General features: G+C 39.0%; 2 protein-coding genes across 4 annotated transcripts; one reads left to right on the top strand and one right to left on the bottom strand.

Annotated features, from left to right (window-relative positions):
* Positions 1-110,599: 110,599 nt before the first annotated feature.
* CHRDL1 (chordin like 1) lies at positions 110,600-281,947 on the top strand. 3 transcript variants are annotated; one of them, XM_053657497.1, is made up of 12 exons: positions 110,600-110,687; positions 114,112-114,258; positions 135,849-135,961; positions 138,677-138,770; positions 199,494-199,639; positions 201,061-201,154; positions 239,821-239,888; positions 257,622-257,790; positions 261,860-262,054; positions 273,025-273,192; positions 275,332-275,421; positions 278,860-281,947. In XM_053657497.1, the coding sequence occupies exons 2-12, from the start codon at positions 114,180-114,182 to the stop codon at positions 278,988-278,990; spliced, it is 1,347 nt and encodes a 448-aa protein (XP_053513472.1). In that variant the 5' UTR covers positions 110,600-110,687; positions 114,112-114,179; the 3' UTR covers positions 278,991-281,947. The 3 variants fall into 3 exon arrangements, with proteins under 3 accessions (XP_053513472.1, XP_053513471.1, XP_053513473.1); XM_053657496.1 differs by having other exon boundaries at positions 261,860-262,069; XM_053657498.1 differs by having other exon boundaries at positions 261,860-262,069; positions 278,837-278,926.
* LOC119057992 (non-histone chromosomal protein HMG-14-like) lies at positions 213,863-214,373 on the bottom strand. Its single transcript, XM_053657499.1, has one exon. It carries the CDS (start codon positions 214,305-214,307, stop codon positions 213,999-214,001), a length of 309 nt encoding a protein of 102 aa, XP_053513474.1. The 5' UTR covers positions 214,308-214,373; the 3' UTR covers positions 213,863-213,998.
* Positions 281,948-288,358: the final 6,411 nt, after the last annotated feature.

The raw sequence follows: 288,358 nt of genomic DNA, 5'->3' as shown, positions 1-288,358 counted from the left end.
CATCAAGGCCACCTGACACTGGTATGCTCTCAAACCACTGCACCCTAGAGCATAAGAGATGGAGTCATAAAATTACCCTGCAGCAGATAAGTCCTTCTACTTTTTTCAGCCCATAATGTAAAAAGGAGCTACACCTCCATTTTTTTCCTTGATTTTGGGAATTCTCCTCCTTTTTGACCAGTTTATGGCCTAATCACAGCAGATCAACAACATGTGGCCTATAAAAAAATTTAGAGCAGAATTTCTCAACTGAGGCAGTATTTATGTTTGGGCCAGAAAATTGTTGTGGGTGGTTATCCTGGGCATTATAAGATGTATACCAGCATTCCTAGGCTCTACCCACTAAATTCTATTAGCACCTCCTTCCCCCAAACCACTCCATTTATGTCAACCAAAACTACTTCCAGATATTCTCAAATGTGCCCCAAGGGGCAAGTTTGCCTCTGGCTGAGACCCACTGTATTAGAGGAATATCTTTTATGCTTTACCTCCTACCAAAACATGACTGATCCACTTCCATCAGCACAACAGAGATGCATTCAAAATATTGCAGTCCATATTTCAAAGCAATCTCTTTCTTAGCAACCACAATTTTTGTTGATACAATGCCATATTCATTAGATTCATATGATCCTTGTAGGTATTAGGGGCTGTTCCAAAATACCTCTGCCTTGTAAGTATTGATAGGAAAAGAATGCCAATTAGTAGGAAAGCACAAGGAAAGACATCTTAATGGATTGTGCCATATGGTCCTATTCCATATTGCTTTCTACCATCCATTTATTCTAGAATCTGAATGGTTACTATTGGGGACTGAAGTGAAAAAGGTTGCCAACTCCAAGGTGATTCAGCTCTAGCAGACCTATGCCTATCCAACCAGTCTTGCCTTGCTGCTAGCATCCAAGTAAAAGGTCAACAACTTGAGAAGTGTGAGCTTTTAAATTTTTTAAAAATATTTTATTTATTTATTTTAGAGAGAGGGAGAAAAACATCAATGTGTGGTTGCCTCTCATGCTTTCCCTTCTGGGGACCTGGCCCACAACCCAGGCATGTGCCCCGACTGGGAACTAACTGGTGACCCTGTGTTTCAAAGAATGGCACTCAATACATTGAGCCACACCAGCCAGGGCGAGAAGTGTGAGTTTATTATGCAAATGGTGTTGTGTTCAAGAAAAGTTCTAGGCTTGGCACCTAGGAAGTGGTAAAGGGCAAGAAGCAATGAAAAACTTGAATGATGCCCTTAGAGGTGTGTAGTACACAGTTATGTCATAATAGTTTGCAGAGATGCATTCTAATCTCTGAATCCTTTCAGACATTTTATAGCCTTCTACTAGGCAAATTCTTGGGGAAAGATGGTTTATTCCACCTGGACAGAAGTCTGTAACAAATGAATAGTGTTTTTTTACACATCAGTCTTTTAACTGCTCCCAACATGCCTGTGCCAAAGACCCCAGTAAGTATCCAAATGTAAGCCAATTCTCCCAAGTTTTATCTTGCCTTTCGCCTGCTTTGAATCTCATATAATGCCTTCTCCTTATCCTACCTACATCTCCCAGCCACCACTCTTTCTCTTTGATCATGCTACTCCTGCCACAATGGTCTCCTTTCTGTCCTTGAACATGCCAAGTTCCTTTCTTGCCTCCAGGCCTTGGCACTTGCTGTCCTTTGCCAGAGATGTTCGTGCTCCACACACTTTACTTTCAGTTCCTGTTTATCCTTAAGATCTCAGTTGAAAGGTTTTCTTCAGAGAGCCAATAGAGGACTCCACAGCTTAAATTATTATTCTCTCCTGTATCCCACCCCACTCTTCTCTCTCATGGCATCCTATAGCATTGGGAACTGCTCTGCCTGGTTTCAGAAATTGTAAGTATGCCCCATAGCTAAGGATGAGTGAGCAACCTCTGGATTGCAAGCCACAAAGGAGACAGAGCTTGTCTTTGGTAGCAAACGCTGCCTCAGCTTACTCCCCTGTCCCCAAAAGTATGGTTGATGTTGATGACGGGTACAACTCCTCACAGCGAGGGGCAATCTAAGCCATACTTGATCACTTGGGAGTCCATCATGGAAGGACTCAGGGGATTCGAGGAAGAGGGAGTAATGGACCCTTGCCCCCTGGCTATGTGACATAACCTGAGTCCCCAAGTCATCTGGGAGAAGCACGTCTTGGCTCTAATCTTCTTAAGCCTGAAAACATGATGGGGAGGGGGTGAAGCTCCTTGCCTTGCTAGAGTGGTATTCAGGGAGAAATCTGGCATAAGAAACAATTCCTAAAAATCCTGTGAAATCTGCTTTGCTAAGAGTGCTTTCATTCATATGTTAAGGGTCTGAGCAGAAAATGAGTATGTCTCCCAAAGTTTCTGCAAACTCCCTTTCCTGACAGACACTGACTCAGACTAAGCCCTCAGGTTTCTTTGAAATGTTATCTAATGTTTGATCCTTGCCACCCTGTATTCCTGTATATTACAACCCAATAAAAGCCCCCGGAGGAAGTGGCTCCTGGCCTTTTTCCTCTGAGAAACTGGCCACCTCTCCTCCCCAAGCAGATCATGTCTTGGTAGTGTTTACTTTCATCCGTGGAGGATGGGGGGACTTGAGGGCAATGTCGCCCGCGCACTGCAGTTTGTCCTGCAGCACTTATCACCCTAATTCAGTTTTTTATTTAAGTCTCTTTTATTAGACTGAACACCGTAAAGGAAGGAATGGTGCTGACTTTTGTTCACCATTATATTGTATCCTCAGTGCTTAGCACAGTGTCAGATACATTATGTGCTCTCCAAAAATATTTTTTAGAGATTTTATTTATTTATTTTTAGAGAGAAGGGAAAGGAGGAGAAAGAGAGGAAGAGAAACATCGATGTGTGAGACATACATTGATTACTTTCCTCTTGAATGCTATCAAGCAGGGATATGGCCTGCAACCCAGGCATGCGTTCTGACTGGGAATCCAACCAGTGACTTCTTGGTTTGCAGGCTGGCACTCAATCCACTGAGCCACACCAGCCAGAGCCAAAAATATTTTTCAAATAAATTAATGTGTACAGTTTGAAGTGTCTTCCATATGAAACATAGATTAAATCACCTTGAACATTTACTTTTGAAAATATCAGCTGTCACTTAACTTGATTTCATCACCTTTTCCAGGGCTAATTTGATCTAAGATGGTTAAACTTTCTGATGAAACACAAATTAGATTATGTCATACCCTGCTTAAAATATTTTTATACCTTTCTGTGGCCTACAGGAAAATATCCAAACATGTCAGCAGGGTTGACAAGTCCCTCTGTAACAGTGAATTTCAAATATGTTTTACTGTGACCCACAGTACAAAACACATTTTACATTGCAACCCAGTACACACCTACATAAATATATGCATAAAAAAACCTAAAATTTTTATGTAAGAATTGTAACCTTTACAGCATGAAATGCATTACATTTTCTATTGTGTTATAGTCCATGTCATTTAATAAAATGTTGGTCATGACTCAACAAATTGATTTTACAACATAGTAATGTATTATAAGCTGCAGTTTGGACAATACTTCTGTGTGATCTGACTTCCATCTTCAGCCCCACAAACAATGCTGAACCCCTCACAGTTACCATCATGAACCAAGCCATCTCACCCTTCTTCATTGCTCCCCCCTACCTGTAGGACACTTACTTGTTTTTCAAAAGACATTTCAAGACTCACTGAAGCTGCCTGGCATCCCCAAGGAAAACCAACCACTCAACTTTTCTAGGCCTGTCTTAACCCTATTTTATCTTATCTTTATTTGATCTTTTACTTATTTATTCTTCACCACCAGTTTGGCAAAGTGAGAGTTTTAATTGAATGATGGAGAGCTTCCATTGAATGATGGAAGATTCTTGCTGCTTTCTTATCTAGTAAAGGCATTCAGTGATCCTTGGAGATCATTAGGTACCCTCATTCTGATGTCCATTTTTCAATTCTCATTATTTTGTTAATGAGCCACTCATGAAAAGGAAAGACTTGGTTTGGGTTCCAATGGAAGGAATGAGTAAGTTTCCATGCATTAAGTGGAGGGTATGTTTCTATACTTTTTCTTCCACATTATACATTTACCATTGGGCCTAGTATTTTCCCCCAGATGGTTAAGGGCTGAAGAGAGAATGTGAATGACCCAGATGGTGGTATCCTATAAGCCTGGATTGCATATTACAGTTGGTTTGAATTTACTGTGTTAGTATTAATTTGACATTTTATGCTCTTTATTGATTTTGGTTCCATTTTTGCCCTTTGCAATTAAAGATTGCACTTTGTTTCCTTGGCTTGACCTTCTGCACACCCTATATTTGAATTCTTGTTTTGGCCCTTTATGTTCCTGGCTGTCTCAGAGAGACAGAGGAAAATGGTTTTTGTTCCTCATAACTCCAGCCCTAACACTGGCTCTCTTGGCTAATACTACTAGGCCAAGCTTACCCCAGCCCCCCTGAGACAGTAAGTTCACATATAAAAATGGCTAAGATTGGGCCCCTGTCCTCAAGATACATATAGTTAAGAGAACATATTGAACATCTAGAACTATCCTTAACCAAACATCTCTGCTTTTGGTAACTGGTTTTTCCTAGCTGGAAGTCCTTATCATTCATGGGTCTTAGGCTTCTGGACTTTCAGCTGCCTCAGCTTTTTGTTTTGAACTTTGCACACAAATCATCCAAGGTGATTACAGAGTCTACCTAGCCGGGTATAAATGCAGTTTCCCAAAGACCTCTTTGGAACAGGGGTGGGAGCTCCCACAGCATTTTCTTCTACCTAGGGATAAGATATTATACCCATCCTTTCTAAGGTAGTGTATCACTGGGGTAAACACAGAACTATGAGTTCAGAATATTTGAAATAAACCTATGAATGAGGCTCCTTACCTCCTGTCCATAGATCCCGGTATTTTTTATGAAAAAAAAAAAGAGCAAATACAGTTGAGGAAATGTTGAGAAGCTTAGAATATCAAAGCAGTATTAAAAGTGGAACAAAACCCTTTTTGCTCAGCTCCAGAATTTCATATCAACTTAGGGGGCTGAGTGTTCACAATCCAGATCCTCATAGGGAACACATGATCTCATCTAAATCAGGGAGGAAATAAATAAAAGACAGAATTTCAGACTTTGTTAGGGTTAATTAATTGATTTATTCCCTTAGGAATATGTAATGCCTCAATGATACATCCATACCTTATGAATGGCACCATCTATAAGACTGAAACTGATTGGCTCCTTCAAAAACATATTGATATACTCCTAAGATCTGGTCTCACATGAGACTCTGATTTATGCACTTCTTGAGTGACTACAGAAGGACCACCAAATACATGGGAGATAAGATAACATCATTCTGCTCACAGCCTTAGTGAGATCATACATTATAGCCATTTATAATTCTACTTCTATACTGTTGACTCTCAAATTTATATCTACAGCCTGGACCTTTTCTTGAGATTCATTTCTCCAGCTACCTCTAACTTTATGGCTAATATAAGCACCTCTAACTTAGCATGTCCAAAATAGAACTCCATCTCTGTGCCCAAAATACTGATACTCTCAGAGACACCCCAGTATCAACTAATGGCAACTTCACCTTTCGAATTGCTCAAATTAAAAAAAAAGTTTGACTCATCTTTTATTCCTATAATTTTAATATTGCATTCATCATGCCAGCAAACCCTGTGTGCTTTGCTTTCCAAATATATCCACAGTCCAATTACTTCTCACCACCTCTCCTGTTTTCACCATGGTTCAAACCTCCACCTTTAAAAAAACAGCTTTATTGAGGTACAATCCATATACCATACAATTCACTCATTTAAAGTATATAATTGAATGTTTTTAGTATATTTACAATCCTTTTAACCATCACCAATATCAATTTTTTAAAGTAGAACTTTTTTTTACTGGGTCACCAACATATTAAAACCAAATGGTCAGTTGTTAGTTAAATATTTTCAAAATTACATAATTGAATTATTTTATTGCTTCCATTTACTGTTTTTTAATGATGCTTTTTTATTTTTTATTTTTTAAAATTTATTTAATTATTGTTCAAGTACAGTTTTCTGTCTTTTACTCCCATCCTAGCCCACCTCCCATTTCCACTCCCTTAGTTGTTGTCCATGTCCTTTATACTAGTTCCTGTAAATCCTTCCCCTTTTAATTTTAAAATATTTTGTCAACACCATGAGAAATCTTATACCATTTAGCAATTCCCCACTTATTTGCCTATTGACTCACCCCCTGCAACCTCAAACAACTATATTAATCTACTTTTTTTTCTATAGATTTGCATGTCCTGCACTTTTCACAGAGTCATATGCTATGGGGTCTTCTGTGATTGTTTTTTTTTTTTAATTTAGCAAAATGTTTTCAAGATTTATTTATGTTGTAGCATGTATCAGTACTCAAATTTTATTTATGCCTAATATTCTATTATATATGGATATACCACTGTTGGTTTAATCCTTTCATCAGGTTATGGACATTGGGGTCATTTCAAATTTTTGACTATAACAGATAATGCTGCTATAACCATTCATGTACAAGTTACCTCCCCAACTTTATCTCCTATTACTCTCCCCTGCATTCACTCTGTTGTGTTCATGTACAAGATTTTGTGTGGACATATGTTTACATTTCTCTTGGTTATATACCCAGGAGTGCAATAGCTGGGTAACTCTGAGCTTAAACTTTTGAGGAATTTCCCAACCATTTTCCAACTCCATTACCTTTTGCCTTAATTATTTCAATAGCTTTTTAATTGTTCTCCCTTCTTCTGCCTATATTCTTCTTTAGTTCTTATACAATAGCAATCCTGTTATATCCTAATTAAGGAGACACTCCTTGGCCTCAGTAAGAGACAAAGTCCTAGAAGTTATATATAATCTGGTACCTCAATTACCTCCCCAACTTTATCTCCTATCACTCTCCCTGCATTCATTCTGTTGTAGTCACAATGTCCACTTCCCCATTCCTCTAATACATCTGGTACTCCTGCACCTGAGAGCCATAGCACTTGCTGTTCTCAAAGCCTTAAATGTCCTTCTATCAGATATCTACATGGCTTCTTAATCACCTCCTTCTGGCTATTGCTTAAATGTTACCTCTCAAGAAAACCTTATTTATACCTCCAAACATGTCATATCACTGCTTTTCTCTATTTTTCCTTTGACACAATCATCTTACATGCTATATACTTTGCTTATTTACTTCGTTGTCTGTATCCTATGGTAGAGTTAAAGTTCTATGAGGGCAGAATTTTTTTATCTGTTTTGCTCATGTTCCCTACTGCATACTCAGTATCTAGACCATGTCTGTCCCATAAAAGGGGTTCAAAAAATACTTGAATGAATGAATGAATGAATGAATAGTTAAGGTCATGGGCTTTGCATTTAGACAAACCTAGTTTCAAATCTCAGGTGTGTCATTTACCAGCAGAGTGACCTTGGACATGTTTTCCTGAGCCTCATTTTCTTGCATGACTCACAGGGTTTCTATAAAAATTTTAATGTGATAACCTATGTAAAGCCTTCAGTATAGTTCTTCATATAAAAAGTATAAGTGACATATAAAAATAATACTAATGACATGCTTTCTAAAATGCATATTTAAAAACACAGAAGGTGAATTCCTAAACCATGCCCTGGTTGAAGCTGGTTATGGCATTCATGGATGTAAAACAGCAAAATTTCTGGACCAACAAAAGAGATTTTGGGGGGTTATAAGGTATCACCTTGGGTCTTGTCCATTTTCACAGTTTAAACACCCCTAGGAATGATCTCTGTAAGAAGAGATGAGGCTTCGTCTGACTCCAGTTGTGTTGTAAATCAGTTAATCTCCACACAATCTTTTACACCCTGACATGGCTCATCTATAATTCATTGAGTCAAGTACTTTCACCATTAGCATAGTGACTATCCTATCCTAAGGGGAACCCTGGGAGGAATCTTCCCAGAAAGTATTGTGAACATATGCTGGAATCTCATCAGGAGGCAGCAGAAAGAGCTCAGAATCATTATTTTTGTGAAACTTAAGGGGTGGCATGTAGAAGTGGGGATATCATGGCATCAGAATGTCATGAAGGTCTTGAAAAAGCACAAATTATTGAGCTCCATCCCTAGGAACTGGTCTGGTCTAGAGCCTAAGCATTTGCATTTCTAATAATTTCCCAGGCAACGTGATGCTGTTGTGGAGTTAGGGATCCTCATTGAGAACTATTGCTCTAGTCCAATCATATAATCAATTCCTAAGTCTGAGAATCTGATTTGGGAGGAGGGGTTCTGTCCACAGGGTCCCCCAGCTGCCATGGATGAGAATAAGCCAAGACATGGTCTGCTTGGGGAGGAAAGGTGGCTGATCTCTCAAAGGAGAAGGGCCAAGAGCCTTTTCCTCAATGAGCTTTTACTGGGTTCATTTTGCACAGGAATACAGGTAAAAACTTATTAATCATTGTTAGGCAGTAAGGATCAAACAATAGATAAAAAACAAAGAATTCTGAGGGCCTATTCTGAGTCAGGGTTTATTAGCTAAAAGGCTACAAAACTTTGAGAAATAAACTCATTTCCTGCTCAGACCATTATCATTTAATTGAGAGCATTCTTAACAAAGCAGGTTTCACAGGATTTTATATATTCTTTCTCAGGCCTGATCACCTGGGGAACCTGCCCTTTTGAGCACAGGGCTGCATCACCCTCTGTCATTATTTCAGGCTTAAGTCAGGCAGGGGATGTAAGGCAGCCGAGATATTAAAAGACTTCTTGCAGACAGAATGAAGACTCAGGCTTTGTCAAAGCCAAGGGGCGAGGGTCTATCACCCCCTTTTGCTATAGCCCCCCCCAAATCCTTCCCTGGGGCCTCCACATGATTATGCCTGTCTTAGGTCATTCCCCGTATGTATCACATACAGACTTTGGATGACATGCTTCAAATCTACATGTTTGCTTCTACAGGCCAATAATTGAAGTTATGACAGAGTGAGCCTTACATATGTATTGGTCAATTTGCACATATTATTTCATTTAATCCTCACAACAATATTGTGAAGTCAGGTAATATTATTATTTTACAGATGAAAATACTGAGGTTCAGAGAGAATAAGTAATATTTCAAAAGTCACACAAAAAAATGCATGGCAGGCTAGGACCTAACTGTATCTGAGTCCAGAGCCTTCATGTTTAAACATTCAGATGTACTGCTTCTTGGTGGCTTACGAGCATGTGTACTGTGTGGCCGTCACATTCAAAATGACTGAGTGAGTAGGGCAATGATTCTGCATCAAATTTTGTGTTAAGCTTGAAAATTCCTCTGTAGAAATTATTTGGATGATTCAGAGGGCCACAGCTATGGGCAACTGGTGATGGGCAGCTTCATCACAACAATGTGCCTGCTCATGCAGCATGTCTTGTGCAGTTTTTTTTTTATGAAACATCAAATCATCCAGGTGACTCAGCCACTGCTACAGCCAAGATTTGGTGCCCTGTGACTTCTGGCTTTTCCCAAAACTAAATCACTTTGAAAGGGAAGAAATTTCAGACCGTCGATGAGATTCAGGAAAATATAACGGGCAGCTGATGGCAACTGGGAGAACTGTGTGAGGCCTCAATGTACCTACTTTGAAGGGAACTGAGGCATCATGGTCCTTTGTATGTTTCTTTTATCTTTTATCTTGTTCAATAAACATCTCTATTTTTATATTACATGGCTGAATACCCTGTAAACATACCTCATATAACAACAGCCAATATATATTAAATTTATACCAGGCATTGTCTTAATCACTGATCACTTTACCTGCATTGACCAATTTAACTCTCACAATGACCTGTCAAGGTGGGTACTAATTTTATCCCTATTTTACATATAAGGAAGAAGAAGCACAGAGAGGTTAAACACCTTGCCCCACACCACACAGCTGGTAGCAAGCAAAGCTGTGATATAAAGCTGGGCAGTGTGGCCTCGGTGCCTGCAGGCACATGCTATGCAGACTCCTAGGGCAGAAAAAACAGACAAGAGTCTAAAAACCTCAGACCTCATAACTGCTGAATTAACACATAACCACTCCTGGTGTTCCCTGTTGAGAACACCTCTGGTTTCAGAAAGTTTGAAAAGCCTTCAATGCTTCCCTGAACCCCAGACTCCCCTCATGCTAAATCTGTGATGCCAGCTGACATGCCTGCTGATCCACAGTGTCCAGCTGTATGACCCAGCTAGCATCAGGATAATTACTTGCAGGCTTCTGTGTTCTATTTCTGCCAGGCTATGGTCCTCTGGCTTTTCAATTCCTTGATTGTCTTCTGCAATCTCTAGACCTTAAATTTGGCTTTGGGACTGAGTCTTTCTAATATCCCATTTTTGTTTTTCTCCAATAGAATCTGCCATGGCTGGTCCTCAAGGTTTTGTGGCCAAGCCAATCTCAGTAGAAATCCCATTCTTCCTCTAGCCCTGCAGGACCAAGCCTCAACCCTGACTGCTTTTAACTTTTCCTGTATGGGCCAGCCTCAGCCTTCAACCCCATGTAGAGGGGAGTCAAGCAGTTTTCGGCCTACTCAGAGTTGATTTGCAGAGCTGTCACCTATTGTTTGGGGAAGGAAAAGGCAGATTTCTCTTAGTACGTGCTCATTCTGACAGCTGAGTTAGCCACAGATTGGCCAGAGCTGCGCTTCTGTGGGTGGTGATGCCTTGGGGTACAACTGTCAAGGTTTCTCCAGTCCTGCCTTTATACCACCTTCTGGAGAAAGGAGGAAGTGATCTTAAAAGGACAGAGAGAATGAAAAGAAACAAAATTGACAGTCTAAAGCTGTAGCAATCTCTGGGTCTCTGCCCCAGCATTCCTGCTTTATGGAGGATCCTGAAAGCAAGGAAGTAAGAACTAAAGAGGAGATGCTACTCTAACAACTACTGAGTTCCCTTTCAGGGAGTTCTGTGGATATCCTGATCCCCCTCCTCTCACACCTGCCTCTGAGAGGTTAGCCAGGTTTGAAATCTGCAGCCTCACTGGCCCACAGATGATCTAATGCAAGTCTTCTAAATATAACCTCCAAAGATATGATTCATCCACAGAGAGGCTCTAGGAATTTGAATGCAAAAAATGCATCTTTGTCTTCACTAACCTCTAACTTCTGTTTCCTTCAATTCAATGTAGCATTTCCTTCCATTATAAACATAAGCAACAACCAATGGTGGTAATAGCAGTAATTAGAACTTTGTCATCAAGAAAAGTCACAGATGGTTACCTATCACATTACAACAGCCACAGCTATCTTCAAACAATGTTTATGATTATTGCTCCTTCAAAATTATGGCCATAAGGAGACCTGCCACTAGATCTTGTTATTTAATATGTAATAAAGAAGCATATATATCACAAATTAATTTTAATATTTTGACAACCATATTTTAATATAATAGGTTTTCTTTTTCTTTCTGTATATTTTATATATGAGTTTATAAACGTGGTTCCAAGAAGGGATTCTGTTGGCTTCATGGGCCTACTGAAGAGCTCTGTGGACCCCCACAGTCAAGAATTCCACTTCTTAGGAATTCTGTCTAGTTCTGACATAGGTACTGGATGGGAGTATCTGCTTTGAAAGTCATGCTGGGAAAGCTGGGTGGCCTGGAATGCTATGAAAGGAACAAGTCTGGTAGCTAAAACTGCAAGCAGAACAGAACAGAAAGTTACGTGTGGAGCTGACCATCACACTTCAGGCCTCACCTCCTTTCCACTGCCAGGGGAGCCCACCCTACCTCCACCAATAGGGTAGAATAGCTCTGCAGCAAGTTAAAATTCATTCCGACAGCCCATACTACCAGATGGTGCTATTGTAAGAGCTAGTAGCCAGGAAGGGACTCAGTGGATCTGTGATACAGTCTCTATTTCTAAATTGTGGGGCTTTGGGGGCTTTTTTATCTTTAGAGGCAAAGGGAAGGAGAGAGGGAGAGAAATATCAGTGTATGGTTGCCTCTCATGGGTCCCCCACTGGGAATTGGCCTGCAACCCAGGCATGTGCCCTGACTGGGAATCAAACCAAGATCCTTTGGTTTGCAGGCTCATGCTCAATCCACTGAGCTATGCCAGCCAGAGCTAAATTGTGGGGCTTTTTGACAAGCCCCAGTTAGTACTCTCTGAGGCCTGAAAGTACTATGGAGTAATTTAAAGTGAAAACAAAACTAAACTTTAAATTTTTTTGCTGAAATTATAGTGACATTTCTAGATTTCCTGGTTGAATATTCTGGATAAGGTCTTTGAAGTTGAATTTTTCTGGTGCCTCTGATGTGTATTTAGCTTGCCCACCAAAAAACCCAGAACTGCCTGCTGGTAAAGGGGTAATCAAGTCAAATCCTACTCTGGTCACTGACTGAGCCCTAGCTCCCCTCCCCACAGCAACACTTAGTAATAGTATGCTGGACACTGGCAAAACTCAGGACATCTGGTAACTATATCCAGATTTATGGCTTTGGAAAATTCTGTGGATGCTGCCCTAACCAAATCACATGGCTCAAGTCAGCCCAAGCATGGTTAAATCCCAAACTGTGGTTTGAAAAATGAATAACCACTGAGGTGAGCATAGGAGTCCATGAAAGACAGTATGCAAATGTTCTGGCCAGATATAACATCACCCTGGAAACTAACCTCTCAGCTTCACCATACCCCTTGATCCCTGGCCTCTTCTGGCTATAAAACCAAACTTCTACCATCTTCCAGGCATCTGCAGCCTATACAGATAGTCCCCAAGTTAAAGTAATTTGACTTACAATTTTTTGATTTTACAGTGGTGTGAAAGTGACACACACTCAGTGGAAAACCATACTTCAAATTTGGAATTTGGATCTTTTCCCAGGCTGGTGATATGCGGTAGAATACTCTTACACGACAGAGGCATTAAGCCCACAGCTCCCAGTCAGCCACGTGATCATGGAGGCAAACAACTGATACTCTACAGAGCATTCATTGTTAGATGATTTTGCCCAACTGGAGGCTAATGTAAGTGTCCTGAGCATGTTTAAGGTAGGCTAGGGCAAGCTATGATGTTTGTTTGGTACTTTAAATATATTAAATGCTTTTCAGCTTAGGATATTTTCAGCCTATCATGGGCTAAAGGAGACATTGCCCAATCATAAGTTGAAGAGCCTCTAAAACATTTCCTGCGTGAATTTCTGCCAGGCTTTATCAGACCTTCTACCTCCATAGTGGGGACCCAGTACTCTTCAGAAAAATTAAAATCAAGAGCTGTGCCAGGACTCTGCAGAATAAGTTCTTTACCATATGGAATCCTTCCCAATTCCAGTAATTCCCAAACTCCTGGATGAACACTCAGGGAACCTAGGGATGATGCACAGTTAGACTTCCAGGTCACCTAAGAAATATACCCCGGATCAAATCCAGGAGGGTGACCAAGAAACCTCTTAGAGACCATTCTTGAGTCAGATACTTGCCTGCAGGTTGTACATGTCAGCTTTTCAAACAGCTGCTGAACCATATTATAGGGAACTGGTCCATTGGCAATGGCAAATGTACTCCAGCCCTATTGGAAAGCTGACAGGTGCAAGTTGACACACAGGAGCAAGCACCACAGATCAGCTTTCCCATGGGAAACCAAGCCTGCATTGTACCTAGGCTGCTTTGAGGCTTGCTTTTGCTAAAACTCCTTCACCCTGAATTAAAGCTGAAAATGTTTACTGCATATCTTTAAAGTAACTACCTAAAGTCTGTGCTAAATCTCCCAAGGATGGAGTGTAACCAGACCAATTACTCTTATCCTTGTATTTACAGCATTTTTTCCTTGGTAATCTGTAAGAAGTAATCAGTAATATCCTTTCCTTCATTATCTGTAAAAAGTAATCACCTAAAGCAAACCTGAGCCTAATGAATGAAAACCTTCTTTGATGTATGCTATTAGAAAGCAATAAAAGCCTGTCCAGGCAAGGGTCGGGGTGTTATCTCTCTCAGAGAGTTGCTGTGTCATCCCTTTTTCTCCACAGGACTTCAGTAGTCCACGTGAATTTGTTCATCTCATCCACAACATACAGTCCACGCTGGATGGAGTCCTCATCACCATATCCCATGAGACCCTCTGGAACCAAGTTTCATTGTTGCTACCTCTGTACTCCAAATACTTGGTTCAGTCAGCCATAGACCTGTAGCAGCAGTATTTACATTGGTAAATCAACATATTACAAATAGAGAGTTCCTTTCCCTTGTTCTACCTGCCCAGAGCATCTTCATGGAGTCAAGTGAAAAAGAAATTCACTAATCTAGAAAAGTATCTTTCTGAACCCTGAAATATATATATAGCAATTTCTGAAATTCCACTAAATTCAATCTCCACTGAACATTGTTTTAGTTTTCTATACTTTCTGACTCACTGCCAGGAAGTAATTCAGTTGGGACGAATTGTGCACTGGAGATGGTTGTAGCCATCTGTCACACAGCAGAGCAAGGTTGCCCTTTGGAGGGTGTGGATTGAAGCAGGTAGCAGGAGTGATATCTGGCCCATTTCAGTATAGTGCTTATAAGCCAGATGATTAGTCCTGGCCCATGTAGGGCATTGTCCTTCATTGAAAATGCAGTGCTACCCCAAACCTCCACTTGGTTTATAGCCTAGGTGAAGTCTTTCTTTTTATAGCTCTGTGTTTAACTTTATCTTAAAAATTTAATTGTATTAACCAACATCACCCAGATAAAATCAATTAAAAATAAAATTACTTTAATGCATACTTTTTATAACTACTATGTGCCAGATACCATTCTAAGTCCTTTATATATAGCACATTATTTAACATTTACAATAACTCTCTGTCGTAGATACTATATTAATTTCCATTTTAGAGATGAGAAACCTAAGACACAGAGGAGTAGAGTAATTTGCTTGAGTTAAAAAAGATGGTAAGTGGCAGAGTCAGAATTCAGATGTAGGAAGCCTGGTGTCACATTTCACAGGAGTAATCACTAATGCTATAATCTGCTAACACCATGCAGTGCCTATGACAATACCTTTGACTTCCCTTTTAAGTTCCAATCTACAGCCCCCTCTTTCATTTCATTTGCTCCCACCCATTCTGGATAAGTGTCCTGCCTATTGCTGCCCAACCTCAAAGACTTCACACAATCAGAGTCTCAGGAGAACTGGTCCCTTCCCTCAGGTATAGCCAAGCTCCACAGATAGGATCCAAAGACAAATGAAGGACAGTGAGGGATTGAACTGGAAACCCTGGCAGTGGGGAAGGACAGGCATCAGATACAAAAGAAATTTTTGAGGAAAAATCAGGATCGTGAGACATCAGGAAGAGAAGAAAAGATCAAAGATTATCTGCAGGCTTTTTAAAATTCATCTTCTGGCTTGGATAAATGAACAGATGGATGGTGATGCCACTCACTGAGATGCAAGTACATAAGGAAAAGCACATTGCTAGGGAAGGTAGTGATGACAGCTAACATCATTCAAGAAAGAAGGCAGAAAAATAAAATAAAGGAAATTTTTTAAAAGGAAAGAAAACCGGTGCTTATCAATATGTTCACTATATAGATGAGGGAGTGTGAGCCTCTAGACTTTAAGTGACTTTCCCAAGGTCATACAGTAGGTAGCAGGGCCTGTCTACAGAAGCCAGGTTTGTCTGACTCTAAGTCTGTGCTTTTAACCAGCTGAATGGAAGACAAGTCTGTTTGTATTCAGACCCACCTCCATTGATCTGCTTGCTGTTTCAATCTTGGTTGTTGTTTGTCTTCATGATTCCTGATTTGTTACCTTTCCAGAGCATACATTTTGGCTTCCACTTTGGCCCTGGCTGCCTACCTGACAATAGTTCCAGTCTTTCTCCAATATTCTGTGTCTGAGTAATTGCTGTCCTGAACTGCTGCCCTTCCCACCCAACCCCCATCAAGCCCTCCACTCCACACCTTTTCCTGCATGTCTCATTCAGATTCATGATTCAACTAAATATACGGGTTTTAAGACTCTTCTCTATGTCTCATCAATTGTTGAGTCTTCACCTCTGAATTCTTTCCAAGCTAGCCCTGTAATGAATGTCAGGGCTTTGACTCAGTTTCTCCCTTGAAAGGTTTTGTCTGTCAGGAAATTATCTAATTCAGTGCTTTTTGTGTATGTGAGTATGTATAAGGCAGAGATTGGTTCCACAAAGGGGAATCCCTACTGGCATTTAGTAGGCAGAAGTTTAGACACTCCCAATATGCTGAACAGTTCGACACAATAAAGAATGCCCTGTATTCTGCCAAATGCCACCATATGTACTCTTAAATGCCACCCCATTCAGTTATTCATATATGTAAAAGACATCTGTTATAATGATCTGTGAATAGAGCATAACTTTACACATGAACAAAACCTACTTTCTCATGGTTTTAACATATGCTGAAATTGCTGAAATTTCCAGGAATATAACTACCATGTAAATTGAAGGAAGATTATACTTTGTTTTGTTCATAATTCTCCCAACTTGTTTAATCTTTCTGAAGATCAATTTGCTGACAATAATGCTGCTTACAGTAATTGAGTTACTAGTGAAATCCTCTATGGATTTGCATTTGTACTGTTTGTGGTCATGGTGTTTCTACACATAGGTGCAAGTTTCTGCCTATTACCTTAGGTCTTCTAGCATGGTGTGGCCTGGACCTTTACATATGGACAGATGGATTCGTGATTATTTACAAAAACTTTTTCTTTATTTCTCTTTTATACTACAGTTAGTTCTCTGTTACAATACATAAAATTATATATATACTTTATATTATTCACAACTTTCTTTATTTCATGATAGTAAAGGGGTCGTAGCAAATTATTTAATTTGCATTTGCAAATTAAAATGCAAGCACTTATTGAAATACTCATATTGTTTCAAATTGTTTACATGTATGTCTCACTTAATCCTCACAAAAACAAATGAGATAGAGATTATTTTCACTTTTATTTTGCAGATGAAGAAATTGACAGAGAGGTTAAGTAATTTACTTAAGATCACATAACTCATAAGTGATAGAGCAGCAATCTGAACTCATATCTGTTTGATTCCAAATGTAGTACTCATTCATCTATGGGCATAGGCAGTAGATTATCTGTGATGTTTCTTATTGTTCATAGAATAGGCTCAGGATGATTCTAAGGGCAATATGTTCCATAAAATTTTTGTGGGTTCCTAAAAGTATGGATATTCTCAGGAAGGCTTAAAACAGTGATGCAAATATTTAGATATATTTGTTTAACACACATGCAGCCAGTCAACTGATTTCAGTCAAATTTAATGGTGTTTTATCCCTCAATTGCTTCCTATGTACAATCAGACTGTATAACGCCAAAATAAGATCTGTGACAACCACACTTTTGATTTAAAATATAAGGTACATTATAGGACACTGAATGTGATGAAAGAACAAACAGGTTTCATCTGGACTATCCTGGAAAATCCCCACCCCATCAGCAACCAATAACATTAATAGGATTTGATGAGTACTAAATTCAATACCCTAAACTTTATTGTCCTTAATTAACAAGATACATTGGATGAAAATGTACATGACATACCTGCATTATTCAGAGAAACTGGCCATTCGTTTGCTCCATGTAGATCTAGCCTCTGAAATCTATCACTAGATGGCAGCATTCTCCAAGCTTTTTTTTAAGTGTTTCATTCATCATTTTTAGAGAGAAGGGAAAGGAGGAAGAGAAGCATCAATGTGTGGTTATCTGATTGTGCACCCCCAACTGGGGGCCTGACCTGCAGCCCAGGCATATGCCCTGACTGGAGCTTGAACAAGCGCCCCTTTAGTCTGAAGGCCTACACTCAGTCCACTGAGCCACATCAGCCCAGGTTTGCGTAGCATAAAAACCCGGCTTTGCTTAACGCCTTTTTTTCATGAGTCATAAGTCAAATTAACCTTCTTTCCTGCTATCAAAAGAATTCTCAGTTGTTTTCCATGCTGCAATTTCAGGAAAGGTAACTTCTCTTTGACAATTTGTTAACATTTTAACAATAATTGTAAGCCTTTTTCAGTACAGATGGATCTCCTCTGTTTAGTTCAAATACTCATTGAGCACATACTATGTCACAAACGTTGTGCTAGATTTTGGGTTACAGAGATGAAACCGAACAAGCTTGGCTCTTAAGAGAGGCACATTCCTATCGGGAGACTTATGCCTAAACAAGAAATAAAATTATATGATAATATCCTAAGCATTTTGATGGGTTAAGCACAGGATGGGACATCCACCTCAATCTGGAGGATCAAGGAAATCCTTTAGGAACAGGTGATACCACAAGCTGAATCTTGAAAAATAGGAAGGTATGAGCCAGGAAGAATACTGGAGAGCAGATTTCAGGGAGAGGAAATAGAGCTGAAATCTCACAACAGCATGGTGGGTGCTGACGAATTAGATGGGATATAATGAGCAAGCATGTATGGTATGAGGTACAGAGATAGGTAGAGGTCAAGTCATGGAATACAATAGTAATACCATAACCAAGAACCAATATATAGAGCTACCTGCTCCTCCTAACTACTTCCTGAGATATAAGTACCACAATTTTACCTTGAGAGGGAATGATCTCCTGATTTCTTTTTTAAAATCATCACTTGAGGATATTTTTAATGATTTGAGAAAGAGGAAGGGGGAGAGCAAGAGAGAGTAAGACAGAATGAGTGAAAGAGAGAGAGAGAGACAGTGATAAAGAGAGAAACTGATCGGTTGCCTCCCATAGGTGCCCTGACCAGGGACTGAACCTGCAATCTAGGTATGAACCTTCACTGGGAATCGAATCCATAACCTTTTGGTGTATAGATTACACTCCAACCAACTTAGCCAGCTGGCCAGGGCTGACCTCTCCATTTCTTAGGGTCCTATGGTACAGTCCAAAATTACCTTCACAAACATTTACTGAGCCTCTACTGAGTACTGAGCATTATTTTCTTTCATATCAGCAATAATTGTATGAGATGTATATACTATGATGCTATTATTATCTTCATTTTACAGATGAGCAAACCTGGGTTTAGAGAGGTTAAGTGACTTGCTAAGAATCACACAGGTAATAAGTGATGAGGCAGGGATTTTAACAGAAGCATGTTTTAATTACAAAGGAAGTAAAGAAGAGGAAAGGTATCACTAATAACATTAGTAGGTATAGGTTGAGAGTGACAATGAAGGCTTTCTGGCAGAGGTAAGGCCTAAACTGTGTGTAGCACAATGAATAATAATGGTAATATTAAAAATACTTAATATTTTTGATTATGCACTAAAAGCTGAACTCTATGCTGAGTGTTTTTTAAAAGAGATTTATTTATTTCAGAGGGGGAAGGGAGGAAGAAAGAGGAGAGAAACAGCAGTGTGTGGTTGCCTCCGATATGCTCCATACTGGGGACCTGGCCCACAGTCCAGGCACCCAGGAATGTGCCCTAGACTGGGAATCTAACCAGCTACCCTTTGGTTTGCAGGTTGGAACTCAATCCACTTGGTTACAACACCCAGGCCTATGCTGAGCATTCTATAAGTATCACCTTATTTAATCCTTACAATAGACCCATTATTATCCTCATTTACATATAAAGAAACAGAGGCACAGAGAAGTTAACCAACTTTCCCAGGGTCATTTGGTCAGTAAGTGGCTGAGCCTGGTGAAACCAGAAGGCCTTGAGTGGGGAACATGAATAGGGGCATTTTTGGCAGAGGGCATAGCAGTGGGGCATGAACCAGCATGAAAAGTTGGAAACTCAGAGAATCTTGAATTGCTGGACTGTAAAGGAGGGTGCAAAGAAGCCAGAATCCAGAGGCTAGAGATGCCCATGGTAGTTATATTGTGAAGGGTCTCAGGGGCCCTGAAGGCAGTTGGAAATGATATGAAAGGAACAGGAGGTAGAGCTATACAAGACCATCCTAATCAGCAGAGAGATCCAATTCTATTGACTCAATGTTTGCCTTCCTTTTGCCAACGCCTTTAGGTAGCTATTTCATCCTGCAACACAGACAACACACCAAAGCTTGTACCTTTTCTAAATGTGAGTAATTTTACTTCTTTCTGTTCCATTTCCAGATGCCTCAATAGCAGCTATGCTAAGCCAGTGGTTCTCACAGTGAGGACTCTGGACCAGCAGCAGCAACCTCAGCTGGAAACTTGTTAGAAATACAGTTTCTCCAGCTCGATCCAGGACTACTAAACCATAAACTTTGGAAGGAATGGCCTGGCAATTTATGTTTTAACAGCTCTCCAAGTGATTGTGAGGTATCCTAACACTTAAAAACCACTCTCTTACACTATTGCTTCAAAATTGCTTGTGTTTGTGATTTCTTTCCTCTCCCAACTCCTTGAGGTCAGGAACCATGTTTTCTCTTTTGTCACCCTGCTGGCTACCTTCACTTCCTGCCCTCTGATATAGAACCCCATGCATATCCTTTATTATTTTTATGCTTTAGTTTAATCATTCATAAAATGAGAGTAATAGTAATACTTCATTCAGTTAATGTGAGTATCAAAATAGTTAATGCAAATAAAACTATTAGGATAGTTCTTCTTGACTCATATTAAGTACTCAATTTTTCATGTTATTACTTGTACCTAGTGTTCAATAGATATTTGTGAAGTGATTTTAAAGAGAGTAGGTTTATATGGGAAAGAGAAGGAAAGCCCTGACACACCCGCAGGATTGTAACCCACAAAGAACACTAAGGCCAGGCTCAAGAACCCCTGTCAGGCATATATCCACAGAGGAGAGGAAGAGAATCTCCAAAGGAGCCCTTTCTGAACTTTTACCACATACAAAGCTGGCTCCTCGTTAGGCTCTATTCCACTAAAAACAGCAGAGAGATTAGAAATTGGTGCAGCAAGAGGTATTCAGGGGCCCATGCAGCCTTGGGTCTCACATAGAACTGCCATCAGCACCAAGCAGGAAAGAGTTGCCCATTTTAGAGAGATTGGCCCCTCATGTGGAACAGACAACTAATTCAACAGAAACTATACACTAACAGGAATAATCTGGGACAGACAAAGACATGTGGTGGAAGGCAGGGTGGGGAACTCCCACCACCTTTCCAGAAGATTAAACAACCTTTTCCAGGGGGCTATACATGGATCCCACCCTCCAAAAAGCACCAGAGGCCCTGTCTGGAGGCAGGTGGAAATGATACATGTAGGGCTGTCAAACGTGAGATGAACCACCCCTGGGCCTTGTGCTAATAAAAAGCCATCATTTTGATCAGTTCATTTACTGACAGGCACCTAGATTGCTTCCAACTCTTGGCTATTGAAAATTGCGCTGATATGAACATTGGGGTACTTAGGTTCTTTGGGATTGGTGTTTTAGATTTCTTAGGCTGTAATCCCAGCAATGGAATTGCTGAGTCAAAAGGCAGGTCCATTTTTAGTTTTCTGAGAAAATTCCATACTGTTTTCCATAATGGTTGTACCAGTCTGCAATCCCACCAACAGTAAACTAGGGTCCCATTTTCCCCACAACCTCTCCAACACTTGTTGTTTGCTGCTTTGTTTATTATAGCAATTCTGACTGGTGTAAAGTGGTATTTCCTTGTGGCCTTAATTTGCATATCTCTGATGGCTATTGATATTCGGCATCCCTTCATGTGTCTTTGCATACTCTACATGTCCTCCTTGGAGAAGTGTCTGCTTAAGTCCTTTTCCCATTTTTCAATTGGGTTAGTTGTGTTCTTAAGTGAAGTAGTGTGACTTCTTTGTATATTTTGGAGATTAAACCTTTGTCTGAGTATCATTGGCAAATATGTTTTCCCATACAGTCGGTTGTCTTTTTAAATTAATACCGTTTTATTTAGCCTTGCAGAAGCTTTTTATTTTGATGAGATCCCATTTGTTTATTCTTTCCTTTATATTCCTTGCTCTAGGGGACATATCAGTAAAAATGTTGCTGCATGAAATATCTCAGATTTTCCTGCCAATGTTCTCTTCTAGGACTGTAATGGTATCACGACTTATGTTTAAGTCTTTTATCCACCTTGAATTTATTTTGGTGTATGGTGTAAGACTGTGTTCAAGTTTCATTTTTTTGCACATAGCTGTCCAGTTCTCGCAACACCTTTTGTTAAAGAGACTATCTTTACTCCATTTTATGTTACTGCTCCCTTTGTCGAATATTAATTGACTGTAGAGAGTTGGGTTGATTTCTGGGCTCTCTGTTCTGTTGCATTGGTCTATGTGCCTGTTTTTATGCCAGTACCAGGCTGTTTTGATTACAGTGGCTTTGTAATACAATTTGATATCAGGTATTGTGATCCCTCCTATTTTGTTCTTCTTTCTCAAAAGAGCAGCTGCTATTCGGGCTCATTTATGGTTCCATATAATTTTTTGAAGTGTTTGTTCTATGTCTGTGAAATATGCCATTGGTACTTTAATAGGTATTGCATTGAATGTGTATATTTCTTTGGGTAGTATGGACATTTTGATGATGTTAATTCTTCCAATCCATGAACAAGGTATACATTGTCATTTGTTTGTGTCTTCCTTGATTTCGTTCTTCAGGGCTGTGTAGTTTTCTGCATACAGTTTTTTTGCCTCCTTAGTTAGGTTTATTCCCAGATATTTTATTTTTCTTTTTGCTATATCAAATGGGATTTTTTCCTTGATTTCTGCTTCTGCTGATTCATTGTTGGTATACAAAAATGCCTTTCATTTCTGAATATTTACTTCGTAACCAGCTGATTTGCCAAATTCATTTTTTAGTTCGAGCAGTTTTTGGTTAGAGTCTATAGGATTTCCACGTACACTATCATGTCATCTGCAAACAGTGACAGTTTTGCTTCCTCCTTTCCTATTTGCATGCCTTTTAATTCCTTTTCTTGCCTGATCACTGAGGCTAAAAATTCCAATACTATATTGAATAGAAGTGGTGAAAATGGACACACTTGTCTTGTTCCTGATTGTAGTGGAAAAGCTTTTAGTTTTTGCCCATTGAGTATGATGTTGGCTGTAGGTCTCTCATATATGGCCTTTATTATATTGAGGAATGCTCCCTCTATTCCCACTCTGCTGCATGTTTTTATCATAAATGGGTGTTGTACCTTATCAAAAGCTTTTTCCGCATCTATTGATATGATCACATGGTTTTTGTCTTTGCTTTTGTTTATGTGATGTATTACATTTACTGATTTGCAAATATTGAACCATCCTTGCATACCTGGGATGAATCCCACTTGGTATTGGTATATGATATTTTTGATATATTGTAGGATGTGATTTGCCAATATTTTGTTGAGGATTTTAGCATCTATGTTCATCGGCGATATTGGCCTGAAGTTTTCTTTCTTTGTTGTGTCTCTATCTGGTTTTGGAATTAAAATGGTGCTGGATTCATAAAAAGAATTTGGGAGTTTTCCATCATTCTGGATTTTTTGAAGTAGTCTGTGCAGAATATTGGTTAGCTCTTCCTTAAATGCTTTGTAGAGTTCTCTTGTGAAACCATCTGGTCCAGGGCTTTTGTGTGATGGGAGTTTTTTATTACTGCTTCAATTTCTTTTGCTGTTATTGGTGTGTTTAGATTTTCTGCTTCTTTTTCATTGAGTTTTGGAAGATTGTATTTTTCTAGAAATGTGTCCATTTCCCCTAGGTTTTCAAATTTCTTGGCATACAGTCTTCATAGTAATTTCTTAAAATCCCTTCTATTTCTGTGGTGTCAGTTGTAATCTCTCCTCTTTCATTTCTGATTGTGTTTATTTGTGTCTTCTCTCTTCTTTTCTTGATGAGCCCACTTAAAGGCTTGTCTATTTTTTTATCATTTCATAAAACCAACTCCTGGATGCATTGATCCTTAGAATTGTACTTTTAGTTTCTATGTCATTTAGTTCTTCTCTGATCTTGGTTATTTCCTTCCTTCTACTTTCTCTGGGCTGTCTTTGTTGTTGTTCCTCAAGTTCTTGCAGGCCTAGGGTTAGGTTGTTTGTTTGAAATGTTTCTATGTTCTTTAGGTAAGCCTGTGTTGCTATGAACTTCCCTCTCAGGACTGCCTTTGCTATGTCCCATAAGTTTTGGGTTGTTGTAAGATCATTTTCTTTGGTTTCCAGAAATGTTTCAATTTCTTCCCTAATTTTATTCTTCACCCATTCGTTGTTTAATAGCATACCATTCAGTCTCCATAATTTGGGGTGCTTTGGGTTTTTTCCTTTGGGATTGGTTTCCAATTTCAGTTTCTTGTGGTCAGAGAAAATGCTTGGTATGATTTCAATTTTCTTGAATTTGTTGAGGCCCATTTTGTGTCCTATCATGTGGTCTATCTTTGAAATGTTCCATGTGCATTTGAAAAGAATGTGTATTTAGCTTCTTTGGGATGAAGGGCTCTATATATATCAGTTAAGTCCATTTCATCTAGGAAATTGTTCAAAGCCACAATATCTTGGTTGATATTTTGTTTGGAAGATCTGTCCATTTTTGACAGTGGGGTATTGAAATTTCCTACTATAATTGTGTTGCTATCAATATCTTTCTTGATATTCTCTAAAATTTTCTTGATATATTTGGTTGCTCCTACGTTTGGTGCATATATGTTTACAATGTTAATGTCTTCTTGATGGAATCTTCCCTTGAATATTATGAAGTGACCTTCTGGGTCTCTCTTTATGACACTTTTTTTGAAGTCTATTATGTCTGATATGAGAATTGCCACTGCCGCTTTGTTTTTCTTGTCCATTTGCTTGGAAAATTTGTTTCTAGCCCTTCACTTTTAGTCTGTGTAGGTCTTTTGTCCTGAGGTGTGTCTCTTGTAGGCCTCATATGTGTGGGTCATGACTTCTTATCCATTCAGCTATTCTATGTCTTTTGATTGGAGCATTTAATCTATTTATGTTTAAGGTTATTATTGATAGGTACTTATTCATTGCCATTTTTGTACCTGTGTTCCTCTCTGTCTCCTTTTTTTCCTTCCTTCTCTTAAAGCAGTCCTTTTAGTATTTCTTGTATACCTGGTTTGGTGGAGGCATACTCTTTTAGACTTCTTTTGTCTTGGAAGCTCTTTATTTGGCCTTCTATCTTGATTGAGAGTCTTGCTGGGTAAATTAACCTTAGTCGCAGGCCTCTGGTTCTCATTAGTTGGAATATTTCTTGCCATTCTCTTCTTGCTTGGAGTGTTTCCATTGAGAAGTCAGTAGCTAACCTTATTGGGGCTCCCTTGTATGTTATTTCTTTTTTCTCCCTTGCTGGCTTTAAGATTCTCTCTTTATCTTGGAATCTTGCCATTTTAATGATGATGTGTCTTGAAGTGGTCCTCTTTAGGTTCTTCTTGATTGGGACTCTCTGTGTTTCCTGGATTTGTGTGACTTTTTCTCTCATCACATTAGGGAAGTTTTCTATCATTACTTTTCCACATAGGTTTTTTATTCCTTTCTCTTTTTCTTCTCCTCCTGGTGTTCATATTATTCGGATATTATTATGTTTCATATTGTCTTTTATTCCTCTGAATCCCTCTTCATTCTGTGTGAGCCTCTTTTCCTTTTCTTGTACTTTCTGGGTTTTTTTTTCCTACTTTGTCCTCCAGGTCACTGATCCAATCCTCTGCTTCATCGATTCTACTTTTGATACCTTCTACTGTATTCATCAATTTGGAAATTGTATTCTGAATTTCCTCTTGTCCCTTGCTGATAGTTTGTATTTCTCTTTCCATGTTGATATACTTTGCAGAGAGATTATTGTAGCTCCTCTGTAGTTTCTGGTAGCTGATTGTGAGCTCTTTGAACTTCGTGATAACCAGTGCTTTGAATTCAATATCTGATAATTGACTTGTCTCTATTTCATCTAACATTCTTTCTGAGTTTTCCACCTTTTCTTTCATTTGGGGATTGTTTCTTTGTCTTCCCTTTGTTTGTGACATTCTTCTTGTTAGCCTCAGCTTCTAAAATTGATCTGTTCTGACTCCCTGGGTTTATGTTGTGAACTTCTGTGGTAGAATACCTGTAAAATTCAATGGTGCAGTCTCCTGTATGTATCTTCATGTTCTCCGCTTCCACCTACTCTTTTGTGTGTGTGTGTGTAATCAGTTGGAGGGGGAGGCAAAATGGTTTATGACAGCAGAAGAGTATTTTATGATATTTACAGTCACAGCCAGTAGAGAAGTGATAGAAAATCTTTAGGCTATGTATAGTGTTTACCATAATCTTCAATCCAACTTGCCACTTTTACAAAAGGATGGGCAAAAGATAAGTCTATTGTTGGTGAAGGAAGCCTTGTGAGTTGGATCTAGAAAGCAGTGAGGTTGCAGGTGGTCAGATTTTTGAGGTAAGGTGAGAGTGAAGAATAGTAAATAGGTGTAGCATGTGAGCAAATAGAGTTACTTACTCCAGTAATGGAATTCAGGAACCTTTAAAGTGGGCTACATTCTGGTAAATTTGTTGTGAAGTATTTACAGTTATATAGAACAGCTATTATTTACAATAATATTAGAGCAACAATCATATGACAGACAGACTCTATGTGATCTGTCTGAATAAGGGTTATAGAGCTTTGGGTAGTGGACTAAAGGAAAACAAGTGATGTGAAGTATAGAAAATTAGCAATACAGTGTGGAAGAGAGAACAGAGGAAACCTGTCAAATGATATAATATAACCAGCCAAAACTAAGAAGCCTATACAGAAAGAGGAGGAATACAAAGATACTATTAAAATATAAAAGAAGTGAGAATAATGAAAAAAATACAAGTATGCAGGAACTTGTGGCTTCTCTGCTATAGCAAAGGGAAATTTGTCTCTATGTCTCTATTGTTGAGATGCCCGCTGTTTGGGTCCCACTCTGGTCTTTTCGCAGTTCCCAGTTGTTTGCGTCTTTTGTGAGTAAAAGAAAACAAAGCACCGAACAAAGAAACAAAACAAAACAAAACAAAGGCAGGAGAAGGGAGGAAAAAGCGATAAGTTTGGGAAGAAAGGAAGAAGGAGTAAAACAGGAAAAAAAAGAAAGAAACAGAACAAAGTACTGAAAGATAAAGCAATAATAAAATTAAAAATATGTAAGATTACAAAAAAAACGCAAAAATCTTCCTTCCCTTGTTGTTCTTTTAAAAAGATTTTATTTATTTATTTTTAGAGGGGAAGGGAATGAGAGAAGGAGAGAAATATTGTATGTTTGCCTCTTGTGTGTCCCCTGCTGGGAAGTGGCCTGCAACCCAGGCATGTGCCCTGACTGGGAGTGGGACTGCGATACTTTGGTTCACAGGCCTGCACTCAATCCACTGAGCTACACCAGCCAGGGCCCCTTGTTGTTTTTAAACTGTCCAAACCGGTTTTTTGGTTGCAGCAGGACCTCTCTGTGGGCTGGGGTGCAGGTGTGGGCACCATCCAAGCTACCAGACTGGGGTGTGGACGCCCTCGCACCCCCCAGGCTGCCTGGGTCCCTCGGTCTCTGGCATGGTCCTTCCCGGTCCTGTGGAGGGACTCAAATGCTTCCGCCCCTTCTCTGGATTGCTGCCAGGCTGGATGGGAAGCAAGCCAAGCTGCTGACTGAGGAGATCTCCTAAGTCCACTTTCAGAAAAAAAAATCTTCTCCAGAAAGCCTGCCTCTCAGCCCAGCCCAGCCCAATCCCCAGCCAGAGAGGTGACGACAATGTGCCTCTCAATTCTCCTGAGCTGGTGACCACAGACTCCGCAGTTGAATATGGCCCTTTGTCCTTGTTACCCTCTGTGTAAACTCAAGCAGCCAGGCCTCTGCCTGGAGTTGCTTAGACAGCTTGGGGGGGGGGAGCTAATGACTGGCACTGGTTGCCTGCCAAGGCCACTGGGTGCCGGGGCTCCTGTGGATGATGCCTCCCTCGCTGGTCCCAGACACATGCCTCTGAACCCCAACCGGCCTCAGCCGCAGCATCAGAGCCACCTGGCCGCAGGCGCCAGCCCCACTGCCACCACTCCTGTCTCCACTCAACACCCCGAGGCCCCACTGACATGCCGCTGATCGGTCCCTCAGAGTCCGTCACAGTCTCTGGTCTCCCAATTTCATTAATGCTGGGGATCTGTTGGTTGATTGTACTGTTTTTCAGTAGATCTGCCAGGATTTTCTCCCATGTGTACAGGAGCTGGAATCTGCTCCTACCTACTCTGTCGCCATATTCCCAGCCCTCCTTCATTATTTGTGCTGTTTTTTTCCTGCATAGCTCTTTAACATTCTTTCTTTATCTTTAATTTTGTTCCTACATTTCACTATTTTTTATTTTAGTTTAGTTTTACATATATTTTATGTATTAATTATTAATATTATTTTTATTTTAGCTTTAATTCTAATCTCATATTTTACTATTCCCTTCTCTTACTTTATTTTGCCTCCATCTTTTTTTTCTTATTTTCATTTTCAATTTTATTTTTTCCTCTTCTACCCTTTGTATCTACTCCTTACTCTTACTATTTCTCCTCCCTTCATCTTCTCAAAACCGTCTTTCCATTAGTCATCTCACATTCTTATTCCCTTTCTTATAATATCCTTATTGTCATTCCACTTTTATTAATATTTGCTTAATTGTCATTGATGTTGGGGTTGTCATTCCATTTCTTCAATTCTATCCCTAGGTGTTCACTATTTTTTTTATTTATATTTTTGTGTTAAATCTCATACTTTATTGTTCCTCACTCCTATTTCACTTTCCTCCTGCCCTGTCTTATTTTTGTTTAAAATTTTATCTTCTCCTTTTTAACCTGGTTTCTAACCTTTATGCTTATTTCTCCTCCCCCATCCTACCAAAATTAGTTTTCTTTCCTTTAGACATCTCACAATCTTTTTTATTTTCTTTCTTATAATTTTATTATTCTTATTCCACCTTTACCAGTTGTTGCTCCTTTGTTGTAGATATCACTGAGGTGGTTGTTTTACTGAAATTTGGTTCCTGTTTTTTTACTATAACTTATTTATTCTCCAAACCTCATATTGTACTACTCCCTTGTTTTACTCATTTGCCCTATTACCTATCTATTTTATTTACATGATAAATTTTATTTTATGTTTTTCTTCATCATGTTTGTATTCCCTACTCTTACTATTTCCCCTCCCCCTACTCTCTCATACTAATTTTTCTTTCTGTTAGTCATCTCATATACTTTTTTCCTTTTCTATAATATTCTTATTCTCTTTCTAACTTTATAAATCTTAGTTCATTTGTTGTTCATATTGTGAGTAGAGGTTAGGGGGTAGTGGTTGTGGGTGTGGGTTTTGTTTGCTGGGTTTTTTTGTTTTGTTTGGCAGCTCTTGTACAACAGCATACTAGACATGGTAAGAGTTGTGACTCTTAGTCAACCAGCCAGAGGGGAGAACCCACCAAGAAAGAAGCAAAACAAAACAAAACAAAACAAAACAAAACACTACAACCCAATTACAACAACAGAGCCCACAAAACCTGCATAAGACGCATCTCTAATGAGTTTTATATAAGCTCAGGAGTACAGGGAGACTACACCACTGAGTCCTGCTACCACAGGACTGCTACCACAAACGTTCACCCAACAAAGACAGGTAGTCAAAGTAGGTCAATCTAATATGCTGAAATAAACAAAAAGAGCCACTTAAAATAGGAAGACAGAGAAACAACTTCCAATCAAAAGGAAAGGAGAAATCCCCAGAAAGACTGCTAAGTGAAATTGAGGTAAGCAATTTATCTGATGTAGACTTCAAAGTGATTGCTATAAGGATACAAATGGAACAGAGTAAGAACTACAAGGAACTTACTGGGAACTACATCAGCATGTAAACGGATATAGAAACTATGAATAAGAACAAGGAGGAAATTAAGACTACAATAGTGAAATAAAGAATATATTAGAAGGAACGAAAAGCAGGCAAGTTGAAACAGGATTAAATCAGCAAGTTGGAAGACAAGACAGAACAAAACAGGCAGTCAGAGAAACGAAAGGAAAAAAGATTAAAAAATAACAAAGATACTTTAAGGTAGCTTCAGGACAACATGAAACATAATAATATTCACATCATAGGGATTCCAGGAGGGAAAAAGAGCAAGGAATAGAAAGCATGTTTGAAAAAAATAATGACAGAAGACTTCCCTAACTTGGTGAGGAAAAAGGTCACTCAAGTTCAGGAAGCACAAAGGGTCCCAATGAAGATTGGGACCACAGAAACCCACTCCAAGACACATCATAATTAAAATGGCAAGTTCTAAAGACAAAGAGAGAATCTTAAAGGCAGCAAGGGGGAAATAGTAACATATGAGGGTGCTTCATTAAGACTGTCAGCTGATTTCTCAATAGAACACTACAAGCCAGAAGTGAATGGCATGAAATATTCCAACTAATGAAAAGCAGGGGATGCTGAGAAGATGGCGACAGAGTAGGACGGAGCTGATTTTAGCTCCTGTACTCATGGGTGAAAATCCTAGCAGATCTATAGAGAAACAGCACAATAAACCATTGCTTACCCAGCAGTTATGAAATTAAAAGACCAGAGATTGTGACCAATGCTGAAACACCAGACAGCAGCAGAGTCAGCTACTAGAGCTGGGATACATGCGGCCCCTGTGCTGCCGCCATAGCAACAGGCCTGGCAGTAGGGGAGTCAGGTATGGGAGCTGGACACTCCAAGTGCCTGTAATGGTCCTGGGCACCAGAGGAGTCAGGTACCAGAGCTGGGACATTCTCAGCCCCTGTGCCGCTGCCATAGCAACGGGACTGGACGCTGGGGAGTCAGGTACCAGAGATGGGTCATTCTCTGCCTCTGTGCCACTGCCATAGAGATGGGCCTGGGTGCCAAGGAGCCAGCTATGGAAGGCAGGACACTCCAAACACCTGTGACGGTCCTGGGTGGCAGAGGAGTCAACTACGGGAGCCAGGACATTCTCAGGCCCTGTGCCCCTGCCATAGCGACAGGTCTGGACGCCAGGGAGTCAGTTACCGGAGCCAGACACTCCAAAACCCTGTGATGGGATGGGGTGCCAGAGGAGTTAGCTACAGGAGCCGGGCATTCTTGGCCACTGTGTCACTGCCATAGTACCGGGCCTGGGGGCTGGAGGAGTTGGCTACTAGAGCCGGGACATTCAGCAGTGGTAGGTGACCAGTGCGAGGACGAGCATGAGAGTAGGTGGAGACAGAGAACATCAAGAAACTTGAAGGAGTGTGCACAACTGAATTTCACAAGTATCATACTACAGAAGTTCACACCATAAACCCAGGGTGTCAGAACAGGTCAATTTTAGAAGCTAAGACTAACAAGAAGAGTCTCAAACAATGGGAAGACAAAGAAACAATCCTCAAATGAAAGAAAAAGCAGAAACTTTCAAAAGAATGTTAGATGAAATAGAGGCTACTCAACTATCATATAGTGAATTCAAACCACGGGTTATTATGAAGTTCAAAGAGCTCACAATGAGCTGTCAGAAACTACAGGGGAATTACAATGATCCTTCTGCAAACTACATCAATGAAAAAGGAAATAGAAAATATCAGCAAGGGACAAGAGGAAATGAATAATAATTTCTGAACTGAAGAACACAGTAGAAAGTTTCAAAAGTAGGATAGATAAAGCAGAGGATAGAATTAGTGAGTTGGAGGACAGGGTACAAAGCATCTCACAGAAAGAGCAAGAAAATGAAAAGAGGCTCAGAAAGAATAAAGAGGGATTAAGAGAAATGCAAGACAATATGAAATGTAATAATATCCAAATAATAGGAATACCAGAAGGAGAAGAAGAAGAACAAGGGATAGAAAACATATTTGAATGAGTAATGAGAGGAAATTTCCCTAATTTGATGAGAGAAAAATCACACAAATACAAAAAACACAGAGTCCCAATCAAGAGGAACCCAAGGAGGACCACTTTAAGACACATCATGATCAAAATGGCAAAATTCCAAGACAAAGAGAGAATCTTAAAGGCAGCAAGGGAGAAAAAAGAAATAACATACAAGGGAGCCCCAATAAGGTTAGCTACTGACTTCTCAATGGAAACACTCCAACCAAGAAGAGAATGGCAAGAAATATTCCAAGTGATGAGAACCAGAGGCCTACAACCAAGGCTACTTTACCCAGCAAGGCTCTCAATCAAGATAGAAGGCCAAATAAAGAGCTTCCAAGACAAAAGAAGTCTAAAAGAATATGCCTCCACCAAACCAGGTATACAAGAAATACTAAAAGGACTGCTTTAAGAGAAGGAAGGAAAAAAAGGAGACAGAGAGGAACACAGGTACAAAAATGGCAATGAATAAGTACCTATCAATAATAACCTTAAATGTAAATGGATTAAATGCTCCAATCAAAAGACACAGAATAGCTCAATGGATAAGAAAGCATGACCCACACATATGCTGCCTACAAAAGACCCACCTCAGGACAAAAGACCATCACAGAGTAAAAGTGAAAGGCTGGAAACAAGTTTTCCAAGCAAACGGACAAAAAAAAAAAAAAAAAAGCTGGGGTAGCAATTCTCATAAGGAACAAAATAGACTTCAAAAAAAGTGTCATAAAGAGAGACCCAGAAGGTCACTTCATAATATTCAAGGGAAGATTCCATCAAGAAGACATTAACATTGTAAACATATATGCACCAAACGTAGGAGCAACCAAATATATCAAGAAAATTTTAGAGAATATCAAGAAAGATATTGATAGCAAAACAATTATAGTAGCGAATTTTAACACCCCACTGTCAAAAATGGACAGATCTTCCAAACAAAATATCAACCAAGATATTGTGGCTTTGAACAATTTCCTAGATGAAATGGACTAAACTGATATATATAGAGCCCTTCATCCCAAAGAAGCTAAATACACATTCTTTTCAAATGCACATGGAACATTTTCAAAGATAGACAACATGATAGGACACGAAATGGGCCTCAACAAATTCAAGAAAATTGAAATCATACCAAGCATCTTCTCTGACCACAAGGGACTGAAATTTGAAACCAACCCCAAAAAGAAAATCCAAAGCACCCAAAATCATGGAGATTTAATGTTATGCTATTAAACAACAAATGGGTCAAGAATGAAATTAGAGAAGAAATTGAAACATTTCTGGAAACCAATGAAAATGATCTTACAACAACCCAAAACTTATGGAACATAGCAAAGGCAGTCCTGAGAAGGAAGTTCATAGCAATACAGGCCTACCTAAAGAACATAGAAACATTTCAAACAAACAACCTAACCCTAGGCCTGCAAGAACTTGAGAAACAACAACAAAGACAGCCCAGAGCAAGCAGAAGAAAGGAAATAACCAAGATTAGACCAGAATTAAATGACATAGAACCTAAAAGCACAATTCTAAGGATAAATGAATACAGGAGTTGGTTCTTTGAGAAGATAAACAAAACAGACAAGCCTTTAAGTAGGCTCATCAAGAAAAGAAGAGAGAAGACACAAATAAACACAATCAGAAATGAAAGAGGGGAGATTACAACTGATACCACAGAAATAGAAGGGATTGGAAGAAATTACTATGAAGACTGTATGCCAAGAAATTTGAAAACCTAGGGGAAATGGACACATTTCTAGAAAAATACAATCTTCCAAAACTCAATGAAAAAGAAGCAGAAAATCTAAACACACCAATAACAGCAAAAGAAATTGAAGCAGTAATAAAAAAACTCCCATCACACAAAAGCCCTGGACCAGATGGTTTCACAGGAGAATTCTACAAAGCATTTAAGGAAGAGCTAACCAATATTCTCCACAGACTATTCCAAAAAATTGAAAAGGATGGAAAACTCCCAAATTCTTTTTATGAATCCAGCACCATTTTAATTCCAAAACCAGATAGAGATACAACAAAGAAAGAAAACTTCAGGCCAATATCGCTGATGAACATAGATGCTAAAATCCTCAACAAAATATTGGCAAATCGCATCCTACAATATATCAAAAATATCATATACCAAGACCAAGTGGGATTCATCCCAGGTATGCAAGGATGGTTCAATATTCGCAAATCAGTAAATGTAATACATCACATAAACAAAAGCAAAGACAAAAACCATGTGATTCTATCAATAGATGCGGAAAAAGCTTTTGATAAGGTACAACACCCATTTATGATAAAAGCACTCAGCAAAGTTGGAATACAGGGAGGATTTCTCAATATAATAAAGGCCATATATGAGAGACCTACACCATATATCATACTCAGTGGGAAAAAACTAAAAGCTTTTCCCCTAGCATCAGGAACAAGACAAGGATGTCCACTTTCACCACTTCTGTTCAATATAGTTTTGGAAGTTTGGTCACAGCAATCAGGCAGGAAAAGGAAATAAAAGGCATCCAAATAGGAAAGGAGGAAATAAAACTGTCACTGTTTGCAGATGACATGATAGAGTACATGGAAAATCCTATAGACTCTACCCCAAAATCGCTTGAACTAACTAATGAATTTGGCTAAACAGCAGGATACAAAGTCAATATCCAGAAATAAAAGGCATTTTTTATACTAACAATGAATCAGCAGAAGCAGAAATCAAGGAAAAAATCCCATTCGATATAGCAAAAAGAAAAATAAAATATCTGGGAGTAAACCTAACCAAGGAGGTAAAAGACCTGTATGCAGAAAACTACACAGCCCTGAAGAAAGAAGTCAGGGAAGACACAAACAAGTGGAAACATATACCTTGTTCATGGATTGGAAGAATTAACATCATCAAAATGTCCATACTACCGAAAGAAATATACAGATTCAATGCAATACCTATTAAATTACCAATGGCATATTTCACAGACATAGAACAAACACTTCAAAAATTTATATGGAACCATAAATAAGCCTGAATAGCAGCTGCTCTTTTGAGAAAGAAGAACAAAGTAGGAGGGATCACAATACCTGATATCAAATTGTATTACAAAGCCACTGTAATCAAAACAGCCTGGTACTGGCATAAAAAATAGGCACATAGACCAATGGAACAGAACAGAGAGCCCAGAAATCAACCCAACTCTCTACAGTCAATTAATATTCGACAAAGGGGGCAGTAACATAAAATGGAGTAAAGATAGCCTGTTCAACAAATGGTGCTGGGAGAACTGGACAGCTACGTGCAAAAAAATGAAACTTGAGCACCAACTTACACCATATACCAAAATAAATTCAAGATGGATAAAAGACTTAAATATAAGCCGTGACACCATTAAAGTCCTAGAGGAGAACATTGGCAAGAAAATCTCAGATATTTCACTCAGCAACTTTTTTACTGATATGTTCCCTAGAGCAAGGAATATAAAGGAAAGAATGAACAAATGGGATCTCTCAAAATAAAAAGCTTCTGCTTGGCTAAAGAAAACAGTATTAGATTAGCAAGACAACCAAAAGTATGGGAAAACATATTTGCCAATGATACCTCAGACAAAGGTTTAATCTCCAAAATATACAAAGAACTTACAAGACTCCACTCTAAGAAGACACCCAACCCAATTAAAAAATGGGAAAAGGACTTGAACAGACACTTCTCCAAAGAGGACATACAGAACATCCAGAGACACATGAAGAGATGCTCAATATCATTAGCTATCAGAGAGATGCAAATTAAAACCACAATGAGATACCACTTTACACCCGTCAGGAAGGCTATCATAAACAAAGCAACAAACAACAAATGTTGGAGAGGTTGTGGGGAAAAGGGGTCCTTAGTTCACTGTTGGTGGGATTGCAGACTGGTACAACCATAATAAAAAACAGTATGGAATTTTCTCAGAAAAAATAAAAATTGACCTGCCTTTTGACCCAACAATTCCACTGCTAGGATTATATCCTAAGAATCCTAAAACATCAATATCAAAGAACCTATGCACCACAATATTCATAGCAGCACAATTTACAATAGCCAAGAGTTGGAAGCAACCTAGGTGCCCGTCAGTAAAGGAATGGATCAAAAAATTGTGGTACATATACACAATGGAATTCTATGCAGCAGAGAGAAAGAAGGAGCTACTACCCTTTGCAACAACATGGATGGAACTGGAAAGCATTATGCTGAGTGAAATAAGCCAGGTGTTGAAAGACAAATACCATATGATCTCACCTTTAACAGGAAGCTGAACAACAAAACAAACAAGCAAGCAGAAAAAAAAAAGACACTGAAATAGAGAATAAGGGGACAGTAACCAGAGGGGAGAAGGAAGGGAAGTTAAGGGGAAAAAGGGGGAGGGATTTGGAGGAACAAATAGGAAGGACACAGGGATGAGAACTAAGGGTGCTGGAAATGGGAGAGAGGTGGGGTGCAAGGGGCGGGGGAGGCTGGGATGGGAGAAATAGACAAAAAAACTGTACTTGAAAAATAACTAAATAAAATTTTAAAATATATAAAAATAATAAAAATGTTTTAAAAAAAGATCCACAGAAAAAAAAGAAAAGCAAATAACTACAAACAAAACTACTCTGCACAGCAAGGGTCTCATTTATAATGGAAATGAAAATAAGGAACTTCTCAAGCAAACAAATAGGAAAGGCTAAAATGGTACATGTCCAGCAAACCAGCATTGCAAGAGCAAATGTACTGCTTTGAGAAGGTGAAGAAAAGGAGAAAGGAACACAGCAAAAAGGGGAAAAATGGCAATGAATAAGTACCTATCAATAATAACCTTAAATGCAAATGGATTCAATGCCTACTATGTTTGTGGTGGCAGTCCTGTGGTAGCAGGACTCAGTGGTGTAGTCTCCCTGATCTCCTGAGGTTATATAAAATGCATTAGAGATGTGTTTTATGCAGGTTTTGTGGGTTCTGTTGTTGTAATTGGGTTGTGGTGTTTTGTTTTGTTTTGTTTTGCTTCTTTCTTGGTGGGTTCTCCCCTCTGGCTGGTTGACTAAGAGTCACAACTCCCACCAAGTAAAAGACATAGAATAGCTGAATGGATAACAAAACATGACCTGCATGTATGCTGTGTAAAAGAGACCACCCTCAGAACAAAATATCTGCATAGGCTAAAAGTTAAGGGATGAAAAAAATATTCTAAACACACATAAAAAAGCTGGGGTAACAATACTTATATCAGACAAATAGATGTCAAAACAAAGGCTGCGGGGGTGACTTTCCTTGCAAGTACCCTGGTGTGCCACAGGTGAGAGTAAACATGACTGAGACATGATGTGATCTGCTTGGGGAGGAGAGGTGGCTAGTTTCCCAGAGGAAAAAGGCCTTGAGCAGTGGCCAGTTTCTCAGGGGAAAAAGGCATGGAGCCCCTTCCTCCAGGGACTTTTATTGGGTTGTAATACACAGGAATACAGGGCAGCAAGGATCAAACTGTAGATAACATTTCAAAGAAGTCTGAGGGCTTAGTATGAGTCAGAGTCTGTCGAGAAAAGTTTTAGAGTTTCCTGCTCAACCCCTTAACATATGAATGAAATCACTCTTGGCAGAGCAGATTTCACAGGTTTATCAGGAAGTCTTTGTGATGCCAGATTTTCCCCCAGGACATGCTCTAGCAAGGCGAGGAGCTGCACCCCTCCCCATCAGGTATTCAGGCTTAAGGGGATTAGAACTAGGAAGCACTTCTCCCAGAGGACATGGGGACTTGGGCTTTGTCAAAGCCCTGGGGGCCAAGCGTCCATTGCTCTCTGTTGCAGCCCCCCTAGTCCTTCCATTATGGCCTCCCAAGTGATTGTGTCTGGCTTAGGTTGCCCCTCGTCTGAGGGGTCTTGTCCGTCAAGGACTTCTGACCATGCTTTGGGGGCGGGGAGGAAACTGAGGCAACATTTGCTACCAGAGACAAGCTTTGTCTCCTGTGCCTCACATTTCAGAGGTCACTGACTCATCCTTAGCTACAGGGGGTAGAGTTACAATTCCTAGAACCAGGCAGAGCGGTCCACAAGAAAAGGCCATAACAAGAGACAAAGAAGGTCACTATATAATACTTAAAGGAGTAGTCCAACAAAAGGATATAATTCTTATAAACATATATGTACCCAATATAGCAGCATCTAAATATATAAGGAAAATCTTGGAAGACTTCAAGAAAGATGTTGACAACAACATAGTCATTGTAGAGGATTTTAACACACCACTGTCAACAATGGACAGATATTCCAAGTAAAGAATCAACAAGAATATTGTGGCACTGAACAACACTGTAGATCAAATGGGCTTAATTGACATTACAGAAACTTTCACCTCAAAGGAGTTAAATATGCATTCTTTTCAAATGCACATGGGCCATTTTCAAAGATAGACCACATGATAGGGCACCAAAAAGCCTCAACAAACTCAAGAAAATTGAAATCATATCAAGCATCTTCTCAGACTATAATAGCTTGAAACTATAAACCAACCTCAAGGTAAAAACTCAAAAACTCATAGAGATTGAATTCATATTATTAAATAATTAATGGGTTAACAATGAGATCAAGGAAGAAATCAAAAGTTTTCTGAAAACAAATGAAAATGAAATCACAACAACCCAAAACCAGGGAAGGCAGTACTGAGAGGGAAGTTCATGTCAATATAGGATGATATAAGGAACATAGAGAAATCTCAAAGAAACAACCTAATCCTGCAGCTATAAGAAATAGAGCAATGACAGCAAAAAGCTAGTAGAAGGAAGGAAATAATCAAGATCAAAGCAGAATTAAATGACATAGAGACTAAAAAAAAAATTACAAAGAGCAATGAATCCAGAAGCTAGTTCTTTGAAAAGATAAACAAAATTGGCAAACCTTAAACCAGACTCATCAAGAAAAAAAAGAGAGAGGACCCAAATAAATAAATTTAGAAATGAGAGAGAAGTTACAAATGATACCACAGAAATATAAAAGATTGTAAGAAATTACTATGAACAACTATATGCCAAGGAATTGCACAACCTAGCTAAAATGGATACATTTCTAGAACATACAATTTGCCAAAACTGAATCAAGAGGCAGAAAGCCTGAATAGACCAATAAAAACTAGTGAAATTAAAGCAGTAATCAAAGAACTCCTAGCACACAAAAATCCTGGACCAGATGGCTTCAAAAGTGAATTTTGCCAAACATTCAAAGATAAACTAACTCTTATTCTTCTCAGACTATTCAAAAAAATTCAAGAAGAGGAAAGGATTCCAAACTCTTTTTACAAGAGCAGTATTATCCTAATTCCAGAACAAGGTAGAGACATAACAGAGGGAGAAAATTATAAGCCAAAATCTCTGATAAACACACATGCAATAATGCTCAACAAAATATTAAAATCAAGATCCAGCAACACAACAAACAGATAATACATCCTGATCAAGTGGGATATTTATCCAAGGGATGCAAGGATGATACAACATTCACAATTCTATAAATGCAATACACCACATAAACAAAAATAAGGGACAAACCGCATATAAGATAATTAAATACAGAAAAAGCATTTGATAAAATCCAACACCCACATACAATAAAAGCACTCAGCAAAGCAGGAATAGAGGGAGTATACCTCAACAAAATAAAGTCCATATATGAGAAACCTATTGTTGACATCATACACAATAGGAGAAAACTAAAAACTTTTCCCTGAAGATCAGGAACAAGACAAGGGTGTTTGCTTTCACCATTTTAAAAAAGATTTTATTTACTTATTTTTTAAAAGATTTTATTTACTTATTTTTTAAAGAGGGCAAGACAGGGAGAAAGAGAGGGTGAGAAACATCATTGTATGGTTGCCTCTCGCATGCCCCCCAGTGGGGACTTGGCCTGCAACCCAGGAATGTGCCCTAGACTGGGAATTGAACCAGAAACCCTTTGATTTGCATGCGGTCACTCAACTACTGAGCCACACTAGCCAGGGCTGCTTTCACCATTCTTATTTAACATAGTACTGGAAGTTTTAGCCACAGCAATTGGACAAGAAAAAGAGGCATCCAAATTGGGAAGGAGAAAGTAAAACTGTCATTATTTGCAGATAACATGTTGGTGTACATAGAAAACCCTATAGCCTTCATCAAAAAATGATTTGACCTAATAAGTGAATTTGGCAAAGCAGCAGGATATAAAGTCAATATTCAGAAATTGAGGGTATTTTTTATATCAACAGTGAACTACCAGAAAGAGAAACTAGGAATAAAATCCCATTTACTACAGAAACAAGAAAAACAAAGTACCTAGGAATAAATTTAACCAAGGAGGCAAAAGACCTGTACTCAGAAAAATATACTACAGAAATAAATAGAGGAAGGTATAAATGGAACCATATACCCTGTCCATTGGAAGAATTAACATCATTAAAAAGTCCATATTACCCAAAGAAATCTATAGATTCAACAAAATCTTTATTAAAATACCAATGTCATATATCACTGATCTAGAACAAATACTCAAAAATTTTATGTGGAACCAAAAAAGGCCCTGAACAGTCTCAGTAATCTTGAGAAAGAAGAATAAACTTGGAGGGATCACAATACCTGATATAAAACTATACTACAAGGACATTGTGATAAAAATAGCCTGGTAATGGCATAAAAACAGACACATAGATCAATGGAACAGAATAGAGAGTCCAGAAACAAACCCACATCTCTATGGTCAATTGATATTTGACAAAGGGGACATGAGCATACAATGGAGTAAATATAGCCTCTTCAATAAATAGTGTTGGGAGATCTGGACAGCTACATGCAAAAAAAAAAAAAGAAACTAGATCACCACCTTACACAATATACCAGAGTAAAATCAAAAGGGATAAAAGACTTAAATATAAGTCATGATACCATAAAAGTCCTAGTGGAAAACATAGGCAGTAGAATTTCAGATATGCCACATGTCAATATTTTTGCTGATATACCTCCTAGGGGTGTGAAACTCATTTTCACTAAGGCCCACATCAGCCTCACAGTTGCCTTCAAAGGGTTGAATGTAATTTTAGGACTCTATAAATGTAACTACTCCTGAACAGTTAAGAAAGAGCTCGCCTCTGCTGCTGGATACAAACAAGGTGCTAGCCCACATAAAACAAGGTGAAGGGCTGGATTTGGTTCTCATGCTTTGTGTTTTTCACCTGTGTCCTAAGGCAAGGGAAATAAATAAAAAAATTTAAAAAATAAGATTATATCAAGTTAAACAGCTTCAGCGCAGCTAAAGAAAACTATCAAATGAAAAGGGAACCTGGGAGTTCTGGCCAAGATGGAGGCATAGGTAGAGACACTTTGCTTTCTCTCACAACCAAAAGGAGGATGAAAACCAATTTGAAATCAATAAACAACCAAAAGTGCCAGACAATAAAACTGCATGGAATTCTGACAACAAAGGAATTAAAGAAAAAATCAACCAGAACAACCAGACCAGTAATGCAGTAGACCTTGTAGGCCAGCTGATTCAATAAAACTTGGGGACCCTCAGACCTTGGGGGCTGGGCTAACTGTGGAGATCAGAGGGGGACGGGCTAACTTAAGGGGACTCAGAGGTGGCTGTGGGCTATGGCTGGGGGTGCTGAGGTAAGAGAAGCTCCCAGTTTCACACAAGAGTGAAAGAGTCTGTTGAAAAGCATGATAGAGACAAGCATGCTAGCCACATTGTTCCTTCTCTGTCCCCTTCCCCACAGGCAGTGCCACAGTGCACCAAAGAGAGTTGCCCTGTCCAGGTGAATACCTAGGGCCCTGCCCCCTTACAACCTATCAGCTGCACCAAGACAAAGAAATATGACCCAAACAAAAAAATAGAGCATAACCTCAGAAAGCTAAGTGATAAGATTGCCAACCTATCTGATGGAGAATTTAAAGCCCTGGCAATCAAAATGCTCACAGATCTGATTGAGCTTGGTCAAAAAAGGAAAAAGCAAATGAAGGATACTCAAAGTGAAATAAAGCAGAATGTTCAGAGAGTCAACAGTGACAGGAAGGTAACCAGGACTCAAAGAAATGATTTGGAACAAAAGGAAAAAATAAACATCCATCCAGATCAAAATAAAAAAACAAGAATTCAAAAAAATGAAGACATTCTTTTTAAAAATAGTTTATTTATTTATTTTTAAAGAGAGGGGAAGGGAAGGAAAAAGAGTGTGAAAGAAATATCAATGTATGGTTGCCTCTCATGTGTCCCCTACTGGGGACCTGACCTGCAACCCAGGCATGTGCCCTGACTAGGAATCGAACAAGTGACCCTTTGCTTCACAGGCCCATGCTCAATCCACTGAGCTACACCAGCCAGGGCAAAATGAAGAGATTCTTACAAGCCTCTGGGACAACCTGAAACATTCCAATATCCAAATTATAGAAGTGCCAGAAAGAGAAGAACAACAGCAAGAAATTGAAAAATTATTTGAACAAATAATGAAGGAAAATTTCCCCAATCTGTCAAAGGAAATAGACTTCTAGGAAGTCCAGAAAGTCCAGAGACTCCCAAGGAAGTTGGACCCAAAGAGGAACACACCAAGGCACATCATAATTAAGTTACCCAAGATTAAAGATAAGGAGAGTACTTTAAGAGCTGCAAGAGAAAAGGAAAGAGTTACCTATGAAGGAGTTCCCATGAGACTATTAGCTAATTTCTTAAAATAAACCTTACAAGCAAGAAGGGGCTGCAAAGAATATTGGAAGTCACGAAAAGCAAGGACCTACATCCAAGATTCCTCTACCCAGCAAAGCTGTCATTTAGAATGGAAGGGCAGATAAAGTCCTTCCCAGATAACACCAAGTTAAAGGAGTTCATCATCACCTAGCCATTATATTAAATGTTAAAGGAACTTATCTAAGAAAAAGAAGATGATAAAAAATATAAACAGTAAAATGACAACAAACTCACAACTATCAACAAATGAACCTAAAAGAAAAGAAAAACAATGAAAATGAAAACTAAGCAACCAGAATGGGAACAGAAACAAAGAAATAGACATCACATAGAGGGATTTCAGTGGGGATCGTGAAGAGAGGAATAGGGGGGGAAGGTACAGGGAAGAAGAAGCATGGTTACTAGGTATAAGGTAGATGGGGAGAGATAAAAATCATATGGGAAACAGAGGACTCAAAGGACTTATATGTACAACCCATGGAAGTGGACTAAGGCAGGGGGAAATGCTGGAGGATTTGGGGAGGGGCAGGATAGAGGGGGAATAGAGGGGGGAATTGGGAAAACTATAATAGCATAATCCATAAAAATATTTTTTAAAAAGAAAAGGGAACCCACCCCATGGGAGAACATATTTGTCATTGATACATTGGGCAAGTGTTTAATCTCCAAAATATATAAAGAACTTGTCTAACTGAACACCAGGAAGACAAACAATGCAATTGAAAATGGGCAAAGGATCTGAACAAACACTTCTCCAAGAAGGACATACAGAGGGTACACAAACATATGAAAACATGCTCAGCATCACTAGCCATTAGAGAGATGCAAATTAAAACCACAATGACATATCACCTCACACCTGTCAAATTGGCCATAATTAATATATCAACAAACAGCCCTGACTTGGGTGGCTCAGTGGATTGAGTGCTGGCCAGGGAACCAAAAGACCACTTGTTTGATTCCAGTCAGGGCACATGCTTGGGTTGTGAGCCAGGTTCCCAGTAGGGCGCACATGAGAGGCAACCACACATTGATGTTTCTCTATTTCTCCCTCTGTTCCCCTCTGTTTAAAAAAATAAATAAACAAAATCTTAAAAAAATAAATCAACAAACAGCAAGTTCTGAAAAAATGTGGAGAAAGGGAACCCTAATGTACTGTTGGTAGGAATGCAGGCTGGTGCAGCCACTGTGGAAAACAGTATGAAATTTCCTCAAAAAAATTAAAAATGAAACTGCCTTTTGACCCAGCAATTCCACTGCTGGGAATATACCCTAAGAATCCTGAATCACCAATTCAAAAGAACCTATGCACCCCAATGTTCATAGGGGCACAATTCACAATAGCAAAGTGCTGGAAATAGCCTCAGTGCCCTTCAGTAAATGAGTGAATCAAAAAACTGTGGTGCATTTCATAATGAAATACTACACAGCAGAAAGAAGTAACCCCTACCCTTTGTGACAGCATGGATGGAATTGGAGAATCTTATGCTAAATGAATTAAGCCAGTCAGTGAAAGACACATACCGTATGATATCACTTAGAAGAGGAATCTAAGAAACAAAATAGACCAATGAGAAAAATAGAACTGGAGACATGGAAACAGAACAGAATGACAGTGGCCAGAGGGAAGTGGGGAGGGAGATAGTGGTGGAAAGAAGGGGAAGGGAATAGTCAAAGAACATATATGAATGACCTATGGATATGGACAATGGTGTGGGGATTGACTATGGGACAAGGTACAAGCTGGGTGGAGGAGGGCAAAGGGGGAAAATTGGGGCATCTATATTAGAATAACAATTTTAAAATGAGTAGGTTCAAATAAATAGAGGAGCAACTAAGAAAATGTAAATGGGATAGGAGGCCAGAGAAAACAAGAAAAGAACATCCATTTTACAGATTTAAAGTTCGCTCATTCCAGAAGTCTGATTTTGCAAGGAGTCAGAGAGGAGAAGGCGGAAGGGGTAAAAAAGGCAAACTAGGCCTGGTACTTTATATGAAATGTCCAGAAGAGGCAAATCTGTAGAAACAGAAAGTTGTTGCCATGTGTGGGGGATGGAAATGGAGTGTGACTGCTAGTAAGTGTAGGAATTTCTTTGGGGGGTTGATAAAATTTCTCAGGAATTAGATAGTGATGATGGTTACAAAATTCTGTGAATATACTCAAAGTCACTGAGTTGTATACTTAATAGGGTAATTTTATGGTATGTGAATTATATCTTAATTAAAAAAAAAACAACATATAGGCCTGGTCAACATGAGAAGAAAAGTCAAGGCCTTTGTCTTTTTCTTCCATTAAGCATCAGGAAACTAGGCACAGAGCAGGTACAGAACTGAAACCATGATAGAAAGAGTCTTGTGGCTGGATTTTGTTTCAGTTTATTTGCTTGCCACATAGGGGCACCGAACTCATTTCCTGTGTCATTACTTCTAAAGACATAAAAAAGTCTGACCTTTCATTAAGACACACCATATCAATAGCATAAAATTAAATTACAAGAGAAGGGCATAACCTTTATTGTAATAAAAGTGTAACCCTAGACTGGCATCTAATGGAGAATTTCACAAATGTGTGTCACATGCCTGAGTTCAATATATGTGAAAATATTAACTCTCTTTTTTTATAAGTCCTCAGGAAAAATAACCTGGTCAAACAGTCTTAAAAGATCTAATTATATCCCCAAAGGGCCCAAACGACTTAATTTTCCCTCCCTGATTTTAGAGTTTCCAAGAAAATCATTCAACAATTATGTTACTGAGTGATAAAAGCAGCCTTACACTTAGATAATACAGGATGGGTGAATCAAAACTTGGGGACTTTTGAGGTTAAAATATATGTTCAACATTGTTCATTGTGGGGGGATGTGGCTTTATTTAATTAAAGATAGTCTAAATATGGCTGCTTTATAGAACCTCTCTGTGACAAGATTGCTTACTGCCAAGAGAGTTCTACTAGAAAAAACGTGAGACAAGAATTGAGATTTATAAGGATAAAGCAATGGATGCTGGCAAAAATAATTTAAAGCAAGGCAAAGGGAAGGATATATAGTACAGTGGCTAGAGGAAAAGATGCCATGTATCACAAAACTAAATTTATTAGATCTCAAATTTTAAACTAATGAATATGAATCTATATAGCCCAAGGATTGAGCACGCAGAATCAAGAATTAGGCTGCCTGGGTTTAAATATTAACTCTATTCTCTGTTCTGACTTTCCTCACACAGTCTATTTATTTCTTTCATTGTACTTTATACAATCTTTATTGTTGTGACTTAACTCCCACTAGATTGTAAGTTCTCTTAATAATAAGGCAGGAGATCATGTCTGGTTTGGCATATAGTAGATACTCAATAACTATTTGTAGAATTGAACAGAAGAACCCTTATGTTTGTGTCCTTGAGCAACTTGCCCAAGTTTTGGGCTTTTTCCCCCCACAATCTGTCAATTGGGGATGGTTGTAATACCCACTTAATAGTGTTGTTGAGGGAATTCTACATCAAAGTACAGTTCTAGGCATCTATCAAAAGCTCAAAAATGCTATTATTATTGTTGTTGAGAATTTCTGAATGAATAGTAAGCAGGTACTAGAAAAGGGAACTCAATAGGCTAGAGTCATTTCTTTAAAAATGATATTTTATTTGTTCAGATTTTTTTTCTGAAAGAACCCTAGTAGGAATTATAATGCATAATTTTTAAGTAATGGATACTTTGGTGTTTTTAATATTATTCTCTGCATCTTTATATGTGTGCTACTCTTAAAACATGGCATCAAAATCTTTGACACATTTTATGAATAGGTGGGGTCTCTAGCTCCTCTTTTCTATTTTATTATTATTTTTGGTCTTTATTTATTTATTTAATTATATTTTATTGATTATGTAATTACAGTTGTTCCAATTTTTTTCTCCCCTCAATTCTCCTCCACCCTGTACCACCCCCTCTCCCACCAGCATTTCCCCCAGCTTCGTTCATGTCCATAGGTTGTGCATATAAATCCTTTGGTTTCTCCATTTCCTATACTGTTCTTAACGCCCCTCTGTCTATTTTGTACTTACCATTTATGCTACTTTTTCCCTGTACCTTTTTCCCCATTCTTCCCTTCCCCACCCTGCTGATAACCCTCCATGTGATTTACATTTCTGTGATTCTGTTCCTGTTCTAGTTGTTTGCTTAGTTAATTTCTGTTTTTATTTTTATGTTCAGTTGTTGATGGTTGTGAATTTGTTGTCATTTTACTGTTCATATTTTTATCATTTTCTTTTTCTTAGCTAAGTCTCTTTAACATTCTATATAATAAGTGCTTGTTAATGATGAACTCCTTTAACTTGCTTGGTGTTATCTGGGAAGCACTTTATCTGCCTTTCCATTCTAAATGACAGCTTTGCTGGATAGAGGAATCTTGGATGTAAGTCCTTGCCTTTCATGACTTCAAATACTTCTTTTCAGCCCGTTCTTGCCTGTAAGGTTTCTTTTAAGAAATCAGCTGATAGTCTCATGGGAACTCCTTTGTAGGTAACTGTCTCCTTTCCTCTTGCTTCTTTTAAGATTCTCTCCTTAACTTCAATCTTGAGTGACTTAATAATGATGTGCCTTAGTGTGTTTCTTCTTGGATCCAACTTCTTTGGGACTCTCTGAGCTTCCTGAACTTCCTGGAAGTCTATTTATTTCCTTTGCCATGTTGAAGAAGTTCTTCATTATTTGTTCAAATAAGTTTTCAATTCTTGCTGTTGTTCTCCTTCTGGCACTTCTATAATTTGGATATTGGAACAATCAAAGTTGTCCCAGAGTTTCCTAAGCCTCTCTTCGTTTATTTTTAAAAATTCTTGTTTCTTCATTCTGTTCTGGTTGAATGTTTATTTCTTCCTTCTGCTCCAAATTATTGATTTGCATATCAGTTTCCTTCCCTTCACTGTTGGTTCCCTGTACATATTTCTTTAATTCACTTTGCATAGCCTTTGCCTCTTCCTTTATTTTGTGTCCACACTCAATTATTTCTGTGAACATCCTGACTACCAGTGTTTTGAACTGTAAATCTGATAGGTTGGCTATGTCTTCATTGCTTAGTTCTATTTTTGGAGCTTTGATCTGTTCTTTCAATTGGGTCATATATTTTTTTGTCTCAGCACACATGTTACATTGTAAGAGGTGGAGCCTTAGGTATTCACCAGGGAAGGGCAATGCAGGTCACTGTGTGCTGGTGCTGTATGTGGGGGAGGGGTCCTAGAAGAAAAAATGCCACTTGCTTGGCTTTGGCCAGCTTTCAGTCACTTCCCCTGCTACCTAAAAGCAAATTGGGCCCTTCTGGTGCTGATTCTCAGGTGTGTTGGTTTGTGTACCTTCTAGGACTCTATGGACTCTCTAAGGTACTCTCCTGTGAGTCTAGGAGTTTCCCCCACTGCTGCAACCCCCACAGATTTTTACAGCTAGGGGGTTGAGGCTTTATTTCCCCATGCTGGAACCCTGGGTTTCAAGGTCTGTCTCACTCCCTGGAGAGTGACTTTAATAGGTCATTGTAAGGAGAGAACCTCTGGGCACTGTCAGTTATCATCAGAATAATTTCCTTCTCTATAGTTCTCAGGTTCTGGCCCCCTTTTCCCTCACTTGAGACATTCATTTTTTCAGTGCCCCTTTTATTTGCAGTATGCACACTGATCAGTGATAACCATTTTAGACAGGGGTTGAGTGCCCCTTGGATTCTGATGGAATTTCCCTGAAGCCTGGTCCAAAAAAATAGTGGCTGCTTTGGCATTCTTCTGGTCTCTGTTATTATACACTTTGAAAGCAATGTCTACTAATTGGGAAGAATTCATGCCTGTTCCTCCCTCTAGTTTCTGGAGCTTCCTCATGTTGTCAGGTGCACTTTAAAGATAAAGGTCTTATTCACCATTCTAATATTTCCATGGGCTTGTGGATTCAAATCAATACATTTTCTATAGACCTAGTAACTTCTTTCAAGATACTCAGGGGTGTCTTCTGTGGGCTTTTGTCATACTGCCTATACCATATTCAGACTTTTCTGCTTAGAGACTGCTTTCCTCATCCCCTCAAGGATATACCTCTTATAATGTTCTAAGAAAGGGAGGCCATTTTCATTAAGGTCCCAGTTGGGCTCAGTTAAAGGTATTGCCTTAGTAGGGTCGAGAGCCCCATCTAGATTTTCTTGGTGCATTCTATGAGCCTTACCCACCACCAGCCTCCACTGATCTCCCATAAGCAAAATATTTAGTAGGGCTTGTACGTCTGCCCAACTGGGATGGTGGGTCGCAAAGACTGATGAAACTAAGTCAGTCATTTCACTAAGATCATCCTTATAAGAAGGATTTGACCTTTCTAGTTTAACAGATATGATGTAGAAAACAGAGTATGTGCCCAATACTATCTAGCAGACCGGCCCTCTGGCCCTATTCCCACTGGAAGTCTCCATAAGGGACATTGCCCTGCCCCAGTAGGGGCCTGTCCTCCACCAAATTTGGTTCCCTCATGGGTTCAAGTCAGGGAGACCAGTTCAGGCTCACTTTCCCCAGTTCCCTCAGCCAAGTAGGGAGGAAGATCACTCAGGGCTGCAGGGGCTGGGGGAACACTGACCATGTTCATGGCAATCATAATATGTAGATCTTTCAGGGCCCTCTCCTCTGAGCTTCTGCTATCTTGCACAGGCAAGTTCCCTTTCTCTGAACCATTAACTTATTTCACTTTAATCCTGCATCTTTATTATGTACACTCATAAAAGCTTCTATGTAAGGCATTTCATCCAACTTCCACAACCTTCAACAAAACAATCCTAAATGCAGTATACTATAGGAGTTTAAGGACCCATTCAGCAGCCAGCACTCTTCTGAGTCTAGATTCTACGTAAACAAAGGGCGTTACAATAAAAGGACATTTTTTGTCATAGGTTTATAAGCATAGGTCAAGCAATGAGCCAAAACTTGCCCCAAAGGGCTGTTTACCAGAATGTAGGCTTCCCCCCCATCCTGCCCGACACAGCTCTGTAATATTACAGAAATCCAGAAGGCACCTTAAAAACAACAGAAGGTACCTTTTTTCCTTCCAGACAGAGCCTTATAAAAAAGACAATACCTTAATTAAACCAGAAGACCTTTTTTCTACCAGGCAGAGCTCTATAAACCAGATGGTACCTTAATTCCTGACTACCTAAGTTGTGATCGAGGATTTTAACCTGAACCAGAAGGCTCAATGATTCAATCAAAGATGATGACCATAGGAAATGCTGATAGTCAGATAAAGAGAGTCCCCAGGTGAAATCACTTGGCAGTTTCTAGGGAGTCTTCAAATCCACACCCCATGGCACCCCAGTCCAGGCAGCCAAATGGGTCTCCCTGGCAAATACTCAGACTTACCAGAGAGTCCCAAAGTCTATCCCATCGTGGAGTTGCCAGAATATGAAACTGAAAAAGCTGGTGTTCGTGTGCTGCCTGTCAACTACCAGACCCAATAAGCAGATAGGGATTGAATCTTTATGGGCACTTTATTCAGATGATTGGTGATCTAAGGAGATGGTGGGTTTATACCCTAACAGGCTGTCTAAAATTTCATTTAAAAATGCCCTTTTTCCCTGGCTGGTGTGGCTCAGTGGATTGAGTGCTGGCCTGTGGGCCAGAGGGTTGCCAGTTTAATTTCCAGTCCGGGCATGTTCCTGGGTTGTGGTTCAGGTCTCTAGTTGGGGGTGTGCCAGAGGCAACCACACATTGATGTTTTTTTCCCTTTCTCTAAAAATAAATAAATAAAATATTTAAAGTGGACCTTTTCATAATGAGAAAAAAAGTGTAGGTTAAGGGGTTTGGAATTCAGGGAAAAGTTAATTGGATTAAAAAACTGCAGCATTCTTGCCCCAGGTAGTGGTCTTTAGCTGTGTCTTGGGCAGTGGTCATCTCATTCTAAAGTACAATGGTTCAGATACCCTGTTGAATTGCTTGCAGTCCTCATGAGGCACAAAGGTAGAACTGCTTATGGTCTCCTGGAGTCAAGGTAAGTCATACTTTCAGTTCCTGTAACTATAGCTTTTACATGCACTGATTACTAAGCTTATTAGCTATTATTTAAATTAAACTTTCCAACTTTCAAGTCCCCCATCAGGACCTCTACAGCTGAGATATCCATCCAGATTCTCAACCACCATGCATGGCTGTGGGGCCATCTTCTTTTGCACCTTGGCTCCTCCTACCATTTTTTACTTGGCTTTTGTGGAAGAAAAGGGGTCACATATCTGTCCAACAAGCTCAGGGGAGGCCTGTGAGGCAGGCTTACAAACTCAAAGACCTACATAAAGTAACTACAAAGGATAATCTGGAATTAAAATTTATTAACTAAAAGCAGTTCATGGCAGATAGTCATGTCTTAGACCAGTATTTTCCCCTAACAAGGTCAATCTTTCCCTTAACTGAGCCTGTCTTTTTGCATCTATATAACATACCTTTGGAATGTCAAGGTAACTTCCCTTTACCCAAACCCCTTGGGCTTTGGCCACAAGCTGAGACCACAAATCCCCTCATTTGTTATCATTATCATGTTAATTCTTGACTGTTAACTATCCCTTAGCACCTATGTAAAAGAAGTATGTGTCTATCATTTTACCTTTTATCCAGTCCCAGAGGTCCCCCACTTTGCTTTTTCCTGTCTCTATTATCTATCACCAATGAAATTCGTGTAACCTCCTTATAGCTTCTCCTTTAATTTTGAAGTGCTAAACTGCCATTCTCTGGAGCATATCTTAATCTATTAAAATAATTCCTTACCATCAAATGTCAGTTTGGATCAAATAAATTCACCAAAAATTCTCTACAAATTTGAATGTTTTTTATGTTAACACTTTAAAAAACATTTTTAGTTATAGGACTTCTATTCAGCTAGTCATCAGATGGCTATCCAAGTTGGTTATTTTACAATGTAGTTGTAATTTTCACATGGTCATGGAAAGAGGTGAGTATAGTGTCCACCTATTCCATCATCTTGACCAGATCTCCCTCTCTCCTTTTTTGTTGTTACTGGTATTTTGAATTTATGCCATTTGGTTATTTTCACCAGCTTTATTGAGGTGTAATTTGACAAATAACTTTGTATATATTTAAAGTATACAGTATACCTTTTGCAACCACATGAATGAAACTGGAAAGCATTATGCTGAGTGAAATAGGCCAGGTGCTGAAAGACAAATACCATATGATCTCACCTTTAACAGGAAGATAAACAACAAAACAAACAAGCAAGCAGAAAAAAAAAACAAAGACACTGAAATAGAGAACAAGGGGATAGTGACAAGAGGGGAGAAGGAAGGGAAGTTAAGGGGAAAAAGGGGGAGGGATTTGGAGGAACAAATAGGAAGGACACAGGGACGAGAACTAAGGGGGGTGGAAATAGGAGGGAGGTGGGGAGCAAGGGGTGGGGGAGGCTGGGATGGGAAAAATAGACAAAAAACTGTACTTGAAAAATAACTAAATAAAATTAATTATAAAAAAAAGAAATAAATCAACTGTGTGTCTTATAAAAAATAAATTATACAGTATGAAGATTTGATATACTTATATGTTGTGAAATGATTAACACAATTCAAATTAATTGGCAATGCATCACCTCACACAGTTACCATTTTGTGTGTGTGATGAGAATGGTTAAATCTACTCTCTTAGCAAATATATTTTTCTTTCTCTGGCTTATTTTACTTAAAATAATGTTCTCTAGGTTCATCCATGTTGTTGCAACTGGCAGGATTTTCTTTTTTTATGGACTATTTTTTATGGTTTAATAATATTTATATATTTTTATGTATAATTTTTTAATCTATTTGTCCGTCAACAGCTACTTAGTTTGCTTTTGTATCTTGGCTATTGTGGATAATGTTGCAATAATCATGGAGTGCAGATATATCCTTGAGGTCGTAATTTTGTTTTCATCTGATATATGCCCAGAATTGGTATTTCTGGATCATATGGTAGTCTATTTTTATTTTCTTGAGGAACTTCTATACTGTTGTCACAATGGTTGTATCAATTTACAGTCTCACTAACTGTGCTCATGGATTCCCTTTTCTCTACATTCTTGCCAATAATTATGTAATGGGGATCCCCAAAATATTCCCCACAGCCCACAGTTAGAAGATGGGGGTTAGGGGTGGGTGATAGGGAAGTTAAGATACTTTGCACATGTATGGCAAGTTGACTGCTAGTTAATAGTTGTGCTACTGCCCCAGGAAAAAGGTGTATGTGACTTTCAGAGTGTATAATGACTCATTAAGTAGCCAAGGGGAACTTAAGATGTGCCTGTACAAATGGCAGGGAGGTGGAGGTTCCTGTGTCATCAGAATTATTGCTCTGACTAAAGATGTTAGCCAAAAGAAGGTAGAAGATATGGAGGAACTGGCAAAAGTAGCATATTATGGAAGGAGCCAGAGATGAGATCATGTAGGAAGCTCTGGGTAAGAATATAAAATAAGGGAGGGAAGGCAGCAGTAATGAAGGCTGGTCCATCATGATGTAGTGAGGAAGCAACCAGCAGCTGCACTGGTCTATAGCAAAGAAGGCAGCCATGTGAGACAGATTCAGCTATATGCCCTGTAGTGAGGAAGGACATATGTCTGCTCCTCCAGGCAGGTAGCCATGAGGAAGAAGCCAAAAGATTTGACCATGAGGTGTAAGAGAGAAAGCAGCAAACAGCTATGCAGTTTGTAGTCATGATTCTGCCATAAGGGCTTGTTTGTACGGTAGAAGCCAGGAGTCCTGGTAGTCAGGAATCAGTCATGGCACCTGTAGTAAGGGAGGAGCTACATCTGCTCCTCTGAAGATTCAGCTAGGTGGCCTGGTGAGGTAAGGAAGCAGGAATGCAGTCTGTAGTTAAGTAGCAGCTGTGCAGGAGAAAAGTGTGTAAGGACAGAGCTGATGGAGCTGTGCAAGGACCTGCCAAATCTAGCATGGATTAGTGGGTAAAGGCTGGAATGATGAACTTTGACTGGGAATGCTGAGACTATATACTTCTGCCTCTCTTTAGGACATATGGAGAAGTCACTCTCCTGGGACATGTGCATTCCTTGACTCCACCCTGATCCAGTGTAACATAGGACATGTTTTCCTGGACTATTACTTGGAGGTTGAGGACAACAATGTACCCCAGATCCTGAAGGAGAGAGTTGCTATAAGAGGATGGCAACTTTGAAACCTACAAGGGTACTTTCCAGAAAGAATGGAAATCTTCTTGCACAGCCAGCTTAAGAACAGATAAGGATATGGGGAACCTCTGGGCATGGTTTTGGCTATAGCCTGGTGGGGAGCAAGGGACGGGCTGGGTCTCATGGGACAATAGGGGTCTGAGCAGGAGTGTTCTCAGACCCCCAGGGGTTGGAATCCTGTAAAAGAACCTGTTTCTTTCAACACTAATTGTTAAGTCATGCAAGGTACCACATGCACAAACCCCAGTTTGTCTTGATTATAATTATCTTGGGTTTTTGTTTCATTAGTAGCCATCCTAACAGGCATGAGGTGGCATCCTGTTGTAGTTTTATTTGCATTTCTCTAATGATTAATTATGTCAAGCATCTGTTCATGTACCTGTTGGACATTTGTATGATTTTGTGGGGTGGGGGGTGGGAATTTTACTCAGGTCTTCTGCCCATTTTTCATTGGATTATATGTCTTTTTGCTATTGAGTTGTATCAGTTCCTCATATCTTATGGATGTTCTAGGAGTGGCACTGAGAATGTTCTAAGACTAGATTAGAAAATATAATTTCCATTTCCACTTTGCTTGCCACAACCCTTACTCTTGGAGCCCTGAGCTACCTAATATAAGACATTTGAGTACCCTGAAGTTATTGTACAGAGAAGAATCCAGTTGTGTGCATAAGCCATATGTAGGCATTTTGGTTGGCACTTCTAGTCTGAGTTTTTCCATTGCAGGTAACAGGTATTTGAGTGAACAGCACTTAAATAATTTTAGCCCCTAGCCATTAAGTTAGCCAAGCATTCAAGTTTTCCTAGTGAAGGTGCCAGACATCATATAGCAAAGAAAGCTCTCCTCATTGTGCCCTTTCTAAATTACTGACCTGCTGATTTTATGACCATAAAATCATGGTTGTTTTAAGCTACTAAATTGGGCAGTCACTTGTAACAGTGTGTTCGAAATATTTCATATTTTCCAATATGTATTTATATTTAATTTAAGATATAATTGACATATAACATTATATTAGTTTCAGGTGTATAGCATAATAATTCACTATTAGTATATATAATAAAATAAACACCACAATAAGTCTAAGTAACTTCTGTTACTGTATATAGTTACAAACTTCTTTTTCTTTTGATGAAATATTTTAAGAACTGCTCTCTTAGTAACTTGCAAGTATACAATACAGTATTATTAACTATCATTACCATGCTATATGTTACATTAAAGCCAAAGGACTTACATATTTTATAACAGGAAGTTTTGTACCTTTTAAATGCCCATGACCCATTTTGCCAATCTTCCGCCCCCTTGCTTTTGGAAATCACCAATCTATTCTCTGTATCTATGAGCTCAGGTTTTTCTTTATTTCATCATTTAAAAGAAGACCACTAAAAAGACTAATACCCCTCTCATGTTGCCACTAAAAATTTAGATTTGGGCAATAGCTAAGATATGCCTCAAGTGTAGATACTCATGTCTACGCAAGTTTCATGTCCTTGTATCACCTCATTCTAATGTCTAAAATTTCCCCAATCAAGAATTGTTTGGAGGATTTTCATCAAAGAATCCACTTTTAAAAAGTAAGTAATCTTCCAAGAGGCATGCAGGTGGGGGACAAGAAAGGAGGGCATTTGACCTGGGTATTGTGTTCACAATGTACTTCAACTTTAGACTTTTGAAGTTGTAACCAAATGAATTTCTACATATACAGTGTACAGTGATGTGACAAAAAGAAAATACTCATCAAAAGATGGGAGATGATGGTGAGATAGATGGGAGTGGAGTCCATTTCCCCGTGCACATGGGTGAAACACCTAGATGATCTTCTGAGGAACAGAGTGAACAGCCAAAAGTATCCAAGCATATATGGAAGACTGGAGACCAAAAATTGTAGAGGACATTGAAAATTCTGACGACAAGGTGGGAGCTATGAATACCAGTATACCTGCTGGAAGAGGAAACCCAACAACAAAGGAACCACTAACAGACAACAACAGAAGAAGATGAAGGAGGGAGTGGAACCCACACTAACACAACACAGGACGAATCTGGAAATGCAACGAAATAGTGGAGAAGTTACCCAGAACAAGCAACTGAAAAAGAGCAAGACAGACTGCTCAAAACCTCATACACACAGAAGAACCAGCTTCAATGCAACCTGTCCACACCTGTACAATAGAAATCAAGATGTTGTGGATGGAGTAACTGTCAGTTAACCAGCTGGAGGGAAGGACCCACCAAAGAAAGACTCAACAACAATCAAAACCCAAAGACGTACAGAGAACCAACATAAATGACAGCCCAAAACCAGCAAGATTAGGAGATCAAAGAGATTGCACCACTGAATCTCACAGGTTTTCTACAATAGAAGTTCACACCAGAAACCCAGGGAGCCAGAACAATTAAATTAAATAGCAGAGGCTAACAAGAAGAGTCTCACAAACAATTAGGAAGACAAAGAAACAATCCTCAAATGAAAGGAAAGGAGGAAGCCTCATAAAGAATGCTAAATGAAATAGAGGCAAGTCAACTATCAGATATTGAGTTCAAAGAAATGGTTATCAGGAAGCTCAATGAGCTCCTAGAGGATTACCAGAAACTACAGGAAAACTACAATGAGCTCACTGCAAACTATATCAACATGAAAAAGGAAATAGAAACTATCAACAAGGGCTAAGAGGAAATGAAGGATACAATTTCTGAACTGAAGAACACAGTAGAAGGAATCAAAAGCAGGCTCTATGAAGCAGAGGATCAGATTAGTGAGCTGGAGGACAAGGTAGAAAAAAAAAACACACCCAGAAACAGCAAGAAAAGGAAAAGAGGCTCAGAAAGCATGAAGAGGGATTAAGGGAAATGTGGGACAATATGATACATAATATTTGTATAATAGGGATACCAGAAGGAGAAGAAGAGCAAGGGATAGAAAACCTACTTGAAAAAGTAATGCTGGAAAACCCCTCATTTGATGAGAGAAAAAGTCAAGAAATCCAGGAAACACAGAGTCCCAATCAAGTGGAACCCAAAGAGGCCCACTTCAACAAACATCATAATTAAAAATGGCAAAATTGATGTACACACCAGCCCACAGTTTTCATGTCATTATGGATGAAATGAGACATTCACATGGACTAGCAGGTCTGGTGGAGGAAAAGGGACAGCATGACTTTTCTCTCAAGGGGAGCAAAAACCTTGGCCCTTGCCGTGTCCGGCCTTTATTGGTTTTCTCGGCACATTACATGATAGTCCTCATTTACTATAGACAGGTTGCTTTAGGCCATTACCTTTTACAGAAAACAAAGGAGCCAATGCCTCTAATCACATCACAGAAGAGGGATATTTGCAAATGAAAAGGCAAAGTGGTTGAATCGGTTACACTCATCCTTGGAAGGTTTAGCATGGATTTTAGGAAGTAACTTTGCAATAAACATTTGCCACTGGGGGCTGGGCCCACACCACGCAGAATGGTCTCCTACACAAAATTCCAAACAAAGAATCTTGAAGGCAGCAAGGGAAAAACAGGAAGTAACATACAAGGGGGCCCTGATAAGACTAGCAGCTGAGTTCTCAATGGAAATGCTCTAAGCCAGAAGGGAATGGCAAAAAATATTCCAAGTAATGAGAACCAGAGGCTTGCAATCAAAATGACCTTATCCAGCAAATATTGCAATTAAAATGGAAGGCCAAAAAAGGAGCTTCTGAACAAAAGAAGCCTCAAAGAATATACCTCCTCCAAACCAGCTCCACAAGAGATGTTAAAGGATATGCTTTAAGAACAAGAAGATCTTTAGATTCTATATTTCCCATACTATTATTGCCCCCCATCTATTTTCTATCTACTGTCTATGCTACTTATTTTCTGTACCTTCACCCCCCTTCTCATGGTCATAAACTAAAGGGGGAGTAATGGTGGGGATGGGGGGTAGGGTGGAGGGGAATGAAGGGGGGAATAGAACAACTGTATAAATAAAGAACAAGAAGAAAAACAATGACCGAGAGAGTAACACAGGTACAAAAAAATGTCAATGAATAAGGACCTATCAATAATAACCTTAAAAGTAAATAGATTAAAAGTCCCAATCAAAAGACATAGAATATCTTAATGGATAAGAAAACATGACCGACACATGTGATTTCTACAAGAGACCCACCTCAGAACAAAAAACTTACATAGACTGAAAGTGAAGGGCTGATCACAATACCTGATATCAAACTGTATTTATTACAAGGCCACTGTAATCAAAACAGCCTGTTACTGGCATAAAAACATAAACATAGACCAATGGAACAGAAAAGAGAACCCAGAAATAAACCCAAGTCTCTATGGTGAATTAATATTTGACAGAGGGGGAAAACATAAAATGGAGTAAAAATAGGCTATTCAACAAATGGTGTTGGGAAATCTGGACAGCTACATGCAAAAAAAATGAAACTCAACCCCCAACTTACAGCATACACAAAAATAAATTTGAAGTGGACAAAAGACTTAAATATAAATCATGACACCATAAAAGTTCTAGAGCAAAACATCAGGAGAAAAATCTCATATATTCCATGCAGCAAAATCTTCACTGAACATGTCCCTTAGAGCAAGGGACATAAAAGAACAAATAAACAAATGGGACCTCATCTAATTAAAAAGCTTCTGCATGGCTAAAGAAAACAGCATTAAAAGGAAAAGAGAACTAACTATATGGGAAAACATATTTGCCAATGATACCTCGACACGGGTTTGATTTTCAAAATATAGAGAGGACGCACATGACTCCACTCCAGAAAGACAAACAACCCAATTAAAATGGGCAAAAGACTTGAATAGACACTTCTCCAAGAAGGACAACAGAGGGCTCAGAAACACATGAAAAGATGCTCAGAAGCTCTAGCCATGAGAAAGATAAAAATTAAAACCACAATGAGATACCACCTCACACTCGTCAGAATGGCCAACATACACAAATCAACAAACAAGTGTTGGAGAGGATGTGAAAAAAAAAAAAAAGGGAACCCTCCTGCACTGTTGGTGGGATTACAGACTGGTGCAGACACTGTAGAAAACAGTATGGACTTTCCTCAGAAAACTGAAAATGGAACTGCCTTTTGACCCAGCAATCCCACTGCTGGGATTATACTCTAAGAGTCCTGAAACACCAATCCAAAAGAACCTTTGCACCCCAATGTTCATAGCAGCACAATTTACAATAGCCAAGTGCTGGCAGCAACCTAAGTGCCTATCAGCAAATGAGTGGATCCAAAAGCTATGGTACATTTACACAATGGAATACCTAAGCAGCAGAGAGAAAGAAGGAGCTCCTCCCTTTTGCCACAGCATAGATGGAACTGGAGGTCATTATGCTAAGTGAAACAAGCCAGGTAGTGTGGAAAAAATACCATATGATTTTACCTTTAACTGGAACATAATCAACAAAAGAAAAAAGCAAACAAAATATAACCAGAGACATTGAAATTAAGAACAATCTAACAATAGCCAGAGGGGAGGGCAGAGAGGACTGTGTGGAGAAGGGTTTTGAGAAACTACTATAAAGGACACATGGACAAAACCAAGACACATTTCAGAAACTACTATAAAGGACAGATGCAGGAAGCATGGGGCGGAGGTGGATTTTGCTGGGGTGGGAGTTAGTGATGGGGAAAAATGCAAAAAACTGTAATTGAACAATAATAAAGTAATTTTAAGAAAGTATGGACTAGAGATTGAAAAAATCTTTTGTGAAATATTCTTCTCTCTAAATTTTTCCTGGCACTTCTAGAAGAATGGGATTCAAGGGTTTGGGACAAACTGTATCAGCCTGTACTAAATGTGGATGTCCTGATGCAAAATCTAATTCTCTTCTGTGTATCCAAACAGGGTAGCAGCACTCTGTCTTATCATGGCTACTGCTCTATTGTACAAGCTCCTGTCTAATGCCAGGAAAGGGTATATGCCAGACTGTGGCCACCCTGTTTCCTGCAACTCTAACCTAGCCTCGAAGCTCCCTAATTGTCTAGGCAGTTCAGGCCAGCAGAGGACTCTACATGGCTTTCTGTCTGGGCCTCAACTTGCTGCTGCTTTTGCTGATACTGTCATCTTGTGTCCTGGGAGGAGATGCAAATGCTTCCTGCAAGAACAAAGAGCTGTTACACCTTTCTTTTGATGGGAGACAGCTCTCATGAGAAATGGAGTGCTTTCATGGTCTCCAGACCACATCTTCTTGACCCAGGATCTTCAAGAATTCTGGGTAGTAATATTTATTATCCTTCTGCTTATTTACATCTGCTTCACTGTTTTTCAGCCTCCTTTATTTCCTTTTTCTTTTACCATTCCTTCTTTTTTCTCCTTTGCTGCTCTGTTCACTTGTGTATTTTCTCAGTATGCATGTGTGTGCGCATGTGTGTGTGTGTCTAAACCCTAGTATTCTCCTATCTTTTGCTCTTATTTTCTTTCTCTTTCTCTTTCTTTCCATTCTCTCAACCTTTGGAGCTTATTCAAATATTTACTTTTCCTCTAGTCTTTCTTCCTTTCTTACCTGAATCTGCACCTTGCTCCACCTCCCCAGATGGTCACACCCCAATCCCTTATAAGTTTAGAAATATGAAGCTCTAGTAGTATCAAATATCAGTATATATAATATATAATATTATACAATATATAATATATAATAATATACAACATATAATATATAGTATATGTATTTATGTGTGTGTATATATATATATATATATATCAAAATATTCTCATTGCCAGATCTTGAAAAACATTTGGATGGGTAAAAGGTAATAAAAGCTGTAAATCTCAAGATCCTCCTTTGTGAGGCAAGAGATGAGCAAGACTGATGCATCCCCTACTCTCTAGATTCTTCAGGCCCTAGTTCAGCAAGCTCAATAATGTAGTCTGAGATTTCTAAGACAGTGAAATACCTAGGAACCCTTTTAAAATTTTAATTGTGAAGTAGTTAAGACATACCAAAGGTATATGTAGCTTCTCGTTTAACCACCACCCATCTTAAGAAATCAAATATCACCTATGCCGTTGGAATCTCCTGTGTGCCCATCTCTGACCACACTTCTTCCTTTTTTCCAGAGGTTACCTCCATTCTAAATTACATGATTATCACTATATGGATTTCTTTATCCTTTTACTACATATGTATGTAGCATCAGGAGCTCTTTTAAGGGCTTTTTCAGGTCCTTAATAGCAAGTTTTCACCATTTAAGAAGTGACAAAAAGTGAAGATTTCAGTTATTCTTTGGGGCAGACAATTTTCAGCTTCACACACAGCCTATATGCTTCAGACTCCAGGTTGCCAACAGTTAGCAGAGTCTGGTGCTTAAGATAATGGGTACTGGAGCCACTCTTATTGGATATGAATTCCAATGCTGTGCTTCCTGCCTATATAACCTTGTAAAGTCTTTAGAATAGTGCCAGCTTGATAATGTAAGGTTTTGATTAGTAATAATAAAGGGCACTTTCTAGATAATGAAGAGAATGCCTTCTTACTTGAACATCAACAAAGAGAGCTAGATATTGAATGGTCTCTGGGACTCCAAATGGGAGGAAAGAGTTCATGGATCTGGGTGAACTTGATCCAGAGTAACAGTGGTTTGAAGCTTCCCTTATTCTAATTGGTACTTTACAAGGTGTTTGATTCCTGCAACAGAATTTCTGAAGACCCCTTCAGATTTCCTTCTAAGAATATATTCCTGATAAGAGCTTGGAGAGTGTACTATAAAAAGATAATATTGTGACAATGTTAATGCAATAATAAAGCAAGTTTTGATACACATCTTCCTTTCCTGGGAAAAAAGACCAATCACAATGAACAACACAAATAGAAAGAAACAATTGACCCATCCTAGTTTATTGTTGTGGATTTCAAAGTGTGATTCTGGGATCCTGGGAATATAGTGGTGCTACTGATATATATGGAAAAGTTGATATTGGTCAGCAATTTAGAGTAGAAGACCCTGAGGTTAAGTACTTTGTGCTGAACATGGTGATGGACAGTGAGAATTAAAATGTTTTCTAAGCAACCCTATGAAGCAGGAAAGCAATAGCTCCATTTTCTAATCGAGTGAGTAAAAGTTCAGGCAAATGAAGTAATTTGCTCAAAATAAAAACAGCAGTGATTCTTCAATTTTAGATTGTATCAGTTGGTCTTGACAGGGCTCAGGAATCTGCATTTTAAACACTATTTCAATGAGCTGTTACAGGTGTTCTTTGCACAGCGCTGCAATAAAGTTTCATGTGGGGAAGAGATTAGGATTCCAGGATGGTAAAAAGGCTAGGGGATCAAAGACCAATCTGGCAAGCTCCTCACAAATGTTTGCTGGGGAGCAGCCTAGCTGTACCAGGCCTTTGTTTAATAAGTGGATCCAGGCATTGAAGGACAAATACCATATGATCTCACCTTTGACAGGAAGCTAAAGAATAAAACAAACAAGCAAACAGAATAAAAACAAAGACACTGAAATAGAGAACAAGTGGGTAGCGACCAGAGGGGAGAGGGAAGGGAACTTAAGGGGAAAAAGGGGGAGGAATTTTGAGGAACAAGTATGAAAAACACAGAGATGAGGACTGGGTGGGGGAAATGGGAGGGAGGGGGGAGACCGGGCGGGGGGGTGGGGTGGGATGGGAGAAATAGATAAAAAAAAATGTACTTGAAAAGTAACTAAATAAAATTTAATATTAAAAAAAATAAGTGGATCCAGTCTTTTCCTTCCATCCCAATTCAATCTTATCTGACCTGACTGGGTAATTGATCATATGTATTCTTGTACTGTTATATTATCATCTCATCTTTTGTTGTTGGCATCTGGCTTAGGGGGTATGGGAAGTAATCAATATTTAGGCACAGAAGAGTATTCAGTGCATTGGGATAGGGTAATTGGGATGGAGATGAGGGCCCTGAGTTTTGCATTGAGGTTTCAGAGCACAAGAGTTTCAAAATTTGCTATTTTGAGAGATGTTGGTCAGAGATATTGATCTTTTGAAAGATCAGGCCACTAGATATGTATTTCAGAGATATTAGCATGAATGATAATTTATACTACCACTATACAAAATGACTGGTAATTATGATGTTTGTCAGTATGGACGTGATCTGGATTATTCAGGTCATCCACAATGACTGCATAAACTACATAATTGCCAACTCACAATCTCCCTTTGGACTATTTGTAAACATGGTTCCAGTTACCACTTGGGAATCTAGCCTTCAGAAAGATCAAGTGAAAAGTGAATAGATCCAGATAAAGTGAGCTGTGTTTCAAGAGCCATAGAACTGAGAATTGCTTTGAGATTGTAAAATCAAAAGAACACTAGATCAAAACAGGTATAGACTTAGGGAGGACAGCTTGAAGCTGTTTAAATTTCTGGTGGGACCAATAGAAACTGATTCTTCCTGTTCCCTATAATCTTCAAACAAGGGGTTACTCAATGAAACCAATGGAAAATAAACATGCAGCAAGTAAAACAAATTATGTATTCTTACAGTATGTGACCCCTCTGTGGAAGTCACTCCTGCAAGAAACTATAGATGGAAATGTTGGGACCATACTTTAAAGTAGATGGGCTACCTTCATAATCAGCTCTAACAGCAATTATTTCTTTGGCCCATGTTAGGGAGAATTCATGTTCATGCTCTAGTTCCAAGCCCATAATTTGGTGTGTGGGGGGGGGGCGAAGCTGAGCCTCAAGAAAGATTTATGTCTCCTAAGTACAATTTACCATTAGTATGAACTGTGAGTTTTCTTTGGCTGGTTTGTGTCAGTGTTCACAAGGCTAGATGTGTTTGGCTTTCACTTCTCTTGAACCCTTTTTCAGCTTTTCAGAATTCATGATTTATATAATCTCAGTACCATACAATTCAGAGTTGCAAGCATGCTCAAAGTATTCTAGTTCGACACTGTCATTTTTCAGATGGGATTCAGAGCTAGAAAATTACTGACTTGAGGTCACAAGTCTAGTTATGTACATGGACAAAGGTAAAAATATAGACAAACTAGGTATTCAGTGTGGTACAGATAAAGTACACAGATACTTGTCAGAATTGACTAGATCAGTGATTCTCAACACTGGCTACAGAAGTGGTATTCCAAATATTTATAAGGGGTACAGTACTGGGCACTTACTAATTAGAAGGAAATCTGGCTAAATGCTGAAGCAGAGTTCTAGAGGACTCCTTCTAGGCCAAGCATTAATCTTTTAGTTACTGATTGTGGAGAAGTCTGGGGGGTTCTGGGCTGGAAGACATGAGGTGTCCAGGGCACTTGGGTCTCAGTGTATTTACTAACTTCATTGAAAGTATCTCTCAATATCTTTACAACTAATATGGCTGTACCACTGAATCCTAATTGATTTATTTACTTTACTTGGCCTGCATGTTAAAATAATTTGGGGAAACTTTAAAACTGTCAATGCCTGAGCAATTTTAATGTGCGGCCAAGAAAGAGACCAATTGACTGGATGTTCTTGGCATCTAGTTCTGGAGGTTTTGGAGAACTATTTCCCTTAAGTTTAGCTCACAACCATCACTCAGGAACATAACTAGGATGAGAACCAGTGATCAACTCTGTTGAATTTCTTCTAAGACCTGTGGACTTAATCTTTGTTCCTCAATAAACTTTTCATGGCTTATCTGGGAAGGCTCTGATGACGCTGTCTAGGCTCCACTTTCTGTATAAACTGTCACCACAATAAACTAAATTTATCATATTTGGTCTGGATATAAGGTAAAACAAAAACCCCATGCAAGGCCATCTTTCACTATAAAAGTGAGGATAGATACATTTGTATATCCATTGCATTTTCCCCTGTTTTGTGAGCTTGTACAATATCTCTGCAAATGTTGGGCCTAAACACTAATATGTTCCAGTAGAAGCTGGGAAGGGTTTTGAAGCCTGAGATGAGAGTTTCAGTGGACAAGCTGACTACATCCCTTATGAGAGGACAGCCTGAAATAGGAGCGGGAGGAATATGTATAAGAAGACAAGCTATAACCTAGGGAACAAAATAGGAAGGGACAATTCAAATACTGAATAAGGGTAAGCGTGGAAAAGTCAGACACAGAAAGAGATGTGGAGAGATAAGGGATAATTCTTGATGAATTACAACCACCACACTGGTTTTTTTCTTCAATATTTTACTATCCATATTTTAAAACATCCAGAAAAACTGGAAAACTTTCACAGTGAATATGTGTAAACCAAACACTTAGATTCTACAATTTACATTATATTGTATTGGGCTGGCCAAAAATTTCATTTGATTTTTTTCCATAAGATGGCTCTAGTAGTTCTTACTTGTCTTTAACTTCATTCAAAAAATTTTGTTAGATTGTATTCTGACAGCTGTCATATCAACTTGTATTAAAAAAACATCAGATTTTGCTAAGAAAAATAAATCTGTCAGAGTCCTGACAAGTGTGGCTCAGTTGGTAGAACATCAGCCCACAAAGGAAAAGGTTGCCAGTTTGATACCTGGTCAGGACACATGACTGGGTTGCAGACCTGGTTCCTGTTTGGGGCATGTGTGAGAGGCAACTGACCCATGTTTCTCTCACACATCAATGTTTCTCCCTATTAAAGATTCAGAAGATGGCGGCTTAGTAGGTGGGAGCCAAGTTCACTTGATCTTGCACCCAACTAACATTTAGCTGATCTTCTGAAAACCAAAATGAACAATCAACAGAATCTTAGTTGATGTGAAGTTTGGAAGACAAAGAGGACAGAGGACACTTCAGAAGAGGTGGTAAGGGGGTTTTATATTAGATGGGGAAAGTGCCCTGGTGTGGTGCCAACAACTTTGGCTGCCACAACACCTGCAGCCATGGAGCCTGTGTTGGTGGGGAGCATTTCCCTCCCTTCCCAGGGCAGGGAATCCCCAGACCCAGTCAGGAGTGACTTGGATATGAAAAGTCTTCTAGGAGAACCAGGCTACACACACACACACACAGCTAGTGGCACATCTTAGCTGTGGCTGCCCACGCTGACTGAATGAGAGAAATAATGTTTGCATTTGGATCTGGTGGAAGAGGAGGGCTGTAGCTGGCTGTGACTGAGACAAATTATTTAAACTTATTTTATTGATTACACTATTACAGTTATTCCAATTTCCCCCTTTGACCTCCTCTACCTGGTATCCCCATTCACTCCAGCATTCCCCTTCCTCTGCCCTGCTATAAGTTCTTTGGCTCCTCCACTCCCTGTACTGTTCTTAACATCCGACTGACTATTCCATACCTACCAATTTGTACTTCTTTTTTTTTTTTCCTCTAGGCCCATCCGTGCCCTCCATTACCAAAGCCACTTTATTTTATTTTATTTTATTTTATTTTATTTTATTTTATTTTATTTTATTTTATTTTATTATTTTATTTTATTTTATTTTATTTTATTTTATTATTTTTATTGATTATGCCATTACAGTTGTTCTATTCCCCCTTCATTCCCCTCCACCCTACCCTGCCGTCCCCACCATTACCCCCCCTTTAGTTTATGACCATGTGTCTCAAGTCCTTTAGATTCTTTATTTCCCATACTATTCTTGCCCCCCATCTATTTTCTATCTACTATCTATGCCACTTATTTTCTGCACCTTCTCCCCCCATCTCCTCCTCCCATTCCCCTGTTGCTAACCCTCCTTGAGATCTTCATTTCTATGTTTCTACTCCTGATCTAGCTGTCCTTTTAGTTTGCTTTTGTTTTAGGTGTGCTTGTTAATAACTGTGAGTTTGTTGTCCTTTCACTGTTCATGTTTTTTTTAACTTCTTTTTCTTAGATAAGTCCCTTTAACATTTCATATAATAAGGGCTTGGTGATGATGAACTCCTTGCATTTGATCTTATCTGAGAAGCACTTTATCTGTCCTTCCATTCTAAATGAAAGCTTTGCTGGATGGAGCAATCTTGGTTGTAGGTCTTTGGATTTCATGACTTGGAATACCTCTTTCCAGCCCCTTCTTGCTTGTAAGGTCTCTTTTGAGAAATCTGCTGACAGTCTGATGGGCACTCCTTTGTAGGTCACTGTCCCCTTAGCTCTTGCTGCTTCTAGGATTCTCTCCATTTTAATTTTGGCTAATGTAATGATGATGTGCCTTGGTGTGTTTCTTCTTGGGTCCAACTTCTTTGGGGACTCTCTGAGCTTCCTGGATTTCCTGGAAGTCTATTTCCTTTGCCAGATTGGGAAAATTCTCCTTTATTATTTGTTCAAATAAGTTTTCCACTGATGGCCGTTCCTTTCCCCTTTCTGGTACCCCTATAATTCGGATGTTGGAGCATTTAAAGATGTCCTGGAGGTTCCTAAGACTTTCCTCATTTCTTTGAATTCTTGCTTCTTCACTCTTTTCTGTTTGGCCATTATTTGCTTTCTTCTGGTCCACTCCATTGATTTGAGTCCAGTTTTCTTTTCATTGCTATTGGTTTCCTGTGCAATTCTATTCATTTCAATTAGTTTCGCCTTCATATATTTGTCTAATTTGTGGCTATAATCAACCAGTTCTGTGAGGATCCTGATCACCAGTGTTTTAAACTGTGCATCTGAGAGTTTTGCTATTTCTTTATTGCTTAAATTTATAGGTTCTGGGGTTTTGAGATCTTCTTGAGCCATTTTTGTTCTGTTCACGCCCGTTAAGTACTAGGAGGGGAGCCTTGGACTCCCAGGTTGCTGGGTTGTGACTGTGTATGTGGGGGCATGGTCAGCGTGGGGAAATGGCGGCACCCTCTGCTGTTTTGCTCAGCTGGGTAGGAGCAGAGCCTTAGGTGGTTCACCAGGGCCAGGCCACTCAGAGTCGCTGGGTTATGAAGCTGTATGTGGAGGTGGGGTCAGAGCAGGGAAATGGCGGCGCCCTCCCTGCTGCTTGCCGCGGGGACCCCCTGGGTCCCGGTCCAATTGCTCACTCCCTGGCTTGTCTATCCATGCACAAATGCATGACCACAGTCACCCCGCAGCCCTGCTCCCTTGCTGTTTCCCCGCGGTCGCTTGCTTGGTCGCTTGCTCGGTCGCTCACTAGGTCCAACCCTGAGCCTGGATTCCCCGCGCCTGAGTCTGTCTGACCGAGTTTTCCTGTGCAACCCCGCTCCACCAGCTGCTGGTTTCGCCCCTTACCGGTCAGGCTGAAGAATTTGTTGTTAACAGACTTCTGAAAAGTTCAATTTTCTGTGTTCTGGCTGTGTTTTCTATTGCTAATATTTAGTTGTCTCTAAACTTGGTTGCGTGAGAAGGCACGGATATTCACCTATGCCTCCATCTTGGCGGAAGTCCTGCCTGGGTCTTTTTTATGTGGTTGAAGTACCCAATCAGTCCTTGAGCATTCTTATAACCAGTGTTTTGAACTCTGCATCTGATAGGTTGCTTATCTCTATTTCATTTAGTTCTTTTTTTCTGGAGTTTTGTTCTGTCCTTTCATTTGGGCCATATATTTTTGTCTCTTCTTTCTTGTCAGCCTCCCTGTGTTTGTTTCTGTGTATTACATAGAGCTGCTTTGTCTTCCTGTCTTAGTAGTGTGGCCTATTGTAGAAAAGTGAACCTGTAAGTTGTATGGGGCAGAGCCTTAGATAATCACTAGGGCAGGGAAACCCATGTCTCCACTCTGTGGTTCTGTGTCGGGAAGGGCACAAAGAGGGGGCAGTGCCACTGACTGTTTTTTGGAGTGTTTCCCAGGAGGAAGCTGTCTTCCAACACTTGTCCTGTTTCCAGTCACTTCAGTTTCTACCCATATGCCACTGGTACCCTTCCTGCTGTTCTCCTGGTGCTGAATCTCAGAGGAGGTAAGTCTACATAAGTCTTAAGTCTGTTGCAGGCCCATTAAGATGAGAGTCCTTAAAATCCTGCAGTTTCTTCCATTGCCCCAATTCCCACTGGTTTTTACAGCCAGAAGTTATGGGGACTTATCTTTCTAGCACTAGAACCCTGGGCTCTGTGGTCTGGCTTGGGTCTGGGATGATCTGACTCCCAAGGTATCCCTCCTAATTTCTATCCACCACAAGTGGATGTGGGACTGCTCGTTCCACATCTCCATGCTTCCCCATGTATCTCTATGTCTCTACCCCTCATAACTACCTGAATGAATGTGGCTTCTTTAAAAGTTTAGTTGTCAGATTTTCATAGAGCTCAATTTTGTGACAATTATGGATGATATTTGTTTTGTAATTTAGTTGTAATTTTTGCTGTGGTTGTCAAAGAGGTGAGATGTATTTACCTATGCCTCCACTTGACTGGAGATGTAAGATATTTAGGTTCTAACTTTCTAGGCTTTGATTTGAGTGGGGGTGTTTTGAGTATCTATTACTATTATTCAAAATAAATAACTAGTTAAATCATATGTGGAGCCATATATGGAGCAATCATAAAGGTGTCACGTAAAACAACAATTATGATGACTTCACTTCTGTGAACCTAAAGACCTATGTAAAGGTATTAAATAGTAACAAATAAACTCATAGCAGAGATAAACATTTGAGATCAACAAGTTTTGAACTTACTTATTCCTTAGCCTGAGATTTTTGGCATAAATAGTGAATATGGAGAAAATAATCTTCTGCAGTCCCACAATAATATAAACATCTTCCAAATGGTGGAGTCAGAGAGAGAGTGGAAAAGCTGGTAGTGAGTCAGTATAGTGAGCCCTGCATGGGGGGGGGGTCCAGTTCCTTAGGGGTGCTAGGGGCAGGAAGAATCATGGACTTCCTGGCTAGTTTAAAGAACCCAAAAGGATCTAATCTTGTGGACCTGAGAAGGGCAAAGGAGTAACTACCCACAGCCCATATCATGAGATTGGGAGAAATGCCTACAGACAGGCCAGAGGCGACCCCACTGAATCTCTTGGAGCTCCAAAGAGACAATGGGGGTGAAATACCATGTCCTGTGGGACTGAAGTGGTTGAGAGACATCTGAATGTGGAAAAGCCCTGTGATGGAGAAGCCAGGACAACAACAATGAGCAACTTGAATTTATAGCCAAGGACCAGACAAGATGTTGTACATACAAACAGATGCCAGCATCCGAACTCCCCAAGAATCTCCCCAATCCATTCTGGGAAACCTTCTGGAAGCTCTTCAGAACCTAGATACAGCACAGGAGAAAGGGGAGGGACCCAAAATGACAAAGAAGATCAGAAGTGAATAAGATTGACAGGCTACTATTTGCCAGAAGGAAGAATTCATATAGAGATCAAATTTAGCTATAGAGGATTTAAGATTACATTTTTTTATACAACTGAACTTGTGACCTGAGACATAAGCTATGCATGTCTCCTGCATGTATAAGGTATGCAGTCGATCCTTATGGATATCTGGTAATATACTATATAAAGGCAGAGTATATGGATTAGCCTCATCTTTGTGTCATAACAGACCATGTCACCTTTGGCAAATCTCTGGGCCTCAGTCTTATTTGTGTAAAATAAAGAAAGTGGCTAGAACCCAGGTAAAGCTGTAACCTTGCCAGTAAATCACTGTGTGACCTTGGATATGTCTTTCCTTCACTGGGTCTTTTGTTCCTCATCTGTAATAGAAGGGTATGAGATGTGATCTACACATTCCTTTTATTTTTAAGGTTATATTATATTGATTGTGATATTACAGTTGCCTGGATTTTCCCCCTTTTTCTCCCCTCCATCCAGCACACCCCACTTTCTCAGGCAATCTTACCACCTTTGTTCATGTCCATGGGTCATGCGTATGAGTTCTTTGGCTACTCTATTGCCTATACTGTACTTTACATCCCCATGGCTATTCTGTAACTACCTATTTGTACTTCTTAATTCCCTCACCTCTTCACTCATACCCCCAAACCTCTTCCTATGTAGCAACCATCAAAATACTCTTTGTATCCATGATTCTGTCTCCATTCTTGTTTGCTTAGTTGGTTTTGATGATTCAATTGTTGATAAATATGTATTTATTGCCATTTTATTGTTCATAGTTTTGGTCTTCTTTTTCTTAAATAAGTCCTTTTAATATTTTATATAATAATGGTTTGGACATGATGAACTCCTTTAGTTTTTTGTTGTTTTTTTTTTTGTCTGGGAGTCTCTTTATCTGCTCTCTGATTCTAAATGATAGCTTTCCTGGATAGAGCAATCTTGGCTGTAGGTCCCTGCTCTTCATGACTTTGAATATTTTTTGCCAGTCCCCTCTAGCCTGCAGTTTCTTCTGAGAAATCAGCTGACCACCTTATGGGAATTACCCTGTGGGTAACTAACTTTTTTTCTCTGGCTGCTTTTAAGATTCTCTCTTTAAGCTTTGGCATTTTAATTATAATGTGTCTTGGAGTGGGCTTCTTTGTTTCCATCTTGTTTGGGACTCCCTGTGCTTCCTGAACTTGCATGTCTATTTCCTTCACCAAATTAGAGATTTCTTTCATTATTTTTTCAAATAGGTTTCCAAATTCTTGCTCTTTATCTTCTCCTTCTGGCACCCCTGTAATGCAAAGGTTGAAGCTCTTGAAGTTGTTCAAGAGGCTGCTTATAGTATCCTCATTTTTTTAAATTCTTTTTTCTTTTTTAAAAATTATTTATTTATTTACTTAAATAACTTTACTTAGTTATTTTTCAAGTGCAGTTTTTTGTCTATTTCTCCCATCCCAGCCCCCCCTTCGCCCCGTGCTCCCTACCTCCCTCCCTCCCATGTCCATACCCCTTAGTTCTCGTCCCTGTGTCCTTCCTATTTGTTCCTCCAAATCCCTCCCCTTTTTTCCCCTTAAATTCCCTTCCCTCTCCCCTCTGGTCACTGTTCCCTTGTTCTTTTTTCTACTTGATGTTCTGATTGGTTATTTTTCGCTTCCTTATTTCCAAATCATTGATTTGATTCTTGGCTTCATCCACCCTGCTATTATTTTCCTGCAAACTGTTCTTTATTTCAATTAGTGTATCTTTCATTTCTGACTGAAACTTTATGCTGCTGAGGTCCTCACTAAGTTTCTTGAGCATCCTTATAACCAGTGTTTCAAACTCTGTATGTGATAGATTGCTTTCTCCATTTCATTTAGCTCTTTTTCTGGAGTTTTGATCTGTTCTTTCATTTGGGCCACGTTTCTTTGTCTCCTCATTGGCAGCCTCCCTGTATTTGTTTCAGTATATTCGGTAGAGATGCTTTGATCCTGTGTCTTGGTAGTGTAGCCTAATGTAGTAGGTGTCCTGTAGGGTCCAGTTACATGGCCTCCCCTATTACCCAAGCTGAGTACTTGAGGTGTGCCTTTCATGTGGGCTGAGTACAGCCTTCTGTTCTACTTGAGCTTTGGTTGCTGTTGGCAGATCCATGGGAGGGATTGACCCAAGCCAGTCAGTTGCAAGGAATGGCTGTGATCACTGACCACCAGCCTTCACCCTCCAGTGAGGATAAGCTGTGCAGGGGCAGGGTGGTGGTTCTCCAATGTGGTCTGTAGCTTTCCACTGGGTGCACAGGCTCTGGGATTCCGGGGTGGTGCAAGGCAAGGTCAGCCCACACCTGTGTTTTGCCTGGAGCCACTCTGCCTGAGCTATAAAGTAATCTGAGATGGCTGCTACTTGTGCTGGGCTAGAGGTGAATCTGATCTCTGAATCTAGGCTGGCTGTTGTTAGTGCCAGGCTTGGGACTCACTGAGGCCAGCTGTTGCTTGTTTGAGAGGATTTTACAAAGTTGTGCAGTATGGGCTAAGACCAGCCATTCATATGGAAAAGCAGCTAGGGCACAGGTGGCAAACACAAGGCCCATGGCTGAATCCAGCCCTCTACCTAGTTTTACCCTGCCCTTGTTTCTACCCAGTGGCAGTGGTGAGCTCTCGCTTAACTGTTAAGGAGTAGTTACATTTATACAGTCCTAAAATTACATTTGGCCCTTTGAAGGTAACAGCAAGGCTGATGTGGTCTCTGGTAAAAATAAGTTTGACACTCCTGAGCTAGGGTCAGCCCATAATTTGTGTGGGGCAAAGTCTATGGGGATCTCCAAGGGAGGCCAAATAGTGTTAGCTAGGTTGAAGGAGTTTCAGATGTGGTACCACCCTGCCGGCTCTGTGGTGGGAGGGTTTAGAAAAGGGACAATGACCTCTTGTTGCCTTGATGCTAGACACCTCAGTTTCTTCCTGTATACCACTGGTGCCTTTGAAGTTGCTACCCTGGTGCTGGAACTCAGAAGGAGTGAGTCTGAGTAATTGAGTCCATGTGTGGGTTCTTTAGGAAGAACTGCTTGGGGCTCCAGAAGTTTCTTCCACTGACTCAATCCGTGCTGGTTTTTGCAGCCAGGCATTTTGGGGACTTATCTCTTTGGTTCTGGAACCCTGGGCTTGTGACTTAGAATGAGACTGGGACTCCTAACTGCCAAGATAGCCCTCCTGAATTTTTATCCATCACACATGGGTGAGGAGCCAGCCCATTCTGCATCTGCACTCCTCCTATCAGTCTGGATGGATGTGATTTATTTAATTTTGTAGTTGTCAGACTTCCAATGAACTCAATTTCTGAGGGCCCTTAGTGATGGTTGTTCTATATTTTAGTTGTAATTTTGATGTGGTTGTGTGAAGAGGTGAGCTATGTCCGACTACACCACCATCTTGACCAAAAGTCCACACATTCCTTTTAGCTCCAACAATCTATAACGTAAGATTTTTTTAGACATCAAACAAACTATATACAGTTAATATCATCTGGTTTCACTAACTACTCATATGAAGGTAAATTTTTTCTTCTAAAAATTGGTAGCCAAATTGTTATCGTAGAGGGTGATTTATCCCAATCTGTAGCCTGTCACTCAAATATCCAGAAACACCTGAGTTGTTAATATTTAACAGTGAATGTCCAACAGGATTTCTCTGTGAAGTATAATACATTCAATTTTTCTTTTTTTCTGAATATTGATTAGCTTGTCTGTCTCTGCTTGAGAACAGTTTCTAGGGTTATAAATATAATCAGAGAGTCCTCTTCTAATCTAACCTCTAAAGAGACAAGTTAGGCCTATTTATTTTTTGGGGGGAATGTGCATAATTTTTTGGCTCTCTGCCTATTCTATTTGTTTGTGAAACACCATGAAGATGGCGATGTGGGGATAATGAAACAAAATGGGTACATATCTTGGGAGCAAGGAATCTGGGGATAAAGGAGCCAGGGGGATTTCCTATCAAGAAGTGTTGGGAACTGCTCTGCCTGGTTTCAGGAGTTGTAACTACCCCCCATGGTTAAGGCTGAGTGATCAATCTCCAGAATGTGAGCCACAACGAGACAGAGCTCGTCTCTGGTAGCAAACACTGCCTCTGCTTCCTCCCCCTGCCCCCAAAGTTGGTTGGTTAGTCCTTGATGGGTATGGCTCCTCAGAAGGGGCAACCTAAGCCAGACACAACCACTTGAGAGGCCATCACGGAAGGACTCAGGGGGCTGCAATAAAGAGGGAGTGATGGACCCACACCCCCCCCAGCTATTCTGACATAGCCCAAGTGCCCATGTCCTCTGGGAGAAGCTCTTCCTGGCTCTAATCCACTTAAGCCTGAAAACCTGTGATGGGGGAGGCAGTGCAGCCCCCTGCCCAGCTAGAGCAGGATCCCAGGTAATCAGGCATAACAAAGAATTCCTAAAAGTCCTGTGAAGCCTGCTTTGCTAAAAGCATGCTTGCATGCTTGCATTCACATGTTAAGGGTCTGCTTGCATTCACGTGTTAAGGGTCCGAGCAGGAAATGACTATGTCTCCCAAAGTTTCTGGGAGAAAAACACAGTCCCAAAGCTAGAAGAAAATCCTGAGATCATTTAACTCAGTCCCTTGATTGTATAGATGATGAAGATGCCAAGACCTAGGGAAGTGAAGGGACTTTTTTGAGGGCACACAGCTAGGTAATGACAATACTAGGACTTGGGTCTAGTCTACAGAAGTCCCAAGATCTTTCGCCACATGGCATATACACGTATACTTTGGCATAATTGTGACAAGGATCACTGTGATTCTTTATGGTCTTCCACCCCTCCTCTGCTCATTCTCTTCCAAGGAAAAAGGCTCGGGTGATTCCCATTTGGGGTTGATTTCTATCCCTCAGAGCTGGTCTACCATTAGGGAAGATCATGGCAGACAGAGTTGCAAAAGCAGCTTTGTCAGCAGCCAGAGAGGAGCTACTTTCCTCTAAGGATATTCCCTGCATACCTACTTTGGGGCAGCACTTGTACTAGATGCCTTGTTCTATACCCAGTGAGACTGCAGCAGTTTCAGTGCTCATGGCTTTGAGACTGCCCTTAAGACTAAAATAGTTTGTTTCTTTTCTCATGAAGCTCTCATAGTACTTTTTAAAAAATAAGTTTCTCTTCACCACCATCAGCAATAAAAGTATCATTTTGTGACATATTTTGGATGATATCCAAAATAGTTAATTTCTGGTCCAGCACGGGCAGTAACCAATTTAAAAAAGTACCAGAGGTCTGCTGGCATAGAGTAATGAAGGTCTTCTTCTCTGCTGGCCAGTAACCCTTTAGCTGTGGGTCAAGGGGAGAGCCCAAAGATCTCGGGGGAGGGGCAGGAGCAGTGGAGGCTGCAGGGGACACTCCGGGAAGCTTGGATCAGCAGCAATTTACACAATGGCTAAGAAGTATTTCATGCTTTGATGGTGGTACAACTGCTCTGCAGCATCCTGCTAAATGTCAGCCTGGATGTACTTGTGTAGGACTTTAGGCCTGGTGCTGACAAAGGGAGCCAGCCAGAGCAGGGCCTGGTACTCTAGAAGCTAACATGTTGTACAAACTGTACCCATGCTAGGATTCAAAGACATCTGGGCATCAGTGTGGAACCCCTGCCTGCTCACAAGCAAGCATTCTACATCAATGCATTGTTCCCAAGGTTGAGAAGTCTTCCTGCTGCAACTGCCTAGGCATCTACTGGCAAGCACCTCAGAAGCCTTTAGACATTGGACTTGGTACTTTTAGATGAGGAGTCATTTTGCAATGGATTGATCTGTTATTGTTTTGAATAGGAAATGAAAGGAAAGGTGCCAGTCTGTGGGGGGGGCACCAATATGTTTTTTAACTCTAATGATTTGTCATATAGTCACTCTCCTTCTCTTTGTCTTATGTAGTAAGCTGTTTCAAGAAACCACAGAAGCACTTGCCCTGGCTGGTGTAGCTCAGTGGATTGAGCGCGGGCCTGTGAACCAAAAAACCAAGGTTCGATTCCTAGTCAGGGCACATGCCTGGGTTGCAGGCCAGTTCCCAGCAGGGGACACATGAGAGGCAACCATATATAGATATTTCTCTCCTTCTCTCCTTCCCTTCCCCTCTAAAGATAAATAAATAAAATCTTTAAAAAAAAAGAAACCACAGAAGCACTAGATCTCAACATGACTCTCCAAATGTATATCTAGCCCATGTTGTTTTGAAAAAAGCTGAGCTCGTCAAATGGGCTGCCTGAAGATGATAATTAAATTAAATGAAATTAATCCCAAGAACTACTATTATGGGTTTGGCTGATTACATAGGTAGCTAAGACCCACTAACTACCATTTTCCCTGCCGGACTCAAAAATGATATTTTTGTTATGTATGAGTAAGTAGTAAGAGCAGCAAAGCTCTGTCCACAAAAGGAACTCTTCTTTATGTGTAGTATAAATTTAGGGGCAAGACAGAGTCCTCACATGTACTCTGGCCTGATGGTCTCCCCCTGAATGTTCCTTGCTAGGCTGATCCAAGATTAATCAAGCTTTCTAGTTTTTAGTCAGTTTTAGGACTCCAATAAATTGGTTTGTACTGGCATTAGTCCAGCTCTGATAATTTCATAGCTGTGTGCTTGGAAACTGCTACAAGTTTGCACAGGACTTAGCAAGCAGGGAGCTGGGGGGGGGAGCATAAAAGAAACTCTTGTTTGGCTTAAGCTTCATTAATAGTGGGGAAAGCTGAACTCTTAAGTGACAGAAAAACATGGTCGATCACATGCACTTTGTAGCTAGGAGTGGGTTTCTCTGTGTTCTTTATACCCTTCCTGCAACTCTTGCTGGATTTGAAAACAATAAAATTAAATAAATTCAAACTTTAGTTTGACATTTCTCTGTGTCTGATTGTTTTCAGGTTTTTGTCTCTGATTTCACAAGCATCCTTGGAGGAATAAGCACTGGAGCCCATAATCTAGTAGAAGGTTCATTTAGGTTTAGGCTTTTTATTTTTAAAGGTATTACTCTTGGAGATTTTTTCTATTTGAAAACAGCTTTTATGGCTGAGGGATTACCAGGAAAATTCAAAGGTAGTGAGAGGAAGGATCCCTAATGAGAAGAGAAATTAGCTGCTCTGGAGAATAACCCAACTATGAAGTTTTGCAATCTTTTGGGGGCTCAGCAATGTCGCTGGCATTTGAGTTCTAAAATATCTGTGACCAGAAAAACTCAAGTTAGAATTAGCCAGTGGGCTGAGTGGGCACCTACAACATGACTTTACAATAAAAGATTCTTAAAGTTTGTAGTAACCCGAGAGATATGGCATTCAACTTTTGCGTTTTACATATGGAAAAACTGAGGCCTGCAGTGACCAGGAGTTGGAAATAGAACCCATTCAGGCAGAGACAGGACTAGAGCCAAGAGTTCTAATTCTTAGTTAAAGAATCCATCCACAGTCTGATGTTGCTTCTCTTGTGGCTAGAACATCATATTTTCTTTATTATGAAAAGGGAAAAAAGTTTTGGACACTTGGTTAGAGGGCCAATATGAGAGTGGCTGTTTAGAATTTCAGATTTTCTTGGCAAAATTCCCTGGACATGCAGATTCTCTCTGCTAGTTTTTAAAATCATTCAAACACAAAGAAAACTGGAGATGAGTGTTTGACTGTGTCTACATGATCCCTAAACACAGTTGATTCAGACAAAAAATATTATTCATGTTGCTGGTTTGGCAACACAACCAACTGGTGGACTGAATCTTTCACTCTTTAACTCCTTGAGAGGCAGCATAGGGTGAAAGAAAAAGCCCCAGAGTGGCTGTCAAAAAACCTGACTTCCTGACCCAGTTAAGCCACTAATCCTCTCCCCCCTCCCCCGCTTCAGTTTCTCCCTCTTTAAATGAATCAGATTTGGACTAAGTTGTCTCTAAAGTGCCTTAAAATTTTGACCTTCTAGGATTACTGGATGTAATTCACAGCCTGTTTTCATTTTATTCCCCACTTGGCTTCTAAATAGGTAGCTCACTTCTCTCCCTGGTCCTTTTCCCTAGTTGCTTTCTCATAAGGAGAAAAGAAGTTCAGTATTCAGGAAAAACTAAGCATGACTGTCAAGGGCCAGTGCTTTGTTATCTGAATTCATCAAGCTAGCGCTATACCTTCATTAGTCCACAACTCCTTTCCAGATTACCCATGCCTAAAGGCTGGATAATTGGCCTGTGGGGTTTTCCAAAAGAAGTAGTACCCATCAGTAGATGAGTGAATAAAAAAGCCATGGTACATTTAAGACATGGACTACTACATGGCCATTAAAAAGAAGGAAATCTTACCTTTTGCCACAGCATGGATGGACCTGGAGACTATTATACAGAGTGAAATAAGACAGAGAAATACAAATACCATATGATTTCACTTATGTGTAGAATCTAATGAAGGAAACAAACTAACAAAATAGAAACAGGCATAGATACATGGAACAGACTGACAGCTGTCATAAGGGAAAAGGGTTGGGAGGGTGGGTGTAGAAAACAAAAAGATTAAGCAAAAAAATCCTGTCACAAACACAGACAATAGTATGGTATACCAGAGGGAAAGGGGCTGGGGGTGGTAAAAGAGGGTAAAGGGGGAATAAATGACTTGGGGTAGTGAACACACACTACAATATACAGATGATTTATTATAGAATTGTATACCTGAAATCTATATAATTTTATTAACCAATGTCACCCTAATAAATTTAATAAACATTAAAAAAGAGGTAGGAAACAAGGAAGTAGTGTTGAAATAATACTGGGTTCCATGTCAGATGTTGAATCAGACTATTTCTGGTTAATTTCTTACTAATTTCTTAGTCTCCAAGTAAGATCTCTTGGCTCATGCCCCTGACCATCCCATTTATTTGCTGAAGCTTTTTTAGTGGATTGAAGCCAGTAGTGTTCTGGAGCCAGCTCTCACCAGGTTGTGAAAGGTAACTGTGCACATGTTTTAACTCCACATTAAGCGGCAACACATTGGTGGTTTGAAATCAGCATATCATGGATATTTACATAACAGAAATTGGAGATTTCTACCAGTCAGGATGATTTGCTCCCTAAAGAGCCACTTATAAAACAGTTATTACTGTACACTATGGTTCAAACTCAAATACCTCTATAGTCTACAAAAGTAATCTAAACAAAAAAATAGGCTTAAAGGTAAAAATAGGAACACAGTAGAGAATGGTAGGAACTGTGGCAATTGGCAAGCACATCTGCTATGTAAAATTTGCAGTCACTACTTTGATTTAGCCTATGTTACCATACAGAGATGTCAACCAAGTGTTGCCAGCAATTCTAATTTTTTAAAGAAACTGAAAATAAAAGGGTTTTGTGCGATATTGCCTAATTATAAAAAGTACAGATTGTTTGGAACCAATTCAAAGTTTAAAAAAAATCCCTGCTCAGTCCAGGCAAAACATGTGGACAGGCTCTCCTCAGCCTTTAGGTCAGCAGTTTGCCATCTTGCTTTCTAGACCCTCTGTTTCCTGCTCTTATTCCCTGGGTTATAACTGATATTAAGTTGCCAACATAATTTCCTAATCAGAAACAACCTTGCCTTCCTTGAGAATTGAAAGAACCAGGAATTCAGACATGAGAATATCCAAATGGCTTCTTTTGATTCTTGCTTGTATCTTGTTTTTTGTCCATGTGCCATGATGCTGGAGAAGAGTATCCTCAGTCCAAATCTACAGCTAAGATTTTATGTTCTTCTAGCATCATGGCAATACCTGATTCTTGTACACCTAGGTGTGAGGAGTGAATGACTTTCATTTTGGCATCAGTCTCTTTACTGTTCTACCTGAAGGCCTATTGGCACTATGCTCTCCAGCTCACTCCCTTCCTAGAAGAATAGAGTGGGAAATTTGGGCTAATTATTGGTTTTCTCTTCCTGCTTTTATCCTCACTTTCTTCTAAATATAGTAAACTGAAGCTTGAGTAGTTAATAAAGAACTTCACGGAATGTGGAATAGCTCTCACATTTGGACTAAGTGGATGGGAGCAGGGAGAACAAAGTGAGGATGGAAACAAGTAATGAGCACCTCCTCTATGTTAGTAGGAATTATGCCAGGCACTCCATGTAAATTAGGTCACAGAAACATTATTATTATCCCCCTTTATACATAAGAAAAAGTCTCAGAAAAGCTAAATAACTTGTTGGGATTCAAATTCATGTTTTCTTGATTCCAAATCCTTGGCTCTATTGAATGCACCATGCTACCTCCCTGAGAAGAGCTAGATGTTGTGGTTAATAGAATAAAACAGTCACTTCATTGGGTTCTGCTGAAAAATAATAGTATAGACCACTGCTACCTAGCTTTGCAATGAGGCAAATACTCTGGGAAGTTCACTGTGTTTCTAGGGAACTATATATAACTTGGGCTAGAAACTATAGTAGGCTACCTAAATGAAAACAATTTAAAGTAATTAAATGCTTCATAGCAAAAGAGATTTCAGGGAGGTAGTTTCTGTCCAAATATTACACTTTTCTATGCATAGAACATACTTCCAGTTCATTTTTATGACATCCCTGGTTAACAAAATTTACACAACCTTTGTAAGACTGCTCAAAAATGTAGTTGAATAATAAATCTTCAGTCAGAAGAGAGTATATTTTATGCTTTGCCCATCTGACTCATTCATAGTAACAGTGGGCACAGTACTTTTGGATCAAGGAATGCACCCCTTCCATTATTTAGATATTTACTATCATGCTGGATACTACAATGAGTTTACTGTGATTTTTAAAATAAATATCTTTCTGAAATGTTCTACAAACTAAGTCTTGCTTTTTCAAAGACATTTAGGGTAAATCTGGAGATGATTCTTTGGGAAGAGAATCACTGAAAATGTTCCCAAGATATCATATAACCACTTAAAAGTAAAATAATTTCTATAAAAAATGTTATTCACTTACAGCCAAGATGGAGGTATAGGTAAACATGCTATGCCCACCCACACAACCAAAATTAAGGACAACAAAAATTTAGAAACAAAAAAACAACCAGAACTGACATAAAATTGAACTGTACTGAAGACTGACAACAACGAACCATTCATTCAAACCGGTAAGAGGGGTGGAGTTGGTGGCCTGTGGAGAGGGGTTGCAGCAGGAAAAAGCAGTGGCTGGTGGACCAGGCAAGCAGGAGGTAGTTGGCAGACCCCAGGCATGCAGGTGGTGGCTGACAGACCCCGGGCACGAAGAGGCAACAAGTAGAAACACTGAGGCACCCAAGGTGGCCCCAGGTGAAAATGGGCAGCGAGACACACCATGCAACCCAGGGCCCCAGCACCGGGAAATAAAGCCTAAAAGCTCTGATTGAAAACACTTGTGGGGGTTGAGGTGGTGGGAGAGACTCCCAGCCTCACAGGAGACTTCATTGGAGAGAACCACAGGATCCTAGAATGTACACAAGCCCACCAACCTAGGAACCAGCACCAGAAGGGCCTAGTTTGCTTGTGGGAAGTGGCAGAGGGACTGAAATCCAAGAGAGAGTAGCAAGCACCATTGTTCCCTCACTGATCTCACCCCACCCCAACATACAGCATCACAACCCAGCAACTGGGTTGCCCTGCCTTGGTGAACCCTAAGGCTCTGCTCCTCACTGCATAACAAATGTGACCAGATCCCAAAAAAATGGCTTAAACAGAAGAACAAACCAAAGCCCCGCAGCCATTCCTTTTAAGCAACCGAAAGATAGCTTAACCTATCAGATGCACAGTTCAAAGCACTGATGATCAGGACGCTCACAGAATTGGTTGATTTTGGTCACAAATTAGATGAAAAAATGAAGGCTACACTAAGTAAAATGAAGCAAAATGCACAGGAAACCAATAGTGATGGGAAGGAAACTGGGACTCAAATCAATGGAGTGGACTAGAAGGAAGGAAGAAACAAGAATTCAAAAAAATGAGGAGGGGCTTAGGAACCTTCAGGACTTCCAACATTCAAATTATAGGGGTACCAGAAGGGGGAAAGGAAGAGCAACAAGTGGAAAGTTTCTTTGAACAAATCATAAAGGAGAACTTTCCCAATCTGGCAAAGGCAATAGACTTCCAGGAAGTCAAGGAAGCTCAGAGAGTCCCAAAGAAGGTGGACCCAAGAAGGAACACACCAAGGCACATCATAATTGCATTACCCAAGATCACAAATAAGGAGAGGATCTTACAAGCAACAAGAGACAAGAAGACAGTTACCTACAAAGGAGTTCCCATCAGACTGACAGATGATTTCTCAAAAGAAACCTTGCAGGCAAGAAGGGGCTGGAAAGAAGTATTCCAAGTCATGAAAGGCAAGGACCTACATCCAAGATTGCTCTATCCAGCAAAGCTTTCATTTATAATGGAAGGGCAGACAAAGTTCTTCCCAGATAAGGTCAAGTTCAAGGAGTTCATCATCACCCAGCCTTTATTACATAAAATGTTAAAGGGACTTATCTAAGAAAAAAAAGATAGGGAGAGGAAGGAAGATGGCAACCAAGAAGGGTGGAATGGATTCCAGCTCCCGTCCACATGGGTGACAATCCTGGCAGAGCTACTGAGAAACAGCGCAATCAACTAACAGATTCACAGCATTTATGAAGTTGGGAGAGCAGCGATTGTGAAGGACGCTTAGGGTGCAGTCAGTAGCAGGTCAGTGGCTATCGGGGAGTTGAGTAGAGACAGGAGCTGTGGCGGGCCAAGTCTGTGGCTGGGCATCCTGGTGCTGCCGCTGTCATGGCGGGTCTGGGACCGGCACTGAAGGAGTCATCCACGGGAGCCCAGACACTCAGCAGCCTCGGTAGGCAACCAGCGCAGGTGAGCAGCTTTCTCTCTCCCGATCTGGGCAGTGCCAGGCAGAGGCCTGTTTGCTTGAGTTTACACAGAGAGTAAAAAGAACAAAGGGCTGTGTCATCCCTCTTCGGAATTTGTGGTCATTAGCCCGGGAAAATCGAGAGGCGCATTGTTGTCACTGGTCTGGCTGGGGATTGGGCTGGGCTGAGAGGCAGGCTGTCAGGAAAGGGTTTTTTTGTTTGTTTGTTTTTTGTTTTGTTTGTTTTTTGTTTTGTTTTGTTTTTGAAAGTGGACTGAGGTGTTCTCCTGGGATGGCTGGGCTTCCTTCCCACCCAGACTAGCAGAGAGGAAGTACTGAGCAAGAGACCGAGGGTCCCAGGCAGCCTGGCAGGTGCGTGGGCGCTGGCATCCCAGTCTGGTATCCTGGCTGGCGCACACTAGCAACCCAGAGAGTTCCTGCTGCAACCAGAAAAACCCGTTTGGACAGTTTAAAACCAACAAAGGAAGTTTTTTTGTTTTGTTTTTGGGGGGGTTGTTTGTGTATTTTTGGTTTTTGGTTTTTAGTAATCTTATAGATTTTTAATTTTATTATTGCTTTATCTTTCAATACTTTGATCCTCTTCTCTCTTTTTTCCTGTTTTAGTCCTTCTTCTTTTCTTCCCAAACTTATCGCTTACTCCTCCCTTTTCCTGCCTTTTTTTGTATTGTTTTCTTTTGTTTGTTTGTTGCTTTATTTTCTTTTACATGCAAGAGAAACAAACAAGTAGAAACTGCAAAAAAAAAAAGAAAAGACCAGAGTGGGACCCAAGGAGAGGCCATCTCAATAATAGAGACAGAGAGACAAAGTTCACTTTGCTATAGCAGAGAAGCCACAAGTTGCTGCATACTTGTATTATTTTTTCATCATTCTCACTTCTTTTATATTCTAATAGTATCTTTGTGTTCCTCCTCCTTGTGTATAAGCTTCTTACTCTTGGCTGCTTATATTGTATTATTTGACAGGTTTCCTCTGTTCTTTCCTCCACAATGTATTTCTAATTTTCTATACCTCATGCCTCTTGTTTTCCTCTAGCACACTACGTGAACCTCTACACCCCTATTCAGACAGATCTCATAGAGTCGGTCATATGACTGTTGCTCTAATACTACTGTAAATACTAGCTGTTTTATATAACTGTAAATACTTCACAACAAATCTACCAGAACTTAACCCACTTTGCAAGTTCCTGAATTCTACTAGTGGAGTAATTAACTCTACTTGCTCACACACTACACCTATTTACTATTCCTTACTCTCACCTTACCTCAAAATCTGACCGTCTGCAACCTCACTCCTTCCTAGTTCCAACTAATAAGCCTTTCCTCCTCAACAAGAGACTTATCTTTTGTCCATTTTTTGGTAAAAGTGGCAAGTTGGGTTGAAGATTATGGTTAACACTATATATAGCCTAAAGATCACCTAGCTCCTCTCTACAGGCTGTGACTGTAAATATCATAAAATACTCTTCTGCTGTCATAAATCATTTTGCCTCCCGTCCAACTGATTACACACACATGAAAAAAAGGAGTAGGTGTAAGCTGAGAACATCAAGATACCTGCAGGAGTCTACACCACTGATATTCACGGGTATTCTGCCACAGAAGTTCACACCATAAACCCAGGGAGTCAGAACAGATCAATTTTAGAGGCTGAGGCTAACAAGAAGAGTCTCATAAACAAAGGGAAGACGAAGAAACAATCCCCAAATGAAAGGAAAAAGTGGAAGCTTCAGAGAGAGTGTTACATGAAATACAGGCAAATCAACTCTCAGATATTGAATTCAAAGCACTGGTTATCAGGAAGTTCAAAGAGCTCACAATGAGCTACCAGAAACTACAGGGAAGCTACAATGATCTTACCACAAACTATATCAATATGAAAAAGAAAATAGTAACTATCAGCGAGGGACAAGAAAAAATGAAGAATACAATTTCCGAACTGAAGAAAACAGTAGAAAGTTTCAAGGCAGAATTGATGAGGCAGAAGATCAGATTACCGAGTTGCAGGACAAACTAGAAAACATCTCACGGAAAGAGCAAGAAAGAGAAAGGAGGCTCAGAGAAAATAAAGAGAGATTAAGAGAAATGCAAGACAATACAAAATGTAATAATATCTGAATACTATGAATACCAGAAGGAGAAGAAGAAGAACAAGGGATAGAAAATCTATTTGAAAGAGTAATGAGAGAAAATTTCCCTAATTTGATGACAGAAAAAGTCACACAAATCCAGGAATCACAGAGAGTCCCAATCAAGAGGAACTCAAAGAGGCCCACTTCAAGACACATCATCATTACAATGGCAAAATTCCAAGACAAAGAGAGAATCTTAAAGGCAGCAAGGGAGAAAAAAGAAGTAAAATACAAGAGAGCCCCAATAAGGTTAGCTACTTACTTCTCAATGGAAACACTCCAAGAAAGAAAAGAATGGCAAGAAATATTCCAAGTAATGACAACCTACAATCAAGGCTACTTTACCCAGCAAGGCTCTCAATCAAGATAGAAGGCCAAATAAAGAGCTTCCAAGACAAAAGAAGTCTAAAAGAATACGCCTCCACCAAACTAGTCCTACAAGAAATACTAAAAGGACTGCTTTAAGGAAAGGAAGGGAAAGAGGGAGACAGAGAGGAACACAGGTACAAAAATGGCAATGAATAAGTACCTATCAATAATAACCTTAAACGTAAATGGATTAAATGCTCCAATGAAAAGACATAGAATAGCTCAATGGATAAGAAAGCATAACCCACACATATGCTGCTTACAAAAGACCCACCTCAGGACAAAAGACCATCACAGACTAAAAGTGAAAGGCTGGAAACAAGTTTTCCAAGCAAACGGACAAGAAAAAAAAGCTGGGGTAGCAATTCTCATATCGGACAAAATAGACTTAAAAAAAAAAAGGCCATAAAGAGAGACCCAGAATCCACCAAGAAGACATTAACATTGTAAACATATATGCACCAAACATAGGGGCACCCAAATATATCAAGAAAATCTTAGAGGATTTCAAGAAAGATTTTGACAGCAACACAATTAGGGGATTTTAACACCCCACTACCAAAAATGAACAGATCTTCCAAAAATATTATCAACAAAGATATTGTGGCATTAAACAACACCCTAGATGAAATGGACTTAACTGATATATATAGAGCCCTTCACCCCAAAGAAGCTAAATACACATTCTTTTCAAATGCACATGGAGCATTTTCAAAGATAGACCACATGATAGGATACAAAACGAGCCTCAACAAATTCAAGAAGATTGAAATCATACCAAGCATTTTCTCTGACCACAATGGACTGAAATTGGAAACCAACCCCAAAGGAAAAAGCTCAAAGCACCCCAAATCATGGAGACTGAATGGTATACTATTAAACAACGAATGGGTCAAGAATGAAATTAGGAAAGAAATCAAAATGTTTCTGGAAACAAATGAAAATGAACTCACAACAACCCAAAACTTATGGGACACAGCGAAGGCAGTCCTGAGAGGGAACTTCATAGAAATACAGGCTTACCTAAAGAACATAGAAACATTTCAAACAAACAACCTAACCCTATGCCTGCAAGAACTCGAGGAACAACAAAGACACCCCAAAGCAAGAAGAACGAAGGAAATAATGAAGATCAGAGAAGAACTAAATGACATAGATACTAAAAGCACAATTCTAAGGATTAAATAAACACAATCAGAAACGAAAGAGGAGAGATTACAACTGATACCACAGAAATAGAAAGGATTGTAAGAAATTACTATGAAGAACTGTATGCCAAGAAATTTGGAAACCTATGGGAAATGGACACATTTCTAGAAAAATATAATCTTCCAAAACTCAATGAAAATGGAGCAGGAAATCTGAACAGACGAATAACAGCAAATGAAATTGAAGCAGTAATCAAAAAACACCCATCACACAAAAGCTCTGGACCAGATGGTTTCACAGGAGAATTCTAAAAAGCATTGAAGGAAGAGCTAACCCCTAATCTTCACAGACTATTCCAAACAATCCAAAAGAATGGAAAACTCCCAAATTCTTTTTATGAAGTCAGCATCATCCTAATTCCAAAACCAGATAGAGACACAACAAGGAAAGAAAACTTCAGGCCAATATCGCTGATGAACATAGATGCTAAAATCCTCAACAAAATATTGGCAAATCGCATCCAACAATATATCAAAAAGATCATACACCATGATCAAGTAGGATTCATCCCAGGGATGCAAGGATGGGTCAATATTCGCAAATCAGTAAATGCAATACATCATATAAACAAAAGCAAAAACAAAAACCACATGATCATATCAATAGACACGGAAAAAGCTTTTGATAAGGTACAACACCCATTTATGATAAAAACACTCAGCAAAGTGGGAATAGAGGGAGCATTCCTCAATATAATGAAGGCCATATATGAGACACCGACAGTCAACATCATACTCAATGACCAAAACCAAAAATCTTTCTCACTAAGATCAGGAACAAGACAAGGATGTCCACTTTCACCACTTCTATTCAATATAGTATTGGAAGTTTTAGCCACAGCAATCAGGCAAGGAAAAAAAAAAAGGCATCCAAATAGGGAAGGAGAAAACAAAACTGTCACTGTTTGCAGATGACATGATAGTGTACATGGAAAATCCTATAGACTCTACCCCAAAACTGCTCGAACTAATTAATTAATTTGGCAAAACAGAGGGTTACAAAGTCAATATCTAGAAATCAAAGGCATTTTTGTATACCAACAATGAATCATCAAAAGCAGAAATCAAGGAAAAAATCCCATTTGATACAGCAAAAACAAAAATAAAATATCTGGGAATAAACCTAACTAAGGAGGTAAAAGACCTGTATGCAGAAAACTACACAGCACTGAAGAAAGTAATCAGGGAAGACAGAAAGAAATGGAAACATATACCTTGTTCATAGATTGGAAGAATTAACATCATCAAAATGTCCATACTACCCAAAGCAATATACAGATTCAATGCAATACCAATTAAAGTACCAATGGCATATTTCACAGACATAGAACAAACACTTCAAAAATTTATATGGAACCATAAACGACCCTGAATAGCAGCTGCACTTTTGAGAAAGAAGAACAAAGTAGGGGGGATCATAATACCTGATATCAAACTGTATTACAAGGCCACTGTAATCAAAACAGCCTGGCACTGGCATAAAAACAGGCACATAGACCAATGGAACAGAACAGAGAGCCCAGACATCAACCCAACTCTCTACAGTCAATTAACATTCGACAAAGGGGGCAGTAACATAAAATGGAGTAAAAATAGCCTCTTCAACAAATGGTGTTGGGAGAACTGGACAGCTACGTGCAAAAAAATGAAACTTTAACACAGACTTACACCATACACCAAAATAAATTCAAGGTGGATAAAAGACTTAAATATAAGCAGTGATACCATTAAAGTCCTAGAGGAGAACATTGGCAGGAAAATATCAGATATTTCATGCAGCAACATTTTTACTGATATGTCCTCTAGAGCAAGGAATATAAAGGAAAGAATAAACAAATGGGATCTCATCAAAATAAAAATCTTCTGTGTGGCTAAAGAAAACAGTATTTAATTAAAAAGACAACCAATTGTATGGGAAAACATATTTGCCAATGATAGCTCAGACAAAGGTTTAATCTCCAAAATATACAAAGAACTCACATGACTGTACTCTAAGAAGACAACTAATCCAATTAAAAAATGGGAAAAGGACTTGAACAGACACTTCTCCATGGAGGACATACAGAATATCCAGAGACACATGAAAAGCTGCTCAATATGGCTAGCTATCAGAGAGATGTAAATTAAAACTACAATGAGATACCACTTTATACCAGTCAGAATGGCTATCATAAACAAAGCAACAAACAACAAATGTTGGAGAGGTTGTGGGGAGAAGGGGACCTTAGTTCACTGTTGGTGGGATTACAGACTGGTACAACCATTGTGGAAAACAGTATGGAATTTTCTCAGAAAAATAAAAATTGACCTGCCTTTTGACCCAGCAATTTCTCTGCTAGGATTATATCCTAAGAATCCTAAAACACCAATTTTAAAGAACCTATGCACCACAATGTTCATAGAAGCACAATTTACAATAGCCAAGAGTTGGAAGCAACCTAGGTGCCCTTCAGTAAATGAGTGGATCAAAAAATTGTGGTACATATACACAATGGAATTCTATGCAGCAGAGAGAAAGAAGGAGACCTACCCTTTGCAACAACATGGATGGAACTGGAAACCATTATGCTGAGTGGAATAAGCCAGGTGTTGAAAGACAAATACCATATGATCTCACCTTTAACAGGAAGCTAAACAACAAAACAAACAAGCAAGCAGAGAAAAAACAAAGACACTGAAATAGAGAACAAGGAGACAGGGACCAGAGGGGGAGAGGAAGGAATTTAAGGGGAAAAAAAGGGGAGAGATTTGGAAGAACAAGTATAAAGGACACAGGAACAATAAGTACGAAGGGTTGAAATGGGAGGGAGTTCGGGAGTAAGGGGCGGGGGAGGCTGGGATGGGAAAAATAGACAGAAAACTGTACTTGAAAAATAAATAAATAAATAGAAAAAATAAAAATAAAAAAGAAACAGAAGATAAAAAATATGAACATTAAAGAGACAGAAAATTCACAATTATTAACAACCACACCTAAAATAAAAGCAAACTAAGCGAACAACTAGAACAGAAACAGAACCACAGAAATGGAGATCACATGGAGGGTTAGCAACAGGGGAGTGGGTGGAAGAGAGATGGGGAGAAGGTACAGAGAATAACTAACATAGATGGTAGGTAGAAAGTAGACTGGAGAGGGCAAGTATTGTATGGGAAATGTAGAAACTAAAGAACTTATGCCACATGGACATGAAATAATGGGGGGGATGTGGGGGAGGGGGGTGTGCAGGTTGGAGGGGAAATGAAGGGATAAAATGGCACAACTGTAATAGCATAATCAATAAAAAATACTATTCAGATGTAACCCGAAACCCAAATAAAATACTTTAGGCTATTTTTATTTGATACAGAAGCTAAAATAATAAATGAAAAATGACAGCTTAACTAAAAAGAATACATTGAATCAAACAACAACTGCTTCTGTTATCTCTCTAATATTTTCTAAACTTCTCTGTTTACTTCTCTGGTTTTCATAAATTTCTAAGAAATAGGATTGTTCTTACTCTTCACATTGGGATTAGCCAGGTTATACTACAACAGTAAGCAACCTCTAAGTCTCAGATTCCTTACACTCAAAGTTATTTTATCACTCACTTTAGATATCCAAATTGATGAGTTTGCAGGGGTCATTGCTCATCTTAGAAACTCAGGTTTCATTTCAATACATGTATTCATGATTCCTTTGGTAGTGGAAGGAAATGGGGCAAACCACAAACTGGAACTTAAATTTTCACCCAGAAGTGACACATCACTTTTGTTAAGATTTTACCAGCCAAAGCAAATCTCATGGCCATGCTCAACCCCAAAGAGAAAAGGGGGTAAAGTTCTATCTTGAACCTGAAAGTAGAAAACCTGGAACTATTAGATGAACTACACTAATGACAACCAATTATGTATTCTAGCACTTTTTAGAAATGACTAGCAGAAAGAGAGTACAACAAAGCGACAAAGATTCAGTAACAAACAAGAAAATGTACAAGCAATACAAGAACTGCTCATATTAAAATACAGCTTAAGGGGAATACAGACCTAAAAGGTCTGTAGGGTGAATTGTCAACTTCTAAATATTAAAATATGTATCTGATTAATGTAAACTCTAGTCTGGTCTGATTTTCTGTATGAAGTGAACACACACAATAATATAGTCCTAATCAATTTTTATGTATCCTGCCATTTTTTTTGAAAGTTGATAAAATAACCCAAGTTTCCAAGTTTCAAATGGGACACAAAGCAAAACCTGCATCCTCAGAACACTGTACAGTGTTAATCATTTGTAATAACATGGATGGACTTTGAGGGCATTATGCTAAGTGAAATATGTCAGATAGAAAAAGACAAATACTATATGATCTCACTTATACTTGGAATAAAAAAAATCTTATAGAAACTATAGAATGGCTGTTGCTAGGGATGGGAGCTGAGGGAAATGGGGAGATGTTGGTCAAAGGGTATAAACCGCCTATTATAAGATTAATTAATTTAGAGGATCTAATACAGGGAATGGTAACTATAATTATCAATACTGTATTGTATACTTAAAAGTTGCTAAGACAGTAGATCTTAAGTGTTCTTACCACAAAAACATTATGTGTAATGGCTGTATCAATTAATCTTATCGTTGTAGTCATTTTGCAGTATATGCATATATCAAATCATCCTGTTGTATACCCTAAACTCAGACAATTTTATCTATCAATTATATCTCAATGAAGCTGGAAAAATAAATATGGTTATGAGTTCTGCAACACCCAGTATACAAGATCTGCACACAAAAATCAGTTGCATTGATATATAGTATCAATGCACATTGGAAACGGAAATTTAAAACACAGTAATATTTACAACTGCTCCAAAGATGGTGAAATATGTAGGTTTGAATCTAAGAAAACATGTACAGGATCTAAATGCTGAAAACTACAAAGCACTGGTGGATGAAGTCAAAGAAGATTTCAAAAAATGAAGAAAAATACGGTGTTCATGGATTGAAGGTTCAACACACTAAAATGACATAATTGACTAATGTCAATTATGCCCTGGCTAGGTAGTGCAATTGATTAGAGTGTTGTCCAATCTGCCAAGGTTGTGTGTTTGATATCTGCTCAGGACATATACAAGAAGGAACCAATGAATGCATAAATAAGTGGAACAACAAATCAATATACTTCTCTCTCTCTCCTCCCTCCCCCTCCTATCAATGTATAATATTTAAAAAGTAAAGTCAATTATTCCTAAATTGATCTACAGGTTTAATGAAATTCCCATCCATATCCAAGAAAAGTTTTTGTAGACACAGATTAGCTATTCTAAAATTTATACAGAAAATTATGGGGCTCAGTTTAGTGAAACTATCTTCAAAAGAATAAAGTGATAGGAATCAAGAATGATTAATGTTAAGACATTCTACATGTCTACAGTGATCAAACTGGGTGTTGTCGATAGAGGGATACACACACAGAACAAAGAAGAGAAACCAGGAATAAGCCCATACAATACCCAACCTATGTTTCATCAACTTTTAAAAACAGTTAAATAGAGGAAAGATAATTTTCAAAAGAATGATGCTGGAGCAATTGGACATTCATAGGCAAAAAAGTGAACCTCGATCTAAACATCACACCTTATATAAAAACTAACTCATAAAAGATTATAGATTTAAATGTAAAATTTAAAACTATAATGCATTAAAAATAGGAGAACATGTTTGAGATCTAGGGTTAGGCAAAAAGTTCTTAGACTTCACATCAACACAATCCACAAAAAGAAAAATTGGTAAATTGGACATCATAAAAATTAAATTTTGTTAATGAAAGCCTATGGGAAGAGAATGAAAAGACAAACTACACTCTGGGAGAAAATATTTGCCATATATAACAAAAGACGAGTATCTAGGATATATAATAAACTCAAAAGTCAACTGTAAGGAAACAATTCTATTAAATAATGTGCAAAACACGTGAAGAGACATTTCACCAAAGATGATATATAGACATCAAATAAATGTATGAAAAGATGGTAAATATTATTAGATGTTAAGAAAATTCAAATTAAGACCAAAATGAAATACCACTTTACACCTATCAGAATGGCTAAAATAAAGAATAATGACAACAAATGCTTACAAAGATGCTGAGAAATTGGAGCTGTCATGTATTGCTGGTAGGAATATAAATAAATAACACAACCACTCTGAAGAAGCACATGACAATTATTAGAAAACTAAATGCACGCTTACCACTGTACAACTAGGAACTGCACTGTTAGGTTTTTTTTTCCCCCAGAGAAATAAAAATTTATGTTCATGAGAAATTTGTAGACAAAATAATACTGCTGTTTATAGCAGTTTTATTTTTTAAATGAAAAGATAATCTCTTAAATAGCATTTGGAGGAAAAAATTAAAGATGTGTCTAGTATCTCCATGTCTGTTAAGGATATAGTAATGAATGCATAATACAATATACACATGGCATATAGTAAACTAAAGACCAAAATCTGGATGATAATTACACTAAAAATTATTCAGTCATTCATTAATTATGCTGCTGATTATATTTAAATATTAAAAGCCTATTTTATAAGAATTTTTTTCTTCTTTTTCTTAGTGACTTTTAGTATATTCGTCTACTACTGTACTAGTGTATGTAGCATTTGGTATTGTATTAATTTTCTTTTTTTAATTAAATTGATTTTTATTGTATTTTTTCTTTACCATTTAGCCCCCTTATACCCTTTCCCCAGCAATCCCCACACTGTTGTCCATGTCCATGAGTTCTTTTCCTTTTTGCTTGATCCCTCCACCCCCTACCATGCCCCCTCCTTAGCTGTCATCCTGGTCTCCATTCATGAGTCCGTCTTTATTTTGCTTATTATTTCAGTTTGTTCATTAGATTCCACATATAAGTGAAATCATATGGTATTTCTCTTTCTCAGACTGGTTTATTTCACTGAGCATAATGTTCTCCAGGTCAATTCATGCTGTCTAACTTTCTTATTTTCTATGGCCACGTAGTATTCCATTGTGTAAATATCCCATAGTTGTTTAATCCACTCATCTAGCTTCCATATCTTGGCAATTGTACGTGGTACTGCAATGGACATAGGGGTGCTTATGTTCTTTCAAATTAAAGGTTTGGGTTTCTTTGTATATATTTCCAGAAGTGGGATTGCTGGGTCAAAAGGCAGATCCATTTTTACCTTTTTGAGGTATCTCCACACGGCTTTCCACAGTGGCTGCACCAGTCTGCATTCCCACCAACAGTGCAAAACGTTTCCCCTTTCTCTACACCCTCACTAGCATTTATTTATTTACAACTGTCAAAATCTGGAATCAATCCAGACGTCCTACAACAGATAAATGAATTAAAAAGTTGTGATACTTCCATACCATCAAAAACTACTCAGCAACAAAAGAAAAAAATCTTGTGCCTGGTTACTTACCTTGAATGGATTTTTCAGAGAATTGTTGAGTGAAGAAAGCCAATCTCAATATGAATATTCTTTTCTTCAATTCATTTTATAGTATTTTATTTTTAATTACTACTTAATTCATTTATTTTTATTTTTCAATTACAGTTGACATTCAATATTATTTTATATTAGTTTCAGTGCACTGCATAATGGTCAGACAATTATACAATTTACAAAATGACCCTTACAATAATTCTAGGACCCACATAACACCATACATAGTTATTACAATACTATTGACTATATTCCTATGATTATTTTGTAATTAAAATAAGTACTTCTTAATCCCTTCACCTCTTTCACCCAGCCTTAACTCCCTTCCCATCTGGCAACCTTTAATTTGTTCTCTGTATCTATGAATCTGATTCTGCTAGTTTGTCACTTATTTTGTTCTTTAGGTTCCATATGTAAGTGAAATAATATGGTATTTGTCTATCTCTGAGTTTTTTCACATAGCATAATACTCTCTAGGTCCATCTGCATTGTTGCAAATGATAAGGTTGCATTCTTTTTTATGGTTGATTAATATTACATTGCATATATGTACCACTTCCTTATCCACTTGTCTATTGTAGAGCACTTGTGTTGATTCCAAATCTTGGCAATTGTAACTAATGCTGCAATAAATATAGGGGTGCTTGTATCTTTTCAAATTAATATTTTAGATATTGTTAGATATATATACAGAAGTGGAGTTGCTGAGTCATAAGGTACTGCATTTTGCTGTGTATAGTGTGCACCCATGTTTTTGACCCAAACTTTCAGGAAAAAAAACCTTTTATTTTAATTATTTAATTCAATGTTTCATTTATTTATATTTAGAAACAAAACCAATTATCATATTGCAGAGTATTATTTTGTATACAGATATCATTATTGTCTTCTAGAGTTACACTTTTAATGCATAAGCATAAATAAAAGAATTAAAAACATTTACATAAATATGCAATTATTACTACCCATGTATAATAAGTATCCTTATTTTTCCCTCATTAATTGGGTCACAAAAGTGTACATCATACATGGCAAAATATGAACTTCTGTTTTCAATTTTAAGAAACCTCTGTACTGTCCTCCAGAGGGTCTGTACAAATTTGAATTCCCACCAACAGGGCATGAGGGTTCCATCTTCCCCACGTCTTCAACGACATTTGTTGCTTGTAGATTTATTGATGATAGTCATTCTGACAGATGTGAGGTGACATGTTATTGTGTTTTTAATTTGCATTTCTCTGATGATTTTCATGTTGAGCATCTTTTCGGATGTTTTTTAGACATCTGTATGTTTTTTTGGAGGGTTCTCTTTTTTGGAGAAATGTCTATTCAGGTCCTCTGCCCATTTTTTAATTGGATTGCTTGTTTTTAATATCTATTTGGTGTTAATTCATATCAGTTCTTTATACATCTTAGATATTAATTCCTTATGAAGTGCATCATTGCCAAATATTTTCTTCCATTCATTAGGTTGTCTTTTTGTTTTGTTGATAGTTTCCTTTACTATGCAAAAACTCTGTAGTTTGATGTAGTGCCATTTATTTCCCTTGACCAAGGAGATATATCAGAAAAAAATATTGTTAAGAGCAATGTCAGAGTTTGCTCTCCATCTTTTCTTCTAGGAGGGTTATATGGTTTTAGGTCTTACATTTAAGTCTGTAATTCATTTTAAGTTTATTCTTGTATATGGGGTAAGAAGATGGTCCAGTTTCATTGTTTTACATTTATCTGTTCAAATTTCCCAACAACATTTATTGAATAAACTTTTTACCCCATTGTATATTTTTGCCTCATTTGTCATAATTAACTGGACATATAGGCATGGGTTTATTTCCACACTTTCTAGTATGTTCTATCAATTTATATGTCTGTTTTTATGCCAGTACCATGTTGCTTTGATTAATGTAGCCTTGTAGTATAGTTTGACATCAGGTAGCATGATAGCTCCATCTTTGTTTTTCTTTCTCAAGATTGCTGTGGCTATTCTGGGTATTTTGTAGTTCCATATAAAGTTTAGGATTATTTTTTCTAGTACTGTGAAAAATGCCATTGGTATTTTGATAGGATTCGCATTCGAATCTATAAATTGTTTTGGGTAGTATGAACATATTAAGAATATTAATTCTACCTATCAATCATGTATGATGTATGCTTCCATTTATTTGTATCTTCTACAATAACTTTCTTAAATATTAAAACAAAATTTGAGTATGGGCCTTTTACTTTCTTGGTTAAATTTATCCTAGGTGTTTTATTTTTTGATGCAATTGTCAATGGAATTGTTTTCTTAATTTCTCCTTTTGATAGTTCATTATTGGTGTATAAAATACAACCAGTTTATAAATATTAACTTTGTATTTTGCTGCTTAAATGAATTGATTTATTAGTTTTAGTAGTTTGGGGGGTAGTCTTTAGGGTTCTTTATATGCAATATCATGTCATCTGCAAATAATGACAGTTTACTTCTTTCTTCCCAATTTGGATGTCTTTTATTTCTTTTTCTTCTCTGATTGCTGTGTCTAGGACATCCAACACCATTTTGAATAGAAGTTGTGAAAGTGGGCTACCTCATCTTGTTTCTGATCTTAGGAAATGCTTTTATCTTTTCCTATTTGTGGGGGTGAATTTTCCTGCAAGTCCCCGCCCCCCCCAGGTCCACCATGGATGAAAGTAAATACTTCCGAGACATGATCTGCTTGAGGAGGAGAGGTGGCCAGTTTCTCAGAGGAAACAAAAGCCTGGAGCAGCCAGTTTCTTCAAGGAAAAAAGCCTTGAGCCCCTTCCTTCAGGGACTTTTATTGGGTTGTAATACACAGGAATACAGGTGGCAAGAATCAAACAGAAGATGACATTTCAAAGAAATCTGAGGGCTTAGTCTGAGTCAGAGTCTGTCAGGAAGAAAGTTTTGCAGAAACTTTTAGGGCTTCCTGCTCAGACCCTTAACATATGAATGAAGGCACTGTTAGCAGAGCAGATTTCACAGATTTTTCAGGAATTCTTTGTGATGCCGGATTTTTCTCCAGGGATCCACTCTGACAAGGCAAGGAGCTGCACCCCTCCCCATCAGGTATTCAGGCTTAAGGGGATTAGAGCTTCTTCCTCAGGAAGAGCTTCTCCCAGAGGACATGGGGACTTGGGCTTTGTCAAAGCCCCGGGGGGTGAAAGCCCATTGCTCCCTCTTTGTAGCAGCCTCCCCTAGTCCTTCCATGATGGCCTCCCAAGTGATCAAGTCTGGCTTAGGTTGCCTCTTGCTGTGAAGAGACTTACCTGTCAACAACATAGACCATGCTTTGGGGGCAGGGAGAGGAAACTGAGGCAGCATTTGCTACCAGAGACAAGCTTTGTCTCCTGTGGCTCCCATTCTGGAGGTCACTCACTCATCCTTAGCCACAGGGGTAGAGTTACAGTTCCTGAAACCAGTCAGAGCAGTCCACAACACCCATTGAATATGAGTTTAATATATATGCCCTTTATTATTTTGAGGTATGTTTACTCCATTTTCATTTTGCTGATATTTTTATCATAAATGGATGCTGGATATTGTTAAATGCTTTTGCTATATCTATTCATATAATCACATGATTTTTTACCCTTCATTTTGTTTATGTGATGTATCACATTGATTGATTTGCAAATATTGAACCCCAGAAATAAATACCACTTGGTAATGGTGTAGGATATTTTTATTGTATTGCTGGATCTATGTTGCTAATATTTTTTAAGGATATTTGCCTCTATGTTCATTGGAGATATTGGCATATAATTTTATTTTATGTAATGTCTTTGTCTGGTTTTGGAATAGGATAATGGTGGCTTCAGAAAATGAGCTTGGGAGTCTGCCTCCTCTTAAGTTTTTTTGAATAGTTTGAAAAGGGTATGTGTTAGTTCTTTTTTGAATGTTTGATAAAATTCACCTGTGAAAACACCTGGTACAGGGCAACTGTTGGGATTTTTTGATTACTGATTCAATTCATGGTTAGTAATTGGTTTGTTCATTTTCCATTTCTTCTTGACTCAGTCTTGGAAGATTGTAGGTTTCTAGGAATTCGTCCATTTCTTTCATGTCATCCAATCTATTGACATATGATTGTTCCTAGCATTTTCTTAAAACCCTTTGTATTTTTATGGGGTCAGGTGTCACTGCTCCTTTTTTATTTGTGATTTATATATCTGAATTCCCTATTTTTCTTTGTGAACCTGGTTAAACATTTATAAATCTTATCTTTTCAAAGAAGCAAGTCTTGGTTTCATTGATTTTTTTTCTATTTTTAATGCTTTGTTTAATTTTCAGTGTGATCTTTATTAGTCCTTTCCTTATACTAACTTTGGGCTTTGTTTTTTTCTAGTTTCTGTAGGTTAAGGTTATATTGTTGATTTGGAATTTTTTTCTCAAGACAGGCCTGTATTACTATAAATTCTCTCTTAGGACTGCTCTTACTGTGTCCTATAGATTTTGGGTCATTTTGTTTTCACTTTCTTTTGTCTCAAGGTATCTTTTGATTTGTTTCTTGATCTCATTGTTAACACAGTCATCATTTAGTAGTATGTTATTTAGCCTCTATATTTTTGTGTGTTTCAGGGGTTTTATTCTTGTAATTGATTTCTAGTTTCATATCATTTTGGTTGAAGATGTTTGATATCGTTTCAATCTTCTTAAATTTATTTAGACTTGTGTTGTGACCTGACATGTTCTCTATCGTTGAAATGTTCCATATGCACTTAAAAAGAATGCATATTCTGTTGCTTTGGGATAAAATGCTCAAAATATTAATTAAATACTTCTGGTCTAATGTGTTATTTAAGGCTGCTATATACTTGTTAATTTTTTGTCTGGATCAAGACAAAATAATCAAGATCTATCCATTGATATCTTTGGGTGATAAAATTTCCTACTGTGACTGCGTTATTGTTGGTCTTTCCCTTTTCTACATAAATATTTACCTTATACATTTAGCTGGTTCTATGTTGGGAGCCCACATATTTATAAGAGGATTACATCCTCTTGTTGGGTTGACACCTTTATCATTATGTAACATCCTTCCTTGTGTCTTCTTATAGCCTTTGTTTTAAAGCCTATTTTGTCTGAAACAAATATTGCTGTCCCAGTTTTTCTCTCATTTCCTTTTGTATGAAATAATGTTTTCTATCCCTCCACTTTCAGTCTTTGTCTTTTAATGTGGAGTCTCTTGTAGACAGCTTATATATGGATCTTTTTTCTTATCCTTTTAGCTAGCCTATACCTTTGATTGGAACTTTTAATCCATTTACATTTAAAGTGATTAATGATAAATACGTACCTATTGCCATTCTATTATTCATATTTATGTTCTTTTTCTCTTTTTAATGTCTTCTCTTTAGCATTTCTTGTAATACTGGTTTGGTGGCAAAGAACTGCTTTGCTTTTTCTTGTCTGACAAGCTCTTTATTTCTCCTTCAGTTTTAAATGAGAGCCTTGCTGACTAAAGTAGCCTTGGTTGTAGGCTCTTGCTTTTCATCATATTGAATATTTCTTGCCAATCCTTTCTAGCCTGCAAAGTTTCTGTTGAGAAATCAGATGATAGTCTTATGGGAGCTCCATCATAGGTAACTAACTGCTTTTCTCTTTAGTGCTTTTAAAATTCTTTCATTGTGTTTAACATTTGCCATTTTAATCATGCTATGTCTTTGTGTGGGCCTCTTTGGATTCATTTTGTGACTCTGCACTTTATGTGACTCTGCACTTTTTGTAATTTTATGTCTATTTCCCTAACCAGGTAGAGAAGATTATAGTCATTATTTCTTCGAATAGGTTGTCAATCCCCTGCTCTCTCTCTCTTCTCCTTCTGGAACCCCTCTGCTGAAAATGCTGTTATGCTTGATATTGTCCCAGAGGTCCTTTAAACTATTCTTTTTTTTTCCTCCTTGGTTGTTGTTTATTTTTTTTCTGTTGTGATTAGAATGTTCTTGCAAATCCCTGATTTAATCCTCTGCTTCATCTAATCTACTATTGATTGCTTCTAGTGTCTTCTTCACTTCTGACTGCTTTTTAATAGTTTATATGTCCTTTTTTATGCTTACTATGTCTTCATTGAAGTTCTAAGTTCCTTGAGCTTCCTGATAACCATTTTTAAAAATTGTACTTTGCAGGTTACTTGCATCCATTTCATTTAGTTCTTTTTTTTTTGTAATTGACAAATTTTAACATTTTTTTGTTCAATACACTTGTCTCCATTTTCCCCAACCACTCACCCCACCCTGGCCACTCCCACTTCCCACCCTTTTTCTACTCCCTTTTGGCATTGTCCATGTACCTTTATACATGTTCCTGAAAACCCTTTACCATTTTCCCCCCATTACCTGCTCCCACCTCCCCTTGAGTTCTGTCAGTTTATTTTTAATTTCAATGTCTCTGGTTATATTTTCCTTGCTTGCTTGTTTTGTTGATTAGGTTACACTTATAGGTGAGATCATATGGTATTTGTCTTTCATTGCCTGGCTTATTTTGCTTAGCATAATGCTTTCCAGCTGTCTCAATGCTGTCACAAAAGGTAGAAGCTCCTTTTTCCTTTCTGTTGCATAGTATTCTGTCATGTAAATATACCAAAATGTTTTGATCCATTCATTTACTGATGGGCACTTAGGTTGCTTCCAGCACTTGGCTATTGTAAATTGTGCTGCTTTGAACACTGAGATACATAGGTTCTTCTGGATTGGTGTTTCAGGGCTCTTAGGGTATAAACCCAGCAGTGAAATTGCTGGGTCAAAAGGCAGTTCCATTTTTTAGTTTTCTGAGGAAATTCCATACTGTTTTCCACAGTGGCTGCACCAGTTTGCATTCACACCAACAGTGTACTAGGATTACCTTTTCTCCACAAACTCACCAGCTCTTGTTGTTTGTTAATTTGTTTATTCCACACAGCAATATTTTCACCAATATGTACCCTAGAGCAAGGGATATAAAGAAAGGAATAAATAAATTGGACTATATCAAATTAAAAAGCTTATGCACAGGTAAAGAAAACATCAGCAAAATAAAAAGGGAACCAACTGTGTGGGAAAATATATTTGCCAATAATAGCTTAGACAAGCGTCTGATCTCCAAGATATATAGAGAACTTACATGACTCCACATCAGGAAGAGAACAATCCACTTAAAAAGGGACAAAGGCTGGCTGGTGTGGCTCACTGGATAGAGCGTTGGCCTGTGAACCAAAAATGCCGGTTTAAATCCCAATAAGAGCACATGCCTGGACTGCAGGCCAGCCAGGTCCCCAGTAGGGGTGTATAAGAGGCAACCATACATTGATGTTTCTCTCCCTCTTTTCCTTCCCCCCCTCTGCACTGTCTAAAATAAATAAATTAAATCTTTAAACAAAATTGGCAAAGGACCTAAACAGACACTTCTCAAAGGAGAACATGCAGAGGGTCCAGAGATATATGAAAGGATGCTCAGCATCACTAGCCATCAGAGAGATGCAAATTGAAACAACAATGATGTATCATTTCATTTATTTCTTTTCCTATAGATTTTTCCTGTTCTTTCTTTTAAGAGGTGTTTATTTGTCTCGTCCTTTTAGACTCCCCTCTGTATTTGTTTCTATGTGTTAGGTAGATCTTCTATGTTTCCTAGTGTTGTCAGGGAGGTTTTATGTAGTAGGTATCCTATGGGCCCATTGGCACAGTTTCCCCTGGTCACCTGATCCATGTGCTCTAGGTGTGTCTCTTTTGTAGGTTGTGTTTGGGCTCTCATTGTAGTTTAGCCTTGATTGCTGTTAGCACTTCAGTGGGTGGGATTGACCCTCAGGCTGACTGGCTGTGAGGACAGGCCATAACAACAGCTATGAGATGCTGTGTGGGGGATGACCTCATGGAGAGGGACCTCACAGAGTCTGGTGCCTGCCAAGGCTACTCTTTGGGTGTGCCACTTGTGGAGCTAATCAGATAGTATTCTGCTGTGTTCTGAAACTGGACATTGGGTATGATGATTTGGGGCCTCTTGAGATGGGCTCCAGTACCAGCCAATTTCAGATGATTTCTGTGACCAGTTCAAGGCTGCCTGTTAGGGGTTACAAAGCAATCTTTGGTTGATAGCTGCCTCTTTTGGGAGTGACTGCATGTAGCAGAGGCCACGCTGTGGCCTAAGGCAAGCTACTGCCAGTACCAGGCCTGGGGAAGATCAGCATTATGCACACGGCACCCTAAAACCTACTGCCACCTACAGGCTGCCTGTAAGCTCAGTTACTGAAAGAGCCCCAGGTCTGTCTTGGAGTTGAGTGAGGTAGGGTCTCATGCAATCACCAAGGTGAGGTGTGTAGTGTTTACCAGGTTAATTCAGATTCAGATTTGGTGCCAGTGCTGAGCCTGAGGCCACTCAACAAAATTCTCAGAGTATACCAAGACCAGCTGCCACCCACCAGGAGCCTTCAGACCTTTGCAGTGGGGTAGGGTCTCAGGATGACATCAGGGTGGAACTAGCAGAATTCACCAGGCTAACGTAGATTCATATTTGGCTATATATGGGGAGGGCAATGGTGGCCACCCCTCCAAATTTTCTCCTAAAGCCATACAACTCAGTTTCTACATGTATGTCAGGTATCCTCTGAGGTTGACTGGAGTTCCTGAAGAATTTTTTCTTTCTTGTTTTTTGTAGAATTGCTGCAACACAGGCCCAGAATGGTTACCACCAAAATTGCTTAGGGTTATGTTTGACTTGGGTAGGGCAAGGTCTCAGGGAGTCATTAGGTTGAAGTGAGTAGGATTCATAGGCTAATGCAGATTTAAATTTTCCTATACTGGGGGAGGTGGGGTTGGAGGAGTGCTCAACACAGGAAAGATGGCATTTGTGGGCCATGTGAGAAGAGGGTTCAACACAAGGACAATGACAGTCTGTCTAGTCTTTGCCCTAAGGCCACACACCTCAGATTTTCCCTTTATGTCTCTGACAACCCCACCCCACCCCCCAAGCCAGTGTTCTTATACCATAGCCCAGGGTGAGTCCCTTTAAGTAAGAGTTTTCGCACAGGCTCTTTAAGGAGATACCTAGGTTTCCAGCAGCCTTACATCTCATCCTGACAGACAGAATCCCCTCTGATTTTCACAGTCAGATGTTATGTTAACTCCTCCCCTAGCACTGGTGCTCTGTGCTGGGAGGCCTTGTGTGTGGCTGAGACCATTTACCCCTCAGAGAGGACTTCTACAGCTGAGAGAGCCTGCCCAATTCTCAATGACCATACTTAAATGTGGGGCCAGCACTTTGGGCATCTTTACCCTTCCTACCAGTCTCAATGTGACTTCTTCTTTATATCCTTAGTTATAGGGCTTCTGCCCACCTTGTCTTCAGATGGCATCCCCATTGGTTATTCTATTATTTAATTGTAATTTTGATGTGTTCATAAGAGGAGATGACTACAGTGTCCACCTACTCTTCAATCCTGACCAGGAGCTCTCTTTTTAAATAAATTTAATTTTTTTCAATTATGGTTGACATTCAATATTTTAAATGTTAGTTTCAGGTGTATAGCATAGTGGTTAAACAATTATATAATTTACAAAGTGATCCTCCCTGATAAATCTACTACCCACCTGTCACCATACATATTACAATATTATTGATTATTTTTCCTATGGTATACTTTATTCTGAAATGACAAAATTAGAGACATGGGAAACAGTTTAATGGTTTCCAGGGAGTAAGAAGGGGGGAGAAAAGATAGGTGTAATTATAAAATAGTAACATTGGAAATCTTTAATGTGTTGGCACAGTTCAGTATCTTGATTGTGGTGGTGGTCACATAAACCAACAAATGTGATAAAATTTCATAGTGTAGTACACACAGGCAAGTGAGTGCAGGTAAAACTGGTGAAAATGGAATAAAGTAGATGGACTGTATCTATGTCTGTTTCCCATTTGTGATGTATTACAGTTATGTATGATGTTGCAATTGGGGATGAAGGGTATTCAATATCCCTCTTAATTTTTCTTAACTGCATATAAATCCACAATTATCTTGAAGAATAGTTTTTAAGTGAGTATGAGATCTATGCCAGAATGTCCATTTAATAAATAGAGACTTCCGGCCAAGATGGAGGTGTAGGTAGACACACTGTGCCGCCTCACACAACCAATGGGTTTACACACAACAATGAATTTAAAAACAAAGAATAACCAGAACTGCCTGGAAATTGAACTGTATGGAAGTCTGACAACCAAGGAGTTAAAGAAGAAACATTCATTCAGACCAGTGGGAGGGACAGAGACAGGCAGTGAGGGTGGAGAGGGCTCGCAGTGAGGCAGTGGCTGGCAGAGTGGCTGGTCACACATTCACATGTGGATAAACCAGGAGGAACAACTGGGGAGCAAGGCAGACTGCACAACCCAGGGGTCCAGCCCAAGAAAAAAGGCCTCAAAACCTCTGACTGAAAAAACCTGTGGGGGTTGAAGTGGCAAGAGAAAGTCCCAGCCTCACAGAAGATTTTGTTGGCAAGAGCCACAGGGTCCTAGAATGTACACCATTTCACCAACCCAGGACTCAGCACTAGAAGGGCTTGTGGGAAGTGGAGGAAGTGACTAAAAGTCAGCAGAGAGCTGAGTAAGCAGCATTGTTTTCTCTCAGATTCTTCCCCTACATACAGCACCAAAGTGCAGCAATGTGGTTTGCCCTGTCCTGGAAAGTACCTAAGGCTCTTCCCCTTACTACATAACAGGTGTGCTGAGACAGAAAAAATATGGCCCAACTCAAAGAACAGATCAAAGCTCCAGAAAAAATACAACTACATGACAAAGAGATAGCCAATCAATCAGATGCACAGTTCAAAATACTGGTAATCGAGATGCTCACAGAAATGGTTGAGTCTGGTCACAAAATACAGGAAAAAGTGAAGGATATGAAAAACGAAATAAAGGAAAATGTACAGGGAAGCAACAGTGACAGGAAGGAAACCAGGACTCAAATCAATGATTTGGTATAAAAGTAAGAAATAAACATTTGAGCAGAATGAAATGAAGAAACAGAATTCAAAAAAATGAGGAGAGGCTTAGGAACCTCCAGGACAACTGTAAATTTTCCAACATCTGAATCATGGGGGTCCCAGAAGGAGAAGAGGAAGAACAAGAAATTGAAAACTTACTTGAAAAAATAATGAAGAAACACTTCCCTAATCTCACAAAGGAAATAGACTTCCAGAAAGTCCAGGAAGCTCAGAGAGTCCCAAAGAAGTTGGATCAAGGAAGCACACACCAAGACACATCATAATCACAATATCCAAGATTAAAGACAAGGAGGGAATCTAAAAAATGGCAAACTCCTCCTGCAGAGGAGTTTTCATATGGCCGTCAGCTTATTTCTCAAAAGAGACCTTGCAGGCAAGAGGGGTTTGGAAAGAAATATTTGAAGTCATAAAAGGCAAGGACCTACATCCAAGATTACTCTATTCAGCAAAGCTTTCATTTAGAATGAAAGGGCAGATAAAGTTCTTCTCAGATAAGGTCAAGTTAAAGGAGTTCATCATCACCCAGCCCCTATTATATGAAATGTTAAGGGACTTATCTAAGAAAAAGAAGATGGTCAAAAATATGAACAGTAAAATGACAACAAATTCACAACTGTCAACGACTGAACCTAAAATAAAAGAAACTAAGCAAACAAGTAGAAAAGGTACAGAATCACAGAAGGGTTATCAGCAGGGAGGGGTAGTGGGGAGAATGGGGGGAAATGTACAGGTAATAAGTAACATAAACGGTAGGAACAAAATAGACAGGGGGAGATGAAGAATACTTTAGGAAATGGAGAAGCCAAAGAACTTATATGTATGACCCATGGACTTGAACTAAGGTGTGGATGCAGGTTCGGGGGGGGGGGTATGGGGTAGAGGGTATTAAAGGGAGGAAAATGAGAAAACTGTAATAGCATAATAAACTTTTAAGCCATGAGGTTTTGGAATGATTTGTTATGCTGTAATCAGAATATTACATACATCAAGCAAGGGGAGTGAGTGGTTGTAGCTAAATAAATGAGTTTTGGAATCTCACTAATTCTACTGATTTTAAGTCCTAGGATCCATCTTTATATCAGGCTAGTCCCTGAAACCCATTTTCCTGAATATTCTTTAAGCATGTCAGGAGTAATGACAAGGGTTGGAGGATGCACACGAAAAGGAAATTGAACAACCAGTCCTTGCCCTTAATGATCTCACAGCATAGTGAGACAAAACATAAGTGCCCTAAGTGGCATAAGAACAATTATAAGGCAACAAATCAGCAAGTTCAAACTAATATACTACAGCACATTGAATGCATATGGCAATGTATGGCTACCCAAGCAGCAAAATGAAGCTAGACATTTTCAGGCCTGAAGGCAACATTTCAGAAAGGGCCCTTCTTTCTTTGTTAATAATGAATAAACATCTCTAGCAATGCAGGGGCTAGATGGATGATATTAACTATTTTGTAGAAAGAGACAAAGAGATAACTTCCAGGGTTAATTATTCTTTTTTTAAAGGTTATTTTATTTTATTTATTTTCTTTTTTTAAAGTATTTATTTATTTATTTATTTATTTATTTATTTATTTATTTATTTATTTTAGAGAGAGAAGAAATGAGGGAGAAAGAGAGGGAGAGAAACATCAGTGTGTGGTGGCCACTATGTGCCCCTTGTTGGGGACCTGGCCTGCAACCCAGGCATGTGCCCTGATGGGGAATCAAACTGGTGGCCCTTTGGTTTGCAGGCCAGCACCCAATCCACTGAGCCACATCAGCCAGGGCAATTATTCTTGTTTTAATTTTCCTTTGTTCTGTTTTCCTGATTATGTGTATTTTTGGCAAGCCACAATTTCACTAAGCATCAAATTCCTCATTTACAGTTTGGACAAAAAAACCAGAGAGTAGTGGGTTGAAAGTTAGGAAATATGAATATCAAATCTATCATTTATTTACCTTGGATACATCACCTTCCCTGCCCTCTCATCAGTTTTTTCTGTGCCATGAGAGGGTTAAGCTGAATGGTCCAGAAGGTATCCATCAACTATAACATTTGAGGCGAAAGATAGTTCATACTTTGTGGTGAGAGTTTAAAAAGTAATGTCGAGGCTATGGTGGGGTGAAGATGAAGACAACTGTACCTAAACAACAATAAAAATGCAAAAAAAAATGTAATGTCGATCTATATGACAGTATTCTTTAAATCGTAAAGTAGTATAGCTGATGGGCACCTAGGTTGCTTCCAACTCTTAGCTATTGTAAATTGTGCTGCTATAAACATTGTGGTGCATAGGTTCTTTGAAACTGATGTTTTAGGGTTCTCAGGATATAATCCTAGCAGTGGAATTGCTGGGTCAAAAGGCAGGTTGATTTTTATTTTTCTGAGAAAATTCCATACTGTTTCCCATAATGGTTGTACCAGTCTGCAATCCCACCAACAGTGAACTAAGGTCCCCTTTTCCCCACAACCTCTCCAACATTTGTTGTTTGTTGCTTTGTTTATGATAGCCATTCTGACTGGTGTAAAGTGGTATCTCATTGTGGTTTTAATTTGCATCTCTCTGATGGCTAGCGATATTGAGCATCTCTTTATATGTCTCTGGATATTCTATATGTCCTCCTTGGAGAAGTGTCTGTTCAAGTCCTTTTTCCATTTTTTTAATTGGGTTGGGTGTCTTCTTAGAGTGGAGTCATGTAAGTTCTTTGTATATTTTGGAGATTAAACCTTTGTCTGAGGTATCACTGGCAAATATGTTTTCCCATACAGTTGGTTGTCTTTTAATTTAATACTGTTTTCCTTAGCCACGCAGAAGCTTTTTATTTTGATGAGATCCCATTTGTTTATTCTTTCCTTTATATTCCTTGCTCTAGGGGACATATCAGTAAAAATGTTGCTGCGTGAAATATCTGAGATTTTCCTGCCAATGTTCTCCTCTAGGACTTTAATGGTGTCACAGCTTATATTTAAGTCTTTTATCCACCTTGAATTTATTTTGGTGTATGGTGTAAGTCAGTGCTCAAGTTTCATATTTTTGCACGTAGCTATCCAGTTCTCCCAACACCATTTGTTGAAGAGGCTATCTTTACTCCATTTTATGTTACTGCCCCCTTTGTCGAATATTAATTGACTGTAGAGAGTTGGGTTGATTGCTGGGCTCTCTGTTCTGTTCCATTGGTCTATGTGCCTGTTTTTATGCCAGTGCCAGGCTGTTTTGATTACAGTGGCCTTGTAATGCAGTTTGATATCAGGTATCGTGATCCCTCCTACTTTGTTCTTCTTTCTTAACATTACAGCTGCTATTTGAGGTCATTTATGGTTCCATATAAAATTTTTAAGTGTATGTTATATGTCTGTGAAATATGCCACTGGTACTTTAATAGGTATTGCATTGAATGTGTATATTTCTTTGGGTAGTATGGACATTTTGATGATGTTAATTCTTCCAATCCATGAACAAGGTATATGTTTCCATTTGTTTGTGTCTTCCTTGATTTCTTTCTTCAGTGCTGTGTAGTTTTCTGCATACAGGTCTTTTACCTCCTTAGTTAGGTTTATTCCCAGATATTTTATTTTTCTTTTTGCTATATCAAATGGGATTTTTTTTTGATTTCTGTTTCTGCTGATTCATTGTTGGTATACAAAAATGTCTTTGATTTCTAGATATTGACTTTGTAACCCACTGTTTTGCCAAATTAATTAATTAGTTTGAGCAGTTTTTGGGTAGAGTCTATAGGATTTTCCATGTACACTATCATGTCATCTGCAAACAGTGACAGTTTTATTTCCTCCTTTCCTATTTGGATGCCTTTTATTTCCTTTTCTTGCCTGATCACTGTGGCTAAAACTTCCAAAACTATATTGAATAGAAGTGGTGAAAGTGGACAACCTTGTCTTGTTCCTTATCTTAGTGAAAAAGCTTTTAGTTTTTGCCCATTGAGTATGATGTTGGCTGTAGGTCTGTCATATATGGCCTTTATTATATTGAGGAATGCTCTCTCTATTCCCACTTTGCTGAGTGTTTTTTATCATAAATGGGTATTGTACCTTATCAAAAGCTTTTTCCGTGTCTATTGATATGATCATGTGGTTTTTGTCTTTGCTTTTGTTTATATGATGTATTACATTTACTGATTTGTGAATATTGAACCATCCTTGCATCCCTGGGATGAATTGAACTTGGTCATGTTGTATGATCTTTTTGATACATTTTTGGATGCTATTTGCTAGTATTTTGTTGAGGATTTTAGCATCTATGTTCATCAGCGATATTTGCCTGATGTTCTCTTTCTTTGTTGTGTCTCCATCTGGTTTTGGAATTAGGATGATACTGGCTTCATAAAAAGAATTTGGGAGTTTTCCATCCTTTTGAATTTTTTGGATAAAAAAATTATGGTACATATACACAATGGAATTCTATGCAGCAGAGATAAAGAAGGAGCTACTACCCTTTGCAACAACGTGGATGGAACTGGAAACCATTATGCTGAGTGGAATAAGCCAGGTGTTGAAAGACAAATACCATATGATCTCATCTTTAACAGGAAGCTATACAACAAAACAAACAAGCAAGCAAAATAAAAACAAAGACACTGAAATAGAGAACAAGGGGACAGGGACCAAAGGGGAGAGTGGAGGGACTTTAAGGGGAAAAAAAGGGGGAGGGATTTGGAGGAACAAGTATAAAGGACACAGGGACAATAACTAAGGGGGGTGGAAATGGGAGGGAGGTGGGGAAGTACAGGGCGGGGGGGCTTGGATGGGAAAAATAGACAGAAAACTGTACTTGAAAAATAACTAAATAAAAGTATTTAAAAAAATTTAAAAAGTAGTATAGCAATGTTAGGGATATCAATTTTATCCAGTTCCATCTTGTGAAGGAAAAAAAGCCCAGCAGTTCTCCTCCAAGTTTAGGGGCTTAATGTATAAATGGGTATTGTCTGTTAAGGCAGCACTTTTGGGCCTTAGAAGTTTGTGATAATTCTTTGTAAATATTGCTGACTGAATAAACGCATATTTGGAATAGTCTGTCTCAAACTCACCAAGTCATCAGCAGTGCTTTTGTAATCTCAGGGTTGTGTTCTTGACCCAACTCTGAATTGTGGGGACTACTAAAACAGTAGATGGAGGCTATGGTGGGCCTCCTCAAGATTGCGTCAAGACCCTTAATGATCACAGAGGTCCTTTCCATGGGGCTTAGGAGCCCTCTTTGTAGGAGAAAATAGATTTCTAAGTCCTCCCCTTTCTCTCCACACACACCTTCATATCCACCCTGCCTTTAATTACACCAATGCTTATTACTTCATTAACTGCAGTGGGGATTTGGGAAACACCCTGAAATGATAAGCAGCTCGGTAGGGCATAATTTGCAAGGCCAGCTCATCCTGTGTCCTGTGCACCAGCTAAGGACCAGACCAGGTGCATGCACCAGAGAGGCCTTTGTGCCAGAGAAGAGGGGTGCAGGCTTCCAGTCAGAGAGTAGCTGGAGTCTCATGGCGGGCGCCAGACAGAGGTGGTGAGCTCCTAAGTGCAGCTCTCAGAGGAGGAGGGTCCGGAGTAGATGTGCGGTCCCTTTAAGACCCCAAAGCTTGCTTAGCCAGAGGAGAGGGGAGCTGCAGTGGGGGCGCTGCGTGATGGCAAAATCGCCAGCTGAGCCTCTCACTTTCTCTGGATTTCTTAACTTTTGGGTGTGGGGAGCAGGAATAAAGCCGTAGTGCCTAGCACTGAAGGGGTGCAGACTGGAGAAGGGGTGCCGGCTGGCAGCGGTTGCTTTTGCAGACTTCCCGCTTGCGTCTAGCTGCCGGCCTCCCGGGCCAAGTGGGGAGTGGGGAGCTGGCGGCGGGCTGGCAAGCAGGTGGCCCCGGGCCTCCTGTACCCGAGCCTTGGCTCTGCTCTCTGGAGTCCAGCGAACAGCTGCTCCCTCGTGGTGTGAGGGCGGTGATGTTTTTCCTCCCACCCACTTTTGGATTCCCCCGCCCAGCTCGCGAGCACTCTGGCTCTCTCCACAACCTGCCAGCCACAGACCTAGGAGCAGCGCTCTGGAGAGCTCTGTGCGTGTGCACCCGTGGAAGACCAATAAGGCCAGTGAACAAGGTCAGTGAACGGTGCCGGAGCCTGCTTCCCGGACAGTCCTTTCCAGCCTTTGCACAGGTGGGGTATCTTATGCTGGCACTAGCCGCTCCTGAAAGTTCCCTGATGGTGCCTCAATCTCTCTTGACCTGCCACCCCAACTCGCTTTAGGGTTCAGCTGCCAATGCTTGGGGTAGAGGTGGGCCCTCAGCGCTGGACCGAGGCAGGTCAGGGACTGTAAATTAGAACCGAGCAGTCTCCACTCCCTACCCAGTTTGCGTATTTCCTTGCTCTGGTGCTTTGGAATGCCAATTGGTAAGTTACCTAATGGGTTCTGCAATCCCCTTAGTTATCCTGTGTGCCCTGAGCCTTTTTTCTCACTTGCTGAAATGCCCTGGACCAGTGGGTTATTAATACGTGCTAAAGTTAATGAAACAGGGAAGAACGGGGGGCGGGGGGGAGAGGCTCCTCTAGACTCTGGAGACTTGACTCATTTTTCAACCGAAACCGCTGGGGTCAGAATTTTGAGAGGCTAGACTCAGGAAGCAACACAGTATTGCCAGAGTTCAGGGCCTGGAAAGCCCACTAACTCTATGAGAATAGGCAATTGAGAGTTCTTTGGGCTCCAGGGTGTCAGGTTGTTGTGGGGCATAAAATGAAATTATAACAAGGTGTGTTACAAGCCATAGTTTATCAGTAGTAAGTAGCAATGAAGGAGCTGACTCTAAGAGACCCCCAGGGCTGGAACTGCCATTTTTCAGTGGCAATCCACCACCAAGTGAACTGAGCTTTTCTTGTTGGAAGGTAGAGAGGGGAGAGGATATAAGACAACACTGCCTGAGACTGCAGCGTTTTATTGTCAGAAAAAGAATTGCTCCCCTGGAGGCTGTCCCACAAATGATAGTGACTATGAGATTACAAGGTCCATTAAACCTCTCAGGGAGGATTAAAGAGACACTGTGGGGCATGAAGAACTGGCTGACATATGCTCAGCCATTAGCCTTTCTTTGAGAGTATCTCTTTGGTTCTGTTCAACTCAGGAGACCTCTTCTGAGAATGGACAGGCTCCTGATGACTTGATGGCTCAGATTGCCTTGTAAATTACAGCTGAGCAAGGAGACCTTGGGCACTTGACTTGGTACAAATAAACAGTGCAAATGTTTGTTTCATGGACACACATTAATGAACACAGTTCTTTAATTCTGACATGTTTTTTTTTCTCTTGTAAAGCCCCCTCTCCTTTCCCCTACCTGGTGTTAGTTGCAAGGTTTTGTTTTCTCTGTTGTTTTTTTGTTTTGGCCTGGATTCCCCTCACAGCATTTTGATGACTACATTTCTAAGTAACCTGTAAAAGAACAAATGCAAGTTCAATGGCACAACAGCCTGTGTAGCAGAGAGAGAGTTAATGCAGAAATAACTCCAGTTAACTGGGTCAAAGTATAATTCAAAAAATTTAGGCCAGTTTGGCTCTTTGCAAGTGTAAAAGTCGGCATGTTTGCTGAGCAATGCTTGCTTGTATTTATTGCTACAGTCCCCATAAATGTCTCACACCACCCAACTCCCCCAAAAGAAAAAGTAAAAGATAAAGAGAAATTGAACAGTGAGGAGACTTGGAGAGGGAACTCTTCTCAGTTTGTGTTTCTGCACAGAATACAAAGGCAGGATTTCAGGATCTTGTAATTCAAAAGTGAAAATTTATAAAACAATTAGTTTTCTGATGTTCTCCATCACAGCCTGGAACAGGAACACCAAAAGAGATAAATTACTCTATCATTATCAACTTTTCTATTTGCTCATAACATTAGTTGGGACCTAAAAAAAGCAAAAAAATTTGAAGAGCCATTTTCTCACCAGCATGAATTATGAAGCAATGCTACTGTTCACCAAATCGCCCAACCATTGTACAAGAAAAAACAACCCTTTTGGTTCTTGTATGGAGAGGCCTGAAAAATGTGGTTTGAGAAATATTCCCTGAGATCCATATGTGATTTTGATAAATTAGATTTCAGTGGTTTAAATTTTTTTCCTTTGGAGACTTGGCAAATAAGCTTATTAAAGTAGACTCAGGAAGAACCTCCCAATTGTTCATGGACACGATTTGCTTCAGGGGAATCTGGTAGCTCTCAGAAGACAGAGACATTCTGAGTGACTGAAGGTTGACCATAAAGTCACAGAGGGGACCAAGACCTCAGAAACCAGAGCTTTGGCAGGCTAAGAACATGTCCTAGGAGAATTAGTTCTTGTTTAAGAAGCAGGCAGGAGGTAGAAAAGTCAGAATGGTACTGCAAATCCTGACTGATGGCACAAATTATTCTCCATAGTTAGTTATTCTTTGGTTACATATTCATAATTTGAAACAATGGATTTTCAGTTATCCAGGCGACTTCAGAGCATTTAAAGTAGGAGCTGTGGTATCATACTACCACATAAAGACGATTCAGTTCTCCAGAATGATCATCTTGCATTCCTTCCAGCTCTTTATACTAGATATTTAGGTTGAATCCTCTGAAAAGATTAATGAGCTGAATTTCCACTCACAGTTAGCCCAAAATTGAAATGTGGTACTTCTTGAATATTTAAATATTATCAAATTGCTGATTGGAAGTTTTGAAAACTCTAAAGCCTATGGAAATGACATATGGCTGGATATGAGCTGTAGCAAAATTTCCGCATCTAAAGGCTCAAAAGATTTAAGACTTCTACCCCTTAGACTGGAAATGTAAGTCTCAAATTTTTAAGAATTGTAGTTGCTTTAATGGTCTTTTTCATGGTGGTGTAATGTGAACACATTACCCATTTAATTTTGCCTAAATTCCCTGAAAAGTGGCCTGTTTTAAGTTTCCATTTTACAATATGCCTGAGCAATTCAGGTATTTAATTGCATCCATTTGCTAATTACATCTATGTTTTCCAACATAAGTAACTCAAACTGAAGAGCCTTATAGATCAAATGGAAGACACACGAGAAGCACTGACCAATATGTGCCTGATCCCTGAGAGATTAATAAAACAGTGGTCATGAAGCTAAGATTAGTTAACTTTCATTTCAGAAATTGTTTGGGTCTCATGGCTATTATTTTTATCTAGTTTGCCAATGTAGCTGTTTTGCAAACCCCAGTTTCCCTTCTCCCAAAGAAAATCTCTTGAGAAATCAACTTTAATTCCCTTAGAAAGCAGGATTTTAAAATTTATTTTTGTTTCTGTGTGACTTGCTTGTTAGGATTCAGCCTTAACATTGGATAGGAATGCATGTTCATCAGCTTAAATTTTTTTCCCATAATCTTTGCAAGGCAGGAAAGGCAGGTTCTCTTTCTTACTCAGGAAAATAATTCTTGCACTTATTTAAATTCTCCAAAGTTTTTCTCTCCTAGCAAGTTAGAAGCATCAGTGATCTCCATCACTTTCAGAGGCTCTGTTTTAAGTCTTCTTTCTGCTTTCTTCCCAACAGCTTGACTACACCAGACCCTGAAAGTTTGAGTTGTCTTTTTTAGTGGCCAGAAAGAGGAAGAGTGAAAAATGGGAGGAATAAAATACATCTTTACCTTGCTGCTATTCTTTATTTTCCTAGAAGAAAGCAAAGCAAAGCAAGTAAATCGTAAGTGTCTTGTGTTTAAAAAACAGGATGCTCTCTTGTAATTTCTCTGAAAGTGTGCTTATAATCTGTATTGATTTTGATACAGACCCAAATGTGGCCGTGTCATTATTCCAAAAGAAGAAAATGAATGTTACTGGTTTATACATGGACTGATAAAAGAATAAGAACTTTTAATCAAGCCAACTAAGTTTGGGGCTGTTTTTTCTGATTATCATATAGTTATCATCTCATAGAACACATGACATATTAGGCTATTTTTCTTTCCCTGTTTTAAACTGTACAAATTTCATTCCATTTTATATAACTGTAAAAATATCTGATGAGCTGGATTTCCCCCCAGATTTCAAACTCTTCAACAAAGGTTTTCAGTTAATGAAAAGGTATAGCAGAAAAAAGAAAAAGTAAATTGGGCTGTGCATGTTCCCTTATGTCAAAAATGAAGAAGGAAAAACCTTTCACATAAAATGGATTCAGGTGAAGAAGCCTTTGAGGAAATCCTGGGACTATGAGAAAATCGAATGCCATTTATTGAAAGGAATAATTCCCCAAAAAGCCAGGGAATATTTCTAGAAAGTCAGTGATCCGTGTGATGGGTTAACATGTTAGAGAAAGCAGAATGGTAGGAAGGGGGGCTAAATAACCCTCTTTGTCACCACATTTGGGAGATTTATGAGTAACTGTTGACATCTCTGCTCTTGTTAAGAGCTTTCTGCTGCCTTCGCACAGTATGAACTTCACCTTCTTTGGTCCACATACAGCCCCACATCTTAGGTGGACAATTGCTCCAAATTTGAAAGAGAATTCATAGCTCTAGTTTCCCTTTTTTGGCTCTATCAAAAGAAGCACAAAGTGGAACTGGTCCAAGAAAGGGCATTCTCTGCTCCACTGAACTTATTCATGAGATGGAACTGTGAAAATATTCCTGTCAGAAGCTGAAGCAGCATCTGAAGCCCATCATGTAAACATTGATCCTTTTATCAGCATAAGTTACAAATATTAGGCATGAAGTTTGTTGGCAGGGGGAAAAGTGTCCAAACTATTCCATTGTTTTGTGTGTTTCTATACTATGATTTTCATAGTAAACTTAATTTTCTTCCTGGGAGAAAGTAATTTTTATCGGGCTCTTAAATATGAGTGATATATGGTAATTTATAGTAGGTTTGGGCCATAGGAAGAAGTTTAGCAGGGCATGCTTTTATTAGGGAAGCTTGGATCAGCCTCTCCCCTTGTATCCCTTAAACAATATTCTTCTTCCACTTGAATGCAGTCCATTGGATCTCTTCTTTTCTAGAAGTTCTCATTGATTTTAATGAACCTGATAGAAAAGTTGTCCATCCATTCTCAGCCCAGGTCAGCCCACCATCAGCTGGGTTTAAAATCCTTTCTTTATTAGGAAGAAACTTTCCTTATGCTCTGTTACTGATGGCATCATTGATATATGGTGTGCAATGCTTAGAAGATAATCTCTTCTGAGAAGCTTTCCATGTTTATGAAGAATTAAGGAATATTGTCCATGCAACATAGATCTTAGTTGATATACCAAAAATATAACTTAAAAACTATTTGCAAACCAAAATCTATCACTTTTTAACATTTCCTACTGCCTATGAATTTGTCCTAAGCCATTTTGATATTCAGTTGATGTCAGAATGATTATGTAACACATGGCCTAGGGTGCCAGTTTTGGTCTGGTGTTTCAGGCTTATAATCTGAGGATGAGGCCAAGGTCATGGTCATTCCCTGAATGAGCCATTCAGCATCATTCTGTGTAGTCACACTAAGGCTAACTTTCTCAAAGACATGTGCAAACTTACCTCTACTAAAGTGGAAATCTCAAAGCATATGCCCTATATATGTTGCCTACATATGCACTCACACACACAATCACTGCATGCACAGGGTTCTATAATGCAGCTCTAACAGTGAGAAATTAGAAGCAGTGGAAATATCAATCCACTGGGGAATGGTTAAATAAATGATCCATGTAATGTCCTACCATGCAACCATTAAAAACCTGCTTATTGAAAATTTGACAGTCCTGGAAAATACTTATGTTAACTTTTAGAATTTTTTATTTTATAAAATTAATAACACTTATTTTATAAAACTATATGAAAGTATCTGAGCTTCATAAAGAATGTGTATACTGCCCTGGTTGGTGTAGCTCAGTGGATTGAGCGCAGGCCTGAGAACCAAACAATCGCAGTTCGATTCCCAGTAAGGGTACATGCCTGGGTTTCAGGCCAGTTCCCAGCAGGGACACATCAGAAGAAACCATACATTGATATTTCTCTCCCTCTCTCCTTCCCTTCCCCTCTAAAGATAAATAAATAAAATCTTGAAAAAAAAGAATGTGTATACCACAACTCCTATCCCACTCCCCAGGGGTAACCATTACTAACAGTTTGCTATGTATTCTTCCAAAATCTTTTCTCTATGTTATAACAATATACTTAGATGTCTATAGGGCTTTTTCCTTTTATGAAAATGGAACACATGTTTTTCTGTACTTTTATTCAGCAGTAGGTCTAGGATGTCTTTCCATGTCAGAACATTGCAATACAACAGTACCATATTCTTTCTAATGCCTTCATAGTTGCCAGTTGTATAAGTGTGCCATGATTTAATCAGTCCCTATTTATAGATATTTAGGTTTTTTCTATTACAAATAAGGTATTAATGAATACCTTTAGGTGCTTAGGCAAGTATTTTTGAGGACTTGTTAGGTCAAAGTGTATGTTCAACTTTAATCTTGTAAAGACTGTCGAATTGTTCTCCAAAACAGTTGTATCAATTTATAAACCCACCATTTTTGTATAAGTGTCCATTTTTAATTCCTTTGCTAAAAGTATTATTAATCTTTTATTTTTGGACAAGCTTAATAGGAGAGACCACATTTCAGTTTTGCTGTGATATTTTCCTATTACTGGAGCATTTTTTATTAATAATTTTTGAGAGAGAGAAGTTGATTTATTGTTCCACTTATTTATGCATTCATTCATTGATTATTCTATGTGCCCTAAACAGGGATCAAACCCACAACCTTGTTGTATCAGGATAACACACTAACTAACTGAGCTACTTGGCCAGGGATGGAATATCTTTTCATTTATTTTTAATCCAATTGTATTTCTTCACTGAATTGCTTATTTAAGTTGGGTTGCTTGTCTTATTGACACAATGTTATTTTTTAATGTTTTGTTATTTCAAATTTTGTTATTAACTTTTTGCATTTCAAATAACATTTTCGCTGTCTGCCATTGACTTTAAACTTTAAGTTGAATTTTTTCATAAAGAATGTTTTTATGTGTGTAGGCAGAGCTGTCATTACTTTCCTTTATGGCTTCTGAATTTCTTCTTATTCCTATGGAGGTCTACAAAGTAGAAGAATTTCACATTCTTGTATATTCTTCTATTGTTTCCATAATTTGGGGTTTTACCAATAATTCTCTATTCCATCTGAAATTCATATTCATGTATGGTATGTAATAGGGAAACAATTTTCTTTTTATCTCTGGGCGGTAGGTTCATGAATGTTATTTTTGTTCATTATTGTACTTCTATGTATTTCAAAGTTTTCACAATTAGCAAGAATTACTTTTACAACAGGAGAAAAGCTCTTTAAAATAAAAGAATATCTCATTTTCCATATATTTTGCTATATTCTTTAATAGGTAAAGATAGGTATGAGAGTGGAAGAAGGAGAGAGAGTATTTTTTTTAACTAAGAAAAACTTCAGGAAACATGTAACTGTCAGGGTAAAAAACTTTTACATCTATCCTTGTTGCCAGACACCATTTCACCCAAGGAAGCCAAGGTTTTTTTAATCTTTCACAGGATGGTTCTAATATTGGCTTCTAGATCAAAAAAGGTGCACTGCAGCCTGTTTGCTATCCTTTTTTCAGTATCAGGGTGGAATGAAGGGGGCACCATTATGGTCAAAGATACTTGTTCAGTTGATAAAAATCTGAAGAGGTCTAGAAAAAAGGCTATATTTGTGGAGAGCTGTTTCACAGGGAAATGTTGAGACGGGTGCTGCCACTTCCTAGTAGCTAATTAGCCACAGTTAACAGCTGCTATTTCAGGAGGGAAGACAGGCTCTGAGAACCCAGGAAATACTGATGGTGCATTGCAGTGGATGAAGTGGCATTAGTGGCTTATGTAAAAGTTTGTTACTGTCCAGAATCAGCAAGGTTTGAAGTCTTTAACTGGGAAAAAAACTTTTCTGTAACTCCATTATGCTCTGTTGTTAAAGTTCTAGTCAAAGAGGCTAGGGAGCTCTTTTGAAGTTCAAAGGGAGCATAACATTTAATGCATAAAATACAGGACAAATGGGCTGAAGAGTTTGTCTCTTTTGGCAGCTCTAACTTAGGTAATGAACTATTGATCAAAGTGAGGTAGAAGAATGAGTTGTTAGGAATATTCAATTATGTGTTTTGAATGGACCAGCCTGTCAAGTCTGGCAAAGGTTCTAGGGAGAAGAATTGCTCGTGTACTTCACAGAGTCAATTCCTAATTTCAAGGTGAGTTAGCTGAATCTTCCCTGGGACTAGATTCTCACCCATTTATACCTTCAGGAGAAAAGCTTCCAAAATTTACATTTAGTGGAAAATGGGCCTCTTGATTTCTCAGGAAGTATAAGCCACCAAAAGTTGTAAGGGAAGGAAGAAGACACTTCAAAAAATTTTAGACATACGAAGCATTGCCTTATGAAGCCTACCCAAAATCTCTCAGTCTATTGTTAAAGCCAACCAGACAGATTCGTTTTCTTCATGCAGATTCTCACTTCAAACTTTGAGGTGATTATTGGATAATAGAAAGAAGCCAGCAAAACAGTAGACCTATTCGTGTCTTAGAAGTTTAAGTGGGTGGAAATAAAAGAGAGAAAGAATGCCTTAAAATTAAAATTCTTAATGCTTTTTTAAAAGATTTTATTTATTTATCTTTAGAAGGGAAGGGAAGGAGAGAGGGAGAGAAATATCAATGTATGTTTGCCTCTCCTGAGTCCCCTGCTGGGAACCGGCCTGCAACTCAGGCATGTGCCCTGACTGGGAATCGAACCACGATCATGTGGTTCGCAGGCCCACATCCACTGAGCTACATCAGCCAGGGCTTAATGCTTTTCAAAGTACATTCTTAATTTTTTTTATGTTGAGGAGACAATGGGGTTGGGTACAGAGGCCCTGGAGTCCACTTAGATCAAAACCCTAGCCCCATGACTTACTTTCTTACTTTGGGAATGTCACTTATCCTCTCCAGTTTTAAATTTCTTATCAGTACAGTAGGGTAAATAGTAGCACACAATTACCACAAACATGGGCTTTTGAAGAATAAATGAGATTGTGTATACCAAGTGCTTTGAAACGCTGCCTGACACAATAGTTTTTAGTAAGTGGTAGCTATTAGAGTAACTCTCATGAAAGCCAAGTGAAAAGCCTTAATTTTTATATGAGAAACTAGAAAACTAATGAAGTCAAATGACTTTGTACAAGAACAAACAACAAGCGCAACCCAGGACCAGAACTAAAACTCAGGTCTCCAGTGTTTTGTTCACTACATCAATTTGCCTCTAGCAATTCTCTGGGGAAGCCAGTTTATTCTATTGAATAGAAGCCTAGTCCTTTGCACATGGTAGCCAGTTAACACATAAGAGATGATACAATGGAATATTTAAAGAACTTTGTGCCCTGGCAGGTGTGACTCAATGGACTGAATACTGGTCTGTGAACCAAAGGGTTGCCAGTTTAATTCCCAGTCAGGACACATGCCTTGGTTGTGGGCCAGGTCCCCAGTTGGAGGTGCATGAAAGGCAACCACACATTGCTGATTTTCTCTCTTTCTCCACTCCTTCCCCTCTCTAAAAATAAATAAATAAAGTATTGTTTTAAAAAAAAGAATTTTGTAACCAGAATTCCTAAGAGAGACAATATACCATGTGAGAGTTAAAAGACAGAGACTACTACTAAAGTTTTTCATAAACCTATGTAAGTTAAGCCAAGGGAAATTTGTGAGGAAGGTTAAAAATATATATCTTTATGTTCATGCTTCTTATATTTCCCTGACTTCTCAGTAGGATTGGAATGTCCTCAGAGTGTAATGGAAAGAAGACTGTGCTTTAAATTAGGAGACCTGGTCTGGTCACTTCTATTGCTTGCTGTGTGGTATTGGTTGAGTCATTTATGCTCTCTGAACTAAAGATTCTGTAATTATAAACTGAAAGGACTTCCTTCTTTCTGTACAGAAAACTAAAGGATGTCAGGATAGGGGCTGCAGAGGCAAACAAGGGAAGTCAAGGCTCTGTCTTTAGGTACTTGGAGCACACCTGGACTTTGCCTCAAGATCATTGCAAAGAGTATGTTATTCATTTAAATTTTATAACCTGTTTGCTTATAAAAATACTAAATACAGGTTTCAGGCCAGTTCCCAGCAGGGGATGAAGGAGAGGCAACCATACATTGATATTTCTCTCCCTCTCTCCTTCCCTTCCCCTCTCAATATAAATAAATAAAATCTTAAAAAATATATTAGATACAAGTTGTATGTGAAAAAAGTAGTGGTAAAATAATATTTTTAAAGATGAAACAAAACAGAGGCCACCTGAAGAAAGTACAAAGTGTATGTATTTTTCATATTTGGTTTGGTACATTACAGTATTAGCACTCTAAATATGGCTTGTGCTTCTTCTTTGCTGGGTAGAGCAATATTAGCTATAGGTCTCTGCTTTTTGTGACTTTGCCATTCCATTCTAGCCTGCAAAGTTTCTTTAGGGAAATCAGCTGACAGTCTTATGGGGCCTCCCTTGTAGATAACTAATGGCTTTTTTTTTCTTTCTGCTTTTAAGATTCCCTCTTTGTTTTTAACCTTAGGCATTTTAATTGTATGTGATGGAGTGGGACTCTGGGTTCATCTTTTTTGGGTCCATCTTCTTTGGGATTCTCTGTGCTTCCTGGACTTGCATGTCTATTTCCTTCAGCAAGTTACGGAAGTTTTCTTTCATTATTTTTTTAAAATAGATTTCCAATTTCTTGCTCTTTCTCTTCTCCTTCTGGCACCCTTATGATGCGAATGTTGGCATGCTTGAAGCTGTCTCAGAGGCTCCTTACACTATCCTCATATTTTTGTATTATTTTTTTCTTCATACCGTTCAAATTAGTTGTTTTTGCTTCCTTATGTTCTAATTCTCTGATTTGATTCTTGGCTTCATCCTCTCTACTGCTCATTCCTTGTAAATTGTTCTTTGTTTCAGTTAGTGTATCATTCATTTCTGACTGGATTTTTTTTATGCTGTTGAGGTTCTCACTAAGTTCCTTGAGCACCCTTATAACCAGTGTTTTGAACTTTGCATCTGATAGATTCATCTTCTCCATTTTGTTTAGTTCTTTTTCTAGAGTTTTGTTCTGTTATTTCATTTGGACCATGTTTCTTTGACTCCTAATTTTGGCAGCTTCCCTGTGTTTGTTTCTATGTATTAGTTAGAGCTACCACATCTCTGAAGGTTGATAGAGTGACTTAATATAGTAGGTGTCCTATAAGGTTCAGTGGCATAGCCTCCTCTATTACCCAAGCTTGGTACTCAAGGTACAGACATTGTATGGGCCATTTACACCCTCCTCTTATAGTTGAGCCTTCATTGCTGTTGGCACATCCAAGGTCAGCCACTGCCTGTGTTCTGTCCAGGGTCACACAGCATTAGCTACAAAATGATCTGCAGATGGCTACTACTTGTGCTGGACTTGGAGATGCCCAGAAGAGTCCAAGCTGTGAACCAGGGCCAGCTGCTCCTAGTGCAGGAAACTTAGCAAGAGGTACGGGCCTCACTGAATCCAGATGCTGCTTGTCTGAAAGAATTTAGGAAGATCTGAAGCATGGGTCAAGACAAGCCATTCACATGGAAAAGCCACTGGAAACAGCCTGGGTGGGCCTGAAAGTTGGGTGGGGGAAAGGCCTCAGAGAATTACCAGGGTAGGGCATACAGTATAAGCCAAGTGGATGGAGTCTCATATATAGTGCCTACCTTTTAGCTCTGTGGCTCTGTGAAGGGAGGGCTCATAAAAGGAACAATGGCTTCTGCCAGCACTTCTGTCTAGGAGAAAGCTGCCCCCAGCTCTTGCCTTGATGCTGGACAATTCATTCACTCCCATATGTCTTTAATGCATTTGAAGCTGCTGCCTCTGTGCTGGAGCACTAAAGGAGTGAACCAAGGTAAGTCCTTGTATGGGCCCTTTAAGAGGCACTGCCTAGAAGTCCGTCAGTTTCTGTCTTCCATAGCTTCAATCCCCACTGGTTTTTACAGCCAGAAGTTATCATTCATCTCCCTGGCACCAGAACCCTGGGCTGGGGGGCCTGGTGTGGGACTGGGATCCATGCTCCTGTGATATCATCCCTCCTGAGTTTTTATCTACCACATGTGGATGTAGCACTAGTCTGTTCCCTGTCTCCACCCCTTCTACCATTCTCTATGTAATTACTTTTTTAACTTTATTTAATCCCATAAAGTAGGACTTCCATTTATCTCTGTTTCTTGTGGTTCTGATAATGGTTGTTCAGTAGTTTAGTTGTAATTTTGATGTGGTTGTGTGAGGAGGCAAGTTGTACTTACCTATACCACCATCTTGTCTGCAAGTCCATAACTTGAATTCTTTTTTTAAAAAATATTTTATTTATTTATTTTCAGAGAGAGGGGAAGGGAAGGAGAAAGAGAGGGAGAGAAACATCAATGTATGGTTGCTTCTCATGTGTCCCCCACTGGGAACTGGCCTGCAACCCAGGCATGTGCCCTGACTGGGAATCAAACTGGATCTCATGGTCCACAGGCCCGCGCTTAATCACTAAGCTACACCAGCCATGGCTATAACTTGAATTCTTGACCAAACAGATAATAAACCTTCCTCAGCAGAGATTTGCATGGCTGAGATGCTGATAGGAATAAAAATTTGCTTTTTTTAAAGAAAAGCTTTGGTTTTGCCCCAAATCCTGTCAGATGATATGTAAGGCATAATTTTAGCCAGGGATATATACAGGTCAGATTTTGGCAGCCAAAGCAGCCTTTCTATAAAAGGGTCTGCCCATGATGATATTCTAATAGTATTTTCATAGTAAAGGCTAATGAAAATACCATCAACTCCCAGTTATCCATGCTAATGGGAGATAGAAGGGTACAATTAATTGAAATTTCATGCCAAATCTCCAGTTCTGGTCTTAGCTAATGTGGTCACCTTGCTCGACTGTCCAACATCTTTGGAATATGGACCTTTTTTTTCCCTCATTTAGTTTGTCCACCTGCTAGTAGAAAAGTAAAATAGCTGCCCTGATTGGTATAGCTCATTGGATTGAGCACAGGCCTGCAAACCAAACAACTGTGGTTTGATTCCCATTCAGGGCACATGCCTGGGTTGTAGGCCACTTCCCAGCAGGTGATGCATGAGAGGCAACCATACACTGATGTTTCTCTCCCTCTCTCCTTCCCTTCCCTTCTAAAGATAAATAAATAAAATCTTTTTTAAAAAGTAAGATAGCCACAAGGCAGGTAGTGGGATGGCCATGCTGTGCACAGGCCACTGAATGTATATTAAGTTGAACTAATTTTGGACAAATGATCCAACAAGTGTAATTAACTCCTGGATAAAGAAGAATAAACTGTATGGAGATTTTGGATTCTTCTTGGCTTTCTTTTTTTCACTGTCTTCCTCATCCTGGAAATGAAGTCTTAAATACTGAGGAAATTCGACTTCAATTCTAGAAACCCAATTGCCAGAGAAATAGGAGTCTTTTTAAAACCACTATGTATCTTGTCATTTTTCCAGTCTGCTTTAAGTTTGGTGACAGAAGAGAAGTACTTTTCATTTTTTCTTCACTATTAAAGTAGGCCTTTAAAAATAAATAGTTAAAAAGAAATTTGTTTACTTCATTTGTACACTCATATAGTTAACAACAAAAATTCACTTCCCTTTTTCCACTGACTGTATGTGCTATAATAGATAAATATTATAATGCTCACATGACGAATGATGTCTACAGTAATAGCTCTTATCAGCCCTGGCTGGTGTAGCTCAGTGGATGGAGCAAGGGTCTGTGAACCAGAGGATCACGGTTCAATTCCCAGTCAGGGAACATGCCTGGGTTGCAGGCCAGTTCCCAGCAGGGGACCCAGGACAGGCAACTATACATTGATATTCTCTCACTCTCTCCTTTCCTTCCCCTCTGAAAATAAATAAATAAAGTCTTTAAAAAGTAGCTGTTATCAAAAACAATTGATATGAATGTTTTCTTGCTTTTAGACTGGTGATGGAGTTATTTAGCTTTTGACCTAACCCTGGGTGCTAGACAGTAATGATTGGGCAAAACATTGATGGTATAGTGGCACATCTCTGGTTTTGTTTTTTTTTTTTACTTTTTGTCAATATTGTTTCTGCTAACAGTGACCACTAAAGTAAGGTATTGCCACTTATAATTAGGGTCAGTTGTATCATTTGGAAAAAGCTATGATAGTATGGGTTTAAGGTCCATCTCAAATGTTAGTTGGAATTTCACTGGGATCATGTTCTACTTACAGATACCCTTAGTTACTGGTGAGTTATGCATTCTCTAGCTGGTATGCCTCAATTAATGGCAAATGATGATCTTACTTTTGTTGCCTTTATCTCCTTTATCTCCTAGAAGTTGATGAAGCATCATTGTTTGAATAAAATCACCTCACTTGTGCTTCTTGTACAAGCTAATATACTGGGACTTTTGGTGTGGTCGTTATGCTGTGCAACTCATTAAATTCTCCCCTATGTGATGCTAAAAACTTTTTAAAAGTTTTGATGTATAAGCATGTGCTGAAATTGACTTCATCATAGTTTCTGAAAATTGACTATTGTTCAGCATACTCTTGGAGAAATGAGCTATTGTGCCAGCCACTCAAACTTGGACAAATATAGTAAAACATGTATTAAATACTATAGTGTTTACTTTTGTTATGTGCTTAGAAATCTTAGTGTTAGTAATTGAAGAAACATTGTTTAACAACAACCATCATGTACTGTTCAACTCCTTGTCTGCCTGAATTTGCTCCTTCCAGGAGTTTGTGGATTTCTGTCTGGGCATAATTGGCCAAATCCCATATTGTTAAAATAGTAAGATCTATACACTTGATGAAAGCCAATTATTTTTTTTTGTATTTAGGTTAGGGTTCTATCAGAAGTCAGTGTTTAAGATATTTTCATCCTCAGTAAACAGTTTGCAAAATAATTGTCCCGTAAAAGGGATAAATGCCATATGAATATTATGATGAAAGTGCTATTAGGTTTAAAGACAATGAAAAAGAGCTTTTATCTGGAGCAATCTATTTTTCCAACTAGATTTTAACCCCATCTGACAGCATGGTTATTATTTTATACTTTATCTCTGCCTTAGATACAAAAAATGCAAAATAATATGGTACCATTATATGCAGTCTATTTGAGTATGAATTGACTTCACTACAGATGACATCTGAGTCTTAAAAAGGTGATCAAACCTGTGTTTCAAAGGTATAATGGAAAGGTAATGAGAAAAGGCAAAAATGTGTGGAGCCCTTCATTTTCCAAGTTATAAATGTGGTTGGATTGCACCTTACAACTATGTAGCAGGAAAGGGCAGAATCTGCAGTGGTGATACTCTGGTTCTGCAACAGGACTGCTTAGGTTTGAATCCTAGATCTGTATTTTGACTAGTTATGTAAACTTCGGCAAGTTACTAAACCTCCATGTGCTTCAGATTCCTCATCTGTAAATGGGACTAATGATGAAACCTACCTTGTAAGGTTGTAATGAAATAATTTAGGGAATTAATTTATGTAAAACCTTTGGAACACAGCATGAATTTTTGGGAGTGTTCAGTAAATATTAGTTATTTTTTTATCACCATTCTCATTTAGCTCTATGTTGTCCAGAGCGCTTTACACTTATCATCTGCCTTGTAGCATTTGAGCCAAATTTAGAGCAGGAAAATTCAGATCACTCAGTTTTCACACTTTGTCTAAAAATACTCTTTAAAGGCTGAATTTAAAGGAAATTGGATATATTGGCTGAAACAAGTTATTTGGATTATCTGTGGATTTCATGAGTGATAGTGAATTCAGATAAATTGAAAAAATCCATTTAATATTGCATGTTAAATAACCTGCCTTAAGGATATTTTAGAGAAGAGAAACTAATTTTAAAAATACACACATACACACACACACACACTGTTCCTTTGGAAACAGACTTTCCTGCAAGCTAGAGCCTTTAACAAAAATTTGTATTTTTAATTTTATTATATTTTTATTAAAGTTTACATTGAGTATTATCTTGTATTAGTTTTAGTTGTGCAGCATAGTGGCTACACAATCACATACTTTACAAAGTGTTCCCCTTGAAATTTTAAATACCCTTCTATGTATGGCACCATACATAGTTATCACAATATTACTATGTCCCCTATGCTGTACTTTACATCCTTGTGACTATTTTGTAACTACCAATCTGTACTTCTTAATCTCTTCACTTTTCTCACCCAGCTCTACTCCCCTCCTTCTGGAAACCATCAGTCTATTCTCTGTATCTATGAGTCTGTTTCTGTAGGATGTGAGTTTTTAAAAAGATGTAAATGCACTGGAAACCCACATTTTGATAGCCTGTTTTATTTTAGTGCTTGCTTAGTGTTTGAGAGGTTTTATTTTTAATTATTGCATTTTTAATCAAGTAAAAAAAAGGTAAATCACCCAACCATGAAGACCACATAGCTGATAATGAAAGATCACCCAATTTCGTATTGTAAGTAGGTAGATTTGATGTCAACTCTGAGTGAGCTAATCCAAACAAGCAAAAGAATCCAGAATAAAATGCTTAATACACAATGTTCCACATTACTTTGCATTGTGGATTGAAAACAGTAAAGTAACTTGTAGCTTACTTCCATTTAGGCAGAACCATACAAGTAGAACTATTTATGCTAGCATCATGATGTCACTTAAATAACCCCATTCATGGATTTGCTTCTAAGTGTATACTCAGATTATTTCCAAAATGTCTAGATGAGTTGTATATGTGAATGCAAATCACTTAGGTGTTTGAGGGTTAGATTATAAGTTTATTGCAGAAGTCACTCTCCTCTCACAAGCACATGGAAGGCAGCACAAAGTGCCTCATTTACATGTTCATTTTCAGAAATTCAAGTTCATCTCTCATCAGTTAAAGATGTTACAATTATTAAAATATTTCCTACTTTATTCTAGAACATTGTGGATAATAAGTCTAATTTACTTTTCTTTAAAGATTTTATTTATTTATTTTTAGAGAAAGGGGAAGGGAGTGAAAAAGAGAAGGAGATAAATATCGAAGTGCAAGACAAACATTGATTGGTTGCTTCTTGCCTGTCCCCAACTGGGGACCTGGCTCACAACCTAGGCATGTGCCCTGAACAGAAATCAAAGTGTAACCTTTCAGTTTGCATGACAGTGCCCAACCCACTGAGCTACACCAGTCAGAGCTAATTTACTTTTATATCAAGAAGATTGTATTGCTAAAACTTGGTTGAAAAATCAAATTCTGCCTAGAAAGTAAACCAGATTTTCTCAGTTCTTTCAAAAAATAAATGGTTTTGAGCATATGTTCTTAGCCCAGAAATGTAGATTAATATAACAATGTTAACAATAATAGTAATACCATAAAAGGAGAAATGAAAATGAATATGTATCCTGCCTTTCTGGTAAAGAAATACCAGTTCCCCCACCATAATGGCAAATTTTTTGTTGACATAAGAAACATCCAAATGTGCAGAAAAATTTTATGAATTTATTTGAGCCAAACTGATGACATAAGCTGGAGAGCAACATCTCAAACGCTCCTGAAAATAAATGTTTTGCAGCTTTGTTTATGCATTTTAGATTAAGGAGGGAATGTAAGGAAGATTATAAGCAGGTGGGAAAAGCAAGGCAAGAATTGGATTACAGGATAGTTATGGCAAGATTATGTGCTTTCTTATTTATTTATTTATATTGTTTTTCAAGCACAGTTGTTGCCACTTTCCCCCCACAACCCTCCCATGTCCCACCCACCACCACCTTCCACCCTCAGTTCTACCTACTCCCTTTGGCTTTGTCCATGGGTCCTTTATACATGTTCCTTGATGACCCTTTTTTTGAGGGTGGTTAAGGCTTATTTCAAAAGTTTGTTAACCTAGATGCTCAAGAACAATGGGGATGGCTAGCTTAAAACATTTTACTAAATAAATTATAGGCCTGGGGGATACCTACCTACCATGATCCGTGCTTTCTGTGGGGTTACTTTCCATAGAATCTATTTTTAAATCCATATAATTAAAATATCACATGTTGGGAATCACCTACTGCTAATGGGAAGGTAAATTAGTGTAGTTTTTTGGGGATGCAATTTGACAGTATAGTTAAGAATTTGAAAGCACTAAAAACATTTGACCCAATAAATCTACTTCTAAAAAATTGTATTAAGAAAGTAACCAGTGTTGCATAGGGGATTATTTCAAAGATATTTAACATGGATTTTTTTAAAAGAAAAGGAAACAACCTAATATGTTCCAAAAGGGGATTAGTTAATAAATTATGTTTCAACTATGTTGGTATGAAGTCATGTCACTAGGCATGAGGTATGGGAGAAAACTTTAACAACACAAAAATCTTCATGATATATTAATTTTAGAATGTAGTTTAAAAATGTATATACCATATGCTATTAATTTTGTAATAAAACTTTTATATACACAATGCAGAGAAAAAAGACTGGAAAGAGCATCCAGTTTTTCATCTGACATGTAAAGAGCTTAGAACTTGTCACTCCTATTGTCACAAGAAAAAGGCTGAAGGAACTGAGTATCAACAACTCCTTTTAAATCAATCAGAAAGTCAAGGTCACAGGACAAACTGGCCTGTATTTTTTATTCTGAAAACTAGAAAGACAGGCAAAATACAGTCACTACTGCTGTATCCTGGTAGGAACACTTAAAGGGTAATTGACTAATTGATGGAAAAGAAACATGTACTTGCTTGAGAAATAAAAACTCCTTTTTGTGAGTTTTACCTTCAGAAGCCCCAACCAGGTTGTTAGGGCCAAGAGAGGAGAAAAATTTCTTCCCACTTCAGGTAGGGGAGGGACACACCCAACTCCACTGGCCTTCCTGTCTAACCTATACTGGTGGATAGGGGGAGAACACACTTTTTTTGACTGTTTATTAATTTATTTACATAACTAAAGTGCATACAATTAAAAATACTAAATGTGCTTAGGGAACCTTACTTTATTAAACTACAATAACCCAACTGTATAGTGTTATGTGACTAAAACAAAGCTTATTTTTATGCACAAATATGATTTACTTATTTTAGTAATATATTTTATTTTTGATTTAATGTTCACTGTATTTTTCTCCATTACTATTTAATTCCCTTACACTCCCCCCAGCAATCACTACATTATTTTTATATCCATGACTCCTTTCTCCTTTTTGAAACAGTATGAATGGACCTGGAGAACATTATGCTAAGTGAAATAAGCCAATCAGAGAAAGACAAATATCATATGACTTCACTCATATGTGGAGTGTAATGAAAAAATTGAACTAACCAGGAAAATGGGGATAAGCTAGTGGGTGAATGGGAGAGGTTAAGGAGTGGAGGGACTGAGCAAAAAAGAGCAAAGCACTTTTTTTCCAAAGATTTTATTTATTTATTTTTAGACAGAGTGGAAGGGAGGGAGAAAAGCAGAGAGAGAAACATCAATGTGTGGTGTTGCCTCTTGCACTCCCCACACTGGGGAAGCTGGCCTGCAACCCAGGCATGTGCCCTGACTGGGAATTGAACCAGTGACACTCTGCTTCACAGTCCAGCACTCAATCCACTGAGCCAGCAGCCAGGGCAGGAGCAAAGCACTTTTGAAAGTCACACAGCTCAGGGACACAGGCTTACTAAAAGACTGAGGGCTAATTGCAGTAGAATGTTTCTCCTCTCCCCACAATTTACCAGCAGCACATCAATAGGACCCATATATAATAGGAGATTACAGTTAAATGAGTTGCAAGCCTCAGATATTATTTAAGGAGTATCTAGGAAATCAGAAGAACAACAGGGGTGGGGAATAAACAGAGACATTAGAGCAACTTTTAGTTTCTGGCACTATGACTATAAGAAACAGTAAAATTAGATTTCTGGCCAAGACGGAGGTGTAGGTGGAAATACTGTACCTCTTTGCACAACCAAATTTAAGGACAACAAAGATTTAGAAACAAAAATACAACAAAGACAGTCAGAAAATTGAACTGTACAGAAGTCCAACAACAAACCATTTATCCAGACCGGTAAGAGGGGTGGAGTCAGCGGCTTTCGGGACAGGGGTCCTAGCAGGAAACAGCTATGGCTACCAGACCGATCCAGGCACACAGGCGGTGGTTGACAGATCCCAGGTGCGGGGTGGCAATGGGTGGACCCAGTGGGGGCCCAAGGCGGCTGGCTGACCACGGTCACACATTCACATGCAGATAAACCAGGCAAAAAAAAAACCAGTGAGACAGACCTCACAATGCAGGGCCCCAGCACCAGAAAATAAAGCCTAAAAGCACCAATTGGAAAAACTTTCGGGGATTGAGGTTCATGGAGAGGCTCCCAGCCTCACAGGAGACTTTCTTGGTGAGACCCACAGGGTCCGAGTATGTACACAAGTCAACCCACCTGGGGACCATCACCAGAAGGGCCCAATTTGCTTGTGGGACATGGCAGAGGGGACCTAAATCTGAGAGAGAGTGGAACAAATGCTATTGCTCCCTCTGATTCCGCCCCCCAAATACAGCATCACAGCCCAGCCACTGGGTTGCCCCACCCTGGTGAAGACCTAAGGCTCCACCCCTCATACATAACAGACATGAACAGAACAAAACATTATGGCTCAAGCAGAAGAACAACTCAAAGCCCCAGAGCCAATATTTCTAAGCAACAAAGAGATAGCCAGCCTATTGCATGCACAGTTCAAAACACTGGTGATCAGGATGCTCACAGAACTGGTTGATTTTAGTCACAAATTAGATGAAAAAATGAAGGCTACACTAAGTGAAATGAAGCAAAATGCACAGGGAACCAATAGTGATGGAAACAAAATGGGACTCAAATCAATGGAGTGGACCAGAAGGAAGAAAGAAACAACCAAACAGAAAAGAATGAAGAAATAAGAATTCAAAAAAAAATGAGGAGAGGCTTAGGAACCTTCAGGACATCTTTAAACATTCCAACATCCAAAGTATAGGGGTACCAGAAGGGGAAGAGGAAGAGCAACAAGTGGAAAGCTTCTTTGAACAAATCATAAAGGAGAACTTTCCCAATCTGGCAAAGGCAATAGACTTCCAGGAAGTCCAGGAAGCTCAGAGAGTCCCAAAGAAGGTGGACCCAAGAAGGAACACACCAAGGCACATCATAATTGCATTACCCAAGATTAAAATGAAGGAGAGAATTCTAGAAGCAGCAAGACATAAGGGGACAGTCACCTACAAAGGAGTGCCCATCAGACTGTCAGCTGATTTCTCAAAAGAGACCTTCCAGGAAAGAAGGGGCTGGAATGAAGTATTCCAAGTCATGAAAAACAAGGACCTACATCCAAGATTGCTCTATCCAGCAAAGCTTTCATTTAGAATGGAAGGTCAGATAAAGTGCTTTTCAGATAAGGTCAAGTTCAAGGAGTTCATCATCACCAAGCCCTTATTATATGAAATGTTAAAGGGACTTACCTAAGAAAAAGAAGATAAAAAATATGAACAGTGAAAGGACAGCAAACTCACAGTTATTCACAGCCACACCTAAAACAAAAGCAAACTAAGTGGACAGCTAGATGAGGAGAGGAACCATACAAATGGAGATCACATGGAGGGTTAGCAACTGGGGAGTGGGAGGAGGAGAAGGGGGAGAAGGTACAGAGAATAAGTAGCATAGACGGTAGGTAGAAAATAGACAGGGGAGGCAAGAATAGTATGAGAAATGTAGAAGCTAAAGAACTTGTGATGCATGGACATGAACTAGAGGGAGGGAATGGGGGGAGGAGGTGTGCAGGGGGAGTGGAATGAAGGTGGAATAGGACAATTGTAATGGCATAATCAATAAAATATATTTTAAAAAGAAACAGTAAAATTTCCTATCTCCTGGCTAAAGTAACATGAAAATTCACTCTATTTAATGCCTTTTACCCAATACATTATGTGCAAACTTCAACAAAAATATTCAACTACTGTGGAAAAAGACAAATGAAGAATCAATACCTGACTCAGACATGGCAAATAATTTGGAATTATCATACCATAAATTTAAAATAACTATGATTAATATGCTAATGACTCTAATGGAAAAATTGGGCTATATACAAGAATGTGTGGGTAACGTAAACATGTAGAAGGAAACTCTAAAAAATAATCAAAAGAAAATTAAGAAATCAAAAACACTAACAAAAGTGAGGAATAACTTTTAAAACTATATTTTACTGATTACGCTATTACAGTTGTCCCAAATTTCCCCCTTTATCCCCCTCTACCTGGTATCCCCATTCCCTCCAGCATCCCCCCCTTAGTTTATATCCATGGGTCATGCATATAAGTTACTTGGCTTCTCCACTTCCTACATTATTTTTGACATCCTTCTGTCTATTTTGTACCTACCAATTTGTACTTCTTAATCCCTGAACCTTTCCCCCCTTCTCCCCCTTCCCCCTCCCAGCTGATAACACTCTAAGTGATCTTCATTTCTGTAATTCTGTTCATGTTCTGGTTGTATGCTTAGTTTGTTTTTTTTAGGTTCAGTTTTTGGTAGTTGTGAATTTGTTGCCCTTTTAAAGTTTGTAGTTTTGATCTTCTTTTTCTTAAATAAGTTCCTTTGACATGTCCCATAATAATGGCCTCGTGATGATGAACTCCTTTACCTTCACCTTGCCTTGGAAGGACTTTGCCCTTTGATTCTAAATGATAGCTTTGCTGGACAGAGTAATCTAGGTTTTAGGTGCTTGCTTTTCATGACTTGGAATACTTCTTGCCAGTCCCTTCTTGCCTATAAGATTTCTTTTGAGAATCAGCTGACAGTCTTATGGGAACTCCTTTATAGGTAACTAATTTCTTTAGTCTTGCTGCTTTTGAGTATCTCTTTATCTTTTACTATTGGCATTTTACTTATGATATCTCTTGGTGCAGCCCTCTTTGTGTCCAACTTATCAGGGATTCTTTGTGCTTCCTGGGCTTGTATGTCTATATCCTGCACCAAAATTAGCATTTTTTCCTTTCATTCTTAAACAGAAATAGTTTTATTTTGTATTTTCCAACATGTGTGCCTTTAACTTCTTTTTCTTACAAGATTTCACTGGTTAGTATTTCTAGGAGTGAAGAAACAGACATTCTTAGATAATTCCCAATCTTAGCAAGAAAATATTGCCTTTTTCCATCAAATATGATGTTATCTATAGGTTTTTTATACATGTCCTTTGTCAGGTTGACAAAGACCCTTTCCTAATTTATTGAGAATTTCATGAATGCATGTACAACATTATCAAATATTTTCTGCATCTTTTGCAACAATTGCACAGTTCCTCTTCTTCAGTTTGTTAATATGATGAATTGCATTGATGAGTTGTGAGTGTTGAACTAGCCTTTAATTTCCAGAATAAATTCCACTTGCTCATAAAGTGTTATCTTTTGTAATACATTGTTAGATTTAATTTGCTAAAGTTTTGTTGAGAATTTTTGTATCTATGTTCATGAGGGATATTGGTATATACATTTTTCCTTATATATTTATCTCATGTTAGTATCAATGGAATGATTATATCAAAGATTCAGTTGGAAGTACACCATCCTCCCCATTTCTTTGAAATATTTGGTAGAATTTTTTAATTTGCATGTTTTATTTTCATAGTTTTTTATTGTATCTCTTTCCATTACTATTTATCCTCCTTATGCCCTCTTTCACCTCCCTATCCCCTATCTCCATCCCCCTATCTCCTGCCCCACATGTGAGGAAATCATATGGTATTTGTCTTTCTCTGACTGGCTTATTTTGCTTAGCATAAGGTTTTCCATTTCCATCCATGCTGTCACAAAGGGTAGTAGTTCCTTCTTTCTTACTGCTGTGTAATATTCCATTTCGTAAATGTACCACAGTTTTTGATCCATTCATTTACTGATGGGCACTTAGGCTATTTCTAGCATGTGACTGTCATAAATTGTGCTGCAAAGAACATTGGGGTACATAGGTTCTTTTGAACTGGTGTTTCAGGATTCTTAGAGTATAATCCCAGCAGTGGAATTGCCAGGTCAAAAGGCAGTTCCATTTTTAATTTTCTGAGGAAATTCCATACTGTTTTCCACAGTGGCTACACCACTCTGCATTCCCACTCACATTAGACCATTTTTCTATTGGATTTGCTGATCCTTTACTGGTTGATTTGAATAATTAAAAATGTTTCAGATTCAAATACTTCAGTTTTTGGTGATGTCTTCTCCCAGTTTCTTGCTCATCTGTCTTTTTTTTTTTTTACTTTCAATTTTGATCATTAGGGAAATGTGTACTGGCAAGTGAGGGAAATTAATGTGTTTGATAGAAGAGGAGTCTTAGGTTATTTTGGCTTTGTATCATGGGAATCAAGAAGTAGAAGAGGGTGGAAGACAAACCACATGGTTTTCAAATTTATTTACCTGTTATTTGTTGATTCCTTACATTTATTGGCCACAGTGTGCTATGCTATGTAATTGATAGAGCCTAAAGAAAAAAATGTTGCCTACTTTTGAGGACTTTTTATCCTGACACAGAAATAAGATGTAAAATAAGAGAAGCAATATAGTATGTGCCCAGGTAACATACTTATGGTCTAAGGTAAGCTGTGACTAGCAAAATTTCTATTTCAGTAAAAGGGAAGGAGACATTTTTTGTTACATGAGGAGTTGTTTATGCAATAACAAGTCTATTAAGTTGAATGAGAGCAAGGACTATGTGTCTTTTTGCTCCTTATTTTATCTCTAGCACTTAGTATAGAGCCTGACAAATAGTAAGTGCTCAAATACTTGTTTGATTATTGAATGATGTAAGCATTTGTGGACAAAGTCATTTATAGGGACCTAACACAATGTATTTAGTCCATCACCCCTATATCACCACCAGGCAACTCTGAGGATGTTCTGATAAATCAGCATTTCAGATATTAGCTTGCTTTTACAAAGCAAGGGAGCACAACCTTTTCCAAAAGAACACATGATGTGATTCTTTATTTTATCATTATAATACAGCCGTGGTCAAGATGTTGGCTTCACTGTCAGGTAAATGTGGGTTTGAGTCTCATGGCAGTTACTTGCTGGTTACATGACTATTGATTTTCCTCATCTATAAAATGAGACTAATAGTAGTGCCTACCTTACTTGGTCACTGTAGTATCAAATAAATAAAGCATATAAAACTCTGGGCCATAGTAGGTGTTCTGTAAATATTCCCTGTGCCTCTTCCCTTGATGTACACTAAAGTAGATAGAACCTGTGGTTGCTTTTGAATTTTGTGACATGGTCATGTTTTCTAACAGGTATATTCTTCATCTCCTTCCTCACAGATTCAGAGACATACTGCATGTTTCAAGACAAGAAGTACAGAGTGGGTGAGAGATGGCATCCTTACCTGGAACCGTATGGTTTCGTTTACTGTGTGAACTGCATCTGCTCAGAGGTACAATCCCTCATGGCATGTGATTTCCTAGTTTGCTTCCTAGCGTGAAGAGGTGCTTCAGTGCCCAGATGACCATGAGCATTAAAATCCTAAAAGAAGATAAGAAATAGATCACAAGGAAAAATATGCACCTTCTGTCTCTTTCCTCTGTTGCCTTTTGCTTAATTTCCATGGGATCTCTGAATATTTGCTATAGACATGTACTTATGGTCTCTTAGCTAAGTGATATGGGACATGATAGGAAAAGGCAGAGTAGTTTCATAGTGGGAGTTGAGAAAAAAAAAAAGCTCAATATAATGTCCGAATTGTAAGACAAAATTGTTTGTTGGAAACCATTTTTAGGTCTGGCCTTTAGAGAGAAGAATAGTGCACATTATTCACTGATTTATCGGGAGACTGTATTTTATGTTGTCTAAGCCAATAATTATTATTAGGACTGAGGTAGTGAAATCTTGGCCTGTACATGGTAAGGATTAGAGTTCTTTGGCTTGGCCTTGGCTCCTGTCAAGTACTTTGGAGAGGCATTTGGATAGCTTAAATGCTATGTTTGCAATAGACAACACAGGTAGTTCCATTTTCTTTCCATAGCCTTAACTCAGAACCACAGCTATAGTTCATTTTTCTGAACAGACCTCTACCACCATATTCAAGGCCAGCATTTCTCAACCTTGGCAGTATTGACATTTGAGGAACAGATAATTCCTTGTTGTGGTGGCTGCTTTGAGCATTACAGATGTCTAGCACCACCTCTGACCTCTACCTATCAGGCAATAGTTGCACTGACCCTAGTTGTGACTACCAAATATATCTCCAGACACGACCAAGGCTACTTGGGGAGCAGAGTGGACTCCAGCAGAGAACCACTGCACTAGGCCAATTGGGAAGGGAGGCCTTATACTGGGCTTTAAGAAGTAAGAATGCTGAACATATACAAAAGAATTTTGAAGTCTCTCATTTGAGACTTCATCGGAGAACTCAATTCTCCGTTAGTGCCCAGGTAGAACAGGAGCAGACACTTTTGCCATTTGAACAGAAAATTGGGCTTTCAGAATTTTGAGTGTGTGGAAACCTAGCTTTCAGACAATATCAGGTGGTGTTAAGAGGCTGAAGGCCTCTAGAGTCAAGACAGACCAAGTTTCCAAACCTGGCTCTGCCACCTATGAGCCATGTTACATTGGACAATTTACCTAACCTCTCTGAGATTCCTCCAGCTTCTTTAAAATGGCATAATGATATTACACATTTCATAGGGTTATAGTAAGGATTCAATGCACTAATTCATTTTAGTTACTTAAAATGGTGCTTGGTCACAGTCAACATTGAAGAAACATTAACTATTATTATCATCATCACTCTCATTATGGTCATTATCATTTTAATTAATTGATTAATTCTAGAACAGAATAAAGCACTAAGGAGGAATTAGTTAAGACTTCATCCAAGAGGAGTGGTTTCTGATGTGCTTTGATCTCACTTCAAAATGATACCACCTGTCTCTGAGGAGTGTGACACATAAGGGAGGCTCTGTGGTATTTCCAAAGGCAACACTCAAAAAACTTCTAGAAACTACATGAGAAAAGAAGGTATAAAATGAACCCTGTGTCTTTAAATGATTAGAGGAGCTCTTGGATAGAGCATCTGAAGACTGCCTAATTGCCTGGTATGGCATGATTATAACAGATTTTTGACCAACTTATTGGAAATGGACAGCTAACCTTTGAGGGCTGAGGCTTTGCTGTCTGTAGGACAGTGAAAATGTTTATATGATCCCAGTGCCAGTGAGATCATATTAACAGCTCAAGTGCTAGGCATCTTTTCTTTCTACATATTCTTCATCACCCACACCCCTCACAACAGCTTGACAGATAAAAGTAACCCTCACTTCAACTTAATTATGGATGGAAAGTGTTAATGCAAAGTTAATTAACACAGTTAATTAACACTCCCAGCTGTGGTTCTTCCTCCCTTTTCCACCCAGCCCACACTATCTCCCTAATTCCCCAGAAGGGAAACTTCCAGACAGAAATAACAATATGATTTCTGAAGTTTTCCTTTGTTCTAGGAATGGTTGAGAGCTATCAGAGCTAGGGATCTTGTAATTGTAAATTAGGCAGCGTCTTACTTGCCCCACCCAGATATACCAATTATACCAGCTAATCAGCTCAATTCCAAACTCTAGCTTGTTCTCAGAAAAATGTAGACTGAAAAGAGAAATGAAGAAAGAAGGCACTCAACATAGTGGACCAAAGCAGGGTTATTTGGAATCTAAGATTCATGTGCTAGGGATGTCTCCTTACCTGGGGGTATGTAGCAGCTCAGGGAACTCATGGCTTATTATCCCTTCCCTTCCATGGCATTGAGCAGGTAATTATGAAATCAGACTAGGCTCCTGGAAAATATGTGCAGTTAGAGCTGGGGAATGGTAGAAACACCACAGAGCTAAGCCAGAAGGAGCCTCCCAAAATTAGTGGAAGGCTTTGAAAACTGAAGTAGTAGTGATCCCATCTTAGAAAAATATGTCAATAAACTATCAGCCAACCCAGCAGAGGTGCTAATGATGAGAAAAGTAAAGAAAAATGCTGATTTCATTCAGCTTCTCAGGAATGTGTTATTTATTGTCTGGGTGAGTCCTTGCATGACTGTTTCCCGAACTGGCATGATGTCATTGACCTTTGAAAGGCATTTGATTTTTTCGTGTTGCCTCCTCTCTTTCAGAATGGAAATGTGCTTTGTAGCCGAGTCAGATGTCCAAGTCTCCATTGTCTCTCTCCTGTACATGTTCCTCATCTGTGCTGCCCTCGCTGCCCAGGTAAACTGATTTACCTCTTTCTTTCCCAGCTGTGGTTCTTCCTCCCTTTTCCATCCAACCCACACTATCTCCCTAATTCCCCAGAAGGGAAACTTCCAGACAGAAATAACAATAGGACACTTTTAGGCAGTCCACACTGGCCCCTAAATACTGTTTATAGCCCAAGCAGGGCACATTCTAGGCTCTAACAAGTTCTTGGGTACCCACTAACAGATTTTCACTGGGCTTTTAATCATTTGAAGGTGCAGTCAGTTGGGAGAAGGGAACTGTGGTCCAGGTATTTTTTGCTGTAAACAGCCTCTTTCTGCCACAAGTAATGTGTACCAGGGGAGTTGTAGCATGGCAAAATGTGTCCTATGCAGTTAGTGCTGGAATCGCATCTGAGCATAGCTTCTAAATGATGACGGTCTGTTCATAAATCAAAGGAGCTGATCCAGTGAGGTTTATGACAGTATAAAGCTGCCTGCCTGCTGAATAGTCACCTGTTCCAGACTGTAGTTACTATGTGTACATTATTAAGAGTAAATCTAAGGAGAAGGCAGGCAGAGACTTTTTCACTAGGCTGGTAGGATATCTATGCTTCCATGGTTTGTGGTTAGGGTGTTTATCTGAGGCAGGGGCTCCCTCAGTGCCATGTTGTTCACATCTGACTAGGGCCTGGCTCCCACACCAGAGGCATGTGTGTGCATTGATTCAGAGAATGTCTGTGGGGCCAACAACAGTCCTAGGAGAAGCTAAGAGACAGTCTTGAAAACTGGAAAGCAGAAGCCTTATAGTCCTCTTAAGTCTTTTTATGGTCTCCCTCTAGGGGGAAGGTTCTGCAGTTTGGGTTCATGGATAAGCTTTATGGGGTCAGGGACCCTTTTAAATTGTTTGTAGTCTTTGGTGTAACTACATATATGTGTACATTTCTTCAGGGAGGATCCATCACTTTTTCAATATTTTTAAAAGGACAGGACATGACCATAAAAACACGAAGAACCACTAATCTAGAGCATAGATGGCACTTTCCTTCGTAAAGAGTGAATTTATAAGAGAAATCAAACATGTTAGGGCAAAAATTATGGGAATGGGGTTAAGAACAAGGTTCAGTGAAAAGCCAGTTAACTGAAATGTTGCAGAAATGACTTTTTGTTTAGTGGAAAGAAATTCCCAACCCTTTTTGTCACCACCTTTTTGGAGCAGAGTGAACTTTCCTGCAACAATAAATGCACTCTGATAAACACAAGGGATTCTTTACCAGATGGCAAAAGATCAGGCCATGTCACAGACTTCTGAGTTTTGGTAATGATAGTATATTCTCCAAGAGGTAAGAGACTGACTCAACATATGAACTACCTAAAAGTTGTTTTTAGGAATCAATCCTTAAATGAATGAGGCTTACTATTTTTCTGTTTATTTGCTTCTTGTATCCTACTTTAACTGTATTACAAAGGATTGGTATAGGAGGGGTTTGGGTTGATCGGAGTGAAATTTTTGATAAACAGGGTAATCTGGGGAACTTTAAAAAAAATCTGTCAGGTTGATTGTCATACAGTATTATGAAAACTGGGTTTTTCCCCCTGGAAAGCTCCAAAAGTGGTCTAAACTCATAAGAATTTATCTAAACTATATATAGAGGTTTTTCTTCCCTGGAAAAGAGGTTGAGGCATGAGAGTAGAGTATGGATGTCAATTATCCCAGATGTAAAACAGGAAGCAAGTATTGAGAGAAAGGGAAAGCATAAGCTACTAATTATTTTGAAAGCAAAATAAAATATTAAAAATTGAGATCATAAATCCCAGAAAAGAGAAAATTGAAAAAAATAAACACATTGTCTTGAAGATTTAAAAAGCCCATTTTATTGAGTATAGAAACCAGCTGTTCACTTTTTTTTTCCTTTCTTGTCTTTCGAGGTCATTTCCTTGTGAGCTTATTTTTTTCTTGTTAGCTATAATCTTTAACAGTTCTTCCTGTGGGTAGTGGTACTAAAGTTCCCTAATCCTTATATGTGAAAATGTCTTTATTTTGCTCCCATTCTTGAATGATAATTTTGGTATTAAATTATAGGTGAATGTTTATTTTGCCTCAGAACTTTGTGGATATTAATAAATGGTTTGTTGACTTCCTTTGTGCATAAGAAGAACTCTTCTCTTTGATTTTAGTTCTTTTTTATTTTTATTTATTTTTATTTGGGGGGTATTTCTTTTTTTATTGTAGTTCTTTTGTAGGTAACTTGTTTTCCTCTTCTTCTAGATTTTCAGATTTCTCTCTCTCTCTCTCCCTCTCTCTCTCTCTATTTGGTGCACAAAATGAGGTACTGTAAATGTATTATTTAATTTAGCCTGATCAATGCATGATGTTTTAAGTGAAAGGGCTGAAATTTCTCTTTATTTTTAAATCATTAGTTGTAAAAATTACTTCTTCACCTTCTATATTTTTCTCATTCTTTTTAAAATATATTTTATTGATTATGCCATTACAATTGTCCTATTCCACCTTCATTCCCCTCCCCCTGCACACCTCCTCCCCCCATTCCCTCCCTCTAGTTCATGTCCATGCATCACAAGTTCTTTAGCTTCTACATTTCTCATACTATTCTTGCCTCCCCTGTCTATTTTCTACCTACCGTCTATGCTACTTATTCTCTGTACCTTCTCCCCCTTCTTCTCCTCCCACTCCCCAGTTGCTAACCCTCCATGTGATCTCCATTTGTATGGTTCCTCTCCTCATCTAGCTGTCCACTTAGTTTGCTTTTGTTTTAGGTGTGGCTGTGAATAACTGTGAGTTTGCTGTCCTTTCACTGTTCATATTTTTTATCTTCTTTTTCTTAGGTAAGTCCCTTTAACATTTCATATAATAAGGGCTTGGTGATGATGAACTCCTTGAACTTGACCTTATCTGAAAAGCACTTTATCTGACCTTCCATTCTAAATGAAAGCTTTGCTGGATAGAGCAATCTTGGATGTAGGTCCTTGTCTTTCATGACTTGGAATACTTCATTCCAGCCCCTTCTTTCCTGGAAGGTCTCTTTTGAGAAATCAGCTGACAGTCTGATGGGCACTCCTTTGTAGGTGACTGTCCCCTTATGTCTTGCTGCTTCTAGAATTCTCTCCTTCATTTTAATCTTGGGTAATGCAATTATGATGTGCCTTGGTGTGTTCCTTCTTGGGTCCACCTTCTTTGGGACTCTCTGAGCTTCCTGGACTTCCTGGAAGTCTATTGCCTTTGCCAGATTGGGGAAAGTTCTCCTTTATGATTTGTTCAAAGAAGCTTTCCACTTGTTGCTCTTCCTCTTCCCCTTCTGGTACCCCTATACTTTGGATGTTGGAATGTTTAAAGATGTCCTGAAGGTTCCTAAGCCTCTCCTCATTTTTTTTGAATTCTTATTTCTTCATTCTTTTCTGTTTGGTTGTTTCTTTCTTCCTTCTGGTCCACTCCATTGATTTGAGTCCCATTTTGTTTCCATCACTATTGGTTCCCTGTGCATTTTGCTTCATTTCACTTAGTGTAGCCTTCATTTTTTCATCTAATTTGTGACTAAAATCAACCAGTTCTGTGAGCATCCTGATCACCAGTGTTTTGAACTGTGCATGCAATAGGCTGGCTATCTCTTTGTTGCTTAGAAGTATTGGCTCTGGGGCTTTGAGTTGTTCTTCTGCTTGAGCCATAATGTTTTGTTCTGTTCATGTCTGTTATGTATGAGGGGTGGAGCCTTAGGTCTTCACCAGGGTGGGGCAACCCAGTGGCTGGGCTGTGATGCTGTATTTGGGGGCGGAATCAGAGGGAGCAATAGCATTTGTTCCACTCTCTCTCAGATTTAGGTCCCCTCTGCCATGTCCCACAAGCAAATTGGGCCCTTCTGGTGATGGTCCCCAGGTGGGTTGACTTGTGTACATACTCGGACCCTGTGGGTCTCACCAAGAAAGTCTCCTGTGAGGCTGGGAGCCTCTCCATGAACCTCAATCCCCGAAAGTTTTTCCAATTGGTGCTTTTAGGCTTTATTTTCTGGTGCTGGGGCTTTGCGTTGTGCGGTCTGTCTCCCTGTATGTTTTTTCGCCTAGTTTATGGGTCTGGATGAATGATTCGTTGTTGTCGGACTTCTGTACAGTTTAATTTTCCGTCTGTTTTGGTTGTGTTTTAGTTTCTAAATCTTTGTTGTCCTTAAATTTGGTTGTGCGAGGAGGTACAGTGTTCCACCTATGCCTCCATCTTGACTAGAAGTCCTGTTTTTCCCATTCTTAGAGTTATCTTTGGTGTATATTGTTGCTCTTCATTTGATTTATCTTCTGTGAGTTTTAATATCGCCTTTTTTTTCCATGTTGGTATCTTCTCTGTAGTGATACATTACTTCAGCACTGTCCTCCAGTTCATGAATTCTTTCTCTAACCTTTTTATGCTTATTGTTTAGGCCATTTATTGAGTTTTATTTGTTTTAATTTTCAATAGCTCTATTTTTCCTAAATATTTTAAATTGTATTTTAAAATATCTACCTGTTGCTGTTTTATAACTCTCTGGCATTGTTTCTTGGTATTTTATTCTCTTCTTTGTTCCTTTAAGGCATATACATATTTATTTACTTGTTATTTTTGATCCTAAATTTTTTGGTATTTTAAGTATATTTTATTGATTATGCTATTACAGTTGTCTGATTTTTTTCCCTCCCTTTATCCTGCTCTGCCCTGTATCTCCTTCCTTCTAGTATCTATTTTATCCCTTAGTTTGTGTCCATGGGTCATACATATAAGTTCTTTGGCTTCTTCATTTCCCATAGTATTCTTAACATCCCCTTTTCTAATTTGTACCTGACAATTATGGTCCTTTTTTTTTTTTAAATAGCACATGCAGGCAGCAATTCTTCTGTTCTGATATGAGTCACTGACACTCGCCAGTTCTTGTAGTCAGGGTTGTTCCTTGGTTAAGCAGGAGCTGCAGCTGCTGATGTCTATAAAGTACTTATAAGGAAACTTTAATTTAATTTAAATTGTTTTATTTTTCAATTACAGTTGTCCATATTTCCTCCCCACCTCTCCTCCCCACCCCCTCCAAACCCAGTTCCCTCACTTACTTCCACCCTCCCCCTTGGTTTTGTCCATGTGTCCTTTATAGTTGTACCTGAAAACCCTTTTTGCCACTGTCCCCTACCCCCTCCCCTCTAGTTACTGTCAGTTTGCTCTTAATTTCAATGACTCTGGTTATATTTTGCTTGCTTTTTTCCTTTGTTGATTATGTTCCAGTTAATAGTGAGATCATAAGTGAGGTCCCACACCATGTGGCTTATTTCACTTAGCATAATGCTCTCCAGTTCCATCCATGTTGTCACAAAGGGTATAAGCTCCTTCTTTTTCTCTGTTGTGTAGAATTCCATTGGGTAACTGTACCATAGTTTTTTGAGCCACTTATTTGCTCATGGGCAATTAGGTTGCTTCCAGCACTTGGCTATTATAAATCGTGCTGCTATGAGCATTGAGGTACAGAGGTTCTTTTGGATTGGTGTTTCAGGGCTCTTAGGGTATAATCCCAACAGCGGAATTGCCAGGTCAAAAGGCAGTTCCATTTTTAATTTTCTGTGGAAATTCCATACTGTTTTCTAGAGTGGCTTCACTAGTTTGCATTCCCACCAACAGTAAACTAGGGTTCCCTTTTCTCAACATCCTCTCCAACACTTGTTTGTTGATTTGTTTATTTTGGCCATTCTGACTGGTGTGAGATGGTATCTCACTGTGGTTTTAATTTGCATTTTTCTGATGGCTAGTGATGTTGAGCATCTTTTCATGTGTCTCTGGGCCCTCTGTATGTCTTCATTGGACAAGTGTCTGTTCAAATCTTTTGCCCATTTTTAAATTGGGTTGTTTGTCTTCCTGGAGTGGAGTTGTGTGGGTTCTTTATATATTTTGGAGATCAAACCCTTGTCTGAGGTGTAATTGGCAAATGTTTTCCTATATGGTTGGCTCTTTTTTCATTTTATGCTGTTTTCTTTAGCCATGCAGAAGCCTTTTTAAATTTGTTGATGTTCCATTTATTCTTTCCTTTATGTCCCTTGCTTTAGGGGACATATTGGAGATGATGTTGCTGCATGGAATGTCTCTAGGACTTTTATGATGTTATGACTTGTATTTAAGTCTTTTACCCACCTTGAATTTATTTTTCTGTATAATGTAAGTTGGTGATCAGGTTTTATTTTTTTGCATGTAGCTGTCCAGATCTCCAAAAACCATTTGTTTAAGAGGCTATTTTTGCTCCATTTGATGCTTCTTCCCCCTTTGACAAATATTAATTGACCATAGAGACTTGGGTTTATTTCTGGGCTCTCTGTGTCTGTTTTTATGCCAGTACCAGGCTGTTTTGATTACAGTGGCCTTATAATACAGTTTAATGTCAGGTATTATGATCCCTTCTGCTTTGTTCTTCTTTCTCAAAATTGCTGCAGCTATTCAGAGTCATTTATGGTTCCATATAAATTTGTGAAATGTTTGTTCTACATCTGTGAAATATGTCATGGGTACTTTAGTAAGGATTGCATTGAATCTATAAATCATTTGGGTAGTATGCATTTTCATTATGTTAATTCTTCCAATCCATGAACATGATACATGCTTCCATTTGTTTGTGTCTTCCTTAATTTCTTTCTTCAGTATTGCATAGTTTTTTGAGTATAGGTCTTTTACCTCCTTGGTTAGATTTATTCCTAGGTACTTTACTTTTCTTCTTGCTATATCAAATTGGATTTTTTCCTGATTTCTCTTTCTCATATTTCATTGTTGCTGTACAAAAATGCATTTATTTTCTAAATATTGGCTTTGTAACTGGCTGTTTTGCCAAATTCATTTTTATTAGGTCACATAGTTTTTTGGTGGAGTCTATAAGATTTTCTATATCCACTATCATGTCATCTGCAAACAGTGACAGTTTTGTTTCCTCCTTTCCTATTTGGATGCCTTTTATATCTTTTTCTTCTCTGATTGCCGTGGCTAGGACTTTGAGTACCATGTTGAATAGGACTGGTGAAAGTGAGCATTCTCTCTTGTTCCTGATCTTAGTGAGAAAGCTCTAAGTTTTTGTCCATTGAGTATGATGTTGGTTGTAGGTCTTTCACATATGGTCTTTATTATGTTGAGGAATGCTACCTCTATGCCCACTTTGCTGAGTGTTTTTATCATAAATGGGTACTGTACCTTATCAAATGCTTTTTCTGCATCTATTCATATTATCATGTGATTTTTATCTTTCATTATCTTTATGTGGTGTATTATGTTAATTGATTTGCAAATATTGTACCATCCTTGAATTCCTGGGATGAACTCCACTTGGTAATGGTGCATGATCTTTTTAAGGTATTGTTGGATGAGGTTTGCCAGTATTTTGTTGAGGATTTTAGCATCTATGTTCAGCAATGTTGACCTGAAGTTTTCTTTCTTTCTTGTGTCTTCAACCGGTTTTAGGATTAGGATCATGTTGGGTTAATAAAAGCAGATTGGGAGTTTTCCATCTTCTTAAATTTTTTGAAATAATCTGTGGAAGATGGGGGTTAGCTTCCCCATAAATGCTTTGTAAAATTCTCCTGTGAAACCATTTGGTTTAGGGATTTTGTGGTTCTGAAGCTTTTTTTTTTAATCACTGTTTCAATTTCATTAAGGTTTATTGGTCTGAGCAAGGGGCGGGGGAGGCTGGGATGGGAAAAATAGACAAAAAACTGTACTTGAAAAATAACTAAATAAAATTTTTAAAAAAAGATAACATTTTTAAATGCAAAAATAAAATGCATCGTATTATAAAAAAAAGGTTTATTGGTCTGTTCAGGCTTTCTGCTTCTTCATTATTGAACTTTGGTAGATTATATTTTTCTAGAAATGTATCCATTTCCTGTAGGTTTTCAAATTTCTTGGCATACAGTTCTTCACAGTAAATTCTTACAGTCCTTTGTATTTCTTTAATTTCAGTTGTAATCTCTCCTCTTTCATTTCTGATTGTGTTTATTTGGGTCCTCTCCCTTTTCTTCTTGAGTCTGCTTAAAGTCTTGTCCATTTTGTTTATCTTTTCAAAGAACCAGCTCCTGGATTCATTGATCCTTAGAATTGTGCTTTTAATGCCTATGCCATTTAATTCTGCTCTGATTATGGTTATTTCCTTCCTTGCACTTGCTCTAGGCTGGTTTTGTTTTGGTTCCTCCAGTTCATGTAGGCATAGGGTTAGGTTGTTTATTTGAAATGCTTCTGTCTTTTTTAGGTAGGCCTGTATCACTATGAACTTCCCTCTCAGGATGGCCTTTGCTGTGTCCCATAAGTTTTGGATTGTGGTGAGCTCATTTTTATTTGTTTCCAGAAACTTTTTGATTTCTTCCCTAATTTCTTTCTTGACCCATTCATTGTTTAATACAATGCTATTCAATCTCTATGAGTTTGAGTGTTTTAGGGTTTTTTCCTTGAGGTTGGTTTCTAGTTTCAGTACCTTGTGGTCAGAGAAAATGCTTGATATGATTTCAATTTTCTTGAATTTGTTAAGGCTTGTTTTGTGTCCTATCATGTGGTCTATCTTTGAAAATGTTCCATGTGCATTTTAAAAGAATGTGTATCTTGCTTTTTAAGGGATGAAAGGTTCTGTATATTTCCCTTAAGTCCATTTTATCTAGGGCATAGTTCAGTGCCACAGTACCTTTGTTGATATTTTGTTTGGAAGATCTGTCTATTTTTGACAGTGGAGTGTTAAAATCCCTTATTATAATTGTGTTGCTCTCAATATCTTTCTTGAAGTCCTCCAAGATTTTCTTCATGTATTTGGGTGCTCTTATCTTGGGTGTATATACATTTACAATATTTATGTCTTCTTGATGGATTCTTCCCTTGAGTATTATGATGTGATGTTCTGGGTCTCTCTTTATTGTCCTTTTTTTTTTTTTTTTTTTGGAATTCTATTTTGTCCAATATGAGTATTGCTACCTGGGCTTTTTTTTTTTTTCCTGTCCATTTGCTTGGAAAATTTGTTTCCAGACCTTCACTTTCTGTCTGTGTAGGTCTTTTGTTCTGAGGTGTGTCTCTTGTAGGCATCATATGTATGGGTCATGTTTTCTTATCCATTCATCTATTCTATGTCTTTTGATTGGAGCATTTAATCCATTTATCTTTAAGGTTATTATTGATTGGTACTTATTCATTGCCATTTTTTGTACCTATGTTCCTCTGTTTGTCACTAATTTTCTTCCTGTTTTTAAAGTAAACCCTATAGCATCTGCAGAGCTGGTTTGGAGGAGGTATATTCTTTCAGGTTTCTTTTGTCTGAAAAGTTCCTTATTTGGCCTTTCATTTTAATTGAGAGCCTTGTTGGATAAAGTGGTCTTGGTTGCAGGCCTCTGGTTTTCATTACTTGGAATATTTCTTGCCATTCCCTTCTGTCTTGGAGTGTTTCCATTGAGAAGTCAGCTCCTGGTCTTATTGTGGCTCCCTCATATATTATTTCCTGTTTCTCCCTTGGTGCCTTTAAGGTTCTCTCTTTATCTTGGAATTTTGTCATTTTAATTATGATGTGTCTTGAAGTGGGCCTTTTTGGGTTCCTCTTGATTGGGACTCTCTGTGTTTCCTGGATTTGTGTGACTTTTTCTCTCATCAAATAAGGGAAGTTTCTCATCATTACTTTTTCAAACAGATTTATTATTCCTTTTCTATCCCTTTCTGTTCTTCTCCTTCTGGTATCCCTGTTATATGGATATTATTAAGTTTTATATTGTCCTGCATTTTCCTGAACTACTCTTCATTCTTTCTGAGCCTCTTTTCCTTGTCTTGCTCATTCTGGGTGGTTTTTTTCTACCTTGTCCTCCAGTTTGCTGATCCAATCTTGTTTCATCAAGCCTGCTTTTTATTCCTTCTACTCTTTTCTTTAGTTCAGAAATTGTGTTCTTCATTTCCTCTTGGCCCTTATTGATAGTTTCTATTTCCTTTTCATGTTCATATAGTTTTCAGTGAGTTCAATGTAGTTTCCCTGTAGTCTTTGGTTATTCTCTATGAGCTCTTTGAACTTCCTGATAACCATTACTTTGACTTCAGTATGTGATAGATGACTTGCCTCTATTTCATTTAGCATTCTTTCTGAGGCTTCCTCCTTTCATTTCATTTGAGGATTGTTTCTTTGTCTTCCCATTGCATGTGAGACTAATCTTGTTAGCCTCTGCTTCTTAAATTTATCTGTTTTGACTCCCTGGGTTTCTGCTGTGAACTTCTATGGTAGAATACCTGTGAGATTTAGTGGTTTCATCTCCTTGATCTCCTGAGCTCACTGGCTGTCATTTATGTTGGCTCTCTGTATGTCTTTTGGCTTGGATTGCTGTTGGGTCTTTCTTTGGCGGGTCCTTCCTACCAGCTGGTTAACTGAGGGTCACTGTGTCTACCCTCTCTTATATTCTGTGGTGCAGTTTTGGGCAGGTTGTACTGAAGCTGGTTCTTCCTTGTATACAAGGTTTTGAGGATTCTGTGTTGCTCTTGTTCAGTTGTTTGTTCTGGGTAATTTCTCCACTATTTAGCTGTATTTCCAGATAGATGCTTGGTGGAGTTAGTGTGGCTTCCACTCCCTTTTTCACCTCCTCTTGTTATTTATTGGTGGTTCCTTTATTATTGAGTTTCCTCTTCCAGCAGGTATCCTGGTGTTCACAGATTCCACCTACACTTTTTTGTGATCAGTTGGAGAGGGAAGAAAAAATGGTTTAAGACAGTAAGAGTGTATTCTATGGTATGTACACTACCAGCCCATACAGAAGAGAAAGGAGATCCTTTGGATATGTATAGTGTTAACCATGATCTTTCACCCAACTAGACACTTTTTAGAAATAGTGGAAATAAGATAAATCTCTTGTTGGGAGGGGGAAGGATTGTGAGGTGGGTGTAGGAAGCAGTGAGCTTGTGGGAGGTCACATTGTGAGGTAAAGTGAGAGTAAAGGATAGTAAATAGGTATAGTGTGTGAGAGAATAGAGTTAACCACTACAGTAATAGAGTTCAGGAAAGCATGAAGTGGTCTAAGGTGTGGTAGGGATGTTGTGTAGTATTTACAATAGTATGGAACAGCTATTATTTACAATAATAATGGAGCAACAAACATATCACAGAATCTATGTGATCTGGATAGCCACAATAGGAAGTATAGGACCTAGAGTAGTATGCTAATGGAACACATGTGAAATGAAAGACAGTAAATTAACAATATACTATGAAAGAGAGAACCAAGGAAAATGCCATTATGCTTCTTATTTCCTGTACCTTTTCCCTCATTCTTCATCTCCCCCTCCCCACTGATAACCTTCCATGTGATCTTCATTTCTGTGATTCTGCTCATGTTCTAGCTGTTTGCTTAGTTTGTTTTTGTATTTATATTAGATTCAGTTTTTGATAGTTGTGTATTTGTTGTCATTTTACTGTTCATAGTTTTGATCATCTTCTTTTTCTCAGATAAGTCTCTTTAATGTTTTATATAATAAGGGCTTAAGTGATGATGAACTCCTTTAACTTGACCTTATCTGGAAAGCATTTTATCTGCCCTTCCATCCTAAATTAAAGCTTTGATGGATAGAGCAGTCTTGGATGTAGGTCCTTGCCTTTCATGACTTCAAATACTTCTTTCCAGCCCCTTCTTGCCTGCAAGGTTTCTTTTGAGAAATCATCAGACAGTATAATGGGAACTCCTTTGCAGGTAACTCTCTCCTTTTCTCTTGGTACCCTTAAGATTCTCTTCTTATCTTTAATATTGTGTAATGTAATTATATTGTGCCTTGGTGTGTGTGTCCAACTTCTCTGGCAGTCTCAGCTTCCAGGACTTTCTGGAAGTCTATATCCTTTGCCAGATTAACATAGTTTCCTTCTTTTTTTTTCTTCAAATAAGTTTTCAATTTCTTGTTCTTCCTCTTCTCCTTCTGGCACCTCATATGATTTGGATGTTGGAACATTTAAAGATGTCCCATAGGTTCCTAAGCCTACCCTCTTTTTATAATTTTTATTTTTATTTTTTTCTTTTTAATTAATTTTATTTAGTTATTTTTCAAGTACAGATTTTTGTCTATTTTTCTCATCCCAGCCTCCCCCGCCCCTTGCTCCCCACCTCCCTCCCATTTCCACTCCCCTTAGTTCTCGTCCCTGTGTCCTTCCTATTTGTTCCTCCAAAACCCTCCCCCTTTTTCCTCTTAACTTCCCTTCCTTCTCCCCGCTGGCCACTATCCACTTGCTCTCTATTTCAGTGTCTTTGTTTTTTTTTTTCTGCTTGCTTGTTTGTTTTCTTGTTTAGCTTCCTGTTAAAGGTGAGATCATATGGTATTTGTCTTTCAGCACCTGGCCTATTTCACTCAGCATAATGCTTTCCAGTTCTATCCATGTTGTTGCAAAAGGTAGTAGCTCCTTCTTTCTCTCTGCAACATAGAATTCCATTGTGTATATGTACCACAATTTTTGGATCCATTCATTTACTGATGGGCACCTAGGTTGCTTCCAACTCTTGGCTATTGTAAATTGTGCTGCTATGAACATTGAGGTGCATAGGTTCTTTGATATTGATGTTTTAGGATTCTTAGGATATAATCCCAGCAGTGGAATTGCTAGGTCAAAAGGCAGGTCGATTTTTATTTTTCTGAGAAAATTCCATACTGTGTTCCATAATGGTTGTACCAGTCTGCAATCCCACCAACAGTGAACTAAGGACCCCTTTTCCCCACAGCCTCTCCAACATTTGTTGGTCGTTGCTTTGTTTATGATAGCCATCCTGACTGGTGTAAAGTGGTATCTCATTGTGGTTTTAATTTGCATCTCTCTGATAGCTAACGATATTGAGCATCTCTTCATGTGTCTCTGAATGTTCTGTATGTCCTCCTTGGAGAAGTGTCTGTTCAAGTCCTTTTCCCATTTTTTAATTGGGTTGGGTGTCTTCTTAGAGTGGAGTTGTGTAAGTTCTTTGTATATTTTGGAGATTAAACCTTTGTCTGAGGTACTTTTGGCAAATATGTTTTCCCATACAGTTGGTTGTCTTGCTAATTTAATACTGTTTTCTTTAGCCATGCAGAAGCTTTTTATTTTGATGAGATCCCATTTGTTTATTCTTTCCTTTATATTCCTTGCTCTAGGGGACATATCAGTAAAAAAAGTTGCTGCTTGAAATATATGAGATTTTCTTGCCAATATTCTGCTCTAGGACTTTAATGGTGTCACGACTTACATTTAAGTCCTTTATCCACCTTGAATTTATTTTGGTGTATGGTGTAAGCTGTGCTCAAGTTTCATTTTTTTGCACGTAGCTATCCAGTTCCCCAACACCATTTGTTGAAGAGGCTATCTTTACTCCATTTTATCTTACTGCCCCCTTTGTCGAATATTAATTGACTGTAGAGAGTTGGGTTGATTTCTGGGCTCTCTGTTCTGTTCCATTGGTCTATGTGCCTGTTTTTATGCCAGCACCAGGCTGTTTTATTACAGTGGCCTTGTAATACAGTTTGATATCAGGTATTGTGATCCCCCCCCTACTTTGTTCTTCTTTCTCAAAAAGAGCAGCTGCTATTCGGGCTCATTTATGGTTCCATATAAATTTTTGAAGTGTTTGTTCTGTGTCTGTGAAATATGCCATTGGTACTTTAATAGGAATTGCATTGAATCTGTATATTGCTTTGGGTAGTATGGACATTTTGATGATGTTAATTCTTCCAATCCATTAACAAGGTATATGTTTCCATTTGTTTGTGTCTTCCTTGATTTTGTTCTTCAGGGCTGTGTAGTTTTCTGCATAAAGTTTTTTTACCTCCTTAGTTAGGTTTATTCCCAGATATTTTATTTTTCTTTTTGCTATATCAAATGGGATTTTTTTCTTGATTCCTGCTTCTGCTGACTCAAGGTTGGTATACAAAAATGCCTTTGATTTCTGGATATTGACTTTGTAACCAGCTGTTTGCCAAACTCATTAATTAGTTTGAGCAGTTTTGGGGTAGAGTCTATAGGATTTTCCATGTACACTATCATGTCATCTGCAAATAGTGACAGTTTTGCTTCCTCCTTTCCTATTTGGATGCCTTTTATTTCCTTTTCTTGCCTGATTGCTGTGGCTAAAACTTCCAATACTATATTGAATAGAAGTGGTGAAAGTGGACATCCTTGTCTTGTTCCTGATCTTAGTGGAAAAGCTTTTAGTTTTTTCCCATTGAGTATGATATTGGCTGTAGGTCTCTCATATATGGCCTTTATTATTTTGAGAAATGCTCCCTGTATTCCCACTTTGCTGAGTGTTTTTATCATAAATGGGTGTTGTACCTTATCAAAAGCTTTTTCCACATCTATTGATAGGATCATGTGATTTTTGTCTTTGCTTTCATTTATGTGATGTATTACATTTACTGATTTGCGAATATTGAACAATCCTTGCATCCCTGGGATGAATCCCACTTGATCATGGGGTATGATCTTTTTGATATATTGTTGGATGCGATTTGCCAATATTTTGTTGAGGATTTTAGCATCTATGTTCATCAGCGATGTTGGCCTGGAGTTTTCTTTCTTTGTTGTGTCTCTATCTGGTTTTGGAATTAAGATGATGCTGGCTTCATAAAAAGAATTTGGGAGTTTTCCATCCTTCTGGATTTTTTGGAATAGTCTGTGAAGATTAGGGGTTAGCTCTTCTTAAATGCTTTGTAGAATTCTCCTGTGAAACCATCTGGTCCTGGGCTTTTGTGTGATGGGAGTTTTTTGATTATTGCTTCAATTTCTTTTGCTGTTATTGGTGTTTTTAGATTTTCTGCTTCTTTTTCATTGAGTTTTGGAAGATTGTATTTTTCTAGAAATGTGTCCATTTCCCCCAGGTTTTCAAATTTCTTGGCATACAGTTCTTCATAGTAATTTCTTACAATCCCTTCTATTTCTGTGGTATCAGTTGTAATCTCTCCTCTTTCATTTCTGAATGTGTTTATTTGTCTCCTCTCTCTTCTTTTCTTGATGAGCCTACTTAAAGGCTTCTCTATTTTGTTTATCTTCTCAAAGAACCAATTCCTGGATTCATTGATCCTTAAAATTGTGCTTTTAGTTTCTATGTCATTCATTTCTGCTCTAATGTTGGTTATTTCCTTCCTTCTGCTTGCTCTGGGCTGTCTTTGTTGTTATTCCTTGAGTTCTTGCAGGCGTAGGGTTAGGTTTTTTGTTTGAAATGTTTCTATCTTAAACCCCTGTGACCCAGCAGAGGAGCAAGCTACGGAAGCTGGGACGTTATCAACTCCTGTGCCACTGCCATAGCGACGGGCCTGGACGCCCGGGAGTCGGGTACAGAAGCCCGGACACTCCAAACGCATTGAAGTCCCTGGGAGGCAGAGGAGCCAGCTACGGGAGCCAGGATGTCCTCAGCCCCTGTGCCGCTGCCGTAGCGACTGGACTGGACTTCGGGGAGTCAGTGACAGGACTGGATGCCGGGGAGTCAGGTATTGAAGCCAGGACACTCCAAACCCCTGTGACAGCCCAGGGCAGCAGAGGAGCCAGATACGGCAACCAGGACATTCCCAGCCTCTGTGCCACTGCCGTAGTAACGGGCCTGGGTGCTTGAGGAGGCGGCTACTAGAGCCGGGACATTCAGCAGTCGTAGGCAACCAACACAGGGACCAGCGCGAGGACCAGCGTGAGAGTAGGTGGAGATGAAGAACATCAAGAAACTTCAAGGAGTCTGCACCTCTGAACTTCACAAGGATCATACCACAGAAGTTTACACCATAAAACCAGAGTTTCAGAACAAATCAATTTTAGAAGCAGAGACTAGCAAGAAGAGTCTCAAACAATGGGAAGACTAAGAAACAATCCTCAAATGAAAGAAAAAGCAGAAACGTCAGAAAGAATGTTAGATGAAATAGAGGCTGATCAACTATCAGATAGTGAATTCAAAGCACTGGTTATTACGAAGTTCAAAGAGCTCATAGTGAACTACCAGAAACTACAGGGGAACTACAATGATCTCTCTGCAAACTACAGCAACATGAAAGAGGAAATGGAAATTATCAGCAAGAGACAAGAGGAAATGAAGAATACAATTTCCGAATTGAAGAACACAGTAGAAAGTTTCAAAAGTAGGATAGATGAAGCAGAGGATAGGATTAGGGAGGTGGAGAACAAGGTAGAAAGTATCTCACAGAAAGAGCAAGAAAATGAAAAGAGGCTCAGAAAGAATGAAGAGGGATTAAGAGAAATGCAAGACAATATGAAATGTAATAATATCCGAATAATAGGAATACCAGAAGGAGAAGAAGAACAAGGGATAGAAAACGTATTTGAAAGAGTAATGACAGAAAATTTCCCTAATTTGATAAGAGAAAAAGTCTCACAAATCCAGGAATCACAGAGAGTCCCAATCAAGAGGAACCCAAGGAGGCCCACTTCAAGACACATCATCATCAAAACGGCAAAATTCCAACACAAAGAGAGAATCTTAAAGGCAGCAAGGGAGAAAAAAGAAATAACATACAAGGGAGCCCCAATAAAGTTAGCTACTGACTTCTCAATGGAAACACTTCAAGCGAGAAGAGAATGGCAAGAAATATTCCAAGTAATGAGAACCAGAGGTCTACAACCAAGGCTACTTTACCCAGCAAGGCTCTCAATCAAGATAGATGGCCAAATAAAGAGCTTCCAAGACAAAAGAAGTCTAAAAGAATACGCCTCCACCAAACTAATCCTACAAGAAATACTAAAAGGACTGCTTTAAGGAAAGGAAGGAAAAGAGGGAGACAGAGAGGAACACAGGTACAAAAATGGCAATGAATAAGTACCTATCAATAATAACCTTAAACGTAAATGGATTAAATGCTCCAATGAAAAGACACAGAATAGCTCAATGGATAAGAAAGCATGACCCACACATATGCTGCCTACAAGAGACCCACCTCAGGACAAAAGACCATCACAGACTAAAAGTGAAAGGCTGGAAACAAGTTTTCCAAGCAAACGGACAAGAAAAAAAGCTGGGGTAGCAATTCTCATATCAGACAAAATAGACTTCCAAAAAAAGGCCATAAAGAGAGACCCAGAATGTCACTTCATTATACTCAAGGGAAGAATCCACCAAGAAGACATTAACATTGTAAACATATATGCCCCAAACTTAGGGGCACCAAAATATATCAAGAAAATCTTAGAGGACATTCAGAAAGATATCGACAGCAACACAATTATAGTAGGGGATTTTAACACCCCACTATCAAAAATGGACAGATCTTCCAAACAAATTATCAACAAAAATATTGTGGCATTAAACAACACCCTAGATGAAATGGACTTAACTGATATATATACAGCCCTTCATCCCAAAGAAGCTAAATACACATTCTTTTCAAATGCACATGGAACATTTTCAAACATAGACCACATGATAGGACACAAAATGAGCCTCAAAAAATTCAAGAAAATTGAAATCATACAAAGCATCTTCTCTGACCACAAGGGACTGAAATTAGAAACCAACCCCAAAGAAAAAACCCCAAAGCACCCAAAATCATGGAGACTGAATGGTATGCTATTAAACCACGAATGGGTCAAGAATGAAATTACAGAAGAAATCAAAACGTTTCTGGAAACAAATGAAAATGAACTCACAACAACCCAAAACTTATGGGACACAGCGAAGGCAGTCCTGAGGGGGAAGTTTATAGCAATACAGGCCTACCTTAAGAAGATAGAAACATTTCAAGGAAACAACCTTACTCTATGCCTGGAAGAACTCAAGGAACAACAACAAAGACAGCCCAGAGCAAGCAGAAGGAAGGAAATAACCAAGATTAGAGCAGAAATGAATGACATAGAAACTAAAAGCACAATTTTAAGGATCAATGAATCCAGGAGTTGGATCTTTGGGAAGATAAACAAAATAGACAAGTTTTTAAGTAGGCTCATCAAGAAAAGAAGAGAGAGGACACAAATAAACACAGTCAGAAATGAAAAAGGAGAGATTACAACTGATACCACAGAAATAGAAGGGATTGTAAGAAATTACTATGAAGAACTGTATGCCAAGAAATTTGAAAACCTGGGGGAAATGGACACATTTCTAGAAAAATACAGTCTTCCAAAACTCAATGAAAAAGAAGCAGAAAATCTAAAAACACCAATAACAGCAAAAGAAATTGAAGCAATAATCAAAAAACTCCCATCACACAAAAGCCCAGGACCAGATGGTTTCACAGGAGAATTCTACAAAGCATTTAAGAAGAGCTAACCCCTATTCTCCACAGACTATTCCAAAAAATCCAGAAGGATGGAAAACTCCCAAATTCTTTTTATGAAGCCAGCATCATCTTAATTCCAAAACCAGATAGAGACACAACAAAGAAAGAAAACTCCAGGCCAACATCGCTGATGAACATAGATGCTAAAATCCTCAACAAAATATTGGCAAATCGCATCCAACAATATATCAAAAAGATCATACACCATGACCAAGTGGGATTCATCCCAGGGATGCAAGGATGGTTCAATATTCGCAAATCAGTAAATGTAATACATCACATAAACAAAACCAAAGACAAAAATCACATGATCATATAAATAGATGTGGAAAAAGCTTTCGATGAGGTACAACACCCATTTATGATAAAAACACTCAGCAAAGTGGGAATACAGGGAGCATTTCTCAAAATAATAAAGGCCATATATGAGAGACCTACAGCCAATATCATACTCAATGGGAAAAAACTAAAAGCTTTTCCACTAAGATCAGGAACAAGACAAGGTTGTCCACTTTCACCACTTCTATTCAATATAGTATTGGAAGTTTTAGCCACAGCAATCAGGCAAGAAAAGGAAATAAAAGGCATCCAAATAGGAAAGGAGGAAGCAAAACTGTCACTATTTGCAGATGACATGATAGTGTACATGGAAAATCCTATAGACTCTACCCCAAAAACTGCTCAAACTAATTAATGAGTTTGGCAAACAGCTGGTTACAAAGTCAATATCCAGAAATCAAAGGCATTTTTGTATACCAACCTTGAGTCAGCAGAAGCAGGAATCAAGAAAAAATCCCATTTGATATAGCAAAAAGAAAAATAAAATATCTGAGAATAAACCTAACTAAGGAGGTAAAAAAACTTTATGCAGAAAACTACACAGCCCTGAAGAACAAAATCAAGGAAGACACAAACAAATGGAAACATATACCTTGTTAATGGATTGGAAGAATTAACATCATCAAAATGTCCATACTACCCAAAGCAATATACAGATTCAATGCAATTCCTATTAAAGTACCAATGGCATATTTCACAGACACAGAACAAACACTTCAAAAATTTATATGGAACCATAAATGAGCCCGAATAGCAGCTGCTCTTTTGAGAAAGAAGAACAAAGTAGGGGGGATCACAATACCTGATATCAAACTGTATTACAAGGCCACTGTAATAAAACAGCCTGGTGCTGGCATAAAAACAGGCACATAGACCAATGGAACAGAACAGAGAGCCCAACAATCAACCCAACTCTCTACAGTCAATTAATATTCGACAAAGGGGGCAGTAAGATAAAATGGAGTAAAGATAGCCTCTTCAACAAATGGTGTTGGGGAACTGGATAGCTACGTGCAAAAAATTGAAACTTAAGCACAGCTTACACCATACACCAAAATAAATTCAAGGTGGATAAAGAACTTAAATGTAAGTCGTGACACCATTAAAGTCCTAGAGGAGAACATTGGCAAGAAAATCTCAGATATTTCAAGCAGCAACTTCTTTACTGATATGTCCCCTAGAGCAAGGAATGTAAAGGAAAGAATAAACAAATGGGATCTCATCAAAATAAAAAGCTTCTGCGTGGCTAAAGAAAACAGTATTAAATTAGCAAGACAACCAACTGTATGGGAAAACATATTTGCCAATGATACCTCAGACAAAGGTTTAATCTCCAAAATATACAAAGAACTTACACAACTCCACTCTAAGAAGACACCCAACCCAATTAAAAAATGGGAAAAGGACTTGAACAGACACTTCTCCAAGGAGGACATACAGAACATTCAGAGACACATGAAGAGATGCTCAATATCGTTAGCTATCAGAGAGATGCAAATTAAAACCACAATGAGATACCACTTTACACCAGTCAGGATGGCTATCATAAACAAAGCAACAAACAACAAATGTTGGAGAGGTTTTGGGGAAAAGGTGTCCTTAGTTCACTGTTGGTGGGATTGCAGACTGGTACAACCATTATGGAACACAGTATGGAATTTTCTCAGAAAAATAAAAATCGACCTGCCTTTTGACCCAGCAATTCCACTGCTGGGATTATATCCTAAGAATCCTAAAACATCAAAATGAAAGATCCTATGCACCACAATGTTCATAAGCAGCACAATTTACAATAGCCAAGAGTTGGAAGCAACTTAGGTGCCCATCAGTAAATGAATGGATCCAAAAATTGTGGTACATATACACAATGGAATTCTATGCTGCAGAGAGAAAAAAGGAGCTACTACCTTTTGCAACAACATGGATGGAACTGGAAAGCATTATGCTGAGTGAAATAGGCCAGGTGCTGAAAGACAAATACCATATGATCTCACCTTTAACAGGAAGCTAAACAAGAAAACAAACAAGCAAGCAGAAAAAAAAAACAAAGACACTGAAATAGAGAACAAGGGGATAGTGACCAGAGGGGAGAAGGAAGGGAAGTTAAGGGGAAAAAGGGGGAGGGTTTTGGAAGAACAAATAGGAAGGACACAGGGATGAGAACTAAGGGGGGTGGAAATGGGAGGGAGGTGGGGAGCAAGGGACGGGGGAGGCTGGGAAGGGAAAAATAGACAAAAAACTGTACTTGAAAAATAACTAAATAAAATTATTTTTTTAAAAAAAGAAATTTTTCTATCTTCCTTAGGTAGGCCTGTATTGCTATAAACTTCCCTCTCAGGACTGCCTTCACTGTGTCCCATAAGTTTTGGGTTGTTGTGAGTTCATTTTCATTTGTTTCCAGAAACGTTTTGATTTCTTCTGTAATTTCATTCTTGACCCATTCGTGGTTTAATAGCATACCATTCAGTCTCCATGATTTTGGGTGCTTTGGGGTTTTTTCTTTGGGGTTGGTTTCTAATTTCAGTCCCTTGTGGTCAGAGAAGATGCTTGGTATAATTTCAATTTTCTTGAATTTTTTGAGGCTCGTTTTGTGTCCTATCATGTGGTCTATGTTTGAAAATGTTCCATGTGCATTTGAAAAGAATGTGTATTTAGCTTCTTTGGGATGAAGGGCTGTATATATATCAGTTAAGTCCATTTCATCTAGGGTGTTGTTTAATGCCACAATATCTTTGTTGATAATTTGTTTGGAAGATCTGTCCATTTTTGATAGTGGGGTGTTAAAATCCCCTACTATAATTGTGTTGCTGTCGATATCTTTCTGAATGTCCTCTAAGATTTTCTTGATATATTTTGGTGCCCCTATGTTTGGGGCATATATGTTTACAATGTTAATGTCTTCTTGGTGGATTCTTCCCTTGAGTATAATGAAGTGACATTCTGGGTCTCTCTTTATGGCCTTTTTTTGGAAGTCTATTTTGTCCGATATGAGAATTGCTACCCCAGCTTTTTTTTCTTGTCCGTTTGCTTGGAAAACTTGTTTCCAGCCTTTCACTTTTAGTCTGTGATGGTCTTTTGTCCTGAGGTGGGTCTCTTGTAGGCAGCATATGTGTGGGTCATGCTTTCTTATCCATTGAATTATTCTGTGTCTTTTGATTGGAGCATTTAATCCATTTACGTTTAAGGTTATTATTGATAGGTACTTATTCATTGCCATTTTTGTACCTGTGTTCCTCTCTGTTTCCCTCTTTTCCTTCCTTTCCTTAAAGCAGTCCTTTTAGTATTTCTTGTAGGATTAGTTTGGTGGAGGCGTATTCTTTTAGACTTCTTTTGTCTTGGAAGCTCTTTATTTGGCCATCTATCTTGATTGAGAGCCTTGCTGGGTAAAGTAGCCTTGGTTGTAGACCTCTGGTTCTCATTACTTGGAATATTTCTTGCCATTCTCTTCTCGCTTGAAGTGTTTCTATTGAGAAGTCAGTAGCTAACCTTATTGGGGCTCCCTTGTATTTTATTTCTTTTTTCTCCCTTGGTGCCTTTAAGATTCTCTCTTTGTGTTGGAATTTTGCCGTTTTGATGATGATGTGTCTTGAAGTGGGCGTCCTTGGGTTCCTCTTGATTGGGACTCTCTGTGATTCCTTGATTTGTGAGACTTTTTCTCTTATCAAATTAGGGAAATTTTCTGTCATTACTCTTTCAAATACGTTTTCTATCCCTTGTTCTTCTTCTCCTTCTGGTATTCCTATTATTCGGATATTATTACGTTTCATATTGTCTTGCATGTCTCTTAATCCCTCTTCATTCTTTCTGAGCCTCTTTTCATTTTCTTGCTTTTTCTGTGAGATGCTTTCTACCTTGTTCTCCAACTCACTAATCCTATCCTCTGCTTCATCTATCCTACTTTTGAAACTTTCTACTGTGTTCTTCAATTCGGAAATTGTATTCTTCATTTCCTCTTGTCTCTTGCTGATAATTTCCATTTCCTCTTTCATGTTGCTGTGGTTTGCAGAGAGATCATTGTAGTTCCCCTGTAGTTTCTGGTAGTTCACTGTGAGCTCTTTGAACTTCGTAATAACCAGTGCTTTGAATTCACTATCTGATAGTTGATCAGCCTCTATTTCATCTAACATTCTTTCTGACGTTTCTGCTTTTTCTTTCATTTGGAGATTGTTTCTTAGTCTTCCCATTGTTTGAGACTCTTCTTGTTAATCTCTGCTTCTAAAATTGATTTGTTCTGAAACTCTGGTTTTATGGTGTAAACTTCTGTGGTATGATCCTTGTGAAGTTCAGTGGTGCAGACTCCTTGAAGTTTCTTGATGTTCTTCATCTCCACCTACTCTCACGCTGGTCCTCACGCTGGTCCCTGCGTTGGTCGCCTACCACTGCTGAATGTCCTGGCTCTAGTAGCCGCCTCCTCAAGCACCCAGGCCTGTTACTACGGCAGTGGCACAGAGGCTGGGAATGTCCTGGCTCCCGTATCTGGCTCCTCTGCCGCCCCGGGCGGTCACAGGGGTTTGGAATGTTCTGCTTTCCATACCTGACTCCCTGGCATTTAGTCCTGTCTTTATGGCAATGGTACAGAGGTTTACAATGTCCCAACTCCCGTACCTGACTCCCCGGCGTCCAGTCCAGGCGCTATGGCAGCGGCCCAGGGGCTTAGAATGTTTCCCTCCTGTAGCTGGCTCCTCTGCCACCCAGGGCCGTCACAGGGGTTTGGAGTGTCCTGGCTCCTGTACCTGACTCCCAGGTGTCCAGTCCCGTCATTATGGCAGTGGCACAGGAGCTGAGAACGTCCTGGCTCCCGTAGCTGGCGCCTCTGCTGCATCACAGGGGTTTGGAGTGTCCTGGCTTCCGTCCAGTCCCGTGGGTATGGCAGCGGCACAGGGCCTGAGGATGTCCCGGCTCCTGTAGCTGGCTCCTCTGCTGCATCACAATGGTTTGGAGAGTCCTGGCTCCTGTACCTCACTCCCCGTCGTCCTGTCCAGTTGCTATGGCAGCGGCACAGGGGCTGAGGACGTTAGGGCTCCCGTAGCTGGCTCCTCAGGGCCCAGGCCTGTCTCTATGGCCACGTCACAGGGGCCTTTGGTGTCCCAGCTCCTGCAACTGACCCTTCCGTTGCCCAGGCCGGTAGCTATGGCATTGGCACTGGGGCCGAATATGTCCCAGCTCCGGTTCCTGACTCCTTTGTCTCCCAGGACCATCACAAGGGCTTGGAGTGTTCAGCTCCCGTACCTGACTCCCCAGCTCCCAGGCCTGTTGCTCTGGCGGCAACACAGGGGCCGTGTGAGACCCAGCTCCAGTAGCTGACTCTGCCGTCGTCTGGTGTTTCAGCGTCGGTCACAATCTCTGGTCTTTTAATTTCATAAATGCTGGGTAACCGATGGTTTATTGTGCTGTTTCTCTATAGATCTGCCAGGATTTTCACCCATGAGTACAGGAGCTAGCATCAGCTCCATCTTACTCCGTCGCCATCTTCCCACCATCCCCCCCTTTTTTTTTTAATTCTTGTTTCTTCATTTTGTTCCAGTTGGATGTTTATTTCTTCTTTTTGTTCCAAATCATTGATTTGATGATTTCCTTCCCTTCACTGTTGGTTCCCTGTATATTTTCCTTTTTTCCACTTTTCATAGCCTTCATTTTTTCCTCTATTTTGTGATTATACTCAACCATTTCTATGAGCATCCTGAGGAACACTGCATCTGATTTGTTGGTATCTTTTCATTGCTTAGTTCCTTTTCTGGAGCTTTTATCTGTTCTTTCATTCGGGTCATATTTCTTTGTCCTTGTGCACTCATTACAGTGTAAGGGTCAGAGCCTTAGGTATTCGCTGGGGCTATGCAACCCTCATCTGTGTGTTGTGGTGCTGTATATCGGGGAGATTTCTGCAAGGCAATAATGATGCTGGCTTGGCTCTCCACCTCCTTTCAGTCATTTCCCCCACTACCCACAAGCAAACTGTAGCTTTCCAGGTGCTGATTTCTTGGTGTGTGCATTTCCGTACATTCTAGGATCTTGTGGATCTCTCCAATGATGTTTCCTGTGAGGCTGGGTATTTCTCCTTCCACTACAACCCCCACAGGTTTTTACGGCTAGAGGTTTTGAGGCTTTCTTTTTCCACCTTAGTACCCTGGGTTGCATGGTCTGTCTTGCTCCTCAATTGTTCCTCCCAGTTTATCCAACATGCAAATGTGGGACCACCATCTACTCCCTCATCTGCCCAGTCCTCCAGCCACCTATTTGTCAAGCATCCTCTCCAACCTGGTTGCCCATCTCTGTACCTCCTACCAGTCTGGATGAATGTTTCTTTGTTAGTTGTTTGGTTGTCAGACTTCTATAGAGTTTAATTTTTTGGCAGGTCTGGGTGTTTTTAATTTTTAAATTTGTTGTTGTCCTTCTTTTGATTGTGTGAGGAGGCGAAGTGTATCTCCCTATACCTCCATCTTGGCCAGGAGTCAATGCATGTAAATATTTAAAGTTCATTTCAGATTGTTCAAATTTGTGTATTTTTCATGTTTGTATTCTCACTTTTGTTGGGTTTCTTGAAAGGTTTTCTTTGTTCTGAATTTCCCCTTGTTTTCTAAAAGTTTTGTTTAAGAGGTCATCATCTATAGGGATTTTTTCTTGCTTTCTATCCTAGTAGGATTGTTGTTTCAGGTCTTGTAGTACACTGAGATCAGATATCTAGCCTCTACTGTCTGTATCCAGTCTGAGCTGTCAATGGACCATTGGCTTTGTCATATGGATTTGGGTCCTATTTTTTCTCTGCTTTCTTTCCTTCTATATTTTATTCCACAGGAGTCTTCTTTAGTCTCTGACTGTGATTTTGAAGTTTTAAAGTTTGTTTATTTATTTATTTTTAACTTTACATTATATTTTCTATTTTTCTTTGGAAAAGACCAGGGACTTTTTTCATATATTCTCTCTGCCATTTTGAACTGGAATACAAACCAGCTATTGTTTGTTTCTGTTGAAGATAAAACAAGGGTAAATGGGTTTAAACCATAGCAAAGAAGAATAGAATTTGATAAAAGGAAGAAGTTTAGAACACAGTGGTTGTTTAATTCTAGAATAAATGACTAAGGATAATTTTAGTCTCTTTGCTTCATATTTCTGGAAATCAAAAGGTACCCACCCATGTGAGATAGAGTTGGCACAGTTCTGCTCTCAGACAGGGCAGTGAATGTGATGACTCTTCTGTATTCCTTTCACCCCAGTGATCATTAGGCATGAAGAAATTTATGCCTTCGGGGTCACAGGAATATTTGGTCAAAGGAAAGGGATCTAGTTTTCTGTCTTAACCCAGTGCAAGGCACTGTGATAAAATGTCCTGACTTAAAAATAGAATATTTAAAGCTAAGATAATAAATAAGTATATATAAAAAAGAGAAGACAAACAAGGAAACCATGTACCCATGGCTTTGATTTTACAGATTATTCTGTGGCATAGCAGTTATCAACTTCAGGGAACATTCACCTGGGTAGCGATGAACTTGATTGGTAAGTCCTACTAGGCATGCCTATAGCTCATCTCCCATTGGAAAGGGAGGAAGCACCCTCCCCATTTGCTTCTGTGATTCCCATGGCTCTTGCTTTCTAAAATCGGCACTCCTGTGATTTCCAAGGTTCCCACCTCCATTTGAGGTTGTCTCCTAGATCTTCTGCTACTTCTTGGCAATCAGAGTATGCAGACTGCTTTTACAGAATTACAAGAGAGGAATCTATACTGATTCCCATGAAAAGGAAATTAAAATTTTTTCATTAACACTTCTGTAAGTTTCCATGACAGAAGTCAACTCTTTGTGACATACCACAGGGCTCTACTCAGCCCAATGAAGCTGGTGCTTCAGTAAGGTTAGAAGATACTTGATAGAAAAAAAAAAAGACAGCACAGGAGTTAGGAAGGTCATGAAACCCATCACAGTCTCTAAGCAGGACTCTTTATAGTCCCCAGTAATAAGAGGTTTGTAGGAATGAAATTCTGTATCTTCTCTTTTGGAGAAGTGAAGTGGTAAAAGTGGGAAGGAAAAAGAAAGGCCATGACTTCTCTCCATTTATTCTTTATATATATCATTTTATCAGCAAAAGAATACTTTTATAATGACTAGGATCCTAAATCACAATATTATCTAAGAGTTTTTTAATGGTCATTCCATTAAGAATCACTATTCAGAATTAACACAATTGAGTTCCCCTAGAGGTATTCCAACATTCTCAGGTCATTAAAGAGCTCTTAGAAAATTGCCAAAGTACCTTATTTGCTCTGTTACCGGAGACCTAATCCAGAGTGTTCCTTTTAGGCTAGGTGTGAAAATGTTTAGCTCTATGATATGGTTTTAATATGGGCAGTAACAGTGTGGTTTTGGCAGGAGAGGCACCACTGCAAAGGGAAATACTATGTCCATTAGATAGTCACTCCCCATTATCTTCCATGCCCTGGTGACCATTAATCTGCTTTCTGTTTTATGGATTTTAATATTATGCAGATTTCATATATATGAAATTATATGATACATGGCTTTTTGTGTCTGGCTTCTTTTACTTATCATGTTTTCAAGATTTATTGACAATGTGTCATGTATCAGTATTTCATTCCTTTTTATGGCTGTATAATATTCCATTGTATAGACACACCACATTTTGTTTATTCATTCATCAGTAGATGGATATTTGTGTTGATTCCACCTTTTGGCTTTTGTGAATAATGCTGCTATGAAAAAGTACAAGTTTTTATATACAAGTTTTTGTGTGGTATATGTTTTAAGTTATCTGGGATACAATACCTAAGAGTGGAATTTCTGAGTCATATGGTAATTCTGTGTTTAACTTACTGAGGAATCTCTCCCCAATTTTAAAACTACTCCATCTTCTTTTATTTTATTTCTTTGAGTGTCAGCTTCCTGCCATCCTCATAGTTGCTACTGATTTCTGCTGTTGCCATCATCAGTGTCTTATCTCCATTACTTTCTCCTAAGTTCTTTTGCTCTTCTCTGAATTGCATATTCACTTGCCTCTTGGGTTTTATTGAAGAAGGTCAATTCATTTTAAACAGGAACAGACAATCAGCACATTGTTTTTCTTCAATAAAGCAATTACAATGGTTAGAGTATGCAAGATGATCAATGGGGGGCCAATTTTTTGCCTGCAGGAGACTAGTGTATTAAAAATAAACTCTTTTTTGATTAAGAGCTATTCAAAATCATGAACATTCTGGAATGTTGGTCTCTGGATAGCAGAGGTTTTACTTTATTGTTATACTTATTATCGTTGTTAGTATTGTTATACTGATATATGACAACAAAGATGCTCACTGTTGATTACCAGATTGTCCATATCCACAATGACTGCTCTTTTACTTCTTAGATCCCTTTAACTATCTTCCATGCTTTCTTTCCATTATTTTCTTCATATACTTGGTCCTTGAACATTGTGGAAAGTATGAAGGGCTAAATCCTTCTTCAGGAAAATGGCACTAATCCACCTTCTGCCAGGTGAAGTGATCTTTGTCTCCGGTAAATGCTGGGGATTTTGTTGCTTTTAAAAAAGAATGTCATTTTCAGTTGGCATGCTAGAAGCCCTTTTGTCATATAAGAACATGACAGGAAAACTGATTTTCTGGCATGGTAGAGCAGAACTGTTCTATTTATTTCAATGGGGATTAACCAAAGCTGGCCCCACACAAAGGTGAGGAAGATGGTACTTCATTTGGAGATACCAAATAACTCTTCCATTGACTTTCTGTATTTAAGAAATAAGCAAGCAAAATATAACCAGAGACAGTGAGATAAAGAGCAAACTGACAGTAACCAGAGGGGAGGAGGAAGGGAGATAATGGTGGAATGGAGGGAAAGGGTCATCAAGGAACATGTATCAAGGACCCATGGACAAAGCCAAAGTGGGGAAGGATGGCAGGTGGGAGGTAGGGGTGAGATGGGGGGAAGTGGTGGTGGAAAAAATGGAGACAACTGTATTCAAACAACAATAAAAAATGATAAAAAAAGAAAAAAGAAACCTCCACCATTATGATCACTATTCTAGGTGAAGGCAGTGTTTAAGTTTGTTGCAAGGAACACAGTTTTATGGGATGATAACAGATTTTATCAGAGAAAATTTTCATATGGTCAAATAAATTTGAGAGATTCAGGATTAGAGAAAGATAAAAATGTTTCTTTTAATGCAGGACTTCTCAGACCCTTTAATATATTAAGGCACATTATGAATCTACAAGCAAGGTATATGGAGTGCAGTATTTTCCTAAGTTATTTAGCCACAGGACCAACTATTTTTTATAGAGCACGTTGCAGGACTAATGTTCTTTAGTATATGTTTTAGAAAATTTTGTATTATGTGATTCAATTTTCAGAACTTATTTCTGTTATAGCAATAAGCTCTTGGTATATAATGTATCTTAGTTTGGAGATGTTCATTGGAGTAATGGGCCACTTTAGAACAAGATCCCAAACTAGTGTTAGTCAAAATTTAGTGTACTTAAGGATCACCTTGTGAGAGTTGAAAAAGTGTAGACTTCCAGGCCCTACACTAAAAATTCAGATTCACTTGGGTAGCACTGGGTATCTGCCCTTTAAACAAGCAACTCAATTCTGATGCAGTTGGACTTTGGACTGCTATCTTGCAATGGGGCCCAGGGGAGATTTTAATGAAGAAGGTAAAAAACATGGCCTACAGAGAACAGTCCAAGTTAAGATCTTGGAACAGAGAGCCCTATGAATCTCTAGAGGGCCAGAGGCAACATCACTCGATTATTTCTCTGGAAGTGGGGACCATAAGCACCCTGGAAACATCGATTTTGTGATACTGCCCCAGAACCAAGTCTGCAGTAACGTGGGCATACTGTTTTATCTGGCCAGCCTCCCTGCTTTCCAGGAGCTCCCACCCAAAAACTTTCTCTTCTGCTGTATTCCACATTCAGAGCCCCTGGCTGTTATATGCAGAAAGAAGGACCCTCCATGGGGAGTTTCCTCCTCAACCACACCTATTGTCCATAACTTGTTGTTGGTGAGAAACTAATGTCATTTCTCGGAATTAGCCCATGAATTTCTGCTGATAAACAAATGAAACTCTCAAAGGGAAAGGTAATCAACATAATTTGAAATAAAGTCAGTGTTTTCAATTCAGTCTGTTTTCAACTTAGTTTGAAACAAAAGTTTTGTCCTAAGGTATTAAGAAAAAAAGATTAGTGAAATGTCCTTTTAAAAATTTATTTATTTTTATTTTTAAGATTATTCTATTATTGTTCAAGTACGGTTGTCTGCATTTATCCCCCACCACTCCCCCCCCACCCCAGCCATCCCCTGTTCCCTCCCCTGGTTCCACACCCCCTTGGTCCTATCCATGTATCCCTTACAGTTGTTCCTGAAAACCCTTCCCCCTTCCCCCACATTATCCCCTCCCACCTGCCCTCTGGTTAGTATCAGGTTGTTCTTAATTTCAATGTCTCTGGTTATATTTTGCTTGCTTGTTTGTTTTGTTGATTAGGTTCCACTTAAGCTTTAGTGAGCTTTCTTCCTGGTTGCAGTGCTCACTCCTAAACCAGGGCCTGCTCTCTGAATAAGCAGGGCATGTGAGTATTACCTTGATTTCTTGTGACCTCTAATTGCCATACCTCTCCATCCAGCACAATGTCAACCTCCCTTTCCCTCACCCCACTTCCCTGCCAAGTTGCTTGGTACCTGAATTGCTGTTGTTATTACAGCTTCATCTTTTGAGGCTTTGATGCCTGATAAATTCATCAATCTTTGAAAGTGGTTGCTTAACCCCTAATTATTTTAATTTAATCTGCACAGAGAATCTGGAAAGTAGAATATGATGGTTGAAATGGGAATAGGGGGTGGAAGATCTTAGGGCAACAACCTGGATACCTGGAAGAGTTATTGGTTTGGAGGAAGGGAGTTGCATTGAAGGAAACTAGAGAATAGGGCCTTAAAACCTTCCTCCACAATCCTGCAGAACACCAACTTTCTCCATGATAATATCAAGGAGAAGTTCTTTGTTCTTAGCAGAGAACATAGTGGTTTTTAGATTGAGTTGCCAGAACTCTCAAGTTTTTCACTTTAAGGTTGTTAATTTAATTCAGAATGTTCCCAAAGTAACCAAATGTCCTCCGTATCTGTTGCCTAGAGCCAAAGAGTTTCACTTCAGGGTTTTAGATACAAAATATCTATAACTCAAAAGATTTACCACACTATTTACAGCCACTAAAATAAATAACAGTCTTTATTAGCTCAATTTTATTCTTATTTTTATATTTAGATTTTTATACCATCAGCTCTTCCCTAAAAGTAATTTTTTAAAAAAACTGGCAGACTTAGGGTGTCAGTTATTGAAATCTGTTCTAAAATGTACTTCCTCACAGGACTCCATTTTTGGTTATCAAAGTAGCCAATTTCATCAATATCTTGATGTGTCAATTACTGTCTTTGCTACATATATGCTAACACTCAGAGAGTGGGGACTGGTTCAGCAATAGATGGGTGGCTGTTCAGTTTTTTTCCCTACTCTCTAATTTGGACTTTTTTTTAATTGAGGAGAAAGGGAAAGACATCAAACTTGGGTAAAGACATCAAACTTGGGAGTAGAGGTTACTTTTCTTTTAAAGATTTTATTTATTTATCTTTAGAGGGGAAGGTAAGGAGAGAGGGCGAGAAATATCAATGTATGGTTGCCTCTTGTGCACCACCTCCTGGGAACTGGCCTGCAACCCAGGCATGTGCCCTGACTGGGAATCGAACCACAATCCTTTGGTTTGCAGGCCTGCACTCAATCCACTGAGCTACACCAGCCAGGGCCCTAGAGGTTACTTTTAAAACATAAAAATAAGGTGTGTCCTTGCAAGCTGTGTTTTTTTCTTCAGCAAATTCATACAACTTTGATTTCTCTACCTTCACAGGATCATGCTTTTAGAGATCTAAGACCAAATCAGAGTCTACACTTACCATCATACCTTTTATATGGTGTATCCCTTTATTTTTTTGATAAAGAAATGGGGGCTGAGGAGGAGGGGCGAGGAAATCTGGCTTTCTTTCTTCCTTGTTTGTGTTTCTGTTTCTCTTCCACCCTCTTGCATTCCTCTTTGCCTTTACTCTATTTCTCCTTCCCTTGTCCTTTATAAAATCTATTTTTCTTTAAAAATTATTGTAGTAAAATATACATAACATAAAATTTTCCATTATAACCACATTTAAGCATATAGCTCTATGGCATTAAGTGCATTTACATTGTTGTGCAACCATCACCATTATCCATCTCCAGAATTTTCTCATCTTCCCAGCCTGAAACTCTGTACCCATTAAAAAAAACAACTGCATTTTCCCCTCTCCCAATTCCTGACAACACTCATTCTGTTTTCTGTGTTCTATCAATTTGACTAGGTACTTCATGTAAGTGGAATTGGTAGGGTATGCAGGGTAGGCAAAAAGGTTTACAGTTGTTTTATGGAAAATAATACAATAATTAATAAATAATACAAGAATATCTCTCTGTTTCCCCTACTCACAACTGTAAAACTACTTTTGTCCTACCCTATATTTCCATCTGTGACTTAGAACAGTGTCTTCAAGGTTCATTCATGTTGTAGTGGATGAAGGAAAAGAGCCATTGCTGTACTGCTGCTTCCCAACCACGGAGGATGAGCCTTCCCTCTTTTCCCTGGGCTCTGAAAATATTGAGGAACTATTTTGGTCATCACAGCGATTTGAGGAATGTCCTTGGCATTTAGTGGGTAGGAACTGAGGATGTTAAATGTTCCAAAATGAGTAGGAATACAATGCAGTGAGGAAATATTCCATCCCAAATTCCAGTGGTGATCCTATTGAGAAACCCTGGACAATAGTCTTTCCCAGAGAAGCCTAGAACCAGAAGTTGGTGGTATACATCTACTCACTCACTCACTCACTCACTCACTCATTCATTCATTTCACAAACATTTACTGAGTGCAAGCTTCAAGCCAGGTTCCATATATGGTACTGAGGTTTAAGTGTCCCTGCCTGAAAGAGCTCACAGTCTAGTGAGGTAGGTAGGCATAACAAAATCATTAGAATACCATGAGATGAATATGCTGGTAGAGGTGTGGGCAAGGGGTGAGGGAGAGAGACATTCTATGAGATCCAGGAGCCAGGCTTCTAAGAGAGCAATGGATATTCATACTGAGTTCAGAGAGATGAATGGGACTTTGTCAGATGGAGAATGAGGGAGGGTGGAGAGCAGGTGCAAAGGCAAGTGTGGGACCAAGATTGGAGTGGGTGTAGCCTGTGCAGGAGGGAAGAAACATGAAAGGTCAGTTTGATGGAGATCCAGGCACAAAGGACTTCCTGTGTCCTGCTGTTAGACATTATTTTTTAGAGTGAGAGTAAGTGCATCTTTTTGCAGTCAACTCTTTCTCAGTCCCCCTCATCTCCACCTCTCTCCCACATAGTTGCTAACAGCTAACATCCGATGAGGACGAGGCTGGGTTGTCCCTTCAGGAGGATTCATTCTTTAATATCAAAAAGGTTAATGCTTAACTAAAAGAATTCACTATGAATAAAATTCTAGAGTCAGTGGAGAGACTATGTGGAGGGAACCTTGAAGAACTGAGTACTGAGGAGGAGACAGTGCAGAGGGCATTCATTCAGTTTACACACACTCACAGTGTGAGTGTGAGTGTATGTGAGGTCTGTTTCTGAGTGGACATGATACTATGTGTGTGAGCAGGTGTGTGAGGGGATAATAATAACTCCTGCCTTAGAGGATTGTTGTGAGGATTAAATGAATTAATACATGTAAGGAGCTTAGCACTGGGCTCTTTTTATTATTTTAGAATGCAGGGTCAGAGTTCAGTCTAGGGAAGTAGGAACAAGCTGTCCAGGAGGGAGATGAGGATTTTATGCTAAGACTTAAGTGATTATATCTGTCTGGTTTCACTGGGGCAATACAATTTTTCAGCATGTGGCTTAGCAAAATGTCAGGTTTTTAAAGTGGAGCCATAGCATTAGTTTGTATACATTTGGATTGATGTTCTCGTCTGTGCTCAGAACACATGGCAGGTAGGAAAATGGCAGATGATGGAAACCCACCTTGAGGCCCAGGTCAGCAGGTGTGTCCTCATGAGTGGAAACACAAAATAGAGGAACCACAGCACTTAGAGCCAGAGCCAGGGAGTGCATTAGAAAGAAATGAACCTGGGAGTGGCTGGATGAGGGAACAAAAGTCTTAGCGGGGAGAAGGAAAAAGCAAAAGGGGGAAATATACTGGAAAGAATAAGATACAAAATATCATCTACTTGCCTCCACACTGGACCTACAATGTCTTTTGTGTTCTGCTTGGAATAGGGGTTGGCCTGTCTGGCATTCAATGGAAACTTGATTGACACTGAGTTGGGCAGAGTTCAGTGTCAGTGTACCTTTGGCTATTTATTTGATTTTTTTAATTGCACCCTTTGCAGTAAGACTGTTTAGTTTCTCCTCGAACCCTGAGGCAATGCATTTAGATTATTAAAATAGCATCCATTAACACTATCTGTGTTATGACACCATTCTCCCTGCCCCCCTTCAAAGGACTTAAGCATGCAGTTGCTCCACAAAAGTTAAATTCTCTCCCCAGCAAGAGAAACTGGAGACTCTTCCTCTGAGTCAGGGCACATTTGCCTAGCCCTCACCCCAATGCCTCCAAATCTAGGTCCCTCCCCTTAAATCTCCACTGACACACATGTGACCTTCACAGACAGACACACTCTCCACCACACTCACTATCACATGTACTTTCATATACTCACACTCATACCCTCATCAACCTCACAAGCTAGAGGAATTCTTGGGAGGCCTTGCTCTTATCTGATTGTTATTTTGTTTTGCTTTCTTTTATTTGCTTTGTTTGATTTAAAATCAGTCTTTGGAATTAAATCGGATAACTTTTTTCATGTTATTAATAGTGCTATGGAGGGGGCATGTAAGGCCTTCCTTCTCAGTTCTGGCCATGCTTGCTTCCCCGAACTAATAAATGCAAGACTGACTTTCACTGTTCAGTCAAGCTAGTCTTTAGACTTTGTATACTATACCCCTTGGGTAAATAGCCCACAGAGCTCTAAAAGATGCATGAATTGCTGAATTTTCTAGATTACTCATACATCTGTTTAAAAGGAAATTTTTCATTAGAGGACTGGATGGCTGTGGCTTTCCTAAAGGCCCCGAAAAAGATCAAAGGGCAGAACTAGTGCAGGAAGTGTGGAGTGGCTGAACTCCATGAACAGGGCAATGATGGTGGCCAGAACAGAGCCACACAATCTGGGGAGGTCAGCATTGCTTATAGCTGAACAGCCACAATGAGCCCGGACCTAGAAGGCATGGAGGAGAAGTTCGGTATTCCTGGACATCTTTGCAATGATGGAAATATTCTATCTGTACTGTCCAATATGACAACCGCTGGCACATGTGGCTGTTAGGTACATGAAATGTGACTGAGGAACTAATTGCCTAATAAATTTGTATTTAATGTTAGTTAGTTTAAATGTAAATAGACACAGGTGGTTAGTGGCTGCTGTAGTGGATGGCAGGTGTATATACCATTTACTAGGTACCTTTTTCTGGGTTGAATTTAATTTTGTACCTTCCATTCGTCTGTTCAGTGTCTTGCAAATAGATCATAAACTGATTGAGAGCAGGAATAATATATTCTTCAACCACAGAAAATTATATTTGAAAGAAATTATTTGTCCACCCCCCTTTCCTCACATTTGAAAAATGAGGAGACTGAGAATACCCTATAACTTCCCTGAAGCAACAGTGCTCATTATAATTAGCTGAGCCTGGAAACCAGGTCTCCCTGCCTCCCAGAGTATGTTTCTGTTACATTTTTCTTGCAGATAAGTTTCAAAAGAGTAAATATTCTCTTCCTTTCCACTCTCTTCACTACTTATAACTGAGATTAATCTTCTAATATGAAAATAATTTGTAACCCAAATATGTTTATCTCCCCATGTAGCAAGGCAAAATGTAGGCTCTGGACAAATGTTTGTGGAATGAATTAACTCTCTAAGGCTTTCCTGTTGTCTATTATGTTTTATGTTATATGCTTCAAGAAAATCTATTTCCATCTTGCTCAGAATATTTGAGTCAGCCAGTGCTCATGCTGTCTCAGTGAAATGGGACCTCTGCTCTGTGTATGTAGCCATGGCCTGTACAGGCGTTCACGTATAGACTTGAGAACCTTGCTGGAAGCTACTTGGCTCTAGAAAACACGCTAGCTCTTTGGGCTTCAGGCCCCATCTGCATTCTGAATTCTCAAGACCTAATGGTAACCAGGAACATCAGGCATAACTCCCTCTCTTCTCCACTTTTTCTCTGGTAAAACAGAATCACCTATAATTAAAAGTATGGCTTTGGGGCCGTATCTTACTGGTAACCTTAGAAATTGTGAGAAAACAGTCAGTGCAGACTAACTTTAGTATCAACAGATAAAATAAAAGACAATTCAAATCATAGGTCCAAGTAAAGTATCCTTTTATCTCCTTTCTCTTCTCTCTATTTTCCATAGCAGACATTTGGCCCCTCAACCATAGTCAACAAACGGTAACTCAACAATAGCTGAATTGAAGCAAAACCTGTTAACAGCCACCAAAGGCTTTATGTTAGCCAAGCAACTGGCTTCTCCAGGCAGTCCTGCCAAGAGCCAGGCCAAGGCAAGGGAGAAAATGGCCTGCATCCCATCTGCAATGGAATTGCCAGATTGTTTGCTGGTACCACCTAATGAAGGAGTTATCCGGTACTGAGATAGAAGGCTTCCAGGGACCCGCCAAGCCCTAAAAATCTTAGGCCCAAGTATAGTCATTTGATGCCAAGGAAACTGAAGAAACTCCTTGGAGCATGTAGAACACTATGCCAATTGGAGTGCCTGCTAAGCCAGCCCAGGATTCCTAGCATTCCAGCCACACCATATACACCCCCATCTCCAGAGGGCAGCCAGTGGCCACAGCAGAGGCAATGTCAAGGGCACTGAGACCATCATCAGACCCTCCAAGAGCCTGCTCACTCAGGAAGGACCTGCCTGCTTGCCCTGTGCTCAGTTCAGGAAGGTGGGCAAACTCTACCTTCCACTTTAGACTAAGAATCTCACTTTCCATAGAGTCTCCAGACAGTGCATCATTTTGAGCAAGCACTTAAGCAACTTTCCACTGAGTCATCCTAAGGACTGTCAGATTCACTAATCCTGACATATACTGTGTATATCATTTGTTCCACTTCTGTCTGCATCCTTATACTGAGGAAGGGGGGAGATGGTAATCAACAGAACTTTAAAGATTTGCTTATTGAAAATCATTTTTATTAGGGATTTCTTCACTTCTCTATCACCAAAAAGGCCTGAAGCACAAATTAAAATATTTCCAGTACCAACTCTTGATCTCTGTGTGCTCTTGGCTACATTGCTACCAAGAACATGTATTCTTTACTCTGAATAGCAGTGCATGTTGGATTTCTTTTCCAGATACTCATGGATCTGTTTTTATTTGGCTTCTTTTAGACAAGGGGGCAGGAATTTATTCTAAGGGCCAGAGAGTAAATATTTCAGGCTTTGCAGGCCATACAGTCTCTGTTACAATAACTCTTCTATTGTAGTATAAAAGCAGTCATAGACAATATGGAAATGAATTGGCATGGCTGTGTTACTGTGTAACTATTTACAAAAACAAGTCACAGGTCAGATTTAGCCCACAACCCCTGCTCTAGACACAATGGACTCAGTCAAATTAGTAGGTGAGACCTGGTTTCTCCTATTACAGTGCTTGTGAGTATTACTTTATGGAAGGCATCACTCTTATCCTCAATTTTTAGAAGGGATATAAAATTGTAGTAATATTTTTTACATTTTTCCCATTTTGAATATGAAAGTCCATTCTTCATCAAGTGTTGGATGCCCTATAACAATCAGAATAGGCTAAATTATGATGCAGTCAAAGCCTATAAATCTCAGTGGCTCAAAATAACAAAGGTCCGTTTCTTACACTGCATGTCTATCTCAGGTTGGCACACGTCATTATCACCTGGGGATGCTGGCTGACAGATTCTTGCCATTTGGAACTTAGTCCCAGTGGCATGAGACAGGAACATAGCAAATTATGTTTTGGCTCTCCCTGACTGTGTGGCTCAGAGTGTTTGGCATTGTCCTGCAAATTGAAAGGTCACCAGTTCAATTCCCAGTCAGGGCACATTCCTGGGTTAGGAGCCAGGCCCCAGTTGGGGAAGGGTATGAGAGGCAACCAATTAATGTTTCTGTCTCACATTGATGTTTCTCTTCCTCTCTTTCTCCCTCCCTTCCCATCTCTTTAAAAATAAGTAAGTAAATAAACAAACAAATAAATAAATAAGTAAAACCTTTAAAATTGTGCTCTGGCTCTTTTTAAAAATTTTTTATTGTTTTTCAAGTATAGTTTTCTGCCTTTCCCCCCATTCCTCCCTACCACCCCAACCCTCCTCACCTCCCTCCCCGATTTCCACCCCACTTGTTGTCCATATTTCCTTTATACTTGTTCCTGTAAACCCTTCACCCTTTTCCCCCTTTATCCCTTCCCCTTTCCCTTCTGATCACTGTCAGCCTGTTCTCAATTTCAGTGTCTTTGACTATGCTTTGCTTGCTTGTTTCTTTTGTTGGCTAGGTTCCTGTTAAAGGTGAGATCATATGGCATTTGTCTTTCATTGCCTGGCTTATTTCACTTAGCATTATGCTCTCCAGTTCCATCCATGCTGTTGAAAAGGGTAGGAGCTCCTTCTTTCTTTCTGCTGCAGAGAATTCCATTGTGTAGATGTACCATAGTTGTTTGATCCATTCATTTACTGATGGGCACTAGGGTTGCTTCCAGCACTTGGCTATTGTAAATTGTGCTGCTATGAACATTGGGGTGCATAAGTTCTTTTGTATTGGTGTTTCAGTGTTCTTGGAATATAATCCTAGCAGTGGAATTGTGCCCTGGCTCTTTTTAAAGACTTCTGCTAGAAGTGATAGAGATTAACTCTGCTCATATATAATTTGGCCAGAGCAAGTCACATAATCATGCTTTCATTTCACAGGGAATGCAATGCTACTATTTGTCTAGCAGAAAGAAAACTGAAATATTGATGAATAGTCCTAATGACTACCACACATTTCAAGAACTTCTTTCCAGCATTCTTCCTCATGTCCTTTCTTGACTAATCATTACTTTATCTAGCTTAATTGTCATTTTTGCTCAGACCTACCTGGCTTTCTTCAGCTTTACTGGTCACTGACATTGACACATGAGGGAATAGCTTAGGAACCAAAGCATTGGCACAATGCTTTAGCATAAAATGCTATGTAGACCAGCCATGAACATAAATTCAAGCTTCTGAGCCAGGTCCCACATGCCATTGGATCCAAGGGTTGATTGCCATTAGGCAGCAGGCCTGAGAACACTTGGACTTCACATGCCTCTGGGTTTAATTTCACTTTGGTTTGCTTTCAATGAGAATTCAAATCAGAGTGGAAATTCTAAGTATATTGTCTCTAAGCAGTCCCTGTCCTTAATGCTATGGATCCAGTTGTCAAGATGGAAGAAAGAGACAGAAAGTGAATGGTAGAAGGTATAGTGGTATTAATTCAATATTACAGGCTGAAGTAAAACTTTATAGCCCATGATTTTGGAGGAGGGAATCTATTTGTAAAGAAAAAGGAATTAGTCAGGATCAGCCAGTTGCTCTAATCCAACATCTCAGTGGCTAAACATGATGGGTGGGGCAAGAGGGAAGAAAGGCTGTGCTTCAGGCAGTCATTCAAGCACACAGGCCCCTTTCACTTTAGTGGCCTCTATCCTCTAGGGCTTCAGAGTTCTTCACTGGATCCTCTGCATATGGCCCTCCATCTGGGGAGGGGAGAGTTGTATAGGAGTTTTCACAGGTCAGATTTCAAAGATATGTACATCATTTATCACCATATTCCATTGACTGAACTAATTCAAACAGCCGCACCTAAATGCAAGTGAGGCTGTGAAATGTCTTGTAGCTGAGATCTGGGGGCAGAGTGGAGGGAAGATATAAAATGGGTTTGATGAGGACACAGCAGCACTGTATACTTGTCTTAAGCAAGGGTGATTTTTTTTTTTTTTGTAGGAAGGGCTCAAACTGCTGGATCTTAAACTGAAGCCTTCACCAACATCCTGTCAATATTTAAATGTTTGCTACTCAGGGAGTATTGTAACCCTATGTGGAATGAGACACTAGTCTGGCCCTTAGAGAACTTGAATCATAAATAAAGCTAAAAGCAATTCCCTTAAACCTCACATTTTGCTTTGTATTTCACATGGCCTCTGGACCCATAATTAAGGGCAATTACATTTTTGTTGGTACAGAGGCTTGGGATTTGTGTTCTGGGACAGAAAAGTGAGAGAGTTGATATTCAGTGTAATGATGATCAGTGACCCTGGACAAATCATTCCGAGTCTTAAACTGTTAACATGAATTACTCTTAGAAACTAAAAGTCAGCCATTAAAAGGAAAGCTATATAACCAGTCTTCTGTCTCTTTTTTGCCCTGGCTACCAGGGCATTCAGAATTCTTTTTTTTTTATTTAATTGTTGTTCAAGTACAGTTTTCTGTCTTTTACTCCCATCCCAGCCCAACCCCCACAGTGCTCCCCACCTCCCTCCCATTTCCACCCCCCTAGTTTTTGTCCATGTGTCATTTATACTAGTTCCTGTAAATCCTTCCCCTTTTCCCCTGAGATTCCCACCCTCCCCTCTGGTCACTGTCAGCCTGTTCTCTATTTTAGTGTCTTTGGTTATATTTTGTTTGTTTGTTTGTCTTGTTGTTTAGCTTCCTGTTAAAGGTGAGATTATATGGTATTTGTCTTTCACCACCTAGCTTTTCACTTAGCATAATGCTTTGCAGTTCAATCCATGCTGTTGCAAAGGGTAGGAGCTCCTTCTTTCTTTCTGCTGCAGAGAATTCCTTTGTGTAAATTTACTATTTATTGTTTTTTCATCCATTCATTTACTGATGGGCACTAGGGTTGCTTCCAGCACTTGGCTATTGTAAATTGTGCTGCTATGAACATTGGGGTGCATAGGTTCTTTTGGGTTGGTGTTTCAGGGTTCTTAGGCTATAATCCTAGCAGTGGAATTGCTGGGCCAAAAGGCAGATCCATTTTTAATTTTCTGAGGAAATTCCATATTGTTTCCATAGTGGTTGTACCAGTCTGCAATCCCACCACTAGTGCACTAGGGTTCCCTTTTCTCCACAACCTCTCTAACACTTGTTTGTTGCTTTGTTTATGATAGCCATTCTGACTCGTGCAAAGTGGTATCTCATTGTGGTATCTTACAGTACTTAGCACAGAGCCTGCTTTAGTGTAAGCATGAGTGAGTAAATATCAGTTGCTAATACTATTGATGCTGTCACAGTAAGTATAGGAGCTATGACTCTGAAATTGTTTTCTGCCTCTAAATTGTTTGTCCATGCCACACTCCCAGCAGAGACACTTCACATTATGCTCAGGGATCCCCAGTCAGGGATGGACTGGGGATCCCTGTAGTATGAAGCTTGAAATTGCTCCCACCAGACATCATGGTCTGCTTAAGAATGAAGAAGTCCTCCTTTGAGGATAACTGGTCCAAAGTAATGATTGAGCCTCATACTACTTTTCCGGTCTTGCAAAATCCAAAAATAGTAATGAGCCTTATTTACTTGCTTAATCTGACCCTTACAATCACCTTTTCCCCTAATAACTTTACAATGACTGGAAATTTGCATTAATTTTTTATATTTCTTTACTCTCCATGTCTTCATTTCCTATGGAATAGTAACCATCCCATGGTAGTTAGTGGTAGAGTTCTTCTGAATTTAGGTTCCCTAATACTTCCTTTCCATTCTCTATATTGTATACTCCTACCTATGTTATACTTTTACCCAGCAGACGCTTTGACTTTAGTTCTTAAAGATCTCCTAGGAGGAGAAACATACTTTTTTTTTATTCTAGTAGTTCCATGACATGGCAGATGAGCTGCCTCCTTTGGTTTCCAGAAAGAGGTGAACTGCCTTTTCTTAACAGTGCTCTGCTCCAGCAGCCAGGAGCCTTCGCTTGCTACAGTTTTTGCTGCAGCCCCTGCCAATAGCCCCCAAGAACCACTTTCTGAAACCTGCTGCTAACACTTTTCCAAACACAACAAAACGTGTGTTTGGGGATAAGCTTTCTCATTTAATCCTCAAGTACTGAATGCCTCTTTTCTTCCTTTAGTATGTAATGTGATAGCAACAGGTCCTTTCACTAGCCTTCTGAGAGGTACTGCCTCCAAACTCGTGGTCTCTCCTTCAGTCAACTCAGAACAGTCTCTCAGAAATGTAAATCTCATCAAATAACTTTACTGCTGAAATCACTTCATTGACTTCTCATCATATACAGGAAACATCCAAACTCCTGAGCTTGACTTCTTTGTATCCCCTGTGTCTGATGTCATTGGGCTGTTGCTACAAGTGCCAAACTCTATGGTTGAGTACCACTGTACAGTATTTCACAGAAAGTATTTTCTTTTGGTTCACAGGTCTCCCTTATGAAAGAAATAAATAAAAGATGCTATGCAGCTACCTAAGAGAAATATGCTAGGTCTTAGCTGAAGAATGAGTGACTGAGAATGGGAGTGGAGTCCTGAATTCAATAGCTTTGTAGTGTCCATGAAATGGCAAACACCCAGATCCTCAACAAATCTAATTATGAGATGTAGTGCAGGGCAGCGCTTCCCAATACTGCTATCATATATGACTGGGATGCTCATAGCTGTTACATAGGTGAAAATGAAAGAGTCTGGTGGTTCAATATAGCCAGACAGAGAAAAAGCTGTGTTGTTTAACAGGTATCCTTACTATGGGACTTCTGAGATTCTTTAACATGCTGAAAGGGATATTGTGAGCCTAGAAAATGGGCATTTTCCCAACATTATTTGAAGCACAGTATTTTGTTTTCACAGAGCATCTTGTGGACTAGGAGTGCTCTGTGGAGCAGACTTGGGAAATGCTGGTGTAGCCAATATGAAGGAATACTTGACTGCACTCCCCAGTGTCTCAGCCAGATGCCTTGCATTGTCTCTGCAAATGCTGCTTTAGGGTAGTGACTAAATTGTCTGTTTCAAAGGGTCATTGACCTTCAAAAACAAAAAGGCTGGTTCTCAAAGGATTAGAACTAACCAAGTAATAGTAGAACTCAGTCTTAATTTATTTGGGGAGAAGAGGAAGGCAGTGAGTGACACAGGCTATTGCAAAACCTGTTATTAACAATTGCCTGTCATGCAGAATAGTAGAGTAAACATTTTCATTTCAACTACAAGTCCATTTATTACACTGTTGAATAATTTGAAATAAAAAAGAAAGATAATATAGTAGCAAAGAAGTAAGACAAGCCTATCAGATTCACTGCAGAGGGTATTTTTGTTGTTGTTGGGCTACATAATCCAAGTTCAGATGGAGACTCAGATTCAGGAATTGGCCCCTGAAAACAGAGGTATTTGTGTTTTAGCTTTCCCCCCACTTGTTGGACTGGATTTTAGTGGGCTTCTGTAGCCTTCATGTTTTGTGGCTCTAAGTAAAATGAAAGGTCTAAGTTTGAATCCTTGCTTTGGAACTAAATAACAGTGTCTCCTTAGAGCCTCTGGCCCTCATTCCCATCTGTTAAGAGAGGAAGACATTTCCAGTTTCCTCTTGAAAATTATGTATTATATGGAAACCATATAAGGCTTATTTAATGACATTGGAATGGTCTCTGTGCTCAATAGTGGAGTTGTTGATGAATCTGTTCAGTAAAGTGGAAGAAGATATTTTGACAGGACAGAACGTTGAGGTTCCCTCTGAACACTGGATTATGAAAAGCATTTACTGGTAACTGCTTCTAAGCACACAGGAAACTGAGACTGAGCAGGCATTAACCCTAGAGCCCTAGAAACTAGAATGAGTTGCCTGCAGAATTCCAGTCCTGCTGAGGTGAAACTCACAGCCCCCTCATTTTGTATTGACATAGTGGGGGCACTTGTTTTTGGTTCATGAAACATTTTGAGAATATGATAGAACCCATAGACCATCTACCCAGAAGAATGCATGTGCCCTGATACAATCAAAATTTTGTACCTCACTTCATAGGCCCTTCTGAGGATCATACTTTTTACTCTCCAGATCTCTGAGACATTAATAAAGAAACACTTTGCCCCTGGTTTGTACACATTTACATCTTAACATAATAACAGACTTTCAAAGTTGGATCATCTATCCTTATTTGAATGTTTGTTCCTCATTTCCAGTGTTAGAACCAGGAGGAAATAGAGAAGTCATGATATAAGCCATGCTTCCCTTGCACATATTGATCCCTTAGCAAGCAGTACACCTGTTATCATGTGCTGGACTGCAGGGTACAGACAGACCATTAGAGTTGTTGCAAGAAATCAGTTTGATGAATGGTGAGAGCTGGGTAGGACATGAGTAAGCAAAGCATAGCTTCTGGGGGTGGTTGGGCCTAGCATGAATCAGGGCAGAATTTGTAAGAAAAATAGTGGAGGTAGGGACTGGCTGGCCTGAAGTACAGCATTCTTTAGCCAGGGGCTTCATTACTGTGACAAGGCCATGCTGGGCCATGCTTGATGCAGCTCCATACCTAGAGCTTCAGCCCTTGCCTACTTGCCACAGGCAGGGAATTGGCACTGTAAGGCTGCAGAATTGCCACCTATAAAGCAGAAAATCACAAGCTGAGTGGCCTTTTTGGAGTTGGTAGAACATTTAGAAGATGTAGTAAGCTGGACTGGAGCAGACCCAATTATAAATCTTTTTGTCTTCAGATGGAATACATTTGTTAAACTGGAAATAACCATAATCAATAATTGGCTATGCTTCATATAGCTTCTTTTCCCCCTGAGTGTTTTCAAAAAGTATAATCTGGTTTGTTCTTACTATGTTTCTGTGAAGTGGAAGCAGGTGAACTGATTACTCAAATCAAACATACACATACATATGCAGAAATTTTTCAGAAGCCGAGGCCCAGAGATGCAAAATGACAGCAGTCTCATCACAAAGCAAGTCTATGGTAGAACCAAGCCAAGAACACATGTGTTCCTCTTCCCCCGAAATAGAGTGCCCAGTCTGGCAGCACCCCTTGCTTTATAGAGATATGGTTTTTTCTTATATACTTTCTTCAAGCTATCCTTCCCAGCATCTGTCTGACAAGACAGCAAATTCAGGCAGGGTCAGCTACTGACTGACAGCTGTTGAAACAATAGAAGTGGGATGGAAAACAACCTACAGATAGGTTCTGGATTAGGAGGGGAAAAAGTGGGATTACACTAAGGTGTGAGATTTCACCACCCTCTTCTACTCTCTTCTCTCCAGCTGGACCTGCATATGACTGTTTTCTCTCACTCAGCACCTTCTTGGTTGGGACTGTGTCTGTCAGTTGAGCTGCAGAGTGATTGGTTAAATCTGCTGTAAGAATTTCCTGGCCTGAGACCCCACTGGGGGTTGGGCCAGGGGTAGGGAGTAAGAAGGCTGTTAGTCTTATGGAAAGTGTGGTCCCACACACAGTCTCCATGAAGAGTCCAAGCAGGAAAATTCTCACCCCTTTTGGTCCCCTCCTTCAGCTCAGCTGTTTGGCCAGCACCCCATCTTCCAAGGCAGGTGGGTACCGTAACCAAACAGTACAGAGAAAATAAAAATTATGACTAAGGATTGACCCTTTCGAGCTCTTTGTGGTTTTCCTTTTCTTTTTCATTTACCTTTCCCTTCTTTACCTGCCTCCCTGTCACCAGGGTACACAGCACCTTCATTTTATTCAGGCCTGCCCCCACTCTGATACTCAGTCTTTGTGTCTGCATTGTAGGATATTTAGACATTTACTTTTTTGATAAGAACTTTATTGAGATATAATTCCCATACTGTTTATCTTTTTAAAGTGTATAGCTTAGTTGGTTTTAATGCATGTACAAGATATTGCAGCCATCACCACTATCTAATTTGAGAATATTTTCATTTTGCCATAAAGAAGCCCCAGACCCATTACCAGTCATTTTCTATTCTTCCTTCCCTGCAGCTCCTGGCATGCATTGATCTACTTTCTGTCTCTATGGATTTGCCTAGTTTGAATGTTCATATAAGTGGAATCATAAAATACATGTTCTTTTGCATCTGGGTTTTTTCACTTTGCATAATGTTTTCAAGGGTTATCCATTATAACTGAATAATATTGTTTTGCATGAATATATATTCTGTTTATCCATTCATCCATTGATGGATACTTGGGTTACTTCCACCTTTTGACTATTGTGAACAATGCTGCTATGAATACTCATGTACACTACAGTATCTGTGTAAGTTCTTGCTTTCAATTCTATTGGGTATATACCTAGCAGAGACATTACTGGTTCATGTGACAACTGTTTGTTTAACTTTTGGAGCAACATTCAAATTTTTTCCAAAGCAGCTGTACCATTTTACATTTTTACATTCCCACTAGCAATATCTGCACATTCCAATTTCTCCACTGCCTTGCCAACACTTGTCATTATTGTCTTTTTTTATTATAATTATCCTAGTAGGTGTGAAGTAGTAACCTTTTTTCTTCCACCTCCAAGGATTTGCTGCTCTTTATTGAGAGACTGTTCCAGTCTTCACTACTCATTTCTGTCCTTGAACTAATGCTTAAACCTGGGGTCATGTCAGGTACTCTGTCTGGCGGGGCAGAGGAAGAGAATTTATAACAAAGTGCACTTGCCACCTTTGGAAATTCTGCTGCAGAAGAAGCAGTCAGCTCTACCAGTCAGCTTAGGGCAGATGCATTAAAGGGTTATGTAGTGAACTTGATGGCTGAGAAGTTACTCTCTAGTCACCATTCAGAATCTAGCAATATTTGAGAAGTTCTGCAGGGCAGTGAAAAACAATCTGTTTGGGCTGCTATAAGAAAAAAATACTACAGACTGAGTGACTTCAACAACATTTATTCTTTAGTTATGGAGACTGGAAAGTCCAATGTTAAAGTGCCAGTAGATTTGGTGTCCGGTGAGAGGTTACTTTCTGGTTTATAAACAGCCACCTTCATGCTGTGTTCTTACATGTCAAGGGCAGTGATCATCTCCCTCTTGCCTCATCTTATAAAGGCACTAATCTCATTCATGAAGGCTCTGCCATAGTTACCTAATCATATCTCAAAGACCCCCCACCTCAAAGTACCATCACACTGAAGATTAGATTTTTTGTTTTTGTTGTTTGTATTTTATTGTATATATGAGATACAGATTATATCAATTTATACTTCAATATATAAGTAAAAGACAGAAAACTGTACTTGAACAATAATTAAATAAATTTTAAAAAATGAAAAAAATCTTATTTCCTGTGTTTCCAACAGTGTTTAGTGTTTTAAAGGAAGAAAATTTTTCTTATATGACAAATTCCAAAGGTAGCATATAGATTTCCAATATACCCTTCATCTATCTTCCCCTAATGTTAATATCTTATGTTACCATAGAACAATTATCAAAACAAAAAATTAACATTCATACAATACTATTAATTAAACTGGAGACTATTTAGATTTTGCCAGTTTTTCCATTACTGTTCTTTTTCTGTTCTAGGACCCAGTTCAGTACCCCACATTGCATTTCATTTTTAATTATATGTTATTGATTATGCTATTACAGTTGTCCCAGTTTTTTCTCCCCTTTCTCCCCACTCCACCCTTTATTTCCCCTCTCTCCAGCTTCCCTGCCACCTTACTTCATGTCCATGGTTGCACATATAACTTTTTTGGCTTCTTTGTTTCCTATACTATTCTCAACTTTTGCCTGTCTACTTTTTGTCTACCAATTATGCTTCTTATTTCCTATACCTTTTCCCACATTCTCCCCCTCTTCCTCCCCACTAATAACCCTCCGTGTGATCTCCTTTTCTGTGATTCTATTCCTGTTCTAGTTATTTGCTTAGTTTTTGTTTTTGTTTCTTTTTTTAGGATCAGTTATTGATAGTTGTGAGTTTGTTGTCATTTTACCGTTCATAGTTTTGTATCTTCTTTTTCTTAGATAAGTCCCTTTAACAGTTCATATACTAAGAACTTGGTGATGATGAACTCCTTTAACTTTACATTATCTGGGAAGCACTTTATCTGTCCTTTTATTTTAAATGATAGCTTTGCTGGATGTAGGTCCTTGCCTTTCACAACTTTGAACAATTCTTTTCAGCCGCCTTTTGCCTGTAAAACATCTTTTGAGAAATCAGCTTATAGCCTTATTGGTACTTCTTTGTAATTAACTCTTTCCTTTCCTCCAGATGTTTTTAAGATTCTCTCCTTACCTTTAGTTTTGGGTAAATTAATTATGATGTGTCTTAGTGTGTTCCTCCTTGGGTCTTTCTTTGGGACTTTCTGGGCTTCCTGGACTTTCTGGAAGTCTATTTCCATTGCTAGACTGAGGAAGTTCTCCTTCATTATTTTTTCAAATAAGTTTTCAATTTCTTGCTCTTCTCCTCCTTCTGGCACCCCTATGATTCTGATGTTGGAGCATTAAAGTTGTCCTAGAGGTTCCTAAGCCTCTCCTTGTTTTGTTTTGTTTTGTTTTTTAAATTTTTATTTCTTCATTTTGTTCTGGTTGGATGTATTTCTTCCTTTTGTTCCAAATTGTTTATTTGAGTCCCGGTTTTCTTACCTTCACTGTTGGTTCCCTGTATATTTTGCTTTATTTCACTTTGTATAGCTTTCATTCCTTCCTTCATTTTGCAACCCAGCACAGTCAGTTCTGTGAGCATACTGATTACCAGTGGTTTTGAACTCTGCATCATATGGGTTGGCTATCTCCTCATCACTTAAATCTTTCTTCGGAGTTTTGATCTGTTCTTTCATTTGGGCCATATTTCTTTGTCTCAGCACACCTGTTAAGTTGTAAGGGGTGGAGCCTTAGGTATTTGCCAGGGTTAGATAACCCTCTTTGCTGTGTTGTGGTGCTGTTTGTGGGGGAGGGGTCAGAGAGGGAACAATGCTGCTGGCTTGCTCTGCTCTAGCTCTACTTTCCAACAAACTCCCCAGTGAGACTGGGAATTTCTCCTGCCTTTGCAACCCCTGCAGAATTTTACAGCTAGAGGTTTTGAGTCTATAATTTACCTGTCAAGAAGCCCAGCCTTGCTTGCATATCCACTGCCTTGCCATGGGTCCTCTTCACCTGACTGCCCTTCTCTGCCCCTCCTACCAGTCTGGTGAATGTTTCATTAATGCCTTGGTTGTCAGAGTTCCACGAAGTTTGATTTTCTGGCAATTTAAGTTGTTTATTTTTTTAAATATGTTGTTATCCTTTTGGTTGTGTGAGGAAGTGAAGTATTTCTATCTATGCCTCTGTCTTAGCTGGAACTCCTGCATTTCTGAGATTAGATTTTCAACATGAATTTGGGAAGAACACAAACATTTAGTCTATTACAGGCAATCTAAGGACAGACAGCCCTACATCTCTTTTCTTACCAGCTTGATTCCTGTCTTCCAGAAATGCTATCATTCATAGCTAATAATAGTATAACAATAACAGCATTTATTAAACATTAATATATACCCATTACTGTGCTTCACATGTTATATGTCTTATCTCCTGTGATCCTTACAACAACTTATGAGGTAGGTACTATTATCAGCCCGATTTTACAGGTGGAGACACTGGGACTCAGAAAAATAAAGCAATCTTCTCAGCTAGTAAGTGGTAACTAATTAATAGTAGAACTGGAATTTGAATCCCAATTGGACACTTTATTTTTTATATTATTTGATTGTTTTTCAATTACAGTTGTCTGCATTTTCTCCCCACCCCATCCAAACCCACTTCCCTCCCTTGCTTCCACCCTCCCCCTTGGTTTTGTCCATGTGTCCTTTATGGTAGTTCCTGAAAACCCTTCTCCTCATTGTCCCCTCCCCCCTCCCCTCTGGCTATTGTTAGATTGTTCTTAATTTCAATGACTCTGGTTATATTTTGTTTGCTTTTTTCTTTTGTTGATTATGTTCCAGTTAAAGGTGAAATCAATTGAACACTGTAAAGTCAGACATTTGCTCCCACTAGGACAGATCTTGGAGGCTGCATTTTCAGTAATCCCCCACACATAAGCCCTAAGTTCTGGAAAGTTTCACAGTCCTTGCCCTGTTACTATACAGCTTCATAACAGATAAAGCAGCAAAGTTCCATGTTATAATTTATCTAGAAAAATAACTTGTTTTCAAGAATTGTCTTCTACTGGCATCTTAGTGTTAATCAGTTAAGAAACTAGTCTTAAACTTCCCTAGCAGGCCATCAGTGTGATGGACCACAGGAGAGTAAAGTTTTTTATGGTAGAGTAGAGTTTGGGGAGATCTGGAAATCACAGGTCTCTGCCCAAAGAAAGTGGGTCTTTTAAAGTCAGGACTGTGAGAGTTTCTGGGCAAAAAGAAATGATAGTGACTGGAGCAGTAGAAGGAAGAAATCTAAACTTTAAGTATCACTGGCTTAGCTGGTGTACCCATTTGAAACAGTACCTTTGTTTTTAGTAAACATCTTCCCCCAAAATGATCTAAAGCCATATGGCTTCAGAGGGTGAGCACTATTCCTTTTTGAAAGGGGACTATAGACTGCCCATTGTTTGGCATGTATTTATTCTGCAGGATGTATCACATGCTTGCTGTATTCTCTGACCTAGCCTCACCAAGATGCAGTGCCCAGCCATCCCTCCCTCCACTACAGCAGCTCTGTTTAGAGAAGCACAGGTAGCTTGTCACTAGCACCCTTATTTTCCTTGCTTTCTTTCCATCTGGGCCAAGGCCTAAGAGCCAGCCCAGATTTACACATTTTGAAACAACGTGTTTTAGAAAGCAATGTAATAGTCCCCACTCTCCCCAAAAGTGTTGAATAGCACCAGTAGGAGGAAATCATCTCAGTGCACTCAGACTGGGACCACAGTCTGTCTCACTCTTAGGATGGGGCTGGGCTACTTATGACCAGCTTTGTGGGATTGATTTCTGTTGTTGGAAGGAACCCAAAATGGTCACCTAGTATAGCCCCTGGTCTATGAGCAGAGTATTTCTTTAAACATGAGCACTTCAAATTTAATTTTTTGAATTACAAATACAGCTGGGAATTCTTTCTAATGTATAATCTGAATCTTTAGTGATATAGTTGGTACTCCTTCCCATTTGACATCATTTGGAAATTTGTGATAATTTGACCTCCCATTCTTATCCCTCACATGTTATTTAAATATGTTATCTTCTAACACCTTCTTATGCTGAGCCCTCCAATGAGTGCAGGATTCCCCATGAAGTCAAGGACATGTCTTACTTACCTTTGTAGCTCTAACCTAGCATGGTACTAGCTGTTGTCAGGGAATAGTCAAGGAGCTATTAGTGTCAGGTATAGTAAAACACCTCTATAAGTATTTGTTGAATGAAGAAGGGAAAAAGAGGGAAACAATATCTTAACTGTCTATCCCCACAGCAATTACCATATAATGCTAGTGCCTTTAAACTAATTGTCTAGTCATCCATGGAAACGAGGGAAATCCTTGCATGGTTTTCAAGTTTATTGCTTCTTTCTATGTACCTTCTTGTAGAGCAGCACCATTTACCATTTACTGTGAATTTCATTATGTATCACATACCTTTGAGCTAGTAAAAACTGATCTTTAAGCATCACAGCCATGTAAGGTAGATGGCACACTCATTTTAAAGATGAGGAAACCAAGGTGCAAAGAAATAAGTAGCCTTCCCAAGGTCACAGACCCAAGTCATGGCATATCCAGAATTTGTACCGAATGCTTGTGAACCCCAGAGACCAGGTACAATTATTTTTGCTTGCATTGTTATGAAATACAGAGCTGAAAAATTTTGTATCTGATCTACCCCACAACTTTGTTTCTTAGACCTTTTGCCATTGTTTCTTTGTTTTTCTGAGATCTAGGGTCAAGCCCTTTCAACTTTACAGTTCTGTTTTTTTTTCTTTTGAGAGAGAGACAGACAGACAGACATTGATTTGTTCCTCCACTTATTTACACATCCATTGGTTGATTCTTGCATGTGCCCTTACCAGGGATTGAATCAGCAGCCTTGGAATATCCAGATGATGCTCTAACCAACTGAGCTACTTGGCCAAGGTATACAGTTCTGTGTGTGTGTGTGTGTGTGTGTGTGTGTGTTTGTCTCATGGTAGTTAAAGGGAACATAACCCCTTCTTTCAAGCATTTTACCTTCACCTCTATACACCCATTCACCACCATCTCTAAATGGCCTGAAGATGTGCTGCTGAGACTACACCAGTATAATAACTGAGAACCAGACTGGAAATATCAGCATCAGACTGTCAATACAAGAAAAGTCCAAACCTGTAGAGAATATACATAAGAGTTTATTTGAGCCAAACTGTGACATTGCCAGGAAGCAAGATCTCAAATGCTCCAGAGAATGACAGTTTTGCCATTTCTTTTATACATATGGAATTAAGGAGGGAATGTAAGGGAGATTATGTGAAGGTTGGAGAAAGCAATGCTGAATCAGTTTACAGGATTGTTAACAAGATTCTGTGCTTCCTTAAGGGTGGTTATGCTTCCCAGGGGTCTGAAAAGGGGCATTTCAAAGGTTGTGTTAACCTAAATGCACAAGAGAAATGGACAGGGCTCACTTAAGGCAAATATTAACCTTTTAGTAAGGAAGTTATTAGCTCGAGGCATGACTACACACCATGAGCTGTCTTATTAGGAATTTATGATGGGATCACTTCGTGAGGATGCTAACCCTTTTTACATCCACAAGTTTCTGTCACCAAAAGTAAAGTAGGAACCCAATCAACATTAGCAAGGGCAAAAGAAGGGAGGGCTTGGAATCAAGGAGATTAATATCTGAACCCTGGGAGCTCTGGACAGGTTTTTATTTTATTGCATTAACATTGAGAGCTTATTTGTCTCTTGATATACAAGCAGCCTTTCTGACTAGCCAAGAACTGCTCCACTAAGAAAATAGACAATTGAGGGTAAGAGCAGTGAAGAATAGAATAATCTGCATTAGGATATTCGGTTCCAGAGGGTGAGAAGAAGCATAGTGCCAGGAGTGGTGTGAATGCTATACCACAGGAAGTAGGATAGAACAACAGACTTTTAGTGAAATTTGCCAGTTTCTCTGAAGGAAAAAAGAGAAAAAGCCTGTGGCAAAGTTATTCATGCTAAGCTGTTAGTGACAATATATAGCCTCTCACGAAAGTTTTGGGATTATAAAATTTGATTGCAAACAGGCAATATACCCCAAAGGAATGGACTTGTAAGGATGGCATTTTAGGAACCCCTAGTAGAAGGGAGGTAAGAGATATTTAGGATAAGAGTGTTTTCTGAGAACCCCAGAAATTATAATTCTGCTTATACAGAGGAGTGGGCAAAAGGAGGTTTGCAGTTGTTCATATGGAAAATAATACAATAATTAATAAATAATAAAAGAATAAACTGTTTCATCTACTCACAACTGTAAAGCTACTTTTGCCTCCCCCACCTTCCCGTATAAGACCATCCCTCCCTGAGGGAGAAGAAACAGTTTCTTTTCCCAGCACAACTCCAGTTAGATGCCTTAATGCTTTTTTTTTGTCTTCTTACCCCATGATGCCCTTCCTTCACTCCTCAGAGTGCTATGTGTGATTTGACATGGGAGATGGATGAAGATAGATACCATGCAGCCTCGTCATTTGTAGTGTAGCATTTTCCTGATGGGCCCTGAAGCCGGCTTTGCTTTGGACTGATTTTATTCCAGTTTTCTGCTAGGAACAAAATGTGTTTCAGGGATAGTTGGTTAGAAGCCCAGTCACCTTGGAAAATCTGTGCTTCCTTGCATACTGTGTTGGCCCTCTAAAAATGTAAGGAGAGATCTGAGTCCCACATCTTTTTTGTTTTAATTTATTTAATTGTTGTTCAAGTACAGTTTTCTGTCTTTTACTCCCATCCCAGCCCACCCCCCTGTACCCTCACCTCCCTACCATCTCCACCACCCTTAGTTGTTGTCCATGTGTCTGTCCTTTATACCAGTTTCTGTAAAGCCTTTCCCTTTTTCCCTTGAAATTCCCTCCTCTCACCCCTCTGGTCCCTGTCAGCCTGTTCTGTATCTCAGTGTCTTTGGTTATATTTTGCTTGCTTGTTTGTTTTGTTGTTTAGCTTCCTGTTAAAGGTGAGATCATATGGTATTTGTCTTTCACCACCTGGCTTATTTCACTCAGCATAATGTTTTCCAGTTCCATCCATTCTGTTGCACAAGGTATAAGCTCCTCATCTTATTACACAGAAAAATTGAGATCCAAGGAGGGAAAGTGGCTTGTGCAAGGATATGAAGAGTGGGTACCATATGTTGGGTTGTGACCCAGTGATCCTTCCCCCAGTTAAAAAAAATTCTTTAGTAAAATTTGTATATATTTAAGGTGGACAACATGCTGATTTGATATGCATATACATATTCAAATGATTACTACACTGAAGCTAATTAACATCATCTTCTCACATAGCTACTATTTATTTTATCATGAGTCCACCTGAAATTTAGTATAATTCCAGTGTAACAACACAATGTTATTAACTATAGTCATCGTGCTGTACATTAGGTCTCTAGAGTTATTCATCTTATGTAACTGCAACTTTGTACTTTTTGACCAACATCTCCCAATTTCCCCTAGGCCCTAGCCTCTGGTAACCACTTTTCTACATTCTCTGCTTCTATGTATGCTACTTTTCAAAAAAAATTACATATAAGTGAGATTATGCAGTTTTCTTCTTTTTATATTTGGCTTATTTCAATTAGCATAATGTCCTTTAGGTTCATCCATATTGTTGCAAATGGCAGGACCTCTTTTTTTAAAGCAGGATAATATTCCACTGTGTGTGTATGTATATGCACACATGTAAACATATATCACAATTTCTTTATCCATTCATACATCAATGTACACTTAGATCGTTTCTGTATCTTGGCTATGGTGTACAGTGCTGCGGTAAACATGGGAGCACAAATATCTTTCCAGGTATCATTTTTATTTTTCTTCCCCCTAGTTTTAACATAAATAATATTAAGTTGATGTAGGAAAACTCTCCCAATAAATAATTGTGTAGCATGGGCCAAAATTTGGGGGGCATTAGTAGCCCCATTTTCATCATTTTCCCACCACTCCAGTAGGGATAGTAGAAGAATGAAATAAGAATAAATGGGAAGATGTTAAATTTATTGTATGAAACTAGTATTAAGCATAACAATAAGTGGCTTTTTAAATTTTGTTTTATTTTCCTCTCTTTTGCTTTTTATCTATCTCCTATTGAGTAGATGAATAGACTCTAACATCAGGTTGCTCTGAAGACCATTGCAAGAAAGGCTGTCCAAGTCATGCTTCCACTGGACAACCTCATCCTGTGGTTGTCTTGCTTTTGATCCCTTGGTAGGGGTCCAATTCAAAAATCAGTTCACACTTTTTTGAGACAAAATAATTTAAAACATTTTTTGTTTTGGTATTTTAAAGATCCACCAGCTCCTGTAAGAATCATGGCAAATATTATTTTGTAGGTCATCCTAGTTTTCCTTTATGAAAAAATACTGAGGTTTGCTATAATTAGTACTCAGGGGGCAATGCTCCTGTTTCTCCCCAGCGGGTTTCATTCAGTCCTCCCTACTAGCTGCAGGTATCTGCCTGTGTGTATTTGTTGACATGAGCAGGACTCATAGCCCAGACCAGAGGGTCTATTTGTTTACTTTTTTAGGAGCTAAGACTGGTTCTTTTTCAGCAAAATTAAAGGACTTCTTTTATACCCTGTAAAAGGTCATTAATAAGTAGTTGACATTCAAGGGGTGAGTTACTCAGAAATTGAAGCTAGATAAATTTATTTAGCAAAGCATAGAATTGAGTTAGTCATCAGAATGACTGAAACCAAAGAAAGCGCAATATCAGTTTTCTAAGTACTTGATGCTAAAACATTCTAGAAGGACAAGACAGTTTGCAAATTCCACTGATTTAGGTTTTTAAATTATGATCCCTTCCTTATTACAGGTTTGACGTGATTGGCATCATCCTTGATAGTGGCTAAGAGGGAAGATTCCAGAATCAGTCAGACATCAGTTCAGATTATGGCACTACCACTTACAAGTTGAGTGACTTGGGGCAAGTTGTTTAATTTCATAAGCCTTAGATTTCTCATCAGCAAAATGGAATAATCATATCATAATGTCTATATGAAAACATTATTAGTAAGAGCTAATAAAATAACATTTGGAAAACCACTCACCATTGTGCCTGGCATATTAATTAAGGCTCAATACATTTTAGCTGCTGAATTAATATTTTATTGTTATTATTAGCCTTTATCATTTTTACCTATGTCCTGAGCATAATTCCATTCTACATTGTTAACAGTTGTATTGTGGTATAAGTTTCCCATAAAGTGGACTCATTTTCATTATAATTTTGACTAATAGAAAAGAAAGGATGGTTTAACTCTCAAAACCTTCTGTTAGAGAAACACAATTCCCCTGGTTTCTTCTCCTGCATATCCCAGAGCAGGCATTTTCTGAGCTCTGCTTGTATCTATTATTAATTCGCACATCAATGACTAGTTTAATCTGAGTGCTTGTTCACTGTTGTTTGGGGGGTGTATACGTATGTGTGTATTTGCATGTGTATCATCATGCACTTTAAGAAAGCCCAGTGAAAAAACTTCTTGAGACCATTCACTTAGAGTCAACTCACCAAGTACATTGACTTGTTGCTACATGACAATCCTGCACTAGACTCCATGGAGAAAAAAGACATGTAAGGCAGAATATCAGTTCTCAAAAAGCAATACATACACATGTATACATATGTTGATAGAAAGATATGATAGATACATATGTACATAGATACATAGGTAGATAAATGATAGATAGATAGATGATAGATAGATAGATGATAGATAGATAGATAGATAGATAGATAGATAGATAGATAGATAGATAGAAAGGTTCAGGAGATCATATTTCAATTTCTTTTTTTATCACTCACTAGTTTGGTACCTTCAGATAAGGCTTTCAACCTCAGAAACCTGTTACCCTCAAATTAAAAAAATGAGGATAAGAATCTGCCTTACTTGATTGACAAGGTTGTTATGAGGCTCCACTGTAATAATGTATATGAAATCTATTTGTAAGTTGTTGGGTAGGTGACTATAATTGACAAGTATGAGTTACAGTGATATTCAAGTGCCAGATTGTGTGCTCCAGACATTAGATGCCTTGAAAGATCCAGATTGTGGCCTGGAGCTATTAGGGAATGCTTCACGGAGGAAAAGTAACAATTGCTGAGCCTTCAAAATTAGATAGGACTTCAATAGGTGGAAAGAGTGGGAGGCAGGGTGTAATCTTAGTGGAGGGATAAAAAATAATGAAAGACTCCAGAGGCTAGAACAATTACCCAAGTAGATACCGAGTGACATAAAACATGAAACAGGGTAAAGTTACCAGGGTCATTAGATAGTTCTTCCTCTCAAAGGACTCCCTCTTTCTAGGCAAGTTAATACCTTATTTTTTATTTTTAAATTATATTTTATTGATTATGCTGTTACAGTTGTCCTGATTTCTCCCCCCTTGCTCCTCACCACCCAGCACTCCCAACTCCCTCAGGCAATCCCTCCACCATTGTTATGTCCATGGGTCATGCGTATAAGTTCTTTGGCTAGTCCATTTCCTACACTATACTTTATATCCACGTGGCTATTCTGTGACTACCTATTTGTACTTCTTTTTAAAAATTTTTTGTAGTTTCTTAAAAATATTTTATTAACTTATTTTTACAGAGGGGAAGGGAGGGAGAAATAGAGAGAGAGAAACATCAATGTGTGGTTGCCTCTTGTGTATCCTCTATTGGGAACTGGCCCACAACCCAGGTATGTGCCCTATACTGGTAACTGAACCAGTAACCCTTTGGTTCATAGACTGGCACTCAATCCACTGAACCACACCAGCTAGGGCTTTAGTTTGTTTTGTTGTTTTAAAGATTTTATTTATTTACTTTTAGAGACTGGGGAAGGGAAGGAGAAAGAAAGGGAGAGAAACATCAATGTATGGTTGCCTCTTGCCCACCCCACACTGAGGACCTGGCCCACAACCCAGGTGTGTGCCCTGACCAGGAATTGAACCAGCCACACTTTGGTTCACAGGCCCCCACTCAATCCACTGAACTGTACCAGCCAGGGCTGATCTTCTTAATCCCCTCACCTATTCAACCATTCACCCACACTCCCCTCCCATCTGGAGCCATCAAAATCTTCTCCATATCCATGATTCTGTTTCTGTTCTTTTTGTTTGCTTAGTTTGCTTTTTAGATTCAATTGTTGACAGAGTTCTATTGATTGCTATTTTATTGTTCAAAGTTTTGATATTCTTCTTTTTCTTAAATACATCCCTTTAACATTTCATATAATAATGGTTTGGTGATGATGAACTCCCTTAGCTTTTTCTTGTGTTGGAAGCTATTTATTATCTGCCCTTCAATTCTAAGTGATAGCTTACTGTATAGAGCAATTTTTGTCATAGGTCTCTGCTTTTTGTGACTTTGAATATTTCTTGCGAACTGCTTCTAACATGCCAAGTTTCTCTTGAGCAATCAGCTGACAGTCTTATGGAAAATTCCCTGTAGGTAACTAACTTCTTTTCAGTTGCTGCTTTAGCTTTGGCATTTTAATTATGATGTGCCTTGGAATGGACCTATTTGCATCCATCCTGTTTGGGACTCTCTGTACTTCCTGGACTTGCATGTCTATTTCCTTCACCAAGTTAAGGGAATTTCCTTTCTTATTTTTCAAATAGGTTTCTAACTTCTGCTATCTCTCTTCTCATTCTGGAACCTCTATGATGTGAATGTTGGATAGCTTGAAGTTGTCTCAGAGGCTCCTTACACTATCCTCATTTTTTTGGATTCTTTTTTCTTCATACTGTTCTGATTGGTTGTTTTTGCTTCTTTATGTTCCAATTCTCTGATCTGACTCTTGGCTTCCTCCACTCTACTGTTCTTTCCCTGTAATAACAGGGAAAAATATATCCTTATTTTCTGACTGGATCTTTTTTATGTAGCTGAGGTCCCCACTAAGTTCCTTGAGCATCCTTATAACCGGTGCTTTGAATTTTGCATCTGATAGATTGCTTTCTCTGTTTCATTTAGCTCTTTTTCTGGAGTTTTGATTGACTCTTTCATTTGAGCCATGTTTCTTTGTCTCCTCATTGACATCCTCCCTGTGTTTGTTTCTATGTATTAGGTAGAGCTGCTCTGACCCTGTGTCTTGGTAGTGTGGCCTAATGTAGTAGGTGTCCCATGGGTTTCAGTGGCACAGCCACCTCTATCACCCAAGCTGGGTACTTGAGGTGCACCCTTTGTGTGGACTGAGTACACCCTCCTCTTGTAGTTGGGCCTTGCTGTTGGCAGATCAGTGGGGAGGATTTACCCAGGCAGGTTAGCTGCAAGGATTGGCTGTGACCACTGACCATTAACCTCTACCCTCCAGGGAAAATAAGCTGTGCAGGGGCAAGGTGGTGGTGCTCCAGTGTGGTCTGTAGCTGTCCACAGGGTGCGCAGGCTCTGGGATTCCTGGGTGGCCCAAGGCAAGGTCATCCCACACCTGTGTTTTGCCTGGGGCCACTCTGCCTGAGCTATAAAGTAATCTGAGATGGCTGCTACTTGTGCTGGGCTTAGAGATTCCCAGGTGAAGCTGATCTCTGAATCTAGGCTGGCTGTTGTTAGTGCCAGGCTTGGGACTCACTGAGGCCAGCTGTTGCTTGTTTGAGAGGATTTACAAAGTTGTGCAGTATGAGCTAAGACCAGCCATTCATATGGAAAAGCAGCTTGGATGGGCCAGTAAGTTGGCTGGGGTTGAGTTTCTGGGGAGCTCTAGGGCACATCAAACAGTGTTAGCCAGGTTGATGGAGTCTCAGATATTGTACCAGCCTGCCAGCTCTATGGAGGTAAGGTTTAGAAAAGGGACAATGTCCTCTGCTCAACTGTTGGCAAACATTTCAGTTTCTCCCGGTATGTCACTGGTCCCTTTCAAGCTGCTACTCCAGTGGTGGAGCTCAGAGAGAGTGAGTCTGAGTAGGTGAGTCTGTGTGTGGGTTCTTTAAGAGGAGCTGCTTGGGGTTCCAGCAGTGTCTTCTACCGACTCAATCCCTGCTGGCTTTCGCAGCTAGAAGTCGTGGGGACTTATTTCCCTGGCATTGGAACCCTGGGCTGGGGCTCCTGGTGTGGGGCTGGGACCTCCTCTCTCCTGAGATATTCCTCCTGAATTTTTATCTAACACATATGGATGAGGGACCATCCCATTCTGCACCTGCACCCCTCTTGCCAGTCTGGATGGATGTGGTTTCCTTAAATCTGTAGTTGTCAGAGTTACTCGATTTCTGGTGGTTCTGAGTGATGGTTGTTCTATATTTTATTTGTAATTTTGATGTGGTTGTGCAAAAAGGTGAACCATGTCTGCCTACACTGCCATCTTGACTGGATGTCTCTCAGACTTCTAATAGTCTCAATTTAAGTGCACTAAACTAAGATGTAAACCATCATTTCAGTCATTCACCTAGTCTCAGGTATGGTTTCTGAAAGCAGTAGTCTATGGACCACATGCATGAGAATGAACGTTGGGTCTTGTTAAAATGCACATCCTGGTTCCCCACTTCAAGGCCGCAGATGCCACCATACTTACCCAAAAACCAGTACCCTATTTTTTTAGGTCTGTTAACTCCATCAAGACAGGGTCCATGTCCTCCTTATCTGATCTCTCTCTAGTGCCTATCATAGAGAGCAGTTGCTCAATAAATACTTTAAGAATGAAATAATGGATGATGGTCATATCAGTTGCTATCCTTGTCTGGCTGCTTTAATATAGGCATACCTCAGAGATATTGCAAGATTGGTTCTAGACCACTTCAAAAAAAACAAGTATCACAATACTTGTAAGTTGTAATAATTGTAAGTTGAAGCAAGTTGTAATATTTTTGTAGGTGGAGGTCTTGCCTTACTTTGTAAAAAATGAAACATTTATGAAGTGCAATAAAGTGAGGTGCAATAAAGAAAGGCATATCTGTATTTTCTCATCAGCCACTGAATGGGTGGGACTCTTTTTTAACTCCCTCTATGTGGTATAGCCCACCTGCAGTTGAGATTTATGAAATTCTTTGCAGTGATGCCAATACTTGTTATGGTTTTCTCCACCCTTATCCAGAAGACTCCTTACCCCCAGTGAAAAATAAAGTGACCAGCAAGTCATGCGAGTACAATGGGACCACTTACCAACATGGTGAGCTGTTCATGGCTGAAGGACTCTTTCTGAACCGGCAACCCAATCAATGTACCCAATGCAGCTGTTCGGTAAGATGTTGCATCTTACTGTCTCTGTTAACCCCTAACCAAATAAAAGAGCATCTTTTGTGTTTATACCTTTAGTTTGAGTCTACACTGTAGGGTGTTTGAATCAAGATGGGGTACATTTAAGTCATAAGCATGCCTGCCAACCCAGACTCCCTGATTTCATCAACCCTGAATAACTCTGTTGAAGAGCTCAGACCCAGTCATATCTTATTCTTAGAACTTTAGAACTGCTTAAATGGACAGAGATGAGCTGGTTGTCTTGATATGCACTCCTTTTAACAATTTTATACCACTAAAGTCTTAATCTGAAGGACTCAATTATTTGAAGTTTGGGGGATGCTATGGGTGAAAAAAACCACAGGCTCCATCTACAGCTACTTAGTGCACTTCAGAAGAAAATGGGGTGTCTCTTGGTTTCATCCAGTTCATCCCTGGTGTACTGCAATGAGAACTATCCTGAGAACACATGCCTGATCCTATGACATTGTCAAAAGAATATGTATACTTTAGGGACAAATATGCTGATTATATCTTCATCTAATTGTGCAGTCCAGAGAATGAAATAGGTAAAACCAGAAAATGGAGTAAAATGGGTATGGAAACTGATGTGTCAGAGAATGAAGTTAGATGTAGAAAAACAACTGTTTCTTTCTCTAAGGGGCATGAAACTCTGAATTTCCTAGGGAAGTTATAGACTCTGTTCACATGGGGATTTTTTTTAGTAAAAATGTAGTAGTATCTCAGTAGTTTGGGATAATTTGGTTGTGGTCTTGCCTCCCTACCCTTTCAGAAACCTGTCTAGCACCAGAATTATATGCTTTTAAGAACCAATAACAATGCTTAAGGAATAATATTTGGAAAGTAGGACTTTAGGAAATGGACATTATGCAAAGACACACATAACAGCAAGTAAATTTGATCCTCTTCTCTGCTTCTTGCTGACTGAGCTGTCAATTCAGATAATTTGTATAGTTTTGTATTAAGACAGAGAGCTCATCTCCTGGGTGTGGAAGGGATATTCTAGTGAGAATTACAAAAGGTGGCTATCAAGCAAATCCATTTTCCAAAATTCCCAACATCCAGCTGAGGGATGATGGGGACCAAGAGTTACAATGAACAGAGAAGAGAGGAACAAGACTGTATTTATTGATTTGGTAGCCCACAGCAGCCCTCACACTCATGACTTTGTGCCACTTTAGACCAGGATGCATAATGAGGGTTGCCAACTCTTCTGCGACTTAGTCTCTGGCATGGAAAAATAGTAAATACAAGAAAATAATGCCTAGTAAAATTTAGAAAGTACTTAGAACCAACCAACTGTGGGAGAGCAGTGGGAATGGACATGCCATGTTTTGAGTCTCTTTTCATTCCAGGTACCTAGCTAAGCCTCCTTGTGATCTTATTCTGTTACTTCTTGGCAGGAAGGAAATGTGTACTGTGGTCTCAAGACTTGCCCCAAGTTAAGCTGTGCATTCCCTGTGTCTGTTCCGGATTCCTGCTGCCAGGTATGCAGAGGTATGTATCCCACATTCCAAGACCTGTGGTGCTGTCAATCTGACTAGCAAGACTTAGGTGAGAGGAAAATACCTGCCCAGTATCCTAGGGAAAGTGACTTTTCTGCGGTAGCCTTAGTTTCTAGGGATGCTTTCATACATAAAAAGAAAGTAAAATCACTGATTTCAAGAGCTACCACTTGAAAGAAACTATGCAGAATTGTGGCAAGAGACATATGAGTCATGGCTGAAGGCCTTTCAGCACTGGCAACCCAATCAATGAACCCAGTGCAGCTGTTCAGTTAAGACATTGAATTTGGTGATTTGGAGGGCCTCCAAATCACCCTCTACTGTGAAATTGAGTGTCTTTATCTCTTTCTTCTTAATGCCTTTTAGTTTGGCCCTTATTGTATTGTAAAACACAGGCTATTCACCTGCACTACCTTAAAAGACAGAATGGGCCTTGCAAAACATTGACATGACCATTTTGAACACTGTGCAAGAAAAATTTATGTATATTCCTAAAAATCCCATGGTAGGATGGTGACAAACTCAATAAAATCCATATGTAAGGCATCGTTTTTTCAAATCATATCTACAATGAAATTGTCATTTTCTCAAACAAGTTTTTTTCTTCTTTGGGTTCTATTCATTTGATACTGAATGGCACCACTTTTTTCTAAGTTCCTAAGATCAAATATTGTAACCACTAATTTCTCCTTTGTTGAGTCTTCTCAAATTATCAAATCTATTAGCAATCTTCTATATCTCTCCTTTTTCCTGTTTTCCCTATGGCAGTATCCTAGTTTTGTCTTCTTTCCTTCCATTCAATCAACATATTTATTGAACATCTATTGGATGTTCAGCACTGTGTTAGAAGCCGAATACATATTGGTGAATATAGTAGATATACAGAGCACATGCCAGACTCCATAGCAAGCATCTTTATATGAATTACAAAAAGGATCCCCTTGCTTATGATACTTTGCTACTATTTACCAGAAAATCCTTGTGAATACACTCCTTATCTCTGGAGTCGTTGTGGAGCACACAATCTATACAAACATATTTGGCATATATAGCAGCAAAGATACATTCTTTGCTCTTGTGTAACTCACATTCTACCAGAGAGGACAAAAAAAATAAGAAAATAAATATCTAAATATAAACGGTACAAGTATAGTTGGTTCTCTGCATTCATGGGTTACACATTTGTGGATTCAACCAATTACAGTTTGAAATGTTTGGAAAAGAAAACCCAAAAAGTTTCCCAAAGGAAAACTTGAATTTACTCTGTGCTGAGCACCATGATGAACCCACATGAATGAAGTGATATATAGGCATACCCCACTGTAGCATATATGTAAGTATGGATTATGTGCAAATACTATACCATTTTATATGAGGGATCTCAGCATTCTCAGATTTTGGTATCTGCAGGGGGTATCCTGAACCAATCCTCCAGGGATACCAAGGGATAACTGTACTATAAAGTAAATAAAGGACTGAGATAGGAAATAAAAGGTGAAAGCATTTAGGCTGAGTAATTGGGAAGGGCTGTCTGAGATAAAATTTAATTTCAGACTTGAAAAAGGAAAAGGAGCCATCCATGCAAAGATCCTGGAGGTAGAGAATTTGAGGCAGAAAGAAAACCAAGTTCAAAGGAAGAGAGGACTTTGGAATATTCAAGTAATTTAAGGATCAGTGTAGCTGGAATATAATGTTTGTGGTCAAAATGATCAGATGAGGCTTGAGAGGTGAACAGGAATCAGACCACGTGGGATATTCAAGACCATGAGAAAGGAGTTTTGATTTCAGTTTTTAAGTGCACTGGGAAGCCATTGGATGATTGTGCACAGGGGCATGACATGATCCAGTTGATGTCTCTCAAAATCTTAACAGCTGTTGTGTCCAGACTAGATTGGAAGGAGGCAATAAAGCAAGAGGAGGGACCAGCAAGGTGCCTCAATAGTGGGGGAGGGAGTGTGTCTGCTCTGGGGACACAGTGTAAAGCAGTGGTTCAGATGGAGCTTCTGGAGCTAAGCTGCCTCAGTTCTCACCCCAGACCTTCTACTTTCTGTCTGGGTGATTATGTGCAATGTACTTAGGATATTTAACAATCTTTAAAGTGAAGATAATGTTATCACCTACCTCCAAAGGGTTGTGAGATTTAAATGAGATGATGCAGAGAGGACCAAGCATGGTGTCATGCATGTAATAAAGATCCAGTTACCAAAAAATGGTCAAATTAAAAATATATTTAAAGCATTGGCTCTCAACTATGTGTGTAGAGTGGAATTACCTTAGTAAATTTATGTCCAGACATGGGGTGGGTGTGACCGAGTTATTCCAGTGTACACACTTGGCTACAGCCAAGTTTGAGAACCACTGAGAAGGAAAAAATTATAAGATTTGCTGGTAGGGAATGAACATACATTAGTGCCAGCTTAATTTTCCCAAAGGATAGCCTTATCCATGATACACCCTTGCTCAAAAGTCCTTATGCTGACATATATTCTGAACTATATGCCAATCACAACTTTATGTGCTTTAAATATAAACTTATTTAATCCCATGATCTACATTTTATAAATGATGAAACTGAACCAGAAAGGGGTTAAAACCTTGTCCAAGGCCACATACATAGTTATTACAATATTGTTGACTGTGCTTTCTATGCTTTACTTTATATTCCCATTACCATTTTATAACTACCATTTATACTTCTCAAGCCCGTCACCTATTTCATTATGCATGGTGCCAGGTAAGTACTGGAAGTATTGGGGGGAACACTTTGCAAAGTATGATTATCTAACCACTATGCTGTACACCTGTAACTAATACAAACTAATATTGAATGTGAACTATAAATAAAAAATAAAATTAAAGGAAAAAAACTTGTCCAGGATCATATAGCTAGTGAATCAAGGAGCTAAAATTTGAACCCTCACAGTCTGGATTCAGGTTTCAGCCTCTTAACCAATCCACTGTACCACTGAGAGGAATAGCTCCCTGTTGACAATAGAATAAAAGTCAACCCCCTGACTCCCACAGTGAAGTCCTTTTGAACTCTAGCTCAATTTACTTTTATAGACCCACATTCTTGCATTCATGCACCTCAGGTTCCACTTATGTTGTTTTTGTGCTGTCTTACCTTTGTACTTTTGTTCTCTCCTCCACCCCTCAAAATTTCTCAAGCTTTAATGTGCTTCAGTGTTATCTAAAAAACTTGTTGAAATTCAGATCCACAATTGCACAGATTCTAATTTTGTGGTCTTGAAGTGGGGAACCAGGATGTGCATTTTAACAAGACCCAACGTTCATTCTCATGCATGTGGTCCATAGACTACTGCTTTCAGAAACCATACCTGAGACTAGGTGAATGACTGAAATGATGGTTTACATCTTAGTTTAGTGCACTTAAATTGAGACTATTAGAAGTCTGAGAGACATCCAGTCAAGATGGCAGTGTAGGCAGACATGGTTCACCTTTTTGCACAACCACATCAAAATTACAAATAAAATATAGAACAACCATCACTCAGAACCACCAGAAATCGAGTAACTCTGACAACTACAGATTTAAGGAAACCACATCCATCCAGACTGGCAAGAGGGGTGCAGGTGCAGAATGGGATGGTCCCTCATCCATATGTGTTAGATAAAAATTCAGGAGGAATATCTCAGGAGAGAGGGAGGTCCCAGCCCCACACCAGGAGCCCCAGCCCAGGGTTCCAATGCCAGGGAAATAAGTCCCCACGACTTCTAGCTGCGAAAGCCAGCAGGGATTGAGTCGGTAGAAGACACTGCTGGAACCCCAAGCAGCTCCCTCTTAAAGAACCCACACACAGACTCACCTACTCAGACTCACTCTCTCTGAGCTCCACCACTGGAGTAGCAGCTTGAAAGGGACCAGTGACATACCGGGAGAAACTGAAATGTTTGCCAACAGTTGAGCAGAGGACATTGTCCCTTTTCTAAACCTTACCTCCATAGAGCTGGCAGGCTGGTACAATATCTGAGACTCCATCAACCTGGCTAACACTGTTTGATGTGCCCTAGAGCTCCCCAGAAACTCAACCCCAGCCAACTTACTGGCCCATCCAAGCTGCTTTTCCATATGAATGGCTGGTCTTAGCTCATACTGCACAACTTTGTAAATCCTCTCAAACAAGCAACAGCTGGCCTCAGTGAGTCCCAAGCCTGGCACTAACAACAGCCAGCCTAGATTCAGAGATCAGCTTCACCTGGGAATCTCTAAGCCCAGCACAAGTAGCAGCCATCTCAGATTACTTTATAGCTCAGGCAGAGTGGCCCCAGGCAAAACACAGGTGTGGGATGACCTTGCCTTGGGCCACCCAGGAATCCCAGAGCCTGCGCACCCTGTGGACAGCTACAGACCACACTGGAGCACCACCACCTTGCCCCTGCACAGCTTATTTTCCCTGGAGGGTAGAGGTTAATGGTCAGTGGTCACAGCCAATCCTTGCAGCTAACCTGCCTGGGTAAATCCTCCCCACTGATCTGCCAACAGCAAGGCCCAACTACAAGAGGAGGGTGTACTCAGTCCACACAAAGGGTGCACCTCAAGTACCCAGCTTGGGTGATAGAGGTGGCTGTGCCACTGAAACCCATAGGACACCTACTACATTAGGCCACACTACCAAGACACAGGGTCAGAGCAGCTCTACCTAATACATAGAAACAAACACAGGGAGGATGTCAATGAGGAGACAAAGAAACATGGCTCAAATGAAAGAGTCAATCAAAACTCCAGAAAAAGAGCTAAATGAAACAGAGAAAGCAATCTATCAGATGCAAAATTCAAAGCACCGGTTATAAGGATGCTCAAGGAACTTAGTGGGGACCTCAGCTACATAAAAAAGATCCAGTCAGAAAATAAGGATATATTTTTCCCTGTTATTACAGGGAAAGAACAGTAGAGTGGAAAAAGCCAAGAATCAGAGCAATTGTTTAGAACATAAGGAAGAAAAAAAAAACAAAGATCATTCAGCATGATCAAGTGGGATTCATCCCAGGGATGCAAGGATGATACAATATTTGCAAATCAGTACATTTAATACATCACATAAACAAAAGGAAAGATAAATATCACATGATCATATCAATACATGCTGAAAGAGCTTTTGATAAGTTATGGCACCCATTTAGTATGAAAACACTCAGCAAAGTCAGAACTGAGGGAGCATTCCTCTATATTTGAGAGATCTACAGCCAACATACTTAATGGACAAAAACTAAAAGCTTTCCCACTATGATCAAGAACAAGAGAAGGATATCCACTTGCACCACTTCCATTTAACATAGTATTGGAAGTCCTAGCCATAGCAATCAGACAAGAAAAACAAATAAAAGGAATCCAATTTGAAAGGAGGAAGCAAAACTGCCATTGTTTGCATATGACATGATAGTGTACATAGAAAATCCTATAGACTCCACCAAAAAACTATTTGACCTAATAAGTGAATTTGGCAAAACAGGCAATTACAAAGTCAATACTCAGAAATCAAAGGCATTTTTGTACACCAGCAATGAAATATCAGAAAGAGAAATTAGGAAAACAATCCCATTTGATATAGCAACATGGAAAATAAAGTACTTAGGAATAAACCTAACCAAGGAGGTAAAAGACCTGTACTGAGAAAACTACACTACTCTGAAGAAAAAAATTGAGGAAGACACAAACAAATGAAAGCATGTACCATGCTCATGGGTTGTAAGAATTAACACCCTCCAGATGTCCATACTACCCAATGTAATTTATAGATTCAATGCAATGCCTATTAAAGTAGCAATGACATATTTCACAGATATAGAACCACCATTTCAAAAATGTATATGGAACCATAAATGATCCTAAACAACTACAGCAATTTTGAGAAAGAAGAGCAAGTAGGAGGGATCACAATACCTGATATTAAACTGTATTACAAGGCCACTGTAATCAAAGCAGCCTGGTACTGGCATAAGAACAGACACATATACCAATGGAACAGAAAAGACAGCCCAGAAATAAACCCAAGTATCCATGCTCAATCAATATTTGACAAAGGGGGAAAAAGCATAAAATAGAGTTAAAATAGCCTCTTCAACAAATGGTGTTGTGAGATCTGGACAGCTACATGCAAAAACAGTGAAACTCGATCAGCAACTTACACCATAAACAAAAATAAATTCAAGGTGGATAAACGACTTAAATATAAGTCATGACACCATAAAAGTTTTTGAGAAAAACATCAACAGAAAATCTCAGACATTCATACAACAATGTATTCACCAATATAAACCCTAAAGCAAGGGACATAAAGGAAAGAATAAATAAATGGGACCTCATCAAATTAAAAGGCTTCTGCATGGCTAAAAACAACAATATTAAAATAAAAACAGAACCAACTATATGGGAAAACATATTTGCCAATGATACCTTGGACAAGGGTTTGATCTCCAGAATATATAAAAAACTCACACAACTCCACTCCAGGAAGACAAACAACCCAATTTAAAAATGGGCAAAGGATGAACAGACACCTCTCCAAGGAGGACATACAGAGGGCCAAGATTCATATGCAAAGATGCTCAGCATCACTAACCATCAGAGAGAGGCAAATTAAAAACACAATGAAATACCATTTCATACCAGTCCGAATGGCCATCATAAACAAATCAACAAACAAGTGTGGGAGACAATGCAAAGAAAAAGGAACCCTAGTGCACTGTTGGTGGCAATATAAACTGGTGCAGCCATAGTGAAAAACAGTATGGAATTTCCTCAGGAAACTAGAAATGGAACTGTGTTTTGACTCAGCAGTTCCACTGGTAGGATTATATCCTAAGAACCCTGAAAAACATCAATCCAAAAGTACCTGTGTACTTCAGTGTTCATAGCAGCACAATTTACAATACCCAAGTTCTGGAAGCAACCCTAGTGCCCATCAGTAAATGAATGGATGAAAAAACTATGGTATATTTGCACAATGAAATACTACACAGAAGAGAGAATGAAGGAGCTCCTATCCTTTGTGACAGCAAAGATGGAACTGAAGAGCATTATGCTAAGTGAAATAAGCCAGGCAGTGAAAGACAAATCCCATATGATCTCACCTATAAGTGGAACCTAATCTGCAAAACAAACAAGCAAGCAAAATGTAACCAGAGACACTAAAATTAAGAACAAACTAACAGTAACCAGAGGGGAGTTTGAAGGGGCTAATGGGGGAAAAGGAAGAGAGGTCTTCAGTAACATCTATGAAGAACACATGGACAAAACCAAGGGGAGGTTCAAGGTGGGGATACCTGGGGTGTGGAGGAGTGATGGTTGGAAAACGGAGACAACTGTACTTGAAGAACAATAAAAAAGGAAACCAAAACAACAAATCAGACCAACAAGAAGAAAAAGAATCCAAAATTATGAGCACAGTATAAGCAGCTTCTGGGACAACTTCAAGAACCCAACAGTTACATCATAAGGGTGCCAGAAGAAGAGAAAGAACAAGAAATTGGAAATCTATTTGTGAAATAGTAAAAAAACATTTCTTTAATTTTGTGAAGAAAATAGACATGAAAGTTCAGGAAACAAAGAGTCCCAAACAAGATGGATTGTGAATAGGTCCATTCCAAGACACGTCATGATTAAAATGCCAATGCTTAAAGATTAAGAGAGAATCTTAGAAGCAGCAAAAGGAGACGGTTACCTACAAAGGACTGCCCATGAGACTATCAGCTGATTTCTTAAAAGAAACCTTACAGGCAAGAAGGGGCTGGGAAAAGGTATTCCAAGTCATGAAATCCAAAGACCTACAACCAAGATTGCTCTATCCAGCAAAGCTTTCATTTAGAGTGGAAGGGCAGATAAAGTGCTTCCCAGATAAGGTTAAGTTAAAGGAGTTCATCATCACTGAGCCCTTATTAGATGAAATGTTAAAGTGACTTATCTAAGAAAAAAATTATAACTATTAACAGTAAAATGACAACAAACTCATGTAAAATGACAACTATCACCAACTGAACCTAAAACAAAAACAAACTAAGCAAAAAACTAGAACAGGAACAGAACCACAGAAATGGAGATCACACAGAGGGTTATCAGCTGGGAGGTGGAAAGGGGAGAAGGGGCAAAAAAGGTACAGTAATAAGAAACATGATTTTGGTACAAAATAGGGGAGTATTAAGAATAGTATAGGAAATGGATAAACCAAAGAACTTATATGCATGACTTATGGACATGAACTAGGGGGGTTATTGCTGAAGGAAAGGGTGCTACCGGGCAGAGGTGGGCAAAGGGAGAATTATTGTGACAACTGTGATAGCATTATCAATTAAATATAATTTTTTAAAAGTCTGAAACCTGAGTAAGCCAATAGAAAGGTAATCAGTGGAGTCTCTGGCTGGTTAGAGCATCTAGTTCCAAACATATGACAACCAAATTTGGGGTGAATGAATGGAGGCTATTTCACGATGAGAAACCAGGAGGGAAATGGGACAAAATGTTTACCAAGGTAAAAACTGCATATGTACAGTAAGTATTAGGAAAAGGGAGTATTTTTCCCTTTCTCTTCAAATCTGCCTATGAAAATCCTGCCCGCTCCTCAAGACCAAGTTCAAATGCAGCCTCCTCAGATTCTAACACAAGTAGTCCTCAGGTGACATATTCCTCAATACTAGTTGGAGGGCCTTTCTCTTTTCTCTGCCTTCCTATCTCCATCCCAAATTTTTCCACCCCTAAACTGCTTATCCTTAAAATCCCAGCCTAAATACTACCCCATCCATAAAGCTTTTAATTGTTTTATTAAAATATAATTATTATACAATCTTTTATTAGTTTCAGGTGTATAATATAGTAATTCAACATTTATCTTCCTTATAATGTGATCACCATGATAAGTCTAGTAACCACCTGTCATGTGCAAAGTTATTACAACATGATTGACTATATTCCCTCTGCTGTACACTATGTCCCCATGGTTCATTTATTTTATGCCTAGAAGTTATTAATCCTGTAAATTAAGAGTAAAACTTTGTTCTCTCTAGGACCCCTCAGCACCTCACCTTGCTTCTCCAGTAGTATTTATTACCTTGTCATATTTTTTAATTTTTATTTTATTGATTATACCATTACATTGGTCTATTCCCCCCTTCATTCCGCTCTACCCTGCACACCCCACCCCCACCATTCCCCCCTTCAGTTTATGACCATGTGTCTCAAGTTCTTTAGATTCTATATTTCCCCTACTATTCTTACCTTCCCCTATCTATTTTCAATTTGTGGTCTATGCTACTTATTTTCTGTACCTTCTCCCCCCTTCTCCTTCTCCCACTCCCCTGTTGCTAACCCTCCATGTGATCTTCATTTCTATGTTTCCACTCCTGATATAGCTGTCCTCTTAGTTTGCTTTTGTTTTAGGTGTGGTTGTTAATAACTGTGAGTTTGCTGTTCTTTCACTGTTCATCTTTTTTATCTTCTTTTTCTTAGGTAAGTCCCTTTAACATTTCATATAATAAGGGCTTGGTGATGATGAACTCCTTGAATTTGATCTTATCTGAGAAGCACTTTATCTGTCCTTCCATTCTAAATGAAAGCTTTGCTGGATGGAGCAATCTTGGTTGTAGGTCTTTGGATTTCATGACTTGAAATACCTCTTTCCAGACCCTTCTTGCCTGGAAGGTCTCTTTTGAGAAATCCACTGACAGTCTGATGGGAACTCCTTTTTAGGTGACTGTGCCCTTATCTCTTGCTGCTTCTAGAATTCTCTCCTTCATTTTAATTTTGGCTAATGTAATGATGATGTGCCTTGGTATGTTCCTTCTTGAGTCCAACTTCTTTGGGACTCTCAGAGCTTCCTGGATTTCCCGGAAGTCTATTTCCTTTGCCATATTGGGGAAATTCTCCTTTATTATTTGTTTAAATGAGTTTTCCACTGGTGGCTGTTCCTTTTCCCCTTCTGGTAGCCCTATAATTCAGATGTTGGAGTGTTTAAAGATGTCCTGGAGGTTCCTAAGTCTCTCCTCATTTTTTTGAATTCTTGTTTCTTCATATTTTCCTGTTTGGTCATTTTTTCCTTCCTTCTGGTTCACTCCCTTGATTTGAGTTCCAGTTTCCTTTTCATCACTATTGGTTTCCTGTGCAATTCCCTTCATTGCAATTAGTATAGCCTTCATATGTTCCTCTAATTTGTGACTAAAATCATCCAGTTCTGTGAGCATCCTGATCACCAGTGTTTTGAACTGTGCATCTGAACGTTTTGCTATTTCTTCATCACTTAGAGTTATGAGGCTCTGGGGCTTTGAGATCTTCCTGAGCCATTTTTTTGTCTGTTTGGGCCCATTAAGTATGAGGAGTGGAGCCTTAGGTGTTCACCAGGGTGGGGCCACCCAGGTCACTGGATTGTGACGCTGTATGCGGGAGCAGGGTCAGAGCCGGGAGATGGTGGCCGTCTCTGCTACCTCTCGCCGCTGGGGCCTGCTGGGTCCCGTCTCTACTGCCTACTTCCTCCATGGTCTATCTGTGCAGGAATGCGTGACCACAGTCAACCCGCCGCCCTGCACCCTCGCTGGGTCCCTGGTCACTCACTGGGTCATTCCCTGGGTCCACCCATTGCAACCCCATGCCTGGGATCTGCGCGACTGAGTCTGTCTGACAGAGTTTTCTTGTGCAACCCTGCTCTGCCAGCTGCTGGCTTCGCCCCTCTTACCGGTCAGGCTGAAGAATTCGGTGTTATGAAACTTCCAAAAAGTTCAGTTTTCTGTGTTCTGACTGTATTTTCTGTTGCTAAGATTTTGTCTCTAAACTTGGTTGTATGAGAAAGCATGGAATCTCTACCTATGCCTCCATCTTGGTGGAAGTACACCTTGTCATATTTTGTCATTTATTATTTGTGCCCATGTCTTATCATCCCTACGAATGTATAAGTTCATTAAGTAACAAACTATTTCTTGTTAATCTTCTTTTTCCTCCCATTGTGCTAAGCACAGAGTAGATGCTCTTTGAATAAACATGCACCAGCAGGGAAATATTGCCAGAAAGTTAGTCATGGTTTGAATTAGATGCCATTAAATAAGAGTGTATTGTCTGCATTGCTGATTGACTGGGACAGATTGTACTGACTGTGCATTGATTCCCTTTCAATAGGAAATTTCCCAGTATTATTTCTAACCCATGATTTTTTTCTCCCCATCTCACTTAAGGACACTATAGTTAATATTTCTTTTGGAAAGAAATGACCTTCTTCTGAGTATCAGTACATGTTCATCCCATTTAATATCCTCTTTGTACCAGCCTTTGCAAGTCAATATGCATTCACTTGCAGCCTAATTTGATTTCTGCTTCAGTAATGTCCTTAATATTTTATAAAGTTTCTAAAATATGTGGGCACTATACCTCAGTACAGCTATCACATTTCAGCCAGGAAATATGGGTATTTTGCTCCTCACCTTTTTTTTTATCCTTGCCTTAACTTAATTTGAATGTATTCCAAAGGGAAGAGAGTCCATACTAAGCGGAAATATGTACGTGGTTGCTAACTAACATAGTAATAAGCTAGTTGTAATAATCCAGTTGTTAGGCTGATATTTTCTTGGAGGAAAGTATATGTGAAATCTAAACTGAAGAAAAATTAATGAAAGAATGGAAACAGCAATAAGACATATTATTGCATCTGAGAATCAATGTAGTACAAAGGACATAGCTCTGAAGACACATAGACAAAGATTTATCATAGTAAAGCTATCACCTACTAGAGATGTTATCTTGGGCAAGCTACTTTACCACTCAGAACCAGTTTTCTCAGTTGAGGAAATGGAGATTATAATATCTGTGACCCTTGGAAAAGTTGTAAAAATTAACTGAGATGATATAGAGTGCTAGGAGAAGGTCAAGTACATGGTTATTGCTTAATAAGTGAAGATTATTCTATGAAATAGAGTATGTATGTATTAGATTTATTATATATTTATCAAATTTATCCTTGGGGTTAAGTAGAATTGCATTTTCTCTATCTCTGATAGTCTTACTTTTTTATTTACTTACTTTCTATATACAGAACTTGACTTCTAGTCCTTCTTTTTTTTTAAGCCATTTTTCTTGAGATTTTATTGGTTGTTCTGAAGTACACAGACATTTCAATTTGTACATAATTAACATACGTACCAAAAAAATGTAAAGTCATGTAGTTATGATTCTTCTCTGAAATTACTCCAGTGACTTTCCAGCTTAAAATTTGGGTACTAATTTCCTTAATAGGGTATCAAGTACCAATATCTGTAAATGTTGATACGCTGTTACATCAAAGCCCAACTAATTCACAATTTAATATATATACTACATAATCGAATTTTCAATCTTTCACAGCTCATTAACGAGGTTACTAGGAACACTGGACTACCACAAGATGTTACAGAGTGCACAAAGTTCTGATGGGGGGAGCCAAGATCAAGGAGTGGTTTTATTTAGGAAACACTTCTACCAAAAACATGGGAATAGAAGTTATTTAAAATGTTCGAGACATAGTAAATGCACAACTGACTCCAAACTGCCATTTGTATTATAGAATATAAAAATGACTCCCAATCTATGGAATGTTTAGCCGGCACCCAAGACAATCAGAGCCTCCCATATTCAATATCCCACTATTTTCTGGTTGTACCAAAAAATAAACAACCAGCAAATGATTTCACCTCTTCAAAAAATCATTTACACTTAAAAAAAATGGGATGAGGTGGAATTCCCTCCTTCTTAAAAATGTTTCTAGAGCTACTAAAAAACTTGCATTTACAAAATAGTTAATAAAAATATTCCTCTGGATTGTACAAGAAGGGAGACAGGGACCACTGATCAGACATGATATATGATATTAATCAGACTTGGCTTCTTTTTCTCCTACCTCATCCGAGGCTGGACTCTCCTCGTTTTTAGTTTCTCCGTTCTCCGCAGGTAGATCTTCCTTAGGTTCCTGGTTAATCAGGTCGGCCTGTTTTCCCTTTGCTCCTCTCTTCCCTTTCGTTTGCACCTTTTTGTCTGCAGGTTTGTCCTTTCCTGTCGCTTTTTTTGGCTTGGTTTCCACTTTTGCAGGAGCAGACTTAGCTGACAACCTCGCTGACCTTCTCTTGGGCTCCTCCTTCGCCGCCCCCTCGGCGGAGCTGACCTTCCTCTTAGGCATCATGGCGGTGGGGCGGGTGCCTGCTGGGTGCCTGAGAGCCCAGACGCGCGGGGAACCTTTGCAAACCTGGAGTGCCTAGCCCATACTGCTTCTCCCTCTGCTCAAACTACTCGGACCCGTGAAGGGGGCCGACTTCTAGTCCTTCTTGTGATAACAGATCCTGGAACTAATCATCTTCTCAACAGTCTTTTGTCACAATTTAAATTTCTTTTTTCATGTCTTCAGAAGTAGCAGATAAAAGCTAGTTATTACTGATCATATACTTTCCCTTCACGTAACTGACAGTTAAGTACTTTCTTTGCAATCTCTTCTCCAGCCTAAATAAACCATTTTCTTTCATCTTTCCCTATAAATACTAAATTCTACACTTTCATAAAATTGATGCTGTCTTCCCTGCTTTTCATTTCTTTGCATCTTTCAGTTGTATATAATGTGATTGAGTCTCCCTGATGTTTTAATTTTTGAAGCAGCTAATTATTTTTTTCTGTTGAAATGATGTTTTTACAAAGGCATATTTTGTAAAATATGCATATTGCTACATTTGCATATTGCTACATATCTGAGTAATATGCATATTACTCAGACAGCAGTGTTTCCGGATATACTTCTCTCCTGTACTGGTCACTGCAACTGCAGGCAAAATACTGCAAAAGAACTAACTTTTTGAGTGCTGAAATTGCAAACCTTAACATAAAGGGCCCTATTGGTAACAGCTTTCTATGCTGTCACCAAACTAATGTACAGCTTTCTTCATGCTTCAGATAGCAGTATTAGACACAGATTGAATCTCAGCCTCAGTTGTTTAGACATGCCTCTGAGGCTAGAACAGTCAGGAGAGCGTTGGCAGGGTATGTGTCATTGCTGGCACTTCAGCAAACCTCATCTAGACTAGAAATGTAGCAAAAGCAGGCACTAGAACTTTAAGGGAAACTTTATCAAAAGAAAACATCTCTTTCTGTGGCAGCCAGAATGTATGGCTGCCACATTCTGGGAAGGCAGGCATCAAATCCAAACCCACACCCAGTTTTCTCTCTATCATTGGTCATTTCTGCTTCCTGTCTCCCACCTGTCTTGCCAAAACAAAGGGAAAGGCCATATACTTGAACTCTAGCTAGATAAGGGAAAGATATTTGGGGTACACTATTGGCTGTATTGAGAGCCAAGCTTGCATTTGGTGGATGGTGTACATATGCAACACTTAACTCTGTGTCAGGCAGTGGCTGAAGCACTTACATGTATAATAGCTCGTTTGATCCTCACTAGAAATTATGAAGAATTATTATCTATGCTTTATAGATGAAGAAACTGAGGCAGAAAAATTAAGTGATTTGCCGAAGGATACATGATAGTAAGTGGCAGAATCACAACTTAAAACTTTTCAGCCTGGCCCAGGCACACAGGCAGCCAAGGCGCGGATCCCAGGTGTACAGTAGCTACTGGCAGACCCAGTGAAAGCACAAGCATTGACATAGACTGCACAGGCCCCAGTGCAAGGTGGCAGGCTGACTGCGGTCACACATTTGCACACAGATAAACCAGTGAAGAAGTGAGCATTGAGACAGACCGCACAGGCCCCAGCGCAAGGTGGCAGGCTGACTGAGGTCGCACATTTGCACACAGATAAACAGGACGGGGGGGGGCGCGAGCTGTGAGGTGGACCGGACAGGAGGGAGGGGAAAAGAACTATTGCTCCCTCTCTAACCCCCCCCACATACAGTGTCACAAACCAGTGACCTGGGTGGCCCTGCCCTGGTGAACACCTAAGGCACCTCTCCTCAAATGTAACAGGCTCAAACAGATCAAAACGTGGCTCAAGAAGAACTCAGAGCCCCAGAGCCCATAAATCTAAGTGGTGAAGAAATTGCCAACCTATCAGAGGCACAGTTCAAAACACTGGTGATCAGGATGCTCACAGAACTGGTTGATTTTAGCCACAAATTAGAGGAACATATGAAGGCTAAACTAATTGAAATGAAGGGAAATGCACAGGAAAGCAATAGTGATGGAAAGGAAACTGGGACTGAAATCAAGGGAGTGGACCAGAAGGAAGAAAAAAAAATGACCAAACAGAAAAATATGAAGAAACAAGAATTCAAAAAAATGAGGAGAAGCTTAGGAACCTCCAGGACATCTTTAAACACTCAATATCTGAATTATAGGGGTACCAGAAGGGGAAGAGGAACAGCCACCAGTGGAAAACTTATTTGAACAAATAAGGAGAACTTCCCCAATCTGGCAAAGGAAATAGACTTCCAGGAAATCCAGGAAGCTCAGAGAGTCCCAAAGAAGTTGGACCCAAGAAGGAACATACCAAGGCACATCATCATTACATTAGCCAAGATTAAAATGAAGGAGAGAATCCTAGAAGCAGCAAGAGATAAGGGGACAATCACCTAAAAAGGAGTTCCCATCAGACTGTCAGTGGATTTCTCAGAAGAGACCTTTCAGGCAAGAAGGGTCTGGAAAGAGGTATTCCAAGTCATGAAATCCAAAGACCTACAACCAAGATTGCTCCATCCAGCAAAGCTTTCATTTAGAATGGAAGGACAGATAAAGTGCTTCTCAGATAAGATCAAATTCAAGGAGTTCATCATCACCAAGCCCTTATTATATGAAATGTTAAAGGGACTTACCTAAGAAAAAAGAAGATAAAAAAAGATGAACAGTGAAAGAACAGCAAACTCACAGTTATTAACAACCACACCTAAAACAAAAGCAAACTAAGAGGACAGCTATATCAGGAGTGGAAACATAGAAATGAAGATCACATGGAGGGTTAGCAACAGGGGAGTGGGAGAAGGAGAAGGGGGAGAAGGTACAGAAAATAAGTAGCATAGACCACAAATTGAAAATAGATAGGGGAAGGTAAGAATAGTAGGGGAAATATAGAATCTAAAGAACTTGAGACACATGGTCATAAACTAAAGGGGAGGAATGGTGAAGGTGGGGTTGTGCAGGGTGGAGGGGAATGAAGGGGGGGAAATAGAACAAATGTAATGGCATAATCAATCAATCAATAAAAAACTGTCAGCCTGTTTCTAGAGTGCCAAATTCTTAACTACGAAGTGGAAGCCATTTGTAGGAGTGTGACAAGGGCTTCTCCTAGTGAAGGGAAGTGAATGGGGAGATGGGACATGTGGCAGAGAATTTAAAGACCACACTGTAGATCTTTCCCTATCAAAGCTTCAACCAGCCCACTTCCTGTTATAGGGTAACATGTTTGTTTCACCCTTCTCTCTTTCTAGGCTTAAAGATGAATGAATGTGTATAAATAACTATCTTCTTTCATTCAGCAAACATTTGTAAAGCAATTATTAAGCACCTGGCACTGTTCTGGTGCTGGAGATATAATGGGGAACAAAACAGACATGGAATCTGCCCTGGCAGACTTTAGTAGGGAAAACAGATATTTATCAAACAATAACACCTGTAAATATAATATTGCAACTGTGCCACATGTTAAAAACGAAGGATGTTATAAAAGCCAGTCACTGAGAGGGGCGGACCTAGTCAGGGAGGTAAAGGAAGATTCCTAGGACTCTCTTTCCAACCTCAATTCACACCACATGTATCTTCCCTCTCTGTACCCCAGGATGAGGGAAGATTGACTCAAAAATTGGGGAGATAACTGATGGCTGTCCTATCCTCCCAGGATCTCTGACTTCTCATCACACTGAACCAACAATTTCATCCTGTAAAATTGTCTATACCATTCTTCCTTCATTGTACATGCTGCACAATACTCTAGGTTTTCTTTCTTAAGGTACTAGTAGATTATGTTGAACAGTGTCTACCATTTTTTTACCATATTATCCAATCTCAGTACTTCAGCTTGTTTATTTGTTAAGTGTTTCTATTATGGTTGACATACAATATTATATTAGTTGCAGATATGCAACATAGCAACTACACATTTATATAACTTACAAAGTGAGCACTCCAATAAGTCTAGTACGCATCTGGCACCATACATAGTTACTACATTATTATTGACTATATTCCCTATGCTGCACATTACATCCCTGTGACTATTCTCAAAACTGACAAAGATAGTTGGATATAGAGGGTGTTATTCTAAGTGAAATAACTTTTCAGCTTGTTTTTAAAGGCCTTCTGTAAAACAATATGACACTTCCTTCACCTACTACCTATCCTCAGGTCTCTGATACCAACATACACATTTTTTCCTCTAGGCTAGCTATTCTCTTTATCCTATAATATTGTGTGTCCCTTTCAGCTTCACAACTATTACATGCCTGTCTTAACTCTTACTCCCCACAAGCCTGAACTAGCCTCTCTCCTCTCTTCTACCAATTAGGATCTTAACCATTTTTCAAGAATATAACTGAAGTCACACCTCTTAAAAAGTCTTGCCTGGTCAATCCAGTCCTCACTGATCTCTTTCTTTGACTGCTTTTAGTAGTCTTGTTAGTAGCCTTTAAAAATGTTTTTGTATTATTTATTGTTCATGGGTCTTGGCTCCTCACTGGGAAGTTGTATGAGGAAAGGACTGTCTTCATCTTCCTGTTTCCCTTTATAGTATTAAGCATATCTTTTGTGATAGATTTATTAAAAAGAAGGAGAGCCATTATTATAAAAAACTCTTGACAATGCTCCAAGTGCAGTCCTAATTAAGGAGGCAGGAGAAATGACTGACCTTACAACTTACTCACCCCAAGCTCATTTATACAACACATCTCTAATGACCCCAAGGAGAAAATTCAATCTCTTTTATGAAATTGAGATATTATACTAACTCCTTCAAGGTAACTAAAACTGGAAGCAACTGTTTAAAATCAATTTGTTAGTATTCAAGACAACTGCCATGTTACCCACAACTCTTGACTTATGTTTCAAAAAGCAGCAAAGTTACACCTCAGATGCCATCTTGAATAGGACCCAGAGATCTTGAGGAAAATGGCCTGTGAAATGTATCATTTATTTTTTAAATTATGTTATTGTTGTTCAAGTACAGTTGTCTGCATCTACCCCCCCACTCTCCCCCACCCCAGTCATCCCCACCTCACTCCCCTGCTTCCACCTCCATTTGGTTTTATCCATGTGTCCTTTATAACTGTTCCTGAAAATCCTTACCCCCACCCCCATTATTTCCTCCCACCTCCCCTCTGCTTACTGTCATATTGTTCTTAATTTCAGTGTCTCATTGTTTCACATCATAAAAATCTACCAAATTTTTCAAAGTTTTTAGAATCAAACAAAACTGGAGTAAATAATTGCAACTTCAAAATACAGATTCTCACATTTTTTTAATTTAATTTTTTTAAAATTTTATTTAGTTATTTTTCAAGTACAGTTTTTTGTCTATTTTTCCCATCCCAGCCTCCCCCGCCCCTTGCTCCCCACCTCCCTCCCATTTCCACTCCCCTTAGTTCTCGTCCCTGTGTCCTTCCTATTTGTTCCTCCAAATCCCTCCCCCTTTTTCCCCTTAACTTCCCTTCCTTCTCCCCTCTGGTCACTATTCCCTTGTTCTCTATTTCAGTGTCTTTGGTTTTTGGTTTTTTTCTCTGCTTGCTTGTTTGTTTTGTTGTTTAGCTTCCTGTTAAAGGTGAGATCATATGGTATTTGTCTTTCAGCACCTGGCCTATTTCACTCAGCATAATGCTTTCCAGTTCCATCCATGTTGTTGCAAATGATAGTAGCTCCTTCTTTCTCTCTGCAGCATAGAATTCCATTGTGTATATGTACCACAATTTTTGGATCCATTCATTTACTGATGGGCACCTAGGTTGCTTCCAACTCTTGGCTATTGTAAATTGTGCTGCTATGAACATTGTGGTGCATAGGTTCTTTGATATTGATGTTTTAGGATTCTTAGGATATAATCCCAGCAGTGGAATTACTGGGTCAAAAGGCAGGTCGATTTTTATTTTTCTGAGAAAATTCCATACTGTTTTCCATAATGGTTGTACCAGTCTGCAATCCCACCAACAGTGAACTAAGGTCCCCTTTTCCCCACAACCTCTCCAACATTTGTTGTTTGTTGCTTTGTTTATGATAGCCATCCTGACTGGTGTAAAGTGGTATCTCATTGTGGTTTTAATTTGCATCTCTCTGATAGCTAATGATATTGAGCATCTCTTCATGTGTCTCTGAATGTTCTGTATGTCCTCCTTGGAGAAGTGTTTGTTCAGGTCCTTTTCCCATTTTCTAATTGGGTTGGGTGTCTTCTCAGAGTGGAGTCGTGTAAGTTCTTTGTATATTTTGGAGATTAAACCTTTGTCTGAGGTATCATTGGCAAATATGTTTTCCCATACAGTTGGTGGTCTTGCTAATTTAATAGTTTTCTTTAGCCATGCAGAAGCTTTTTATTTTGATGAGATCCCATTTGTTTATTCTTTCCTATACATTCCTTACTCTAGGGGATATATCAGTAAAGAAGTTGCTGCGTGAAATATCTGAGATTTTCTTGCCAATGTTCTCCTCTAGGACTTTAATGGTGTTATGACTTACATTTAAGTCTTTTATCCACCTTGAATTTATTTTGGTGTAAGTCTGTGCTCAAGTTTCATTTTTTTGCACGTAGCTGTCCAGTTCTCCCAACACCATTTGTTGAAGAGGCTATCTTTACTCCATTTTATGTTACTGCCCCCTTTGTCGAATATTAATTGACTGTAGAGAGTTGGGTTTATTTCTGGGCTCTCTGTTCTGTTCCATTGCTCTGTGTGCCTGTTTTTATGCCAGTACCAGGCTGTTTTGATTACAGTGGCCTTGTAATACAGTTTGATATCAGGTATTGTGATCCCCCCTACTTTGTTCTTCTTTCTCAAAAGAGCAGCTGCTTTTCGGGCTTGTTTATGGTTCCATATAAATTTTCGAAGTGTTTGTTCTATGTCTGTGAAATATGCCATTGGTACTTTAATAGGTATTGCATTGAATCTGTATATTGCTTTGGGTAGTATGGACATTTTGATGATGTTAATTCTTCCAATCCATGAACAAGGTATATGTTTCCATTTGTTTGTGTCTTCCTTGATTTCGTTCTTCAGGGCTGTGTAGTTTTCTGCATACAGGTTTTTTACCTACTTAGTTAGGTTTATTCCCAGATATTTTATTTTTCTTTTTGCTATATCAAATGGGATTTTTCTCTTTATTTCTGCTTCTGCTGATTCACTGTTGGTATACAAAAATGCGTTTGATTTCTGGATATTGACTTTGTAACCAGCTGTTTTGCCAAACTCATTAATTAGTTTGAGCAGTTTTGGGGTAGAGTCTACAGGATTTTCCATGTACACTATCATGTCATCTGCAAACAGTGACAGTTTTGCTTCCTCCTTTCCTATTTGGATGCCTTTTATTTCCTTTTCTTGCCTGATCGCTGTGGCTAAAACTTCCAATACTATATTGAATAGAAGTGGTGAAAGTGGACAACCTTGTCTTGTTCCTGATCTTAGTGGAAAAGCTTTTAGTTTTTTCCCATTGAGTATGATATTGGCTGTAGTTCTCTCATATATGGCCTTTATTATTTCGAGAAATGCTCCCTGTATTCCCACTTTGCTGAGTGTTTTTATCATAAATGGGTGTTGTACCTTATCGAAAGCTTTTTCCACATCTATTGATATGATCATGTGATTTTTGTCTTTGCTTTTGTTTATGTGATATATTACATTTACTGATTTGCGAATATTGAACCATCCTTGCATACCTGGGATGAATCCCACTTGGTCATTGTGTATGATCTTTTTGATATATTGTTGGATGCGATTTGCCAATATTTTGTTGAGGATTTTAGCATCTATGTTCATCAGCGATATTGGCCTGAAGTTTTCTTTCTTTGTTGTGTCTCTATCTGGTTTTGGAATTAAGATGATGCTGGCTTCATAAAAAGAATTTGGGAGTTTTCCATCCTTCTGGATTTTTTGGAATAGTCTGTGGAGAATAGGGGTTAGCTCTTCCTTAAATGCTTTGTAGAATTCTCCTGTGAATCCATCTGGTCCTGGGCTTTTGTGTGATGGGAGTTTTTTTATTACTGCTTCAATTTCTTTTGCTGTTATTGGTGTATTTAGATTTTCTGCTTCTTTTTCACTGAGTTTTGGAAGATTGTATTTTTCTAGAAATGTGTCCATTTCCCCTAGGTTTTCAAATTTCTTGGCATACAGTTCTTCATAGTAATTTCTTACAATCCCTTCTATTTCTGTGGTATCAGTTGTAATCTCTCCTTTTTCATTTCTGATTGTGTTTATTTTTGTCCTCTCTCTTCTTTTCTTGATGAGCCTACTTAATGGCTTGTCTATTTTGTTTATATTGTCAAAGAACCAACTCCTGGATTCATTGATCCTTAAAATTGTGCTTTTAGTCTCTATGTCATTTAGTTCTGCTCTAATCTTGGTTATTTCCTTCCTTCTGCTTGCTCTGCGCTGTCTTTGTTGTTGTTCCTCGAGTTCTTGCAGGTGTAGGGTTAGGTTGTTTGTTTGAAATGTTTCTATTTTCTTTAGGTAGGCCTGTATTGCTATAAACTTCCCTCTCAAGACTGCCTTTGCTGTGTCCCATAAGTTTTGGGTTGTTGTGAGATCATTTTCATTTGTTTCCAGAAATGTTTTGATTTCTTCCCTAATTTCATTCTTGACCCATTCCTTGTTTAATAGCATAACATTCAGTCTCCATGTTTTTGGGTGCTTAGGGTTTTTTTCTTTGGGGTTGATTTCTAATTTCAGTCCCTTGTGGTCAGAGAAGATGCTTGGTATAATTTCAATTTTCTTGAATTTGTTGAGGCTCGTTTTGTGTCCTATCATGTGGTCTATCTTTGAAAATGTTCCATGTGCATTTGAAAAGAATGTGTATTTAGCTTCTTTGGGATGAAGGGCTGTATATATATCAGTTAAGTCCATTTCATCTAGGGTGTTGTTTAATGCCACAATATCTTTGTTGATAATTTGTTTGGAAGATCTGTCCATTTTTGATAGTGGGGTGTTAAAATCCCTTACTATAATTGTGTTGCTGTCAATATCTTTCTTGAAGTCCTCTACGATTTTCTTGATATATTTGGGTGCCCCTATATTTGGTGCATATATGGTTACAATGTTAATGTCTTCTTGGTGGATTCTTCCCTTCAGTATAATGAAATGACCTTCCGGGTCTCTCTTTATGGCCTTTTCTTTTGAAGTCCATTTTGTCCGATATGAGAATTGCTACCCCAGCTTTTTTTCTTGTCCGTTTGCTTGGAAAACTTGTTTCCAGCCTTTCACTTTTAGTCTGTGATGGTCTTTTGTCCTGAGGTGGGTCTCTTGTAGGCAGCATATGTGTGGGTCATGCTTTCTTATCCATGCAGCTATTCTGTGTCTTTTGATTGGAGCATTTAATCCATTTACGTTTAAGGTTATTATTGATAGGTACTTATTCATTGCCATTTTTGTACCTGTGTTCCTCTCTGTCTCCCTCTTTTCCTTCCTTTCCTTAAAGCAGTCCTTTTAGTATTTCTTGTAGGATTAGTTTGGTGGAGGTGTATTCTTTTAGACTTCTTTTGTCTTGGAAGCTCTTTATTTGGCCATCTATCTTGATTGAGAGCCTTGTTGGGTAAAGTAGCCTTGGTTGTAGACCTCTGGTTCTCATTACTTGGAATATTTCTTGCCATTCTCTTCTTGCTTGAAGTGTTTCCATTGAGAAGTCAGTACCTAACCTTATTGGGGCTCCCTTGTATGTTATTTCTTTTTTCTCCCTTGCTGCCTTTAAGATTCTCTCTTTGTCTTGGAATTTTGCCGTTTTGATGATGATGTGTCTTGAAGTGGGCCTCCTTGTGTTCCTCTTGATTGGGACTCTCTGTGATTCCTGGATTTGTGAGACTTTTTCTCTTATCAAATTAGGGAAATTTTCTGTCATTACTCTTTCAAATACGTTTTCTCTCCCTTGTTCTTCTTCTCCTTCTGGTATTCCTATTATTCGGATATTATTATGTTTCATATTGTCTTGCATGTCTCTTAATCCCTCTTCATTCTTTCTGAGCCTCTTTTCATTTTCTTGCTTTTTCTGTGAGATGCTTTCTACCTTGTTCTCCAACTCACTAATCCTATCCTCTGCTTCATCTATCCTACTTTTGAAACTTTCTACTGTGTTCTTCAATTCGGAAATTGTATTCTTCATTTCCTCTTGTCCCTTGCTGATATTTTCTATTTCCTTTTTCCTGATGATGTAGTTTGCAGAGAGATCATTGTAGTTCCCCTGTAGTTTCTGGTAGTTCACTGTGAGCTCTTTGAATTTGGTAATAACCAGTGCTTTGAATTCACTATCTGATAGTTGATCAGCCTCTATTTCATCTAACATTCTTTCTGAAGTTTCTGCTTTTTCTTTCATTTGGAGATTGTTTCTTAGTCTTCCCATTGTTTGAGACTCTTCTTGTTAGTCTCTGCTTCTAAAATTGATTTGTTCTGAAACTCTGGTTTTATGGTGTGAACTTCTGTGGTATGATCCTTGTGAAGTTCAGTGGTGCAGACTCCTTGAAGTTTCTTGATGTTCTTCATCTCCACCTACTCTCACGCTGGTCCTCGCGCTGGTCCCTGTGTTGGTCGCCTACCACTGCTGAATGTCCTGGCTCTAGTAGCCACCTCCTCAAGCACCCAGGCCCGTTACTACGGCAGTGGCACAGAGGCTGGGAATGTCCCGGCTCCTGTATCTGGCTCTCTCTGCCACCCAGAGTTGTCTCAGGGGTTTGGAGTGTCCCGGCTTCTGTACCTGACTCCCTGGCATCCAGTCCCATCGTTATGGCAGTGGCACAGGATCTGAGAACTTCCCAGCTCCCGTAGCTGGCTCCTGTGCTGCGTCACAGGGGTTTGGAGAGTCCCGGCTTCCGTGCCTGACTCCTCGGCGTCCAGTCCCGTCATTATGGCAGTGGCACAGGATCTGAGAACTTCCCGGCTCCCCAGATTCTCACATATTAATGTAGAGTTGCTTTTGTTCTTGCCCACATTTTCTATAGAAACACTACCATCTCCTGGTAATAATGATAGGAAGAAAACATTTAATAAATTTTTAAAAAATTGTACCTTAATAAATTTTGAGTTAGTATGCTCTCACCTAAACTTCAAAATGTATTGAAACTGTGATCTTTTCATAGCTACAGAAAAGTCTGACCATCAAAGGTAATCCTTCTTCAAAAGTAAACCATTCCTACTCATGAAGATGGGAGCATCTTAGAAATATTTCATCTTTGCCCACCTGTCCTATTCAGGTTGTTTTTGTTTTCTCTATCCCTTGCACTCAGAATTCATCCTCACATGCTTTCTGTCTGTCCCAGTATTCCCACCTTTCTAAAGTCATCATGCTCCTTTTGGCATGTCTCTTATATCTTGAATGCTTCTTCTTAGACAGAGCCCTTCAGACAGTGGATGAGACACCATTGACTCTCATACTGAGCTTAACAAATTAATAGCAATGGTTTCTAACTGGCTATCTGGGATATCCTGTCAAGGTAAAAAATGCCCCATCCTATTGTGAAGTTGGAGGGTTTTTTTTTTAATGTGTATTTGAGTCTGGTTCCACGTTAAAATAAAGAATTCTCAGTGAAGCATTTCAGAGCAATTATTTCTTCACAGGCAGCTAAACACAGTCTTCCTCCAGCCCTGTCCTTCTAACTACTTCCGGGTGTTCCATGACTGCCCAGAATCATACCACTGGATATACACATTACTCTCATTAGAATAGTCTTCATGGGTAGACCCCAACATTTATAGAAATGAATCTGATTTGTTGACTGATAGTATGAACAGAGGAAAAAGAAACATGAGAAAGAGGACTGATGACAGGCAGAGGAATCATATTTGAATATTACCTACACTACAACTGTAAGAACTTACCAAGTGCAGGTCTCCATAGCCTAGGAAAGTGGACAGTTGATAGAATTATTCAGTTGCCTCAAACAAATTGCTGAAATGACTATATCCATTTTCCCTTTGGCTCTTAAAATCAGAGCTATGTCCCCTACTCCTACCAAGTAGGCCAGTCCTCTTTGCATAGGACCAGGAAGCCAAAGTGGTGTTTCTAGAAAGAAGGGCCTTTAACTGACTGTTTTCCCTTCCCAGGTTGACCAGGCAGTAAACATTGATAGATTATTGAGTTTCCCTTCTCTTTCCTGCTTGTTCTTTCCTGTTAATGGATGCAGCAGCACAGGACTTTATTTTATTTGGATACTTGGACTTTTACTACTTCATTTTATGACTGTATAAATTGTACTGCCTTCCAGTGAAGCAAATATCTTTCTTCTTAAGCCTCACTTTAAGCCAAGAGAGAAAAATATTTTAATTAAAATGTGAACTGCTTTTCTAAAAGGATGAAGATAAGAAGAGGACTAGTATAATTATGAGAGAATCTAAGGTGGTTTCAGAAGTGTAAGCTGAAGAAATCTCAGCAGACTGTTTTTGTATCTTCAAGACCCTGGCTTTTGATTATTTAGAAATGAAATTATTCCCTTTCTATGTGCAGGCATACATTTTCTCTTTTGACTAGGCTTTGTTTGTTTAATCCAAAGCCTTTCCTTCTTAAATACCTGGGCCACTTGTGGGAGTCCCTTAAATTGGGCTTTCCCCACGTGTAATGTGCTTTTGAAGAGGAAGAAGTGGCAGGAAAGGATGGGAAGAATAGGGAGACAGAATAATGGCTCACATTTACATGACACTTAACGAGCATGAGGCACTGTCTAAGGTTTTTGCATATACTAATCAATTTCATCCTCATGACCCTGTAGGGTTGATACGATTTCTCAATTGTGGCATAAGGAAACTGAGGCTCAGTGAGGTTAATTCACTTTTCCAAAGTGACAGAGGAAAGAAGGGAGATTAACAATTTGGACCCAAGAAGTATGGCTCTGGGCTGTTCTCTTAGTCATTGCATTATACTGCCTTTCAACGTGGGGGTTTGAGGAGACTTTGGGGATTCATGTAACTCAGAGGCTACTGGGAAGAACAGTTTGTGACAAGTCTGTTACCAGGGCCCAGCTATGTATGGTGCACCTCCAGCTTTTTTCATTGGGACTATTCTGGGATGCAAATACCACATTTCTAACAATAAACTTAAATCTATTTGGTCACATCACCATTGAAAGATCAGAGCATGCATGGGTCATGAGCATTATCTAGTTAATAGTTTTTTTAGTACCTCTCCCCTGATCTATTGCTGCAAACACATATATACTCACAATGCATTTTTTAAGTATATAGTTCTGATTTTCCTGGATACTTCTGTATTCTTTGTCAGATTTGGCTTGCTATTATTGGCAGGAACATCCCCCTTGTTTTTTTCTTAGTATTTCTCAAGCAGATATTTTGTTAAAAATGCTGAGACAGCCCCCCCCCCAAATGACTGTTCACTTTATAAGACACTGGAGGATTTCTCATAGTACTCTACTTCATGTTGGAAGCTTAAATGTCTACCAATGGAGAACCCTTATACAAGTGTTTTTTTTTTTATTTAGAACTTTCCTCAGATTTCACCACACTTGATTTCTCTCAACAGAATTGGTAGAATTAGATGTTTTTCAGAGACTCCCAAAGAGCTTTCCACTTCCTGTTTTATCTCTAGCTTGGATACTGAGTACTGGCTATAACATGGCCTACCATAGAACCTGGTGGAAATTTTGTGATCACTTTCTTCCTTTGTTCCCTCTCTTCATTTACCTCAAAAGTTCTTTAATCATTTTCCACAATTCTGCTGATTTTAACTTGTCTCTCTAAATATACAGAGTTTTGTTTTCTCTTGTCACAGAGATCAATTCCCCATCACAGGGATTCATTTAATGTACATTTGCTTTATGATTACAGTGACCATATAACTTATCATCCAAAGCAAGACACTTTTGAAAGTGGGAGAGTCAGTCCTAATAATTAAGCCTTCCAGAAACACAGTCATAAAACTGGGTTCTCCCAAATACATTGGGATCTACGGGTGGCACCCTGTTTATGATGTGTGTGGTTCAGAAGTGGCCACATACCAGCATAGTTTTGCTGTCTGAGGATTATCTTCATGAATATCTCATAATCTTTTTGTCCTCTTGAGAGGACAGAGTTTACTTCTGTGACCTGCTCAAGCCACCCAAAGATTAAAGAAAGCAATGGGAATTATAAAGTTTTCATTTTAGGGTAGCTCTTGACTATTTTCAAATACTTGTTCTGCCATTACCAAAAGGCCAAGCCACTCCAGCTCCATAGGGTACCACTCAGAATATAAGTGAAGTTTGTAAATACAACACATGTGGCTTTTAAGGTTAAATGAATATTGTTTGACATAGAGTGCAGTAGAGTTGGTTTTCATTTTGCTTTAAAAATTGGTTGACATTACATCTTATTGCTTCTTGGAATTAACTAAAAATCCATCTGTCTCCATTAAAATCATTTTTTAAAAGCCTTGGCTGAAAAAAGGCTTTCTCTCACTCTATATAATTTGTACAGTTAGTCAGGAAAATAAAAGCAAAGTAGTAGGACACCAACTGGTTTTTAGGACACCAATGCCTACTTTTTTATTTTATATATTTTGTTCCTTAAAAACATCTAATTATAATATCTAAGGTATAATATCTGAGATTATAAATGGAGAAATCTATTTTCAGCTGTCTTTTAGACCCTGCTTCAGATCTAGATAATCACTTATAGCTGTACAAAATGTGACCATCTAAGAAGATAATTCCAGTTTAACTATGTTGTTAAATAGAACAACTACACTGTTGGAACCTTTAGCTGCTACATATAGAATATTCTGGTTTAAAGATTGCCATTTTGATGACTTTGAAAGCATAGAAGTGCCCTGGCTAGTGTGGCTCAGTGGATTGAGTGCTGGCCTATGAAGTAAAGGGTCACTGGTTTGATTCCCAGTCAGGGAAAATGCCTGAGTTGTTGACTAGGTCTCCAATAGGGGGTGCACAAGAGGAAGCCACACTTTGTTGTTTTTTTTCCCCTCTCTTTATCCCTCTCTTCTCCACTCTCTAAAACTAAGTAAATAGAATCTTTAAAAAAAACAAAACTCAAAGGCAACAAACATACTGGTAGTTTCTACTTGAAAATATATGTACAGAATGGCTACAATACTTTTTAACAAAGTGAAATAGTTCAAATGTAGGTACACAGGCCTATCTGCAAATGCTTATCATCTGAACTTGTGTTACAGGATACTAATAGTTGGTTCCTATGCTTGATACCTATCTGCCTCATCACTTTGCCATTACACCTCTCTGTTCATTTAACAGGGACTATGTGCTTCTATAATGCTTTGAGATTCTAACTGGAGTATAAGTATTTCAAGAGTATTTAAAAGCCATTTTAAGACTGTAGGGTCTAAATGGAATAAATTGAACTTCTCAGAATGCCATGTTAAGTAAATAATTCATGTCAAAATCAATCATTAAATCTACATTTTAAAAGAACATTTGATGAGGAGAGCTTTTTTATCATTTTTCTTTTGTAATTTGTTCTCCTTCAGATACTAAGTTTAGGCTTGAAACCACATCCTATAGCTTTTACATATTATTTTTATAATTGGTAGTGAAACTTTTCTGGTTTCAAGTCTTCTCTCTGGACCTATATTTTCATTTTTCCCAGAACATAGCTTAGAACCACCACTGCTAGCTAAAATGGAACAAGCATATCCATGTTCACCCCCATGCAGTTACTGTTAAGGGCAGTGTCATTTTCCAGCTCTCCAGATTTGCTACCCTATAGTCATCATATACTGTTTTCTCCTTCTCCATTAACAAATCTTCCATTGGGGTATTTTCATGTCCTTTTTAACTTTAGTAATCTGACTTACCATTTTTCTCATTATTTTATAGATTCTCATGGCCTATCACATATTACTACAACAGCCTCTTGATTGGCCTCCTAGATCCCAATAGCTTCTTAAATAGTCAAGACTCCATTGCTAGGATATGCTTCCACAAATATCATTTTTACCATAGGAACCTACACATAAAAATGGGTAACAGGATCCTTCCATCACCTCTTATCCCCCCTTTTCACTCTCCAACCTCCCCCATCCTCCTTTCTCTATGGTACTCACCACACTATTGTCTGTCAAGGAGGTGGGGTTTTTTTTGGCTTAATCCCTTCCCCTTTTTCATCAAACTCTTCCTACTCCCTACCCTCTGACAGCTGTCAGTCTATTCCCTGTATCAGAAAGCAACTTGGGATGGTGAACACACAATAAAATATATAGAGGATATATTATACAATTGTACCCCTAAATTCTATATAATTTTATTAACCAATGTCACCCAGATATAATAATAATACTCCAGGACTCTCCCTTCAGGACCATGCAGGGCACTGTGGGTGATCTGAGTCGACTCTCCTGGCATGAGTAGGTGGGAGCTATGAATACCATTATACCTGCTGGAAGAGGAAACCCACTAACACAGGAACCATCAACAGATAAAAATGTAAGAAGGTGAAGGAGGGAATAAAAGCCACACTAACCTCAAACTAGGACTGATACAGAAATACAACTAAATGGTGGATAAATTACCCAGAAAAAACAACTGAACAAGAGCAAGACAGAATCCTCAAAACCTCATACACACAGAAGAACCAGCTTCAATGCAACCTGTCCACACCTGCACAAAAGAATACAAGATGTGATGGATGGAGTGACCCTTGCTAACCAACAGAGAGAAGGACTCACCAAAGAAAGATCCAACAATAATCGAAATCCAAAGACATACAGAAAGCCAACATAAACAACAAGACCAGTGAGCTGAAGAGATCAAGAAGACTGCACCACTGAATCTCACAGGTATTCTACCATAAAAGTTAACACAAGAAACCCAGGGAGTCAGAACAGATCAATTCAAAAAGCAGAGGTCATCAAGAAGAGTCTCACACACAATGGGAAGACAAAAACACAATCCCCAAATGAAAGGAAAGAAGGAAACCTCAGAAAGAATGCTAAATTAAATAGAAAAAAGTCAACTATCAGATATTGAGCTCAAAGCAGTGGCTATAAGGAAACTACAATTAACTCACTGCAAACTATATCAACATGAAAAAGGAAATAGAAACTATCAAGAAGGGCCAAGTGGAAATAAAGAATACAATTTCTGAACTGGAGAACACAGTAGAGGGTATCAAAAGCAGGCTCGATTAAACACAGGATTGGATCAGTGTGTTGGAGGACAAAGTAGAAAAAACACCCAGAAAGAGCAAGAAAAGGAAAAGAGTATCAGAAAGAATGAAGAGGGATTAAAGGAAATGCAGGACAACACAAAATGTAGTAATATGCATATAATAGGGATACCAGAAGAAAAAGATCAAGGGATAGAAAACCTGTTTGAAAAAGTAATGATGGAAGACTTCCCTAATTCAATGAGAGAAAAACTTACAAATCCAGGAGACAGAGAGTCCCAATCAGGAGGAACCCAAAGAGGCCCACTTCAGGACACATCATAATTAAAATGACAAAATTCCAAGATAAAGAGAGAACCTTGAAGGCACCATGGGAGAAATAGCAAGTAACATATAAGGGAGCCCCGATAAAACTAGCAGCTGAATTCTCAATGGAAATGCTCCAAGCCAGAAGGGAATGGCAAGAAATATTCCAAGAAATTAAAACCAGAGGCCTGCAACCAAGACTACTTTATCCAACAAGTCTCTCACTTAAAATGGAAGGCCAAATAAAAAGCTCCCCAGACAAAAGAAACCTCAAAGAATATACCTCCTCCAAACCAGCTCTGCAACAGGTGCTAAGGGGTCTGCATTAAGAACAGGAAGAAAAACAGTGAGAGACAGAGGAACACAGGTATGAAAAAATGGCAATGAATAAGTACCTATAAATAATAACCTTAAATATAAATGGGTTAAATGTCCCAATCAAAAGCACAGAATAGCTGAATGGATAAGAAATCATGACCCATACATAGGATGCCCACAAGAGACCCACCTGAGTACAAAAGAACTATACAGACTGAAAGTGAAGGGCTGGAAACAAATATCCCAAGCAAATGGACAGGAAAAAAAGCCAGGGTAGCAATATTCATATCAGGAAATATAGACTTCAAAAAAACAGCCATAAAAAGAAACCCAGAAGGTCACTTCATAATAATCAAGGAAATAATCCATCAAAAACACATAAACATCATAAATGTATATAGACCAAACACAGGAGCACCCAAATACATAAAGAAAATCTTGGAGAACTTCAAGAAAGATATTGAGAGCAACACAATTATAGTAGGGGATTTCAATACCCCACTGTCAAAAATGGGCAGATGTTCCAAACAAAATATCAACAAAGATGTTGTGCCATTGAACAGTGCCCTAGATGAAATGGACTTAACTGAACCTTTTATCCCTAAGAAGCAAAATACACATTCTTTTCTAGTGCACATGGAACATTTTCAAACATAGACCACATGATAGGACACAAAACAAGCTTCAACAAATTCAAGAAAATTGAAATCATATCAAGCATTTTCTCTGACTACAAGGGACTGAAACTACAAACCAACCTCAAGGAAAAAACCCTAAAACACTCAAACTCATGGATATTTAATAGCATTCTATTAAATAATGAATGGGTTAAGAAAGAAATTAAGGAAGAAATCAAAAAGTTTCTGGAAACAAATGAAAATGAGCTCACCACAATCCAAAACTTATGGGACACAGCAAAATCAGTCCTGAGAGGGAAGTTCATAGTGATACAGGCCTACCTAAAAAAGACAGAAGCATTTCAAATAAACAACCTAACCCTATGCCTACATGAACTGGAGGAACCAAAACAAGGACAGCCTAGAACAAGTGCAAGGAAAGAAATAACCATGATCAGAGCAGAATTAAATGGCACAGAGATTGAAAGTACAATTCTAAGGATCAATGAATCCAGGAGCTGGTTCTTTGAAAAGATAAACAAAATGGACAAGACCTTAAGCAGACTCAAGAAAAAAAGGGAGAGGACCCAAATAAACACAATCAGAAATGAAAGAGGAGAGATTACAACTGATATCAAAGAAATACAAAGGACTGTAAGAATTTACTGTGAAGAACTGTATGCCAAGAAATTTGAAAACATATGTGAAATGGACACATTTCTAGAAAAATATAATCTACCAAAGCCCAATAAAGAAGAAGCAGAAAGCTTGAATAGACCAATAAAGCTTAATGAAATTGAAACAGTAATTAAAAAGCTTCAGACACACAAAATCCCTGGACCAGATGGTTTCACAGGAGAATTTTACAAAGCATTTAAGGGGGAGCTAACCCCTTCCTCCACAGATTATATCAGAAACTTCAAGAATATGGAAGACTCCCAAATTCTTTTTATGAAGCCAACATATCTTAATCCCAAACCCAGATAAAGACATAACAAAGAAAGGAAACTTCAGGCCAACATAGCTGATGAACACAGATACTAAAATCCACAACAAAATATTGGCAAACTACATCCAACAATACATTAAAAAGTGGGATTGATCCCAGGGATGCAAGGATGGTTCAATATTCACAAATTAATGAACATAATACATCACATAAGCAAAACAGACACAGATATGTTCATTTTATTGATATGTTCATGTTATTGAAACATGTATATGTTCATGTTATTGATGCAGAAAAAGCACTTGATAATATACAGCACCCATTATGATAAAAAAAAAAACGCTCAGCATAGTGAGAACAGAGGAAGCATTTCTCAACATAATAAAGGCCATGTACAAGAGTCCTACAGCCAACATCATACTCAATGGGGAAAAACTTAGAGCTTTACCACTAAGGTCAAAAACAGGACAAGGATACCCATTTTCACCACTCCTATTCAACATAGTATTGGAATCATAGCTACAGCAATCAGACAAGAAAAAGAAATAAAAGGCATCTAAATAAGAAAGAAGGAATTAAAACTGCCATTGTTTGCAGATGACATAATAGTGTACCTAGAAAATCCTATAGAATCCACCAAAAAACTATTCAACTTAATAAATGAATTTGTTAAAACAGTGGGATACAAAGTCAACATTCAGAAATCAAAGGCATTTTGTACACTAACAATGAAATATCAAAACAGAAATCAGGAAAAAAATCCCACTTGATATAGCAACAAGAAAAATAAAGTACCTAGGAATAAACCTAACCAAGAAGGTAAAAGACCTGTACTCAGAAAACTATACAACACTGAAGAAGGAAATTAAGGAAGACACAAACTAATGGAAGCATGTACCATGTTTATGGATTGGAAGAATTAACATAATCAAAATGTCCATACTACCCAAAGTGAATTATAGATTGAATGTAATCCCTATTAAAATACCAATGACATATTTCACAGATATAGAACAAACATTTCAGAAATTTATATGGAAACACAAATGACCCTGAATATCTGCAGCAATTTTCAGAAAGAAGAACAAGTAGGAGGGATCACAATACCTAATATGAAAATGTACTACAAGGCCACTGTAATCAAAACAGCCTGGTACTGGCATAAGAACAGACACATAGACCACTGGAACAGAACAGAGAGCCCAGAAATAAACCCAAGTCTCTATGTTCAATTAATATTTGACAAAGGGAGAAAAAGCATAAAATGAAGTAAAAATAGCCTCTTCAACAAATGGTGTTGAGAGATTTGGACAGCTACATACAAAAAAAGAAAAAAGAAACTCGATCACCAACTTACATCATAAGCAAAAATAAATTCAAGGTTGATAAAAGACTTATTTAAGTCGTGACACCATAAAGCCCTAGAGGAGAACATAGGAGGGAAAATTTCAGACAGTCCACACAGCAAACATCTTCACTGATATGTCTCCTAATGCAAGGGAGATAAAGTAAAGAATAAGTAAATGGGATATCATCTAATTAAAAAGCTCCTTAATGGCTAAGAAAACAACATTAAAATGAAAAGAGAACCAATCATATGGGAAAACATATTTGCCAATGACACCTTGGACAAGGGCTTAATCTTTAAAATATTTAAAGAACTCACACGACTTCACTCCAGGAAGACAAACAGCCCAATTAAAAATGGGCAAAAGACTTGAACAGACACCTCTCCAAGTAGGATATACAGAGGGCCCAGAACCATATGAAAAAATGCTCAGCATCACTAGCCATCAGAAAGATGCAAATTAAAACCACAATGTGATAAGTGTAACACCAGTCAGAATGGCCATCATAAACAAATCAACAAATAAGTGTTGGAGAGGATGTTGAGAAAAGGGAACTTCAGCGCACTGTTGGTGGGAATGCAGACTGTTTTAGCCACTGCGGAAAACAGTATGAAATTTCCTCAGAAAACTAAAATTGGCACTGCCTTTTGACCCAGCAATTCAACTGCTGGTACTATATCCCAACAATCCTGAAACACCAATCCAAACAAACCTACACACTCCAATGTTCATAGCAGCACAATTTACAATAGCTGAGTGCTGGCTGCAATCTAAGTGCCCGCTAGTAAATTAGTGGCTCAGAAAACTGTGGTACATTTACACAATGGAATACTACACAGCAGAGAGAAAGAAGGAGCTCCTATCCTTTGTGACAGCATAGATGTGACAGCATAGATGGAACTTGAGAGCATTATGCTCAGTGAAATAAGCCAGGCAGTGAGGAACAGATAGCATATGATCTCACTTTAAACTGGAACATGATCAACAATAGAAAAAAGCAAAGAAAATATACCCAGATATTGAAAGTAAGAACAATCTAGCAATAGCCAGAGGGGAGGGAGGATGAGACGTTGAGGGAAGAGTTTTTAGGAACTAGTATAGAGGACACTTGGACAAAACCAAGAAGGGGGTAGAAGCAAGGAAGGGAGGTGGGTTTGGCTGGGGCAGGCAGGGTGTTGTTGGGAGAAAATGCAGACAAATGTAATTGAATAACAATAAAATAATAATAATAAAATTGGTAACAAGATCCAATGTGATTCTTCAGCCTGTTTTTGAAGTTCATGTAGCAGTTATTGACCACCCATATATAACTCAACAACCTTCTTCCTTCCATTCTCCCTCCTTCTCTCTCTCCGTTTCACCCTTCCTTTCCCTGTTTCTCCTTCCACTAGCCCCATTTCTCTGGCTTCACATCAGAAGTTTCTATTCAAGCCACTCCTTGCTTGCTGTCATTTCTTTAGGTTGAGATACCTCTGTTTACATAAGTGACCTAAAAATTGTTTAGGGATACTTTTCATGATTGCATATGAATGCTGATTTCATCAATTCAGTATCTCATGAGCATGTACTTTCCATTTGTATATCCACTTGTTACTCTATGTGTATGTTTTAGGCTGTTTTCTATATTGATTTGTTGTCACCTCCAAACAGGTTATTAATATATTAAGTGCAAGGGCCCAACCTCATTTGTACCCTTCTTCTGACTTCTTATGAGGCTCTTTACCAAAGAAGCTTTCAGTGCATGTCAACTAATTTTGGGGCATTATTTTCTAAGCATAAACACAGGTGAAATCATCACTGTTACAGGCGGTTCCATATAGCTTGCATGTAGTCTTCATCTACCATCTTTACTCAAAGGTGGAATAACCAGGAAGAGGTGAGTATACTATTGGCCAATCACTCAATTCTGTATTTGTGATTGCTGTTCAATTTAGTATATATACTGAGTACCTGACAGGTACCTAAGAAAATGCTAATTGTTCAGCCAAGTTATTTTCAAATTCGTGAATGCATCACCATCCTCAGGAGGGCTTATCAATTATAGAGTTAAAACCTACATCACTGACCTCCACCCCAAAGATTTTTACTTTGTAAGTTGAGGATGGGTTCCAAAATTTTGCACTTCTAACAAGTTCCCAGGTAATGCTGGTGCTGCTTGTCCAGACACCACACCTGGAGTACTAGTGATCTAGGAAGTACAGAGGAAGATCTAAGACATGGTCTCTGGTTTCAAGGCATTTACAGTCTATTCATGGAGACAAGCCAGGTTCAAGAAACATTTGACAGCACAAAATACTGTAGAAAGTTTTAGTATTTATTCATTCAAGAAATATTTAATGAGTACTAACTACATGCTCAGCACTGTTGTAGGTACTGCTATTATATTAATGAACATGATAGGCAAAAACTCTTGTTCTCATTTCAATCCTAATCTCCAAAGGTAATTCTAATGGGAAAAAGCAGACAATAAAATATAGCAAATATAAATAGTTTATGTGCTAAGAAGAAAAAACAAAGAAGGGGATAAGACATTAGAGGAGTTTGAAATTTTAAATAAGTGGCCAGAGAATATCTTCCAATTCCATCATTTGACAAGCATTTATTGAGTGAAAACTCTGGGTCAGGCATTGTTATAGATTATGGTGATACAGCCATAAACAACACAAATAATAAACCCAGCTATTATGTAAGGTACACATTTATTTGAAAGCCAGGGAATCTGGGAGTTTGTTGTTAACTTTCATGAACTCATTATGTGACTGTGAATGGCTGATACTCCCCTTCTCTGAGCCTTGGTTTCTACATCTGTTAAATGTAGCAGCTGGACAAAATTATGCTTGAACTCCTATGCATCTCTTAGGCCACAAGATGTTAAGTCCTTTAGGCAATGGGAAATATGTAAGAATGCTTGAAGAGAATTTTGTAGAGGAAGAAAACCTTAATGCTTTTCATAGGCATAGGGGAGCAATGGGGTTTGCGAGGTAAGAAGAAAATTTAAGAAAAAGAATAACATGAGCAAAATAATGGAAGCAAGAATGGGAGACACATGTTCAATAAAGAGCAAGGTCAGAGAATTCCCACTGTTATGTAGCTGAGATAGTTGAGTGGCAGGTAAGTGCTCAATAAAGATGAGGTTGTAGCTAATTATAGAGCATCTAGGATGGGAACCCACTAATGGTTTTGATCAATGGTTTTGATCTGTTACAATTATACAGTCAAAGTGATAATTTTAAAAAGGTTAACATAGCAACCATAGTTAAATCTTCAAAATTCTTAATTTTTTTTCATAAGATGATCTCTGAATCACAAAAATTTAAAGTTGTAATTTGTTAATGTCACTGGCTGATTATAATATTGCTATCAAACTAATTTTGAGGTGCTTTTCAAGCTTTAAAAGTCAATGATACTGCATAATTTTCCTTAAGAGTACTACCATATGTTTGAACCACTGACATATTACTATTTAGACTTAAGTTTTGAAACCTTGGGAGGTGAATTAAAATAGAAAATTATTAATGATATATTCTTTTGTATTTCCTGTTATCCCATAAAATATATGGTTGGATTGATATTGGGTTTATCCTCATCTAGATATATAGATAAATCTATATCTTTTTATCAGTATCTCTATTTCTGTACACACACATGCACACAAATAGTGCCCACTTAGAGTGATGCAAATATCTCTAAAACCAAGTTATTCCCATCTGCTAGCTTGATCATAGATAACAAAGGTAATATTCTTGGGAATTATCTTCTAGTTTTTTATCTTTAATCACCTGAGAAATATCCATATCTGCTTTATGTTTGTAGCTCTCCAGGCTGTGGTCCTCCCAAAGACAGTTGCTGTGGAAGACAGTAATTATAGGGGTTAGCTGTTCAAGGAAAGGTGTATTGGGCCAAAAAAAATAGAGATGGCTATCTTAGATATTGGTTATGTAAACACTCCAACCTTAGCAAATTTTACCTTAACTTTCAGGTTATATCATAATTTTGCAGAGGTACAGTGGTGAATTTAACAAATCATAACAGACCAAATATTCAAAGCTCTCATTTGTTAGGGGTAGTTTAAACTCAGGTAAAATATGACACTGGAATAAGATAAGCAAAAGTGACAATGATGATTATATTACAGTGGAAAGTGATTATTTTCCCTTTTATTTTCCAAATTATGGGCAATGTTGTTTGATGGTTTGTTTTATAAAGTGGTAACTTTCTTCGGAGTTGTTTTTGATAAATGAGGCACATCCTTTAGTGTTGCTTTTTTAAAAAAATGGCAGGTTTTTAAAATTTTTACTTTTTTCCTTTTTATTGACTTTTTGGGGTGACACCAGTGTTGATTTTTTGAAGAATAGTTAAAACATCTAGAGTAATAAAAAAGCCTGGAAAAAATGTCAGGATAGTTCAAGAGAAAAGAATACAAAAGTTGAACTCTCAAAAGAAGGATATTTGAATTTTATCATTTATCATAATGTAAATCTTAATAAACTTTTTCCTTTGAATATGCATTTTCATATTAAATATTTTCTATTCTAAAAAAAATCTAGAGAACTTTGGGATCATAGAACCAAAATATTACTGAATCACAGGGGTGATATTTTCCCCTTCTATATATACATGATTCTTTTTTATTTCTTTTTTTTTTATTTTTTCACATTTTTTTTATTTTATTTTATTTTTAAATTTTATTTAGTTATTTTTCAAGTACAGTTTTTTTGTCTATTTCTCCCATCCCGGCCCCCCCCACCCCATGCTCCCCACCTCCCTCCCATTTCCACCCCCCTTAGTTCTCATCCCTGTGTCCTTCACATTTGTTCCTCCAAATCCCTCCCCTTTTTTCCCCTTAAATTCCCTTCCCTCTCCCCTCTGGTCACTGTCCCCTTGTTCTCTATTTCAGTGTCTTTTTTATTTCGTTTTAATAAATAGGAGATGGAGAATTGTCGTGGGAACATTCTGATGGTGATATCTTCCAGCAACCTGCCAACAGAGAAGCAGTAAGTGTGAATAGCTCTAATAATTCAACATTCCACAGCATCAGGCCAAACTTTCCTCTCTCCATGGCTACTCTCCCAGTAGCTCCATAAAAGGGCCTATTTCTAACACTATTTTTCTTGCCTTTCCTCAAAAACATAAATGGCATTATCACCAACCTGTAACCATTTAGTGCACTGTACAATTGGTAACCATAGCAGGACATAGAAGAGGGGAGGGGAGGAGAGGGGAGAAAGAAAGGAAAGAAAGAAAATTAATTAATTAGTTAATCACTAAATTAATTAATTAATTGGAGCCCCAGCCCTTGGGAGCCCTTCATCTAGATCAAAAGTTGGTTTCCTTTCCGGATGACTTGCCAAATGTTTGTCTTCTCTAAGGCAAGCAGGTAACTCACTACACCAATCCAGAATGGTGAAGTGGTTCTGTGGATTGTCAAGTAGGCCTGCCCATGCTTTTAGCAAAGGTACTTTGGACATGCCACATAAACCCTCCCCAAGCCTTAGACTCTCACTTATATCCCTGGAAGAGAGGAAAGGTAGCAAGATAGATTCTCCTTTCTCATCCCACAACATCTCATTTTTATTCTTGGTGCTAATCTCAGAATAAACTTTACGAGTAGGCATCTCTCTACGTATAGTAATAGCATCTCTTGTTTCTTTGTATTTTGAAGCTATGAAAAAAGTAGAACCTCTCTCTAAAAATGTATATGTTTAAATACAGCAACATTCAAGGCTTCTTCAAATCTTGAAAGGATTTGTTCCAGTTCAAAGAACTTATCATATTAAAGGACTTACAAATATGTATGATATGTACAAAGGCATTTGTTGCACATAAAATAGGTATTCATCGCACCATTGTACAAAAAAAAACTGTTCAGGGGCATTCAATTCAGCATTTCTTTCATAAGAGAAAAACAAATAGACAACCTAAGTGTCTGTCAACAGAGGCATGGTGAAACACCTTAACTCGGGGACCCTGTGCAGGCATTAAAAAGAATGCAGTAGAGTTCTGGCTGGTGTGGCTCCGTGGACTGAGCACCAGCCTGTGAACCAAAAGGTTGCTGGTTCGATTCCCAGTCTAGGGAAGATGCCTGGATGGTGGGACAGATTCTCCAGTAGGGGGTGCTTGAGGGGCAAACACACATTGATGTTTCTCTCCCTCTCTTTCTTCCTCCCTTCCCCTGTGTCTAAAATTAAATAAATAAAATATATTTTTAAAAAAAGAATGCAATAGAAATGCAGTAGAGTGGAGGGACATCAAAGATATATTATGGAAGCAAAATGAGGTAGAGGACACAATTTATACTATCATATCCTAATGTAAAAATTTTGTGTGCGTGTGTGTAAATGTACATAAAAAATCTTTAAAGTCATATAACAACATATAGTGGTAATCTCACAAGGGGTGGAGAATTGGGCATGAGGACAGATCAACTTTAAGTTTTTATTTTATATCTTTTGTATTATTTGATATTTAACAATGACTATAAATTAATTTTTCATATTCTTTTTAAAAAATTTTTATTGTTGTTCAATTATAGTTGTCTCCAGTTTCCCCCTATCACTCCACATATCTGGCATCAAACTATATTATGAGAATAAATTAACTTTTAAATAAATAACATTTAAAGAATTTTCTAAAATACCAAGAATTAGTTCTCAACATGCATTGGATAAAAGGGAAAAGTCTAGAATATTATACAGCAGATCTATAGTGAGGGTGTGAGGAAGGTGTTGTTAGGAGACAATAAAATGACCAATACAGACAAACAGTGCTGCTAAGGCCATGTTTGCCAGCCATCACATGTGTCCCTTCTGATTTGCATGCCCCCAGCTGGCCAACACCCACAGCCTCGCTTTTCTGTGTTGTGTTGTAATTTTCTCAGCCCCAATATGTGTTTGTAGTAGGAAGTTGACAGTGGGTAAATTAGTAGTTGTCAATCAGATGACATTTAAAACCAAATTTAGATCTCAGTCACCTTGAGCTGTGTGCCTTAATCTAGGTGCCTTAGCTCAGAACTCCAAGTTTCGTGGCCACCTCAGTGGTCTTTCTGATAGGCCATTAATTAGCCTTTCTTCTTGACTTTGTCTTATGCTGCCCCCAACACTATCCCTTATCTTTCACCCTCATTGTTCTTCCTAAACTTCTGATGATAGGCTTGGATTTAATACAGTACTTCCTGTAGCAAAAGAGTTCAGATACAGAATGCAGGGCCTTGAAATAGTTATCGATTTTCAAAGGAGTTCAAGGCCTATCTCTAGAAACAAACATTTGGTCCTTGTAGACCAAAATTTCCACATAGTTCCACCTTATTATAAATATTTACTTTGTTCTAAAAGATAGAGATATTTGTGATATAATTTGAATAATAAATAGCATCTATAGTAATGAAAAAAGTATGTACCTATCACATACTAGGCACCCAGTAAATACCTGTTAAATGAATGGTGTAAAAGAAAGTGAAATGTTTGTGTGTGTTTGGGCAGAGGGAAGCTTTTTATTAATGGTAATGCACATGAATTTCTCCCAAATCAGAGAGAAACTCCAGACTTGTTTTTTCTCTTCCACTCAAAAATTAGAAAGTAGAAGAATCCCTTTCTAAATATCCTTGCAGTGCAACTTTCTGCGTGGGAGAAAAAAAGGCAGCCTTAACAACACGTTTCCAATTTATTAGACTGCCCCTATTTAGAGGGGACCCTCAAAACTTCAACAGAAACACAGCTGATTACTTTATTTTGCCAAGTTGGCTGAAAACCATCAGTTTACCAAGCTGTATGAAGTATACAAGAAAAACAAGTAGATTCAATTAAGCCTCCTTTGTAGAAACATGAAATGATTTCTGTTCAATTTCTGGGTCATAATTTCACATGAACTCATCCTAGTACCATTATGGGGAATGTGTGTGGGGAAGAGGAATGGGGGAAGGTAGGTACAGAGTAAAAGCCAAAACATGAGAGCAAGCATAATTTTATTTTAGACAACAGCCAAACTCAGATTTGTCCCCAATAGATTATTCATAGATTTACCTTTAGAAAAATGAAAGACTTTGGGATAGAAACAATATGAAATGAATAAAAAATTCATGTGTCATTCACATTGTCTGGCAATGGTTTGGGAAGAAAAGTGGCCTAAGTGACTCCCAGACAGGGATATTCCTGATTGCTAGTGAGGGAGATATAAGTGTGATCATGGCTGTATGGATGAGAACACTTTCTAAAATCATTTTAAGATTAAACATTTTATTTTGCCATAACTATATTCACTTGCAGTTGTAAGAGATGATACAGATTATGTATGCCCTTTACCCAGTTTCCCACAATAGTAATATCTTGTAAAACTCCAGTATAGGGTCATAGTCATGAAGGCATTTTCCCTTTCTGAACTCTAAGAACTTTCCTATCTCCACTAATAAAACCCTGTATCTTAGATCTTATAACAATATGGAAGAAATTTATAGGGAACTGCTATATTGGTGGGAATTTTCTACCTCAAAAGTTTGAAATATGTATCAGTTCTTTAAGTTAGTCAATAGAATGTGGAACAGAACAAAACAAAGCATAGCTAATCTGAAACTAATACAAAATAATATTGGAAGTAAACTGTAATTGAAAAAAATTTGTAAATTAAAAATGATTTTTTAAAAGTATAGCCATATGATCATTTCTACCCAAGTAGTTTTTTTAAAAAATTTTTATTGAGGTAAAATTGCTAAATAACATTATATAAATTTCAGTTGTACAACATTATAATTTGATGCCTGTATTCACTTTTGGTGCATGCTCAGCATCAAAAGACTAGTTTCCATCCATTACCATATATTTGACCCCCTTTACTCATTTTGCCCTTCTCCCAACCCAGTCTCCCTTTTGTAACCACCATTCTGTTGTCTGTATGAGATATTCTTTGTTTTGTTTGTTACTGCTTTGTTTTACATTCCATATATGAATGAAATTATTTCTATCTGTTTTGATCTGCTCTCTCAAGCAGCCTACTCTTAGTTGGTTTTTAAGATAAGCTCCTATTTCACTTACAACTTTGAGGCATTGATGCCTTTTTCCTTTTTGCTATAACTTACAAGATTAGAATAGCTCCTGGTAAGTCTCTTTCATTTGTTTACGGCAACAACTCTAAAAGAGTCATTACTTTTACTTTTTCCAGATATATTTTATTGATTATGCTATTACAGTCATCCCATTTTTTTCTACCCTTTATTCCCTTCCACCTTGTATGTGCCCCCCCCCAGCAGCATTCCCCCACCTTACTTCATGTCTATGGGTCATATATATAAGTTCTTTGGTTTCTCCATTTCCCAAACTATTCTTAACCTTTCCCTGTCTATCTTCTACCTACCATTTATGTTCCTTAGTCCCTGTACATTCTCCCCCATTCTCCCCCCTCCCCTTGCCCACCCTCCATGTGATCTCCATTTCTGTGATTCTGTTCCTGTTCTACTTGTTTGCTTAGTCTTTATTTTTGTTTTTGTTTTTTAGGTTCAGCTGTTGATAGTTTGTTGTCATTTAACTGTTCATAGTTTTAATCTTCTTTTTCTTAGATAAGTGCCTTTAACATTTCAGATAGGCTTGAATAAAGGCTTGGTGATGAGGAACTCCTTTAACTGGACCCTATCTGGGAAGCACTTTATCTGCCCTCCCATTCTAAATGATAGCTTTGCTGGGTAGAGTAATTTTGGATGTAGGTCTTGCCTGTAAGGTTTCTTTTGAGAAATTAGCTGATAGTCTTATGGAAATTCCTCTGTAGATAACTGTCTCCTTTTCTCTTGTTGCTTTTAAGATTCTGTCCTTATCTTTAATCTTGTCTAATGTAATTATGAAAAAGTGTTATGAGTTGCTTCTATGTTAACCATAGCTAATTATCAAGTAGTTGTAACATCTTTCATTTACATGTGTGCATTATGAAGCATGTCTTATTACACTGCAGTATTCTTTCAACAAGAATAATATTAAAAATAAATAATGTTACAAAGCTTTATTATTAAAAATAGTATTAGTTATTTCCTACCTAGCACTTTGCTAGTAAAGACATACAAATTCTAGAAAAAGGAAAACGGCGACGGAGTAGGAAGGGGCGGATTCTAGCTCCTATACTCGTGGGTGAAAATCCTGGCAGGTCTATAGAGAAGCAGCGCACTAAACCATCGGTTATCCAGCATTTGTGAAATTAAAAGAACAGAGATTGTGACAGACACTGAAACACTAGACAGCGGCAGGTCAGTGGGGTCTTGGGGACAAGAATGGAGACAAAGTGGCAACGGGAGCCAGAACCCCCGGCCAGGTGGCCCCGGTGCTGCTTCTAGGATCAGGGTCCAGAGCCATTGGTCTGAGACCAGCACCAGAGGTGTCTGCCACAGGAGCCTGGGCACCCAGCGGCCCCAGTGGCCACCAGCGCAGGCCAGCAGCTCCCCCACTCCCCATATAAGCAAAACTGGACAACACTGGGCAGAGACCTGTCTGCTTGCCTGCTTGCATTATCAGGGAGGGTTACAAAGACAGAGGGCCGTGTTCAACTGCAGAGTCTGTGGTCGCCAGCCTGGGAGAATTGAGAGGTGCACTGTCCTCACTGGTCTGGCTGGGGACTGGGCTGGGCTGAGAGGCAGGCTGTCTGGAGAGTTTTTTTGAAAGTGGACTGAGGTGCTCTCCTGCCAGGGCAGCTTGGCTTGCTTCCCACTTGGCCTTGCAGCGAGCCAGGGGGAAAGCAGAGGCATTTGAGTCCCCGCCACAGGACTGCGAGGAACCTTGCCAGTTCCCCGGGTCCCAGACAGCCCGGCGCACACAGGCACAGAAGCCTCTGAGTCCCCGCCACAGGACTGGGAAGCACCTTGCCAGTTTCACCTGGACGGTGTGCACAGGCGAAGAAGCGGTTGAGTCCCGCCACAAGACTGGAAAGGACCCTACCAGAACCCGTGGGACCCAAGCAGCTTGACAAGTGTGCGGGTGCCCACACCCCAGTCTTGTATCCCGGCTGGTGCGTGCACTTGCACCAGCATCCCAACCCACAGAGAGATCCTACTGCAACCAGAAAAACCAGTCTGGACATTTTCAAACCAACAAGGGAAGGGTTTTTCTGTTGTTGTTATTATTCTTTTTTTTCTTTTTTCCCTTTTTTTAGTAACTTTTTTTGCATTTGTTTAGTAATCTTATATATTTTTTAATTTTATTATTGCTTTATCTTTCTATACTTTGTTCCTCTACTTTCTTTTTCCCTGTTTTAGTCCTTCTTCCCTTCTTCTCAAACTCATCACTTTTGCCTCCCTTCTCCTGCCTTTTTGTTTGTTTGTTGCTTCGTTTTCTTTTACCCACAAGAGACACAAACAACTGGGAACTGTGAAAGGACCAGAGTGGGACCCAAAGAGGGGGCATCTCAACAGTAGAGACAGAGAGACAAATTTCACTTTCCTATAGCAGAGAAACCACGAAATGTTGCATGTTTTTTTCATTATTCTCACTTCTTTAATATTTTAATATTATCTCTGTATTACTCCTCTTTCTGTATAGGCTTCTTAGTCTTGAATAGTTATATTGTATTATTAGACAGGCTCCCCCTGTTCTTTCCTCCACAGTGCTTTGCTAATACTCTATACTCCATGCCACTTGTTTTCCTTTAGCACAATACCTAAAGCTCTATACCCCCTACTCAGACAGATCACATAGAGTTGGTTATATGATTGCTGGTCTAATATTACTGTAAATAATAGCTGATCTATACAACTGTAAATATTCACAACCCATCTCCTGGATCTTAGCCCATTGTACAGGTCCCTATTTTCTATTACTGTAGTGATTAACTCTATTTGCTCACACACTACACCTATTTACTGTTCCTTACACTCACCTTACTGCAAAATCTGACCGTCTGCAACCTCACTGCTTTCTAGTTCCAACTAACAAGCCTTCTCTCCCCAAAAAGAGGCTTATCTTTGTCCATCCTTTCATAAAAGTGGCAAGTTGGGTTGAAGAATACGGTTAATACTATATATAGCCTGAAGATTGCTTATCTACTCTCTACCAGCTGTGACTGGAAATATCATAAAATACTCTTCTGCTGTCATAAACACTTTTGCCTCCCCTTCCAATTGATTACACATAAAGGATAAAAGGAGTAGGTGGAAATGGAGAATATCAAGATACGTGAAGGAGTCTGCACCACTGAAATTCACAGGTATTATACCACAGAAGTTCACAACATAAACCCAAGGAGTCAGAACTGATCAATTTTAGAAGCTGAGGCTAACAAGAACAGTCTCACAAACTCTAGGAAGTGAGACTCTTCCTAGGAAGAGGAAGGCAAAGAACAATAGGAAGACAATAGGAAGACAAAGAAACAATCCCCAAATGAAAGGAAAAGGGGACACTCAGAAAGAATGTTAGATGAAATAGAGGCAAGTCAACTATTAGACATTGAATACAAAGGACTGGTTATCAGGAAGTTGAAAGAGCTCAGAATGAGCTACCAGAAACTACAGGGGACCTACAATAATCTCACCGCAAACTATATCAACAAGAAAAAGGAAATAGAAAATATCAGCAAGGGATAAGAGGAAATGAAGAATACAATTTCCAAATTGAAGAACACAGTAGAAAGTTTCAAAAGTAGAATTGATAAGGCAGAAGATTGGATTAAGGAGTTGGAGGACAAAGTAGAAAACATCTCACAGAAAGAGCAAGAAAGGGAAAGGAGACTCAGAAAGAATGAAGAGGGATTAAGAGAAATGCAAGACAATATGAAACATAATAATATCCGAATAATAGGAATACCAGAAGACGAAGAAGAAGAAGAACAAGGGGTAGAAAACGTATTTGAAAGAGTAATGAGAGAAAATTTCCCTAACTTGATGAGAGAAAAAGTTACACAAATCCAGGAATCACAGAGTCCCAATCAAGAGGAACCCAAAGAGGTCGACTTCAAGACACATCATCATTAAAATGGCAAAATTCCAAGACAAAAAGAGAATCTTAAAGGCAGCAAGAGAGAAAAAAGAGGTAACATACAAGGGAGCCCCAATAAGGTTAGCTACTTACTTCTCAATGGAAACACTTCAAGAAAGAAGAGAATAGGAAGAAATATTCCAAGTAATAAGAACATACAACCAAGACTACTTTACCCAGCAAGGCTCTCAATCAAGCTAGAAGGCCAAATAAAGAGCTTCCAAGACAAAACAAGTCTAAAAGAATATGTGTCCACCAAACCAGTCCTACAAGAAATACTAAAAGGACTACTTTAAGGAAAGGAAGAAAAAGCGAGAGACAGAGAGGAACACAGTTACAAATATGGCAGTGAATAAGTGCCTATCAATAATACCCTTAAACATAAATGGATTAAATGCTCCAATCAAAAGACACAGAATAGGTCAATGGATAAGAAAGCATGACCCTCACATATGCTGCCTACAAGACACCCACCTCAGGACAAAAGACCATCACAGACTAAAAGTGAAAGGCTGGAAACAAATTTTCCAAGCAAACGGACAAGAAAAAAAGCTGGGGTAGCAATTCTCATATCGGACAAAATAGACTTCAAAAAGAGGGCCATAAAGAGAGACCCAGAAGGTCACTTCATTATACTCAAGGGAAGAATCCACCAAGATGACATAAACATCATAAATATATATGCACCAAACACAAGAGCACCCAAATATATCCAGAAAATCTTAGAGGACTTCAAGAAAGATATTGACAGCAACACAATTATAGTAGGGGATTTTAACACCCCACTATCAAAAATGGACAGATCTTCCAAACAAATTATCAACAAAGATATTGTGGTATTAAACAACACCCAGGATAAAATGGACTTAATTGATATATATAGAGCCCTTCATCCGAAAGAAGCTAAATACACATTCTTGTCAAATGCACATGAGACATTTCCAAAGATAGACCACATGATAGGACACAAAATGAGCCGCGACAAATTCAAGAAAATTGAAATCATACCCAGCATCTTCTCTGACCACAAGGGCTAAAATTGGAAACCAACCCCAAAGGAAAAAGCTCAAAACACTCAAAATCATGGAGACTGAATGGTATGCTATTAAACAAGGAACGCGTCAAGAATAAAATTAGGGAAGAAATCAGAACGTTTCGGGAAACAAATGAAAACAAACTCACAACAACCCCAAACTTGTGGGACACAGAAAAGGCAGTCCTGAGGTGGAAGTTTATAGCAATACAGGACTACCTAAAGAAGATAGAAAAAATTCAAACAAACAACCTAACCCTACACCTGCAAGAACTCGAGGAACAACAACAAAGACAGCCCAGAGCAAGCAGAAGGAAGGAAATAAACAAGACTAGTGCACAACTAAATGACATAGAAATTAAAAGCACAATCCTAAGGATCAATGAATCCAGGAGTTGGTTCTTTGACAAGATAAACAAAAGAGACAAGTCTTTAGGTAGGCTCATCAAGAAGAGAAAGGACTCAAATAAACACAATCAGAAATGAAAGAGGAGAGATTACAACTGATACCACAGAAATAGAAGGGATTGTAAGAAATTACTATAAGTAACTATATGCCAAGAAATTTGAAAACCTAGGGGAAATGGACACATTTCTAGAAAAATATAATCTCCCAAAACTCAATGAAAAACCAGCAGAAAATCTGAACACACCAATAACAGCAAAAGAAATTGAAGCAGTAATCAAAAAACTCCCATCACACAAAAACCCTGGACCAGATGGTTTCACAGGAGAATTCTACAAAGCATTTAAGGAAGAGCTAACCCCTATTCTTCACAGACTATTCCAAACAATCCAGAAGGATGGAAAAGTCCCAAATTCTCTTTGTGAAGCCAGCGTCATCCTAATTCCAAAACCAAATAGAGACACAACAAAGAAAGAAAACTTCAGGCCAATATCACTGATGAACATAGACGCTAAAATCCTCAAAAAAATATTGGCAAATATCATCCAACAATATATCAAAAAGATCATACACCATGATCAAGTGGGATTCATCCCAGGGATGCAAAGTTGGTTCAACATTCCCAAATCAGTAAATGTAATACATCACGTAAACAAAAGCAAACACAAAAACCACATGATCATATCAATAGACGTGGAAAAAGTTTTCGATAAGGTACAACACCCATTTATGATAAAAAACACTCAGCAAAGTGGGAATAGAGGGAGCATTCCTCAATATAATAAAGGCCATATACAGGAGACCTAAGCCAACAGCATACTCAATGGCCAAAAACTAAAAGCTTTTCCACTAAGAACAGGAACAACACAAGGATGTCCACTTTCACCACTTCTATTCAATATAATTTTGGAAGTTTTAGCCACAGCAATCAGGCAAGAAAGGGAAATAAAAGGCATCCAAATAGGAAAGGAGGAAACAAAACTGTCACTGTTTGCAGATGACATGATAGTGTACATGGAAAATCCTATAGACTCTACCAAAATACTGCTCAAACTAATTAATGAATTTGGCAAAACAATGGGTTACAAAGTCAATACCCAGAAATCGAAGGCACTTTTTAAAAAATTTTATTTAGTTATTTTTCAAGTACAGTTTTTTGTCTATTTTTCCCATCCCAGCCTCCCCCGCCCCTTGCTCCCCACCTCCCTCCCATTTCCACCCCCTTAGTTCTCGTCCCTGTGTCCTTCCTATTTGTTCCTCCAAATCCCTCCCCCATTTTCCCCTTAACTTCCCTACCTTCTCCCCTCTGGTCACTATCCCCTTGTTCTCTATTTCAGTGTCTTTGTTTTTTGTTTTTGTTTTTTTTTTCTGCTTGCTTGTTTGTTTTGTTGTTTAGCTTCCTGTTAAAGGTGAGATCATATGGTATTTGTCTTTCAACCCCTGGCTTATTTCACTCAGCATAATGCTTTCCAGTTCCATCCATGTTGTTGCAAAGGGTAGTAGCTCCTTCTTTCTCTCTGCAGCATAGAATTCCATTGTGTATATGTACCACAATTTTTGGATCCATTCATTTACTGATGGGCACCTAGGTTGCTTCCAACTCTTGGCTATTGTAAATTGTGCTGCTATGAACATTGTGGTGCATAGGTTCTTTGATATTGATATTTTAGGATTCTTAGGATATAATCCCAGCAGTGGAATTGCTGGGTCAAAAGGCAGGTTGATTTTTATTTTTCTGAGAAAATTCCATACTGTTTTCCATAATGGTTGTACCAGTCTGCACTCCCACCAACAGTGAACTAAGGACCCCTTTTCCCCACAACCCCTCCAACATTTGTTGTTTGTTGCTTTGTTTATGATAGCCATCCTGACTGGTGTAAAGTGGTATCTCATTGTGGTTTTAATTTGCATCTCTCTGATAGCTAATGATATTGAGCATCTCTTCATGTGTCTCTGAATGTTCTGTATGTCCTCCTTGGAGAAGTGTTTGCTCAAGTCCTTTTCCCATTTTCTAATTGGGTTGGGTGTCTTCTTAGTGTGGACGAAGGCACTTTTGTATTCCAGCAATGAATCAGCAGAAGCAGAAATGAAAGAAAAAATTTCATTTGATATAGCAAAAAGAAAAATAAAATATCTGGGAATAAACCTAACTAAGGAGGTAAAAGACCTGTATGCAGAAAACTACACAGCCCTGAAGAAAGAAATCAGGGAAGACACAAACAAATGGAAACATATACCTTGTTCATGGATTGGAAGAATTAACATCATCAAAATGTCCATACTACCCGAAGAAATTTACAGATTCAATGCAATACCTATTAAAGTACTAATGGCATATTTCACATAGAAAAAACACTTCAAAAATTTATATGGAACCATAAATGAGCCCGAATAGCAGCTGCACTTTTGAGAAAGAACAACAAAGTAGGAGGGATCACAATACCTGAGATCAAACTGTATTACAAGGCCACTGTAATCAAAAAAGCCTGGTACTGGCATAAAAACAGGCACATAGACCAGTGCAACAGAACAGAGAGCCCAGAAATCAACCCAACTCTCTACAGTCAATTAATATTCAACAAAGGGGAGAGCAACATAAAATGGAGTAAAGATAGCCTCTTCAACAAATGGTGTTGGGAGAATTGGACAGCTACGTGCAAAAAAAATGAAACTTGAGCACCAACTTACACCATATGCCAAAATAAATTCAAGGTGGATAAAAGACTTAAATATAAGCTGTGACACCATTAAAGTCCTAGAGGAGAACATTGGCAAGAACATCTCAGATATTCTATGCAGCAACATTTTTACCAATATGTCCCCTAGAGCAAGGGATATAAAGGAAAGAATAAACAAATGGGATCCCATCAAAATAAAAAGCTTCTGCGTGGCTAAGGAAAACAGTATTAAATTAAAAAGACAACCAACTGTATGGGAAAACATATTTGCCAATGATACCTCAGACAAAGGTTTAATCTCCAAAATATACAATGAACTCACACAACTGCACTTAAGAAGACAACTAACCCAATTAAAAAATGGGAAAAGGACTTGAACAGACATTTCTCCAAGGAGGACATACAGAAGATCCAGAGACACATGAAGAGATGCTCAATATCATTAGCTATCAGAGAGATGCAAATTAAAACCACAATGAGATACCACTTTATACCATTCAGGATGGCTATCATAAACAAAGCAACAAACAAGTGTTGGAGAGGTTGTGGGGAAAAGGGGTCCTTAGTTCACTGTTGGTGGGATTGCAGACTGGTACAACCATTATGGAAAACAGTATGGTATTTTCTCAGAAAAATAAAAATTGACCTGCCTCTTGACCCAGCAATTCCACTGCTAGGATTATATCCTAAGAATCCTAAAACACCAATTTCAAAGAACCTATGCACCACAATGTTCACAGGAGCACAATTTACAATAGCCAAGATTTGGAAGCAACCTAGGTGCCCATCAGTAAATGAATGGATCCAAAAATTGTGGTACATATACACCATGGAATTCTATGCAGCAGAGAGAAAGAAGGAGCTATTACCCTTTGCAACAACATGGATGGAACTGGAAAGCATTATGCTGAGTGAAATAGGACAGTTGTTGACAGACAAATACCATATGATCTCACCTTTAACAGGAAGCTAAACAGCAAAACAAACAAGCAAGCAGAATAGAAACAAAGACCCTGAAATGGAGAACAAGGGGACAGTGACCAGAGGCAAGAAGGAAGGGAATTTAAGGGAGAAAAAGGTTAGGGATTTGGAGGAACAAGTATGAAGTACACAGGGACAAGAATTAAGGTGGGTGGAATTGGGAGGGAAATGGGGAGTTTGGGGCAGGGTCTGCTGGGATGGGAGAAATAGACAGAAAACTGTACTTAAAAAATAACTAAATAAAATTTTTAAAAAATGAAAGACATTCAAATTAGTTTTCTTAAATATATTTTATTGGTTATGCCATTACAGTTGCCCCATTCTCTGCCTTCATTCTCTTCTACTTTACACACTTCCTTCCCCCACTCCCCTCCTTTGCTTAATGTCCATGTGTCACAGTTCTTTAGCTTCTACATTTCCCATAATATTCTTGCTCTCCCCCTCTCTATTTTCTACCTACCATCTATGCTATTTATTTTTTGTACCTTCTCCCCCCTTCCCCTTCTCCCACTCCCCTGTTGCTAACCCTCCATGAGATTTTCATTTCTATGTTTCCACTCCTGATCTAGCTGTCCTTTTAGTTTGCTTTTGTTTTAGGTGTGGTTGTTAATAACTGTGAGTTTGTTGTCCTTTCACTGTTCATGTTTTTTTAACTATTTTTTCTTAGGTAAGTCCCTTTAACATTTCATATAATAAGGGCTTGGTGATGATGAACTCCTTGAATTTGATCTTATCTGAGAAGCACTTTATCTGTCCTTCCATTCTAAATGACAGCTTTGCTGGATAGAGCAGTCTTGGATGTAGGTCTTTGGATTTCATGACTTGGAATACCTCTTTCCAACCCCTTCTTGCCTGTAAGGTGTCTTTTGAGAAATCAGCTGACAGTCTGATGGGCACGCCTTTGTAGGTGACTTTCCCTTTATGTCTTGCTGCTTCTAGAATTCTCTCCTTTATTTTTATCTTGGCTAATGCCATTATGATGTGCCTTGGTGTTTTCCTCCTTGGGTCCAACTTTTTCCTGACTCTCTGACCTTCCTGGACTTCCTGAAAGTCTATTTCCTTTGCCAGGTTGGGGAAGTTCTTCTTCATTATGTTTCCAAATAAATTTTCTATTTTTTGCTTTTCCTCTTCTCCTCTGGCACCCCTATGATTCAGGTATTAGAACATTTAAAGTTGTCCCAGAGATTCCTAAGCCTCTCCTCACTCTTTTGAATTCTTGTTTCTTCATTCTGTTCTGGTTGGATGTTGTTTATTTCTTCTTTCTGCTCCAAACTGTTGATCTGAATCCCAGTTTCCTTCTCTTCACTGTTGGAAAACTATAAATTTTCCTGTACTTCACTTTTCATAGCCTTCACTATTTACTTTATTTTGTAACCATACTGAACCATTTCTGTGAGCATCCTGATTACCAGTGTTTTGAACAGTGCATCTGATAAGTTGGCTATCTCTTCATCACTTAGCTATATTTTTTTCTTTAGCTTTGATCTATTCTTTCATGTGGGCCATATTTTTTGTGTGTCCATGCCTGTTACATAGTAAGGGAATAGAGCCTTAGGTACTTGTCAGGGCAGGGCAACCCATGTAGCTGCATTGTGGTGTTGTATGTTGAGGAGGATCCAAGAGGGACTGATGCCACTTGCTCAGCTCTGTGCCAGCTTTCAGTCAGTTCCTCTTCTACCCACAAGCAAATTGGTCCCTTCTGGTGCTGATTCCTCATTAGGTGGGTTTGTGTACATTCCAGGACCCTGTGTGTCTCTCCAATGAACTCTCCTGTGAGACTGGGAGTTTTTCCTGCTGCCTCAACCCCCGCATGTTTTTATAGTTAGAGTTTTTGAGGCTTTATTTCCCCACACTGGAACCCTGGGTTGTGCCATCTGTTTCACCCACTAGTTGTTCCTTCCAGTTTATCTGCATGTAAATGTGGGACCACAGGGTCCTCCAGCAACTGCCTTGCTGCAAGTTCTCTCCACCCTGATGTACATCTCCACCCTTCCTACCAGCCTGGATAAATGTTTGTTTTTAACTCCTTGGTTGTTGGACTTCCATACAGTTCAGTTTTCTGGAAGTTCTGGTTGCATTTTGTTTTTAAATTTCTTCCTGTCCTGTTTTGGTTGTGTGAGCAAGCAAAGTGTATCTACCTATGCCTCCATCTTGGCCAGAGGTCTCCTTAGTCAAATTACTTTTGATTAAAAGTAATACTTTTAATCAAAATCACACATTACCACTCCCAATACCGGCCTAAAAGAGAAGATCCTCTATGTCAGTGACTCTCAGCCTTGGCTTAAATGTAGAGTCCCCTGGGGGTATATAAAAGTCCTGATACCCATATCTTACCCCCAACTAATTCCATCAACTCCCTGGGAATGGGAATTAGGTAATAGTATTTTTACAGTTCCCCAGGTGATTCTGTGTGCAGCCAAAGTTGAAACCATTGATGTGTTTGTGAACTCTGCAGCAGATTTCCATACTGAAAAGAACTTTTCTTCACAGCAGCTTTTAGTCAAATATTTGTGGACTATCTAGCTTGACCAGACATCATTACTCCCACCCTCTTCTCCTCTTCCCCCTCCTTAATTTCTTCCTCTCTGTTTCCTCTAATTACTAGCTACTTACTTCCACTCATTTCTGCCAGCTACAAAACCTCAACCTTCATTGTCACCCTGAATAAAACTCCTCTCCTTAGTTTCTCTGTCTGTAAAACAAAAGACTTAACATGAGATGAGGTTCTGGGGGCTGCCTGGTCTCTGAACAAAATCACTGAGTGTTTTGACTTTTGTTTTGTCTTGAATCATTTTTCTACCCTTATCATATTTCCAGAGTCTGAGTTCCTGGCACGAAAGAACAGCTTTTTATCTTGCACTCACCCTCATGGACCAGAGAACTTCCTGTGTTTGTAGGTTATCCTGGGTCAGCGACCTTCCCTCTCAAATTCTAGTCCTGTCAGACTCCCTCCTTTTAGCATCAGTAGGACATACACAGTCCAAATGGACCTTTCTGTGTTCCTTTGGCAAAATGATGCCAAACTCCCAAAAGTACAGAACAGTCTGTAATGGTCTTTGTGAAATGTGAGTGATTATTGTAGAAAAAGACATATGAGCTATTCTGGGTATGAAAAATATTTGCACTGAGAATCTTGTCTATGTGCATGGTAATAAATGGATGCAAATTCTTATTTTTGTGTATTTTTATAGCAATGTACCAGGGAGTGATCTTCTTACATAAAGGAATAATGTTCCCTTTCTCTTACTCCAGCTCCTATCAGCTCCCCCTCTTCTCACACCAGAGCCCACCCCAAGAGAGTAATAACAATTCCCAAAGTTAAATTTGCAATATGCATGTCTGTGGAACATAAATGTGTTAAATATTTTATGTTGGGATTACCGGACCCCATAAATATCTTCTCAATGTTCCCTGCCATTTCTATCACTAAATATCAGGATCTTCCTTTTCAGTTGCCTGCAAACAATTTTTACATGGGTCTCACCTCCTTTACCCCTAATAATTGTCTCTAAAACACAGTGCTATTAGACTTTAAACCTTAAGTTCTGTTCTTCATTCATTCTGTCCTCTGTCCTCACTCTACCTCAGCTCCAGGGACAGAGGTCAGTAGCAGAATAGTGGGCTCACCATGTGCCTTTACCCCTTGCTGAAACAACGAGTGGATTATTTGTGATACAAGACTCTAAGCTTTTATTAGGGACCACAGGGTTCATTCATTCAAAAAGTTTTTTTCTAAGAACCTTCTAGATGCTAGACAGTATTTTAGGCCCAGGAGATATAGCAGTGAACAAAACAAAGTCTTCATCTCTACAGAGCTGAATTCTAGTACTGGCATGTGCTGTCAGTTGTTTTATCTATGAAATGTCTACAGTCTCTGTGCACTGATGTATGATCTCATGCCATTACCTATGTTGAATCTCAGTACATTTATCTGACTGTACTTGACTCCATCTCTTCTACCTATCCAGTTCATCCAATGCATTCTCAAGGTTCAATGCTTGGAATCACAGTTTTGATTATCACTCTGCTTTAGAAACATCCCTCAAAGGCTTCCACATTCTCAGCTCTGTTGTGTACCAAGTCCTCATGCCTTAGCCTGTCATTTAAAGTCCTTCCTGATCTGGTGCCAACCAACTTGTGGAATGTTATCCTTCAACTATTACCTTTTATGGACTCTGTTTTCTGTGCTGCACCTTCTCAACTTGGAAACCTCTGCCTGAAATACTCCTGATCCACTATGCCCCCAAAACATCTATTCACCCTGCATGGCCCAGCTCACTCACAATGCATCGCCAAAGAGAAGCTTTCTTTCTTGTCCTAACCTGCACAGTATTTTATATTTATCTTGTGACTTCTGTCATATCCTGCCTTGTGTTGCAGACTGCTACCTTAAGTCTGAAACTCAAATGTTTGAGTCTTAGGAGCAGGTAGGACACTTTACCCTTCCTAGCTGTTTGCTTCCTCAGAAGTTTGTAAGTGAATCTAGTCCAGTCTTCTATAAGAGGAGAGAAACATCTCAGTATGTTGCCAGTGCTACTTTACCTTACATCCCTATTTCTCTACTGATGTGGGTGGATGTGCAGTTTAGATAACACATCATCACAAAAAAATTAAATGCCTTCTAATGTATTCAAGGCCATTTCTGTATTTTCACTGGTGGACTTAGGCAACTGAATTTGTCTTTGTCATTTTAGAGACATTCTTACCACCGCTCGCACTATGATCCTGTGCCAAGCCAACAGACTGCAGGTCTTCCCCACTTTCCTGGGGTCAGAAGTCACCGGGGAGCTCTTATGGATTCCCAGCAAGCCTCAGGCACCATTGTGCAGATTGTCATTAATAACAAGCATAAACATGGACAAGGTGAGAGTCATGTTCCTTTTGTACCACATCCACATCGGGGCTTCAGCAGCCATGGTATTTGGAGGGCTCAAGCTAGGAAAGGATCCTTTCTCTAGTGCATATAATACATTCACATGTGGGTTACTGACTATCAAGTCTACAAATTGAGTATGTACAAGTGACTCCATAGAATACTTAGGATTTCCCTAAATACAATCCAAAGAGCCTATCTAATAGTTCAAGTGTATCTGTCCTTATTTAGAGCAAAAGGTAAGAAATGCACCTAATGCAGCCTCCAGCATTTTCTCAGTGGCCCCTGGGGGTTGAATTTTGTTTGGGAAAGTTCACTAGATCTTTACCAGAATGAGAGGCTGTTCATTTTCCAGTAGGAGACCCAATATTAAAAGCTACTCAGTGCCAAATGCTTTTGGAGCTCTTATCCATACCTTAGAAATAACAAGTCTCTCACCTCAGTGTACCACAGAGTCTCCTGGGAATTTTGTAAAAGATACATTTCCCAGGCCCCAGGCTCAGAAATTCTACTTCATATGAGGATATTGTCTTTAGGAATGAGTAATCTAGTGAGAAAAATCTAGAAACTTCCTGGCTCAGGACCAGAGGACTGATCAGGTTGACAATGACATTCAGACCTTTTAGCCAGCCAGCTGGCTAAAGCAGGCACCCACACACAACCAAGGCCCATTCCTTCCTACACAGAGTTCTCCTGCCTGCACATCCCCAGTAGTGGGGGTGGGGAAAGGAGAAATTCAATAAAACAGTTTACCTTTTTAGTCATTGTGTCAGCCAGCTCTTCAGAGCAAGAACTCAGCTAGTTCCTATTTATGAAACCATAAACATGTTTTGTTTCCTTTAAAGGAAAAACAAATCAAAGGCAGTTCTCTAAATGGGTTAAAAGTAATAAATTATTAAATCAAATGATTGAATAACAGGGGTTGAAAAACAATCTATTACAAAGAACTAATATAAATCTCAACAAAGTTAGTCAAGCCAAAGCTAGCTGATCACATCTGTTACTAGTTAAATATAAATTTCAGATTACAGATAAAAAATTAAATTATTTTGAAACTAATAGGCTTAAAAAGAACCTTCAAAATAAAATTCTCAATTAAAAAATGGTGATATATAAGAGGAATTGGAAATATTTATTATCGATCAGGGTTTGATTTGAAATTTAATAGTTTTCAATTGCAAGGCATTCTGATACAAATTTATGAAATGATGATGAGGAGGAGTAAGGTAAAGATGCAGTTTGATTTTCAATACTAAATTGCCTCTAATAGATTCCATTTGCTCTGAAAGTATTTCAAAGCCTTGAAAAATGTGTGGGGAAATGGACTTTGAAAATTCTAAATCCCATAATTCCTACAGGCCTCTTCATTTTTCAGGGCAGAGGCTCATCCCTTGATTTTCTCCATGTCGTACAAAAGCCCCAGCTGGTTCACATTTATTCATTGACCCTAATTGATTCGGTCAAAGCAGTTCTTTCCTAACCTTTCTACTGTAGTTCACTGGATAATCACTTGTCTCCACACCCAACTCCCAATGTTCCATATGGATGCATCCAAAATCATCTTGAGAATTTGTTGGTGGGAAGAAGGCTGCATTTCCCTTAAAAGAATTAACCTCACCCTATTGAACTTCAGAGTGTAGGCTGTCATCCAGTCTAGATTGTTTCTTTAGTCCAAATATTTAGGGGAGAGGGATCCTAGCTATATAACATTGGGAGTTGCATAGCTACCAGCGCCTCTTTTTCTTTTTTAGCTCTCCTGCTGACTATATTTTCCTCTTGGATACAATGTACTGGGTCCCTTGGTAGAGTCAAAGAGGAGAAGCAACAGGACTCTACCATTTTTAACTTGAGTCCAGTGTAAATTTTCTTGAAGCAGACAGTGTACCCACTTGATTACATTGTCCAGAAGGGAGTGTCACTGTCTGTGGGAGAGAGAGAAGAGGTCATGGCAGGAGAGAGAACAACACATCTTTCTTGTCTTGTCATGTGATTTGATCCACATCCCTGAGCCTCACAGTTTAGACATCAAGTCCCTATTCTATTTTACTATAAGGTTGGGGAGCTTCTCTGATTTGGATTCTTAGGTACTTGGAAATCTTTACACAGATTGACCTGCTAGAGTGCCTAGTACTCTAGCAGAGTACCTAGTACTCCTATCCTCTTGAAAAGGATAGGAAAAGGCAGCCAACACTTCCATATTTCTTAATGTGACCCAGTGGACTTGATGAGAAAGAAATAGCCCAATGATTCATCCTGAGGCTGCTGTCTTGCAGCCAAATCAGTTAATTCCTAGAAACGCCCGAAGTGGGGCTATTTCTCCCACCCTAGCCCCACCTTAAGTGATACAACCCACCCTGGAGATGTTGTTGATTGGGTTGCCGACAGGTCACCCTGGATATGATGAGCTGATGGTAAGAATAAGAAACACACCCAGCCCCAGTCATGGCTTGAAATCTCCAAAATGTCTTAACACTTTCAAAATGGGAGACAACTTATTCTCAGACCTCCTCATTCACAGCCCTATGCAATTCTCATCCTGGATCCTAGATCCATGCCTTACTGTTGGAGCTGGATATGTTCTGGTTGTTCCTGTGACCCTTTCCCTTCATAGGCCCCTCAGCTTGCAGCCCAGATGCTTGCTCTTGTAAGGCTCCTCAGAAAACATGGAGTCATTGACTTCACTTTCCACTAAACAAATGTGAAACCATCAAAGGATATCTGTAGAACAGGCAGTGACTGACTTCAGCCAAATCTCTGTAGCCACTATAAGGTAGGGGATACAAGATGCTGCCTGAAGATTAGAGGCAAAAAAAAAAGACTACCTGTAACCACTCACCTTGGAGGTGTAGGTTTTCTCTCTTAATCTTGTCTTAGCACCTTTCTTCCCAGGCAAGCACCATTAAGCTCCATACCCATCTGTTGGTGGATGAGACTTTCAAAGCATTTGATATTCTGAATGGATTTGCTTTAGGATCTGGGGCGGGGGACAGTCCTTTGGGAAGAGCAGTAGTTTTTGCATCTAGTCTCCCTGGGTGGTAAATCTCTCTACGAAATTTACATGCCAAGAAGAACACCTACTTGGTCTGTTTTCTCTATGAACTGTAGCTATTAAAACTACATTCTACTAGAACTTCCTTATCAGATACCCAGGACAGATACAACGTTGCTTTCACTCACTCCTGCACTTTAAAAAATATTTATTAACTGCCTGGCACTTGTGAGAATCCAGAGGCTACTGCTGAAGAACCTGAATACTTGCCAATGGTAGAAAAGGCACATGATGTATTTTTAGTTAGAAGAGGCTTGACTCATGGACATGACCAATAAATGGTAAGGGGATTGCCTGAGGGAGTGGGGGGTGCTGGGTGGAGGGGGACAAGAGTGGAAAACTCAGAACTGTAATAGCATAATCAATAAAATATAACTTAAAAATTAACAGGAAGCTAAACCACAAAACAAACAAGCAAGCAGAATAAAAACAAAGACACTGAAATAGAGAACAGGGGGACAGTGACGAGAGGGGAGAGGGGAGGGAATTTAAGGGGAAAAAAGGGGAGGGATTTGGAGGAATAAGTATGAAGGACACAAGGACAAGAACTAAGGGGGGTGGAAATGGGAGGGAGGTGGGGAGCACAGGGTGGGTTGGGTTGGGATGGGAGAAATAGACAAAAAACTGTACTTGAAAAATAACTAAATAAAATTTTAAAAAATGTAGGCAGGAGAGGGTGTGCAAAGTGGAGGGCAGTGAAGGGGGGACATGGGAAACTGTCATAGCATAATCAATAAAATGTTTAAAAACTAATTAATTTTTAAAAAGAAAACAAATAAATGGTTTTCACACAGTAAAAAATATAAAATAAAATATAACTTAAAAAATAAAATCCTCACTTCCTCATTCTGCCCCCCAGAAAGAAGAGGGTGCCCTGTAAATGCATCTCTATGGCTATGTAAAGATCAAAGAATACTTGATGTCTTAAGGAGTTCATGGTTTGGGTTCTGAGCACTGGGAGGCATTTTTGCTCCCTAGCCTTTATTTTACGGTATTGTGTTCTCTTTCAGTGTGTGTTTCCAATGGAAAGACCTATTCTCATGGTGAATCCTGGCACCCTAACCTTCGGGCTTTTGGTATTGTGGAGTGTGTACTGTGTACTTGTAATATCACCAAACAAGAATGTAAGAAAATCCACTGTCCCAACCGGTATCCCTGCAAGTATCCTCAAAAAATAGATGGAAAATGCTGCAAGGTGTGTCCAGGTAAAAAGGCAAAAGGTGTGTTGGTTGTAAGCCCTGCCTTTGGTTGACTGAGATCCCCACATACTCATTCTCAATGTTCTGTGAACACCAGAAATGTAATCAATGTGCCATATCACTCTAATGGTAACAGTTCTACTAATAATAAACTTTATTCTCTCCTCTTTGGAAGAAATGGACTACTAAGAATTACACTGGGGATTTACTTTTGTCAACCATGCCTTTGACTCCATGTAGCCCTAAATGCCAAAATTAAGTCTTGGTTTTATAAATAGTAGAAAGTGCAAAAGGGTTCCCCTTTCTCCATATCCTTGCCAACAATTGTTGTTTGTTGATGGTAGCCACTCAGACAAGTGTGAGATGATATCTCATTGTGGTTTTAATTTGCATTTCTCTGATCATTAGTTGAGCATTGTTTTCATATGTATATTGGCTATCTGTATGTCCTCTTAGGAGAAGTATCTGTTCAGAACCGCTGCCCATTTTAATTGGATATTTTTGTGCTCAGTTTTATAAGTTCTTTGTAAATTTTGGATATAAACCCCTTATCAGATGGGACATTTACACAATGGAATACTATTCAGCCATAAAAAAAAGAAGAAAATTTTACCTTTTTGTGACCGCATGGATGGTCCTGGAAAATATTATGCTGAGTGAAATAAGCCAGCCAGAGAGAGACAAATATCATATGATTTCACTCATATGTGTAATCCAATAAAAAATCTGCATCAATAAGCAAAATAGGGATAGATTCATAGATGAAGAGCAGGATGACAGCTGGAGTGGAGGGCTGGGCATGGAGGTATTGAGCAAAAATTAAAAAGGACTCATGGATGTGGAGAAGAGTGTTGTGATTACTAGGGGGAAGGGGTATAAGGGGGACTATATGGTAATGGGAAAATACAATGAAAATAAATTTTAAAAATAAATAGTAGAGAAATTAGGTTATGATGATGATTAGGAAGAACAGTAGCAGCTTTCACTTACATTACTATTTACTTCATCAAAGCACAATGACATCCGAATACCTTTTTGAGATAAGATGAGAGACAGGTGAGGTATAGTGGAAGGAGAATGGGTTCTAGTCCTAATCTAAGTTGCTGTGTGACCTTGGAAATGTTCCAGATCTGCTCTGGGCCTCATCACCCTCATCTATACAATGAAAAGTTTGGAACAGTTGACTTCTAAGCCCCCTTCCAAAATCTAAATTCTATCATGACATTATTATTTCTCTGTTAAAGATAAGAAAACAGGGTTGTATAGGTAGTGACTTGCCCAGAGTTACATAAATAGATAATAAAATAAAGACCTAGATAGGACTGGTGTAGCTTAGTGAATTGAGCATGGGCCTGCAAACCAAATAACCTCTGTTCAATTCCCAGTCAGGGCACATGCCTGGGTTGCAGGCCAGTTTCCAGCAGGGGATGCACAAGAAGCAACCAAACATTGATATTTCTCTTCCTCTCTCCTTCCCCTCCCCTCTAAAGATAAATAAATAAAATCTTTAAAAAAAAGACCTAGAATTCCAGGCCAGTAGAAAATATAAACTGATAACAAATGACAAATTAATTCTTTAATAGTGGTTTTAATACATGGGCTAAATAAAAAAAATATATAGTTTATAGTATTGGGGTTGACAGAGTATAGGATTGGTAATCAAGTATTCTAGCCCTGATTCTGCTACTGGTTTCCTCTGTGATCTAGAACAAGTCACTTCACCACTATGAGCCTCAGTTTTCTTCTCTACAAAATGAGAGTGCTAGAATAGACTATTTATTAGGGTCCCTTTAGATTCAACATTCTAAGAGTGAATGAATTAATTACTTCCAAGGGCAGGAATTTATCATTTATTATACCAGATGCAAAGCATTTTTGTAAACATAGTTGAAAAAAACAAACATTTTGAAATGTAGGCAGAGAGCTAAATTATTTATTCCTTCAATTTAGGCAATTCCTCATGAGTAGCAGGCAACCATAACTTTATTCAATATATGTTTTTTTATCTTTAAAAATATTTCTTTCTTTATTTTTAGAGACAGGAGAAGGGAGGGAGAAAGAGAGGGAGACAAATATTGATGTGAGAGAAATATCAATTGGTTGCCTCTCATATGCACACAACAGGGGCCAAACAAGCAACCCAGGAATGTGCTCAGACTGGGAATTGAACCAGTGACCCTTGGCCTTGCAGGATGATACCTAACTAATTGAGCCACACCAGTGAGGGCTCAATGTATAATTTTTAAGCATCTTCATGTAAGCTAGTGGTTCTCAAGTTTGTCTACACTTTGGAATCCTGATGAGAGCTTCTAAAAAGATCCGTGTCCCATTCTTTAGAGATCATGATTTAATAGGCATGAGGTGTGGCCTGTGCTTTGGAATTTTTAAAAGATCCCCAGATGATACTAACTTTCGGACAAGTTCAGGGACCCCTGATATAGGTAGGTCCTGGGTGGTTTATGGTTTTGCTTCTCAAAATGTGATTTGTAGACCAGGAACACCTCAAAGGTAGATGGAAATGTAGACTCTGAGGTTCTGCCCCAGACCTGCTGCATCAGAATCTGCACAGTAAAAAGACTCCTCAGTTGATTCCATTGCACATTAAAGTTTAAAAACATTTCTTAGTGGCACAAACAAAATCTTTCTTAATTTAGTGCCCCTTGTCTTCTAGAGTAAACAGTAACAGGGTGTGGATAGGAAAGACAGGAGCTATCTGATGTGGAGTAGAGAATTGGGCCATTAAAATAGATGAGGCAATGTACTCATCAAGGGTAGGGAGGGAGTACATTCTGATATTGATATGGACATGGGGCCAATTATGACTTCCAAGTCTGTGATTTCACTGGATCCTCAGACCTTCTAGGGTCAGGTTAATTCCACAAACATCATTTTTTCTTTGGTCAAGGGTCTAATGCCTATAGTCAGTCATATAAGTAATACAACAAGATAATTTCCTATTAAACTAATAGTTACCTAAACTACTGCAAAACCAAATCCTATTTCATTGTGTGCTTAGGATTTTATTGATGCAGGTGATTGAAATAAGTTAACGAATCAAAGAGATATGAGAACAGGGCACAGAACAGGAATTGCCATTTAAACAATTGGTCTCTCAGATCAGTAATATTTATTAAAAACTTCACTTTCCATATTATTTGACTGAGCAACTTCACTCCTAAGAATCTTAAGAAAGTAATGAGACATATACAGATATACAAATAATGATTTCTGCTACAGTGCTATTTACAATATTGAAAAATTGTAAATAATTTGAAAGTCTACCAATATGGGAATGGTTAAATACATTGTTATATCTGTACTGTGAGGAAGGAAGGTAAGATGGCAGAGGAATGAATGGAAGCCACACTAACCTCTTCCTAGGACCAAGCAAGAATTACAACTAAATTGTAGGGAAATCACTCAGAACAAACAAATGAACAATAGCAAGAGAAAAGACATATAACCTCAGACAGACAGAAGAATTAGCTTCAGCACAACCTGATGGTAGGGAGTGTGGTGGAGACTCAAGAATGCTGGCTGAGCACCCACAGGGGGCAGCGCCAGCGGGACAATTAAGCAACCAATTGGATGACTCTGGGAAGAATGGGTCTAAACCCTAATCTGTGATCCCCAGCCTAGAGCACCAGAGCCCCAAAAGCAGACAGATAACAACCAGCAGCAAAAAGCAGTAGGGTTGCCCTCTGCCAGAGACAGATGGCTGGAGATGCAAAGTTGTTTAAAGGGCAAATGCACAAATTTTCACTTGCAGCCACTTACCCTGGGCTTTAGCAAAGGAGGCAGGCAGAGTGGGCTATAGATGCCTGAGGAGAGGCTGGGGATGGATGGAACTTTGGGGAGAGAACTGAGAGAGTAGATGCTGTGATCCCGGTTCTGAGTCATCCCCCTTATGGCAGCAGCTCCAGGGAAAATAATAACCCCGACCCCAGGAGGGATTCTGCTCCACCCTATGGTGCATAAGCCTGCCTGCTGAGTACAAAGTGACTAGATTAACAATTGAAGGAGACAGCCACAGACAGTAGATCCCTGGAAGTCTCAAACAGACCACTTAAGGTCAGATGGGGTTAACATCTGACATCAGCATAGGTGGATCCAGAAAGAAAAAACAGTGGTAAATATTAGAGGCTTCTGAGATGAAATCTGTTGTGGTCTTCTCCATTATTTATGATATTTTCTTTCCTGTACAGCTTTTAAAAAAGATTTTATTTATTTATTTTTAGAGACAGGGGAAGGGAGGGAGAAAGAGAGGGAAAGAAACATCAATATGTAGTTGCCTCTCACGTGCCCCCTATTGGGGACCTGGCCTGCAACCCAGTCATGTGCCCTAGGCTGGGAATCCAATTGGTGACCCCTTGGTTTGCAGGCTGGCACTCAATACACTGAGCCACACCAGCCAGAGATACCTGCATAGTTTATTAACATTCATTTCTTGTCCATCAAATTTATGCATATTCTGCCTTCTTCATTCCCCTTTTTATTCATGATGTAAATTTTACTTTCTCTCTTCACATTGCTGCAACTCCCTACTCTTATTAGTACTCCTCCCTCTACCTTCTCAAAATCATTTGTTAAATAGGTCATCTCATATTCGCTCTCCTTTCTTATAATACTCTTAATGTCTTTATACCCTTATTAATACTGGTTTATTTGTTGATACTGGTGGGGTATTTTTGTGGGTGTGGGTTTTTTTCCTGGAATTTGTGGTTTAGTTGTGGCAGCACCTGCACAACAGCATACAAGAGGTGGTGAATAGTGTGACCCTCAGTCAACCAGCTGGAGGGAAGGACCCACAAAAGAACAACCCAAGAACAAGTAAAACCCAATTACATCCAGAGATCTAACATAAATGACATAAAAGGCATCCTGAGACCATCAAGTTCAGAAGCTCAAGGAAACTACACCACTCAATCTCACAGATCTACTACCATAGAAGATCACACCACAAAGTCAGGGAGTCAAAACAGATCAATTAAAGGAGCAGAAGCAAACAAGTTTCACAAATAATGGGAAGAAAAATAAACCACCCCCAATCAATAGGAAAGGAGAAATCCTCAGAAAGAGTGCTAAATGAAGTAGAGGCAAGTCAACTATCAGATATTGAGTTCAAAACAATGGTTATAAAGAAGCTCAATGAGAATTACCCCCCAAAAAAAATTACAGGGAAGCTATGAGGAACTTACCATACTGTGGCATAATACACAGCCATTAAAAATTATTATAGATCAAGATTTAATGACACAGAAAGATGTTTGCAATGTATTTGCTAAATATGAAGACCCTGGCATATACAAAACTATGTATGATATGATCCCACTTTGTGTGTGTGTTTTGACTATTTGAGGCCCGGCAGGTTCATGGTATCATACAGATAGAAAACATTCATGGAGTCATTGGGATGTCTTGCATGCCTTTATTGATGGGTGGGTGGGCCATGCATGCTGAAAGCTGTGTATCCCCCTGCATGTCTCTGTGTAGCAAATATTGTGGCCCTTGCTCCCCAGCGTGACACCCATCCTCACCCCCAGCAGGGAGTGCCTACCTGCATAAGTACTAGAGGCAAACAAAGCTGGAAAAATTCCAGAAAATTATATAACTATAATTCTGTGCACGCAAGCCCACTTCATGTTATGGGAACAGTTTATTGGACCCAGTCTCAAGGCTACAAGAACACTGCTTATCAGGCTCCTTCAAGGTTATAGGAAGGTCACTGCTTCCCTTAGTTACCCAGATACCTTGGTGAGGAACCCAGACTGCCTCCACTTACCCCACAGTATGTTAAAAAATAAAGTGTTTATAATATACTTATACAAAAGACTGGAAGGGTATATGGAGAATGTTAACACTGGCTATATTTAGGTGATTGAATTATGGGTGATTTTTTCTTATTCTTTTCTATCTGTATTTTCAAAATTATCAGTGTACATTATTTTCATAATTAGAAAAATAGTATATTATTTTCATAACTTTTCTTCAAAATTCCAATTGACAATGTATTGAAGAGTCTGATTGACTAAACATGTTTCTCTGAAAAAGCTGCTTTCCCACTCAGGTGTGTGGAGATTGAGCAACATGGAAGGAGAGAGTTTCTGTTCCTATCTGTGTAACTGTCTCACAGTGAACCAGACATTGGTGCCTGCATATTGAATGACTCCTGATAGTCAAATTGCCTAACAATAGTTATTACCCAGAGGCCAGGGCACCAGCTGCAGGTATTCAGCAACTTCAGTGCATCAAGGGACATGAACTTGTTCATGCATTCAATCTGGAAATACATATTATGTGCCTACTGTGTGCAAGACACTGTTATAGGCACAGAATACAGAGATGAACAAGACAGACAAAGGTTACCTGGGGGCATGCTCCTTACATTCTAGTGGGAGAAAAGAGACAATGAACACAAACCAATAGGTAATTTTACATTGTGATGAATACTATGAAGGAAAAATAAATACAACGAGGTAATTGTGAATGGGGAGGGGGTGGCATTTTCAAAAGAGTTGACAGGGAAGGCTTCTCTGAAGAAGTGATATTGAGTAGAGTCCTAATGATGTGAAGGGGTGAGAAATGGTAAGATCATGACATCACTGGCTTCTTAGGAAATAACACATGGCAGAGGAAAAGAAATAAAGGATGGTGGAGGAAAATGATTAATCAGGAAAAAACAGTAAATTCAGTTTTTCATGTTGAGAAGGGAAAAGAGACAAAATTTGCTGATGATACAGTCAAAAGATTCATTATAACAAATCATTCCAGGCTCCTTCAATAACAAACTAGGGCCACAATAAAGGATATGAGTTTTACCCTTCTCTCTTTCCTTTGGTCTGGTAGAGACTGCCTTGCCTGACATATAAGTGGCCACCTACAGGGTTGTGTAGGATTTCCACTTCCTGAAGATTCTCCAACTCCTCTCTCAACCCACTATTCCACTCTAATACCAGGAATTCCCATAATTATACCTCCTTTGGGATTACAGCATAAAAAGCCCCTGTTAAGACTTAAAAGTTTTCTGGGATTTGCTAAAACATCCTCATCAGTCATCACACTTCTGTAAGGAAATGGTTTCTTAATTTCATAGTTTTGGAGGGCTCAGGACAGGAGCATACCCACTGCGAAGTGGGAATGGCCAGAAATGACTTCAAGCATGGCTTGCTTCCCTGAAAGGAAATGAAAGTAAGTGAACATGGAGTGACCAGAAAGCACCTTCAGTTGGAGATTTAATGAGGAGGATATTCCCAAGTAAGTAGTTCAAGAGACACACTGTTTACACCAGGAGCGTCAAACTCATTTTTACCAGGGGCCACATCAGCCTCATGGTTGTCTTCAAAGGGCTGAATGTAATTTCAACTCCTAAATGGTTAAGGAGTAGTTATATTTACACAGTCTTAAAATTATTATGGCCCTTCAAAGGCAATCTCCAGGCTGATGTGGTCCCCGGTGAAAATGAGGTTGACACCCCTGGTTTATACTTAACAATTTCAAGTGCCAGCCAGTGTTGGATCAGGAATGGATTTTGTTGTTTATAGATTCCTTCCAATTAGTGAATTAAGCACTTGGAGGGGAAGGGGTTTTTGTATAGATGACTCTTCAGGACACTGGAAGAATTTTTAGCATATTATAGGTACTTCCAGTACCATCACAGATTTCATAATGCAGTTACAGCCATAGCTAGTATTAAGCTGGTGAGCAAAATTTAACAAATGAACTCAGCTCTCATTCTGAGGGTGACAATTATATACATAGGAGTCCCTGTACATTTAGTGATCTCCTCGCCCTTCACCCACTTAAATATGCTAGCACACCCCTTAAATACCTAATATATCACCTTTTTTATTTTTTAAGTATACCAGGTCTTCTTCTCTTAATTTTTTTATTATTTTTAATATATTTTTATTTTACTGATTATGCCATTACATTTGTTCTATTTCCCCTCTTCATTCCCCTCCACCCTGCACACCCCTCTACCACCATTCCCCCCCATTTTAGTTCATGAACACGTGTCTCAAGTTCTTTAGATTCTATATTTCCCATACATTCTTACCCTCCCCCTATCTATTTTCAATCTGCTGTCTATGCTTATTTTCTGTACCTTCTCCCCCCTTCTACTTCTCCCACTCCCCTGTTGCTAATCCTCCACGTGATCTTCATTTCTATGGTTCACTCCTGATCTAGCTGTCCACTTAGTTTGCTTTTGTTTTAGGTGTGGTTCTTAATAACTGTGAGTTTGCTGTCCTTTCATTGTTCCTCTTTTTTATCCTCTTTTTCTTAGGTAAGTCCCTTTAACATTTCATATAATAAGGGCTTGATGATGATGAAATCCTTGAATTTGATCTTATCTGAGAAGCACTTTATCTGTCCTTCCATTCTAAATGAAAGTTTTGCTGGATAGAGCAATCTTGGACATAGGTCTTTGGATTTCATGACTTGGAATACTTCTTTCCAGCCCCTTCTTGCCTGTAAGGTTTCTTTTGAGAAATCAGCTGACAGCCTGATGGGCACCCCTTTGTAAGTGACTGTCCCCTTATCTTTTGCTGCTTCTAGGATTCTCTCCTTCATTTTAATCTTGGCTAATGTAATGATGATGTGCCTTGGTGTGTTCCTTCTTGGGTCCAACTTCTTTGGGACTCTCTGAGCTTCCTTGATGTCCTGGAAGTCTATTGCCTTTGCCAGATTGGGGAAATTCTCCTTTATTATTTGTTCAAATCAGTTTTCCACTCATGGCTGTTCCTTCTCCCCTTCTGGTACTCCTATAATTCGGATGTTGGAGCATTTAAAGATGTCCTGGGAGGTTCCTAAGCCTTTCCTCATTTTTTTGAATTCTTGTTTCTTCATATTTTTTGTTTGGCCATTTTTTCCTTCCTTCTGGTCCACTCCCTTGATTTGAGTCCCAGGTTCCTTTTCATTACTATTGGTTTCCTGTACATTTCCATTCATTTCAATTAGTTTAGCCTTCATATGTTCCTCTAATTTGTGACTAAAATCAACCAGTTCTGTGAGGATCCTGATCACCAGTGTTTTGACCTGTGCATCTGACAGTTTGGCTATTTCTTCATCGCTTAGATTTATTGGCTCTGAGTTGTTCTTGAGCCATGTTTTGATCTGTTTGTGCCTGTTACATATGAGGAGAGGCGCCTTAGATGTTCACCTGGGCGGGGCGACCCAGTTGCTGGGTTGTGATGCTGTATGTGGGGGTGGGGTCAGAGAGGGAGCAATGGCAGTCCTCTCTGCTTGCCCAGCTCGCCTCACCATTTGCCCCCGCCCGTTTATCTGAGCGCAAATGTGCAAGCCCGCAGCCCTGCGCAGGCGCCTGCGTGGTCTGTCTTAATGCTCGTCTCTTCACTGGTTTATCTGTGCGCAAATGCGCAACCACAGATAGCAAGCCACGCTGCGCCTTCCCTGGGTCCACCCGTAGCTACCCCACACCTGGGATCCGCGCCCTTGGCTGCTTGCGCTCCGCCTGGGTCAGTGGATCTTTTTTGCTGGAACCCACTCCGCTGCTGGCTTCTCCCCTCTCACCGGTTTAGCTGAGCAGTCCATTGTTTTCGGACTCCGTATTGTTCGATTTTCTGTGGTTTGGTTGTGTTTATTGTTGTTAAAACTTTGTTGTTTTTAGATTTGGTTGTGCGAGGAAGCAGTGTTTCCACCTACACCTCCATCTTGGCGGAAGTCCTATATCACCTTTTTTAGAATGGCCTACTGAGTAATTGAGTAACTAAAAAGAAGGTCTAAAGAAGAAAGGAATATTGATATAGGATAATCTACAAATTGAGTAATCCAGCCTGCAATCATCAAGAGAAGATTTGGTTTTGTCCTCACTGTGCCAATATGGTGGTGGGAGTGGGAAAGATAACCAGGTCAGTAAGAGACATGCAATAGGAATTTGATTACAACCTCCAGTCCAAATGTGTCCTAGTGGCTAACAGTGATCTTCCTAATTAGTCACAGATCCAAAGTACTCAACATTCAACTCTTTTATCAGATACTTTTACAAATGATTTCTGCACTTATTCAAAATTTTCAGAGTGTCCATGGTTTCTCTTTGTTGTTCTGGGTTTGAGTGTACATTTTAAATACACAGCTGAGGAGGGCACTGAGGGGCCAGCAAAATAACTTACTCACAAATAACCAACCAAGAGAAACTTTTCTTGGTAAGGGGCTGAGTAATGAGGAAGGTAGAGTAGAAAGATGAATATCAGGAGGTGGTACCTTTATGCCTGGAACCTGAAATCCAAGTTTAATTTATACTTTAAATGATCCATAGTTGAGAGAGTTGACCAATATTTTTGTGTCTCCCAATCATTCATTTGGCATAGCATGCTATATGACTAATCTGACATCTAGTTTTGGGCAGTGGTATTGAGTTGGTACTATCATTCCCCCTACAAACAAATCAAAAAGCATTCAGAAATTTCAAGCCAATTTGGATAGATTATTTGGGCAAGTATATACACATAAATGTGTGTTATAGATGTTTTCTAAGTGTAAGTGATGTTAGTGAAGTTAACCGAGGCCCTGTTTCAGACCATTCCCTGTGTCTCTGTTGGTAACACTGAGCTAGGCAGATCATAATCCTGATCCAGCATGGAAAATCCTATGTTCCCTTAATTGCCTAAGAGATTTGTACCTAGCCACATTCTTCCTCCTCATAGAGGTCTGCTTCTTATGGGGTGATTGGTGGATCCACTTTAGTTTGTGGGCCAGTGTTTTGCAGAACTATGGATTCTGCCACCATGTGGACTTAAATTAAAGGTCATATGCTCCTTTGTGATTTGGTGGCTGTTATAGGGACAGCCTAAGCTGACACAGTGAAATATGGGTGTAACTTCTCTGTAAGAATATTTTTGTTGATTGTTCACTTTTGATAAGTATGTGGTGTTACAAACAATGAGATGCATAAATGCAGAAGTTTCCTTCTAATTTTGGAAAACAGTGATGAAACTCTACCTGCTTCCTGATTCTAGAAGAACTTCCAGGCCAAAGCTTTGACAGCAAAGGCTACTTCTGTGGAGAAGAATCAATGCCCATATATGAGGCCGTGTTCATGGAGGATGGGGAGACTACCAGAAAAATAGCACTGGAGACAGAGAGACCACCTCAGGTCGAGGTCCATGTTTGGACCATTCGAAAAGGTGAGCAAAACAATTAATTTTTGTTTGTTTTTTGTAACGTGGACACAGGTAAGGAGGAGAGAACTCACCTTAATTTTGGTTCAACTTTTTACTCTGTTTGGATCAGAAGATGTGTTGATTGCTTAGAAACTAACATATGACTAATACAGTTGTTATTATGGCCTTTAACTTTAACCTTAGCTTGATCTAAAAAGTAACCATTGACCCTTGGGGTTTGTTGTCTTTCTTACATAACCAGGGCTAGAGGAGTGGTTCTCAACCCTGGCTGCACATCAGAATCATCTGGGAGATTTTTTTTAAATACCAAATGCCTGGGCCTACCCCCAAAGATTCTGACTAATTGGTTTGGAGTGGGGCCTGGGCGTAAGTGGTTTTTAAAGCTCCACAGGTGATTCTAGCATGTGGTCAGGATTGCAGACTATCAAACTGTAATTTACCATTCTTTTCAACACAAAACTCCACAAACATGAAAATCTATTCATTTGGTAGGAAGCAAATTTTCTTGAATCATGCTATGTACTCTGGGGTAAAACAAGCTGAAAACATCATCCCTACCCTCAAGATTATTATCTTAATGTAAGAACAATGCCAGTCATGTGGTCCAATGCCTTTTTTGATTATTCACATTACTACATAAAGCCACATTGTGCTAACTATAACCCTACAGCTATTCAAACCATTCCATACATGAAAGACAAGTACTGATCTAGTCTGGTCAAGTTTTCTAGGAATCCAAATGTAGAGGTGAGATCAATTGGAAACTCATGCACATGTTTTCTTCTACTGGAACCTGCATAAGGCTCAGACTTTAGTATGTTTCAGCATCATGCAAGGAGGTGGTTTAAAATGCAGCTCCCCACCCCTACCCATGAAATGTGACTTCAGCAGCATTGTGCAGTTCTAAACTTTTGAATTTTTAACCAGTAGCCAGGTGATTGTAATGCAGATGGTACTTGGACCATACTTGGAGAAATAACTACTCTAGTATTTGTGGGATTTTTCTCTCCCTTTGCATTACCACCTTTTGTTCTTGAAAGAGTTCCTCCCTACCCCTTAAAAATATTCTAGAACACAAATATTTCTTGTCCACATTTATTTTTTGCTCTAGAACACAAATATTTCTTGCTAGAACACAAATATTTCTTAAAAATATGCTAGAACACAAATATCTCTTGTCCACGTTTATTTTTTGCTCTATACCTAGGAATGTTGATTTTCAGTCTCTAACTTCCTAGCTCCTCTGTAACTGGCCACCTAGGACTAAGCACTGTTCTGTTGACTTTCCTAGCAGTAGGCACACTATTCATCATGGAACATCTCACATCCCACAAAGCTGTGTGGATGTTTTTCAATTTGCTAATGTAACATCTAAATAATCTTGTTATAGTGCTGTGTAATCCAGGTATGTGCATGGTATGCAAAGGAAAACCCAGGCTTCATTTACGTTGCTCCTTGTAGACCTCTTGAGGATTAGTTAAGCGGGCTGATAACCTGGTTCTCCTTAACTTCAAGGGAACTTTCAGTTGTTTACATGTTATTTTGATAAAAGCTATTCAGGAAATTTTGAGACTATGGATTCCCCTTATTTTAATTATTTTTACTTTTATAAGAAAAATCTAAAGGAGATATGCCTGTTCCTCAAAGGAAAATATACTTTTTGGTGAGTTCAAGAACAGGAATGGCTTCTCCATTTACACAAACAACCTGCTTTCAATACCACTGCTGTCTCTCATTGCTTAGCCAAGAGGACTGCCCATTGGTTTGGCAGGGACGTCATCTACCCAGACTTGGGGCAAGGACAGAATTTCTAATAATGCCTCTGGCTGCAGAAGCTCCAACCAGCACCCATGTTTGATTCTATGTTACTTTCCCTAGGAGGAACTCCCATGGCCAGCAGCACTATTTCCCTTTATTGCTATCCTCTGAAGAACTAGGGGGAGGCCAGTGAGCCAAGAAAACAAATGGAGTTAATTGTAGCACTTGAGCCATCCAAATTCCTGATTAAGCACATTATACAGACCAGCTTAATACTCATAAGTCCCAGTAATAAGATGATATGCTAAGCTCAAACAGGAAAAGAGACTGTGGGTTCCAGATAGAGAGCACCTGACCACCTCCTCCACTTTTTGCTTGGCCCAGGCATCCTCCAGCATTTCCATATTGAAAAGATCTCCAAAAGGATGTTCGAGGAGCTCCATCACTTCAAGCTTGTGGCCAGGACAACCCTGAGTAAGTGGTACCTCTCTTTACTCTTCTGTGGAAAACACATCCAGTTTTCAATGGAGCATAGCCCCAAATAAAGTCCCTCCTGTGTTCTCAGGAAACATTACCAATGTTCAATATCAACATTAGAGGATATTCTGTCTCTCCTTTGGTGACTTAGCAGGAAATGGGTGGGGTGTCTGGATGTGAACTGAAAAGCCTGGACCTGGTGAATACAAATCCAGATGTAGTTGAGCATAGCTATCTCAGATCATGGTTTCCTGAACATCTTTAATGAAATTGCTAAACTCAGAGTCTCAAGATGGTTAAAGAAAGCTCACAAGATTCCAGATCTGGTATAGTTATGGAGACTTCACATTTGGAAGGATATGTCCTCTGGTGGTAGGGATGAGACACAAAAGAGAATGAATGCATATCAATTCCTAAATTGTATCAAAGCTCTGTTTGGGTCTTTGGAACTGCCCCTGTGTGGTAATGTTTCTTTAAAAGCATTCAGGCACTCAAGCATACTTGTAGCTCTCCCACTTCCTACACTAGATGGAGCCTAGGGACCACATACTACTAGGCACTGTGTGGTGCGGAGTACTTCTGAAGGGATAAAAGACAAACTGTCTATCTACAGGGAATTCTAATAGGCGAGACAGAACATGAAAATGCCTTCACTATGAATTAGTATACTTCTGAGGAGTTAAATACCTAAGTGCTCAGGGGAATCTGCAAAGAACAATGAGATGAGAGCCAGGTGGGCTTAGTTGGAGGTGTGATTTGAAAGAGAAGGGTGTGATTAAGCAACAGGTCAGGGAATCAGTCCAGGAATAGAGTGAAGCCAAAGAGAAGACTCAGAAAGGAACAAACAAAAAGTGTGTGTGTGGATATAGGTGTGGGTAAGTATGGGTGAGGAACAATTACAAAGACCACATAGGGTGCTCAAAAAGATGACAAGAGTTAGAGGTAGGAATTAGTCATAGGGCCTGAAAGAAGCCAGTGAGAAGTTCAGATATAAGGCAAGTAGCATTTTGTAGCTACTCTAAACTTACAGTGTAATGATATCAAACTAATGTTTTTGGAAAGATGTCTCTTGGCTGTCAGATGGATTTATTAAGCACCTACTTCAATAAGGCCAGATTCTGTGGAGCCCAATATGCCATGCTAAGAAGTTGGACTTGATATCCAGACCAGAGAACTGCAGTGAAGATTTTAAAGCAAGAAAAGGGTGCATTCAGATATGTTTTATAGAAAGAGGCACTTGCTGTGTGGAGTGTTGGACTGTTAGTGAAAGAACTGGTGATAGTCTGAAATAGAAAGTTATTAACCGTATTAAGTCTGTTAGGCAAGGGAGCAGAGGTCACTGTGAGGGACATATCTAAGATTAAATCATCAAGAAGAGTATCAAAGAGAGAAATGAGTTTGGAATGATTCCAATATTAACAATTGTATAGACTAGGTGAATTATACCATTCACCAATGGAAAACTGAAGAATAAGTAGGTATTGGTGAAAAAATGAGTTTCACTTGAAACATCTTTAGTCTAAGATGCTTAATAGCCATCTGAGCACAGGTATCCCATTAGCCACTGGAAATAAGGTTGATGAGATTAGTTGTTTGTTCTGCAGAAGACTTACAGTCAATAAAATGGAATATAGAAAAATTCAAATGGAGGAGCTGGGAGTACTTACATGTGAATAAGGAATAAAGGAGACAGAGTCTAGGGTCCTAAGATCAATTATGTGACTTTTGAAATTACCAGTTAACCATATTTTACCACATATAATGTGTACCCATGTTTTTTGGCCCAGACCTTCAGTAAAAAATATTTCATTTTAATTTTTTAATTCCATTATTTATTTATTTATATTTACATACAAAACTGATTATCATATTCCAGGGTATTATTTTTGCATACAGATATCATTATTGCCTTCTAGAGTTACACTTTTAATGAATAAAAACAAAGAATTTAAAACATTTTTATAGATACAGAATTAGTACTACACATGTATAATGCATATCCTTATTTTTTCCTTAAAAATTTGGGGAAAAAGTGTACATTATATATGGTAAAATTTCAAAGAATATGTTTCTGTTCATACTATGAAAAAAAGCACTTTGCTAGGCACTGGGGGACTTGAAATATTAAACAAACTTGCTGCTAGTAACAGGGTTTGAGATGTATAATGGAAGATAGCATGTGCTTCAAACTGTGCAGCTGAGGGAAGTGGGTAATGAGAGGATCCTGCATAGTTATCTGAGTACAAAGAAGAACAATCCTGGCCTCTTTATAGTGTGTCTCTCAGATCCTGACACAGAGTAAGGCTTCAGTAAAAACTGGTGCCTTACCCTTCTCTTCTTTTTTCTCCTACCTTTTCACTAAGTTGGATAAAATAGAGAAATAGGAAACAAGAAATTGAGTCTGCGAAGGAGGGGGTCATGCACTTATGTGGCTAGTGAAAAAAAGAAGAGGTTCAACATAGCCTGAATTAAAAGTAACTTACTAACTTTGAACTAGGAGCTCTCCAGGTGTGACACTGAGTCTATAAAAAGAAGACTGAAGAGGCTATCATAGATGGGCAGTTTGTTATGTACATTATTTGACAGAGCAAGATGATAGCAGGAGAAGAAAGGTCTTACCACTCTCAAGGACCAGGAAAGCTAGAAAAAGAATGGACCAGAGATATGGAGAAGTTTCCAGTGCTAAGCTCAGAGTGTGCACTAAAAAATGTTTGCTCAATTAGGATGACAGAATGTGGGATAGAGAATATGGTAAGGACACTTTTTTGAAGTGTGTGCAGTTCCATGGAGGGAGAGGAGAAAATAGGGAATAGAAGATGTACAGCCCTGTTTATCTGGAATAGACTGTAACTCTATAAGGAACCATGGGAGGGGATTGAGGGGTGCTGAGGAGGTAAGTACAGCCTGCAGGCATATCAGGAAGCAGAATTGAGCAGTTTTTAACAAAGGTTGGCAGGAATAGACAAAACAGCAGTAAATAAACAGGCAACCCAAACTAACATTTGGGCCCCCCAAAGTAAGCAAAGCCCCAGTAATGTAACAGGTATTGTTTTCCAAACTACCTCATTTGACCTGATGCAAAGTGAACTACCTAAATAGTAACAATCTGATAATGGACCATTTTGCAAATGTTAAATGTACTGTAAAATTTCCAAGAATAATACCTAAATTTTACTCTTGAGGAGTCAGTTATGTATTATTCTTTGGATTCTTACAAATGCAATGTTTTGAAATGAAAACTCCATGGCCCATTTTCCATGTTAGCCCCCAGAAAAGTGTTTTGGGGCTGTTTTGTTGAAACCACCTGACATTTGTATCCCAGTTTCTCTGGTGGGTCAATGCATGAGTGGGGAAGGATTGGGGATATTGGCTATACTCCTAATTGCCCCCTACTTGCCTGTTACATATCCAGGCCATTCTGTGTTTGCCTTTTAGGCCAGTGGAAGATATTCACTGAAGGTGAAGCTCAGATCAGCCAGATGTGTTCAAGTCGTGTGTGCAGAACAGAGCTTGAAGATTTGGTGAAAATTCTGTACCTGGAAAGATCTGAAAAGGGCCACTGTTAGATGAGACAGACAGTATTGAATAGGGTAAAACAAGCAAACTCAAGCTGCAGCTGGAATGCAGGCATATTTTGCTTAAGTCAGCAGTGCTCTAAAACCCAAACTCAAATGCAGCTAATTATTCACGGCATGCACAGCATAACTTGCTCCTTTATGTGGAGTGGTGTGTCATCCCTTAAACATCTTCTCCAAAGAGACTAGATGAGTCTTGAATTATTTGTAGGAAGAAGAGAAATGGAACACTATAACATTGCTCTAGTTTCTAGGAGAATCACATTTCTTTATAGGTTAAAGAGTAAACAAAACCCCTGGGTTTTTATTCAGAAAGTTATTCCAATGAAAGAAAAAAAGAGAAGGGAATTTCTGCTCTCCTGCTTCTTAGCAGGAGTTCTGTAGTACAGAGAAAATGTTTGTATGAAATTATACTCTTCAAATTTTAGAATGTCTTGTATTCTTTCTTAAAAATTCTCTATCACACACACACTAGATTACAGCCTTTATTATAAGGCAAGGCAAACATAAGATTCTCCCTTTCTTTCCTTGTCCTGATTCCCAAGTAGCTTGGCAGTTGTTGGTACCCAAGAGGATAAATAAGGAACTGTGAGCAGAAGACTCTGCCCTTGGGCCTGTGAGGTTTTTGAAGTCACAAGTAAGAATATTATGCTATGGCTGCTTTCACATTGAAGTGGTAAATAACTTTTCCCTAATGATACCACTTCCCTTCTCTCCCTGAACCTACTAGGCCTCCATAAAGAAGTTAGAATTGGCTAATATTTTCAAAAACTCAATCCATATTAGATAAATAATGGTTGAACAAAGGAGTTGACAGACATCAACGAGGCCATTTTTGTGTTTTTAAGTCAGTAACAGTCACCAATTAATAGCACAATACTCACCAATTTTTTTGAGACCATGGTTCTCTAGTCCAAAAATTTATGTGAAATGATTAAACTCCATGAGCTCCTTAAAAGGGCAGTTTCTCTTCTCCAATTACAAGAGTAGATTTTTTTCTTTACCCAGGGCCTCAGTCTTCATGACCCTCTGAGTGTCCACTGTTCATTTAGGAGGATTATTGCTTATTTGGGCAGATGGGAATTCTGATACTGATCTTTATCATAAACTTTCCAGCCATTCTTATCTCACCCATCAAGCATGGATTTTAATCATAGACTGTTGGGAACTGCCCTGCCAGGTTTCAGGAGCTGTAAACCCCCATGGCTAAAGCTGAATGAGTGACCTTTGGAACATAAACCACTAAGGAGACAAAGCTTATCTCCCTGGCAGGAGCACTGCTTCTGCTCCTTTTTTTCATAACTGACCCCCAATGCTTGATCAGTTAGCCAATGACACATAAGATTTCCTAAAGGTGGAATGACCTAAGACAGACATGATCACATGGGGGCCCCAGGGAAGGACTTGGGGGGGCTATGGAGAAAGAGGGTGATAGATCCTCACCCCTCAGCTTTGACAGGCTTCTCAGGCTGAGAACTCAGCCTGAGTTCTCAGTCTGTCTGGGAGAAGTCTCCAAAGTTTCCTTGGCTGTCTGCCTCCTCTGCCTGACTTAAGCCTGAAACAATGACAGAGGGCTGTGCAGCCCTGTGCTGGAAAGGGTGGGGTCCCCAGGTGATCAGGCCGGAGAAAAGATATGTAAAATCCTGTGTAGCCTGCTTTGCTAAGAATGCTCTCAGTTAAATGATAAAGGCCTGGGCAGGAAATGAGTTTGTTTCCCAAAGTTTTATAGCCTTTTAGCTGATCGACCCTGACTCAGAAGAAGCCTTAATAGTTCTTTGTATGCTGTCTATGATTAGATCTTTACTGCCTGACAATGATTAATAAGCTGTACCTGTATTCCTGTGCAAATTAAACCAAATAAAAGCCTGTCAGGGCAAGGGTCAGCATGCTCCCCCCTTGAGGGAGTAGCAGTGCCTCCCCTTTTTCTCCACAGGACTCTGTAGTCCATGTGAATTTGTCTCATGTCTCATCCATGACACCATGGGCACTGCAGGCCAGTGCCCACGTAAATGGATCCTAGAGAAGGCTGGTCCAGAAATGCTTATTGCAGCCCAATACCAGAGCATAAATTATCCATTTTGAGATCTGGTTTTAGAAATTATTTCTGTGCGAAAACTATAAATTTTCTACCACAAGGATACCAAGCCTGCCTTTTAGATTTAACTCCTCTAAAGTATTCTAGTGAGTACTTAAAAATATTAAGGACCTGGAAATCCAAGATTTCCCACTCTATGACTAGAGGTAAAATGAACGTTTTCATAGTATTTGATAGCAATAGGTAAAAATATAAAAAAGTTCAGTCTTCTTCCAAGTGGGCATTAAAGAGTCAGTCGTGATAAAAGAGACACAGGGGTTTTATGGCCAGGCCTTCATGGGATAGCCACTCACCAGCCACTCACACACAATCTCCTCAGGAAGGGGATGTAAGACATCCAGGGCTGAAAAGCCACAGTATTTCCATAGTGTAGAAAAAAGTAACTGATCCCGCAGCAAAGTGGTGATTTCCCCTTCTTCTCAATGACTCACCCCAAAGCCTTCCTGCCCAGGTGTTCTCTGAAAGGGAACACTTGGAGAGTTTCCCTAGATAGACTCCTGCCCCCAGGTGATAAGACACCTTTCCAAAGTGCTGTGTGAAGCAGGAGCTGGGGGACTGTGCTGAGCCAACATAGAAAGTCTTCAGTGTTTGGTGTTCTATAAGGAACAGAAGATAGGAAGAAGCAGCCAAGCACCTGCAGTTAGTAGAAAGGAATGGATGTGGTTCTTCTCGTGTATTTATTTGTATCATAAACACTTGGAATAATACATACAATAAGTACCATTAAGCAATTGTAGCTATTTTATATAGTTAACTCATGTAAACAATTAACAGTAACATAACAGCATTATCCTTTCACTCTTCCCACAGGACATGTACCTAAATATGGTACTTATTTATATAATCACTGTATTTCTGGATTTTTTAATTAATAAAAAAGTGAATTTTGAAAAAATATGTGTGGTGATGGCTGTGTAAGTGATTGACTCTGGACAGTGCTGATCTTGGATAGAGTAACAGTTGATAAGTAGACCTGGCTGTTCCTCACTCAGGTTAATACCTGCCCCCAACATACACACACTACAGCATAATGGCTAAGAGAGGGAACTGTGTAGTTGGACTACCTTGGTTTTTAACCCCAGATGGGTACTTACAAGTTGTTTGTCAATTTCCCCAAATATAAAATGGGGGATAATAGTGGTGCCATTTTCCTTTGTCTACAGTCTTACAGTGCAGTTTAATTTATTCAATGTATATAAAGTGATTAGAATAGTGTCTGGTGTACAGTGAGCATTCATTTATGGCCATGGATATTCAAGAATGGCATGTCACTGAAAATGGTCATTGATTTCTGGCTTCCCTTCAGGCCAAGACATTTAAGAGATTGGGGACAGAATGCCATTGACTAGGATTTCAAGAGGGCTTCAATCTTGGTTTGCTTCTCAGTGGTAGATTTGTATAAGAAGCAGGGTAAGAGTTTTGTCACATACATCCAAACTCTATTCCCTCAAACCCCTAATGCCAACTAGATTTGTGCTATAACAGAAGCCAAGATATAAGAGAGCTGTAATGTCAAATAACATAAGGACAATAAAGTATGCATAGGTGTTAGCAACACAAGTCATTGGTGGTGAAATGCTGGGGGAGTGATAGAAGCACAGGCCAGAAGGGAGTAGGGAGATGAGGAATTGGAGGCAGCAGTTAGAGACAACTCTTTGGAGAATCTTAGTTACAGAGAGTGGAGAAAAAGGGTGAGGAAGTAACTGGAGAAGGATAAGATAGACAAAAAAACTGTACTTGAAAAATAACTAAATAAAATTAAAATAAATTTAAAAAAAAAAAAAGAAAGTTTTTTGCCTTCAGTATAGGAGCTATTTGGCCATGTCCGATGCTGAAGGAAGGGGTCCTATGGAAAGAAAAAGACTGAAATTATTGGGAAAAGGAGGGTTATCCTATTGTGTGAGATTCATGAGAAGTTATGCCCCTATTCTGAGCCCTAAAACTCACAATTCTTGACCCAAAACCTGGACAGACTTTTGGCTTTTGCCAACCCCTTATTGTGATTTAGCTGAACCTTGTTCCCCTCAATTCTATTAGCTTGGTCCTTTTAACATCTAACATACTGTCTACAGGAATGGTAGACTATAAATTTTAATATTACGCCTACTTCATTTGGGGAGTCACACATAACTCAAACCAGACACCTTGGCTCTATCGGCCATCTTCCCATTCCCTGATCACTCAAATCCAGATTGTACCAAGTCCTATAAATGTACTCTCCTACTAATCAGCACTGGAGTTTTGATCTGCTCCATTTCTGATCTAGGCTGGTTCACCCCTCCTTACTTACAAACTAGTCAAAGGGATGTAAAGCATAGGAAATACAGTCAATAATATTTTAACAGCTATGTATAGTGCCAGGTAGATACTTGAATATTAGAATATCACTACATAGAGTAAGTGTATGATTGCTTACCACTATGCTATGCACATGAAACTAATATAAAATAATATTGAATATAAACTGTAATTGAAATATTACACTGGCTGGTGTGGCTCAGTGGATTGAGTGCTAGCCTGTGAACCAAAAGGTCACCTCTTCGATTCCTAGTCAGGGCACGTGATTGTGTTGTGGGCCTGGTCCCCAATAGGGGGCGTACAAGAGGCAACTACATATTGATGCTTCTTTCCTTTTATTTCTCCCTCCCTTCCCCTCTCTCTAAAAATAAATAAATAAATAAATATTTTAAAAGAAAATTTGTAAATGCTCTTTTAAATATAAGGCCATGTTTATTGACCTTTGCTCATATCTCCTCTTGCAGGATCTTTTTCTCTCTGTAGTCTTTCCACTCCCATCCCAGTAATTCCCAGGAAGCCCCAAAGATCATTTCACATGGGCTCAAGGACAATTTCTGCTATCACATGTTACCCAGCCTTTTACTCTTTTCTTGATTTAGCCCTCCTCTGTGATAGGTGCTGCTAGAAAAAATTATTACCCACTGCCTCCATCACCACACATCTCCTGGTATTCACCACCACTGCCAGCTATGATATTGATGGTGGGTGCTCCTTTTGTGGGCCTAGAGGCGTGACCATAATGGTAGTATGATGTAATCCTCAACGTTCCCCAGTGGCTCTGTGTCCTACGCACAAGTAGAGAGAATGTCCTTCTCCCTCCTCATCTATAATGTTATATATGGCCACTGTATGTTAAACCAGTTAACACGTAGTTCTTGGGTGTGTGTTAGGTGGACCAAAACAGGGTCTCCTGTTACCTCAGACTTTCCTGGGTTTTTTTTTCATGGAAACAGGTCCTTCATGTCCTCCATTCAGTCTTCCTCTCAGAGCTCAGTTGTCAGTATGTAAAAACTGTGTTAAGTGTAAGCCTCCAAGACAAACACAAGACTGTCTTCCTAATTCCTTTCCCCTTTGGTGCATATGTACTGCTCCCATTCCCCACCAAATTTCTCATGCAAAGTGGCTTCAGGAGGCCCATTCCACCAATCTGGCAAACAAGCTCAAGGCCTCTGAAACCTCCATGTGGGAGAAGTGAACCCTTGAAAACAGAGGTCCAGGCATAGCATATAGTTTCTGAAATACAAAGGTGGGCAAAAGTAGGTTTACAGTTAATACAGAGATTAATATAATAATAACGCAAGAATCAACTCGGTCTCGTGTACTCAAATTTGTAAATCTACTTTTGCCCACCTCTGTATTTAATACACATTGACAACTTCTGTTTTTATATATGCTTTTCTCACCATTAAAATGTCTTTCCCTCTTCTTTGCCTGAGAAACTCCTTTTCATACTTCAAAACCCAGTCAACATGTCTTCTTGTCTGTGGAGCCTTACTGATCCTATCCTAGTTTGCCACAATTTTCCCTTTCTCCCTAGGTACTGTATCCTCCAACCATGCCAACTCCATCCTCATGGAACTTACCATGTCCTTAGTACTTCTGTGCCTTTGAACACAGCTCCCTTTGCCTGGAATATTCACCCCCTGATATCTCTACTTAATGAACACCTACTAGTCTTTGAAATTTAAGACCTCATCCACCTCTTTCATACACAGTTAGTTTTTTCCCCCTCATGCCTGTACTCCTAGGAAATAACAATCAAACATTTACCCTGTGCCAGTCATTGTAGTAATCAATAGACATGCATGTTTTCTCAGTTAATCCTCACCACAGCCCTGTATGATAGGTGCCATTATTGAACCTATTTTAGAGATGAGGACCTTGAGAGCATTCACCTTTACTCATGATTATATATAAAAATATGAAGTAAGCCATAGTTTCTCTGATTAGACTGGAGAGCTACAAGACAGCAGGGACCCAGTGCCCAGCACTGCTAGAAAATTCAATAAATATTTGCTAAATGAGTAGTTAATCTGATAAGATTTTTTTCCCCAATGTGAAAGAAAGCAGGACAGAGATTACTTAAATACCCAAGGCCAGGATATTTTCCTTCAGGACATTTTCTGTCTGCCCCACTCTAAGAAAAATTAATAAATCCAGATTAACAAATCCAAATGAAAAAGTGTTTGCATTGTAAAATACTTTGCCATAAGATATCTTATAAAATAACTAAGAAATATTGGTTTTTTTAGAGCTTAAATCAAAAAGTCCCTGCATTTATGGTATAGGCCTCACAACTGTGAAGGATTCTTGCTAAGAACTCAATATTGTGCATAAGTAGTATCTATATTTCTACATATACTATCTATATATTCTAATGCAATATTTAGAATAGTTATAGTACACATTATAATACTTTTTATCTATCTCTGTATATAAAGAATTAGACTCCAACGTGATAGGTACAACACCTTCACAAAATGGACAATAGAAGAGAAGAGATTCGAGGCCTAGATTCAAGGTAATGTAGATGAGAGGAGTTATGACTTGCTTTCAGGTATAAGCAGTCTCTAATCTGGAAATGAAGTATTGACCAAATAGTTAAATTCCAGCATGCATTTTCTTATAGAAATATTATTCTGTTTGATGCTCAGATTCCCAGACCACTCCACACAAGCTTCTTGAACCCTGAGCAGAACCAAGTTATATATAGTGCTAATCAGTGACTGCTTAAACTCGGACCTGGGGGTCAGGGCAGAGTGTGAGGAGAGAGGAGTGAGCAGGGACTTTCACTTTTCTGGATGGGATGGGTAAGAGGTCATAAGGAGTGGGCTCTAAGCAAAATGTCAGACAAAGTTTGAACTTGACAGTTGCCTCTCTCTTTCATTGCTGCACTATCTTGGTTCTCAGCCCTATCATTCCACCCTTCGCATCCAGCTGTCACAGACCCCAGGCCTGCCTTGCTTCACAAAGAAACTTAGGCCCTGCCTTAAGTGACCTCAACAATCAGAAACTGAATTCCTTTGGGGAATCTATCTAGGATTTAGAAGGAAGCAAGATTAATGAAGTAAATAAGAGTTGCTTAACCCTCAGGTACCTTTTCACATTTAAATATTATATTACTCTATTACCCTCAAAATGAGTTTCCTAATTATAAAATTACAGGCACAGCTAGAGTGAGTGAAAACCTTCTGGGAATGAAGACAATAGGATGGAATTGTGCATTGTTGTTGGGGGTATGGTGGTGAGGTTGGGGGTAGTAAGTGGCACCAAGTAGGCAAGCCACACTTACATTTCCTTCCTGAGTATCTGCAGTCCCTACCTCCACAACCTGTAAACAGCCAGTAGTAATGCAACTCCTGCTTTTCCAGCTTTCTCCTTTTGCTTCTGAACCTGGTACATCTCTAAAATGCACAGGTTTGGTGTGTTTATAGTGGAAAATAGTAGCTCCCTTCTCAGAAAAGGCCCTGGTGCAAAAGAGGATTACTTGCCTACTAGTGTTGAGAGCTGTCTATGTGGCTGTCTTGACTCTCCATGTTGTTCATCTGCACTCACTTGACCTTGGCCATATGCCAGCCCTAGGAAGGGGCACTCAGAAACAAATTCAGACACTCAGGAATGTGTCTGTGTAGAGAGATGGCTTCATTAGAAGAAAAAAAACTGGAGAAGGGCTTTAGCTATTTTGAGTCCTATAATCATCACCAAAATTGATAATAACTTTGCAGTTAAACATAGTAAGAAGTCCACTTCCATCAGGAAACCAAGAGAAGACAAGGACCTAAAAGTTATAAACAATTTACATTTCTTTTCCTTTCTCCCTGTTCCCTACATCTTTTTATCTCCTTATCTCTAAAGTGGGGTTAAGTAGAGTTCCAGCCCCACAGGGTCCCAGTAAGACTTCGGTGAGACACAGAGGCAGTTTATGCTTGGGTTATTTCAGGCACAAAATGGAACTTGAGCGTGGTTTTGAAGGATATGCCAACCTGAGATAGTGAAAAAGGAGAAGATTTCCAGTATAGAAAAGAACAGAGGATATCCCTACAGGACTTTAGCTAGGACTTAGCAAGAGCAAGATTTTCATGTCAAGGAAAGGAGAAATAAATATACTCAGCAAAAAATTGGGAGTTGTGCCTGCTGTATTTAGTTTTAAAATGTAATCACGTGGCTTAAAGGTAGGAAAAACTGGGTGAACACATTTTTGTTCTGGAAAACAATCGGTATTATTATTTACCATAATTTCAATAAAAGCCCACAGTGTGACATGTGCCAGGGCTATTTCCCATGTCCATTTACTTATAGCCTATAGTAACAGAAAGGCTTCCATTCATTTGTTCACTCATTTATGGGACACCTACACAGGGCCAGGTACTATGTATGCTTGGTTCTGGAGTTCCAATGGTAAACAAGAGAGACTTTGTATCTGCCTACACAGAGATTATAGTCTACCAGGGAATATAGACACCGAATAAGGTAATTTCAACTGTGATAGGAAGTATTAAAGGGCAAGTCCAAGGTGTTATCAGAATGTAGACCATAAAAATTTGTGCTCATCATAAAAGGAAAAGGAAGATTAACCTGAGAAAATGACATTGAAGATGAGGCTTAAAAAAGACTTAGAAATTAGGGTTCTACACATATTTTGTTTGGAAACAGAGTTTTAGCCCTGGCTGACGTGGCTTAGTTGGTTGGACTGTTGTCCTGTACACCAAAATGTTGAGAGTTGATTCCCAGTTAGGTCACATACCGAGGCTGCAGGTTTGGTCCCTGGTTGGGGCATGATTAGGAGGCAACCAATTGATGTTTCTCTCTCATATTGATGTTATTCTTGCTACCTTTTTCCCTTCCTCTCTCTCTAAAATCAATAAACATATCTTTAAAAAGAACAGAGTTTCAATGCTTTAAAAGAGTTTGAACAAGTGTTGGCCTAAAACACTGATTCTTCAGGTGATTCCTGTTATAAGGTAGG

Source organism: Artibeus jamaicensis, unplaced genomic scaffold (genome assembly GCF_021234435.1).
Source record: "Artibeus jamaicensis isolate MK-2021 breed Jamaican fruit bat unplaced genomic scaffold, CSHL_Jam_final scaffold_461, whole genome shotgun sequence".
NCBI lineage: Eukaryota > Metazoa > Chordata > Mammalia > Chiroptera > Phyllostomidae > Artibeus > Artibeus jamaicensis.
Note: the sequence above shows the minus strand (reverse complement) of the source record. Positions and strands in the feature narration are given on the sequence as shown.

What these genes read in the sequence shown, in the direction of transcription:
- CHRDL1 (XM_053657496.1), top strand. Translation starts at nt 114,180, where the DNA reads ATGGGAGGAATAAAATACATCTTTACCTTGCTGCTATTCTTTATTTTC. An exon ending in GTACCCAATGCAGCTGTTCG is followed by an intron (nt 199,640 to 201,060) that starts GTAAGATGTTGC and finishes ACTTCTTGGCAG; the next exon opens with GAAGGAAATGTGTACTGTGG. An exon ending in TGTTTGGACCATTCGAAAAG is followed by an intron (nt 273,193 to 275,331) that starts GTGAGCAAAACA and finishes TGCTTGGCCCAG; the next exon opens with GCATCCTCCAGCATTTCCAT.
- LOC119057992 (XM_053657499.1), bottom strand. Translation starts at nt 214,307, where the DNA reads ATGATGCCTAAGAGGAAGGTCAGCTCCGCCGAGGGGGCGGCGAAGGAG.